This window comes from Taudactylus pleione, unplaced genomic scaffold (assembly GCF_031769625.1).
Source record: "Taudactylus pleione unplaced genomic scaffold, aTauple2 ptg000667l, whole genome shotgun sequence".
In the NCBI taxonomy this organism is placed as follows: domain Eukaryota; kingdom Metazoa; phylum Chordata; class Amphibia; order Anura; family Myobatrachidae; genus Taudactylus; species Taudactylus pleione.
Genome location: NW_028285069.1, coordinates 2223778 through 2512135, shown reverse-complemented (window position 1 = coordinate 2512135; position 288358 = coordinate 2223778). Strand labels below are relative to the sequence as shown.

General features: G+C 46.5%; 3 protein-coding genes and 1 non-coding gene across 10 annotated transcripts; 1 reads left to right on the top strand and 3 right to left on the bottom strand.

Moving 5' to 3' along the window:
* Window positions 1-59936: 59936 nt before the first annotated feature.
* Window positions 59937-132454, bottom strand: DEUP1 (deuterosome assembly protein 1). Of its 6 annotated transcripts, none has more exons than XM_088455702.1 (13): window positions 132323-132454; window positions 129907-129975; window positions 128055-128226; window positions 124425-124520; window positions 121103-121237; window positions 108262-108375; window positions 103778-104032; window positions 102657-102793; window positions 99161-99251; window positions 83988-84170; window positions 69357-69544; window positions 65417-65663; window positions 59937-60588 (listed from the first exon to the last, which is right to left on the bottom strand). In XM_088455702.1, the coding sequence occupies exons 2-13, from the start codon at window positions 129909-129911 to the stop codon at window positions 60415-60417; spliced, it is 1797 nt and encodes a 598-aa protein (XP_088311828.1). In that variant the 5' UTR covers window positions 129912-129975; window positions 132323-132454; the 3' UTR covers window positions 59937-60414. The 6 variants fall into 6 exon arrangements, with proteins under 6 accessions (XP_088311828.1, XP_088311831.1, XP_088311829.1 ...); XM_088455705.1 differs by having other exon boundaries at window positions 65417-65594; XM_088455703.1 differs by lacking the exon at window positions 132323-132454 and adding an exon at window positions 132160-132244.
* On the bottom strand, window positions 94676-94840 carry LOC148478270 (U1 spliceosomal RNA). Its single transcript, XR_015872422.1, has one exon. It is a non-coding gene; the product is annotated as a U1 spliceosomal RNA (small nuclear RNA).
* Window positions 132455-134753: 2299 nt separating the features above from the next.
* On the top strand, window positions 134754-176717 carry MED17 (mediator complex subunit 17). The gene is made up of 12 exons (XM_088455733.1): window positions 134754-135164; window positions 138892-139058; window positions 143724-143943; window positions 145121-145257; window positions 147830-147914; window positions 157923-158075; window positions 168236-168366; window positions 171693-171877; window positions 172355-172492; window positions 173353-173470; window positions 174586-174745; window positions 176422-176717. The coding sequence occupies exons 1-12, from the start codon at window positions 134810-134812 to the stop codon at window positions 176625-176627; spliced, it is 2055 nt and encodes a 684-aa protein (XP_088311859.1). The 5' UTR covers window positions 134754-134809; the 3' UTR covers window positions 176628-176717.
* Window positions 176718-192931: 16214 nt separating this feature from the next.
* VSTM5 (V-set and transmembrane domain containing 5) lies at window positions 192932-232138 on the bottom strand. Of its 2 annotated transcripts, none has more exons than XM_088455717.1 (4): window positions 231852-232138; window positions 203235-203561; window positions 202997-203134; window positions 192932-193657 (listed from the first exon to the last, which is right to left on the bottom strand). In XM_088455717.1, exons 1-4 carry the CDS (start codon window positions 231931-231933, stop codon window positions 193623-193625), a joined length of 582 nt encoding a protein of 193 aa, XP_088311843.1. In that variant the 5' UTR covers window positions 231934-232138; the 3' UTR covers window positions 192932-193622. The 2 variants fall into 2 exon arrangements, with proteins under 2 accessions (XP_088311843.1, XP_088311844.1); XM_088455718.1 differs by having other exon boundaries at window positions 192932-193654.
* Window positions 232139-288358: the final 56220 nt, after the last annotated feature.

Genomic DNA, 288358 nt, shown 5'->3' with positions numbered 1-288358 from the left:
AAAAGAATAACCAGCAAGAATGTTGAAAAAAGGGAGAACCCTTTGTGGGTTGATGGGATCTTCTATGTGTGGGCTTCAGGAGGAAACCCGCTGCGATTGCTGACTATACGTATACTTAGATACTCCCCTTGCTCGTCACCCTCTCATCCGGTCCTGCGTAGGTACCCTGCAATATTTTCTATCTGGGACCTCGTCGGTTAACTTTTCTACACGGACAGCAGAGGTGACCTATCTATCTTCTACATTGTTACCACCTTGTGTCAGATCCCTGAGCTGTTTGTCCACTGCATTGGCACACATCCAACTTCAAGTTTTTCTGACCACAAACGTGCAAGTTCTTCATCTCACACATATATATAATAATCTGTGAGAAATTATTAACCTGACAATATTCACCAAGCTGGGCAATTTCATTTACTATTAGCCAATTCTAAAATCACGTATTTTTCTTTTAGGATGTATTACATCAATATTTATAAACAAAGGTGATGTTTATCTATATGTCCCTATCATATTTATTTCCCTTCATGCCTGAACTGAAGGATATGTATTATATATGAAGTAGTACAGGTTGAGTCTCCCATATCCAAAATACTTGGGACCAGGGGTATTTTGGATATCGGAATATTCTGTATTTTGGAATATATGAATACTATAATGAAATATCTTGGGAATGGGACCCAAATCTAAACACAGAATACAGTTATGTTCTATATACACCTTATACACACAGCCTGCAGGTCATTTTATACAATATTTTTAATAATTTTGAGCATCAAAAAAAGTTTGCGTACATACATGAAATTAATTTGTTTCATATACACCTTATACACACAGCCTGAAGGTTAATGATTTTGTGCTTTTAAAAAAAAGTTTGTGTACATTGAACCATCAGAAAGCAAAAGGTTTCACTATCTCAGTCCATACTAAAAATATTCCGTAATTCGGAATATTACGTATTTCGGAATATTTGGATATGGTAGACTCAACCTGTACCATTAGACCTCACGAGCTTGACCTATTCCTTTATTTATTACAGTAATATTAAAAGCTATGTTTTAATCTAAGTACCATTGTTTGTATACAAGCTGTGCCCCCACAAAGGGTTCTCCCTTTTTGCAACATTCTTGCAGTTATTCTTTTTCGGTCTTTCCTGTAGGGATGTTTCAAATGTATATTCTATGATATTGTTGTTTCCCTTGGGAGCACCACCAACAACATTTATCTTTGCTAGGGACTACTATACAGTGCTTACTATATATCTTACTAGATGGTTCTAAAAATTTATAAAAATTTATTTATATTCATAAAAATGTATGATCTCCAATTTTCACTACATGATAAATGATTACTCCTGTGCAGGTTAACCACTGTTACCTTATGCCGATTATTAACAAACCATACAAAGCTGAAAAGGAACTGTGTCAACCTTAAAATGAACAAAGATGTGGAAGCAAGGTAAAATACATGAAGGGCATTGCTAGGAAGGGGAAGTAGACCCATGGACACCACCTCCAAAGTTTTAGGCAGGGGCAGCTATTTGGTTTGGATTTAAGATTGTGTTTGAGTAGTGCTGAGTATCTCTTTGCGAGAACTGAGGCATCTTCAACTATCTAAATCGCTCCTGAGGTATGTGAGATTAGGGGAAGTTTTGGTAGTCAGGTTGTTTCAGTGGTGTGTATGTAAATGAGTATTGTCCAAAGTTTAATCACTACTTAATTTCTAGTGCAGGATCCTGCCAAGCAGTATTCCAGGAAGCACGATCGTTATCCATCATTTTGGGTTCACCAACTCAGATAGTTTTTGAAGTTTTTAGGGCACGGAGAAAACATTTACTGGTATCTATCAGGACTGTTTAAATGATATACAAAGTCTTAGGGGGATTAATCCTTTATATTATTTTAATTCTCCAGACCCAGAGCTATTTATTTAGTTAGGTCCTTCTGGGTGTTGGCTAGAATGGGCAAATGCTTAATCTAAGAAAGGAAAGGCAGGTCAAGACTCTTTAGTCTTGGTTTCTGGGATATTTGTGTAAAAAGGCTGCGGATTTGCAGCTCGTAATCTTAAAGTCTAATCATTTACCATATGCTTGAAGTTTGTCATTAAATCTGTGTTGGTAGCGTTGTTTCAGGGCTAGTTGTAGCTAGCTAGTTATCAGAGATCAGTTCCAACATCTACTCATCCATGCCAAGCCTCCAGGACTTTGGTATTGGGATTTCAATGAATAGTTCCAACCAATGCCACCATGCAAAGCACAAAGAAAAGTTTGACAACTACATTTAAAATAATTCCATTTCCTAGAAGTTTTGAAATCTGGAATAGGACCTGTCAGGGGTGTCCCCTATTCCTCCCTTGGCTATAGAACCCTTGGAAGAAAAGGTCAGGCCTTCTGTCTGATTTACAGGTATACCTGTAGGCTCTCAATACCATAAGATACTGTATGTTTGCAGATGATGTACTCCTGTTCGTCACCAATCCTGAGATCTCTTTGCCTACCCTTGATAATATTCTGTAGTTGCATACTGCAATTTGAACCCACTAAAACAGACGCTTTGGCATATGGTATTGAGCAGGCTTCTCTGCTTTCCCTTCATTCTAAATACTCATATTGCTGGCATGGGATGCAGTCATCTTGCTGGTGGACAGGATGCTGGCTGTTGGAATCACGGCGTCAAAATCCCGACCCGGGACTAAACACAGGTGTTGAAATGCTAACGCCAGTTTAGAGAGCCTGATGCCGGAATCCTGACAGCCGCCATCCTGATCGTAAACCCGGGCAGCTTAGCTGTTAGCCGTGGGGAGGGGAGTGGATAGGGCTAGGTTTAGGCACCACTGGGGGGGGGGGGGGATTAGGCACCACTGTGGGGGGGAAAGGGCCTGCACTTCGGGGGGTTAAGCACTAGGAGAGGGTTAGGTTTAGGCACTTAAGGGGAGGGTTAGGGGACGGGATGGGGAAGGTTAGTATACTTACCCGATCCCTGTTGGGATACCACTGTCGGCATTTTGACAGAATGTATCCTGACTGCCAATATTTCATGCAGATTCCTGCTGGCATACCTCCATATAAATATGCCCCATAACCTCCCTGGATTGCAGGTGATATTATTATGCATGTGATAATGCCTTCGCCCACATCCAGGCAAAATTCAGGGCCCCAACTAATCATATTACCAGCGGCATATTTTGTTTAGTGTCGCAGTGATGTTAACAAATATGCTGTTTGTATTTAACATTATTTACCTCGTCTGCAGCATCCTCGTCATTGTTACTGATAGCCTATCAATGCCAGCTATGGGCTGCAGTGCCCCCCACTCCTCCTTTTCAGCGCCCCTGACTGTGTCTTGCGCATGTGCGTTGGACAGTCTGCACATGTGCATTAAACTTTAACCCGGTGGGGACACGGGAAAGCCTGGAAGGCTTTTGGGTCCCCATTGTCGGTAATCTATATGTGGCTGCACAACGGTGGGTTTCGTTCTAATCGAAATGAAATAGTTACACGTTACCATCTGAGTGAGTACAAATTAACACACTTTTTCTACTTCAGGGTCCATAGGGTATCCACAGGATACCTTGGGGGTATAGGTGATGACGTCAGTCTTCAGGCACCACAGAGTTAAAGTTTTCAGCCTCCCAGGATGCATCTGGGTCCCTCTCCTATACCCCGCCCCCGGGCCAAGGCATCTCAGTTTCGTCGGTGCCTGGCCGGAGTCGGAGGCACTGTGCAGAGGGGGGCTATGAAGAGCCCCTGAAGTTTCTTTTAAAGGCAGCGCTGGCTGCACATCTGGGAGTACAGCATGGACAGTCAGTACTGACGTCCATGCCGTCTCCCCTACACCCCGCCGGTACCAGAACGCCGCTACTGATCCGGGGATGCTGGTAGACATCTGGGGTCACGGCTAGCGGTGTCCCCAGATGTTTTGGACCATGGCCGGATCCAAGGGGATGCAGGTAAGCAGCGGGGTCCCGCGGTGGGTCCCCGCTGGTCACATGGTCCTGAGTCCCCAGGCAGGGGGCTCCCTGGGGACTGGCTGCAGCGTTGAGCCAGGCGACCAACCTGCGCTTCCACTACCCCCTGGAACAGCGGGCCGCTGCTGAGCGGCATGCGCTGCGGCGTCCCAGGGGTTAAATGCATGCCAGGGGAGCGCGCTTTCCCTGTCTCACAGCCGGCGCCTCCCCTGTTGCACACAGCCTCTCTGCTCTGCCTGATTGGCCACAGTGTGTCAGCTGTCCTCCCCAGGCCGGCCTCCTTCATCTTCTGCTCCTCGGTGGCCATCTTTAAAGCATGGTGAACACTGCTGGAAGCCTGTGAGCGGTGGCATTGCGGTCTGGGTCCCCCAGCATACCTCTCCTCTGTTTGTCACAGGTCAGTGTATGCAGCGCTGAGTCCTACCAGCCTGAGGGTCTGAGTAGTTGAGAACCAGCGCTAATAGTGCAGTGATTTGTTTCTTCTGCATTGTATGTGACTAATCTGCTAGCCTGCTGTCTGTACTTTCACTTTCTACTGTCAGCTTTATTACTGTCCCTGATCTTGCTCTGCTCAAAGCCCTTGCGGTGCGCGGTGTGCAGGGTGTTATTCACACTATACCAATACGTATAGGTGTGAGTGTCACATACTTACCATCATGTCTGAGACTGATTTTCCTCTCCAGCTCATGTGTACTAAATGTAAGGTACCAATAGCGGAGGGGGAGGGTAACGCGGAGGGGTTATGCCCCCAGTGCCTGGCACTGTCACGGCCGATTATGGTCACGGTCCCGGTACAGGAACCTCCCTGGGCTTGTTTCGCTAAGGCGCTTACAACCCTTGTGGGCCAGCTAGCTCCGCCACCTGCGTTTACCCAGACGGGTTTGTCCCAGCAGTCAGTGGTGTCGTCACCCATGCGGGAGTTCCCGAGACAATTGATGGTACCCCACAGTCTCCCTGTCCCTTCCCAGGTTTCTCTGGAGCCTGCGTGGGTTAATACTCTTAACTACATCGGTTCAGCATTTGTCCGATGTTTTACAGGGGGAGTCTGTGTTGCGGCCTCATAACGGCCGGTGGCGTCTTTATCTGCTCCTTATGGGGATGACGATGAGACGTCAGATCATGGGGAGATTCTGGATCTATCTGACCAAGAACCTCTCCGTACCAAAGAGCCGGACGCTAAGTCCAAGGTGTATATACCTGGTCTTATTCGAGCGGTCCGCTCGGCTTTAGTTATTGAGGATATTGATCCTTTGGTGGCCACATTCATATATGCCTTTTTAAGGATATTAAGGGTGAGACTACGGTGTTCCCTCTTTCTGATCAATTAGTGGATCATTTAGAGGAGGCGTGGAAAAATCCAGGTAAACGGTTTCAGCCCCAGAGACGCTTAGCCGTGGCTTATCCGTTTGCGGTCAATTATTTTTCTAAGCGGGAATCCCCTACGCAAGTGGATTCACATGTCACACGCCTAGTCAAAAGTGCCACATTGCCTATGCCTTCGATGTCATCCTTGAAGGATGTCACTGACCGCAAGGTGGAGATCTGCCTCAAAGCCGTTTATTCCCTTGCAGGGAAGCATCCAGACCGGCTCTGGCCGTGTGTTGGGCGGCCAGAGCTATGGAGCGCTGGGCGGATAATTTGGAGGCGTCTTTGGACTCTGACTGTTCGGCTGAACAGACCGAGTTGGTGGGCAATCTCAGAGACTCGGCCACTTACATTAATGAAGCGGCCTTAGATATTTGTATGCTCACCTCTAGGATCTCCTCTGCAGCCGTGGCTGCTCGTCGCACCTTATGGTTGCGTTCTTGGAAAGCGGACGCGGATTCCAAAAAGGGATTAGAAGGTCTGGACAGGTACTATTTGGTCCAGATCTGGACAAAATTGTAGTTACGTTGGCAGCAACAAAATCTGCATGTCTTTTGTCTGCTACGATTCTTTCTAGTGCTGGTGGGTCGTCCTTTTGGCCTCACAGGGCCCAAGGTAGGCCTAAAGTACAGTCCTGTCCACGGCAGGCTGGGGCCAAGAAATTGTCCAAGCCCAAGAATCAGGTCTGGAGTACCAGATGTCCGGCTCCTAGGTCAGATAACAAACCTGCGGCCTGACGGTCCAGGCCTCCTTTTGGGGGACCCCAAAGTGGGGGGCGCCTGCTTCAGTTCGCCCGGTGCTGGTCGCAGTGCATGTTCCAATTTCCCAGAGGGGCCTGGGTTTCTATTCCATTCTATTTTTGGTGCAGAAACCCAATGGGTCTTACCGTTCAATACTAAACCTAAAGGCCCTCAGCAAGTCCTTGAGGGTGCCTCTGTTTCGAATGGAGACCCTGCGGTCCATTATTCTGGGGACTACATGGTGTCATTGGACATCCAGGACGCTTACCTGCATGTCCCTATTCTTTTGCGCCATCAGCAGTTCCTCAGATTGGCAATCTGCAACGAACATTTCCAGTTCCAGGCACTGCCTTTTGGCCTGGTGACTGCTCCACGGGTATTCACCAAGGTCATGGCGGTCATGGCGGCTCTCCTGCGGACGCAGGGAGTCCGACTGTTGCCTTATCTGGACGACCTCCTGTTGATAGCGGGGTCTCCAGAGTTTCTTTTACACCATCTGGATCTGACGATTGCGGTACTGCAACGTCACGGCTGGTTGACAACCTGGCAGAGGTCCACTCTCACCCCGTCTAAGAGGATCCTGCACCTCGGGGCCTTATTGGACTCCAGGCAGCAGTGGATCTTTGTGACGGAGGAAAAGATCCTTGCTTTGTAGTTGAGGGTGCGCAGTTGTCTGCAGTGTCGTCGAGTGTCGACACACTTGGCAAAGAGATTATTGGGCTCAATGGTGTCGGTATTCAACATGGTGGAGTACGCCCAATTTCACTCCAAACCTCTGCTGCTATTGATCCGGTCCAGATGGAATGGATTGCCTCAGTGTCTCAAGTCCCAGACGATGGGGCTCACTCCGGATGTTCGCCTGTCTCTAACCTGGTGTTTGCAGACGCCCGTTCTGGGTGGCGAACTGGGTCCTGTTAACAACGGACGCCAGTCTCCGGTGCTGGGGAGCTGTCACGGGTCCACACTTGTTTCAGGGCAGGTGGACTCGGGCGGTAGCGGAGCTTCCAATAAACATTTTGGAGCTCCATGTGGTGTCAAGAGCTCTCCAGCGGGCACAGCCGGTTCTCCAGGGTCACCCTGTGCAGGTCCCGTCGGACAACGCCACCACGGTGGCCTATTTAAACCAGCAAGGAGGAACCGGGAGAGTGGTCTTTATACCAGGACGTCTTTCGGAGTCTGGTGGACAAGTGGGGTCTTCCAGAGATAGACCTCATGGCGTCCCGGCACAACAACAAGTTGCCGGTGTACGGGTCTCGAACATGAGACGAAAAGGCGTCTCTGGTGTATGCCCTGTCCGTCTAGTAGATGTTCCAGTTTGCCTACCTTTTCCCTCCATTTTCCCTTCTTCCGCGGGTATTACGGAAATTCAAATCAAGAAGGAGGTACGCTACTGTTGATAGCTTCCGAGTGGCCCAGACGGCACTGGTTCTCCGACCTCCAGAGTCTGTCAGTAGACGTTCCTCTGAGGTTACCATTACGACCGAATCTGCTGTCATAGGGTCCTTGTCTTCACCCGGACCTGACTCGGTGTGGCTGTTGAAACGGTCATGCTAAGGTCCAGAGGGTTTTTCTAGCTCCGTGGTGCAAACCATACTAAGAGCTTGTAAACCTTCCTCGGCAAGAATCTACCATCGTGTGTCGCATACTTTCTTCCGGTGATGTAGACCTAGAGGTTATTCCCTTAGGGAGTTCCGCCTGTCTAGGGTGTTGGCTTTCCTACAGGCTGGACTGGATCATGGGCTTCGCCTGGCTTCTCTGAAAGTGCAGGTGTCTGCCCTGTCAGTCTGGTTTCATCGTAGGATTGCTGCGCTCTCTGATGTGCACACCTTTATGCGAGGTGTTCTTCGCATTCAGCCACCTTTTGTTCCACCGGTGGCGCCTTGGAATTGGGCTGTGGTCCTGAGAGTTCTCTAGGGACCGCCGTTTGAACCACTGGACTCAGTGGACTTTAAATGGCTTACAGCTGAAACCATATTCCTTCTGGCCATTGCCTCGGCCAGACGGATGTCGGATTTAGGGGTTCTCTCTTGTAGACCCCCTTTTCTGAATTTTCATAGGAATAGGGCGGTGCTTCGCACTCGTCCGGGATTCCTTCCCGAAGTGGTATCCAGTTTTCACATCAATGAAGAAATTGTTGTGCCGGCTTTCAATTCACCTGGACTTTCAGTGGGTGACGCCACTTGGGATGTTGTGCGGGCATTGAGAATTTATGTTGACCGCACTTCTTCTTTTAGGAAGTCGGACGCCTTGTTTGTCCTCTATGGCTTCCGTAAAAAGGGTTGGCCTGCTTCAAAGTAGACTTTGGCAGGCTGGATTCGTATGGCAATTTCAGAAGCTTATCTTCATGAAGGTCTTCCAGTTCCCTCCTTGGTGAGGGCTCATTCCACTAGGTCTGTGGGTCCTTCGTTTGCAGCTAGACGTGGTGCCTCTGCAGTTCAGATCTGCAAGGCTGCTACGTAGTCTTCTGTCAATACCTTTGTGAGGTATTACGCTTTTGACATCTTTGCCTCTCAGGATGCTTCCTTCGGGCGGCGGATTCTCCTCTCAGCACAGGAGCGTCCCCACCCTTAAAGGATACTGCTTTGGGACATCCCCAAGGTATCCTGTGGATACCCTATAGACCCTGAAGTAGAAAATATGAGATATGGTAAGAACTTACCCTTGTTATCTCTATTTCTACGAAGTCCATAGGGTTCCACAGGACTCTCGCCCTGTCGCACCTGTACTGCAGATGGGCTTTATTCTGGTCACCGTTTTTTCCGTCTCCCTATGGTGAGAATGTGATTCTTGTGAGTGTCCAGATTTTTTTCTTCTCTCTCTTTCTTCTCCTCCTCCGGCCTATGGCTTGTGACGTAACTGAGATGCCTTGGCCCGGGGGCGGGGTATAGGAGAGGGACCCAGATGCATCCTGGGAGGCTGAAAACTTTAACTCTGTGGTGCCTGAAGACTGACGTCATCACCTATACCCCCAAGGTATCCTGTGGAACCCTATGGACTTCGTAGAAATAGAGATAACAAGGGTAAGTTCTTACCATATCTCATATTATTTACAAGTAACAAACAATAAAGAAACAATTAACATACAAAGTATACAATATAGTCAACTTTTGTCTATATTCAGATGACACCGGTGATTCATTATCTTCACCATAAGATGTAGTTCATCTTCTCTGGGGAGCCCTCATTTCAATAACGCCCAGGTCTTTCAATTTACATTGCAGGCACTCTACTGCAGTCTCAAGTGCATGCACGAGCCGAAGAGCCTTTGTCTAAGTCTTGATTTATATACCATAGTCTGGGTGTTGGCTTTCCGGATATTAAGCCCATATTAGTTACATACTGGGTATCAAGCACTGATTGGTACAACATGCCATGGACCATTCTTTTGCACATGCTCTGTAAGCACTGACATATAACCAGACAAAGAAATACAGTTATGACATCCTAGAATGTCGGGAGTTACACTCTGTTTCAAAGCCCCTTTGTGTAGAATATGGACATCACTGTCAGTAACCCATAATGCTTAGCCACATTGCAGTGGGATGACCATTGTAAGTTGTATAGAGATGCTAACGGTCTACTAATAACACCATATAAGGCACGAAGGGCTCATTATACATCTACTAATGATAGGTATAAGTTGGCCCCTCAATTTATGTCTTGTCTGACCCTAAAGGTGATCTGACCAGTCTATACAAAGACTAGAACTACATGAATACAATATCTTTTCTTTCAAACCTTAATGGGGCCCAGTATATGTGTTACAACTTATATGCCTATGTAGAAATTAATTATTTCTTCTTCGGGGTCCATGGGTTCCACAGCGTTGGGGTATGAATCCCGGTCACCAAACAGTTAATACAAACGAGCTCTCTGCTCCCAGGATGCACTGGGTCCCTCCTCATATACCCCACCCCCTGTCTCAGATAGCCAGTTCTTCATGTTTGGTGTGTACACCACATAGACAGTGGGACTGCAGGAGCAGTCCTGCAGACGAGTAACTAAAAAAAAAAAAAAAAGAGTTTACTCTATATCTCAGCAGGTGGTCTGAGCTGTCCTGGAAGCAGGCTCGCATCTGATTGGAGATGCATCGGCCACGCGCTGCAACTACCTCCTACTGCGCCGCACCGATAGCCTTGGCAGGTCCATGGCTAGTGCTTCGGCAGGAGCTCTCATGCCCTGGTCCACATCCGGATCAAGGGGAAGGCAGGTAAGCGGGTGCTCGCAGCGGCCGCTGACGCCGGGACCACGTGGCGGTCCGGCCTCCGCCAGTGAGACTGGCCTGGAGGCCAGCTGCAGTCAGGGGCAGAACAGCCTGTCGCCTACACTAGACCGCCGGGATGTGATGTTCCTGACAAGCCGGGGCTTGTGGCGGCGGCCATGTCAGTTTACCGGGCAAGTCCAAGCAGCATAGGGGAGGTCCGCTTCCCCAGCGGCCCCTCCCCCAATCCACACGCTAGTCCAGTCTTCTGGTGCAGTGGGGTGGGTTGCTCCTCCCACCCTCCATATAAGGCAGCCAGCGTGTATGTCAGTTGCTCTTTGATCGCTGCTTCTGCAGAACGCTGGGCAGTCTCCCTGTATACATTTCCTACTGCTGATTCAGGTTTTACAGGGCTCTATCCTGCTAAGCCTAGCGCTGATTATAGTAGTGAGAGCTTATATGCGTATGACTCATAGAAGAGTTTATGCATGACAGGTGATTGTTGTCTGTGGATACTGGGCCTAATTCAGACCCGCTCGCGAGCGGGTCGATGGTGGCCCAGTGCGCATGCGCACGATGGAGGCGGCTCCGTCGTGCACATGCATGAGACCCGGATAACGATGGGCAAGCCGTCGCTCTGGGTCTCGCTACAAAGGGGTGTGCTGTTGATGGTGAGTGACAGCACGCCCCCTTTGGTGGGCGTGGCTGCCCAGACAGAGGCGTTCCCATGGGAACGCCTACCGTCTGGGGCCGGCCCCACTGACATCACAAGTGATGTCAGTGGGGGTGCTCTCGGCTCTGATAGAGCCGAAAGCACTCCAGGGCTTGCGGCAACGAGACCCTACCACAAGGGTCTTGTCGCAAGCCCGATGGTCGCGATGGTCTTGACCATCGCGACCATTTTCCTGGCCGCTTGCTATAGCTGTGGGTGGACCCACAGCTATACGAGCGGCCAGGAGGCCGCTCTAAAAATGAAGAAGGACAGCCCTGATTCAGAGCGAGCACTCTGTCAGAGTGTCCGGCTCTGAATCAGGGCCACTGTTTTCTTCTGTAAAAGAACTGTAATTCCTGTATACTGTCACTGTCTCTCCCCTTCCCTTGCTACAGGTGTGTGGGTTGAGAGTAGACAGCATCACATAAACGCTCAGAACCTTGGCATAGTTGACATGTCTAAGGAGTCTGAGGGTCAGGTGGTGGGAGCCCCGTTGCTGATATCCTGTATAGCCTGCAAGGCGGGCTTATCCCCACAGGACTTTCTACAAAATGGGCTTTGTGGGAACTGTTTTAGACAGCCACCACCCCAATTACGTCTGCCTGTTACAGGCCCTGAGCCCCCTTGGGCATCATTTTCTCAGGTTATGGCTCAGGTGGCGGAGCGGCTGGCTGCCCCGGTACCACCGGTTTGGGGTTTGCCTCAGCAGATGCATCCTATGCCCATGATGTGGCCGCTTTGGATGGACCCTGGTGCGGGTAAGGTTATGGCATCAACCTCGAGGGTTTTTCAGCCTCCTCAGGCTGTCAAATCAAAGCAGCCTAAATCTAGGCGCCATTTACCTTCTCACATGCGTGACTACTCCAATGCCTCCTCTGAGGAGGAACAGGCACAGGACTCTTCTCAGGAGTCTAGCTCTGAGGAGGGTGATGATCATTTCCCAGTAGCTGATGTCCCCTTTCTGATTAGGGCTGTGAAATCAGTATTAAATATCAAGGAAGGGGATCCTCCGCTTAGGAAGGCCCCCCTGTTCAAGCGCCAGAAAGTGGTCAAGGCAGAATTCCCAAAGTCTGAGCATTTATCAGAACTTATGGAGGAAGCGTGGGTCTGTCCGGATAAGAAAAGCCATCCTTCTAAAAGAATGGCGCTTCTATATCCTTTTCCAGCAGAGGACTGTGCCAGGTGGGAGAATCAACCGTCAGTTGATGCACATGTGGCGCAGCTGATTAAACGTACTACTCTGCTAATCCCAGCGGCTTCGCTGAAGGAAGCCACGGATAGGAGACTGGAGAGTTGCCTCAAATCAATCTTCTCGCTGGCAGGAACGGCCACCCGTCCAGCTATAGCCACTGCCTGGGTAGCAAGAGCTATTGAGGAGTGCGCTAAAACTCTAGCGGAGTCCCTACCAGATGCCTCTAAGGAGCAGCTGGACTTGATCTCCTTTATTAGAGAAGGGGCGTCTTATCTGGGAGATGCCGCCTTGGATTCAGGGATCCTTTCCTCCAGGGTTTCAGCAGAGTCCGGGTGGCACGTAGGATTCTCTAGTTAAAGGATTGGAAGGCAGATGCTGGGTCCAAAAAGGCCGTAGAATCCCTTCCATTCACAGGGGGTGTTCTCTTTGGTCCAGAATTGGGTAAAATTGTAGCCTCCATGGCAGCCTCAAAGATGGCAGGTTTGCCATCAGCCACCTCGTCTAAACTTAGAAGGGCGTCCTTTCGGGGGTTTCGGCCACAGGGCAAGGCCAAGGGTCAGCCCTCGGTGAGATTTCCACCAAAAAAGGCAGGACCCAGGAAGCCCTGGCAGAGCAAACGTCCAGGATCTAGGGTCCAGGATAAACCAGTGGCCTGATGGGACGGGCCTACCTCTGGGGGATCCCAGGGTGGGGGGCCGACTACTTCGGATCTCAGAGCCCTGGCACATCACGACGGAGGATGCCTGGGTTTGAGGAGTTGTCTCCCGAGGGTACACCCTGATATTTTGGAGGACTCCTCCTCAAAGATTTTTTTGTGTAAACCCACAGGAGGGTACAGAAAGAGCTTTGGCCCTTCAGAAAGCAATTCTTGCGTTACTAGCATTGGAGGTAGTGATTCAATCAGTTCCGAGAGGGGTTTTACTCCAATCTGTTCTTGGTTCAAAAACCGAATGGGTCGTATCGGCCCATTCTGAGTCTGAGAGAGCTCAACCAATTTGTTTGTGCCCCGGGTTTAGGATGGAAACATTGCGATCGATTGTGTTGGCAATGGAGCAGGGGGACTAGATGGTATCCTTAGTTATACAGGATGCCTACCTCCACATACCAATCACACAGGCTCATCAAAAATGTCTTCGTTTGCAGTAGGGGGGAACATTTTCAGTTCCAGGCCCTACCTTTTGGCCTGTCCACAGCCCCTCGGGTATTCACCAAGGTGATGGCGGTGATGATGGCATGCCTCAGGATCTTGCCTTACTTGGATGATCTCCTGTTGCTAGGGCAGTCCCAGTCTGTACAGTCACGGCTGGATCATAAATTGGCAAAAGTCGTCACCCGGTCCGGTACAACAGATGTGTCACTTGGGAGCAAGATTGGACTCCGTGGTGCAGAAAATATAGCTACCGGAGGAAAAGATTCTTGCCTTACAATCACGGATACGCAGATTGCTCCGCAACAGGCAGATATCCGTTCTAGTGGCCATGCAGGTCTTGGGGTCGATAGTGGCCACCTTCAGGATGGTGGAATACACTCAATTCCACTCCAGACCACTGCAAAAAATTAATTCTGTCTTCCTGGGAGAAGGATCACCGCACGACCAGGTCTCAGTTGCTGCGTCTCTCTCCAGAGGTGTGGTTGTCCCTGTCCTGGTTGTTGCAGACAAAGCATCTCAGACAGGGTCGCCCTTTTGGGTGTCGGATTGGACATTGCTCAAAACCGACGCCAGTCTTCAAGGTTGCGGGGCGATGACGGGGTCACACACTTTCCAAGGAAAGTGGTCAGTGGCGGAAAGCTGGCTACTGATAAACATCCTGGAACTAAGAGCTATATTCAAAGCTTTAGTGCAGGCTCAGGAAATCTTAAAGGGCAGGCTGGTGCAGATACAGTCAGACAATCGCACCGCGGTTGCCTACCTAAATCATCAAGGGGGCACAAGGAGTCGGGCTGCCTTGGCAGAGGTATCAAAAATCCTGGTCTGGGCAGAGACTCATCTTCCCACGATATCTGCCGTGTTCATTTCGGAGATCCTGAATTGGGAGGCCGACTTTCTCAGTCGGCAGGAGATAAATGCAGGAGAGTGGGCCCTACATCCACAGGTTTTTCGGAACCTTGTGGAAAGGTGGGGTCTACCAGAAATAGATCTGATGACGTCAAGAAGGAACAACAAGGTTTCCAGGTACGGATCCTGGACCAGAGATCCGAGAGCTGAGTTTGTAGATGCACTGACAGTAAAGTGGCGTTACAAGCTGGTATATCTGTTTCCCCCGTTTGCTCTTCTTCCCAGAGTTGTCAGAAAGATCAAACAAGAGGGCAGCACTGTGATATTAATAGCTCCGTCATGGCCGAGACAGCACTGGTTCACAGATCTACGGTCTCTCTGCATAGACACTCCATAGCATCTGCCATTGAGACCGGATCTGTTGCTACAGTGTCCCTGCTGGCACCCAGATCTTCATTGGCTATCTTTGACGGCATGGCTCTTGAGACTTCCGTCTTGAGGAAGAAGGGGTTTTCAGAGTCTGTTATACGGACGATGCTGAAGGCACGGAAACCATCCTCAGCCCGTATATACTATAGAATTTGGCATACTTTCTTTCAGTGGTGTGAACTGAAAAGGTATGACCCACAGAAATATCTGATCTCCAGAGTGCTTGATTTTCTTCAAAGCGGTCTGGAAATAGAGCTCCACCTGGCCTCTTTGAGGGTACAGGTGTCTGCTCTTTCAGTCTGGTTCCAACATAAAATTGCTCAGAGACCAGATATAAAGGTCTGTTTTCAGGGTGTGTTGAGGATTCAGCCTCCCTTCGTTCCCACGGGTTGATCCATGTGATTTGACTCTAGTTCTGAAGGTTTTACAGGCTCCTCCGTTCGAGCCTTTAAATTCAATAGACATCAAGTGGCTAACAGCAAAGACAATATTTCTTCTTGCTATAGCATCTGCACGTAGAGTGTCGGATTTAGCTGCACTTTCCTTCCGTGAGCCGTTCTTGGTGTTTCATCAAGATAGAGCAGTACTACGTACTAGGGAGGGTTACCTTCCGAAAGTAGGGTCTAAATTTCATATTAATGAAGAAATATTAGTTCCAGCATTTCAGGGCACTAGTCTCTCACCAGGAGAGGCTTCCCTGGATGTGGCCCGTGCATTGAGAATTTATGTGAAATGCACGAGCAAATGGAGGAAGTCTGATTCACTTTTTGTGCTTTTGGTTGTCATAAGCGTGGCTGGCCAGCCAATAAACACACTGGCCAGGTGGATTTGCATGGCAATTTCATTGGCTTATACACAGGCTGGCATGCGGGTGCCGGATTCAGTAACGGCACATACTACTAGGGCGGTAGGTCCGTCGTGGGCGGCCCGCCGTGGTGCTTCTGCTGAGCAATTATGCAGGGCAGCCACATGGTCTTCCATCCATACCTTTGTCAAATTTTATTCCTTTGACACTTTTGCCTCTCAGGATGTCTTCTTCTCTTCCGAGAGTCAGGAGCGTCCCCGCCCGTAGGGTTAGTGCTTTGGGATATCCCCAACGTATTGGCTGTGGACCCCATGGACCCCGAAGAAGAAAATAAGAGTTATGGTGTGACATACCTTTTGTTAACTCTTTTTCTTCGAGGTCCTTGGGGTCCACAGGACACCCACCCAGACGCACCTGTAGTTCCGGGGGGGGCTTTTCTGGGAAAATGTCTTCTCTTGAGAGTCTGGACTCATGAATGTGGGTTTTTCTTTCTTACCCTTTGTTTTGTCTCTGCCTGCTTGAGCTTGGTAACGAACTGGCTACCTGAGGCAGGGGTTGGGGTATATGAGGAGGGACCCAGTGCATCCTGGGAGCAGAGCGCTCGTTTGTATTAACTGTTTGGTAACCGGGATTCATACCCCAACGTATTGGCTGTGGACCCCATGGACCTCTAAGAAAAAGAGTTAACAAAGGTACGTCATACCATAACTCTTATTTTTACTCACTGTTTACAGTGGCGTAAGCGATATTGACAAACAGTGGCAATCATAGTTTAGCTCTATTTGATAAATACTGAAAGCAGGACCTAACCCCTTTAGCGAGTGCCTCATTGTTACATGGGGCTGTAAACTCCTCTAACAAGACCTTCCTTCAGTTCCTGCAAATCAGATACTTCCATAGCACAATAAAGGACTAGCAGACTCTTTAACCACCTTTGCGTAGCTTAGCCACTGGCACGGAACTGAAGGGGTCGGGTCAGTTACACTACATGGGACCTGACTGAGATGAGATGGGAGACAGACCTTGGAGAGAGCCCTAGACGATGAAGCTGGGGAAGGAATTGGAGAGATTGCAGCCTCTGGCTCTATTTGAGTAAAAATAAAAGAGAATGTGTAAACAGGTCGCTGGTGCTACGTGCCAACAAGGTGGCATAGACTGAATCAACAGCTGAAAAGGCTGCCCAATGTTCTTTTATATATGATGGACGTACCCATACCGCTCTGCATTCTGGCTAAATATTTAATAAAACAAACAAACCCCTACACACAGACGTTCACCTCTCTCCCAGGTTCTTACTCCCTATTGTGGTTCCATCTGCTAAGTCAGAATAAACACATTATTTCAGACGCCACCTGCCAGCTAGCTGCCGATTGGGAACAGTCTATGGCCCCTTAGAGGCAAACCGTCCTTAATATAATGTTACATAATCCATTGAATGGAAGTTATAACTACTAGCACACCCCATAACTCCTCCAATAAATTACTGAAACATGGAAGACCTGGACATTATTCTTTCTTGCTCAACTCCAGGTCACATATTAGGAACCCTTTCGGATTAGACAGCCATATATGGCAGATTACAATAACAATTGAAACCCAAAACGCTACGCTCATTTCTAGCTGTGCCACTTGGATCTCAAGCCCTCCCTACTCTCACCACCATGCCCTTCATTTCCCCCCCAAATACTCCCACCTATTAATTAAACCATTATTTATATTATTTTTTATAAAGCAGACACACACAGAACATAGCGCTCTCCAAACACCCCCACCTATTAATTGAACAATTATTAAAGCACACACACATAGTACATAGCGCTCTCCAAACACCCCCACCTATTAATTGAACAATTGTTTATTTGTTAACAGTTATTTATAAAGTACACACACATAGTACATAGCGCTCTCCAAACACCCCCACCTATTAATTGAACAATTGTTTATTTGTCAACAGTTATTTATAAAGTACACACGTAGTACATAGCGCTTTGCAGAGAATATTTGGACACTCGCATCAGTCCCTGCCCCTGTGGAGCTTACAATCCATACTCCCTATCACATGGACACACAAACATATTAGGGTTTGTTTTTTCTTTGGGTCAGAAGCCAATTAACTTACCTGTATGTTTTTGGATTGTGGGAGGAAACCGGCGAGAACATACAAACCCAACACCAATTGGCCATGACTGGTAGTTGAACTCATGAGCCAAGTGCTGTGTGCCAGTGATGCTAGCCCTTACGCCAACCATGCTGCGCAACAGTTTATGGGTGACTGTAAACTTAATTCCCAGCGTCCTGACTTTCCGTCTTGCAAACTTGTCGTCTCTGTTGATATGTTGATCGTCCTGTATATTAAATAAAGTCTATAGCACGTTCACTGTGAGCCTCCCTAAGCTGCACTGAGAATCACTGTGGCAGGACTTCAGGGCTTTATACAGCATTAAATGAAATACTGCACATGGTGCAAGCTCACTCGATATTTATTTAGAGGCTTGGGCTGTAACTATGCACTGTGGGATGGATTCAGAGGTGGACACTAATCCCGTCATGACTGCGTATCCGCACGCAGCGGTACTGCGTAAATATGCAAATGCCACAGCCGCTGTGATTTGTACACAGACACCCATCAGCGGCGTCTCTCTGATCCGCCACTTGCATCCAAAGACGCACCATCGGTTCTCGCTGTTAGGCTTCCTGTAAATCTCCTTACAGATAGAGCAGTCCTGTGTGTCAACCAAAGAAGATCTAGAGCAGACCTGACCAACCTCCTGGCTCTCCAGCTGTTCGTGAAGCTACAAATCCCAGCATGCCCTGCCAGTTTTGCTATTAGGGACTGCTAAAACTATTGCAGGGCATGCTGGGATGTTTAGTATAGCAGAGCTTGGGGAAGAGGGGAAATAAGCTTACCCCACTTTACATACAATGGTTTTTCATCTGGAAGAAGAGACCACAAGAAAAGAGGCAAGAGAAAAAATAATTCTATGAATTAAATAGTATGTGTGACAAAATATGCAGATTTATCACCAATAGCGCTTACCGAGGGGATCCAGTCACCATGTCCATATGCAAAATGTCGACACTGTTGAAAGGTCTCCACGGAACTGGAGGGTTAGGGTGAGGCTGTGGGAGGGGAGTGTTCGGGCTAGGATGGGTTATGGGTTAGCGTTACTAAACGCTGCAGGTTCAGATGACCGCCAGCTCTAGAAGACACCATTGCATCACCCACACGGCTGGTACACAGTTTTGTCGACATGAGTGGTCATTACCGACATGCTCAGCGACCTGCTGCATGTCGATGTCAACATTTTGAATGTCGACAAAATGAACCCAACCAGTTACTGAGCGTGGGGAAATTAGTCCATTCCCTTCTTTATTAGTCAAAGAATCTTTTATATATTTGTGTATGGTTTGACTCCCTTTCAATATAATTCGGGGTGTATTTGTTAATGGTGCTAAATGTATTTGCAGGTGAAGTTTTGATGATTATAAACCACCATGGCAACCAAAATGTATTAAAAGTATTTCAGGATTAATATTCCAGGTAAGTAAATCTTTACATGGGATAAATTATACAGAGTTATACACTAATATGAGGAAATTACTCTTTGAAAAAAATAATCTTATAGGTTGTATCTATTCTATCAATATGCTGTGCTGGCCGTTTCTAATCATCATTCTTTAGTTTAATATCATTGGAGAAATGGAAGGGAGGGGCTTTTTTTTTTAGGACTTAAAAAAAAGCCCCTCCCTCCCATTTCTCCAATGATATTAAACTAAAGAGTGGGTGAGAGAAAAAAAGAGGGAAAGAAAGATGGAAAGAGACTTATGGGGAAGAGTAGAGAGGACTAGAGGGGGTGGGAGAGAAAGGAGGGGATGGGGAAGAGAGATATGGTATAAAATAGAGGAGAGATGGGGAAAATAGGGACAGAGATAGAAAGGGACTATTTCTATGCTTTTACGCCTTCAAAGCCTGATCAGATTATACCAGAGGTGTCCAAACGCTGCTCTCAAGGTTCCCCAACAGTTCAGCATTTAGAAATAGCCATGATTGAGCACAGGTGGTTAAATCAAATTGATTGAGGTACTAATTAAGTCACCTGTGCTTACCCATGGATATCTCTAAAACATGCTGTTGGGGGGGCCTTGAGGACCTCTGGATTATAGTGATCTGTGCAGTGTTTCTCCCAAATACGCCTGCCTCAGGCAGGTCTATTGTTTGGGAGGGTGTCTAGTCATTTTACCGTAAATTTTTAACTGAATGGTCAAAACCTATGGTAAATACACCAGGGAATAATGACTGACATCAATGTCGGGTTTCATATGAATTTTAAACCCAACGGATAGTAAATCTTGATTTATTTTTTTTCAGACGTCAACACAGCGTCTATGTCCATCGGTTCCTAGCAGTTTTTGATTAAAAAAAAAAGATTTTAAAATCAGCTAAAATTGTGTAATTTTTGCAATCGCTGGGAAATAAGAACCGCAACTCTGATTTATCCAAATCTGCTCAGGAGATTAGAACCACGACTCGGATCTGTCCTGAATAACGAAATTTGGATGTATTCGGATTTCTGGAGAACTGAGACGCACATCTCTAATTTAAAGGTAATCACATGACACTTGGCAGACTGTCAATCACTGTAAACCATACATCAGTAATAGCAGCTGCAAACAGTACTCTAAGGAAAAAATAACATAACCATTCATCTTCTTACTGGTAACCAGAGTTACAGTACTTATGTTAAAGGAGCATACTTCATTTTTAGAAGGTATTTGTAGTGTCACTGGCTCTTGAACAGGATGCAGTCATGTAACCGGTCACAATCCCGACGGCAGAATGCCGGCTAGGGATTATTGATAGGTGTCAAAATACCGACGCCTATCACAATCCCGATGCCAGAATCTAGAACGACGCGGGAACTAACGAGGTAAGTACGGTCCGTGCATCTTCATAGCCGCGGGGGGGGGGGGGTGTTAGGTTTAGGGCACCTGCGGGGATTTAGGGTCAGGCACCCCCCGGGGTGGCTAGGGTTTGGCTAGGGGAAGGGGGGGTTAGGACCCCCCCAGGAGGTTTAGATTTAGGCACCCCATGGGGAAGGTTAGGGTTGGGCACCCCTAAAGGAGGGTTGGGGGGGAGAGGGGAGGGTTAGGTAGTTAACTCACCTCCGTCGGGATCTCCGCTGTTCGGCCTGCCGGCGTCGGGATTTCGACCGCCGGGATTTTGTCCGGCTGTCATTCATACCGATCCCCTCTTGAACAGGGCAATAGAGGAAGTCCTGGTACAGGGAGTACATTTATACCGCTATTCTTCAGACATCATTTTTGGGTTTAGTTTAAATCACATGCGGATCTCCAGCTGTCATGGAACTACATGTCCCAGCACGCTCTACCAGCCACACGGACTTATGCTGGCTATACACTAGTATGACCAGCATAAGATAAGATTAATCTTATGATTTCCCTTGAACTCCCCGGAAGCTCCCTGGCAGTCCCGGCCACACGACTGACACACGATGTACATACGATCTCACGATACGATTGATCTGCAGTTAAGGAAGGGAAGGTCATTGAAAGAACACACACTTCTTTAAAATGTCACTGAAATAACGCTGGTCGGACGCACGATGCATCGCATGCACAAATACACGGCACGATCTGTATACGATAACAATAGATATGATGGGCTGCACATCTGATCATACGATACGTTTTAAGCGCTGCGGGAGCGCACATCGGATCGTATCCTACCTAAAAAAAAAATACACAAAATCGGGCAATCGGAAAGATTCTCTTTTATATTTGGGCATACATATCCCAAACAATGTTTCACTTTTCCAGAGATCAACTTTTCTCCTATTATCTCTCATGTGGCTGATCTCTTAAAGAGTTGGGTGGGCTTTGAGGTCTCCTGGTTGGGTAGACAGGCAGCATTTAAGATGATGATACTACCCAAATTAATGTATCTGTTCCGCACAATACCTTATTTAGTCCCTTAGACAAATCCATAAATTAATTTTGAACTACATTTGGAAGGGTAAAACCCCACGAATTGCCTAGCAACGCTTAACACGTCCTAGACACCTGGGTCGTCTCAATGTACCTGACCTTTTGGCATACCAACATACGTGCTTAGTGGCTCAGATCAGTGACTGGACTCTACCTCTTAATTCGAAACCATGGGTTGATTTGGAAAGAACTCTATTTCCTCACTTCCCCCTGACAGAATTGATCTGGACCCCTAAGCAACTTCGCCCAATATCATTAGAGGCCCCTAGAGCAATATTAGATTTCCTTACGGCTTGGGATCCTACTATAAGTACTTCACGTTGCATGATCTTACCCACTCATAATCTCTCTTTATTGGCTCTATCTAGTTTAATCCCAAATCTACGTATCTCACTATGGCGCTCTTGTGGTATAGTTACAATTGCTGATGTACTCAGTAATAACACTATGTTCCCCTTTTCATATCTGCAGGCGCAATATAAACTACCCTCAGGAGAATATTTTACATATTTGCGTATAAGCCATTGGGTCTCTGCTATGTTTCGTATTACAGGCTCCTTAGCTCCACCTCCTACCCCTGTTATAGCTAAAATGTCAACGGGTAATTCTCGGGGAGCTATTAAGATCTGGTATTCCCTATATATGGAGGATGCGCTGATAACTAAATATGCAGCACAACTACCGTGGGAAGCGGATTTGCAGATAACATTTTCCCTGCAGCAGTGGGAAGAGATTTATTTAGCCGCTCATCGCTTCTCTAAATGCTCCAACCATACGGAGATGCAATTTAATCTGTTACATAGGCTATATTTTACTCCAACCAAACTACATACTAGATATGGCCTTCACAGTCGAAATTTTGCTAGCGGAGATGCTCGGAGCCAGGTGATATCTTTCATATATTTTGGGGTTGCCCCAACATTCGCAATCTTTGGCATGAGATATTTGAGTTGGCCTTTAAGGTTCTGGGCATATGTTTTCAAGAGTCACCTTCTATTGCTCTTTTTCACATATATCCCTCAGAGTTGTCTAAGTCGGACAGCTATGTTTTAGGCCATATTTTGATAGCCTCCAGAGCGGCCGTAGCACAAAATTGGAAGTCTCCGTCTCTCTCATCTATACATAAAATTGTATGTAAAGTTCAGTATGCTTTCCAAATGGAAACGTTTGGTGTTCCCTATTCCTCTGTGGCCTCTTCCCCATTGGTTAGGTGGTTCAAATGGCATGAATTTGTCACAGATGGAGAGGGTGCCACTTTGCTTCTTGATTCTTCCTGATTTTAAGTGGTCTTTTCCACATACGGGGTAATTGCTGGTACAGGTTGAGTCTCCCATATCCAAAATGCTTGGGACCAGGGGTATTTTGGATAACAGAATATTCCCTTATTTTGGAATAATTGCATATCATAATGAAATATCTTGGGAATAGGACCCAAATATACACACAGAATGCATTTATGTGTTATATACACCTTATACACACAGCCTGCAGTCAATTTTATACAATATTTTCAATAATTTTGTGGCTCAAACAAAGTTTGTGTACATACATAAAATTCAGTTATGTTTCATATACACCTTATACACACAGCCTGAAGGTAATTTTATACAATATTTTTAATAATTTGTACCTTACATTGAACCATCAAAAATCAAAGGTTTCATTATCTGAGTCATGCCAAAAAAAATTCCGTATTTCGGAGTATTTGGATATGGGAGATTCAACCTGTACTATTAAAGTTATTAAAGGTATTTCATATTTGATATTTGATGTTCTATATGTGTAATCGCTATATATTTTCCTAATGTTTTCATTTTGGGATATCAATGCATGGACAGTGTTGTCTGATTCCTTCCCTCCCTTCTTCATGTTTTCCTTTTTTCTGTTCATTATGTATTTTGTTCTTGGAAAAAATATTTAATAAAAACTATTTATGATTAAAAAGAATAATCGGGCAATCGGCCCGAAATCACACTTGTGTATGGCCAGCATTACAGTTCCACATCAACTAGAGATCCAGAAGCTGCCTACAGAAGTGCCCGGTAATTCCGCACAGACCAGCACAGCCTACTACATAATTGACAATAATTTCCAATTAACTGGTAGCTGTATTACTGCACATGTATGAATATAGAATTGTACGTGTCAATTTTTTAGCTGCTACAAGGTGACCCCCTACGACCCTAGAGATATGAAAAGTAATTAGGATACAAGCAGCCATACAGTAATTACTGTATTATTATTTGGGACACACAATATCCTCACATTGCTGGTGGTATTAACGTCTGTAATTACAGAATTAGATGAATGAGAAGATGCTCCCCAGACATGGCAGAGTTCGAGAAATGGTATCTATGCAAATCAGCTACAAACATGGAGAATGGCGGAGACGGGGTAAGAATGCAGCGTCCTCTCCTGTTTTAGACTGATCTTTTGCATCCAGTACAGGGTGGGTGTCAGTCCAGATACTAATCATGAAGGCTGCGGGCATATAATAATACCTCCCAACCATCCTGCTTTCAACTGGGCAGTCCCACTTTTCGGCACTGTCCCGTTGTCCAAGACGCGGAATGATGAGTCCGACAGGCGGTTGAGGGACACCATCACCACTGCTCTAGTCGCAGGGCAGCAGTGAATGTATGTCATCCGCATATGGGCGTCATGTATTTAGTGCCGTACTAGACTGGAGGTAGCCCAGCAGCTGCCAGAGTCACACCCCTAAAACGTCACGCAACAGGGAGCGTCGCTTGCTGGGCATGAGGCCACACCCCATTTCACAAGCATGCACCGAAGGAAGGGACAGGAGAATGTTGGGAGGTACTGTATGTAAAACAGTGGCCCTGATTCAAAGCCGGACACTCTGAAAGAGCGCTCGCTCTGAATCAGGGTGGTTTTTTTTTTTGGTGTGGCCTCCGGGCCGCTCACATAGCTGTGGGTGACCACCCACAGCTATTGCGAGCAGCCACGTGATGGGGCTTGCAACGAGACCCTTGCGTTAGGGTCTCATTCCCGCAAGCCCCAGTGAGCTTCTGGTTCTTAATAGAGCCAGAAGCTTACCACTGACATCACTTGTGATGTCAGTGGGGCCGCCCCCAAATGGCAGGGAACGCCTCCGCTTGGCCAGCCACCCCCCCGCCACACCTACAAAACGGTGCGAGCTGTTAACGATACTGCCTTTGAACCTCTATACACCCCTGCCTATACCTTCTGATATCCTGCCTATAAACCTTTAAGGATGACGCTATTTTGCGTACGCAGTTATACAGTAAATAATTCTAAAATTTCCGTGATATTCAGCGGAAATGGCACCAACCCTACATTATGCTGTCCCTGTGGCACATGTGGACACACCCAGCAATCAGTTTGATTTAACACTTTGCCTACCATGCTATGATAATCCTCTAAAGGATACCCACCCCAGTACGGGTTATATTTAGGTTAGCACCGTTGGATACAGTTCTCATCAACTAGGGACCCACAAAGCTCACAAATACAGGAATCTTCAGACGACAAACTTTCACACCGTCCCCGAGTATCCAGAATAACAGCTCTCTTAACAATAACAGTACTAAGATTGGTCAGACACTCCCCTGATTGGCATAGCACTCCTCCTGACTCAACTCCATCAGCGCTGCCATCAGCTCCCATCTCCTCTATCGGTCCTCCATCACAGAAACTGGGTATCCCCAAACAGATCATCACGACAGAAACTCTGGAAGAAAGAACTAGGATGACCACAGCAAACCACTCCATTGCTGGAAGCACTGATCTACACATTTCTTTAGCTCAGGTATCTCACCGTCACCTTTTTAATCCTTCTGGCACAAGCTCGCAATTGACAGGTACATGTTATCGCCCTCGTCTCCGCCTTGTATCTCCACCGGTTGGTTAACCTCCCTATAGTGAGTGGAATGGACCCACGTATCTTCCCCGGCCACCCTTTGAGGATGTGGTACTTTGTCAACAATCGTCAGATACGGACCTTTCCACCGATCAGTCAAACGACCTGAGCTAAAAAAATTCGGATCATAACAAATTCCCCAGGTTTGACATCATGACAGTTTGCATTAGACATGTTAGTTAATAACTCTTTCAATTTCTGTTATTCTTATTCATCTTCGTATCTCAGAGGGGGGACAGATAAAAGAAATGACAGTCTGGAATGATCTGGGTTTTATTACCCATCACCTTACACATGTTCTGGGAAACGTCACCTGTAAAATGAGTCCCCCTATCACTTTGAATAATTCTAGGTATATAGTATCTGCGTACAGGTTCCTGCAATTAAATCTTGTTATTAATAGCTACTGCTCTAAATAATGCCTGGGCCCCTGGGTTGGATAGTATTCTGAGTATTTGACCTTAGCCTGGCATGGCTGCCGTTTATCCTTAGCAACCTTGTGTCCTGTGTGTGAGAGATAAAGCATGACCTAAATACAACAATAAATATTTTACATTAGAACAGATCCATTGGCAGTTTGAAAAGATTGTACACAGCCATATAAGGCCTGGGAGAAGATAGTGGGGTTGCCTATGAACCCATGGGAAACCCGTGTTCATGTGTGGTGTTCTTCACTTTGCAGTACTTACTTATGTGTCCCACTTTGTGACAGTTAAAACATCTTTTTGAATGGGGTGGATCAAAGGATTGTTGTGGGAGTTGAGCAAGAGGGAAAGATGGTGGGTATGGGTAGGAATATGGAGGATAAGGGTATGGTGGGAGGTATGAAGTTTGTGGGTAGCATGGGACCTGTGGTTGTGTATGATATGTGGGGTAAGGATGTGTTTGCTGTGGTGTGGGATTGGTGAGGACGTGTAACTGTTCAGGTGCAAGTGTGTGTATAGGTGCAGGTGTGTCTACTGGCTGTGATGTTACCGTCATTCCTTCCAGAGCTTGGATACTGACAGCCATTAGTTTTTCGCTCTGGGTCTCTCTCTTCTTTGAGATGTTTTTATCATGTTCTATGGCAGATTCTATGAGGGTATCTATTGTGACTCCCCTCCAGCCAGGCTGTGAGGTCTGAACCCGGGTCTTTAAGTCTTCTTTAAGACCATCCATGGGTGACAATCATTCCCCTGTGGTGAGTTCTATCTTTAATATCTTCTAACCCAGTGTACTGGGTGGTAGTCTGCAGAGCCCGGTCGCAATAATCTTCTGCAGATTCATTCTCCTTTTGCTTTATGGTGAAAAATTAGTTCCAGTTAACTACTACTGGAAAATATATACCCAATTGAGTTATGATGCGGGAAATATTATCTTGGTTTACTTGGTCTGTTAAGGGAACGTCACCATCCAATACACAATCCGTGATAAATTTTGTCACGTCGGTATTGTGTGGTAGACAGGCCCTTAACACCACACGCCAATCTTTATTAGTTGGCTCATGAGAACTACCCAAATTCCTCAAAAATCTTTGACATTTGGCTAGTTCCTTTTTGGGATCGGGGAAATCTTTTATGATGGAATTTAGGACCTCATTCAGACTCTGTCGTTGCGGCCGCACGGTCGTACGCCACCGATGTTCGCTAAACTGCGCACGCGTAAAGTTTGAAATGCGCGTGCACAAACTAGCTGCTGCGATCAGAAATTTCTCTCTCCTTGAACACAGCCAGGTCGGTAGTTTGAGTGACAGAATGAGGCGTTTGTGGGTGGTAACAGGGGAAGGTGCTTGAAAACGGGGGAGTGGAGATCCGAATGCAGGCGTGCCTAATTATGCGAACGGCGTTTTATGGGAGTGCATAATTAACAAAGTAGTGTCATGGCACACGTGACATGGGTGGTTTGTACACTGACCTGATCGTAGTGCTTAAGAGAGGGTATGGTCAACCTTAAGCTCTACGACCAGTTCCGATGGTTACCGATGGTCTCGATTAATCCTTATATGGCCGGAGATGACGTGTAATGCGTACGAGAAGGGGGCATATTTTTTGTCTTACGGCCGCATCCTCCCCTTGGTTTGCCAGCTAGCGATCCGATCTTAAGGACGCAACTTGCGAGTGCATCATTTGCATATCCGGCCCCTTTTCCCTTACGACCGTGCGGCTGCAACGACCGACTCTTAGTTCTGCTCGTGGGCACTACACCGTTCACATCTGCATTTCCATTCGGAACAGTTATAGTCCGAATGGGATGCAGACCGGCAGCGCTGCTACCTTTGACCTTGCTACCTGGCTGGGGGTTTAGTCTGCTGCTGCTATGTATGATATTAACAACTTCCTCTACGGGTGCAGAGGGGGCTAGCACTTCCCTTACTGTTACCGATGAAGATGGCGGCACCACTCGTGATTGTTGTGGTGCAGCATCTATCATCTGTACAGCATGGGAAATGGCAGACATTACAATAGGCTCATCATCCACATCATGAACATTTTCTTTATAGTTGCTTAAGAGAGGGTACAAATTGCTTGTTACATTTGTATGGGTATTTTTGGTAACTGTACTTGCACCTCCATCCACATAAGGTGGAGGTGGTGTGCGTGAACTGCTGGCAATACCTTCTACAACGCGACCTTGCCGCACATGCGCACCATTTTGCGGCTCGCTCGTATTGCAAGTTAGCGTCACAGATGCATTCTCTGGCAATGCGCTCACAACGCTAGTTTGCGTCGCTTGCGCATTTTTAAGCCACGCATCCCCTTCATGCTGCCACAACTTTAAACATTCATAATATTTTACCTTTTTACCTCGAGAGCGCATCAGACTGATGTGGTCTCAGACATTATTCAATACATCTTTATCAAAACTACCAATTCTAGGAAACGGTTTAACACTCTTCTTCGTCATATTAAACCATAAATCACAATACCTGGTTGCATTGGCACTGTACCTAATATGCATAATATGCCGTGCCGACCAAAGTGGCGCTATCAACAGCAGCAAATCATTTAACATCTCTACCGTTTGCTTGGCCCTCATCCTGGGAGAACTCTAAGTTTTTCAATAAAGATTTAAATTGGTGAAAGACAGTCTAGATACTTTCACTTACCTGCGGACGAAATTTCGAGATGCCCCCGCTCACCTACGGAAGAAATTTCTAGATGCCCCCGCTCACCTACGGAAGAAATTTCTAGATGCCCCCACTCACCTACGGGAAAAAATTTCTAGATGCCCCCGCTCAACTACGGAAGAAATTTCTAGATGCCCCTGCTCACCTACGGAAGAAATTTCTAGATGCCCCCGCTCACCTTTTATCTCTCAGCACACAATCACAAGTTTCCTATTGTGGCTCAACTACAATGCTCAAATAACCCAAGCTAATTATTGAACACTGCAATCACACTGAGAGCCAGTCCCTACAACAAAGACAACATGTACACCTGCTGATGTGTATAGAACGGTAAGCTACTTACCGAGCTACTAGGCCAACTCCTGCGCCTAGTACTTAAGGGTCATACAATACCCTTAACCTTTAGGTACCGTGTTACACCCTAAACAAATACTCACAATCACACACTCTTTTCCTGTGCAGAAAACTACACGTTAACCCAATTATTGGCAACAATTGATAATGTAAACTCAATGGCTTTGTTTAAACACGTGGCAGCACAACCGGAAGTACGTATACGCTATTGTGCCACCAGTCGCATACACAATAATGCGACTACCACACAACCGTATGACAACCTTTAGCGGCATACACAAAAGTGCATCTTTACTGTGCGCAAAACTGCGACTCAGCCGTGTGTTCAATACTGCGGCACCCCTTTAAATGTTAGGTTCTATCAACAAAGGAAAACAAACTTTTTCCTCTCTTGTCCCTGGATTCTAATCAACGTCCCTGGCTCACACGAAAACGGGTAGCGATCTCTTAGCACCGAGCGGTTGCAGGTAAACCCTACATGTGGCCACTCCACCCTTTGGTGAGATATCGTATGTGCCATGTGAATGGGTAAGTGACTTCACTACGAGCCCCCAACTAATGATACTGCCTTTGAACCTCTATACACCCCTGCCTACACCCTCTGATAATCTGCCTATAAACCTTTAAGGATGACGCTATTTTGCATATGCAGTTATACAGTAAATAAAGACTCCAGACCTAGAACCTGTGGTTCCAAAGCACAAAGTATTATTCAAGTAAAAGTACAGTCAGTTACACGCTAGTTATAAGTACAATTTGGCGCAAAGGAATTATACAGACCCAAGTACAGTTATACATACGCAGCGCTCTGGACCAGATGTAGGCATCAGCAAGAAACCCCTTGTCAATCAGCATTCAGCACGAAGACCAGGAACCCAGGGTCAGAGTACACATATTTATACCCCCCAGAAATAAACAACACAATAGAGAAGTTTGTTGCTAATACCATTGGTCCGAAAGGAGAGGGCATATGTTACAAGGCATTTAACAGGTTGGTTCAAATAGACACAGTCCAGCCTCTAACAACTGGTGGTCTCTGGTTTCCCACCTCATGCAAATCCTAACAGTTGGTCATATAATGTACATTTTGTTGCTTGAAGTCTCTGCGGTCCATAAGTTGAGAATGCATGTTGCGATCTCTCCATCGATATTAGCGGAATACTGTTGAGAGAGTACACATCAGTACAATACCAAACATGGCTTACTTATCACGTATAAAACCTTAGTTACGAAATAATCTTTATTTCCTAGCAATTATAATAAATGTGCATATTTGAATCTTATACCTTAAACCTTATGGAACCTTGTATGTGAATATGTAATGTGTGAGTATGTGGAGTTTGATGTAAAGACGCTAGTTAACTTGGGGCAGATGCGTGTGCATGAAGCTAGCATTCGGCGTTTTCATACAGGATCTTATGCATTCGCTAATATGTGACTAGTTAACAGCGCTATTGTGCGTATTAATGTGTGTATGAGAAATGGTGTAAGATGCAATCGCATGATGCTAATAGTAATATCGCCACATGTACTAAAGTGTGAGTTTTATCTAAAATGGCGCTTGGGCGGCCATTCGCAAAATGGTGTCTTGTGATCTCATTTCTAAGATGGCGTCTTGCAGCCAGTCGCAAGATGGCGTCGCTGCCATACAATTTTAAACTGATCTTGTCTCAGCCAATTATCCAGCTTCGACACTGTCAATCAAAATCGACAGCTGCCCCCTTTTGGTACGAGACTTGGAGCGGCGGAACGCCTGTCGCTAGCCGGGTCTCGCGCATGCGCAGTGGCCAAACATCGTCCCACTCGCGAGCGCATAGCGCTTGCGAGCAGGACTAATCAGGACCAGTGTTCACAGATATTCGGCATACACTGGTGGTTTCTGGCATTAGTGTAAGGAAATAAGTAACCTGCTGCGAATGTGAGTGATACGTGACCAGGCCCTTGGTGATTATTTTTGCAGCTATTTTTATAAGCATGTGCACGAGTTAGTGCATTAAGATGCTGTCAGTGGTGGATGGAGCAAAATGTTTCTCCTAGGGATGGGAGTAAGTGGTTTGACATAAGTCCACTTGTGGCAACCGCAGTAATGTGCCAGATTCTACTAGCAAATGCAAAACCTAGATATTGGTATGCAGAATGAGATATACTGATCAAGGTGGACAATATGTACTTATGATCGTGTTCCCTGTATAGTGGATATCAGCAGAACCTATCAACCCCTCTAGAACCTCCTGGTTTTTTCACCTCCATTTGGGTGTCAGTGACAGGGCATCGGCTATTACTATCTGAGCACTATATATATATATATATATATATATATATATATAGATAGATATATATATATATATAGATGCACATGAACTAGTGTAAGTAAAATAAGAAAGGGTTGATGCAAAATCCATTTGCGGAGCATATCACCAGTTTTTAGCCTGTGCATTTCTGGAGCCGATCGTACGCAAGTATGGGCGCTGAACAGTCCTACACGACTCTGTTGCATCTCCACTTGCTGCTGGAGAGGTGTAACTGGGTGGTCTAGGGGTATTCGGATTTAACTTAGGCAAAGTTCAGAGAGTGTGTGTGAATGGAAATACGGGCTGTGCAGAGTTGTGTGCAGGCGTATTAAGGGCCTGATTCAGAGCCGGACGCTATTTGTGCTCGCTCGTTCAGAAAAAGGGGCCGGATATTTAAATAGAGCGTTCGCTCTTTGCGGTCTGTTGACGCCTCTATGTCTGACCGAGCGAACGAAACATGCACTCGCTATTTTTTATATAACGCCCCCTGGCCGCTCGCATCCTACGTCATCTCCGCTATTTATTAGATTAATCGAGTACATCGAAAGGCGTATGAACTGCTCGCTATTCTTGTGGTTGCATTTTCCTACCGCAATCATGCGAGCAGTTCAGGCTAAAAGACAACCAAGTGACGTGGTCGATGACGCTGCTTTGTTAATTATGCACACCCTTAAAACGCCCGTTTTGACCGTTTGGCATGCCTGCGTTCGGATCTCCACTCCCCGTTTTCAAGCACCTTCCCCTGTTACCACCCACAAACGCCTCATTCTGTCACTCAAATTACCAGGCATTCGCTATTTTGCGAGCATACAATTTCCGACCGCAATGACTGGTTCGCGCATGCGTATTACAACCCATACGCATGCGCAGTTGTGCGAACATCGCTCGGAGCGAACGAGCGGCCGCTTACGTGCGGCTCTGAATCAGGCCCTAAGTGCTCACTGATGATGGCGGCTATGAGACTAAGCATATGGATAAGGGCACTCCATCAGCAGAGATGCCCACAACCCTGCATACAGAAGAATATATGCCTTTCTTTCCCATGCACGCAATGGCGTTAGTTATTGGCGTCACTAAGGGGGGTGCGGGCCGCATAGGGTGACACCATCCGAGGTGTCACCGAGCAGCCGCAACTCAGAGAGAGGCAGGGGGGAGGCTGTGCGATGTGGTGACTGCACGATGTGGTGACTAAACATCCGATACGTCGGGCAACCGGCTCCATCCACTATTCAGGCGTCGGCATCTGGGTCGTTCCATTGACCCTACATGCAGGCCAATGGAATGACCCCGAATAACGACCCGCGGCAGTGCGCAGGGTCACGCACAGTGGGTACACACTAGCCGATGTGGACGATATGTTGGCCCAATCGGCAGGATCAGGCGACCTATCGTCTAGTTTGTGCCAACCTTTCCTTTACCTGACTCTTCTTCTCCCTATTTCTCTCACCCCTTCCTTACCTCCTTCATTCCTGTCACCTGTCTAATTCCATTATCCCCTCTTTTTAACAGCCTCAGTAATTTTAACTCGCCCCCATGTACCTGCCTCAGGGCCTGATTCAGGCCCACTCGCGAGCGCTGAGCGCTCGCAAGCGGGTCGATGTTGTCCTAGTGCACATGCGCACGACGGAGGGAGCTCCGTCGTGCGCATGCGCGAGACCCGAATAGCGACGGCCAAGCCGTCGCTATGGGTCTCGCACCAAAGGGGGCGTGCTGTCGATGGTGAGTGACAGCACGCCCCCTTTGGTGGGCGTGTCAGGGGCATGGCTGCCCAGATGGAGGCGTACCCATGGGAACGCCTACCGTCTGGGGCCGGCCCCGCTGACATCACTAGTGATGTGAGTGGGAGTGCTTTTGGCTCTGATAGAGCCAAAAGCACTCCTGGGCTTGCGGCAGCGAGACCCTACCGCAAGTCAAAACCATCGCGACCATCTTTTTGGCCGCTCGCATAAGCTGTGGGTGGTCACCCACAGCTATGCGAGCGGCCAGGAGGCCGCTCGCATAAGCTGTGGGTGGTCACCCACAGCTATGCGAGCGGCCAGGAGGCCGCTCCAATAATAGGTAGGACGGCCCTGATTCAGAGCGAGCGCTCTTGTCAGAGCGTCCGGCTCTGAATCAGGCCCTCATTTCCTTCATCTAGTTTATCTCTCCTTCATGCCTGCCCCCCTCCAACTTCACCCTGTCCACTGGTCTCTATTACCCAGACACAACCTTCCCCCCTCCCTCAGTCACTACCAGTGCAAAACACACACACACACACACACATTTACATACCATCAGGAGTCCCTCGGCAATGCACACAAAAAAAACAAGCCCAAAAACAAGCAACAAGCTACTTCCAAAAAAAACAAGCAACTGGCAAAAAAAACAAGCCCAATTCCGCTTGTTATAAGCGGAATTGGCAACTATGCTGCCGGAGCGATGGGTAAGCCCACTGTGTGCCGGGAATGGGGGGCGTGACATGCAGCCACGCACCCCAGCTCTGCACACATAACGGGGCGCGGGTTTGTGGATCGATAATTAGTAATTATGGTCAACTTGCCCGAGTCTCCCAGATCCAAGCATTAACACCCCAAGCTAGTCAGCCCAAGCCAGGGATCTCAGGGGAGGTGGAGACCGCTCTTACACCCTGGCTAGGTTTGAGTCCGGTTGTGATTTTAAAATTAGGGGGAACCCCATGCTATCTTTCCCCTATTTTGAAAAACAGGACTGGCTCAGGGAGCCCAGTGCTGACTCCTAAAATACAAAGGAACCATACACGTTTTTCCCCCGTATCTTTAGAACCAAGACTGGCTCAGGAGCCCGGGACTGGTTATGCTTTGGAGGGGAAACCTATGTCAATTTTTTCTACTTACCACCTCTAGTCGGGATCTTCACCATTCGGCCTTTCACTGTCTGTATTTGAACCGGCGGCTGAATAGCAGCTCATACCGATTCCTCCCAAAACATATCCCCTATTAACAATTCAGAATCTAGCTACAAAACTGAAAACAATGCTGAGGACCCTTTGTCTACTGCTGTATGTCATACCTGTGAGCTGGAACCATGGGTTTTACTATACTGACAGTACATTGAGCGGAACATCCTGTGTAACCTTTGCTGATGTACGATTTCACTGTTAAAAGTGATTTAAAAAAAAAAAGTTCGACCTTCACAAGGGATTTGCAGAATCTGCGCTGGAGTTTAAGACCAATAGATCCCATATGGGACATTTAAATGTTAGTGAACTGAACTTGTACTAAGATGCAACAGGTGTCACAGCTTTTGCATTACACTCCTCGGCAGTCGGCACATCAGGTTCACCTTCTTGAAAGGATGATGTCATCTCAACTGTCCGCTGGTGCAGGAGTGTGGGGTTCGGGGAGAGGTCCTAAACGTGGATATGCCTCTTATGGTTCCGTGACAACTGGCTCCACTCTTGTGAACAGAAAACTTGCCTTTGTTAGTTGCAGTGTTGCTACTGATACAGTTGATGTGTACTGTGTAGACTGCATATTTCAGCACATTTCCACCACAGAACAATCATAAACCTTCTAATCCTTTTTTGATGTGGAATGTTAGAGTACAAAGACTCAACATCGCATGTCAATAGCAAATAATCACTCTGCCAATTGATACTACAAATTAAATTCAAAAAGTGCAATGGGGGGGGGGGAGGAATGGCTCTTATTGATCTTGGGTAGATTGTAATATGTTCATGTTACTGGATGTTCATTAAACAAAAAATAAATATTCCCTTCTATTAATAATCCCCCCCATTAAGAGCCCTATTCAGGATATTTTTCAAATGGATCATATACTCCTTAGTGGGGTTGGAGGAAAGTTTAATATAATATTTCACATCCTCAAGCTGTCTATAAGCCTCCTTTATATAATCCTGCGAATCCTGGATTACTACTCCTCCTCCCTTGTCCGCTGCGTTATTGATAGTGACCTATCGCCCATGCTTTATGCAATTTGAACGCGGAGCCTTGTACTTACTGAGCAACTGCATTAACCAGTTGAGCCATTGAAGCTCACTTTGTTTCAGTGAACATTTAGGAATAACTATTGATCGTCTCAGGTATATCATTATTTTTCTGCAGTGGTGTCGTATATATATTTGTATACTGTTTATCTGTAATATAAAGAGATGTTGAATAATATGTATCGAGTGTTTTTATATATGTTAATACATAATGAATGGTAGTTATTTTACATATATATATCATCAAAGTATAGAGTTGTAACCAATTAAGTTAATAAACTCTCAACACAGGTGTGTTGATGACTGAGAACTCACCATTGGCTGAGAGCCCTATACATATCAACAAGGAGACACCTGTGTATATACATCTTGTCCTTCTGAACAAACCACTAAACCCCAATTACGGAGAAACGCGTCAAGGATTGGGGTTTCTGCCTGCTTGCTGTGCACTTCATTCTTTGAATAGACAATAATGGACTTTGATAACAGCGCACTCCCTCCCTCACTGGATTGTTTGACCAGCCCGATCAGCGGAAAACTGGGAGCGGTAAGATCCTGGGGTGAGAAGCACATTCCCCCTATTAATTAATCACAATACCGCTTCACCCAGTAGGAGCTGTTAGTCAATAATACAAAGACTTTAACAAAGGGAGGTTGGAGTGATATCGCTGCAACAATTTAACCTGCCATTATATAATGGATTTTCATCTGCACGTATCTCCAATAGTGGGTTTATGCAAGGCGGAATACAGTGTTATATGAAACACTGCAGCAAACTTTTAAACAAAATTTATGACGTTTCATTATAAAGATATCTCCTAACTGGGACTACCAATTCTGTAGGAGGATTCTCTCGATTTATATATATTTTTTTGATGTTGGATCAATGATTATGCATACTTAGTATGTTTTATATTGTTTTTTTTTCACTTTGTATGTATTATGTGTTTTTAAACGAAATTTATAAATTGCATATAATTAAAAATTTAAATCAGTTATAGAATTTATTGCGCTTTTTGTTGCTTGAAACAATTTATTGATATATTCGATCTAGAGTACTCCAGACGTACTCCGTAGGAGCAGCAACCAATTGAATTAACTACCTTAAATTTAAATTATTGTTGCATATTTTTATATGCTTTTTAGCACCTGAATTTTATCTGTGGTTATTTTTAATGAGTATTTGAGTGGGCCACATTAATGTTTAATTATATTAGCAGAGCAAATTATTGATGAATCATATGAAGTTAACACTATGAATTGATTGCTAATAGGGCAAAAAGAATATATTTATGATGGGGGCACCAATTATTACTTTATTCCACTGTAAAGAGTGCCCACATCATAAAAATAAAGTAACTGATGCCCCCGTCATAAAAAAATTTTTTTTAGCCCCCATTAGCATTTAATTAATAATTCCAAATTAAAATAATATGCAAAACCACTGCTTATGAAGTATTGTGCATGGGCATATTAGATATGCCCTTGAGGAATAACTTTACCTTTACATTTTTAGTGAGAGGTTTGAGACAGCGGTCATGTCCAAGTCACAGGGGACAAGCCACGCCTCTGCGTTTAAAGTTACAGGTGCGTGTAGTGCCCAATCACAGCTTATCTGCTATGCAGTGAAGGGAAGATATCTTGGGATGTAGTCAGTATCTCGGCGAGCGGGATGCAGACTGTCAAAATACTGGCACGGAAATCCCGACACCGTCAGGATCTTGGCACCAGAATCCAGACTGCGGGCATCACGAAAGTAAGTATCTGGGGTTAGGGGCACGAAAGTAAGAATCTGGGGTTAGAGGGATGGTTAGGCTTAGGCACGGGGCAGGGGGTGGTTAGGGTTAGGCACTAAGATGGGAAGTTAGGGTAGGCACTAAGCAGGGAGGGTTAGGCACAGGCAAGGGGGAGTTTAGAGTTAGGCACTAATATGGGAGGTTAGGGTTAGGCACTAAGATGGGAGGTTAGGGTTAGGCACCGGCGAGGGGGAAGTTAGGGTTAGACACTAAGGGGGGAGTTTTATGGCTAGGCACTGGCGAGGGGGAGGTTAGGGTTGGGCACTAAGATGGGAGGTTAGGGTTCGGCACTAAGGTGGGAGGTTTAGGGTTAGGCATTGGCGAGGGGGAGGTTAGGGTTAGGCACTAAAGGGGGGGGGGGGAGGTTAGGGTTAGGCACCGGGGAGGGAGGGTTAGGGGTAAGGGTTAGTCTTACTTTACTTACCTGAGGGCGTCTGTATTGTGACCAGCGGCATCCCGACCACCGGGATCCCATACCCAATATCTCCCCAACTGCTGAGCTGAATGGGACAATGTAATCTTGATTGTAACGCAGGGTCAGAGCCCTGAGATCTGGACTGTCCCTACAAAATCTGGATGGTTGTGAGGTACGATGTACTTTTCCACTACACAGTGAAGGCAGCCATTTTATGTACTGAGCCTACATTCTAACAATTGCCATTATGGAGGCAAAAGACACAGAGAAGGCAGCCATTTTGTTGCCTCAGTATGTCGCTGGTTTCTAGTGATTTCACAAAATGTCTGCCTCCATGTTGTGTAAGACAATACTGTAGGTATTCTAGAACTTGATAAGCGACAGTGTTCCAGTATGTAGTAATAGATCAGATGTGTGATATGCTGTGCCACAAACTGAATACACTGCCGGCACAGACTGTACTTTAACTGAATTTAAATCCTGGATTTAAGAAAAAATTTAATATAAAAAGATGTGGCTAATCCTACCTCCACAGCAAGTGTGTGTACATTATTTTTATCTTACTTATGTAGGATTATGGTCATTAATATTGAATACAGCTCTGCATGTATCTATTTATTTAGATTTAAAGGCGGATTAAAACCTAGTTTATGAGTAACTCATTTTATGCTTTTATTCCTTAACAAAAACACGGTTTGACCTGTGCTTAGAAGCAGTAAGTTGAATAGTTCGAGCTCTGGGAGCGGAGTTGCATTGTGCATTGCTGTTCAAGGGATAATTCAATCGTTTACAAAGAGAATACAAAAATATCGAAAAATGCAATTACTAAGTGTATCAAAGTGGGTACATAATTTACCCTTCAATGGGCCCTCAGGCAACATGATGTAGTGCTATATTCTGGCATTGTAAGTTACCCACGTATCTGATATGTGTTTACACCAAGAACATTCAATGTTCTCTCAGTCATTAACCCCTTCCTAGGGTTGCCACCTTTGTTCTGGAAAAATACAGGACAGACTGGGGGTTAAAGGTTGGCGAGGAAAACGTGGCCACACCCCCTCCAAAAATTTAGCAATACACCTGGGGGGGGGGGGGCGCCGTGCGCTGCAAAGACCCGTGGCAGCGCCTCGCGCTCAACTGTAATGACAGATGAGTTTCATATAAGTAGGAGGGGTAGAATTTTTAAACATAAAAAAATAATGGGTCACATTCTGAGAATACATAAGACACAGCAATACACAGGTTTATTGATTTACCATACATGACTACATAATAAGCCTGTTGTATACAGTATGATACGTCACCTCGTTTTGTAGACATTAGACCATCTGCGGTACTTGCCACTGTACTCAAATAGGACCTTTCTTCCATGTGTCAGTATAAGCACTTGTATGGACAGTATTAAAAAGGTCACTGCAAGTTAAATTGCGTTCTTGTAAAATAACTTTTGCACATGGGTACTCCCCAGTTGTGGGAGTACCATCGTTTTAACAAATATGATTTTGCAATCAGTTTTTTCAGTCTTATCCTGCTACTTATAATTTAGATAATGAGCTACACATATACACATTTTATCTCTCTCTCTCTCTCTCTGTATATAGAAGAGACAAATTGTAATAAATTGTAATAATAAATTGAACTAAAATGAAATGCGTGTATTTGTTTCTGCTACCCACCCCCAAGAAATACTTTGTTTCTTACTTTGCTATTGATCCACCTTCCAAAAAACTGCAGAAAAAAATACCTCAAGATTCTACACATAAGTTTTCATATTAAAATTAATTAAAACACCCTTTTTTGTTGCTGGTTTTAATGAACTGCATTAGAGGCGGGGCGATGCCAAGGCTTGCTGAGGAGGTGTAATCACACCCAGGGCCAGATTAACAATGGGGCGGATGGAACTACAGCTCCAGGCCTCCACATAAAAATAGGCCCATTGTCATGACAACATGATGTTGATTGGCCATCTGCTCTCCACATGGTCAGCCATAAATAATAAGTCATAAAATTGTATTTCTATTTACCTCACAAAATGAAGCATGTTTTTTTCTTTTACATATTTACGGAGACATTGGAGCTGAGAGTATAGTTGGTGTACACACCCACATGGCACTGGCCACACCCTCACAGCACTGGTCACGCCTCCTCTGCTTCTCAAAATAGGCCCTTGGTCATTTTTAGCTCCAGGCCCATGTGGCCCTCAATCCGGCCCTGATCACACCCCCTAAGATGTCATGGCCAGGATGTCTCAGAGGTTTGGGTTATTCAGAACAAGGTGTGGCTATGCCCGTCCCTAACCGGGGCCTGGCCAAGTTTTTGCCGACTCTGTTGGGTGTGATGTTGCTATGCTCATTCAGCTGTATCACACTCTTGCTGTATTCCGTTTCAGTTGCCAAAGGACCTACTTAGTGGTAATGTCCATCGAATATATTGTACCCTACGGCCCTGATATTTTTTTTTCGAAAAAAATAATATAACATTGATACTGTTTGTGTGTGGGGGTTTTACTTTGTAACAAACTGCATCTGTCTCTCTGTTAGTATTTTGAATTTGAACAAGGTAGTGTATTCTTGGTGAGGAAAAACGCTTTCCTGTTAAGCTATAGATGGTTATCTAATTTCTAAGGCTGGTTTTGGCTATTATAGAACATCATGCTTTCTGACGGATATTTTATTTATTACCAGTTATTTATATAGCGCACACATATTCTGCAGCGCTATACAGACAATATCTGGCCATTCACATCAGTCCCTGTCCCAGTGGAGCTAACAATTGTCAAAGCTGGGTAATCAGCTGAGACAGAATCTGTTTACAATTGGAATCTGCGCGACGCCATCTCACGAATGGCGACAAGACTCCATCTTAGAAATAGATCGCACAACGCCATTTTGTCAAAACCACAGAGTAACAATCTTCCCCAGACACATACCGACAGTGTTTAACATACATAAAAAATGACTTATTAGCATTAGGACACTTTTTAGTAATCCTTCCAGAAATCATGCCCTGATGTACACAAAGCCCATTCTGGGGACAACCTTGATACCAAAACAAACACAGTATCAGTTAGCAACTAGAAAAACAGCTTCCTGAGAAAAGGAATTAGAAAAGAACAATACACCAGAAATTGTGGGTGATTTTGCATGTAAATGGAGAGACTCCACATGTGGACAGGTGTAGCTGTGGCAATTGTAATATGGCCCAGACACTTGAATTAAATCTGCTCTTTTTCAGACAGGCTGGCACCAACACGGTTGGGGGTCTCCACCCTGTTTTGAGAGTGAAGCTCACTGCCCAAAACACATTTGCATTATAGATTTAAAAATGTTAGTAAGAATTGAGATATTATATATATATATATATTTATATATATATATATATATTAAATCCATCATAAATAGAATCTCATGCATAAATACCGCGCATTAAGCACAGTTGCGCTGCTAACATGATGCACATTAGCGAATGCACAATATCCTGCATGCGAACGCTGTTTATTAGCTGCATACGTGCACATCTGTCCCAAATCAGATAAACCTAACTAGCGTCTTTTCCCAAAGCCCTAATACTTACATAATGCACACTCACATAAAAGGTTCCATAGCTTTAAAGTATAAGATCCAAGTTTTATTCATTTATTACAAATGCTGTGAAATAAAGACTATTTTGGTATCTAAGGTTTAATACGTAATAAGAAAGCCGTGTTTGGTATTATACTGATGTGCACTTTCTCAACAGCTTCCCGGTATCATCGGTGTGAAGATCGCAACATGCATTCTCAACTTATGTACCGTAGAGATATAAAGCACCAAAATGTATTTTGTGAAACCAACAGCCTAGATTTGCATGCAGGGAGAATAGAGGAGGCAACAAGCTGTTAGAGGCTGTTCTGTGTCCATTTGAATCAACCTGTTAAATGCCCTGTAACAGATGCACCGGCACTGGGAACCAATGGGATCAGCAACAAACTTCTCTATTGTGTTGTCTGTTTCTGTGAGGGTATAAATGTGTGTGTTGTGACCCCAGTCTGGAGTCTTCTTGCTGATTGCTTATTGACGGAGGTTTCTTACTGATGCCGGTATCTGGTCCAGAGCGCGTGCGTAATGTATAACTGTATCTTGGGTCTGTATAATTCTTTGCGCTAAATTGTACTTAGATCACAGCGTGTAACTAACTGTACTTTACTTGAATAATACTTTGTGCTTTGGAAACACATGTTCAAGGTCTAAAGTCTTTATTTTACTGTATGACTGCGTACGCAAATAGCGTCAATTTTAGAGGTTTATAGGCAGGGTTTAGAAGGTATAGGTAGGTGCATATAGAGGTTGAAATCCAATATCCTTAGATGGGGGCTCATAGTGTGAGGTCACTTACCTGTTCACACGATAAAATATGGTTATCGATATCTCACCAAAGGCTGGAGTGTGGCCACATGCAGTTTTCCCTGCAACCACTCTATGCTGAGAGATCACTATCCGTTATCGTGTGAGTCAAGGCACGCTGACTAGAATCCAGGGACAAGAAAGGAAAAAGTTTGTTTTCCTTTGTTGATAGTATTTTACTCTAAAAAGGGTACCGTAGTATTGCGCACGCGTCTGAGTCGCATTTTTGGCGCGCATAATAGAGATGCACTTTTGCATACGCAGCTAAGGGTAAGAGTCATACGGTTGTGTGGTAATTGCATTATTGTGTATGTGACTAGTCGCACAATAGCGTATACGTATTTCCGGTAGTGCTGCCACGTGTTTAAACAAAGCCGATAAGGTCACATTGTCAATTGTTGCCAATAACTGGGTTAACGTGTATTTTTCTGCGCAGGAAAAAAGTGTGTAACTGTGAGTATTTGTTTAGGGTGTAACACGGGACCTAAATGTTAAGGGTAACGTAGGACCCTTAAGTGCTAGGCGCAGGAGTTGGCCTAGTGACTCGGTAGCAGCTTACCGTTTACTTTACACAGAGCAGGTGTATGGGTTGTTATTTTTGTTAGGGTTCGGCTCCCAGCATGATTATAGCGTTCAGTAATCAATGTGTGTGATCTGTTAGGCTTATTTGAACACTATAATTGAACCACATCATTTTGGTTAAATTGTGATTGTGAGCTGGTGAGAGGGTGGACAAAATCAACTGGAACACAAATGGAACTTTGCTTCCCCCTTAGCAGTTGAAAGGTAGTCAAAAAGGGATTGCTGAGCTGAAGCGGCCTTTACTTCCGTAGGTGAGTGGAAGCGTCTAGAAGTCTTCCATAGGGTTTGCGTATACACTCTTTTTTAAAGGCGTCCGCAGTTAAGTGAAAGTATTTTAATTGTCTTTCACCAGTTTAAAATTTATTGAAAAACGTAGGAGTTGTCTCAGAATGGGAGCCACGCAAACAATAGAGATGTTAGACAATGATGTGCTGCTAATGGAAGCGCCGCTTGGTTCGGCCCGTCGTATCATGCATACTAAATACGGTACTTATGCAATAAGGTATTGTGACGTATGGTTTAAAATGACGATGAAGAGTGTTAGACAGTTTCCCAGAATTGGTAGTTTTGATAAAGATGTATTAGATAATGTCCGGGATCACATCATGCGCTCTCTCGAGAAAAAGGTAAATTATTATGAATGTTTAAAATAGTGGCAGCATGAAGGGGATGCGTGGCTTAAAAATGTGCAAGCGATGCAAACTAGCGTTGCGAACGCATTGCCAGCAAATACACCCGCGGCGCTGGTTTGCAATGCGTGCGAGCCGCAAAATGGTGCGCACGTGCGGCAAGGTAGCGTTTGCGGAAGGTATTGCCAGTAGTTCACGCGCACCACTGCCACCTTATGTGGATGGGGGTGCAGGTACAGTTATTGAAAAAAACTCATAAAAATGTAACAAACAATTTGTACCCTCTCTTAAGTAACCATAAAGAAAATGTTTATGATGTGGATGATGAGCCTATTGTCATGTCTGCCATTTCCCATGCTGTACACATGTTAGATGCGGCACCACGACAAGCCCAAGTGGTGCCATCATCTCCATCTGTAACAGCACGGGAAGTCTTAAACTCCTCTGCGCCCGTGGAGGAAGTTGTTAATACTATAAATTGCAGCAACAGACTAAACCCCCAGCCAGGTAATAAGGTCAAAGGTAGCACTGCGGCCGGTCTGCATCCCATTCGGACAATCACTGTTCCGAATGGGAATGCAGATGCAAACGGAGTTGTACCTACAAGGGATGTGGTAATGCATTGTCCTTGGACAAGAGCAGAGCTAAATTCCATCATAAATGATTTCCCCGATCTCAAGAAGGAACTAGCCAAATGTCAAAGATTTTTGAGGAATTTGGGTAGTTCTCATGAGCCAACTAATAAAGATTGGCGTGTGATGTTAAGGGACTGTCTACCACACAATATCGATGTGACAAAATTTATCACGGATTGTGTATTGGATGGCGACGTTCCCTTAACAGACCAAGTAAGCCAAGGTAACATTACCCGTATTATAACTCCATTGGGTGTATATTTTCCAGTAGTAGTTAACTGGAACAAAATTTTCACTATAAAACAAAAAGAGAGTGAATCTACAGAAGACTATTGCGACTGGGCTCTGCAGGCTATCACCCAGTACACTGGGTTAGAAGATATTAAAGATAGCACTCACCACAGGGAAATGATTGTCACCATACTCATGGATGGCCTTAAAGAGAACCTAAAAACCCGGGTTCAGACCTCACAGCCTGGCTGGAGGGGAGTCACAATAGATACCCTCATAGAATCCGCCATAGAACATGACAAAAACATCTCAAAGAAGTGAGAGACCCAGAGCGAGAAACTAATGGCTGTCAGTATTCAAGCTCTGGAAGGAATGACGGTAACATCACAGCCAGCAGACAAACCTGCACCCACACCTGCACCTGAACAGTTATACACCCTCACTAATCCTGCACCACAGCAAACACAGCCTTATCCCACTTATCCTACACAACCACAAGTCCCATACTACCCACAAGCTCCATACCTCCCACAATATCCTTTTCCTCAATATCCTTACCCATACCCACCACCTTTCTCTCCTGCTCAACCCACGCAACAATCCTTTCCATGAAAGTGTTTTAATTGCAACCAGCCAGGACACATAGGTAAGAGCTGCACGGCAAAGAGGGTAGGACCCCCAAACCAGGGAGTACCTGGATATCCCCATAAGGGATATGCACAGAGACCAGCAAATGTCCAACAGGCACCAGCTCCAATTGTGGCCGTTAATGCTTTATTGGAGAGTGGGAGCCAACGCTAGGAGTCGGGTCATACTTGTGGTCTGCAGATAGACAGGTTGACGGGAAGTACTAGGGAAAAACTGGTAATGGTAATTGATGTAACTGATACCCAACTCTGTTCTGCTTTCTTCCCTGTGCCCTATCACCCTGACTGTCAGTATTTTTCTTTTCCCACCTAGGGGGAGGTGTACACTACACATGGACACGAGTGTCCCATGGGTTCATAGACAACCCCCGTATCTTCTCCCAGGCCTTATATGACCGTTTACAATCTTTTCAACCTGCCAATGGATCTGTTCTAATGTAAAATGTGGACGATTTATTGTTGTATTTAGGTCATGTTTAAATGTTAAACTGTTGTGCTTTATCTCTCACACACAGGACACAAGGTCGCTAAGGACAAACAGCAGCCATGCCAGGCTAAGGTCAAATACTAGGAATACTGTCCAACCCAGGGTCCCAAGCAATATTTGGAGCAGTAGATATTGATAACAGAATTATCCCTAGAATAATTGAATATAGGAGGGATACACATTTCACAAGTAATGTCTTTTATAACCTGTGTAAGGTTATGGGTATTAATATCAATATCATCCCAGACCATCTGTCTACCTGTCCCCCTTTGAGATACTGTTTAACAGGCAGCCTCATGTGAAAATATGATAATGAGGTTACTGTGCAGTGTCTCACGAAAATGAGTAAGAACAACAGGAATTGAAAGGTATATATATATATATATATTAAATCCATCATAAATAGAATCTCATGCATAAACAGCGCACATTACGCACAGTTGCGCTGCTAACATGACGCACATTAGCGAATGCACAATATCCTGCATGCGAACTCTGTTTATTAGCTGCATGCGTGCACATCTGTCCCAAATCAGATAAACCTAACTAGCGGTTCCATAGCTTTAAAGTATAAGATCCACGTTTCATTCATTTATTACAAATGCTGTGAAATAAAGACTAGTTTGGTATCTAAGGTTTTATACGTGATAAGTAAGCCGTGTTTGATATTATACTGATCCGCACTTTCTCAACAGCTTCCCGGTATCATCGGTGTGAAGATCGCAACATGCATTCTCAACTTATGGACCGTAAAGATATAAAGCACCAAAATGTATTTTTGTGAAACCAACAGCCTAGATTTGCATGCAGGGAGAATAGAGGAGGCAACAAGCTGTTAGATGCTGTTCTGTGTCCATTTGAATCAACCTGTTAAATGCCCTGTAACAGATGCACCTGCACTGGGAACCAATGGGATCAGCAACAAACTTCTCTATTGTGTTGTCTGTTTCTGTTAGGGTATAAATGTGTGTGTTGTGACCCCAGTCTGGAGTCTTCTTGCTGATTGCTGATTGACGGAGCTTTCTTGCTGATGCTGGTATCTGGTCCAGAGTGCGTGCGTAATGTATAACTGTATCTTGGGTCTGTATAATTCTTTGCGCTAAATTGTACTTAGATCACAGCGTGTAACTGACTGTACTTTACTTGAATAATACTTTGTGCTTTGGAAACACATGTTCAAGGTTTAAAGTCTTTATTTTACTGTATAACTGCGTACGCAAATAGCGTAAATTTTAGTGGGAATGGAACCCTCGACCTCAGTGCTGAGACGCAGTAATGCTAACCATTACAACGTCTGTGCTGCCCCATTAGGGCATCTGAGTGCCCGATGCTTGTAATAAGGAAACATAGTTCCCTGCATCTAAATTGCAAGCATAAAATAAATATATATTCAGGATTTCATATCAGAAAAATTGAAAACCATAAATTGTTAGGTTCATTATCAGTTACTTCACTTGTATCTCAAATCCTCCCTACTCTCATCCGCCTTCATAGTGGAAATCCGTACTGCATCCTGTCGCCCCACAAACCCCCCTCCCCCAACCATTCAACAATTGAACAGGGCTCTTTAATATAACAGTTTATGGAGGACTGTAAACTTTGACTTTGCCGCCTTGCAGACTTGTCATCTTGAATATGGTGCATTCTACGTCACCTGTTCTTTGTTTATCCTACATTAAATAATATCATAAGAGGTTCACTGTGAGCCACCCTAAGTCGCACAGAGAATCACGGTATGTGGTCGCTATGTCGACATTCAGAATGTTAACTTGAGAACAACGGCATGATCTGAATATTGACATTCCGAATGTCGATAGATAACACATTGACATTCACAATGTCACCATGGACCTAATGTCAACATTGTGAATGTCGGCAGACAATGTCGACATAACAGGTTTAGGGTTAGACCCGTTAGGGTTCAAACATTCATGGCTGACTGTCAACATGCACAATGTTGACATTATGACCATGTCGGCAAGTCAACATAATGTCCACGTCGGCAGTCAGACCATTTGGACATTCTGAATGTTGACATAGCATACCACCCCCGGAATCACTGTAGCAGAGAGGTATAAAACATTAAATGGAATGTTGCAAATAGCACAAGCTCAGTCGTAATTTAATTAGAACATTGCGCCTGATCCAGAGCCGCTCGTAAGCGGCCGTTCGTTCGTTCCGAGCGATGTTTGCCCAACTGCGCATGCGTACGGATCGTAATACGCATGCGCGAACCAGTCAGTGCGGCCGAAAATCGTTTGTTCGCTAAATAGCGAATGCCTGCTAATATGAGTGACAGGAGGAGGCGTATGTGGGTGGTAACAGGGGAAGGTGCTTGAAAACGGGGAGTGGAGATCAGAACGCAGGCGTGCTTAAAGGTCAAAACGGGCGTTTTATGGGAGTGCATAATTTATACAGCAGCGTCATTGACCACGTCACTGGGTTATTTTATAGTCAGAACTGCTCGCAAGATTGCGGTAGGAAAAACCAACCACAAGAATAGCGAGCAGTTCATACGCTGGTCGATGTACTCGATTAATCTAATAAATAGCGGACATGACGTAGGATGCGAGCGGCCAGGGGGCGTAGTTTTCCAAAAAACGACCGCAAGTTTTGTTCGCCCGTTCAGACATAGAGGCGTGAACAGACCGCAAAGAGCGAACGGTTCATTTGAATAGCCACCCCTTTTTTCTGAACGAACGACAGCAAATAGCGTCCGGCTCTGAATGAGGTCCATTGTCCTTTAACTAGTTACAGTGTTCTATTAAGATCTGTAGCTCTAGAACCCAAATGCATTATTACAGACATAAACACTGTAGGATGGCGACTTTATGCAAATGCGCAGATTTATGACATTAACAGAACTACATTAACATAATCTATTTAACATAAATATTTTATAATGCAACATAACTAAATGAAAATCACTTAGAAAGAGTAGATAAAATTACCTTTAATTATGGTTTAAAGGGAGACATGTACACTCTGTAATTAACTGTTTATTTTATTCTTATTATTAACTTGAACATGACCTTGTGATATTAGAAATAACCCAAACTTCGCTCTCTGACCCTGATTCAGAGCCAGACGCTCTGACAGAGCGCTCGCTCTGAATCAGGGCTGGTCTTTTTTTCTTTTAAGAACCGCCTCCTGGCCGCTCGCATAGCTGTGGGTGACCACCCACAGCTATAGCGAGCGGCCATGATGATGGTCGCGATGGTCAAGACCATCGCGACCATCAGGCTTGCGATGAGACCCTTGTGGTAGGGTCCCATTACCGCAAGCCCCAGAGAGATTTCGGCTCGAACAGAGCTGGAATCTCTCCACTGACATCACTCATGATGTCAGTGGGGCCGGCCCCAAACGGTAGGCGTTCTCATGGGAACACCCTACGTTTGGGAAGCCACCCCCCTGGCCCACCCACCAGAGGGGGCATGCTGTCACTCAACATCGACAGCACGCCCCCTTTGGTGCGAGACCCGGAGCGACGGATTGCCGGTAGCTATCCGGGTCTTGCGCATGCGCAAGACGGAGCCGGCTCCGTCGTGCGCATGCACTCTGGACCGCCATCGACCCAGTTGCGAGCGCTCAGCGCTTGCGACCGGGTCTGAATCAGGTCCTCTGTCTCTGCTGCAGGCATTACATGGTGTTTTCTATACTCACAGTGAACTTGTTCAAAGTGCAGAAATGTTTCTGGCAGTGGCAATAGGTGGGGCAGAACCAGCGCCATGAGAATGATGTCGGCCTGACTTTCTCCCTGAGATTTACCATCTCCCTGAGAATACCGATTCACGTAAGGGATATATTTACTAAAGTGAGAGTTTTTAGAAATAGAGATGTTGCCCATAGTAACCAGATTCTACTTAACATTTAACTAGCACCTTCTAGAAGATAATGGGCAACATCTCCAGTTCTATAAACTCTCACTTTAGTAAATATACCCCTAAGACTTAAAGGCCCTCACACATGGTACGATTTTTTAAATGATCTGGATGTTTTCGACCGATTGGAACGACAAATCGTTTAAAAAGTGCCGTGTGTGTGGGCATGATAATGATGCCGATGCGCGCCCCCGCCGTCGTTGATCATTGCCGCTGATCAATTGAACCTGCAGAAAGATGTCAACCTATTTTTCACTATTTGGCACACATCGTGTCGTGTATATGCACGATGAACGATGTGATGGCCGTCAGCATGTAGCAGGGAGATCCAAGCTACATGGATCCGTGTGTCATTGACACAGAAGCACGGACAGGATGAGTGAGATCCGTCTGTCTGTGCTGCTGTGTTTTAAAAGACACGACAGCATGTGTAAAAAAATAAATAATAAAACCCTGCGTGCCCCCCACCAAGAAAAAAAGACCAACCAGCCCCAGGCTTTGACCCAGTGCTGGTTGTGCAACATACAGGGGACAAACGACGTAGGTAACTTAAGGTTACTTTTGCGGTTCTCACCATTGATTTAAGTGGTGGGAACCGTTCATTGGCTGAAAGGCGGAAGGCTCGCCTCTTTCAGCCAATGAGCTCTCAACGGCGGGGTTTACATAGTGAAATCCTGCCGCTAAGCTCTTATTCGAGAAGTAGAGGATGGTACTGTGTCCTGAGGCTTGCATATTTGTGTTGTTCCAAGCCTGGGGATTGCCTACTTTGGACCAAAGAGGGCCCGATCCACGCATAGGAGTATGGATATTGTTTTACAGCTACCCTATGGATTTTCTACATGGAGAAGAGGACAGATGGGCTACAGGGATACATAGGTGAGTATGTGTGTGCATGTGTGTATACATGTGTGAGTGCATGTACTGTATGTTTTAATAAAGGTTACTGTCAATGGTGTGTGTTTATTTTAATATTGCTCTTGCTGTGGAACTATAGGCACCAGCAGGCCGTAATGCCCTGAATCCTGGTACTTGTGGTTGTTCAAGTACCAGCAAGCGGGGGAGGCTTGCTGGGACCTGTAGTTCCACAGCAAAAGATAATATTTTTAACTATTTCAAATGCATCACCTTTACACTATCAACCCAGCCCGGTGAAAGGTCTCCCCTGGCTGTGGCATTAGCCCCCCAATAGAAAAAGTCCGGTGTTGGTTCAAGTAAATACAGGGGGACCCTACTATTAACCCTGCTAACATTTTTCCTCACTGTATTTCTAGAACCAGATCAGAGCCCAGTGCTGGTTGTGCAAAATACAAGGGACCCCTACAACATTTGTTCCCTGTATTTTGGAAACCAGGGCTGGTTCTGAATCGCCCGGTGCTGGTTGTGTATAATTACAGGGGGACCCCTACATTGTTTGTCCCCTGTAATTTGCACAACCAGCACTGGGTCACTAAAAGACCGGGGCTGGTTGCTATTTTTTTTGGGGGGAGGCACGCCATTTTGTTTCTTTTTTTTTATCACAGGTTTTGTTTTTTAACGGCAGCAGCACAGACGGGTCTCATGGATCCCGTCTGTGCTTCTGTGTCAATGGCACAGATGCATGTAGCACGGATCTCCCTGATCCGTGCTATGCATCTGTGTCATTGACATATACAGATGCTGGTAGCACGGATCTCTCCGATTCGTGCTATGCATCTGTCATATCACACACTATTTAATGAATATGCAAATCTTTAGATCGTGCACGATAGATTGGGTGAACACCGTGCTGCTTTTGCTGCATATCATTCACTGGAGCTGCCGGGGAGAGTTCAAGGAAGATTGCAAACGACATTGGATCATTTGCAAATTGCGTGGAGGCCTTAGGCAATGAGACCTGGAGATTACTACACAACTGGTGGCCATCTCTCCATAATGGTGGTACTATGCTAGGTGGACATTCCCTGTCTAGGGGGTTATTTATCCCCGGTTACTATAATATATTTGGTTCTTCATTCCCTCCTCTAGGAAATGCATTTTTTTTGTCTTTTCTGAGCATTTTCAGCCATGTTTATTCATCAGTCAAAATAATATTTCAGTTGCCCTGTAAATGATAACCACTGAGCATTTGTGTGTGTTCCTGAGCAGTAAAAGTCATTTAGCATTGAATTAGGATACAAAACATGGCTTAAGTATACAGAAGAAACCTAAAAACAAATTTTTAAAATCATGTACCAAATATATATATATTTTTGATAAAGGAAAAAGTAACCACATACAGACCTACTCTGAGAATCAACTTGAGAGCAGAGCGCCAGGACCAGAGCCGGATTTAGACCTCATGGGGCCCTAGGCAAGATATCAGTTTGGGGCCCCCTCAAACAATCCATAGCACTTTATTTGCATCCCTACCCTAATGCTGACCCTAACTCAACCCTAAGCTCAAACCTGACCCTAACCATAATACCCTAACCGTTAGCCCTACACCATCCCTAATGCCCCAACTCAAACACCTAACCTGACCCTAATACCCTAACCCAAACTGATACACCAACCCTAATATCTTATCCCTAATACCCTAACCCAAACTAAACCTAATACCCTAAGGTTTTACTCCTCGTTATCCATTAAATACAATACATAAGCCTGAGGATTGCTAAGGATTAGAAGGTGGAAAGCTGCAAGCCTGGCAGTCAGTGGCAGAGGCTGCTATGCTGGGGGTGGGCTGGAGCTGGATGGGGCTGGTCGGAAGACCCGGTGATCCTCCTCCCCCCTCCTATGCACAGTCACTCTCTGACAGTGCAGACAGCGGCACCGCAGCGGGACTAAGGGAGTATAAGCGGGTCCTCGTGACATCATGACGTCATGCGGTACTCGCACAGCTCTCCTCTGGGAGCATTTTGACCGGACAGATTTCTTGAGGAAAAGGGGCCTGTCTAGGGCCCCGCGAGTCAAAAGGGGCCCATCCACGGGCCCCTTGGGACTCACAGGACCCTAGGCGAGCGCCTAGGTTGCCTTGTGGGAAATCCGGGCCTGGCCAGGACCCTGGTCTTATAGGGCCATATTCACATAGGCAGCGAAAAGTCGAAATCATTTTGCATGTTTGAACTTGAATACGAGGATAATTCAAAGACTTTTCCCCGGTGCGAAAAGTCTTTGAAAAAAAGCGGGGATAAGTTTTCACCATGTTTTACATGGCGAAAAAAAGTTCAGAATTGGGGTTCAGGGGTGCAGGCTTAAAAAAAAATTGCCTGCAACCCTGGGAATGTCATTTAAAAATAAACTGTGTCAAAAATGTTACTTTAATTTTGGGGGTAAAAAAAAAATAGGGAATACACTTCTAAAGTAGCCAAATTAAATCCAGAGGGGTTCCCTTATATGCGGCAGGTGTTTTCTTCATTGTGGGAGTAGCGGCAGGTGCATTTTTGCAGAATTTTAAAAAATAATTTTAGGGACTTAAAAACAAGAGATATGGTAAGAACTTACCTTTGTTATCTCTGTTTCTACGAAGTCCATAGGGTCCACAGGGTTGACCTTGGGGTATAGGTTGGGAACCAAATCCGGGCACCACGCAGTTAAAGCTTTTAGCTCCCAGGATGCACTGGGTCCACTCTCCCTATAACCCCACCCCCAAGCCAGAGGCACCTCAGTTTGTAAGTAGCCAAAGGCCGGAGGAGGAGAGAAAAAGAGAGAGAAAACTGGAACACTCAATAACCATACTCACCGAAATGGGAGACGGAAAACCGGTGACCAGCCACACAGCCCATATGAAGCCAGGTGCGTCAGGGCGGGCGCCCTGTGGACCCTATGGACTTCGTAGAAACAGAGATAACAAAGGTAAGTTCTTACCATATCTCTTGTTTTCTACTTCAGGGTCCATAGGGGGTCCACAGGGTTGACCTTGGGGATGTCCCAAAGCAGTTCAACCAAGGGTGGGGATGCTCCTGTGCTGAGAGGAGAATCCGTCGCCAAAAAGGAAGCATCCTGAGAGGCAAAGGAAACCAATGCCTAGAACCTTAAAAAGGTGTGGACAGAAGACCACGTGGCCACCTAGTAAGGCAAAACAGCCGAGGCGCCACAGCGAGCCGCACACGAGGGTCACATGGCCCGAGAAAAAACAAGCATCAACAACAGGAAGGCCTACCCATGGGTAGGCCCCTGAGGAAGACCTACGAGGCCATCCAAGCCAACATTTGGTTATAGGCCGGACATCCTTTCCTGTGAAAACCAGAAATCTCAGACCACCAATAAGGAGTCCGATGTCCGTAAGGAACCTGAACGGATCACATAAATCCAAAGAGGCCAGACCACAGTCAATGAGGCCACACCAGCCGAGAGGACTGGGGACAGAATGGCCGTACCATAAGTTCCAGAATAATATGGAACCTGAAAACCACTAAGAAGAAACACAGGGCGAGAGCAACTCCCACCCTGACATGATGCCCTCCAGAAGAGGGAGCCACATGAGAACGCTCCCAATTCAGACACTCTCCTGGTTGATATAAACACCCTGAGAGAAAGAGAGAGCCTAAGCAATAGACCATGTAATGGCTATCACAACCAGCGGTTCCATTGACTGTCCCCGGAGGTAACGAAGAACCACTACTTACTCCCAAGGAGTCCCTAGGGAGGACAAATGGAGGCATAATCAAGAAAACACTCCAAAGGATGAACTGGATACCAGAGTGAAGCAATTCCATATCTTAACCATACTGACAGTGTAGAGATCCGCACTGTCAGGAAGACCAGGCCAAGTGTGAAACCCAAGCCAGCCGGAAGGAATGCCAGAATATCTGGAAATCCTGGACACCGGAGGATTGTATCGACAGGTACAATACCATAAGATTTATGGCTGCCACAGTTTGTGGTAGGTCCCAGCAAAAGCTGATCCATGTGCTCTAATCATTCCAACGATGACAAAGCCAGGGAAGCCGTAAGACCACTGTAAGGACACAGTCAAAGACAAACGACCCAGGTCCAAGGCAAAACCAAGGACCCTGAGACAACAGGTCCGGGCAGTGAAGCATCAGGGATGGAGTATCGATGTAGAGACTCCGAAGATCCAAGTACTCCTGACATCTGGGGCAATCAGGAGCCACCAGCAGGAAAGCATCTCCGTCTCGATTGAAAACACTTCCAAAGACCTCGAGGAAGAAGGGAGACCGGAGAACACAGGTACACAAAGTGGAAGGACCACTTCACCGACAAAGAGTCGCTGAAGTTTGCTTCAGAATCCCCAGAGCTGAACTGTAACACCATAGTGTGATAAAGTCAGAAGGCCATGAGGGTCACCTCAGGGGGGCCCCCCCTGCTCACCAGGAGATGAAACCTCTCTTGGGGAAGAGACTAGTCCCCGGGATGCACGTCGTGACGGCTGAGGACTCCCGCTTCCCAATGGAGAGCTCCTGAAATGAACGCTGCCGAGATGGTCGGGAGGAGACCCTCGGACTATGTCCGAATATGTGACATACCTGTCATTGCCACCCAACGAACAGTGTTGCTAAAAAGGAAGCCACTGTCCTGACCCTGTCGGACTGAACCTTTTCAGGTTCACCGGGAAACAAGAGTTATGCCAGAGTAAGTTAATTGACAGGGTGGAATCGACAGACGTCCAACTGCACTGAAAAGGATTCGATCCAGACACTGTCTCTAGCAAAGAAAACCCTGGACGAGATGGCCATAGCCACCCGGACAGGGACCGACTTGCCTCCAGAGAGAGCATCATCGTTTGAACAGTTATCCGACAGAAAAAACTCATTCCATCTGGAGATGAGCCAATTATGGAAAGGCCTGGAATGGAACTGAGCCCATTCCACCATGCATCCCAGAGTGTAAAGACATCTGTCGACTGCGCAGACAACCATGTACTCCTAATGGAAGAGAGGAGATTCCGTCTTACGCCAGAAGAATTCTCAGATTCTGAGAATCCAGCAGGGATCCTAGATGAAGAATACCCAGAGAGGGATGCAGGGAGGACTTTTTCCCCGTTGATTAAACGTCTGCACCCTGAAGAAGCCACAGTCATCCTGACCTGGCCGTAAAGTACCCCGGTGATCCCGCTAAGAGCAGGAGGCCGTCCAGGTACAGGAGCATTGGGATATACTGAACAGAAGAACTGTCAGAAAATCCAAAACGCTGGTAAACCCCTGTGGGGCTGAGGACAGTCCCAACAGGCAGAGCCCGAAAAATTGTAAGTGTTGCTGTGATACAGCAAACCTCAGCCCATGCTGAGGAAAGGTCTCTGTAAGTACCCGTAGGCACGCGTCCTGTATATCCAGTGATACCCTAAAGTCCCCAGGTTCCAAACATCGTATGATGGAGCATAGGGATTTCCTCCTGAGCCCAGGTAGCTTTAGGAACTGGTTCAGGGAATTGAGACAGAGAACAGGCCAAAGAGGACCATTCAGCCACCGCACCAGAAAGAAAACAGAACAACCAGTCCTTCACTGAGATAGTGGGGATGGCCCAATTAGCTCCGCTTACCGCAACAACTGCATAGCTTTCTGGATCTGTAAGGCCCTTGTAAAGAGGGCGTACCCTCCTACCCACGTAGCCGCGGCAACTTGACACTAATACCGGGCGAACTGAGAAAATCGGTATCTCCCAGTTGTAGGCCTGTCCCGTCAGACTGAAGAGATATCCGTAGGTTCAGAAGCAGGATCGGCTGGCAGTCCAGGCCTGCTCGGTACTGGATATGTCGGCCCTTGTAGATGCCGACAGTCTACGAAGAAACAGACCTTTAGGCTGACCCAGAGGACAAAAAAGACTTAACAGACTTAGTCTGAGGCCTTGTAGTGGGCATAGCTGAAAGCGGTAAACTTGTCGTTAGTAATACTGCCAATGTTACTACAATCTTGTCAAGGTCAGGACCAAACAATATCAACCCTAAAGATGGTATCTGCACCTCTGCATTCCCAGAGCGCAGCCATAGGGTATTACGGAGGATACAGTCGCAGCCGGAACTCTGAAAGTTAGGAGACTGGTATCCAATATAGGCATTTCCACCTATGACAACAGCATATATTACGTGAGCGACCAAATACATTTGAACCCCCGACGTGTTGGAGGGGAAAAAACGTTACAAATGCATCAACCCAATATGCAATAGTATTAACCAACCATGCTATAGCCATGGTAGGATGGGTAACAACTCCTGAAAGCAAGTATACTGATTTCAGGCAGAGTTACCACCTACGGATCCGAAGAATCCGACCACGCAGGAATGGGAGGCGTAGTAACGTCTGTAATCAGACGAGTAACACGCCCATCCCCCCCAGGAGGGGCTCGTGATGACCCTCAGGGAATTTGGGACAGGAGGCCAAACACTGTTGTAACACCTCCTATCTGGCAACAGCCAGAGTCCCGCTATGCGATCCACCCGCTAGTCAGCAACAGGTAACCTGAAGGCACACAATACTGAGGGTGTATGATACAGGTGCAGGTCAACATTCACTCTAACCAGAATGGACCTGCTACCAGCCCTAAAGCAGGGATAATAATACCTGAAATAGGCTTCCCCCCGTGTAAGAGGGAAAGAGCCCCGAACAGTACCCAGTTCACGGCAGAGCCAACTGGGAAGTAACCACAGGGCGTCAACCACGCCAATTAGCGTTTCGTAGAAAACGACATCCACCCAGGGTGGCTGTTGTGGTAATCCCTGCAAGGGGAATGACAGACTATTGTGGCACCAGGGGGAATTCATATACTGCGAAAAACCCCTGCAGGGAGCGGTAGTCTGTGTCACAGGGGAAGAGTGCAAGAAGCTGCGAGATACCCTGAGATGAAAAGGGCAGTAAGGTGAAGTAACCCCAAGTGAGGTACAACAATGGGGCCCGCCCGGCGATCCGCAATTGAGAGGATCCCGAGAAAACAAACCGCCCAAGGGGGTCGTGAAAGAGGCCGGCACCAGATGACGCCACATACAGAACCCTTTATGAGTCAAATCCTCCGCACTAACACCTGCAGCACATGGCTTGCAGGATAGTAAAAATGGGTGCAGTATAACGCTCTATCTCCTGGTCAGACATATCTGACCAATCTTGGCGGAAATATTAAGCAGCACTATACTGGTCCTGACTGATGCCAAAAATTAGCTGCAGGGACCCATTTTCAGCGTATGCAACACACAGTTCCATCTAAAATATGGCAACGTGCAGCACGCAACAGTATGTGACAAACCACACAAATATTAACAAGTATATAAATGTGAGGTCTCAGAACCACCCTAAGTACAGCTGTATTAGGGCAGATAAAGAAAAGGGATAGATATACACTGACAGGTGAGAGAATAAAGTACAGTCAGCACTAGCATAAGTCACATACAATGCAGATATATACATAAACATGTCATATAATATACTGCACTATTACACTGCATTCAACTGCCCAGATTCAGTGTCTGGGAAGGCTACAGCGCTGTGTACACTGACCTGATGGTGAGGTAAGCAGGGGGACTGGACTCACTGCCATCCTGAGAGATTTCTGCTGCACCACAGAGATAAAATGGCCGCTGGAGACCTCAGAGGAAGCGTGGCCCGCGGAGGAAGCAGCTCAGCGACGCCAGACTATGGATACTGAAAGGCGCGCTGAGCTGAGGGGAGGAGCCGCTGTAACAGGGAAGGCTGCCTCCCCTGGCCGGCTATTAACCCCCGGGACGCCGGCTCCCTGCACCGATCGTTAAATCCCTGGTGGTCTAGTGGACACACGGGGTATGGGGGGCCCGCCGCCACTGCCGGCGCCTCCGGTCTGTCCCCTGAGACCGGAGGCACAGGACTGCATTTGAAATGCGCGGATCACCGCAAGCGGTGATCCGCGACCTTACCTGCTCCCCGTGGATCCGGCAGCAGTCCTGGGCGCCCGCAGAGTACGGCTAGTACAGACTCTGGGGTCCCGCTGAGATCCCCAGATCTGTACTGGCGTCTCAGCGCCAGCGGGGTGACGGAGCGGCAGCTTAGACGTCCTATGGACAGTCCGACGCTGCCGCTCTGAAGAGTCCAAAGTCCATGAAAAAACTTTGTCCCTAAAAAAATAAAATAAGCTTAGGGGCTGCTAATCAGCTCCCCCTGCGCTAACGGTGACCCGACTCTGGCCGGGCACCAACTTATACTGAGGTACCTCTGGCTTGGGGGTGGGGTTATAGGGAGAGTGGACCCAGTGCATCCTGGGAGCTAAAAGCTTTAACTGCGTGGTGCCCGGATTTGGTTCCCAACCTATACCCCAAGGTCAACCCTGTGGACCCCCTATGGACCCTGAAGTAGAAAAAATGCTTACCCTCATTTTCATGTACCCCAAATTTGATAGTTATTTTTACAAAAAAATAATCTATTCCTAAGTGCTATTCTTCACCCCTTCTTCATTGCAGCAAATATGTACCTGCCACGGCTATTAGAAACCCCGACTTCCTTCAGCAGGTAAAATTGGGGTTACCCATAGTGATCCCCCATGTCTAGACATCTTTAGGGGGGGGTCTCTGGAATATTTCCAGAAAATTCCCGTTTTTTTGGCGGTACTTACCTTTCTGCCGGCTCCCGTTTTAGTTGATTTCAAATTCAATATGGGAATAAAGCAGGCACGCGCCTGATACTTTATCCCCGGAAAACCTGCGATGTGGAGCTAAAAGTCCAGCGCAGACTTTTTACTCCTATATTGAATATGGCCCATAGTATTACACAATGGGCGGAGCATCTTCCAAAAGTACAGGTAACGTGACTGCAGCCAGATACGACGACACTTGTCTACCAGCATTTATCAACATGTCCATTTATGATCCATTCAGTTTGGGTTGGTTTAGCAGGCACTGCAGTCGGTTTTCGGACAACATATGGCGGGATAATGGATCAATTCTGTTATATTATTGTGGCCATGACTATTAAACCAGATCCACACAGCCACAAGAATTTGTATCTGGAACCATCATATCATGAACCGAAAATGTAATTATAGAACAGAAAAAAAATTACTATATACCCTATGAAACGTTGGAAATTATAAAATGTCTAAGCTAGCTTTGTACAGCCATTTTGTAGTAAATCTTATAATATGCCCATGCCAACTCATTTATGTGGGCAAGACTATACGCCCTCTAAAGGAGCGTATTGCTTTACATTGATCCTCGATCAAGAAGGCATTGTCTATTATTGACTCTAATACTCCTCTAGTCGCAAGACACTTTGTGTCACATAAACATACTGTGAAAGACTTTCGCTTCCTCCCAATAGACCACATTGCGCCCCTTAGAAGGGGTGGTGATCGTGGGAAGTTGCTTTTACAAAAAGAATGTTACTGGATACACCATTTAAATTCTGTGGCTCCTAATGGACTAAATGAGGAGCTTTCCTTCAACTGCTTCTTGTGATTATGGACCTCAATTACTAACGAGTTTTATCACCAAAACGAGTGATAAATGTCACTGTGTGTGATAAAAGGGGCTCCAGCCAATCAGCTCTCAACTGTCAACTGTTAGAAAAATGACAGTTAGGAGCTGATTGGCTGGAGCACCATTTATCACACACAGTGACATTTATCACTTGTTTTGGTGATAAAACTCGTTAGTAAATGGGAAACTGTGAGTTTAATAGTTTGTTATATCTGATTGAAGTTGTGAATTCTTATGGGTAGCTGTATCTCTCCTATTTTGTTTTTCTACTCTTATTTTGTTTGGGGTTGGGATATCTATATATGTGACCTAGCTTATATTTTCCCTATTTTTTTTAAATTTAGCTCAATTTCTTATATGATTGGTTAAATTATCCTTATCAGTTATTAGCTTAGCATTGGTCCCAGTGCAACATTAGTCTAGAACGAGGATTGATTTATTCGTTTGTATAGATTGCACTATCACTAGCCTTCTCCGGCTGTTTGTGGTGTGGTTACTATGGTGACGCTGATTGGCGGCTGTTTCTGGGTCCGTTGTGGCTTACACGCGCTGGCCGGGTCACATATAGAAACCGTTGTAATTCCTACACTGTTCACCTGATTTGGATGTAATTACCCTCAAATTAAATCTGAAAGTCTGCAGTTAAAGCACATCTTGTTTGTTTCATTTCAAAGCCATTGTGGTGGTGAATAGAGGCCAAAATATGACAATTCTGTAAATGTTCCAATATCTATGCACCTGACTGTGTAATATATATATATATACATACACACACATATATATATATATATATATACACACACACACACACACACCATACTATATAAGCAACAATATAAGCAACATTAGTATAAAATTATATAAGCAGCAAGAATTTTAATTTGACAATTCAATGTAGAACAGCTGTATTTTTTTGAGCATTGAGAATGGCATCTTAAAATTCTGTCCTATACAGTGCATATGTCACCCTCACACACCAGAGGAAGCCATTTAGTGGGTGGAACCAATATTCACAAGTGTGCAGCCAAGCGGTTTCCCTGGGAAACATGAAGTGATATTGCTGAGTCCTACTGAAGGATGATAGGTTGCATTCTCACCAAGGTAACTATATAGCCAACAAAATCCCCCCACTGCATACAGGCAGCAAATGCATTTTAGTCTCCAGCTGCTGCCTAATTACAAGTCCCAGCATTCCCTGCTAACATGGCGATAGCTGGGACTTTTATTTCTACAGTCAGCGAACCATATACTAGGCTGGCGACATCTGTTTAAGCACCCGCTATAAGCTATGTTCTGTATAGTCCTGGACATAAGCGATCAAATGCGGGAAGTCTGCAGCGTGTCCTCAGGTCAGGAGGCGGCAATGTATCGGCTGTGCCACGTGTATTTGCCGACAGTGCGCTCGCAGTTTCTGTGCAGTTCTTCAATGTGGGAATTCAAGATCTTTTCAAAATCACCGGCTCGCTTGTTCTCCTCCCGCAGGAATCGCTCTGCTGCCGATATGAAGGATGCGTCCTGGTCAGGCTGCGGTAAAGGAAGTTGTGAAATGTAATTAAATATTTTCTTACAATGGATAAAAAAATAAAAAAATTGTGTAAACCAAAATTCACAAAAATGCTGCCAATCAATTAATTTGGTCTCACCAACTGCTCGGCCTATTACCTGTGACATTACTGGCTTCTAGCGACAGGCTGAATGTACTGAGTGTTGGCAGAAAATGCTGTGTTTATGACCGGAATACAATTGGCACAGCAAATGATATTTTATTGCATGATTCATGGACTGTATGTAAAATGATTTTATCAATCTGCAGCCACTTACAGCGCATCCGGAAAGTAGTCACTTTTTCCACATGTTGTTATGTTACAGCCTTATTTTAAAATGGAATAAATTAATTTTTGACCTAAAAATTCTACACACAATACCAATTTTTGCAAATGTAATAAAAAAAACCAAAACACTAAGCTTCATACACACACAACGATTTTTGGAACGATTATCGTTAAACTATATCGTTTAACGATAATCGTTTGAAAAAAATCGTTCACTTTCTGAGTCAAATGATGAAGGATAATCGTTCATGCGCGTTCACGTTTGTAGTTTAGTCAGACTTGTCAACTCAACGATTTTCATTAAGGGAATATGTAAAAATAGTTGGGAGTTCATAAAAATCGTTCATTACACTTTAAAAAAATCTGACAGATAATCTGACAGAAAATCGTTCATAAATTCGTTCATAAAATCGTTGGTAACAAAATCGTTCTGTGTGTTTGCCCCATACGAAATCACATGTACATAAGTATTCACAGCCTTTGCCATGAAGCACAAAAATGTGGCTCAGGTGCATCCTGTTTCCACTGATCATCCTTGAGATGTTCCTACAGCTATTGGAGTCTACCTGTGGTAAATTCAGTTGATTGGACATGATTTTGAAAGGCATACACCTGTCTATATAAAAGGTCCCACACTTGACAGTGCATGTCAGAGCACAAACCAAGCATGAAGTCCAAGGAATTGTTTGTAGACCTCCGAGACAGGATTGTCTTAAGGCACAAATCTGGGGAAAGGTACAGAAAAATATCTGCTGCTTGTGGCCTCCATCATCCGAAAATGAAAGAAGTTCAGAACCACCAGCACTCTTCCTAAAGTGGGCTGTCCGTCTAAACTGAGCGATCGGGGGAGAAGGGCTCTAGTCAGGGAGGTGACCAAGAACCCGATGGTCACTCTGTCAGAGCTACAGCATTCCTGTGTGGAGAAACGAGAACCTTCCAGAAGGACAACCATCTCTGCTGCAATCCACCAATCAGGCCTGTATGGTAGAGTGGCCAGACGGAAGCCACTCCTTAGTAAAAAGCACATGGCAGCCCGCCTGGAGTTTGCCAAAATGCACCTGAAGGACTCTCAGACTATGAGAGACAAAGATTGAACTCTTTGGCGTGAATGCCAGGCATTCTGTTTGGAGGAAACCAGGCACCGCTCATCACCAGGCCAATACCATCCCTACAGTGAAGCATGGTGGTGGCAGCATCATGCTGTGGGGATGTTTTTCAGTGGCTGGAACTGGGAGACTAGTCAGGATAGCGGGAAAGATGAATGCAGCAATGTACAGAGACATCCTGGATGAAAAAATGCTCCAGAGCGCTCTTGACCTCAACTGGGGCGACTTAATGTTTCGGCAGGACAACGACCGTAAGCACACAGCCAAGATATCAAAGGAGTGGCTTCAGGACAACTCTGTTAATGTCCTTGAGTGGTCCAGCCAGAGCCCAGATTTGAATCCGATTGAACATCTCTGGAGAGGTCTGAAAATGGCTGTGCACCGACGCTTCCCATCCAACCTGATGGAGCTTGAGAGGTGCTGCAAAGAGGAATGGGCGAAACTGCCCAAAGATAGGTGTGCCAAGCTTGTGGCATCATATTCAAAAAGACTTGAGGCTGTAATTGCTGCCAAAAGTGCATCAATAAAGTATTGAGCAAAGGCTGTGAATACTTATGTACATGTGATTTCTTAGGTTTTTTTTTTTTTTTTTATTAAATCTGCAAAATTCTCAAAAAAACTTTTTACACATTGTCCTTATGGGGTATTGTGTGTAGAATTTTGAGGAGAAAAATGAATTTATTCCATTTTGGAATCAGGCTGTAACATAACAAAATGTGGAAAAAGTGACGCTCTGTGAATACTTTCTGGATGCACTGTACATGATGTTGGGAAGGCTCCCTATAAGGTTGGTAACCACACACAACTAACTTGAGAAATATACGTCTCTCTATTGAGCCAAACAGCTTATTCACGGACAATTTTTACTTCACAACACTGTGCAAATCAAAATTGGGATACGACCAGTATGGAAAATGGACATGGTCCCTGGGGGGAAGCAGTCGGGAAGCCGACAGACGCAATCCCGAACGCCGGCTTCCCGACTGTCTAATCCCGGCAAGGTACAAATGACAGGCATTGAAATCCCGTCACCTGTAATTTTACCGACGCTGGGAGCCCGACACCCAGCTTACCGATCGAAAAACCGGGTGCGGTCGGCCGTGGGGGAGGTTAGGTTTAGTGCTCCCAGGGGGGACAGGGAACCCCCCGGGAGGGTTAGGCAACCCCCGGGGGGAGGTTAGGGTTAGGTACCCCCCGGGAAACAAAAGGGTCTATGTACTAAGCAGTGTTAGGAGACAGAGTGAAAAGTGATAAGGTGCCAGCCAATCAGCTCCTAACCATAATTTTTCAAACACTGTGAGATGACAGTTGGGAGCTGACTGGCTGGCACCTTATCACTTTTCACTCTGTCTCCTAACACTGCTTAGTAAATAGACCCCTTAGGTTTAGGAAGGGGAGGTTAGGTTTAGGCACTTAGAGGGGGGATTAGGGTTAGGCACTAGGGGGGGGGGAAGGTTAGGGTTAGGCATCTCTAAGGGAGGGTTGGGGAGGGGGGATTAGGGTTAGGCACTAGGGGGGGGGGAAGGTTAGGGTTAGGCATCTCTAAGGGAGGGTTGGGGGGGGGAGATTAGGGTTACTTACCATTAGCAGCAGTCAGGATCTTCATCCCTGCCGAGCATGCGCTGTCAGGATTTGAACCGTGCGGCCGGCGGTAATACACACCGACCCCCCCTGGAGGATTGTCTAGCGCCTTATATGAGCTAAGTCGCACCAGTCCCCTATTCGCTGACTTGAAAGCTCCCTTCAATGCCATTCGTATTGAAAGGGTATGGTACAGCGGACTATAGCTGCCCAATTAAACTCAAATTTAGGCAAAGGGCCTGATTCATTACTGATCGCAACTGTGATTACGCACGGAATCCGACGATTGTTGCGTACTGCGCATGCATCGCAGTGCGGGTGCGCGAACAGGCCACTGCGATAGGGACTGCGATCGCAGTGACTACGCAGACCCATCGCAAAGTGATTGACAGGAAGTAACGTTTGTGGGTGGTGACGGGGGTGGTCGGCGAAACGCAGGCGTGCCAGTGCGTTCGAACACCGTTACAGGGACATGCATAAATTATACACTGTGATGCCATACGCAGCATGAGTACTAATAGTGTGTGGAAGTTAGCAATTGCTGAGTAAGGTCAGAGCTTGTGCAAGTGTGCGCGAGGCTGTGATGGTACTCCATGTTACCGATGGTTTTGCAGTCTTGCTAAGGATTACGGATGTGTGTAAGGTAAAGTGGGCGTCCTTATGTGGTGCTGCAATGGCATAGCGATCGCAGGGGATTAGCATACTACCACAGTGAGATTGTGTGCGTAATTGCTATTGCAATCCGTAATGAATCAGGCCCAAAGTCCTGAGAAATGGAGCGGAAGGATAGGTCACTAAAATTCTGACTATCAGGCATAAATCCGGTCAGTAGTGATGTACGTACAGGCTGCAGCTATACACATTTGTCTGCGAGGCTCCTTGGGCTGTATAGCTGCACAACAGCTTGAACAGAACCCTCCACCGCTGAGAGAAAGCAGAGACGATAGAGATATTATTTATTTTTCTATCACCGCTTATCTTGACGTTTAGGCAGGGTAGCCGAGTGATACTCCGATCCCAGGAGATACTGATTGTCAGTGGTAAGAGAAGTTTGTATGGGGAAGTTTTTCCATACTTGCCTACTCTCCTGTAATGGCCGTGAGGCTCCCGAATCTCAGGAAGTGCTCCCGGCTGCCCCCGGAAGACTATTCAAGTCTCCCGGTCCAGAGCTGCCACTGGCCCATCTCGAGTAAAGTTGGCGTTCCGGACGGCCAATGACGCGATTTGCGCTGAATTGCAACATCATGCCTCGACCCGTTTAAAATGCCGGCATTGTAAAGGGGGGGATATCAATGGTGTGAACATGCCGACTTATCCCCTGCACCGTTCACCTGTGCCTCACCATGCCCATTGCTGTGCCAGCCTGGCTGCCCTCACCTGGAGGGGACAGCCAAAAAGTTGTCAAGAATGAAGTTTTTGCCCATGCAAAAACAGACATATGTGGTGATTGGGAGGTAGTCAGTATCCCTGCATGCGGGATGCCGACGGTCAAAATTCCGGTGCCAGGCAGTATCCCAACCCCGAAAGTAAGTACAGGGGGAGGGTTAGGGTTAGGCACTAGGGGGGAGGTTAGGTTTAGGCACTGGTGAGGGAAGGTTAGGGGTAATGGTTAGCGTTAGGGTACTTACCTGGTAGTGTTGTGATTCTGACTGTCAGGATGCCGCTGTCGGTATTCTGACTGGCAGCATTCCGAACACTAGGATCCCATACCCAACCTGTGGCTATTTATGGCAAGAAAATATTTGTCATCACCACATCTAGAAAAATGTTAGTCGGAAAAACAAACTCCTCTTAATTCATAACATTACTTTATAAACCAGCGCTATTACTTACAGCTGTGGTAGATTCATCTTGCTGGTCACGAACAAAACTGAGAGAGAAATCAGTCAGATCGATCTCTGGAAACTGGCATCCATTTTGAAGGGTGATGGCTTCCAGATAATCCTGGTTCACTAACTGGCTCCCATAGGGCGTATCCCAGCCACTGCCACATCGATCAAACTCACATTCACTAAGAAATGTTAGGTTATTACTTGTGTCATTACTCAGGCTCTTACACTGGGTTTCTTCACTACAAAGTCTGAAATAAATGAATATAACTATGATGATTACATGTTACTACACATATCTCATATCCAAACTATTCCCCAAACCACTGAAATGTGGTGAATTAATACATGGTTTTCTATGCATGTAATGAAGCAGACAATGAAATCTTTAATGGAAATGTTCTAAAAATCTTTTGAAATGTAAAGCTTGGCGCACGTTAGACGATGTGCAAACGGCAATATGGTCAACGATTTCCCTTGAGCTCCCGGGCAAGCGATATAGTGCATACGCACTGTGCAATCTTACAAACGACAGAACGATATATCGTGCATCATTTGGTGGTTAGATCGTTACATAATGTTAACATATCGCCTGGTCGTTTGGTATGGCGTATACACTGCATGATGTGGTAAAAATCATTAACGAGATCCTCAGATGGAGCAGCATGTAGTGTCGACCAAAAGACGCGGAAAACGACTCAAGGGAGCGCGCAATAGTCCGTACACACAGGACGATTTGTCGATCCGATTCGTCAGAAATCGTCAAATCATCCAGAATATCGCTTAGTGTGTACCCACGTTAAAACACAAACTCATGCTGTATTACACAATGATGCAATTAATTAATATTTCCCAGTGCAAAACATTCAAAGTCCCTTGATAGAAATTTGAGCAAAGCTACATAACGTGATTTTATGTAAGAATCCATTGGTAATTTAATGTCTTGTTTTGGTCACCATGATGACAAAAAAACTCTTTATAAGTAATAAACCCCTGATTTAGTAATCAATAGGCACATGGGACACATTAGTACAAACAGCACAATGTAAAGGCATGCACTAGGCATTTCAGTGGAAATTGTGACAGATTTTCTTTTTGAAAATTATATTAACCATTATTACAACAAACCTGTTAGCTAAACACAGCGGAAGCAGCCATTTTGCAAGCTGAACCAATATCCCAGCTTACCAAACCACTAGGAGCTACTGACATTACCGAGGTGTGCTGTAAAATGAAGGGCTGCGTTTTATTTTGTGACTCATTCCTTAGTCAGGTCACTAATCTTTATGGAATCGATTGGCTGCATTCTAATAAATATTGGATTCAGCCCATAAAATGGCTGCCTCCTGTGTGTAGGCAACTGGAGTGAATTGTTTATGTATAAAACTTAACCCGACAAATCACCTTTCTGGTAATGGTTTGAACAACTATTTTGTATGATGATTTTTTATTTAATTATCCTTTACTTATATAGCACCACTAGGGGTCCGTGGCACCTTACAAAGTACATAAACAGAAACAGTATGAACAAGACAAGAACAAAGTGACTACAGTACAGAACATGGACAAGGTTAATACACATTGCTGCAGCAGCAGTCATAATTCCCAATAAGGAGCAGGGCGGAAGAACCCAAGGGTTTGGTGCCATTGGGAAGGAAATTATCGTATAAATCAGGGAAGGAAAAGCACAGGGAAGATGGCCCTGCTCGTTAGAGCTTACAGTCTAAAGGAGAGACCATCTGGGTTATAATCACATCTACTGAGGTAAGTTATAATAGAAAAATAAAAAAAATATTCACAATAGGATCAGACAGTCTATTGTATTATACATAATAAATACTATGGATAAATAATGTTGACGCATACTGTAGACTCTGCATGGGAATTCCTTATATCTGGATACACTGTGAATTTTAATTTTCCTAAAGACAGCTCGCCCCATCTTTTTCCATTCGCTAGGAACAATAATTGGATGTATTAGCATACATTTCTCTGTATGTACAGAAGGCATTAATTGGTAACCATGGTAAGTGCTCTGTGCAATGCCGGGACCTAATAATGACTGAGATTAATGCAGATGTCTGCACATATACAGTATTATACTGCAGGTGGTAACTCACGGTCTTACATTAAGGCTAGGAATTTGTTTACTGAAATATATAATCATTTGTTGATTTTACAATAGATGATCAGCAATCTGCACTTTTATTGTTTGCAGGCAATGTCACTCTTAAATCAGGTTTGCCTACCCTCCCGATTTGGCCGTGAGCCTCCCGATTTTCGGGTGCCGCTCCCGGCCCCCCGGAAAGGTAGGCAAGCCTCCCGGCAGCCAGCGACCCTCCCGACCTCCCCCCCAGATTAAACTAGAAACCCCCGCAGCAGGGGGGGGAGGGGCGGTGACGCGGTTCGTGCTGGCCCCGCCCCCTGCTTCACATTGCCGAAAATAATGGCATTGTGAAGAGGGGGCGGGGCCACGATGACGCAACCATGCGGCCCCGCCCTGACTCCGCCCCAATATGACATCAATTACCGGCCACGCCCCCCGCTGTTAGCCGACAATCAGCTCCCTCCCGGAAGGAGGGAGCTGGTTGTCGGCACAAGTATGTCTTAAATGTAACCATGAGGTTGAGTCTCCCATATTCAAAATGCTTGGGACCAGGGGTATTTTGGATATCGGAATATTCTGTATTTTTTTAATAATTGCATATCTTAATGACATAATGCTCTTATGTTTCATATACACCTTATACACACAGACTGCAGGTTATTTTATACAATATTTGTAAGAATTTTGTGCCTTAAACAAAGTTTGTGCGCAATGAAGCATCAAAAAGCAAAAGGTTTCACTATCAGTCATGCTAAAAAAAAAAAATCTGTATTTTGGAATATTTGGTTAGGGGAGACTCATCCTGTATTAGAAAGTTATAGAACCAGGATTGGTTTTGCATTTATTAGAATTGCTTATTTAAATCCCTTAACAAAATTGCACTTTGTCAAATCGTAAGTGATTACATTAGGCCATAAGCTGCTAAATTAGAGAGTATTAAAATAATATTAATATTAGTTATAGATGGAGTAGAATTTAGTTCATAATCTGAAGTGTTCCCTGATAGAGTTATAGGCCACACCATTAATATTTTCTTGTGGAGGCTAGTTTACCCAATGAGCTAAAAGCCAGATTAGACTGTGCCAGTCAGTCACCCAGCTCTTGGGTGGTCACATGATGGGAGAGGAAGTGTGTTTAAACTGTGAATGTTCTCAGACCACTCTGATCACTCCATATATCCTGCTACTGTGGTTTCCATGGTAATCACATGACAATTAGTAATCTGTAAATCATTAATCACAGCGTGAATCAAAACCCTAAAGAAAAATGAAGTGCCTACAGGTAAAAAGGGCCAAGTGTAATAGCCCGTGATTTGCGGGAGCCAATGCAATCCTGGCGAGATTGCCACTAGATTGGTTATTACATTTGGCCCTTAATGGTAAAGAAAAACACCTTACATTATATAAATACAAGTTACTCAAACAAAATGTAAAAAAATATATATATATTTCCAATTCAATGTAAGAATTAGAGCAACATTTGTTTTTCTTCCTTTATAGATCCTTATATCAAATAATTGAAACAGATCACTAACACATCATTTAGGTCATAGAATTGTATTTGCTCTCAGTATACGCACAGCAGGGTATCACCTAGTTCGAGAATAATAATAATGGTCGCCCCAGGCGCACTGAGATTTCAAATCAATAGGAATATGAAAGTGGTAATTGGGTGTTTTTAGGTCAGTGAGCGTCTCTTACAGGCATTTAAAAAAACCTTGTGGCTCGCTTTCTGCTATTAAATGAACACCATAGGGCTGTTAGGGCAGGCTGAGAGTCCTAGATACACAGTAGACAGGGCCACGTGTAACACGCGCTGTGGGAGGATTGTGCGGTACCTGTGTTGTTTTAGTAGGCTGTGGGCCCTGGTGGCATCTCCCTGCCAGGGCTCAGCTTTCATCCTCTCCGGCTCCTCGGGCTGTATGTCCTGCACACTGGTACAGGACTTCCCTGGCCTTTCCTGTCCTGGTTTCAGGGACGCAGTGCAGAGGTCTGAGGGGAAGAACGTAGCTTCAGACTTCAACGCCTATAATGATATTATACACAAGTCATTTAGTGACCCACATATCACAAAAACATTCTAGGTTGTTGCATTAAATATTCACAGTTAACAAAAAAAAAACAAACACTAAACATAGCTGCTATTTTCATGAACATATATATTCTATGGATCGTAAGCTTGCGAGCAGGGCCTTATGTATGTCTTTTATGTATGTATGTCTTTTACAACCCAGTATAATGTTAATTCAAATTGTAAAGCGCGATGGAATTTGCTGTGCTATATAAGAAACTGTTAATAAATAAATATACAGTATAGTAGTCTGTAAAGGAAAATTATTCCACCAGGTCAATTCAATCTTTTATCTTTAGTTAAATAGAATCCATCAATGTCACTCCCCCCCCTCCCCATTATGTACCTTGGGCCTGATTCAGACCCGCTCGCAAGCGGGTCGATGTTGGCCCAGTGAGCATGCGCACGACGGAGCCAGCCCCGTCGTGCGCATGCGCGAGACCCGGATAGCGATGGGCAAGACGTCGCTCCGGGTCTCGTACCAAAGGGGGCGTGCTGTCAATGTTGAGTGACAGCACGCCCCCTTTGGTGGGCGGCCCGGGGGCATGGCTGGCCAGACGGAGGCGTTCCCATGGGAACGCCTACCGTCTAGGGCCGGCCCCACTGACATCACAAGTGTCAGTGGGAGTGCTTTCGGCTCTGATAGAGCCGAAAGCACTCTAGGGCTTGCGGGAACGAGACCCTACCAAAAGGGTCTCGTCGCAAGCCCGATGGTCGCGATGGCCTTGACCATCGCGACCATCTTCCTGGCCGCTCGCTATAGGTGTGGATGGTCACCCACAGCTATGCGAGCGGCCAGGAGGCCGCTAAAAAAAAAACAGAGGGCTGGCCCTGATTCAGAGCGAGTGCTCTGTCAGAGCGTCCGGCTCTGAATCAGGCCCAGTATACTGTAGTTTACTAACAAACTTTGAAAAAACTATTTTTTTTTAGCCATTGTGCTACACGCAATAGTGATCAATACAAAAGCCTTTGACAATAATGATGTTGATCATACGTTCACAATGTAAAATGATTTTAAACTATCCAATAAAAGTTACATTAACAAAAAAAAAAAAAATAAGGTGTCGTGTGAACCAGATTATAATAAGCATAAATATCTGTGTGTCCTTATTAAGCAAAACATCACAAATGCGTCCTGCATCTGGAAGCTGCAGATTCCGACGGAGCAAAGGTTTATACTTTGTGATTGCTAAATGCCATACGCAGCTTGCCAAACCTCAGTGAATACGTTTCTGAGGTACGGGGGGGACTGAGACAGAAAACTTCCAATCAGAAACAGGCAAATAATGTATCAGTGTGTCTAGTGTATAGATACAGGTCTCATACCAGAGGAGGGACCAACATTGTCCTAGGACCTTTTTACAGCTGCTGTAGATTTTACCAGTTTCTGCAAGTTGCTAAGACAAGCGGTAGGGACACCATGTACAGTTAGCGTTAGATCTCTAAGTGAGCCTCTGCTAATTGGTGGATTGATATCTACCACACATTGGCAGAAAGTTTCATTTAGGTTACTCGAGAGGCACCAGTAAATTAAAAAGAAATTGCATGAGATTGTCACTGGAAGATGGAAACATGTAGCGGAGATAGCGTTACGGCATTAGTGGTATTTATTCATGTATTGCATAAAATAGGTGGTTGCCAGAGATAGGTCATTATACGTATCATATATATATATATATATATATATATATATATATATACATATACATACACACACTTATTTTTTCTCTTAATGGGAGGTGTAGTTAGACAGTGTTGCTGAACAAACCTAAATGGGTGCTGAGGACCAAGGACTCTCACAGGTTCCAAGCGTCCTGTGTGTCATACAGTGGGTGGGACCTCTCAGATAACTTTTGTCACCCCGAACGTCTGGTTGGTTAAATATGTTGTTACACGGCCTGTGAACCATGTTAGTTTGTCTTTGCATAGTGTTGTCACTAAAAGTGAGCAAATTAAATAAAGCACTATTGAGGCCTCTGATTAATACCATGTGCCCTCCACAAAAATGGAGGATGGTAAGGCAAAGAGTTTCTGTGTCTCAGACATTCCTTTGCTATTTGTTTAATGTTGTAACTATAAAAAAAATTGTGTTTTTAGGATCTAGACAGCTAGAGCTGTGTGTCTAGCACATGTCAACTAGAGAGCTTCAGAGGGCCCGAATCCTCCCTCCCCTCACAGCTCTCACTGGCTGCCTCGCTACCCCCCCCCCCTCCCTCAATGGAGGTAAAAGATCTAAAACTGGCCACACACCCCACAGAGGAAAAAAAATCAGAACCACCCACCAACACCACTGCTGAGTCTGGCACTGTGAGCGGAGGTGTGGTTGGATGCCTGAAAGACCATGGGAAATTGACAGCAAGTGGAAGGTGCAATCTCAGCTGTTGAAGCCAACAGGGTATTCCCAGGCATGATAGCAGCACTGAAGGCAAGTTGAAGGCGGTGTCAGAGTAGTGGCGAGAGAGAGACAGAGGGATGGGCATGGGTTTGACGGAGGTAGTCAAGGCGGGGGGGGGGGACAGACACAGGAATAAACAGAGAGAGACATGAGTGGAAAGAGAGGGACACAGGGAGAAGGAGAGAGACACACACAAAGGGAGAGAGAAACACAAGGGGATTGAAAGGGAGACTGACATAGGGGAGAATTACATAGATGGGATATAGAGACACAGGGGGAGAGAGGGAGAGAGACATGAGGTTAAATAGAGAGAGGGACACAGGGAAGGACACTTAAAAGAGACATACAGAGGGAGACAGACAGACATGTGGGAGAGGGCGAAACATGAGGGGAGTGATGGGGACATGGGAAGAAAGAGAGACACACACACACGGGGGAGAGTGAGCGACAGAAGGTTGGGGGAGAGAGGGACGAAATAGGAAGATACCCCCACTGGACACAATAGCTAGCAAAAGAAGGATATGTCTAAAATACTAGTAACAAAATAGCACAGTATGCGCTTTCTTCTTTATAGGACTTATTACCAATGAAATCAAGAGTTCATGAAAAGTTTTGGCAATGTCCCCAATACATCGCACTGTACACAAAGATGAAGGACGTCCTCTGCACCTGCCATGGAGATCTCTGAGATATGAACCAAGTGTCTTTGTTAGGCAGATCCTGACCGCCGGTAATTCATCAGCCCTGTCTGGCTTTATAGCCATATAAATTACAGTGTTACTTTGTTGGCTTCCACTTTACAGATTGTGAGAGAGGGCGAGGGAGAGCGCAGAGCCAGGGATGTACCCAGACTCTCTGCGTGTTACACACGGCTCTCTAGGCATCAAAGGTTTGCTTATTCTCACAAAGCACCACACAGTATTGATGGGATTATCCTGGCACGTCCGCTGAAAGCGGCCCCATTACAGCTGTACTGCTGGCAGCTCCGTCTCCTCACTTTGTGCTCAGGCTGGTAAGTGTCAGATGGGGAGCAGAACTGTAATACGGAGGAGTAACCCTTCGTATGTGCAGCAAGGACAATATTAGTTAGCACGCATTTATACCAAGGTAACACAGACAGGTGCCAGACCGAGATTAAAGTGCTTGTTGTAGATTCAGGACTGGATATACAGTGACAGAAAATAGCTGCTTACACATGCTTGGAAACGGATCCAGGCAGATGTCCGCCCCCTCGCGTCAATGTGTGCTGGCAGCAGCAGTAATCCACCAACACTAAAAGTGAGCAAGACCTAAGGATTGTTTGTAAATCCCTAGCTATCTCTAGATGTACCGAACACTTCTATCTAAGGGCCTGATTCAGACTCAGACGCTAAGCTGCGCTCGCTCGCTGCCAAAAGGGGCTGGGTATGCAAATCCCGCGATCGCACTGTCTGGCTTAAGGACGCCCTCTATGTCTTAGAAAGAGACGGCAGTGAGTGCACGCTGGTGTATAAAGACGCCCACTTTTCATTCTTAACAAGCGTCATCTCCAGGAAGTGTATGAATAATCGGTAACATTGAGAGCCATCGGAGCAGCTCGCAGCCCTTGAGGTAGACCCTACCCCACCGCAAGCACTGCGATCAGCTCTGGCTAAAATACAACCTAGTGACGTTTCAATGACGCTACTTTGCTAATTATGCACACCCATTAAACTCCGTTATGACGGTCGGGCACGCCTGCGTTCGCACATCCACTCCCCCGTTCACAAGCACCTTCCCCTGTCACCACCCACAAACGGCACGGTCACTCAATGTAGCGTCCAGTCTGTGTACTACGAGCGCACGATTCCCGGCCGTAGTGACTGGTTTGCGCATGCGTACTTTTACACATGCGCAAACATGCGATAATCGCCCTAAGTCTGTGGGATTTAGGGAACTTGGAAAGCATTTAATATTTGTCAAGTAGGGATGTCAGAGATGCTACTTCTGTAAAAAAAAAAAAAAATTACAATAAGGCACTCCGGGTCTGATACTTAATGGGAAGTACAGTTTGCACAGCGTATTTTATATGAAATCGTTCTGCAACACTGGGCGCAAACAAATGTGCCTGTGCTGACTTTGCTGGTTCTCCCACTTACACCTGCCTGTTCCTGAGAGGTGGGTCATGGGAGGAAAAGGGATCTAGACTGAAGACAGAAAGGGGTATGTCTACCAAGTGCAGGTTTTTAGAAGTGGAGATGTTGCCCATAGTAACCAATCAGATTCTACTAAACATTTATCTAGCACCCTCTAGAACAGGGGTGGGGAGCCTTTTTTCTGCTGAGAGGTGATATATATAACATTATTCGCAGGTTCGGTGCAAGCCACACCCCCTCCATGTGACATCACACGGGGGCAGGGCCACAATCTGCGGTGATTACAGCAATGCCCGGAGCTGTAAGGGCAGCGGTGTAATCGCCTGAAGCGTCCTAATTCCCAGATAGCCAGATGAGGCTAGCAGAAAAAAGCTCAGAGGGCCAGCCCAAATGATTCCACGGGCCTTATATGGCCCCCGGGCCTGAGGTTCCCCGTCCCTGCTCTAGAAGATAATACCTAGAATCTGATTGGTTGCTATGGGCAACATCTCCACTTCTAAAAACCCGCACTTTAGTAAATATACCCCCTATACTGCCGATGCGGACGTCTCCAGCTCTGCGCAGCTCTTTAATTCCAGTAATTAATTTCCATTTTGTCAAAACTCTAAAGAATTTTAAGTGATTTCCAGTTGAGATTCACAAACAGATTAGAATGTGTAACAATCTGCTCAATGGCAGCCCGGGCTGGACAACCAAAATAGTGTCACTCTAACACAGTGTTTCCCAGCCTCGTTCCTCAAGGCACACTAACAGTCCAGGTTTTAGTGATATCCATGCTTGAGCACAGATGGATAATTCAAAATAACTAAGGTTCTAAGTAAGACACTTGTGCTCAAGTATGGCTATCCTTAAAACCTGGGACCTCATTCAGAGGCGCTCGCCAAATGCGAGCGCTGGCTCTGAATGAGGACGGCCGCATCTATTTTCCGACCCGACCTCCTGGCCGCTCGCTAGGCTGTGGGTGACCACCCACAGCTTTAGCGAGCGGCCAGGTTGATGGTCGAGACCATCGCGACCATCGGGGCTTGCGACGAGAACCTTGTGGTAGGGTCTCGTCTACCGCAAGCCCCAGTGAGCTTTCGGCTCTATTAGAGCCTGGAAGCTCATCACTGACATCACGAGTGATGTCAGTGGGGCCGCCCCCAAACGGCAGGCGTTCCGTCGGGAACGCCTCCGTTTGGCCAGTCACCCCGCCTAGAAAACGGTGCGAGCTGTCGATCACCATCGACAGCCCCCCATTTTGTAGTGAGCCCCGGAGCAAGATAATTTCTCTCTCACTCCGGGACTTGCGCACGCGCAGTGCGACTGCTGCGCGGGCGCAGGGCCTCAACATCGACCCACTTGCGAGCGCATAGGCGCTTGCAAGCTGGCCTGAATGAGACCCCTGGACTGTTAGCGTGCCTTGAGGACTGTGGTTGGGAACCACTGCTCTAACGCCATAAAACCTCAATAAAAATAAAATAGGAAATCCTGTCCTGGGACCCAATAGTCATATAAATACCGATATGGGATTGTCAAATAAATGTTACCATAGCGCTGTCCCTTTAAGTTAAAGCTTGTGATGAAGATGGATCGTATCCTCCTCTTTCTTAGAATATTTCACTCAAATAGAAAAGGAGAAAACAGGCATAATAGAATATCAGAATTATGCAGAAGCAGCTGGTCTGTGAAGGGTAAGGAAATAGGCCCCGATTCAGAGCCGGACGCTCTGACAGAGCGCTCGCTCTGAATCAGGGCCGGCCTTCTTGATTTTTAGAGCGGCTCCTGGCCGCTCGCATAGCTGTGGGTGACCACCCACAGCTATAGCGAGCGGCCAGGAAGATGGTCACGATGGTCAAGACCGTCGCGACCATCGGGCTTGCGACGAGACTCTTGTGGTAGGGTCTCGTTGCCGCAAGCCCTGGAGTGCTTTCGGCTCTATAAGAGCCGAGAGCACTTCCACTGACATCACTTGTGATGTCAGTGGGGCCGGCTCCAGACGGTAGGCGTTCCGTCTGGGCAGCCACGCCCCCGGCAAGCCCACCAAAGGGGGCGAGCTATCACTCACCATCGACAGCACGCCCCATTTGGTACGAGACCCATAGCGACGGCTTGCAGGCTCCATCGTGCGCATGCGCACTGGGCCACCATCGACCCGCTTGCGAGCAGGTCTGAATCAGGCCCTTAGTGTATATTATATCCTGTCACCGCCACAATAGATAGGGGAAGCGCACCCTCCAGGTATTGCACTTACTAGATTGTCATTCAGGGTACACTCATTACAAAGGTCTTGAGACTTGATTCAACACGAATCACAATTGCTATCGCAGCTGCGTAATCTCACACAATGAAGCTGCGAAAATATGCTGATGCCTGCCACCGCTCAACCAGCATAGAGACGCCCACTGCGGCTTTCTCACATCCGTAATACTTCCTCACATCCTGCGTATACATCGGTAACATCGAAGCACATCGTCCAGTCACGCACAATTACAGCAGCTCTGACCACTCGCAGAAATTGCAAGTCTCGTCGCACGCAGTGATTACTCAGGCCGCGTATGCAATCGCAGTGGCTAATTTATGCGTGCCCGTGTAACGGCGTTCAAACCGAAAGGCACGCCTGCGTTTCTCCAACCAGGCCCTTTATACGGATATATCCTGCAAGGTCGAAATGCATTGGCATGAAGGGTTTAATGATGTGACTTCTGGTTACTCACTGTTGCCCTTCCGATCTGTACATTGTGGAACCATCTGTACTGTGATCTCTGGTACGCAGGAGGATTTTTGTGATGCAGTGGTTACAAATATACACCTGGTAGGCGGCCACTAGTTATCGACTGATTTCATGGTTTTACCATTATAGATCTACATTAAACGTTGCGAAAAATAGTCTGCACTATGCAGTTTATGCTTTCTTTTGTACAAAAGTGGGCGTGGTCACAAGAAAAGGGGACGTCTCATGAAAACGCACCCCCATTTCATTACTCCTGGGGGGGGGGGGGGGGCATGCACTTACGGACATGACGGGCTGCCCTCCGAGCTCTCCCCTCACTGTGAACAGATGCCGTGCGCACCACCAGTTCAGCGCTCACCAGTGGTGAGCACTTAACTGCAATTCCCCCCCTCATGGGACACCGTGAATCGCGAGTGGAGACGGAACCTGGACTAAGGGCAGGGCTCAATTGTGTCGCTTCAAAATCGGACGCCCTGCTAAAACAGCCTTGCAGGAACGCTAAATTATTCTGATATACTACACTAATATGCCCGCTATCTCTTTTCTATTTTGAGTGAAAGCTCCTGGGAAAGAGGAGGATACAATTGATCTTCATCACAAGATTAAACTTACAGGAACTTTGCAAATTCACTAACAATGATTTTGATCACAGAACACCCGATTTTGAGCGTACACACTCGGCAATCATCGTTCAGATGACACAGTATATGGTACCTGAGGTTTGTAAACAATCGTTGCTCCTGCACATCCTGTTCGATCATCGCGCAGAACAGTGTCAAAGATAACAGGATTTTGGTACTTACCGATAAATCCCTTTCTCCGATTCCACAGGGGACACTGGAGTTCAAGACAGTGGGGTATAGACGGTGGTAGAGTAGAGCCTGGCACTTTAAATAATTTAGAAGTGTGACTGGCTCCTCCCCCTCTATGCCCCATCAGCCCCAGTTTAAGAACTGAGCCCGAGAGGAGACGGAGGACAACAGGAAAACGAGGAGAAGGAGAAGACCCCAGAACGGAACAATACCGACTGAAGGAAAACAGAGGAAACCACTGCAGGGAACACATGCAGTCACACAACTATATAAAGACCCACAACAGGCAGGTACGCCGCGCCGGGCGGGCGTCCAGTGTCCCCTGTGGAATCGGAGAAAGGGATTTATCGGTAAGTACCAAAATCCTGTTTTCTCCTTCATCCACTAGGGGACACTGGAGTTCAAGACAGTGGGGACGTCCCAAAGCCAACCTCCCGGGTGGGAAGCGCGGAGAACATGCCGACCCTTCGGCCAACCGAACAGGGACCGCATAGAACCGGAGGTTCAACGGAAGGCAAGAGCTGAGAATCAAGTGTCGTGAGCCAGGAGACAAACAGAACTCCGTGCGGAACAGACACAGAATACCACAACGTACAGTAGTCGAATGGAATAAGCGGCTAGCGAGAAAACACCCTCAGAAGAGAAGCATCAGAACACTGTAAACTCAGCTGAAAACAGACCAAGCCATACTGTTGGGAGAAGAGAACTCCTACCCGAATCCATAGGAGAAGGGCAGTAACCCGAGAAGAAACCTCAAGGAAACCGTACCAGAGTCGGAAACAGGAAGCTGCCACATTTTGCAGATAGCAGAATACCAGCACTGCTGGACATAACTCATATAGATAGAAGTATAACGATACCAATCTACAAAAACAGAGAGTCCACAGACTCCTCACAAAGAGTATACAGGGAGGTAAAAGTCAAGGCCGCACAGTCGCCCTGAACCCTTCTGGAAGTCCAAGTACTACAAAGTTGTTAACCAGCGGAAGGATGAGACCATAGAAATCTCCAAAGAGAGGAGATCACCCTGGCCATGAGGCGGCTTCGAGAGGATTGAGATTACAATACCTTTCAGAGGGTCAGACCGCAGTACAACCCATGCTGAGAACAGGAATAAACCAGCAACTGAAACCCTGACGCTAAAGAGAAACAACGGACAACTTCCAACATGATGGAAGTGCATAGGCAGTAGTAACTGCTGGCCTGAACATAGCATGAGAAAAACCAGGAAGATACCAGTCAGGTACCTGTCAGTATGATAAAAATATCAACAGCTACTGAACAGGAAACCCACCAGGCCCCCTGAGTGGAACATAGTGACTGTCACACTTCTATGTAAAGATGTGCAGTAGCCCAGAGATGTGCTTTGGTCCATAACGCCAACAGATTCTAGTAGAATTGGTTCTCAATGTTGTAACTATGCACCCACACTCCAGGAAAATTCTAAAGTGTAGAGCCAACTGATTAAAAGAGCGGATGGCTGCTAGGAGGCAGTAAGGGAGAAGAACTCTATGTATGTCAGTTTACATGAAATAGGAGCCTCTACCGAGGCATTAGTGGGTAAGCTCTCACCTGTGAGCGACCAGAAGCCCTCTGGCCGAAATGTAGAATGTCACTGACCAGTTCTATCGCAAAGCAACCCGCCACATTAGGAATAGAGAGTAGCTTCAGTGGGCTAAGACCAATGGTCTACAGCACATACTTCAGTCTGGAGATGTGCAGTAGAAAATACTGTGGAAACTAGCAAAATGTTAGTGGAGACAAGAAGGTCGTAAAACAGGACTCTATACCTGAGCCTGTTCCATTAGAGACGTGTATCTGTAGATTATACTTATACCCCAAAAACGGTCTGCTAGTTTAAGTATCCTTACACCAATATTTACAATGTGTATTATGCCCACCAATCTAATATAACCCAGGTCTGTCCCTGCCTAAATCGGTAGGTGGCCCTAGGCCTTCAAGATATGAATTGTACCTAAGGGCCCTTTAGACTCATTCTATTGAGATATGCGACAATAATATGGAGTACCGGAATCGATACTGAGAAGGGTACCTGTACTTAGACATAGAACTCGTGAGTTATCCCAAGCAAAGAAGGGAGTGATAACCCCAGTAGGGTTAAACAGAAAACAGGTTTTTGTTTCCCAATTATTAGGAAATATACAAAGAATGGGCGTCTTACAAGCTTGCTACCAAGTGCATCACTGTAATGATAATAGGTCCCCCGAAACGGGGCGCCATAGATATAGACTGACATGAACCGAGCTATATAAGTATATATCCTTATATACATGTGACATGTCTAGGGTCCATGCTAGAAGCAATGCCTTAGGGAATTGTGACTATCACTATGTAAGCTGCAGCACATGACTTTAGATTATAGAGCCACCATATAATATGTATGGATATAGCCTACAGCTTCTGGTAATCCCAGGCGGCTTCCCATGCGTGGTATTATAGGTAACCTAATGCTTGTGGAAGTATAGGCCTCCTACACATATACATGTATATACACACACAACCCAATCCCCCGGGAGAGATCGTGTTAAGCGGAGTTATTGTACCAACTTCCGCATCAGGAGTCCAGCCTCCAATCGCAGCCTTCTATCAATATGCTAGGTATCCGACATAAAACTGATAAGAACAGATCCTACCCCTGCTCTTATGGGAAGGATAAGAAGCGATATCCATATAGGCATACGCATACCTACATACAAATTTAGTAGGTGACGATAATATTGTAAAACTAGAACATGAGCAAAAATTAAAGCCATGGAAGGAACTCCAAGGACAAATTTCACTCTAGCATGTATATGTTTCTACTACAGGGCTAGTATAAAATACAATATACATTATATATATATATATACACACACACACACACACATATATACATACCATACCCGTGGCTTACCCCCCCGCAGGGGGACTGCTCATGTACCGCGTGTGGCCGTCACTCTGCTACTGCGCAGGGGCAGGATATGTTAGCTGCGTGCTGTCCCAGACTGGTTTCGATCCTGGGACCCTTCTGTTACAGGTGTACTCGCCTTAGCAGGTGAGCCCTTTTAGCGCCAGATTAACCCACTTTTCGAAGTGGGAATCAAAAAGACTACCTCAGTGCTGTGAGGCAGTAATGCCAACAACTACACTAGCCGCACGTTACTAACCTCTTCCTGTATGTGCTGCCGAAGGGAACACATGAGATATAAATAGATGCACATATGCATACCTTCTAAGGTAAGCACAGAAAACTGGTGAAAGGTTTTAAGACCAGCCTATAATGTAGTATATGTGCTGCCACATATATGCATGGGAAGTCTCTTTAAGGCGAGCCCATGTGAGGCATAAGCCTGGGGATGGAACGCCAAAGTGTGCTAACCCTGGGTGAAGGGTATGCTATAACCATAAGTTCTGGCAGCAGCACCAGAACAGTAGAGCTAGTACACCATGAGGCTATGATACTTCACAGGCTGAGATATCAAGCCATTAGATTAAGCTAGGCGCCCTTTGTTAAAGAACGAAGGGAAGCCTGCCAAGCGGCGCTGCATTGGCGGGACTGTCTCGCCAACCCCTCGCTTCTAGCTGTGATGCATCGATTGAACTGGCCTCTTTCAGAACCGCCTAACGTGGTGTTATGTGCAAAAGGGAATTGGGCTAGTGCTCATACAGCTAGCAACCAGCTATCCACTGTAGCTAGCACTAAACTCCTATTATACAAGGACAGGGCCTCCCCTACCTTTTGCGCTGAAGCACTCCCAGTGTGGTAGTCGTAAGAGACCCACGCTAAAGCACTCCCTGCTGCAGGTAGTGCACTGAGCTATACTGCTTGTGTGCAGGCAGTAACTACAGTCCTTAAAAAGGAAGCAGGGGGGCTGTTTGTTCATGAATACCGCGCTGTGCGTGTGCAAACTGCTACACTCCAGTTAGCACAGCGCTGCTAGCCCCCTTAATAGTATAAAGCGGTGATGCTGTCCTGCTGTGACAGGAGTGTGATGGTCATACAGCGCTGCATCGTGGAGCCGCATTGTGCTGGTATAACGTAAGGCTATTAGCCCTATGTTATAGCTAACAGGGAAGCCTGCTCAGCCCAGCCAGGAGCTGCGGGACGCGGCATCTCCTCCTGAGATTTAGATGAGGAGCGTTGCTAATTGTTAAGATGAGCCTAAGCAAAAACAGTGCTGCCTGCACCGGGAGAACATACAAACTCCACACAGCAAGAGCCGTGGAGAGATCCGAGCCCTGCGCTGATACTTATTTGTAGCTAGCACTTAAAAGCACTCCCTCCTACTTCTACTTTTGTGCTAGCAGCACTCCCAGCGTGGGAGGGGGAGGGAGTCGCATTAATTAACCCTGTTGCAGGAGTTAGGAGGCAGCCGCGCTCATTCAGGCGCTGGTCTGCACTGCACTGCATCTTTAACCAGCGGTAGGCAGTGGTGGCTGCCCCGCTGGTTGGGCTGTTGCGTGCTCGCAATTAGGGCCGCGAAGGGGGCGTGGCTTTGCCCCGAGTGCGGCCGCCATTTTAATACTGGGGGGCTACTGCTGCCTGCTTTAGACGCGGCAGGATGCCCTCCCAGGTACCTCTGAGGTCCCTTCACGGGGGGACTAATGCCGAGTATGTCTGCGCAGCCGCGCTAACGGACCGGCAGACCGCGCTGCTCTCAGATGAGGGCTTAGAGCACGAGCCCGACTACAGATGGCGCGGCTCTTATTAGACGCGGCAGGATGTATGACGCCCTATCAGTGTGTGCGCGCGCGTGCACTGTAAGGCTCGCCTCTGCCCACTTACTAGGAAAAAGTGGGCTGGGCGTAATGTAGGGAAGACATCCTTCCTCCCGGCCCTTCTGAGCGGGGTACGGGAGCATCAGCAGACACATCTATAAGGCTGGGCCCTTGTCTCAATAAGGGAAGCCTCTATACGCGGGTACTCCTACACCAAGGATCGTGCTGCTTGTCAGCGCTGCCTCATGTAGAGGGACTCGTCTGGTCTCCTGAAGCCCGCCATTACACTACCAATGGCAGATGGCAGGACCTCCCCTGTGCTACACTATTTAGTGAGCAGCGATGCGGCGTCTGTCATTTGTGTGATCTTACTCACACCGCCCAGCGTTTCTACTCCCATATAGAGAAGGGAGGAACAGGCGTCTCAGTGACAGTCACGGAATCACTGCCGCTTAACACGCACTTGCAGGGGCCCGCGCTCCATCCCCTCGTTAATAGGAGGGGGATGGCTAGGTATAAGCCAGAGACCCGGACGCTGACTGTCGAGTGCAGCGGCAGGTCTCGTCAGCAGCTCCGACACTACCACTTTCACTGGCAGGGGGAAGGAGCCGTGTGTGACAGCCATGCAGTGTGCGCTGTCCCTGAGCCCAGCGTTTTGGCCCACCACTCCAGCTAGTCAGGAGTAGTGGGATATACTTACGGACTGCTGCGGCCGGGTTGCTGGGCAGGGGGGCAAATGAGGAAACCCGGACACGAACCGGTTTCAGTTGTGGCGGGTCCTCATGGAGTCCGATGACTCTGTTTAAAGTCCCCCCTCAGGGTCACCGGACACAGACTGCAGTAGCCGTGTGGTGCCCTCCCGGCGGCTCCCATGTAGCAGGCAGACTGCCACAGTAAGCAGCCTGCCTGTCCTCAGCTTGTTAAATAAAAATTAAAAATTATATGAGAAAGGCTGGAGACAGCCTCATGTGCGACCGGCTCTCTCGGGCACATTCTAAAAACTGGGGCTGATGGGGCATAGAGGGGGAGGAGCCAGTCACACTTCTAAATTATTTAAAGTGCCAGGCTCTACTCTACCACCGTCTATACCCCACTGTCTTGAACTCCAGTGTCCCCTAGTGGATGAAGGAGAAATAGTACATAAAATAATGGGCTTTACTGTCCGAGCACACAGGAAGGGGAAAGAACATATTGTGTGGTCATGTGAACACGCTACTATTCGTACATCACATCTTCCCATCTGACATGCAGCACATCTAATGGGACGATGCAACCTGAGCAGTACTTTACACAATGAATTGCATGTACATACTACAAGGTGGTGGTGCAGAATGGTCGCGTATGCGATGATTGTCCAAAATATCTTGTAATTCACCATGGAGACATGATTATGAGAATCTAGCATCACCATAGTATGAAGCCAAAAAAGTGCTTTCCTATAGAATGTCATATTTGCCATAATGAAATGAAGAAACAGGATTTGAATGGAAGAGCTCTGCATCGCCATCTAGTGGTTGTAAGTGGTACAGCAGGGTTTTTTTTTCCTGGTAAACCTTAAAATTAAAGGCACCTGTAATCCTCTCCAGTGAATGTGGCTCAATATGCCATGGGTTAATAAATGAAGATGTCATTATAATTTCCCTACCTGTCTGTGCACATTTTCCTGCTCTCTCACTTCCAGCTCCCGCTCCAGTCGAGAGACTTTCTCGCTTATGGTTGCTATAGTGACATCTTTCTGATTTAGCTTTGCAGTCAGGTCAGAGAGGTCTGCCCTCAGCGTGTCCAGCCCAGGGATTTTCTCCTCTTTATAAGAGGGGTCTTTTTCAGCCTGTCAGAACACAAAACCACGTACAACAGTGACAAACTAATCTGCGTTATAGAGGCGGCAGTGGGATATTAATACAAATCACATAAACTCCCAGGCTATTCTCATATATTACACTTCTGTCACACTGCAACAATATACATAGAATATAAACATAATTATAATATTATATATTTTTGTATGTAACTTGTAGAAGTTAATTATATACACATTCTTCATAATCACATTTGGTCTGATATGGTCACCTTTCCTAGGTCACAAAATATAGTCTTTTAAAATAAATGTTTATATTTATTAAGTTTCCTAGAGAATCACATGTTTACTATAACTTTACTCAACAGGACCCCTGTTACCTACACTCTGTGGGAGCAGCCATTTTGTACACCGAAGTAATATTAACCAGAATGCAGTCTGTAGACTCTCTGTAAACTAGCACCTCAGTAGTAATATTACTAAAGGTTTGTGTATTCTAGTCCTAAAGTACTTCAATATTAGTTCCCTGTGAACAGATAGACTGCATTTCCATATGGTTTGACCAGGCCCACAAAATGAATACGACAACAGTCAGTTTACGTGTAATTCTGAATCAGATCTACAGTGTTGTAATATTAAAGATGGCCATAAAGGATTCACAATGGAGACCTTTTTTTTTTTAACATAACAGTGGCCACCAGACCATTAAAAACAAGAAACAAAGATCTGGTAACTTGTGGTGCTAAATCATTTATATGTTGCTCCATTTCAAATCACACAGTGGAGGCCCGGTACAGTATTGATGTGTAGATGCCGCCGACAGCTGACTTGTATCATTCCCATTATCTGAAGCCGACACTCAATGGGATTTGCGTTCTCAATGCATCCAGTCCTCTCCCACAAAGCAGATAATGTGTTTACACCTCTGTATTGGGAAGGACTGGCCAGATTGATACCTCCTATGCTGTGAGCCACTCCCAGACTCAGGTAATGAGATGAGACGCAAGTGGCCTAGCAGAGAGGCAAGGATCACATGTCTGACACAGTGTTAGCTCAGACAAAACAGTTATCCCTGCCCAACACATATGCCTATTAAATTGCCATCCTGATCCCACAGTTGAAGAGACAAACAGGGTTTCCATATGACAGGTCTTCTAAATCCTAAATTGGTAAAGCCAAACATTTATAGTAACGTCTCGTCTATCCTCATTGGCAGGTGACACTGTGTTTCGAGGTGGCAGAACCAATGGGTAGTGGCAAAGCAAAGCTGGGCACAGAATAGGGATAATCAACATATGTTCAAATACAACGGAGAGATAAAAAATTCCCTGATGAAGTCCGGATTAGTTTTGGATGAAATGCATTGGGAAATACAGTGACAGACGAAGGACCCTTTTTGTTACCAACACGTAGAACTTCAAGGACCAACAAAGAGCGACACCTCCGTCTGCCTGTACCTGCTGCTGTCTGTGAGCGGTCACGGCTTGCAGCATGTATACGGGATGGAATCTGTGTGTACAGTAAGAAGCTCATGCCGCTCCTGGACGCGAATATCTCCGGTTGACACACTATGGGGCTGATTCAGAGTCACTTGCTCTGCGACCGCTTCAGCATCTTTCGCCCATGCTGCTATTAGACTTCAAACAGCGGATTTCTTGTACGGATATTTGTGAGCGTTCTCAGCACTGGACATATGTAATGTAGAACCTCACATGCTGCATTGTGGATTTCTACAAATGGTATAATGATGTTTCATATGTTCCCACTGTAGTTATCTATTTATGTGAATTGGTTTATTACAGTTAATCTTATACAATTACACACCAAAACACATTCAATTCATACAGTCCCTGTCTGTCAATCTCCTCGCGAATAAATCCTTACAGCGAGTGACAACAAAAGTGAAACTTGACACATGCGCGGATTACCGATAATCGGCACTGCGTCAATCTCTGAATCAGGCCCATATTTTGGGAATCTCTTTTCTACACCCTGGGTGCCTTTATAGTTTTCCACTTGGTACTTTGCGGTCTATGTACTAAGCCTTGGAGATAGATAAAGTACAGACCAATCAGCTCCTATTACTATATAAGCTGTGTTTGAAAAATTACAGTTAGGAGCTGATTGGTTGGTACTTTCTCTCTCTCCAAGGCTTAGCACATAGATCCCTTTGAAACAGCAGTGTCAAAGTTAATTTTATTTTAATATTTGTATTTTATACCGATCTGAGCAAGGTGTGCAGAGTCAAAGTGTCCAAATTAAGATACAGGATGACAGAGGCACAAAACACAAAAAGCACCATCTTCATGCAGTAGTCACATTACAGGAAGAATCCTCTGCGTTCTCTGCAATGTATGGAGTTGGTGCATCAATGTATAGAGTTGGTGCATCAATGTATGGAGTTAGTGCATCAATGTATGGAGTTAGTGCATCAATGCACCTATTTTTGCCAAGCAGTGCAAGCACTAGATTTCAATTTGCAAAGTGAGATGAATGAAGTTCAATAAAGAGGTGAAGAAAAAGCATTTTGGGGATCTTCCTTCCCTTGTGGGGGTCGTTCCCACCCCACAAAACACTGCACCAAGAATGTGCACTGCAACTGGAAGCTCTTTGTCTAATGTAACAGAAGACAGCGCATGACACTAATGTAACAGAAGACAGCGCATGACACTAATGTAACAGGAGACAGCGTATGACACTAATGTAACAGAAGACATCGCATGACACTAATGTAACAGAAGACAGCGCATGACACTAATGTAACAGAAGACAGCGCATGACACTAATGTAACAGAAGACAGCGCATGGCACTAATGTAACAGAAGACAGCGCATGACACTAATGTAACAGAAGACAGCGCATGACACTAATGTAACAGAAGACAGCGCATGACACTAATGTAACAGAAGACAGCGCATGACACTAATGTAACAGGAGACAGCGCATGACACTAATGTAACAGAAGACAGCGCATGACACTAATGTAACAGAAGACAGCGCATGACACTAATGTAACAGGAGACAGCGCATGACACTAATGTAACAGAAGACAGTGCATGACACTAATGTAACAGAAGACAGCGCATGACACTAATGTAGGAGAGACAAAAGGTCTCTAAATATGTCTTTGTAGCTAAAGCTGTATCTAATCCATTGCATCTATGATGATGAATAATTATGAAGCCTGTTGTCTGATTCGGAGATGCACGAAAGTCCATTCTTAGGGTTAATCTCACAACGTTCAGCGACTGCACCAGAGTCTTCGCTGAGCGCGCACATCTGTTAGCGATTCAGATCCGTATGCATCTCAGCTGCGGCTAGATGGAAATAACAAAGCGGCAACGTAGGTAAGGTCTTCTGAGGACATGTCATGAGCGTGTAGGCGGAATTGCGGGATATTCACAGTCGTGCATTCACACAGATCCATCTAAAATCAAACAGGACTCTTGCGTCAAGGATAGGCCGGTGCAAGTCCACGCGCATAGTGATGGTGACCACTTCTGCAAATGGATGGATGGCAAAGTGTGACCGCAGAGATACCTGCAAGCCTGAATACAGGGGTGAAAACCCAAATTCATTTCCAAGCAATCACTGCGGTTGCATCTGTGTCTGGCTTGCGTGAAACTCTGAATCAGGCCCTGTGATTTAAGCACAGAGACTCATTTACCAACACTATTACAGATGTGTACTCATTAGGGAAGCCACTCCACGGATCGGCGGGATCCCGCGATTTAGCCTTAAACATCCCGGGATTGGTGCCTTTAAACACGGGATTTTCAGGATTAAGCTGCCCATATACTCTTCAGCTTGGGGGCAGCGATGAGCACTAGTTCCGTCGGCTCAGATGCTGCCCCCCCTGCCTCCTACGTCTGTGCGGCTGCGTGTGACGTCATAGGGGTCACACTGCACAGCTGCACCCCAGCCTGCCCTTTATACAGCAACACGCGCCCGCCCACTCTGGAGTCAGCTGTGGGTGGCCAGCAGCTATGTTAAGTGGGGGCCAGGCTTACTACTCCCTGGGTGTGGCCCCTGTCATCTGATGCAATCGGTGCGCCGGAGCGGCCAAGGGGGAAGAGGAGGACTGGCGGAGAGGACTGGCTGGCTGCCTGGTTTTGGGTGTCGGTACGAGCCTGTTGCTGCCTGCCAGACAGTATAAGACTACAGTGCAGCTGTACAGGGTGAGTTAAGTGAATGTGTGACACATTGTCACACAGGAATCGGCCGACAGAGGAAGAAATCCCGATCGTCCCTAGATAAGTATTCACTAACCTAATCTACCCCCTAACCCTCCTTTAGGGTGCCTAACCCTAGCCGTCCCCCCCTGTGCCTAACCCTAACCCTCCCTCCCCCTAGCCTAATCCCCCCTCTAAGTGCCTAAATCTAACCCCCCCTTCCCCTCCGCCTAAACCTAAGTCCCCCAGGGGGGTGCCTAACCCTAACCTCCCCCCGGGGGTGCCTAACCCTAACCCTCCCTCCCCCTAGCCTAACCCTAACCTCCCAGGGGGGGGTTGCCTAACCCTAAGTCCCCCCCACGGCTGTCCGCTGCGGCGCCCGTCATCCGCTTGATCGGCCCTGGGCCCACACTGTTATTATTATTCTGTTATAAGTAGAGAATAATAATATTTTCATTGATTAACTCAATCCCGGGAATCACAGGGATCCCGGGATTGAGATTTTTTGAATCCCAGGATCGAAAAAAAATGGGGCGGGATTGGCTTCTCTAATCCTCATACACCGAGCATCTAAACGCCATACGGCACGCCTGAGACACTCCCAGAGGAAGAGCGTACAATATTTTTTCCATCAATTTTGCATCTAATATGCATCTCAGAATCAGCGAAAAGCCACTTACAGAGTACTATAGGCGCTGGGCTGCGATATTAACCTGTAAAGGAATTTGTTTTACGACCGTACCAACTTGTAGATTAAGCACAATAGAACTTGACGTGAGGAGAAGCCGCGGCCGCTCGCATCAGAGAAATCTTTGCACAAATTCACTCTGTCGCAGACCGATGTATAAATGTCGCAAACCAGACTGATCATTGTAGTTTCACTGCTCCCAGTTGTTTTAAGACGCACTTTTTCAGCGAGAAAAGACACTCGCTGTGGCCGAGTCCCCTGGGACCGGGTGCGCCCAGAGGCGTTATTTGGTGCGACTAAAATCACAGTGCAAAAGGACACATCTGTAAGAACAAGCTGCAACAAATCCTTTATCTGTCTGGTATAAATGGGGAAAAAAACAAAAACAAAAAGACGATACCGATCAGATTATTATAAATCTGTTTTTACCATATTATAGACAGTGCATATTCTAGATCTCTATCCTCGGGTTATTAAAATAAACTTACGTCTGTTCATTACTTTCCTCAGCCATTAGCGGACAATGAAATTAAATACTTCGGCCTGCTGTCATGTTCCTGCTAACAGATCACCAGAACGTATCTATCACTATTTATCCACAGAAGCCATTAATGTTACATGACAGAGTCTTGCGCAATCTGCATATCCATCTGTCACCAAGAGGCAATGACTGCTTAACTGAATCTCATTATAAAATAGGACACATGGGTGAACGCTAATTATTTGTTTGAATATAGAAGAGACACAGACAAAACATAAAACAAATACCAGCATAAGAGCAGGCGGATCTATGTACAGCGCAACCAGTTTCAGCAGAGCGGTAGATGGGGGCTATGCGACATGTAAAATCTGATCTCGATAGTAGCAAAGGCCATTACGACGTAGATCACAATGGTGCCAATTCAAAAAAATGCAACCTGACTACGAGTGCCCATTGTATATATCACACAGAGGTCCGGAAGAAGACATATAGGTGGGGATCCACCAGGACCAAGTGTTACATAGCAAAGGTCTTGGTGCCAGAACCCTTCCTGTTCCACTAGTTAGGGAAAGGAAAGTTTGAAAAGAGAGGTCTAATAAGGCGTGGGCAACAGGAGTAGGGCACAGGCAGGGCAAGATAGCGAGAGGGCACAGTATCATATTGGTAGTAGTTCATCTATGTTTGGGGGAGGCCGGAAAAAATCTGAAAAAAAAACATCACACAAACCAACCTACTACCACTTTATAACCACCCCTTTCACTAAATGAAACTTTATTTCCTCCTAAAATACCACATAGGGGGTATATTTACTAAAGTGAGAGTTTTTAGAAGTGGAGATGTTGCCCATAGCAACCAATCTATTATCTTCTAGAAGGTGCTAGTTACATTTTAAGTAGAATCTGATTGGATGCTATGGGCAACCTCTCACTTTAGTATATTTACCCCTTAGGGGTAAATTGACTAAGATTCGAGTTTGGGCGAGCGTTTCTTATTTTAATCTCGATTTGCACCGCCGAATCTCGGGTGATTTTCCCGTTTTTCACCTTGCAAATTTACTAAGAAGTGAGTTTATCTGAAAGGGAGTTTTCCGATAGTGAAGCAGTTTGAGATATCTCCCCCGAGTAGCAAGTTTACATGAGATGACTCACCCGAGATTGCAGTGTTTTCTCTCTGCAAATCTCTCCGAGCAAGCAGCCTGCACATATCAGTGAGATATGTGAAGGCTGCTTGTGTATTATACCTGTTAAATAAGGGTTAAATCTACAGAAAAATAGATGACGTAGGGTCCCCACCTCCCCCCAGATCCCTGACTTGGCCTGACCAGCTTGGGGCGAGAATGACTTGGCCATGGAGACCCGGTAATAGGGTCTCCTGGTTGTGGCATTACACCCCGGTCCAGTGCTAGTTTTAAATATAGGGGGACCCCTACACAATTTTTTTACCCCTATATTTAAAACCAGCAATGGCCCTGCAGATAGGTGCTGGTTCCTAAATTATGGGGGAACCCTACTCGTTTTGTTCGCTGTAATTTTTGGAACCAGGACCGACTGACCAGTCCGAGGCTGGTTATGGCTTTAGAGGGGGGAGGGGCCTACGTCATTTTTAAAAAACAGGATTTTGGTACTTACCGATAAATCCCTTTCTCCGATTCCACAGGGGACACTGGAGTTCAAGACAGTGGGGTATAGACGGTGGTAGAGTAGAGCCTGGCACTTTAAATAATTCAGAAGTGTGACTGGCTCCTCCCCCTCTATGCCCCATCAGCCCCAGTTTAAGAACTGAGCCCGAGAGGAGACGGAGGACCATAGGAAAACGAGGAGAAGGAGAGGACCACAGAACGGAACAAGACCTGAATGAGGGAGAACAGAGGAACCAACTGCAGGGAACATATGCAGTCACACAACCTTATAAGAAACCAAACAAAATGGCAGGTACGCAGCGCTGGGCGGGCGTCCAGTGTCCCCTGTGGAATCGGAGAAAGGGATTTATCGGTAAGTACCAAAATCCTGTTTTCTCCTTCATCCACTAGGGGACACTGGAGTTCAAGACAGTGGGGACGTCCCAAAGCCAACCTCCCGGGTGGGAAGCGCGGAGAACTTGCCGAACCCTTGGCAAAACCGAAAACCGGGATCACCAAGAACCGTAGGCCTAATGGAAAGGCAAGAGCTGAAGATCAAGTGTTGTAGAGCAGAGGAGACAATCAAGGCTCCTTGCTAAACAGCCATAGAAATTCCACACCTTACAGCGTAAATCGAATGGAATACTGCTAGCAAGAGAACAGCCGCAGATGAAAACAGCTGAACACCGTAAGCTCAGCCGAAACAGACCAAGCACGAACCAGAGTTGAACATGAGAAGCTGTATAATTTGGAGACAGCAGAATCCCAGCACTGCTGGACATAACTCATATAGTTATACATATAACAATACCAATCTACAGATACAGAGTTGATCCTGTCCACAGACTCCTAACAAGAGTATACAGGGAGCAAACGACAAGACCGAACAGTCGCCCTGGACCATTCTTGAGGTCCAACTACTACAAGGTTGGCAACCAGAGTGAAACCATAGAAGTCTCCTATAAGGATAGAGATCCCAATGACATGAGGCAGAGGCAGCTCTGAAAGAATCGAGACCACAATTCCTTTCAGAGCGTCAGACAGCAGTACAATCAACTCAGAAACAGAGGGAAAAACAGCAACTGAAACCTTGCAGCTGGAAATCCCCATACCAGACCACTGGCAGAATGTCTGGCAGCCCATCAGTTGTCTGCCTATTGAGTGGTTACTACTGCCTGGGGCGGGTCTCGAATTAGTGTATGGGGCATCCCAGGTGGAGACCTTACAGCACAAGCCACTGTGCCGACCTGAAAAGAAACCCACAGCAACAAACTCCAAACAACATCCAACATGATGGAAGTGCGTAGGCAGTATCAACTGCTGTCCTGAACATAGTATAAAAAACAACCCGGTTACCCTAGCAGTTAAAGAGCACGGATGCAACAGTCACCCAGTGAGAGCTACCAATATAGGGAAGCAACCATACAGCAAGGCTACAGAACTAGGACAACCATAGAGGTACCCATCAGGTACCTGTCAGTGTGATGAAAATATTCACAGTACTGAACAGGAAAACCAACCAGGCCCCCTGCGTGGAACATAATGACTGTCACGCTTTAATGTAAAGATGTGCATTAGCCCACAGGCGCTACAGTCACAGTTCATTATAACCCCAACAGAAGAATAAAGTGACATTCTCAATGTTGGAACTATGCACGCCAGGAAAGCTCTAAAGGGTAGAGCCTACTGCTAAAAAGAGCGGATGGCTACTAAGTCTGCAGCTAGGATGCATAAGGGAGAATAACGGCTATGTCGTGTCAGGTTGCATGAAATCGGAGCATCTTCCGAGGCAATAGTGGGGTACCGCTTACCTGTGAGCAATTAGAAGCACTCTAGAAACTATGTAGAATGTCACTGACCTTCTCCATCTCACAGCAACCCGTCACATCGGGAATAGAGAGTAGCTTCAGTGGGCTAAAAACCAATGCTCCATAGCACAGTCTTCAGTCTGGCGATGTTGCCGTAGGAGAGACTGTAGAAAACTAGCAAAATGTTAGTGGTAACAAGAAGGTCGTACTACAGGACTCTATACCTGAGCTTGTTCCATTAGGGATATGTATCCTTATATAGATTATACATATACCCCAAGCACGGTCTGCTAGAGTAAGTATTAGTACATTAACACTTAGAATGGTTAAGTGCGTATTAGTCAAGAGGCGGGATAGTGAAAGAATTAAATAAGACCCTGTACTGGTCAAGATACACATAGAAATATTACATATTTGATAATGGATCCCACCAGTGACCCTTGACAATCATAGTGTTCACAATGAGGGATTAAGCTTGAACCGCAGGGCCCATGATTTACTGGATACCCACCAATCTAATCAAGCCAGGCCTGACCCTGCCTATTCGGTGGGTGGCCCTAGACCTTCAGGCACAGAAGTGTGGTCTGTTGTCATTTAACCAAGTAAGCCCTGAGGATGGAATAGAATCTGGATTTTTATGTACTGATAGGAATGTACCCAGGGGCCACTTTATAGCCTCATTTTATTGAGATATGCGACTAAACAATAATATGGAGTACAGGAACCTATACAGAGAAAGGTACCTGTACATAGACATAGAATGCAATAATTATCCCAAGTAAAAAAGGATATATCTGTAAAGAAAACCCCAGTTAGGGCTAAAAAAAAAAAAACAGGTGTTTCCCAATTATTAGGAAGTAGTCATACGAGGAACATGAATATATCGGTATACATACACACGTACACTTAGACAAATAGTTGCATGAGAAGTCAACATAGTAAGTATACTTGTCCGACTCCTGCACCAGGAGATCATTATGCTCTATATAATATATAAATATATACATAGTAGGAACCACAAATAGCGGGACTCCGAGACTTAAATAGTGATCAAAAAGGTATATCTAAACTATGTTGAAACAAACAGGCCGACGTTTCGGGGGATACGTGCCCCTTTGTCAAAGCGAGTATATATACATACACCTATATACACATACATTGTAATAATAATAACTCCCCCAAAAAGGGGGCGCCGTAGATATAAACTGACAGGAACAAAACTGTAACCCCAGAAGGGTGTAAGTGCCTATCTTATATACATGTGTGGACTACCAGAAGGCTCCCAGACAAGTATATGGTGCATATTAGAAGCCATGCCTTAGGGAATTGTGACTATCACAATGTAAACTGCAGAACATGACTCTAGTCTATAGAGCCAATATAATATATTATAGCCTACAGCTTCTGGTAATCCCAGCTGGCTTCCCATCTGTGGAACTAGAGGTAACCTAATGATTGCGGAAGCATAGGTATACCCACACATATAACAAATACATTCATAAATAGTATGTGTAAATCGAAGTTGTTGTACCAACCCACCGCAGCAGGAGAGTCCAGCCTCCAATTGCAGTATCTTTCTTTTTAAAATATGCAAGGTATCAGATATAAAACTGATAAGAACAAATCCTACCCTTGCCTTTATGGCAAGGATAAGAAGCGATACATATATATATATATATACATACATACATACACATATACATACACATATATACACATATCGCATACATGTACCCTCATACAAGGTCACAGATAACGATAATTTATCCAGGAGAAAACGTGAACGCAGTCCCCCACTTCCACAAATTATGCAGTCGAGATTTCCGCATTTTGAGAAATCATCGGGGGTCAGCACACCCATGGTGCAATGGATGCGCCTCGCCCTGAGAGAACCACCTTTGTGATCATGGTATCTCCCCTGCCAGGTAAGTATGAACTGTGGCTTACCTCCACGCAGGGAGACTGCTGATGTGCTGTGTGTCCTCTGTAGGCCTGATATTTTAGCAGCGTGCTGTCCCAGACTGGTATAGATCCTGGGAGCCTTCTGCCCTTGCCTTATCAGGTGAGCCATTTGAGCTCCAGTTGAACCCACCTTTTCAAAGTGGGGATCAAAAGGACGACCTCAGGTCAATGAAGTATACTGCATTATATTTAACGAATACAGGCATATTTGTCATGCGGAGGGCAAAGTGACATGGACACAGCCTCTGTATTAGGCTGCGGCATGTTCCTCCCTGAGCTAGTGTCAGGGGTCCAGACACTCACTCTATAATAGTGGCGGCGGGTTGTAGAGGTACTGCGTCAATAACATCTGACATTAGTGAGTACTGATTAATTTCTTAATCAAACAGCAGCCATCTTGAGATAGACAATTGTAAAATAGTCGCAACTATCTCTACACAGTGACATCACAATGACATAGGGCAGCAGATAGGATAGTTGTGGAGTCGACAGTTTTGAAGTGCTCTCCCCTACAGAATATAAGTACATTATCTGACCACCATATAGGAACTACAGAAATGAGCCAAGTTCTATATGGACCATGCCGCTGCGTGAATAAGTAAGCAGGAAAACTGCTACACTGCGTGCATAATTTGTAAACAGCTCAGTATGCCTCAGCATTGTACTATAATAGAGACCAAACTAGGTTCTATCTAGATTCTACAGCTATGCACAGGGGAGACTATACACATAGGTCCTCTTCATCTATATATTTATTAACAGTTCTTTCATTGGAAACATCAATAGAACAAAACTGGTTTTAACAGACAGTATATATAAGCAGGAAAGCCCCATATATATTATATACACATATATACTTATACATACACTTAACTCATGTAGGCATGTATACAAAGCTACCCATATTGCATTATGTCATAGGTAGACAAATGTGCTTGGAACTAACTCCAGCAGCGGTACAGTGAGTGCAGCGTCTTCAGGCACAAACTTCTACCCTCTCCCTGCACTGCAAACAGCTGCCTCTGCAAAGTTACAGACTGCCTGTATTCTGTACAGTGACAGCCTCTGCATATGCCTGCGCTGTAGTGCGCGCCAACTGAGAGGGAGCAGTAACGGCTGCCGGACCTAAGCCACGCCCCCTCACTGCCGGGAGTAGAGCCCCGGCGCTATTGCATCCGGTCTTAACCGGCAATAAACTAACCCCTGCTGCTCACCACTATGGCATAGAGCAGAGGGAGGAGGAGATCACATCGGCAGCAGTCACACAGCGCTGTCAGACTCTTTTAAGTGAGCCAGCGCTGACTCAGCAGTGCAGGGATGTTAAGAGATGCGCCAGCAGCTCGTAGCAGGGCAGTGCACAGCGCACCTATGTAATTAGACTGTCTGAACAGTCTCCCTTGATGGGTATCCGCGCTATATGCGCGGTAGCTCCGCCCCTTGTAATAACGCTAGCGGCGTTATACCAGGAATCCAGGACTGTATGAGCCTGGGAGGGGGCGGAGGGGCCGCAGATCTAACTCAGTCCCACGCTAGTCAGGGGAACAGAGCTATACTTACCAGCTGCTGGCATCAGGACTGCGGCTAGGCATAGGGAAGCACGGACACAGCTTCTATATTAAGCTGTGGCGTGTCCCTCCCTGAGCTACTGCCAGGGTGCCTGGGACCCGGACACGCACTCTTTATTAGTGGTGGCGGGTCTCCTGATGCCTCCATGTAGCAGGCTGACAGACGCAGCACTCTGTCAGCCTGTCCTCAATGCTTGTTGAAGCTATGAAAATAAATAAAAGTTAAAATAAAAGTAAAATTACTAAGTGTGGGCTGGAGCTCAGCCCTATGTGACCGGCTCTTCTCGGGCACATTTCTAAAACTGGGGCTGATGGGGCATAGAGGGGGAGGAGCCAGTCACACTTCTGAATTATTTAAAGTGCCAGGCTCTACTCTACCACCGTCTATACCCCACTGTCTTGAACTCCAGTGTCCCCTAGTGGATGAAGGAGAAAAATAAAAAACACTATACATTAACTACTCATGCAGAAACATACACAAATCACACTGATCTGTGTATGTTTCTGGCAAACTCGCAGCTCAGGAGGGTGAGTGTTTGAAACTTCAATTTCTCTGAGAGTTTGCTCTAATCTCACCCGAGATTGAAATCTCGAATCTTAGTAAATTGAAAGACCTCCGGAGAGGTAGAAACGCGTTGGCTGAGAATAGGGGGATTGCAGTTGGCATTCTATCCAGACCTGTGTGGAAGACGTCCCTGGAAGGTAGCTGAGATGAATCCCGGGTTTTTTCCATCTATCCCGGGTTTTTTCCATCTATCCCTTAAGCTTACTACAGGGTCATTTTTTACCTGACTCTGGTACGAGGCCAACTTCACCAAAAGTTTCTGTATTTATGTTCTTTGTGATTTTAACCCCATAATTTATGTGTTGGGGCTGTGTATTATTTATTTATATATATTAAAATATTGTCCTAAAACTTGTTTTGATGGATTAGTACATCATCTATATATAACCATATTGGGAAAATCTCTAATTACAAAAGGTTTTTCCCTCTAATGCTATTGTATTGTGGAAACTGTCTGCACTAGATTTTCTATTTTTTTCTTTTTTATGTGTATGAATCATTGGAAAAGACTTCAGAAGAATAGATATAATAACTGAAGATAAGTAATTTTCATATCTTTTTAATTGTTTTGGGGGCGCTCAGGTGTGATTATCCTTTTTTCTTGTTTTGTTCAACATCCTTGTTACTGATGCATAAAGCACATTGGGATTTCATTGAAAATATATTAAAGCCTTAAGCTGGGTACACACTATATCATCTGCGATGGATCGGAAGGACCATCGTATAGTGTACCCTGAAAACTGCCCAATTAATCGTACAAAGAATTGGGTGGTCCAATCTTCCCATAATGCTGCACATCAGATGGGACGATGCCACAGATGATGCGGTATAGTTACATAGGACATGTACAGATATATCGCACCATCGTACAGCGGATTGTGCAGTGTGTTTCTGCGATTAAATATATTGTTACATCGATGGGTTGCCTGGTCGTCAAGTTGTGTACCCAGCTTAAAAGTATTATTGCAAGGGTGCATTCTCAAATATATATCCAGTCAACAAAATGGCTGCCTCTGGTGTGTGTCGACTTTTTAGGACTCCGCGCCAAGTAATAACTGCGGTGGTTGTGGCAACGCAAACCGTATCATCATTAACCCCCCGTCACTTTAAAATTATGCTGCGACTCAAGCCCCGTCCATATTATTGCAGAAGTGGATGGGATCCGGGAGTGCCTTCTACTTTCTTGGGAGCGTGGGAGTCCTCACAAAATATGGGAGTCTCCCAGACATTCTGGATGGTAGACAAGTTTACCCTAGACTTATGAATATGCAAAACCAAATGTATTATAAGGGTAACTCCATTGAAAACATGATTTTGCCCAACTACAGATACACATACATCTAGCCTCCTTGCGCATTAAACAGCCCTTCCAGTCGTGCCATATAGCACTGACCGCCTTTTTGTGCAACTTTTTACCTTCAAAGGTGTCTTATTAGCAAAGTGATATAAATAGGACGCAAAAGCAGCTTCTGCTGATTAAAATGATATGCGGTATGCCTGTATGCGACTGCGCCTGTATCTGCATGTGCCGCTGACACTGTAACGTAGCATTCCGCATGCTGATACGGCCGCAGTTGCACACAGAACAAAGGCATGCCGCATATCGTTTTAATCAGCAGAAGCTGCTCGTCCTATTCACATCACTTTGAGAGTAAGAAGCATTTGTAGGGAAAAACTTGCATGGAAAGATGCACGTCGCTTCCGAGTCGTACGGCGCTCATGTGTAATGCGACTTGTAGAGCACGGAAGATAGATGTATGTGGACACATCTGTATGCTGGATTTTACAACTGGAATAGCTCATATAACAAATAGGATTACTACCTGAAATCAACAGTTGAAAACTCAAACATATCTGCTGCTGCCAAGTTTGAGCCTTCAACCATCGATTTCAGGCACTGTAGAATTAATTTTGAAGTATCAGGAATTACTTTAGTTGTTGTACACAGCATAATTATTTTACTTAGGCAAGATAACCTTTTGGCGGCTTTAGCCTTAATATGACATTTAGTTTCTTAAATCATGAATAGCCAGCGAGTCCAGGAATGGATTACTGAAAGATCAGCCTTTCAATTATTGAAGCGGAGGATAAATAACAGCCGTAAATGTATACCATGTACACAAGCCTAGTCAATGACAGAATTCTCCAGCAGGTACATTACCTGATCTTCACAAGGAGACAGCTTTAACCTCTTCTGAACCTGCTCTTTGTTTGACGCCATGTTTTTTGTGTGTAAATCTGACTCTGGAGAGCTGAAATACAGAGATGAGAAAAAAAGTTTGTTCTAGTGAAATGTAACAAGAAGTTACTTTAATGTTCTCTCATTTAATTTTCAGCCTACAGAAATCTGATGGTCGATAAAAATTGCACTTAAAAAAAAAAAATATTAATTTGTGAATTTGGAAACCAGCGCGTACTTCTCATTACGCATCAAGTTTTGCCATATTGTGGAAGATTTATTAAATATCAATAGATCACAATTTACAACATGACTGTAGCTTACAGAATTAGAACGCATAGATCCCATTAGTTTGGAGGTCACTGATCGCAGAGCTGTCATTACGGATTACATTTTCATAATGCAATAAGTTCTTACAAGTTCTGGAGATAAACTGCATCCTCAGAACCTTCCGCAAATATTTTTAGAACGCCCGTCACAGATCCATCCGCTACATACGTATGTCTTTTACGCAGACCCATTTTCAAGTTTACAAGCACCACAATAAATACAGTATGCCTCCAGCTCCTCTCCCTTCCAATGTGCAGAGCATCATTAATGGTTTCAGTAACTATGGGCCTGTTTCAGAGATGGGTGCAATGCCGATGTTTGAGCGATTAAAGGCCGATTTCCATTACCGATGTCGCTTGCAGGGCGGATTTGTTTGCAAAGTGGTTGACAGGAAGGGACAGTGGACCTCATTCAGAGTCGGTCGAAGCGGCCGCACGGTCGTACGCCACCGATGTTCGCTATACTGCGCATGCGTAAAGTTCGCAATGCGCGTGCGCAAACTAGCCGCTACGATCAGAAATTTCTTGCTCCTTGAACACAGCCAGGTTGGTAGTTTGAGTGACAGATGGAGGCGTTTGTGGGTGGTAACAGGCAGGTGTGCCTCATTATGCGAACAGCGTTTTATGGGAGTGCATACGGTTTATGGGAGTGCATAATTAACAAAGTAGCGTCATGGCACATGTGACATGGGAGGTTTTTACAATGACATGATCGTAGTGCTTAAGAGAGGGTATGGTCAACCTTAAGCTCTACGACCAGTTCCGATGGTTCCCGATGGTCTCGATTAATCCTTATATGCCCGGAGATGACATGCAATGCGTATGAGAAGGGGGCGTATTTTTTGTCTTCCGACATCTTCCTCCACTTGGTCGGCCAACTACCGATCCGAACTTAGGGACGCAACTTGCGAGGGAATCATTTGAATATCCGGCCCCTTTTCCCGTACGACCACTTCGACCGACTCTGAATGAGGTCCAGATTGTGGTCGACAACAGGGGAGATGTCGACCGTTTTTTTTGGGCGTCATTGCCTGTGTCTGCAATCCCGTACGCCGAAAAATGGCTCCAGCGTCTCAGCCCCGTTTGCTATTCTGCGCAACTACAGAGTACTCAGAAGTTCGATAATCGACTGATCTGAGACCAAACTGCATCTCTGTACACAGGGCCTGATTTAGCCGAATGCAGATTCCCGATTATCGGGAATCTGTGCGTGCGCAAGACCCGTTCTGCACAAGTGATCGCACGCAGGCCCCCGTATGCATCTGCCTGACTGTCCCCGTTTTCCTGGAGTGGCAAGTCCAAGATCTGAGTCCACAGATGCAGTTTCCTGGCCTCGCAAGCTGGTGCCGTCCACCATCACGACCGATGGTCGCGATGGTTATCACAGCCTGCCACCTCGGTCGCAGTGCTGGGAACGCAAATGCAGCTGGGAGTGTCAGACACCTCCTGCTGCATTTGCATATTTGCAAAGGACGGAATTGCAGAGCCGCCTGCGTGCAGTCATTTGGGTTTGCGCCGCTGGTGGGCGTCTCAATACAAATCATAGTGACTGCGGCATTCGCATATTTTCCCACAAGCGCTGCGTACAAATTCACATTCGCGGCATCATTAGCGCACATCTCTGCATCAGGCCCAATTGTTACTCCAGAACAATAGTCATAGTCCATATGCAGTTGGACAGCGCACTCCACTCACGCTAGATGGGGGGAGACTGCACCTCTTATTGGGGCAGATGTGTGAAGCTCTGGGATTGATAAAGTGGAGAGTAATAAACGACCAATCAGCTCCCAACTGTCATTTTTCAAACACAGCCTGTCACATGAAAGGTGGGAGCTGATTGGTTGATCGTTTATCACTCTCCAGATCTTTATAAACCTGCCTCTCTATCATTAGACCACAGAAGGTGGTTGGGGGCAATTCGTCAATATTAGAACCATGTTTCGCAGTGAATTAGTGGTCACTAATCCCGTTGCCCCCTTTTTGGTTGAAGGAGAAGAAGCATTGTGGGCTTTCCGCTGCAAGGATTTTGGAGACACATCTGGAATGAGATTATAAACCCACCAAATTATTATTCCTTTATTTATATGGCGCCCCAAGAGGTCCGCAGCACCTTACATCTTATATATAAAATTCATTGGTCTGTCTATTTGTCTGTCCAGTTATGCATTTGGACACCCCTGCACCCATTGGAATAAAACTAATGCGAGGTGGGCCAGCTGGATCATGACCAGGTTTTTAGGGGGGGTTAGGGTCCTGGTCGGACCTCCGGTTGGTGTACGCTGGGCAGAACTTTGACCCGGGGAGATGGTTATGAGCCTTCTACTGGACGGATCTGGACGACATCACATAATAAAACTTAATAACTTGAAGATTTAAACCCGAGCAACGACGGGTACTTCAGCTAGTAGTGCATAAACAGAAGCAGTGCAAACAAAACAAGATGCAAAACATGGACCACAAGCTATATAACCATTGCTGTATATGCAGTCATAGGACCTCATTCAGACCCGCTCGCAAGCGGGTCGATGGTGAGGGCCTGCGCACGCACAAGCCCTGGAGCGAGTGACAAATGCACTCGCTCCGGGGCTCGCTACAAAAGGGGCGGCTGTCGATGTTGATGGACAGCTCGCCCCGTTTTGTAGGCGGGGTGGGGGGGTGGCCGGACAAACGGAGGCGTTCCTGAAGGAACGCCTGCAGTTTGTAGGCGGCCCTACTGACATCACCAGTGATGTCAGTAGGGAGCTTCCTGCTCTGTTAAAGCAGGAAGCTACCTGGGGCTTGCGGTAGACAAGACCCTACCGCAAGGGTCACGTCGCAAGCCCCGATGGTCACGACCATTGCAACCATCACCTAGTCACTCGCTAAAGCTTAGCGAGCGGCCAGAAGGTCACCTTTCAAAAGAAAAGCGTCCGCCCTCATTCAGAGCGAGCGGCTCTGAATGAGGTCCATAGTACCCACAAAACTAGTGCAGGGTGAACCCAAAGGTTCTGTGCCACTGTTGGCAATAGGGAGGAGATAATGGTATAAGTGAGGGAGGGAAAGCACATGATGGAAGAGGGCCCTGCTCGTGAGAGCTTACAGTCTAGAACCATCTCCCATGCACATTTCATATATGGTGATAATTTACTAGTGCACAGGATACATCCTACCTGAGTTTATTGCTTTGTGAATTCTGATAGCGATTCATGTCTTTGTGTATCTGCCTCTGATCCAACTCCACAGCCCTCAAGAGGTCATCGCGTGCCTGGAGCTCGATCGTGGCTTCGGATAGTTCACTCTCCATTCTCTGATGCGTCAAATGACAAAGAAACAAAAATGGGTTCTCTATTTAACTCAGAGCAGCAGGACGGGGGGATGGAGACTGAGGTGACCCGGGTCCAATGTACTAGTGTATACTAATTAGCTAAGGTATGTTCTATCTCCGATACGCTCAGTGGGAGGCGAGGCAGAGCAGGGAGCCCCCCTAACAGCTCCCACCGCAGCGCCGGGACAGACCAGACAGTTAAGACAGTGGACCACTCTGCAGGAACAACCGGGCAAGTATACAGTGGGGACGGAGCAGGGGGTGGCCCAAGGTGACCTGGCATATGCATTTCCTAATACTAATATATATTTGAAAAGGAAGTGGGAAAGCACATGGTGGTGCCTAGAAGGGTCATCAAATTAAGGACAGGGTTGTTAGAAGATCTCCTGAACAACATTATCACCCCAGCTGCTGGACCCAGTAAGTTCATCTGTCATTGCTGCTGGCCTATGTTCTTCCTCTGATGAACAAGTGTCCTGGCTCCATTCTCAGCAGTGAGCATGATGTGAAAGACTAACACCAGGCTACTCACAGCCCCTCCAAGCAGGCGGGTAGCCACAAGAGTGCCCATGCAACACAATAGCAATAGCCGTCTCCAGAACCAGAATGGAAAGGAGTGTCGGCAAAGCTAAAGGAGGATATGCAGCAGCTGACTACAAAGACTAGTACATCTGTCTCTCTTTATTTAGTGTTCATTCTAGCACCCTGCACCTGTCACATCCCGTGCAGTTCCTCTTTCCTGCCTGGGGCGTTGCTCTCTGCTCCGGTGCTTCTAGCACACTAAATCCTGGGCTTGGAAATTCTGCCATAAAGTCTAAACAGGGGCCATCCCCTATTACAAGACAGCAGTTTAATCAGCTAACTTGGCCAGAAATCATTAAGTGTGATCCCACCACCAACAATGGCCACCACGGGTTTTAATAGTTATTGAGCATAGTTACATGCTTTGTTCTAACATTCCGTTACCTGGCAGCGCTTCTGGCAATCCCTCAGTTCCCGGAAGAGCCGCTGATTTTCAGCTTTCAGAGAGTCCCTGCTTAATGTGATTTCTCTAACGGAAGACTTTATATTTTCAATGATGAACCCGTCACTGCTGATGGTCTCCTGAGAAGCCTCCAGCTGGCACCTCAGTCTCCTGATTTCATTTTGGTTACCGGTAATTGCGGCATCCTGTATCTGCGGCCGGCTTAGAAGCTGTTCCTGATAATCCTGCGACTGTTTCTACACAACCAGAACAACAGACATTACGTTACAATGAGACACTGAGGGCCTAATTCAGACCCGCTCGCGAGCTCCGTCGTGCGCATGCGCGAGACCCGCATAGCGACAGCTAAGCTGTCGCTATGTGTCCCGCACCAAAGGGGGCGTGACTGACAGCACGCAGGGTCTCGTCGCAAGCCCGATGGTCGTGATGATCTTGACCATCGCGACCATTATTTTGGCCGCACGCATAAGCTGTGGGTGGTCACCCACAGCTATGCGAGCGGCCAGGAGGCCGCTCCATTTTTAGGTAGGAGGGCCCTGATTCAGAGCGAGCGGCTCTGAATCAGGTCCTGAATTCTTTATTGTAGGGGAAATAATTAGACCCCAAGTACCAATGAGACAGATGAAAACGCAAAAGTCGGTTTGCTCACTAGGCTGAATAATTATTGCATTGGATTTGGTGACGATGGGTAAGGAGCTGGAAGACAGGGCAGGAGAAGAGTTTTTATATAAGTCTTGTATCTGCAGGTGCTTAGATTTATTTTTAGGACGACGGTTGTCCAAGCAAAAAAAATAAAAATTTTAAAAAAATGATACAATTAGACTACACATAATTCAATTTACAGGAGTTGGAAAACGTTCCTATCAACGACACCGGTAATTTTTAAACTATTGTGGAAGACTGTACAGTTTCAGCTCTTGTGGTCTCAGTAGCGCCAAACAGCCCCTCCCGGCGCTCCAGGCACTGCGTGACTCGGCCGCGCATCTTTCTTGCTCAGAATGTGCGTCTTATTTGCATAAATTAAAACAACTGGAAGTGACAAAACTACTTTGCTAGATAAGTGATCAATTTGATGGGCAACATTTGTACAATTGTGTGCGACAGAGTCTGAAACACATCCCAAAAACAGCCAGAAGACGCCTCCGTTATAGCCGTCCCTCCCCATTACCCCCCCACGAAATGTTCGCTTCCTGTCAATCACTTGCACATGAATCCTCACTACGACCGTAACTCATTAGCTGCGTGCGCTCATTGGGGCTGTGACAAATGCGCAAACCAACGATAGTCGCTCAATTGCGTGAACTTCGGAATAGCGCACAAGGATGAACTAGGGCCTATGTACGGGATTTATAACTAGCTAAGTCGCAGCCCAGCGTCTCTAGTTTATTGTGAGTGGTGTTTTGCTGCTTCTGCGATGCGAATAAGAAACCAAATTTAAGGGAAAAAGGCGACACACTGCACCTCTCAGAGCAGCTCGGCCGCGCCGGGCGTCTCACGGTGTATGAAGACATATCTGTAGCTGTTTAGTCTACACAGTGTCAACAGGTAAAATGTGGACGGCATAATGCTGAGCCAGTACGAATGCTAAGTAAAGTATTTTAACAGTGCCCGCTGTATACCTTTAAACATTATGTTTTACCACCATGTTTAAACCTATACTGCCGACACAATTACCCTGCTTTGATTAGCATTTGTAAAGCGTCTGCATTATGCCATGACTGTCGACAGTGTAACTGTAGACAAAACATACCAAACCCCCTATAAATATCTCACTGGGAGACAGGGGCGTATCTATAATGGGTGCAGGGTGTGCGAGGTACAAAGGGCCTGATTCAGAGCTGAACCCTCTGACCAGAGCGCTCGCTCTGAATCAGGGCCCTCCTACCTTTTTATGGAGCATCCTCATGGACGCTCGCATAGCTGTGGGTTACCACCCACAGCTATAGCGAGCGTCCATGATGATGGTCACGATGGTCTTGACCATCGGGCTTGCGACGGAGACCCTGCGGTAGGGTCTCGCTGCCGCAAGCCCTGGAGTGATTTTGGTTCTATCAGAGCCAAAATCACTCCCACTGACATCACTAGTGATGTCAGTGGGGCCGGCTTGAGACGGTAGGCGTACCCATGGGAACGCCTCCGTCTGGCAGGCACGCCCCCGGCACGCCCACCAAAGGGGGCGTGCCGTCAATCAACATCGACAGCACGCCCCCTTTGGTGCGAGACCCGGAGCGATGGAGAGCCCGTCGCTCTCCGGGTCTCGCGCATGCGCACGACGGAGCTCCCTCCGTCGTGCACATGCGCAGTGGGGGACATCGACCCGCTTGCGAGCGTACTGCCGCTCACGAGCGGGTCCGAATGACCCCCAAAGGCCCCTGGGTCCAGGAGGGCCCCGCACCACACACCCTGCACCCATAATAGTACTTACCTCTCTGGAGTCCCACGTCGGGCGCAGGGGTCCGACGCTGTGAAACGACTGGAAAATGGCCGCGGCTGCCATTTTCCCATCGTTTGCGCATGTGCAGTACAGGGAAAATGGCCGCCACGGCCATTACAGGAATGACAGCATCAAAATCAAGTAGAATTCAAGTTTAAGAATAAGATTTAGAAGCGATGGCCTAAATGTTCATCTACGGAAACGAGTTCACCAAATAACCGTAAGCCTGGCATTGTGAGAAAGATACAAATACCAGAATGAGTTATATTAAATATAGGATAATATTTTAAATAGATCTATATAGATACACAAAACGGCCCCACAAGTCAGGTATTTCCTGGGCTGCAGCTTTATTCAGACATTTTATAGCCTATTAAGTCATAGACGAAATCCAAAACGTCATCGACATACTAGACAATGGGCCTGATTGAGAGATGTGCACTAATCCAATTGCATCAGCGATTTCGCACAGGAACGCAGCTGCGATAAAATGCAGTGACTAATTTATGCACGCCCATGAAACGGCATTTAAATGGTCAGACACGCCTATGTTACCTAGCCGCCCCTCCCCGTTACCTCCCCCAATGCTGACTACCTGTCACTCGCTTTGTGAATGGATCCTCTGCGTGTGCGCAGTGCGGCTTACACGCATTTGCGTACATCTCTGAAGCAGGCCTACTGTGTGGGTACGGCAGATACGGCACTTATATCAGTGCCATGAATTACATCTGCTGCATTTTGGAATTTGTAATCTGAAATAAACCAGAGCACATCGGCTTCAACTGAGTAATTCACATTAATTATAAGCAGGGGCTCATAAGTGTCGCTACGATGAGGACGACTGGTAGCAAACCAAGCGTAACAAAAAGGGACGGGATGTAGTTAGGATACCAGAGGGCTGGACATCCCGACTGCCACATCCCGACATGGGTCTAAAGATAGGCTTCGAAAACCTGATGCCTATCATTAGTCCCACTACTAAATCCCGACACCCGGCTTACCGAACGAAGGTAATCTGGGTGTTTTAGCGTGTAGCCGTGGGGGAGGGGCCTAGCGTTAGGGACCCCCGGGGGGTTTAGAGTAAGGCACCCCCTCGGGAGAGTCAGGGTAGGGAAAGGGGGGGTTAGGGTTAGGCACCCCCCGAGAGGGCTAGGTTTAGGGTGCGGGGAGGGGGGGGTCGGCTTAGGCACTAACGGGAGGAGGTTAGACGTAGGCACTAAGGGGGGAGGTTAGGGTTAGGCACTAAGGGGGGAGGTTAGGGTTAGGCACCCCTAAGGGAAAGTTAGGGGGTGAGAGGGGAGGGTTAGGGTACTTACCTGATGGTGTCGGGATTCCGCCAGCATTACATACCGATTCCAAAAGGGGGAGGGGGGGTCACCACAGTGTTATGTAGAACTGTACATATGGGCAAATGCCTGCATTTTAGTTCTGTCCACGCAAAGTGGGAGCAATTACAATGGACTCCAGTTCAGTACTTCAAACGCTTTATCACCTATGTGGTATCTAGTTAAACGAATAATAGTGATATACTGCACTCTGAGCCAGCACACCCCACCCCCGCGGCACAGTGATATCACACAGCATGCGCTGGGGAAGCACCGGGAGGAGGGAGATAACCTAAGGGTGCACGCTGCACATTTCTGTATAGCCGGGTGCATCGGCCTTGCCACGGGACAGGTCGCACAATCCTCGTCACGGCCCTGATTGAACACTGATTTCAGTCAGTATGAACTGTAAGCTGCTGCGGAATATGAGTGCACTATATAAATAAATAAATACAAAAAATACCAATCCCTGCCTAACCTGATGAGGAGCTGTAATGCTAAATTCCCTCAGTAGGAGGTGCTGTTTCTCTCTTTCTTTTTTTTTATGAAAGCAAAGACAATTCTATAATATAAGTTCTGTAACAATGGGAACGTGTGGAGATAATACGGTAAACAAATGAAAGAGCTGCAGCCTGACCATCCAAACCAGCCACCCTGACCGTACAAGACTAAACCCCCACAACATACATAGGAGGCAGGAAATTACCTGGAAAACTTCAAATTTTTCTGCTAGTGTTTTCCTCTGTTTATTTAAAGTCTTTAAATGATTCTGATACAGCAGCCATTGCGTCTCCCACTGTTTGGCCTGGACTTTATTTTCCTGTGAGAATATAGAAAAACAAATCCTAACTTACATGTACACACAACAGTAACTGCATCATTGTAACCTGTTTCCCAGCAGCACAGCACTTCTAGATCCACATCAGCAGTAACTAGATAAGATCCAGGTTACACTGAATCTATTAGTGCTGGCACTGCTGGAGGCAGGTTCAAATCCCGACAGCGGCTGCCCGACATGGCTGAAAATCCCGATCGTCCCAAGGTAAGTATTAACTAAGTTAACCTCCCCCCCTAACCCTAACCCTCCTTAGGGGTGCCTAGCCCTAACCTTCCCCCCAGTGCCTAACCCTAATCTCCCCTTCCCCGCCGCCTAAACCTAAGGGCCTGATTCAGAGCTGAACGCTCTGACCAGAGCGTTCGCTTTGAATCAGGGCCCTCCTACCTTTTTTTGGAGCATCCTCATGCTCCACCCACAGCTATAGCGAGCGTCCATGATGATGGTCGCAATGGTCTTGACCATCGCGACCATCTGGCTTGCGACGGAGACCCTGCGGTAGGGTCTCGCTGCCGCAAGCCCTGGAGTGATTTTGGCTCTATCAGAGCCAAAATCACTCCCACTGACATCACTAGTGATGTCAGTGGGGCCGGCTTCAGACGGTAGGCGTTCCCATGGGAACGCCTCCGTCTGGCAGGCACACCCCCGTCACGCCCTTGAAACGTTGGTTTATAGTATGGTGTGATAATATACAATCTTTCACAACAAGTCTCTGGGTGCCGCGGTATGTTGATTGTGACTAGGGGTGAGCGGGTTCGGATTTCTGAAATCCGAACCCCCCCGAGCCCCCCCGATCCGAGTCCGATCCGAGTCAGGCTCGACTTTTCCCGCCTGACTCGGATCTGACATCGAGGCAAAACGTCATCATCCCGCCTTCCGAGTCTCGCGGGTTTTGGATCCTATATAAGGTACCCGCGTCGGCGCCATTTTCTCACTCGGCTGTGGACAGTGAAGAGGGAGGGTGGGAGTTAGTGCTGTGTAGTGTAGTGTAGTGTAGTGCTGCTGTTGTCCACTACTTCAAAGTCCATAGGGGCTGGCTGTGTTGTGCTGTGCTGCTGTTGTTAATAGGGGCTGTGTCCACTACTTCAAAGTCCATAGGGGCTGGCTGGACTGTGTTGTGCAGTCAGTTCCAAAGTCCTGTGCAGTGTCCCAGTCCTAAAGGGGTGCTGTAGTGTTGTCCAGGGGGTGCTCTGTCCATCAGGGGTGCTCCCCCCAAGTGCTAAAAAAATAATATATTTTCTGTGTTTGTGAATTGTGTGCGCAGTAGCCGCACGTGCATCAACAAAGTAGTGCCAAGCGTGCGCCTGTGTCATAAGTAAAGGGCCGGCTGGCTTGACCGTTAAGGGTGCTGTAACCCCCGAAAGTACACTCCAGTCCAAACCAAAAAAAAAATTATTTTCTGTGTTTGTGAATTGTGTGCGCAGTAGCCGCACGTGCATCAACAAAGTAGTGCCAAGCGTGCGCCTGTGTCATAAGTAAAGGGCCGGCTGGCTTGACCGTTAAGGGTGCTGTAACCCCCGAAAGTACACTCCAGTCCAAACCTAAAAAAAAATTATTTTCTGTGTTTGTGAATTGTGTGCGCAGTAGCCGCACGTGCATCAACAAAGTAGTGCCAAGCGTGCGCCTGTGTCATAAGTAAAGGGCCGGCTGGCTTGACCGTTAAAGGGTGCTGTAACCCCCGAAAGTACACTCCAGTCCAAACCAAAAAAAAATTATTTTCTGTGTTTGTGAATTGTGTGCGCAGTAGCCGCACGTGCATCAACAAAGTAGTGCCAAGCGTGCGCCTGTGTCATAAGTAAAGGGCCGGCTGGCTTGACCGTTAAGGGTGCTGTAACCCCCGAAAGTACACTCCAGTCCAAACCTAAAAAAAAATTATTTTCTGTGTTTGTGAATTGTGTGCGCAGTAGCCGCACGTGCATCAACAAAGTAGTGCCAAGAGTGCCCCTGTGTCATAAGTAAAGGGCCGGCTGGCTTGACCGTTAAAGGGTGCTGTAACCCCCGAAAGTACACTCCAGTCCAAACCAAAAAAAAATTATTTTCTGTGTTTGTGAATTGTGTGCGCAGTAGCCGCACGTGCATCAACAAAGTAGTGCCAAGCGTGCGCCTGTGTCATAAGTAAAGGGCCGGCTGGCTTGACCGTTAAAGGGTGCTGTAACCCCCGAAAGTACACTCCAGTCCAAACCAAAAAAAAATTATTTTCTGTGTTTGTGAATTGTGTGCGCAGTAGCCGCACGTGCATCAACAAAGTAGTGTCAAGCGTTCGCCTGTGTCATAAGTAAAGGGCCGGCTGGCTTGACCGTTAAGGGTGCTGTAACCCCCGAAAGTACACTCCAGTCCAAACCAAAAAAAAAATTATTTTCTGTGTTTGTGAATTGTGTGCGCAGTAGCCGCACGTGCATCAACAAAGTAGTGCCAAACGTGCGCCTGTGTCATAAGTAAAGGGCCGGCTGGCTTGACCGTTAAGGGTGCTGTAACCCCCGAAAGTACACTCCAGTCCAAACCAAAAAAAAAATTATTTTCTGTGTTTGTGAATTGTGTGCGCAGTAGCCGCACGTGCATCAACAAAGTAGTGCCAAGCGTGCGCCTGTGTCATAAGTAAAGGGCCGGCTGGCTTGACCGTTAAGGGTGCTGTAACCCCCGAAAGTACACTTGAGTCCAAACCTAAAAAAAAATTATTTTCTGTGTTTGTGAATTGTGTGCGCAGTAGCCGCACGTGCATCAACAAAGTAGTGCCAAGCGTGCGCCTGTGTCATAAGTAAAGGGCCGGCTGGCTTGACCGTTAAAGGGTGCTGTAACCCCCGAAAGTACACTCCAGTCCAAACCAAAAAAAAATTATTTTCTGTGGTTGTGAATTGTGTGCGCAGTAGCCGCACGTGCATCAACAAAGTAGTGCCAAGCGTGCGCCTGTGTCATAAGTAAAGGGCCGGCTGGCTTGACCGTTAAGGGTGCTGTAACCCCCGAAAGTACACTCCAGTCCAAACCTAAAAAAAAATTATTTTCTGTGTTTGTGAATTGTGTGCGCAGTAGCCGCACGTGCATCAACAAAGTAGTGCCAAGCGTGCGCCTGTGTCATAAGTAAAGGGCCGGCTGGCTTGACCGTTAAAGGGTGCTGTAACCCCCGAAAGTACACTCCAGTCCAAACCAAAAAAAAATTATTTTCTGTGTTTGTGAATTGTGTGCGCAGTAGCCGCACGTGCATCAACAAAGTAGTGCCAAGCGTGCGCCTGTGTCATAAGTAAAGGGCCGGCTGGCTTGACCGTTAAAGGGTGCTGTAACCCCCAAAGTACACTCCAGTCCAAACCAAAAAAAAATTATTTTCTGTGTTTGTGAATTGTGTGCGCAGTAGCCGCACGTGCATCAACAAAGTAGTGCCAAGAGTGCGCCTGTGTCATAAGTAAAGGGCCGGCTGGCTTGACCGTTAAAGGGTGCTGTAACCCACAAAGTACACTCCAGTCCGAACCAAAAAAAATTTTATTTTCTGTGTTTAGCCGCACGTATATATCAAATCGATATAACATAAATGGAGGACCAAACTTTCTCCGATAAAAATAAAATAGAGAAAGATCAAGAACCACTTCCTCCTAGTGCTGAAGCTGCTGCCACTAGTCATGACATAGACGATAACATGCCATCAACGTCGTCTGCCAAGGCCGATGCCCAATGTCATAGTAGAGGGCACATACAATCCCAAATGGCAAAGTTCAGGAAAATGACCTTGAAAAAGACATTTAAATCAGCTGAAGAGAAACGTAAACTTGCCAATATGCCATTTACGACACGGAGTGGCAAGGAACGGCTAAGGTCGATCCCTAGTATGTTCATGACTAGTGGTTCAGCTTCACATGACGATGGAAGCACTCCTCCCACTAAAAAAATCAAAAGAGTTAAGCTGGCAAAAGCACAGCGAAGAACTGTGCTTTCTAAGAAGATATCACAAATCCCCAAAGAGAGTCCAAGTGTGGTGGTGGTTGCGATGCCTGACCTTCCCAGCACTGGACGGGAAGAGGTGGCTCTTTCCACCATTTGCACGCCCCCTGCAAGTGCTGAAAGGAGCACCCACAGTCCACTTGCTGATATGCAAATTGAAGATGTCACTGTTGAAGTACAACAGGATGAGGATACTGGTGTAGCTGGCGCTGAGGAGGAAGTTGGCGAGGAGGATTCTGATGGTGATGTGGTTTGTTTAAATCAGGCTCCGGGGGAGACAGTTGTTGTCCGTGGGATGAAAAAGCCCATCACGGTCATGCCTGGGCAGAAGACCAAACATTCCACCTCTTTGGTCTGGCAATATTTCTATCCAAATCCGGACAACAACTGTCTTGCCATATGTACCATATGTAAAGGTGAAATAAGTAGGGGTAGGGACGTCAACCACCTAGGAACATCCTCCCTTATACGGCACCTGCAGCGCGTTCATAAAAAGTTACTGTCAAGTTCAGAAACTTTGGCTCAGACCGTAAGCAGTCCAGGGACACCTAAATCCCGTTGTCCTGTTGTATCCAAGCGCCTGCAAACCACACCGTCAACTCCCTCCTCGTCAATTTCCTCCTTAGTCAGGATCGGAAGTAGTCCTGCAGGCCATATCACTGGCATGACTGACTCTCCTATCCGGGATTCCTCCGGAGGATCCTGCATTGCTACGCCTACTGCTGCCGCTGCTGCTGTTGCTGCTGCTGCTGGGAGTCGTTCATCATCCCAGAGAGGAAGTAGGAACACCACTACTTTTACTAAACAATTGACCCTCCAACAGTCCTTAGCGAGGAGGATGAAGTACGACAGCAGTCATCCTGAAGCAAAACGTATAACTGAGGCCTTGACTGCTATGTTGGTGTTAGACGTGCGTCCGGTATCCGCCATTAGTGCAGTGGGATTTAGACAATTGATGGAGGTAGTGTGTCCCCGGTTCCAAATCCCGTCTAGATTCCACTTCACTAGGCAGGCGATACCGAGACTGTACAGAAACGTCAGAAAAAGTGTCCTCAGTGTCCTGAAAAATGCCGTTGTACACAATGTCCACTTAACCACGGACATGTGGACAAGTGGAACAGGGCAGACTAAGGACTATATGACTGTGACAGCCCACTGGGTAGATGTATCACCTTACGCAGCAACAGCAGCAGCGTCACCAGTAGCAGCATCTCAGAAACGCCAGCTCGTTACAAGGCAGGCTACGCTGTGTATCACCGGTTTCAGTAAGAGGCACACCGCCGACAACCTCTTAGAGAAACTGAGGGAAATCATCGCCCAGTGGCTTACCCCACTTAGACTCTCCTGGGGATTTGTGATATCTGACAACGCCACCAATATTGTGCGGGCATTACATCTGGGCAAATTCCAGCACGTCCCATGTTTTGCTCACACAATAAACTTGGTGGTGCAGAATTTTCTGAAAAGCGACAGGGGCGTGCAGGAGACGCTTTGGGTGGCCCGAAAAATTTCTGGCCACTTTCGCCATTCAGCGACTGCGTGCCGAAGACTGGAGCGCCAGCAAACACTCTTGAACCTGCCCCGCCATCACCTGAAGCAAGAGGTTGTGACGCGGTGGAACTCAACCCTCTATATGCTTCAGAGGATGGAGGAGCAGCAAAAGGCCATACAAGCCTATACATCCACCTATGACATAGGCAAAGGAGGGGGTATGCACCTGACTCAAGCGCAGTGGAGAATGATTTCCGTGTTGTGCAAGGTTCTTCAGCCCTTCGAACTTGCCACACGTGAAGTCAGTTCAGACACTGCCAGCTTGAGTCAGGTCATTCCCCTCATCAGGCTTTTGCAGAAGCAGCTGGAGAAAGTGAAGGAGGAGCTAAGACGGAGCGATTCCGCTCGGCATGTGGGACTTGTGGATGAAGCCCTTCATTCGCTTTGCCAGGATTCCAGGGTGGTCAATCTGTTGAAATCAGACCACTACATTTTGGCCACCGTGCTCGATCCTAGGTTTAAAGCCTATGTGGTGTCTCTCTTTCCGGCCGACACAAGCCTGCAGAGGTGCAAAGACCTGCTGGTGAACACACTGTCAGCTGAAGCGGAACGTGACACGTCAACGGCTCCTTCTTCATTTTCTCCCGCAACTGGGGCTGCCAGGAAAAAACTTAGGTATCCTAAGCAACCCGCTGGCGGTGATGCAGGGCAGGCAGGACCAAGTTTGGACATCTGGTCCGGACTGAAGGACCTGGCAACAATTTCTGACATGTCTACTGTCACTGCATATGATACTGTCACCATTGACAGAATGGTGGAGGATTACATCGGTGACAGCATCCAAGTAGGCATGTCAGACAGTCCATACCTGTACTGGCAGGAAAAAGAGGCAATTTGGAGGCCCCTGTACAAACTGGCTCTATTTTACCTGAGTTGCCCCCCCTCCAGTGTGTACTCCGAAAGAGTGTTTAGTGCAGCCGGGAACCTTGTCAGCGAAAGGCGTAGGAGGTTGCTTCCACAGAATGTGGAGAAGATGATGTTCATCAAAATGAATTATCAGCTCTTCCAGGGAGACCAGCCTCCAGAAGGTACAGAGGGACCTGTGGTGGTGGATTCAAGTGGGGACGAGTTAATACTTTGTGAGGATGAGGATGTACACACTGAAGAGGGTGAGGAATCGGTGGATGAGGAGGATGAGGATGACATCTTGCCTCCGTAGAGCCAGTTTGTGCAGGGACACATTAATTGCCAGCTTGTTTTGTGGGGGCCCAAACGAACCAATCATTTCAGCCACAGTTGTGTGGCAGACCCTGGCGCTGAAATGATTGATTTGTTAAAGTGTGCATGTCCTGTTTATACAACATAAGGGTGGGTGGGAGGGCCCAAGGACAATTCCATCTTGCACCTCTTTTTTTCTTTGCATTATGTACAGTTTGGGGCCTAGTTTTTCTAACTGCCATCCTGCCTGCCACTGCAGTGTCACTCCTAGATGGGTCACGTGTTTGTGCCGCCCACTCGTGTCGCTTAGCATAGTCATCCAGCTACCTCGGTGCAACCTTTTGGACATAAAAACACTATTGTGAGGTGTGAGGTGTTCAGAATAGACTGGAAATGAGTGGAAATTAAGGTTATTGAGGTTAATAATAGCATAGGAGCAGAAAAACCTACAAATTCTGTGATTTTAGCTGTTTTTATGCTTTTTTTCAAAAAAATACAGATCCAAAACACAAAACCCAGAACCCAAAACACGGAAGGGTGGTTTTGGCAAAACCAATCCAGATCCAAAACACGAAGAAAGATCCAGATCCAAAACCAAAACACAAAACACGAAAAGTGGCCGGTGCACACCCCTAATTGTGACATATATCTACTCAGTTCCAGAGGGGGTTTTGGTAAGGGATCCCGGCGGTCAGAATACCAACAGGGTTAGAATACCGACAACTGTCAGTTGGTATCTTAACCTACCCCTCTCCCTATTACTCCCTCCATGGTGCCTAAACCTAACCTCCCCCCTAGTGCCTAAACCTAATCTCTCCCTCCCCGCACCCTAAACATAATCCTCCCCCCTTAGTGCCTAACCCTCCCCCTAGTGCCTAACCCTAACCCCGCTACTTACCTTGGGAATTCCAGTGCCGGCATTCTGAGTGCCAGAATCCCTGCAGTCGGTATTATGACCGCATCCCCCAGCGGGCACCAGAGCACACAGCTTTATTAGGGGTGTGCCGGACTACCTGCATTGCATATATGTATATACAGCGGGTAAAATAAGTATTGAACACATCAACATTTTTCTCAGTACAGGTTGTCTCCCATATCAGTTATTCCGTTTGGGGGCGGCCCCACTGACATCACGAGTGATGTCAGTGGGAAAGATTTCGGCTCTGTGAGAGCCGAAATCTCTCTGGGGCTTGCGGCAACAAGACCCTACCACAAGGGTCTCGTCGCAAGCCCGATGGTCGCGATGGTTTTGACCATCGCGACCATCTTCCTGGGCGCTCGCTATAGCTGTGGGTGGTCACCCACAGCTATGCGAGCGGCCAGGTGGGCGCTCTAAAAAACAAGAAGGCCGGCCCTAATTCAGAGCGAGCGCTCGGCTCTGAATCAGGGCCTCTGATCTTTAGTTCTTTCCATAGATTTTCAATTGGATTCAAGTCAGGTGATTGGCTGAGCCATTCTAGCAGATTTATTTTCTCTCTCTGAAACCAACTGATAGTGTCCTTGGCTGTGTGTTTGGGATCATTGTCTTGCTGATTTCTTTACATGTGTGGACTGCATGGGTTGTTGCTGACATTTGGTGAAAATGTCATTACAATAGCCCCATTACAAATATATTTACTGAGAAAAATGTTGATGTGTTCAATACTTATTTTACCCGCTGTATGTGGGCTCTGTGTTCTCAGCAATGTTACATTACATCTCCTATTCATGGCACTGACAGCTGACGGGTTCCTATGAAGTTGGGGGAACTGACTGAATTGGTTCCCATCTCTCCAATCACCAGAGAACTGCATTCAAAAGTGGACTCAGAGCCTGATCCAGAGCCGCACCAAACACCGATTCTCGCAGAGTTAAGCGATTTTTTGCTACTGCACATGCATGAAAATCCCTAAAAACTCCCACGGTACAAGCGTTACACAATGTGCGCACAAAGGCGCTGATGGGATTGAACGCACGGTATCTGAGGTGCCTTGGAAAAGTTTTGGGGGTCCCTGGGCTGTGACTGAGAGGTGACTAAACAGGCGCACGGAGATGGTCCGTCTTATAAGCGTGCTGTGGGAGTGTCGCAGGCGTGCAGCTGAACGCGATTCGCTACATAGACGCTCGGATGGAAAATCTGACAAAGAGCTGGGGCAAGTTGCGATGGCGAGACCGATAGTGGCATCTAAAGACACGCCAATCGGTTTTGCAGCGTCTACATATGCTTAAAGTGGGGGGTCTCAGTCCTTGAACATTCAGATGCACAAATATACACCAAAGTATACACCTTTGTAGTGGCATAAAGTCGCAGACAGCCGGCAGCCGCACCTGCAGCCACCTCTGAATTAGGACCACAAAGTAGATCCCAGCCCATTAGTGGGAAAACACCTGGGTAACCTGGCGACTGATTCTAGAACCCCGATGGCAATGTAGGATCAGACCTCTCCTGCTCCTAAAACCATTACTCCCAGAGCCCTTGCTACCCTTTGCTTCCACATCTGCATTGTGTCCTTGCTCTTATGCTGTAGTACAGCCCTTATTAAGTCTATATACAGATGTGTCACGCTCTCGGCGCGCCAGGTCCTGCTAGACACTGCTAGCACCGCTTTCGCCGATAATGCGTCTAAGGGCCGTATTCAATTAGCGGTGATTTTATGGACAATTTTTGGGGGCGATGTTATCGCTATTGCGATACTTTATCGCGATTTTTCATGTAAAAAACTTTTCTCCATTTAAAAAAAAAGGGGGGAAATGTGCAAAGTCACTATTTTTGTGTAAAAATGTGGGGATTTCTTACAGAACGCTTTGGTCAGCGCCCCTAATGATACTTCAGAGAAAAAAAAAAATCGTAAATTACGTACTGTGACGAAAAACTACCACTTTAGGTCAAAATTCTTGTTTTTTTCGTAAAAAAATGCTGGCGCAGGCGTTTTTTTTGCGGTTTTAAAAAAACCACCTGCGCCAGGCGCGTGCGATGTTTAAAACACGCATCCTTATGGCTCTGCGACATACCAGACCCAATACGTTATACGCATTTTTCACGAAAAAAAAAAATGTGACTGGAATTTCAGCGACCGTTTTTCGCCAAAGTACGCAACTTACAAATGTTTATTTTTTTTGCTAAAGTATCATTAGGGTAGCTGTCCAAAGGGTTCTGTAAGAAATCCCCACATTTTTACACAAAAATAGGGATTTTGTAAAAAAAATTTCGCCTGCCCTAGGCTGGAGAAAAGTTTTCTCCAGTTCTTAGGCGAAAAACGGCCATTTTTCGCCGTCGTTGGCGAAATTGGTCTGCAAATCGGCTGATCGCCGATTCGCAAACGACGGCGAAAACAGCTGCTTTCGCCTCTAATTGAATACGGCCCTCAAGATGCATTTTTGGCCCCCCCCCAAAAAAAAGACGCCCGATGCTTTCAGAGTAACACGTGACCTGGCGGCTCACTCCCCCCAGGCAAGTCGCGCTGCGTGGCGTATAAGGGCTAGATGTACGAGGACACATCTGTAGCACCAGATCTATTAATGGTACAGTGCAGGAGGGATCGATCAGAATCTCTCCTAGCTGTGTGGGATCTACATCACATCATGAATTTTGTATGACACACATCTAAGAAAGCTTTGAGCCTTGATGGCCACCCCCAAAATACCCCAACCTGAGAGAAGTGAGAGCATCATATATAAACAGGGTAACATAAAGTCTGAAGATTTTAGAAATCATAATTTATGTATAGATTGTAAGCTCCACTGGGGCAGACAGTGATGTAAATGGCTGAATATCCTATGTACATCGCTGCGTAATATGTGTATGCTATATAAATAATTAATAAATCTTATAAAGTTACAAGTTGAAATTAGTGTAATTAGTCTGGAAACGTCAGTGAAACCTTCGTAAATTGCTGCACTCAGAGAAGTCTATTTATTTACTCTATAATTCTAAGCGATGAAAGCCAGTAATGCAGCTCAGAGTGTGGGGGATCTGCAGCCTTATATCTGTCAGACACTAACTGCTCACCACAAGGTACAGTATGTCTTTATTATCGCACTGATGACTCAATGAAACAACCCCATAATATTTAATGGCCCATCATGATATAACCTAAAGGTGAAAGTGAACACAGGGCGAGATTCATTACAGATCACAATAGGGATTACGCACACAGGGCCTGATTCAGAGCCAGACGCTATCTGCGGACGGTCGTTCCTAAAAAGGGGCCGGCTATTTAAATTGAGCGCTCGCTCATTGCAGTTTGTTGACGCCTCTATGTCTGAGCGAGCGATGCGCTCGCTATTTTGTAAAGACGCCCCTTTGCCGTTCGCATCACACGTCATCTATTTGATTAATCGGATACATCGAAAAGGCATCTGAACTGCTCGCAGTGCTTGTGGTAGGATTTACTTCCCGAGCAGTTCAGGCTAAAAGACAACCAAGTGACGTGGTCGATGACGCTACTTTACTAATTATGCACTCCCATGAAACGACCTTTTTACCATTAGGCACGCCTGCGTTCGGATCTCCACTCCCCCGTTTTCAAGCACCTTCCCCTGTTACCACCCACAAACGGTACATTCTGTCAATCAAATTAGCAGCCCCTCGCTGTTTTGCGAGCGCTCGATTTCTGACAGCAATGACTGGTTTACGCATGCGCATTACGACCCATACGCATGCACAGTTGTGCGAACATCGCTCACAGCGAACGAGCGGCCGCTTACGAGCGGCTCTGAATCAGGCCCACAGTCTCACTGCGATAGTATGCTAATCCACTGTGACCGCTATGCCGTCGCAGCACTACATAAGGACGCCCACTTTACCTTACACACATCCGTAATGTTTAGCAAGACTGAGAAACCATCGGTAACATGGAGTACCATCGCAGCCTCACGCACACTTACACAAGCTCTGACTGTACTCAGGAATTGCTAACTTCATCACATGCACTGAGCACTCCAGCTGCGTAAGGCATCACAGTGGATAATTTATGCATGCCCCTGTAACAGCGTTCAAACGCACTGGCATGCCTGCATTTCACCGACCACCCTCCCGTCACCTCCCACAAATGGCACTTCCTGTCAATCACTCTGCGATGGGTCCCGATCGCAGTGGCCGGTTCGCGCACTGTGATGCATACGCAGTACACAACAATCGGCCGATTGCGTGCGTATTAGCAGTTGCGATCCTTGCTGAATCAGGCCCAAGACCACCCACAATAAGACGTTCCTCCACCCACCTTGTATTTACCGACGGGGCTAGTGGGAAACATCCTATCAACCAAACAGATTTTAACAAGACTTTTTATTTCCTGGTTTTAAAATGGAATCAACATCTGACTGGTTGCTAAGGGCTATAGTACCTGGTTGCTAGGGGATGCATTAACTGGTTGCTAGGAGATACAGTACTTGGTTACTAGGATATACAGTACCTGGCTGCTAGGAGATACAGTGCATGGTTGCTATGAGTTAAAGTACGGTACCTGTTTTCTAGGAAATACATTACCTGGTTACTAGGAGATACGGTATCTGGTTGCTAGGAGTTAAAGTATGGCACCTGGTTGCTAGGAGATATAGCAACCTTTACAAAGTTTTCAAAAGCCAGTGGAAAGTGGCTCTCCTGCCTTCTAAGCTATGCTCCCACACTCATATCCCAATATCAGGCTGAGCGCCACACTCTCAGCATCAATAAAGGAGCAGACACTGGGAAAGGCTAAATTACTCAATATTTATCACTTTAATTGTCAGAATTCTTAAAGATCCAGGAGGTATATTTACTAAAGTGAGAGTTTTTAGAATTGGAGATGTTGCCCATAGCAACCAATCAGACTCTACCTATTATCTTCTAGAAGGTGCTAGATAAATGTTAAGTAGAATCTGATTGGTTGCTATGGGCAACATCTCCACTTCTAAAAACTCTCACTTTAGTAAATATACCTCTATGGGTCTATTTATTAATACTCAGCACAATACAGATTTTAGTAGCTCTGCAAATTTACCAATCTGCAGGAGAGAAAACCCTGGCAGATGAGCCCCGGCGAAAAAAGTATTTCTATCAGTTATCCTGATAGTATAAATGCCTGGCTGGAATGTACAGAAATACAAAATCACTCACCTCCAGCTTCTGAGACACCCGCCGTAGCTCACCCTGATTCCACGCCTGCTCTGCAGGAACCCCGACACTCTCATTCTTCTGCCATTGTACATGATAGTAATTGAGCTTTTCATAATTCTTCTTTAATTTGCATAGCTATAAAAACAAGAAAAAAAACCCCAAAAAAACAACTTAAAAGCAGATATTTTCATGTTCTACGCAACAGTAATGGACAGCAGAAAGCCCTACATTTACCAGGAGATTAGCGCTAGGAACAGTTATCAATGTTTTATTAACTTTCAAATTCACAAGAATTAACCTGTACATGATGTCCAACTGTTGGCCTGATTCAGCGGGTCAATGGCCGGGCAGTGCGCACAGCTCGCCCCGTTTGGTAGGCGAGTCGGGGTGGGTGGCTGGGCAAACGGAGGCGTTCCCGAAGTCAGTGATGAGTTTCCGGCTCTATTAGAGCCGGAAGCTCACTGGGGCTTGCGGGAATGAGACCCTACCACAAGGGTCTCGTCGCAAGCCCGATGGTCGCGACCATCACCTGGCCGATCGCAAAAGCAGTGGGTGGTCAGCCACAGCTATGTGAGCGGCCAGGATGCCGGGTTTAAAAAAAAAAAAAATGTGTGTGGGCACCCTAATATCCACACGGTGCAGGAGGCCATTTTGGGGGCTGGACCAATATGGGAATGCAGCCAAACAATTCATAGGGAACAGGTAACAACACTTATTGGTTCCTTGTCTAAGTGACATCACGGGTTCATTGTGTACAGAGAGGCTGAACCCTTATTCATGGGAATGCAGCCTATAACATGGCTGCCTCCACTGGCCCTAAATTATGAGCACACCACAGAACATGCTGGTTTTGCAGCAGTGCCTCTAGATGGTTCACCCAGGGCATAGCAAGGTGCAAAACTATAGATGTGTAGACAGGAGGACAGGCCCCCTGTGCAAAAATCACAGTCTAACTTCCTACCACATTAGAGCCACACCATTCATTAATTACAACTTGTTTTGTTTTTTTACAAAAATACTACTCAATTTTTAATTAGGAGTTCAATTAATGGTAAAAGTGACAGTACATTACGACCATTTTCACAACGTGGCATCTTTTTTTACAAACACTAAGGTTCAGTTTACTGTGCATAGTAGAAATGTCATCGTGGTGTTTCATTATAATATTCCTGTCTGGGTCTAAAGGCCCCCATACATCAGCAATCGATTGAGGCAATTCTGCAATTTGCAATCGATTGTGTATAAAAATCTGCAAAGTATGGGCTTCACAGATCGCAGATTGCAACCAAAAAGTGATTGGAATTGTTAAATCAGATTGTCCAACATGTTGGATTTCACAGATGGATTGGGGCTGTAGATTGCTAGTGTATAGACATGATCAGCAGATTTGCAGACCGTCACTAGTAAAATGATGGAGCCTTTCAAGATTGCCAGATCTGTGGGCCTGATTCAGAGCTGAACGCTCTGACCACAGCGCTCGCTCTGAATCAGGGCCCTCCTACCTTTTTTCAGAGCGTCCTCATGGACGCTCGCATAGCTGTGGGTTACCACCCACAGCTATAGCGAGCGTCCATGATGATGGTCACGATGGTGGTCTTGACCATCGCGACCATCGGGCTTGCGACGGAGACCCTGCGGTAGGGTCTCGCTGCCGCAAGCCCTGGAGTGATTTTGGCTCTATCAGAGCCAAAATCACTCCCACTGACATCACTAGCGATGTCAGTGGGGCCGGCTTGAGACGGTAGGCGTTCCCATGGGAACGACTCCGTCTGGCAGCCACGCCCCCGGCACGCCTACCAAAGGGGGCGTGCTGTCAATCAACATCGACAGCACGCCCCCTTTGGTGCGAGACCCGGAGCGAAGGAGAGCCCGTCGCTCGCCGGGTCTCGCACATGCGCACGACGGAGCTCCCTCCGTCGTGCGCATGCGCAGTGGGGGAACATCGACCCGCTTGCGAGCGTACTGCTGCTCACGAGCGGGTCTGAATGACCCCCTGTGTTTGCTGAAAATGATCTGCAAGTCTCTGAAAAAGATCTGTAATGTATGGGCGCAGATTGCTAGATTGGGAAATCCTAACATCGGGCAATAAATCTTCAAATTGTTCAATTGTGGTTTTCAGATTGCTGATGTATGGGGGCCTTCAGTTTAAGGGTTGTATAAGTAGAACTTTAGTCATAGTAATAGTGGGATTTGCTTTGCTTGGCAGGGTTATTTGCACCAATATGCTGACACTCAATGCCTCTCTCTCCCCATAGCACCAAGAGGCATATTTATTTTGAAAACTGACACTTTTTGGAATTTTTATTGCCGTTTTTTTTTTTATCTGCTGTATTTGTAAAGCCCAGACTGCCATCTACCCATCAGTTTAGAAAAAGCCACGACACACGTCGCCGTCAAGAATGAAAATTTACACCCACCCACCATATATTCACATAATGCTCGTCTATCAAATATTAAAAAATTTATTTATGACGGGGGTAACAATCAATATTATATGTGACTATAAATGGTGCCCACATCATTACAAATTGTTTTCTCCACCATAAACAATTTTTATTGTTTATATTCATTCGATAATAGGACCCCTTTATGTTACTTACTAAGGTTTTTCACACCTTATTCTAGTGGTTCTCAAACTCGGTCCTCAGGACCCCACACAGGTCACGTTTTCCAGGTCACCCAGCAGGTACTCAAGTGTACTCATTACTCACTGACACAGTTTAAAAGATCCACAGGTGGAGTTAATTATTTCACTTGTGATTCTGTGAGGAGACCTGGAAAACATGCACTGTTTGGGGTCCTGAGAACTGAGTTTGAGAACCTGTGCCTTCATAATAAATATATTGTGCCTACTCACCTCTTGTTGGTGGTTTTGTGGCGGTTTGACCATTTCTAAATGCCACGCTTCGACAGTTGTTTGGGGGTCAAAACTGGCAGTGATGTAGTAATTTGAAACCACCACAAAACTGCCCTTTAACAAATTTCTTCCCCCCCAAGAGTACACCAGCATAATTCTATGATGCCATGCACCGCAGAATCTCGCTGGCTTGGAATATCTTTGTCATTACAATAAGGGCAGCGTTATTAAACATATCGGTTTTTCTTTTCTGATCACAATTAGAACATGATCAGAGCTCAGCGATTTACAGCCTGTTGCTGGTGAACACATACAAACTGATACCCAATATTATTAGGAAGGTCCCAGACCTCCTCCAGCTCCCGGAACGATGAGGTCACCGGACAGTGAATAGCCGATACTGTAGCTCAGGTGCAGCTGAATGCCTCATTTCTTAGTAATAGGGTAGTGGGTGGAGACCCTTACCTGAGTTTTCAGTGCTTCAAGCTCTTTCTCATTGTTCTGGACAATTTCACATTTAGACTCATCTGCTTGTTCCAGTTTCTTTCTGAGGATTCCAATCTGACACATGAAGAACAGAGTGAGATAAGTCCTTCACTGGGTCGCTAGCTGTTGCAGGGGTTTATCCCCCATCTCTCACCCCCTTTTTTCCAGCCTGTCTGTCTATCTCCCCCCCCTGTATATCTCTCCCTCTCCCACTCCCCCCTTCTGTGTCTCTATACCATTTCTTAACCATGGGCCTGATTCAGAGCCGCTCGTAAGCGGCCGCTCGTTCGTTCTGACCGATGTTCGCACATCTGCGCATGTGTACGGATTGTAATACGCATGCGCGAACCAGTCAGTGCGGCTGAAAATCGTTTGTTCACTATATAGCGAATGCCTGCAATTTTGAGTGACAGGAGGAGGCGTATGTGGGTGGTAACAGGGGAAGGTGCTTGAAAACAGGGGTGTGGAATTAGATCACAGGCGTGCTTAAAGGTCAAAACGGGCGTTTTAAGGGTGTGCATAATTAATACAGCAGCGTCATTGACCACGTCACTTAGTTTTTTTTTACCCCGAACTGATCGCAAAATAGCGGTTGAAAAAACCAGCCACAAGAAAAGCGAGCAGTTCATATGCTGTTCGATGTGCTCGATTAATCTAATAAATAGCGGACATGACGTAGGATGCGAGCGGCCAGGGGGCGTATTTTTCAAAAATACAACCGCAAGTTTTGCTCGCTCGTTCAGACTTAGAGGCGTGAACAGACCGCAATTAGCGAACGGTTCATTTGAATAGCCACCCCTTTTTTCAGGACGAACGACCGCAAATAGCGAGCGGCTCTGAATCAGGCCCCATGTCTTTTTGTCTCCTCATTCTTGTGTCTCTCTCACTCACCCCGTGTGGGAAGGTGGAGGGACCCCTACTCAGAGTCACACATACTAAACGTTATGCTGGATACCAGCATGTGCATGAGCCAAGTCATGCGCACGTCTGCGTCACACAGGCATGGTGCACATAATGAAGATAACCATGTTTTCTGAGCGTCAGGAGGAAGAAGGCCCACACACTGGGGGTATGGCATGTGTTGTAGCTTGTAGAGCCATGGGTTGTTGCGAGGGGGAGTATCTGCTCCTCCCTTTAACTACTACCATGCATGCACCACAAGGAGCCTGCTGTGTGTATGGCGTTCCTTAGGATTGCGCTAAACGGATGGCAGACACCATAATAGATAAACACTAACTGTCACCTTATCCAGAACAAGGCTGTAATGCTTCTGTTCAGGGAGTGGTCTTCTCATCAATGGGCATAAACATTTACATCCTCTACATATAGCTTACGTGACTGTAGTGCACCAGCTTATTTAGCAGTTCAATAATAGCTCAATAGACATGAATATTATTCATCTCCATATAGAACAAATACTATCTATACATATCTCTAATTAGCGTTCCTGATAGGCTGTGTTAGTGGGGCGCCGTGCCCTGCCCAATGTCAAAAGGGTAGAGTGCACCCTGCCTGATTTCAAAAGGGTAAAATGCACCCTGCCCGTTTTGGCGGCGCCCCGCAGCAGTGTCCCGGGGGTGGGGAAAACTGGGGTGTAGCGTTCACCGCCGGTGAATAGATGCCGGGCGCATGCAAAGGGAGAGTTTGGGGGCAGCCTGGCATGTCCTTAAGTGCCGGGCACGCCCCCAGGAGTGATGCAAAGGGGGTGCCTCTTAAAGATAGACTTTAGACTAGATTTACCTTTCCAAAGACACTGTGACTGGGATAACAGCGCTAGGATCATTTTCCTAGAGATATGCATAGGTCAGGAGACTCGGGCACAGTGCCAGTCCACTTGGCTCATGCCAGCTGAGGGTGTTGGAGGCCGCCTAGAGACTGCAAACGGGTCCCTGTGCCTATGCTTCATGATGACATATTGGGACACATACCATTTTCAACAATAAATATGATTGGAATTCAGGGCGTTTTTTTTTTTGTGCGGCCTCCTGGACGCTCGCATAGCTATGGGTGACCACCCACAGCTATTGCGAGCGGCCAGGATGATGGTCGCGATAGTCACCATCGGGGCTTGCAACGAGACCCTTGTGGTAGGGTCTCGTGGCAGCAAGCCCCAGAGCGCTTCCGGCTCTATTAGAGCCGGAAGCTCTCCCACTGACATCACTGGTGATGTCAGTGGCGCCGCCCACAAACTGCAGGTGTTCGCTTGGGAACGCCTCCGTTTGTGAAGCCACCTCCTCGCCACACATACAAAACGGGGCGAGCTGTCGATCAACATCGTTAGCTGCCCCATTTGTAATGAGTCCCGGACCGAGATTTCTCTCTAGCTCCGGGGCTGGCGCACGCGCAGTGCGGGCGCTGTGCGTGCGCAGAGCCCACCATCGACCCGCTTGCGAGCGGGTCTGAATCAGGCCCACAGTTCTAGAGCTGCAACAAACCATAAAAAATACACACAATTAGGAGGTTGTGCCAATATATAAGGTTTTCCTGCAATTTCACATAACCTGCCCTTGACCAGGGCTGTCGGGGACCCTGCTGCTTTCACTGTCTAAAGCTGGCCACACACTAGACCAACTTACATCCAACCAGCCAACTTGTTGATTGGTTGGAATGAAAATCTGGTAAGGAATGGGAGTAAATGATGATCAGCAATTTGCTCCTAAATGCCAGAAAACAAATGAAAATGGTCATCAGACAAGTTTATTAAATGTTTGATCTAAACAATTTGTTCAAACTACTGTTTTTGTTAATTTTCCGGCGATTGGGAGCAAATTGCTGATTGTCATTTGCTTTCATTCCTTACCAGATTTTCATTCCAATCAACAAGTTGGCTGGTTGGATGCAAGTTGGTCTAGTGTGTGGCCAGCTTTACTCTCTATCCAAGTCTGTGGCATCAAGTCACTATCATGGTCACACGCAGTCCTGTCCTCACGGACACAATGACACACGTTGACTGGTCGCCTCCCATGAGATCAGGTCATCTCCTGCTGCTGGGACCGTTGCCCATGATCTGATTTCATAAGCAGGAGATGAAGAGTGAATAATATAGGTGGTCAGACCACAGTTAAACACAACTTAAAAATGATATCTTTCAGTAAAATACTATCACCTGGACAACTTTGAAAATATTCCCATATTGCAAATGGCTGCCATAGATGATGATTTTAGCATTCATTCAGGTTACAGCAGAATTTGTCCCTTTCCGCATCCTACTCAGCAAAAATGTTTCATGAACGTATTTTTGCTCTAATCATCATCTATTTTCCCCTGTAAATTACCACCCACTCAGGGTTTATCATGGCAGCTTCCATTTAGCAAAGGTGGAAATTAAACAACTAATTTATACAATACCCCCATTATCACTTTCAATGGTGTAATTTGAGGTCTCTTACATGGAGTAATAATGTTATTTTGCTATGTTCATTTGCAACTTAAAGTTCTGCATGTCAAAGCCAGGGTGGGGAAAGGCCCAGGTTACATTTTCCAAGGCTCAGGTGCTGGATTACAGGTGGGAAGATACCGTCATGCAGTAAGAGATGAGGCGAGCTCTCCTCTGCGTGTGCCATACCCTAGTGCTGGCCACTATAACACGGCACTGCTGCTCGCGGTTACCTCACAATCTTTTTGATCCAAGGCGCCTCTGGCTTCCGTCAGCTCCCGCTCCCGATCTTCCAGTCTCTGTTCCAGCACACGGACGTCTTTCTTCCATTCCACTTTCTTACTATTCACCATGATGTCAATCTGGTGCATTAGTTCCTCCAGCTCATTTTCACAAGACAAATCGCTAGGATAACACAAAGGAAACCAATCCACTCTCACTTTAAATAAACCTGTATGCTCTTATTACATTTTTCCTTGTATCAAGTATTAAAAAATAATACATACATATATATATATATATATATATATATATATATATAAATAAAATAATGCACTCCCTACTGTACATTATATAAAGCAGATCTGTGACCCCAAATCTATATAATAGTCCCGACTCCAACACGCGCAGTGGAAACCAGCGTGCACAGCGTGCCTCAGCAGCCAAACGCTCCCCCTGAAGTGACGGGACAGACCTTAGAAAACAGGTGACCGCTCTGCGAGCACCGGGAATGGGGTAAGTATTAAGTAGGGATAGAGTGGGGACCACACTGTACACCCATGTTCTTTAATACTTAGCTCGCCATGGTCTTGCGGTGGCAGCAGTCCGGTGGTCATTTTCTCAGCAAAAGAATAAAATAAAATTGACGGCAATATTGCCACCGTGACACTTTCCCGGAGACCTGTAGATTCTGGCAGAGCACTAGGGTCTACTCGCTTGTGCCGTCGGTTACAGAGGAGGGGTCCCAGACGAAGACTGCCCCCTCCTCACTTAATACGACGCTGCTGTACTGTATGGGTAAGTAAATTGTACAGGCATTGCTGGGGTTTGGTTTGCTGGCCCTCTATAGTTATTTGATGGGTAAATAGTGCTGTCACCCATGCTCACATCAGGTTACTGTTTATGCCTGGCTGCTCTGTCATTGGCTCCGAGGCATGCCGCTCGCCTTCAGCTCTGACTTTAAAGGCTACCGGTCAGCCACATAAAATGCAATGCGAAAAGTTTATTTTATATTAGCCTGGTTTTCAATGGATGACCGTGTGACACAGGCATGAAAATCCCTACATTCAGGGGCGTATCTATAATGGCTGCAGATTGTGCAGTGGACATGGGCCCCTCAGCCATCCCACATCATATTCACTGCACATATTGCAATTATTTCCCCGTGGCAATCAGTGCCATTAATCTAGTGATTTCTTCAGACATATGGTGCTGGTGCCATATTTCTGAAGCAAACACTATGAATGTGTTCGGCGCCATATTTCAGGAGATATTGCTGGAGCATTTGCAGAAGATAACCAAGACACTTGCACTATTAGCGTTCCCGCTAGGCTGTTTTAACGGGGCGATGCGCCCTGCCCTCACCGCACAGCGCCCGCTAAGACAGCCAGCGGGTGCAGTCTCCACCCGCGGGTCGCAGTGTCACCGCCGGTGAATAGACGCTGGGCGCACGCGCCCGGCATCTAGTCTACCTGTCAGGAGCGCTTGGGGGCTGTCCGGCGTGTCCGTAAGTGCCGGTCACGCCCCCAAGTGTGCCGAAAAGGGGACGCATCTTATAGACACGCCCCCTTTTCAATGACCGCGCCCCCTTTTTGGGTGCACGCACGCCCTTTTCAGGTGCGGGTGCATGCGAAAGTGCCCTCTCTAGCTCCGGAGCCCTGCCTGCCGCCGGAGCTAGAGTGAACACTACACTATGGCATAGTCATTGCTATCATCTGTGCATGTGCCGGCGTAGGATTTTCAGGGGAGACGGGGCCAATGGAAATTTGCACATGAGCCCCCTCCTGTCTCAAAATACCTTTGCCATCACTTATGTCATAGTTGTTAGCAGTGACACCCACAGCAGCACTTGTAGGTCTCACTCACCCCATTGTCTGGTAGGTCTGGATTCCTGAGCGCTGCTCTGTCTTATCAGTCTGTGACCGGATCTATTTCCTGTGATGAACCATATAAAAAAGGGACAGCAGAATAAATACAATGCAAAGTAATGCTGAATATTAGACCCTCCCACAGAACATACGTGTGCAGACTGCTTATTGCCACAAGTGAGAACATGTATGTTGTGAGGTTAGATCAACTCAATGTATGAGGTGGAGCAGAATGGTCTTCATGACTTGTCCATAAGGAGCCGGGTTTATCAGGCAACACACTAGCTACACATTTAGTAAAATAAAAAAGGAAATACCCAAAACACTACTGGGTCATTGCATGAAATACAGACATTCCTCACTTAACAACCTACTCGTTTAACGAACGTTCGGACTTACGACCAGCTGGAACCCATAGTACAACGACTACAATGTTATTCTGAATTTATCTAGGTCTGAACGAGCGAACAAAACTTGCGGCCGTTTTTTGGAAAACTACGCCCCCTGGCCGCTCGCATCCTACATCATGTCCGCTATTTATTAGATTAATCGAGTACATCGACCAGCGTATGAACTGCTCGCTATTCTTGTGGTTGGTTTTTCCTACCACAATCTTGCGAGCAGTTCTGACTATAAAATAACCCAGTGACGTGGTCAATGACGCTGCTGTATTAATTATGCACACCCATAAAACGCCCGTTTTGACCTTTAAGCACGCCTGCGTTCTGATCTCCACTCCCCGTTTTCAAGCACCTTCCCCTGTTACCACCCACATACGCCTCCTCATGTCACTCAAAATAGCAGGCATTCGCTATTTAGCGAACAAACGATTTTCGGCCGCACTGACTGGTTCGCGCATGTGTATTATGCATGCGCAGTTATGCAAACATCGCTCGGAACGAACGAGCGGCCGCTTACGAGCGGCTCTGAATCAGGCCCATAGCCCGGGTCGGCGCTGCAGTGTAAAATGGGGGCTGTCCTGGGTCTGATCCGGGTTGGAAACGTGTTCTACATCCCAGGTCAGACCCGGGACTTTGGTGTAAAAGGGATATTAGTGACCGAAGAACTCGGTATTTAAGTGAGGAATGTCTGTATAGGACACAATACATGAAAATTAAATTTCACTTAACTACTAACATTCTAGTATATATATGCTGCTATAAGATCGTAGTATATTGTGTGATTGTCACAGTGACTTCAGATGATGTAGTTAACGTTGTGACTGTTCTGCAAGGGTGTATGCACTTGCATATTCGTCTCCCCTGTAATGTGAGTCACATTCGTTTGTAACATGAGTCACAAATCAAAATTGATTTTAAGTATAGTTTGTTTAGCATTCAGTTTTGTGTTTGTGTGCCAATCATAAAGTTAGGGTCTCATAAGTGTATAGTATAAAAATAATATTGTAAAAATAATTGGGAGAGCAGGTTTACTTTAAATAAATATATGTCCCCTCAGTACCTATGTCCATTCTGCTGTAACATGAGTCACGCATATAAACAATAACATTTAACTACTTAAGGCGCATATCCACTACGCGATATAAATGAACGATTACGATATCATTCATTATATCGTGCAGTGGATATGCCGACAACGACCAGCGATGCGCGCTTCCGCTGGTCGTTGGCGCTGTCGCTCATCGCCCGAACCTGCTGTGCAGCCTGATTCTGAGTCGCACGCAGCTCCATATTTGGCAGATTTTCGCATACTGTTCATACGTCGCGAGCTGCCTAGGCATCTTCGCAAATATACCCGCAATTTGGTGTCGTCCACATCTCAGTCATTTCTCAGACATTACATGAGAGTTTCTGGGTGGCAGCTGGGCAGCAACATTGCGAAAGTACGCAAGAGACCCATTTTGCAGGTGTGTCAGAGAGTCCAGCCACAGATGCGTTCTCTTGAGACGTGCGTATGCACAGTGGCACCAAATTCTGATGGATTTCCCACAACCAGCATAGGGTAGGTGTAAGTGCCAATGAGAATGATGACGGCTGTTCTTGCAAACTGAGCAGCGGGGGCAGTTGTGATCGCATAGATGTGTAAGTAGCATATAGTCGCATTAGCATACGGTTCCCAGCCAGCGTCCACAGATTTCTTTGCATTACGTGAAACTCAATATTAGGCTTATTATTTGCACGGTTAATAACATTGCAATATGCAGTTAGCAACCGAAGCATCATGCTGGGCCACAGAGCTGACAATCTATAGTAATACAGATACATTATAAGCCAAAATAGATTATACCTACAGAGTCAAATCGTGATATGAGGACGTCTTCTACCTTTGTAGCTGTAACAGTCACCCTGTAACTCTCCTGGAAAACTACAAATCCCAAAAATCCCTGCTCCCTACCATTCTCTACAACAGCTACACAGCATCTATCCCTGCTCCATGCAATGCAGTTCCCATACCTGCTCAGGTCCTGCAGAGGATGATCTCCCCCGGGAATCCGATGTATCAGCTATAAACTCACTTTAAACCGCTTCTGTATTGCTGATATCTATAATCCGCGCCGCTAGTGCCGCTCTCACGGAGTCCACGCCCATTCATCGCTAGCCCAGCCCTCTGTCGTGCACGGCTCGATATAGTCCCGCCCATAACCACGCCCTCTGAGTGTACCAGAGTTAGCGTTCCAGTAGGACTACGCCCCCTTTTTTTGTAGCTGACAGTTCCAGCTCCATGGTGACGGCTGGGAGCAGTGTGGGTTGCCTTGGAGACAGCCACTGATGCGCGCTATGGGATTGGCTGGCAGCTAAAGTCAATTCGCAGTGATTACCGAAGTTCATTCTGTTATCAACAGACTATTCCAGACAAACTTCACTATTAGTAGATCAACTCTTTGGGGTAAATTTACTAAAGTGAGAGTTTTTAGAAGTGAGTTTTAGAAGAGATGTTGCTCATAGCAACCAATCAGATTCTAGCTATTGTAGAAGGTGCTAGTTAAATGTTAAGTAGAATCTGATTGGTTGCTATGAGCAACATCTCTTCTCAAACTCACTTCTAAAAACTCTCACTTTAGTAAATGTACCCCTCTGCCTGAGAAAGGGTCCTGAGCGTACTCGCAGCCAGGCCCCTTCTCAGGCTGACAAATGGTGAATCTACTGCTGCAGCACTACATTGCTACCATTCAGTATATTCATTAGCAGCTGTAAGGAAGTGAGCATGTGTCACCCATATACACAGATATCCATGTCCGCTGTGTTACCAGGCAGTTGGCGATTGCAAACCATTCAGATTATATTTATATATTGCATTATTTTAAATTAGGGCCATCATACCATATCAATGTGACACACTTGAAATATTACACCCAGTGGCGTAAATTCATCCCTGATGCCCGGAGGCAAGTTATAATTTGGTGCCCCCCGTCAAAGCCGCTGACACTGTAATATAGCATTTTGCATGCAGATACCCCCGCACACTGAATATAGGCCTGCCGCAGATCATTTTAATAAGCAGAAGCTGCTTGTGCATCCAATTCGCATTGCTGTACGAATAAGACGCATCTGAAGGGAAAAATTAGCACGAAAAAATGTTTGGCGCTACCGAGTCACGATTTGTGTGACGCGACTTGTAGCGCACAGAGGATAGATGTATGTGGACACATCTGTATGCATTAGTCAGAGATGAGATAGTGACCGGTAGGGTGCATTTAAAAAGAGGCTCAGAGTCCTCCTGGCGAAAGCCACCTGATGTGGGGTGGGGAGCCCTCCTGATACCCCTGATGGAAGGGAAATCCACCTGATTTGGTGGCTTTGAGGACTGAGTTTAAGTCAAGATACTGTAAGACTGCCACTGTGGTGGGACTACAAATCACAAAATGCCCAGTTTATTGCTGACTGCATCACATGCTGGGAAGTTACTCCACCAAAGGTCTGCCCCCAGACTCAGTCGCTGGTGCCCCAGGCCCCCGCCTCCCATGCCCTCGTGCAATCACGCAGGACATGTTCTGCACATGAGCAGAACGGGTCCTGTGCATGCGCAGATTCTCGATAATCTGAGATCAGCCCAGGCCCAGGTATAATATATAATAGATTATACCAGGCTTGCCTACCCTCCCGATTTGGCCGGGAGCCTCCCGATTATCGGGTGCCGCTCCCGGGTCCCCCGGGAAGGCAGGCAAGCCTCCCGCAAGCCGCCATCCCTCCCTACCCCCCCCCGCAGTTACTAGCAAAACCGCGTCATCGTGGCCCCGCCCACGCTTTACAATGCAGTTTAAATTGTGAAGAGGGGGCGGAGCTGCGATGGCGCGATCTCGCGGCCACGCCCCCGGCCCACACTGGCCACACTCCCACAACAGCATTATTGTGCAGCCACACCCCCGCTGTAAACTGCCATTCAGCCCACTCCCGGAAAGAGAGAGCTGAATGTCGGCAAGTATGGATTATACAATGGATGAGCCACAGATTTGTCTAAATTAGAGGAAGGCAGATGTTGTAAAACTACACATCCCAGAATTCCCTGCCACAGTTTTGCTATTTGGCCATGATAAAATGTTGCAATGCATGCTGGGATTTGTAGTTCAACAACAGCTGGAGGGCCTGTCATAATTAGGTGGAAGATGGAATTGTTACATTTGTATCACATTGGGGAAATAACCACTGTTAGAAATTAGAATACACTATATGAATCTGACGTTGTTTGTGTACAACTAAAATGTCGCGTAATGTTCCTATAAATGTGGAGCAGGATGTTACTCATTGAAAGACCAGCTTGTGCCTGTGTCCCTATTTGGGGAATACCTATTGCTGATAGGTGTTTTGTCATCATTGCCTCTCTGCGGCTTTTTTTGAGGAACTACCAGCCAGTGTATGTGTAACTGAGCGATTTGTGATGTTTGGTGCCACTGAGCCGCCGTAGTTTCCGCGCATGCGCTGCAAAGTGTGCCTGTTCTGCGCATGTGCAGTATCGCTAGCAAGGCAGCTTGTTGGAAAGCTGAAGGGGTCCGGAGGGGGGATCTATCCACTTCCGTAGTTTGTTCTAAGTGTTCTATAGAGTCGGGAGTCAGGTGCTGCGGGAAGATGTCGGGAGGTCCGGCAGTGCAGATCAGCATCGAGTCCTGTGCGGAGAAGCAGGTGCAGGAGGTGGGGCTGGACGGCTCAGAGACCTATGTGCAGCCGCTCTCCATGTCCCAGAACCTGGCCCGCCTGGCGCAGCGCATAGACTTCGGCCAGGACTCCGAGGAGGAGCCGGAGGGTGGAGTGGGGCCGCGGGAGAGCGATTGGGAGCAGCCACAGCAGGAGGAGGAGGAAGGTGACTTGTATATCCCGGGCCCCTGACAGCCCCCCTTGTGTGCGCTGTCCTCCCTGTCTGTCCCCTTGTGTGCGCTGTCCTCCCTGTCTGTCCCCTTGTGTGCGCTGTCCTCCCTGTCTGTCCCTATGTGTGCGCTGTCCTCCCTGTCTGTCCCTATGTGTGCGCTGTCCTCCCTGTCTGTCCCTATGTGTGCGCTGTCCTCCCTGTCTGTCCCTATGTGTGCGCTGTCCTCCCTGTCTGTCCCTATGTGTGCGCTGTCCTCCCTGTCTGTCCCTATGTGTGCGCTGTCCTCCCTGTCTGTCCCTATGTGTGCGCTGTCCTCCCTGTCTGTCCCTATGTGTGCGCTGTCCTCCCTGTCTGTCCCTATGTGTGCGCTGTCCTCCCTGTCTGTCCCTATGTGTGCGCTGTCCTCCCTGTCTGTCCCTATGTGTGCGCTGTCCTCCCTGACTGCCCCCCTTGTGTGCGCTGTCCTCCCTGACTGCCCCCCTTGTGTGCGCTGTCCTCCCTGACTGCCCCCCTTGTGTGCGCTGTCCTCCCTGTCTGTCCCTATGTGTGCGCTGTCCTCCCTGTCTGTCCCTATGTGTGCGCTGTCCTCCCTGTCTGTCCCTATGTGTGCGCTGTCCTCCCTGTCTGTCCCTATGTGTGCGCTGTCCTCCCTGTCTGTCCCTATGTGTGCGCTGTCCTCCCTGTCTGTCCCTATGTGTGCGCTGTCCTCCCTGTCTGTCCCTATGTGTGCGCTGTCCTCCCTGTCTGTCCCTATGTGTGCGCTGTCCTCCCTGTCTGTCCCTATGTGTGCGCTGTCCTCCCTGTCTGTCCCTATGTGTGCGCTGTCCTCCCTGTCTGTCCCTATGTGTGCGCTGTCCTCCCTGTCTGTCCCTATGTGTGCGCTGTCCTCCCTGTCTGTCCCTATGTGTGCGCTGTCCTCCCTGTCTGTCCCTATGTGTGCGCTGTCCTCCCTGTCTGTCCCTATGTGTGCGCTGTCCTCCCTGTCTGTCCCTATGTGTGCGCTGTCCTCCCTGTCTGTCCCTATGTGTGCGCTGTCCTCCCTGACTGCCCCCCTTGTGTGCGCTGTCCTCCCTGACTGCCCCCCTTGTGTGCGCTGTCCTCCCTGACTGCCCCCCTTGTGTGCGCTGTCCTCCCTGTCTGTCCCTATGTGTGCGCTGTCCTCCCTGTCTGTCCCTATGTGTGCGCTGTCCTCCCTGTCTGTCCCTATGTGTGCGCTGTCCTCCCTGTCTGTCCCTATGTGTGCGCTGTCCTCCCTGTCTGTCCCTATGTGTGCGCTGTCCTCCCTGTCTGTCCCTATGTGTGCGCTGTCCTCCCTGTCTGTCCCTATGTGTGCGCTGTCCTCCCTGTCTGTCCCTATGTGTGCGCTGTCCTCCCTGTCTGTCCCTATGTGTGCGCTGTCCTCCCTGTCTGTCCCTATGTGTGCGCTGTCCTCCCTGTCTGTCCCTATGTGTGCGCTGTCCTCCCTGTCTGTCCCTATGTGTGCGCTGTCCTCCCTGTCTGTCCCTATGTGTGCGCTGTCCTCCCTGTCTGTCCCTATGTGTGCGCTGTCCTCCCTGTCTGTCCCTATGTGTGCGCTGTCCTCCCTGTCTGTCCCTATGTGTGCGCTGTCCTCCCTGTCTGTCCCTATGTGTGCGCTGTCCTCCCTGTCTGTCCCTATGTGTGCGCTGTCCTCCCTGTCTGTCCCTATGTGTGCGCTGTCCTCCCTGTCTGTCCCTATGTGTGCGCTGTCCTCCCTGTCTGTCCCTATGTGTGCGCTGTCCTCCCTGTCTGTCCCTATGTGTGCGCTGTCCTCCCTGTCTGTCCCTATGTGTGCGCTGTCCTCCCTGTCTGTCCCCCTTGTGTGCGCTGTCCTCCCTGACTGCCCCCCTTGTGTGCGCTGTCCTCCCTGTCTGTCCCCTTGTGTGCGCTGTCCTCCCTGTCTGTCCCTATGTGTGCGCTGTCCTCCCTGTCTGTCCCTATGTGTGCGCTGTCCTCCCTGTCTGTCCCTATGTGTGCGCTGTCCTCCCTGTCTGTCCCTATGTGTGCGCTGTCCTCCCTGTCTGTCCCTATGTGTGCGCTGTCCTCCCTGTCTGTCCCTATGTGTGCGCTGTCCTCCCTGTCTGTCCCTATGTGTGCGCTGTCCTCCCTGTCTGTCCCTATGTGTGCGCTGTCCTCCCTGTCTGTCCCTATGTGTGCGCTGTCCTCCCTGACTGCCCCCCTTGTGTGCGCTGTCCTCCCTGACTGCCCCCCTTGTGTGCGCTGTCCTCCCTGACTGCCCCCCTTGTGTGCGCTGTCCTCCCTGACTGCCCCCCTTGTGTGCGCTGTCCTCCCTGTCTGTCCCCTTGTGTGCGCTGTCCTCCCTGTCTGTCCCCTTGTGTGCGCTGTCCTCCCTGTCTGTCCCTATGTGTGCGCTGTCCTCCCTGTCTGTCCCTATGTGTGCGCTGTCCTCCCTGTCTGTCCCTATGTGTGCGCTGTCCTCCCTGTCTGTCCCTATGTGTGCGCTGTCCTCCCTGTCTGTCCCTATGTGTGCGCTGTCCTCCCTGTCTGTCCCTATGTGTGCGCTGTCCTCCCTGTCTGTCCCTATGTGTGCGCTGTCCTCCCTGTCTGTCCCTATGTGTGCGCTGTCCTCCCTGTCTGTCCCTATGTGTGCGCTGTCCTCCCTGACTGCCCCCCTTGTGTGCGCTGTCCTCCCTGACTGCCCCCCTTGTGTGCGCTGTCCTCCCTGACTGCCCCCCTTGTGTGCGCTGTCCTCCCTGACTGCCCCCCTTGTGTGCGCTGTCCTCCCTGACTGCCCCCCTTGTGTGCGCTGTCCTCCCTGACTGCCCCCCTTGTGTGCGCTGTCCTCCCTGACTGCCCCCCTTGTGTGCGCTGTCCTCCCTGACTGCCCCCCTTGTGTGCGCTGTCCTCCCTGTCTGTCCCTATGTGTGCGCTGTCCTCCCTGTCTGTCCCTATGTGTGCGCCGTCCTCCCTGTCTGTCCCTATGTGTGCGCCGTCCTCCCTGTCTGTCCCTATGTGTGCGCCGTCCTCCCTGTCTGTCCCTATGTGTGCGCCGTCCTCCCTGTCTGTCCCTATGTGTGCGATGTCCTCCCTGTCTGTCCCCCCTGTGTGTAGCGCTGTCCTCGCTGACCGTCCCCCCCTGTGTGTAGCGCTGTCCTCGCTGACCGTCCCCCCCTGTGTGTAGCGCTGTCCTCGCTGACCGTCCCCCCTGTGTGTAGCGCTGTCCTCGCTGACCGTCCCCCCCCCCCTGTGTGTAGCGCTGTCCTCGCTGACCGTCCCCCCCCCTGTGTGTAGCGCTGTCCTCGCTGACCGTCCCCCCCCCTGTGTGTAGCGCTGTCCTCGCTGACCGTCACCCCCCTGTGTGTAGCGCTGTCCTCGCTGACCGTCCCCCCCCTGTGTGTAGCGCTGTCCTCGCTGACTGTCCCCTGTATGACTGTTTTCCAGATCTCCTGACATAATCGCAAGTGAAATAATTAGCTCCACCTGTGGATCTTTTCAAATATGTTAGTGAGTAATGACTGCACCTGTGCACCAGCTAGGTAGTCTGGAAAAAGTGAACTGTCAGTAGCTCTCAAGGACCCCTTATCTAGATTGTCATTTTAAGCAGTTTATTATTTTGTACTGTTTTTAATTGGCTATGTGGCTTTTTCTAATACGGGACTAATGTATATTCTCTCAATTATTTATGTTCTATTTTTTTTATTTTATTAAAAGTGCTTTGCAGTAATAATTATTTTACTTGCAGGTTTGGTCAAGTTCCAGCCATCACTGTGGCCTTGGGACTCCGTGAGAAATCACTTACGAGGTTGTCTTACCGAAATGTGCGTATTGTATGATGTGCTGAATATAGTGAAGGATAAGAGGTACATGCACCTGGATCCAGTCTCGCAGGATGCCCTGACTCCAAAACAGGTATCCTCTAACATTGTTAATGGATGAAAAACCATTGTCCCATCTAATCTGCTTTATTCAGTTTACCTGTTTCTTCTCATAGCATTCACGGTAGGCTGTTTCAGCGGGGTGCCATGCCCTGACCTTGTGTAGAGGCCAAGTTGATCACAGCCTGACGTTGGCCGGCCCGTGGCACCCTGGCTTCCGCTATGCCTCCTGAGCTTCTCACTGTCCCCGCAGTCCCAAGTGTTCCAGTGGGGGGAGGGGACGGGGGACTGGGGGAGCACACCTCAGAAGGTGAATAAATACTGTGTCCATGCGGCATCTATTCACAGTGCGTGGAGAGCTTGGGGGCAGCTCAGCGTCTTTGTGATTGCTGGACATGCTCCCTAGAGTGACGGAGAGAGGGGAAGTGATGCGAGACCAGGCGCCGCCTCGGGAGCCACGCCCCTTTTTTTTGGTGCCCTGTCCGATACAGAGCCTAGCGTGAACACAATCTCAAGTTAGGCTGTGTCTTCTTTTATTTGCAGTGTCTGTTTTCGCTTTTTAGTGTACCTTTTACAAAAATCGTCGTCTTTCAGTCATTTATTAATTTAAGTGGACACCTGAGCTGTCACGCTAGTCAGTGCAACCCCGGATAATCAGCTTTATGATAGATATTTTCGACCTTGTGGAAAACAAGTTTAACCAACTTAAACTTGGCTAGTGTTCACTCTAGCTCCGGCGGCAGGCAGGGTGCCGGAGCTAGAGAGGGCAACTTTGTGCGCGTGGGCGAAAAGGGGGCGTGGCCATAAAAGGGGGCGTGTCTATAAGACACGTCCCCTTTTTCATCATACTTGGGGGCATGCCCGGCACTTACGGACATGCCGGGCAGCCCCCAAGCGCTGCAGACGGAGAACAGATGCCGGGCGCATGCGCCCGGCGTCTATTCTCCGGCGGTGACCGGGTCACCGCACATTTCTCCACCCGCGGGACACTGCGTCCCGCGGGTGAAGACTGCACCCGCAGCCTGTGAGGGCAGGGTGCTTTTTGCCCTCCTTCTGGAGGGTAGGGTGCTTTTTGCCCTCCAGAAGGAGGGCAGGGTGCCGCACCCTGCTAAAACAGCCATCCCCCCCCCTCACTCATGTTAGTGGAAGTTATAATTTATTTTTATTACTGCATTAAGTTTTGTGGTTTCATTAATTACATTTATCTTCCGGTCCCTTGCAGGGGCCACATTACTGTCCTGCTCTCTAGGGCAGGGGTTTCCAACCACGGTCCTCAAGGCATACTAACAGTCCAGGTTTTAAGGATAGCCATACTTGAGCACAGGTGAATTAATTAGTACCTTAGTTTTCTACTTCAGGGTCCACAGGGTTGACCTTGGGGTATAGCTGGATCTGGATCCACGGGCACCACGCAGTGAAAGCTTTGCTGCTCCCAGGATGCACTTGGGTCCGTCCTCCTCTATACCCCGCCCACGACCACAGGCACCTCAGTTTTAGCTGGTGCCTGGCCGGAGTCGGGTCACCCTGGAGCAGTGGGGCTGCATAAGCAGCCCCTAAGCTTTATTTACATTTTATTTTTATTTTTTTAAAAGAAGATTTTATTATTTTATTTTTACTATCTTCAGAGCGGCAGCATAAGACTGTCCATGCTGCCGCTCCAACAAGCCCCGCTGGCGCTGCGACGCCGGTACTGATCCGGGGATCACAGCGGGACCCCGGAGTCAGTGCTAGCGTGGCTCCGGGACCTCCCACAGACTGCTGCCGGACTCAAGGGGCCAGGTAAGCCGCGTGCAGCGCTGTCAGCGCTGCGCCCGGGGGAAGTTATGCTGTCTTTATGCCGCCGGTCTCTGGGGACAGACCGGCAGCGCTAGTAGCGGTGGCGGGCTCCCCCCTCTGTGGATTACCCCGCGTGTCCGCTGGACCACCAGGGTGTAAGGCCGGCAGGGAACGGCGTCCTTGGGGTTCCATACTAGCAGGGAAGGCAGCCTTCCCTGCTTGAGCGGCTCCTCCCCTCAGCCCAGCGCACCTTCTCTCAAGCGTGCTGGCGTCGCTGGGCTGTGCTCTCTCGGCCACTCCTCCTCAGAGCTCTCCGGCGGCCATCTTCCCAGGCAGCAACGCAGAGCTCCCAGGCAGGCTTCCAGTGGACCGGTCCCCCTGCGTACCTCTCCCCTGATCAGGACAGTGTTCACAGCGCTATAGCCCTCCCAGACACTGAATCTGGGAGGTTGATTGTAGCTGAAGGTGTAGTGAGTATTACTTCTCTGCATGGTATGTGACTATTGCTAGTGCTGCTGTCTGTGCTTTTTCTACTTACTGTCAGCTTTTTACCTATCCCTTTCCTTCCACTACGGCCCGCAGGTGCGTGGGGGAGGGGTGTTCTTTCTGTGTACCTCACTTATATAGATCTACGTATTTGTGAGGTCCGTCACATACAGCGGTGTGCTACTCAGTACCAGATTGTAGGCTGTTTGTGTTGCATACTTGGGAGTGTGTGGGTGTTATACGCCTTGCCTCGTTTCGGTGATACACGTTTATTGCAAAAAGTTTGTGTCATGTCTGATGAGGAGAATGAGCGCTCCGAGTGAAATGGACGTTTCACCTGGCGTATCTGTTTCTTCCGATATCCCTGCTTCCTCGGGTTCTGCGGAAATTCAAGCAGGACGGCGGCACGCTCGTGCTGGTAGCTCCGGCGTGGCCCAGACGTCCTTGGTACTCCGATCTGAGGTGCCTCTCCATCGACGCTCCGTACCTTCTTCCTCAGCGTCAGGACCTATTGTCTCAAGGGCCCTGCCTTTACCCGGATCTGGGTCGGCTGTCTTTGACGGCGTGGCTCTTGAGACAGCCGTCTTAAGGTCTCGGGGTTTCTCCAGTTCGGTCATTGGTACCATGCTTAGGGCACGCAAGCCTGCTTCCGCACGGATTTACCATAGGGTTTGGCACACTTACTTTCGGTGGTGTGAATCCAGAAGCTATGATCCTCAGGTGTTCCGGGTTTCCAGAATCTTGGAGTTCCTTCAATCAGGTTTGGACCTCGGCTTACGCCTTGCGTCTCTGAAGGTTCATGTGTCTGCTTTGTCCGTGTGGTTTCAACGACGGATTGCTACACTGCCAGATGTTCACACCTTTTTCCAGGGTGTTCTCAGGATCCAGCCTCCCTTTGTGCCTCCGGTGGCTCCTTGGGACTTGGCGGTGGTACTACGGGTCTTGCAGGGTTCTCCTTTTGAGCCGCTTTAGTCGGTGGAGCTCAAGTGGCTGACGTTTAAGACCGTTTTTCTCCTGGCAATTGCTTCGGCCAGGATGGTGTCAGAATTGGGGGCGCTTTCCTGTCGCCCTCCTTTTCTGATTTTTCACCAGGACAGAGCGGTGCTCCGCACTCGTCCTGAGTTTTTGCCCAAAGTGGTCTCAAAGTTCCACATTAATCAGGAACTTGTTGTGCCAGCTTTTCAGTCACCTGATCTTTCAGCTGGTGAGGCTTCCTTAGATGTAGTCCGGGCACTTAGAATTTATGTGGAGAGGGGTCGGCCAAGCAAACGTTAGTCCGTTGGCTTCGTTCCGTTATTTGTGAGGCTAATGAACAGGAGGGTTTACCTGTGCCAGCCTCTGTTAAGGCTCATTCCACTCGTTCTGTGGGTCCCTCTTGGGCTGCTAGACGTGGCGCCTCCGCTGTTCAGCTGTGTAAGATGGCCACTTGGTCTTCTATTCAAACGTTTTTGAGGTTCTATGCGTTTGACACCTTTGCCTCTCAGGATGCATCCTTCGGTCGCCGGGTGCTCCTTTCAGCACAGGAGCGTCCCCGCCCTTAGTTGAACTGCTTTGGGACATCCCCAAGGTCAACCCTGTGGACCCCCTATGGACCCTGAAGTAGAAAACAAGAGATATGGTAAGAACTTACCTTTGTTATCTCTGTTTCTACGAAGTCCATAGGGTCCACAAGGCGCCCGCCCTGACGCACCTGGCTTCATATGGGCTATGTGACTGGTCACCGGTTTTCCGTCTCCCATTTCTGTGAGTATGGTTTCTTGTGTGTTCCAGTCTTCCTTCTCTCTGTTTAGTCTCCTCCTCCGGCCTTAGCTGCTTACCAACTGAGGTGCCTGTGGTCGGGGGCGGGGTATAGAGGAGGACGGACCCAAGTGCATCCTGGGAGCAGCAAAGCTTTAACTGCGTGGTGCCCGTGGATCCAGATCCAGCTATACCCCAAGGTCAACCCTGTGGACCCTATGGACTTCGTAGAAACAGAGATAACAAAGGTAAGTTCTTACCATATCTCTTGTTATTTTGATTTAACCATCTGTGCTTAAGCATGCTAATCACTAAAACCTGGACTGTTAGTGTGCCTTGAGGACCGAGATTGGGAATCACTACTCTAGGGGGTTGATGTATCAAGCAGTGAAAAGAGTGGCGAAGTTGCCTATAGCAACCAATCAACTTCCAGCTATTTTATTGAATGTATTTGATAAATGCTAGCTCAGAGATGATTGGTTGCTATGGGCAACTTCTCCAATGTTTTCACTGTTTGATGCGTCAGCCCCTTGGAGTTTCGTCTTGTCTTTTGCGTCTATGCCATTAGTATATGGAAAAGGTTGAACTGGTCTTTTGTTGCCCTCATTAACTATATGTTCAGTAACAAATGGTGGTGCACTGATTTCTCAGATGGATATAAATAAGATGTGTGCATTAAGCGGCGTATATCTCTTTCCAGAGTCAGCACGGTTTGCTGTTGGTTTCTAAGCGGAAATACCTACTGGGAGCTGCGCAGATTCTCCTTAAGGGAGCCGAGCGTCTGTCCAAGTCTGTGGCAGAGAACCAGGAGAACAAGCGGCAGCGCGATTTTAATTCCGAGCTACTGAGGCTGCGCCAGCATTGGAAGCTGAGGAAACTGGGAGATAAAATCCTGGGGGATCTGAGTTACAGGAGTGCAGGTAACTCTTCTACAGACTGGTGATGATTATAGACCCCAGGTGTTATAGTGTGCTTACGGGTACATTTCAGGGTGGTTCTCTGCATAAGTACTGGTGGTGATCTTCCTGGCAGGTATCAGGTAACACAGGTTACTTTTTCCGAGTCACCCAGTTCATTACTCACTGACACGTTTTAAAAGATCCACATATTCAGCTAACCATTTCACTAGTAATCATGTGAGGAGATCTGCAAGACATGCACTGTTTGGGGTCCTGAGGACCGAGTTTGAGAACTTGTGCTATAGACTATAATAATCTTACTGCTGAGTATCTGGAAAACTCGGTTGTCTGGTTTCAGAAGAGATCTGGATGAATAAGCTCCTGGGCTGGTTTGTCCTCAGTCTCCTGTCTCCCAAAAGGTATGGTGGTAATATGCTGTTTGTTTTTCCATATCCAGGAATGCGGTTTAGAACTTAGGGGCATAATCAGTTGGGGGCGAGGTTTAGCGAGATAAAAAAACCTTTCACCCAATATCCGCGGTATTCAATTTAAAAAAATGCGAGAAAAAAAACCCTTACTTACCGGTCTGTTGATTTCCACGGCTCACGGTCATCTCCCCACCATCATTGCACTGGGGAGATGACCCACAGACACATATACACACTCACAAAACATACTTACATACACCGCTGCTGCAGGAGATCGGGTCCCGACGCAGGAGGGAGAAGACAGCACTTCGGAAGGTGAGTAATTACTGACTAAGCTAATTGGAAACTTCCAATTGCTTAATTTGGCAATAGGAGGGGTGCCGCCGGGGTCCAAGAACATTTCCAGACCATTTTTCCTAAAAACTTGGATTTTACGAATAATTGGACGTGCTCTGGAGGTGCTAAAAAAAGAAAAAAATGCCTTCCGCCCCTCAAACACCTAAAAAACAAAACAAAAAAAACCCCTCTGTACCCATTTGCATAACAAATATTTAGCAGGTGCCGGATTTTTGCTATGCTTGCACCTAATTGAATATGCCCCTTAGACTACATTGCCTCCATTGGTTTTTCTTTTAGGTCGTTCTCTGTTTTTTTTTTGTTTGTCTTCACAAAACTTCTAAAGATGACTTGATTTAAAAAACAAAACAATCCTCCTGGGCTGTTGGTGCTCTTTTGTGCAGGTCTGATTCTCCTTGTCTTTACTGTTATAGGCTCACTCTTTCCTCATCACGGGACATTTGAAGTTATAAAGAACACGGACATTGATTTAGATAAGAAAATATCAGAAGATTTCTGCCCCCTGGATGTACACATCCCCAGTGATTTAGAAGGGTCCTCCTATTTAAAGGTATTACAGGAACTGATGTCTTGCTTTTAAATAACCTTTAACCTGGACGTGTCTACATAAAGTCATAAATTACAAATTTACCTGGATAACTTAGAGAAAAGCCATTTATCATCCATGGGGGACACTGAAAACTTGGCTATAGGTGGAGCTGGAGGAGTATGGGCACCAAAGAGTTAATGTTTGAACCAGCACAGACTCCTCCTCCCCCCATACCCCATCTCCTGCCTACAGCAGCCAGTTTTTTTTTTTTTTTTGTGCTGCTTAAGGCGCTGGTTCCCAAACTCTGTCCTCAAGGTACCGTAAAGCTGGCCACACACTAGACCAACTTACAGCCAACTTGTTGATTGGTTGGAATGAAAATCTGGTAACGTATGGGAGTAAATGATGATCAGCAATTTGCTCCTAAATGCCAGAAAACAGATGAAAATGGTCGATCAGACAAGTTTGTTAAATGTTTGATCTAAACTATTTGTTCAAACAACAGTTTTTGTCCATTTTCCAGCGTTTGGGAGTAAATTGCTGATTGTCATTTGCTTCCATACCTTACCAGATTTTCATTCCAACCAATCAACTAGTTGGCTGGTTGGACAGATAATCTTTAGATGTGTGGCCAGCTTAACAGTCCAGGTTGCTATGCAATTTTAAGCTGGTTGCCATGGCTAATGACAGTTACTACGCAATGGATACTGGTTGCCATGGTAACCGACCGTTGCTAGGCAACTGAGGCTGGTTGCCATGGCAACCGACCGTTGCTAGGCAACTGAGGCTGGTTGCCATGGCAACCGACCGTTGCAATGCCATTTAAGATGGTTGCCATGGTAAACGACCATTGCTCAGCAACCGACTGTTGCCAGGCAATTTACTTAAGCTAGTTGCCATGTTAACCGACCATTGCTCAGCAGCAGGCTTTTGCCAGGCAATTTAAGCTGGTTGCCATGTTGACCGACCGTTGGTAGGCAACTGAGGCTGGTTGCCATGGAAACCAATCGGTGCTATGCAATTTTAACTGGTTTGCGTTGGTAAGCAATGTAGGCTGGTTACCATGGCAACCGACCTTTGCTAGGCAACCGAGGCTGGTTGCGATGGCAACTGACCGTTGCTAAGCAGCTTAAACTGGTTGCCACTCATAACAATATAAAATTAAAAGAAAAAGCTAGACTGCTTTAAAAGCAGTTTCTAAAAGCAGTGCCCGCTTCTGCAGGGCACCAAGCTAAACTGGCCTGCCTTGGGCTGAGGGCGGGTTATAGGGGGGAAGGAGCATAGGCTCTTGCTTAACTAGTTGGTGCCTGGACTCCTCCTACTCCAGCCTATACCCATGGTCTAAGCTTGTGTCCCCTACGGCATGAAGAAGAAATCCAGTTTCTTGAAAGATGTACAGGGAAGTAATAGCGCTACTAATACTTGATAACAGTTCGTTTCTATGTAGTAAATAAAAAAAAAAATACAGTTGTAACCTATACCCCTTTTCCGCCAAAATTCCGGGTCTGCTCGTAAGCGGCCGCTCGTTCATTCCGAGCGATGTTTGCACAACTGCGCATGCGTACGGATCGTAATACACATGCGCGAACCATTCAGTGCGGCCGAAAATCGTTTGTTCGCTAAATAGCGAATGCCTGTTATTTTGAGTGACAGAATGAGGCGTATGTGGGTGGTAACGGGAAGTTGCTTGAAAACGGGGAGTGGAGATCAGATCGCAGGCGTGCTTAAAGGTCAAAGCGGGCGTTTTATGGGTGTGCATAATTAATACAGCAGCGTCATTGACCACGTCACTGGGTTATTTTATAGTCCAGAACTGCTCGCAAGATTGCGGTAGGAAAAACCAGCCACAAGAATAGCGAGCAGTTCATACCCTGGTCGATGTACTCGATTAATCTAATAAATAGCGGACAGTACGTAGGATGCGAGCGGCCAGGGGGCGTAGTTTCCCTAAAAAACGACCGCAAGTTTTGTTCGCTCGTTCAGACCTAGAGGCGTGAACAGACCGCAAAGAGCGAACGGTTCATTTGAATAGCCACCCGGAATAATGAAGGGTATTAGTAATGAAAGCACTGAAATAGACATTATCTTGAAACGCATAATAAAGGGTCACCCAAGTTTATTACAGGACTTGTATTTGCCACAGCAGCCCTGGTGTTATAGAACAACATTACTAATTTACAGTAAGGAAAAATAAAAAGACCTATACATTTATTATTGTCTGCATAAGGCTACCAAAGATCCTGTATATTTAGTTATTCCCTAAATCCATTGAGTTTTGTCTGTTTTTCTCCCCTTTTAATGGGCAATAATTGACCAGAAAAAAATTCTTCTGTTTTCTTTGGTAGAATAAAATTATAAATAATAAGTGACTCCCATTAAAACTAACACAGAGGGAACATGTGAACACACTGTGGCTGCCTTAGGTGCATGTTTAGTCTGCAAGCTGAGAACAGATTAAGCCTTTGAAAGTACAAGGTTAATATAAAGTGCATCTCTCATACAGGCACAATGATTATATTTTATATGAAGCAGAGTAATAAATATCGGATGACCAGTGCTTGGAGTTTAATATCGGGATTTGCCTCTACTGTAGGTTTCCATTCAGAAGCAATCGTCGGACATCGGTGACCTCGGCACGATAAATCTGTTCAAACGCCCAGTGCCTAAAGCTAAACCAGGTACATGCGCCAATGGGCCTCATCCTGGGAGATTCATATCCTTGTGTTCTTCATAGCCTGTTTTGTGTTTAACGTAACATCTTGTTTTAGAACACTATTTACCACTAACCTATGTCTAATGCCGGGTACACACTAGACAGTATGTCGTCCGATCCGGCCGGATCGGTCAACACATTCTGAACATTGTCTAGTGTGTACCCACAATGTCGCTGACTATGCGCACTCCCGCGACATCGCCCTTGGGACTTGCATGCCGTTCCGACGGATGACATCATTAGCGAGGGCCATTCTGCGGAATGCAGCATGGACATCGCCGTCCCTACCGTCATCGGCAAGTGTGTATGCACTTGCCAATGCCGGCACCCCCCCATTGCTTACGAGGACGGTACAAACTAGACATAGTCTAGTGTGGACTGGTCTTAAGGCTATTGTTGAGCTGAATGATATACATAAAGTAACGATTTTTATCCACTAAACAAATCCACCATTGCTCTTTGTCAGCCCGCTGCAGCAAGTTACATGTTAGGGAGGGAGGTGCACACAAGCGGCGGCTATTGTCACTGGTATTTCAACCGCAGCCAATAGGAAAACAGGAACAGGATTAGGACATTTCTATTTGAGACTGACCCTTTGTCTTTCAGCAATTGGCAGCAGAGTCTATTACAGTAAATTCTTGTATGGAACCTTATTACAATAATGTATCTTTAAGTTATAATCTCTTATTATGACAATCCCACAGGTTCTCGTGGTCACTCTCCTTTACTAACTGTACAATTCCCTTTGTTAGACATGTGAGACAGTTAATCTGACACTACCCATAACAGTGCTGCCACATGATGTATACAGGAATAGTGTAACGGAGGAGTAAAAGGGGTTAACTGGAGTCATACATTTATCATTGTCTCCACTTTAAGCATCCCCACTCTTCCCAGTATATTTATTATCCTGTGGCATCCATGCGTTTATAAAATATGCCAATTAGTTTAATAAAATATATGTATAATTTGTGTCGAATAACAATACATTTATATATAGACAGTAGATGTAATGGTGCATACACACGGTCAGATTTCCCTGGTCGATTTGGACGAAATCGATATATCGTTATCGTTCAAATCGACCAGTTTCTGGTCCCTTCAAACGATGGTCGATGCTCGGGCACGGATGGTCGATATCAGTATTGACCATCGCCCGTGCATGCAGGCCAACCTGGTCGATATCGACCAGGTTGGCCTGGTTACTATAGGGACCCGTGATCGTTAATCGCTGGTCGTTATAGTTGTTGGGGGGTTGGTGCATGTGCTGGATGTTCGATATCGTTATCTGATCGTCTCCAAGTCTGACTGTGTGTCCCCTCCATAAGAGTACAATAGTGACCTGCTATAAAGAGGTTAAATTAAAAAGACATACTGGTAGAAGAACCGGGACTTTCATTATCAGAGTGTAGCAAGTATGTAAGATGTGTACTTACTACAACACCATCCACAGTTTAGCGTTCGTGTAAAATAAAGGCGTTACAGTCCAGCGTGGAGATTAGGTAAAGCGGGTGCTACAAGCAAAGTGCTGTATCTAAACCGTTTAAAGGGACCCAGGCATATCATGGGAGAGCCATGACGGTGATGGGCAACCAGTTAGGCAGAGGGTGGGGAGTACATTTGGAGCTGGGAGAATAATAGATGGGAAGAAATTAGATACTATATATAAGGACTAGGTAAGCAACATTGGGTGGTAATTAGGGCTATATGTAAGTGAATGATGATGTGGTAACCAGGGAGGCCGTTAAAGGGGAATGGAATTAGATGGGGTCATTTGAAAGCAGTTGCAGTCTTCTGTAATTGAGTATAATTTTAAACATCGTAATGCCAACAGGTGTACTCGGTGTCAGTGTATGTAGCACACTCCAGAGTAGGGGGGGCTATAAGTGCCCCCCCAAGCTGTTGTGGAACTTCACATGCCAGCATGTCCTGCCCCGGGTTTGCTGTTTGACTAAGCTAAAACTGTTGCAAGGCATGCTGGGTGGTGTAGTTCAACAACAGCTGGAGGGCCTCCTATTGCCCACCCCTGCTACAGAGTCATGTCTGGGCGAGTCCCATGCCAGCGCTCCCAAAACATGTTAGACCTTTGGGCACTTTTAGTGAAATCTTCTGTAGATTTCTAGCATATTGGGAGACTATCGGCAATATATTGTTTTACAGCTGTTTGCAGAGCATGGGGAGGTCCAGCATATAAAGGACAGTGGTGGGGGACCAGTGGTAAAGTGCATCCGGCTTACAGAGGTTTAGCGTAACACATTTTCTGTGTATAAAGCTAGTGTAGTCCATAAGGGATCTTCCAATTATTTATTTTCTTATAAATCCTCCAGGTGGTCCACAGAGGGGAGTTTTATGCCAAAGACCCCTGTCCTGAAATATCGGGACAAATTCCAGTGGTATCTGGGAGTCAGTGACATAGAGTACAGCAGGGTAATATAGAAACGTAGAATTTGACTGCAGATAGGAACCACTTGGTCCATCTAGTCTGCCCTTATAGAAACCTAGTTATAGGTGAACATGGCTTTTATTTAGTTTTTCCTTACCATTAAAACTGCACTACTAAGTATATTTTATTGAAGTTCTCCCTACCCATGGGATGGTAATATGCTGCTGGTTTCCTGGGGCTCCTCCAGCTGTTCTTGCAGCCACAGACTTGTGGCGTTAGTGTTCACTCGACCCCATCTGCCGCTGTTTTAAAGTGGCGAGCAGAATTAATTTGCTGGTTCAGTATTCCAGAATCAGCGGAGCCTCGGGGAAAACGCCTGCATGGTGCAGCCCCCGGACTCTTATCTAGGGCAAGCACAGAGCTTACGCTCTTCATAAGACTGGTCACGTAGGTGGTAGTGCAGATAGGTCAATCTCCAGCTGCTGATAAATTGTAAGTCCCAGCATGTCCCTGGCCTGTAAATGAATAGTGGGAACTTGTATGCAAGAAATGAGTGAAAATAAAAGTAACCAGAAACTTCTATTTCCTAAGCAGTTCTATACAAAAAAGATTGAATTCTCAGCAGGGGAGGTAGTCACTATCCCGGATATAAGAAAAAGGCTGACATTCCCAGCAGGGGAGGTAGTCACTATCCCGGATATAAGAAAAGGCTGACATTCTCAGCAGGGGAGGTAGTCACTATCCCGGATATAAGAGAGAGGCTGACATTCTCAGCAGGGGAGGTAGTCACTATCCCGGATATAAGAGAGAGACTGACATTCTCAGCAGGGGAGGTAGTCACTATCCCGGATATAAGGAAAAGGCTGACATTCTCAGCAGGGGAGGTAGTCACTATCCCGGATATAAGAGAGGCTGACATTCTCAGCAGGGGAGGTAGTCACTATCCCGGATACAAGAAAAAGGCTGACATTCTCAGCAGGGGAGGTAGTCACTATCCCGGATATAAGAGAGGCTGACACTCTCAGCAGGGGAGGTAGTCACTATCCCGGATATAAGAGAGGCTGACATTCTCAGCAGGGGAGGTAGTCACTATCCCGGATATAAGAAAAAGGCTGACAATCTCAGCAGGGGAGGTAGTCACTATCCCAGATATAAGAGAGAGGCTGACATTCTCAGCAGGGGAGGTAGTCACTATCCCGGATATAAGAAAAAGGCTGACATTCTCAGCAGGGGAGGTAGTCACTATCCCGGATATAAGAGAGAGGCTGACATTCTCAGCATGGGAGGTAGTCACTATCCCGGATATAAGAGAGAGGCTGACATTCTCTTCAGGGGAGGTAGTCACTATTCCGGATATAAGAAAAAGGCTGACATTCTCAGCAGGGGAGGTAGTCACTATCCCGGATATAAGAGAGACTGACAGTCTCAGCAGGGGAGGTAGTCACTATCCCGGATATAAGAAAAGGCTGACATTCTCAGCAGGGGAGGTAATCCCTATCCCGGATATAAGAAAAAGGCTGACATTCTCAGCAGGGGAGGTAGTCACTATCCCGGATATAAGAGAGAGGCTGACATTCTCAGCAGGGGAGGTAGTCACTATCCCGGATATAAGAAAAGGCTGACATTCTCAGCAGGGGAGGTAATCCCTATCCCGGATATAAGAAAAAGGCTGACATTCTCAGCAGGGGAGGTAGTCACTATCCCGGATATAAGAGAGAGGCTGACATTCTCAGCAGGGGAGGTAGTCACTATCCCGGATATAAGAGAGAGGCTGACATTCTCAGCAGGGGAGGTAGTCACTATACCGGGTATAAGAGAGAGGCTGACATTCTCAGCAGGGGAGGTAGTCACTATCCCGGATATAAGAAAAGGCTGACATTCTCAGCAGGGGAGGTAGTCACTATCCCGGATATAAGAGAGAGGCTGACAATCTCAGCAGGGGAGGTAGTCACTATCCCGGATATAAGAAAAAGGCTGACATTCTCAGCAGGGGAGGTAGTCACTATCCCGGATATAAGAGAGAGACTGACAGTCTCAGCAGGGGAGGTAGTCCCTATCCCGGATATAAGAAAAAGGCTGACATTCTCAGCAGGGGAGGTAGTCACTATTCCGGATATAAGAGAGAGGCTGACATTCTCAGCAGGGGAGGTAGTTCCTATCCCGGATATAAGAAAAAGGCTGACATTCTCAGCAGGGGAGGTAGTCACTATCCCGGATATAAGAGAGAGGCTGACATTCTCAGCAGGGGAGGTAGTCACTATCCCGGATATAAGAGAGAGGCTGACATTCTCAGCAGGGGAGGTAGTCACTATCCCGGATATAAGAAAAGGCTGACATTCTCAGCAGGGGAGGTAGTCACTATCCCGGGTATAAGAGAGAGGCTGACATTCTCAGCAGGGGAGGTAGTCACTATCCCGGATATAAGAGAGAGGCTGACATTCTCAGCAGGGGAGGTAGTCACTATCCCGGATATAAGAAAAGGCTGACATTCTCAGCAGGGGAGGTAGTCACTATCCAGGATATAAGAGAGAGGCTGACATTCCCAGCAGGGGAGGGAGTCACTATCCTGGATATAAGAGAGAGGCTGACAGTCTCAGCAGGGGAAGTAGTCACTATCCTGGATATAAGAGAGAGGCTGACAGTCTCAGCAGGGGAAGTAGTCACTATCCCGGATATAAGAGCGAGGCTGACATTCTCAGCAGGGGAGGTAGTCACTATCCCAGATATAAGAAAAGGCTGACATTCTCAGCAGGGGAGGTAGTCACTATCCCGGATATAAGAAAAGGCTGACAGTCTCAGCAGGGGAGGTAGTCACTATCCCGGATATAAGAAAAAGGCTGACATTCTCAGCAGGGGAGGTAGTCACTATCCCGGATATAAGAGAGAGGCTGACATTCTCAGCAGGGGAGGTTTTCACTATCACTGATATAAGAAAAGGCTCACAGTCTCAGTAGGGGAAGTAGTCACTATCCCGGATATAAGAGAGAGGCTGACATTCCCAGCAGGGGAGGTAGTCACTATCCCGGATATAAGAAAAGGCTGACATTCTCAGCAGGGGAGGTAGTCACTATCCCGGATATAAGAAAAGGCTGACATTCTCAGCAGGGGAGGTAGTCACTATCCCGGATATAAGAAAAGGCTGACATTCTCAGCAGGGGAGGTAGTCACTATCCCTGATATAAGAAAAGGCTGACATTCTCAGCAGGGGAAGTAGTCACTATCCCGGATATAAGAGAGAGGCTGACAGTCTCAGCAGGGGAGGTAGTCCCTATCCCTGATATAAGAAAAGGCTGACAGTCTCAGCAGGGGAGGTAGTCACTATCCCGGATACAAGGAAAAGGCTGACATTCTCAGCAGGGGAAGTAGTCACTATCCCGGATATAAGAGAGAGACTGACATTCTCAGCAGGGGAGGGAGTCACTATCCCGGATATAAGAGAGGCTGACATTCTCAGCAGCGGAGGTAGTCACTGTCCCGGATATAAGAGAGAGGCTGACATTCTCAGCAGGGGAGGGAGTTACTATCCTGGATATAAGAAAAAGGCTGACATACTCAGCAGGGGAGGTAGTCACTATCCCTGATATAAGAAAAGGCTGACATTCTCAGCAGGGGTGGTAGTCACTATCCCTGATTTAAGATAAGGCTGACATTCTCAGCAGGGGAGGTAGTCACTATCGCGGATATAAGAGAGAGACTGACATTCTCAGCAGGGGAGGTAGTCACTATCCCGGATATAAGAAAAGGCTGACATTCTCAGCAGGGGAGGTAGTCACTATCCCTGATATAAGAAAAGGCTGATAGTCTCAGCAGGGGAAGTAGTCACTATCCCGGATATAAGAGAATGGCTGACAGTCTCAGCAGGGGAAGTAGTCACTATCCCTGATTTAAGAAAAGGCTGACATTCTCAGCAGGGGAGGTAGTCACTATCGCGGATATAAGAGAGAGGCTGACATTCCCAGCAGGGGAGGTAGTCACTATCCCTGATTTAAGAAAAGGCTGACATTCTCAGCAGGGGAGGTAGTCACTATCCCGGATATAAGAGAGAGGCTGACAGTCTCAGCAGGGGAAGTAGTCACTATCCCGGATATAAGGAAAAGGGTGACATTCTCAGCAGGGGAGGTAGTCACTATCGCGGATATAAGAGAGAGGCTGACATTCTCAGCAGGGGAGGTAGTCACTATCCCGGATATAAGGAAAAGGCTGACATTCTCAGCAGGGGAGGTAGTCACTATCGCGGATATAAGAGAGAGGCTGACATTCTCAGCAGGGGAGGTAGTCACTATCCCGGATATAAGGAAAAGGCTGACATTCTCAGCAGGGGAGGTAGTCACTATCGCGGATATAAGAGAGAGGCTGACATTCTCAGCAGGGGAGGTAGTCACTATCCCGGATATAAGAAAAAGGCTGACATTCCCAGCAGGGGAGGTAGTCACTATCCCGGATATAAGAAAAAGGCTGACATTCCCAGCAGGGGAGGTAGTCACTATCACTGATATAAGAAAAGGCTGACATTCTCAACAGGGGAGGTAGTCACTATCCCGGATATAAGAGAGAGGCTGACAGTCTCAGCAGGGGAAGTAGTCACTATCCCGGATATAAGAGAGAGGCTGACATTCCCAGCAGGGGAGGTAGTCACTATCCCGGATATAAGAAAAGGCTGACATTCTCAGCAGGGGAGGTAGTCACTATCCCTGATATAAGAAAAGGCTGATAGTCTCAGCAGGGGAAGTAGTCACTATCCCGGATATAAGAGAATGGCTGACAGTCTCAGCAGGGGAAGTAGTCACTATCCCGGATATAAGAAAAAGCTGACAGTCTCAGCAGGGGAGGTAGTCACTATCCCGGATATAAGGAAAAGGCTGACATTCCCAGCAGGGGAGGTAGTCACTATCCCGGATATAAGAAAAGGCTGACATTCTCAGCAGGGGAGGTAGTCACTATCCCGGATATAAGGAAAAGGCTGACATTCTCAGCAGGGGAGGTAGTCACTATCCCTGATATAAGAAAAGGCTGACAGTCTCAGCAGGGGAGGTAGTCACTATCCCTGATATAAGAAAAGGCTGACAGTCTCAGCAGGGGAAGTAGTCACTATCCCAGATATAAGAGAGAGGCTGACAGTCTCAGCAGGGGAAGTAGTCACTATCCCGGATATAAGAAAAGGCTGACAGTCTCAGCAGGGGAGGTAGTCACTATCCCGGATACAAGGAAAAGGCTGACTTTCTCAGCAGGGGAGGTAGTCACTATCCCGGATATAAGAGAGAGGCTGACATTCTCAGCAGAGGAGGGAGTCACTATCCCGGATATAAGAGAGGCTGACATTCTCAGCAGGGGAGGTAGTCACTATCCCGGATATAAGGAAAAGGCTGACATTCTCAGCAGGGGAGGGAGTCACTATCCCGGATATAAGAGAGGCTGACATTCTCAGCAGGGGAGGGAGTCACTATCCCGGATATAAGAGAGAGGCTGACATTCTCAGCAGGGGAGGTAGTCACTGTCCCGGATATAAGAGAGAGGCTGACATTCTCAGCAGGGGAGGTAGTCACTATCCCGGATATAAAAGAGAGACTGACATTCTCAGCAGGGGTGGTAGTCACTATCCCGGATTTAAGAAAAAGGCTGACAATCTCAGCAGGGGAGGTAGTCACTATCTCAGATATAAGAGAGAGACTGACATTCTCAGCAGGGGAGGTAGTCGCTATCCCTGATATAAGAAAAGGCTGACATTCTCAGCAGGGGTGGTAGTCACTATCCCTGATTTAAGAAAAGGCTGACATTCTCAGCAGGGGAGGTAGTCACTATCCCGGATATAAGAGAGGCTGACATTCTCAGCAGGGGAGGTAGCCACTGTCCCGGATATAAGAGAGAGGCTGACATTCTCAGCAGGAGAGGTAGTCACTATCCCGGATATAAAAGAGAGACTGACATTCTCAGCAGGGGTGGTAGTCACTATCCCGGATTTAAGAAAAAGGCTGACAATCTCAGCAGGGGAGGTAGTCACTATCCCAGATATAAGAGAGAGGCTGACATTCCCAGCAGGGGAGGTAGTCACTATCCCGGATATAAGGAAAAGGCTGACATTCTCAGCAGGGGAGGTAGTCACTGTCCCGGATATAAGGAAAAGGCTGACATTCCCAGCAGGGGAGGTAGTCACTATCCCGGATATAAGAGAGAGGCTGACATTCTCAGCAGGAGAGGTAGTCACTATCCCGGATATAAGAGAGAGGCTGACATTCTCAGCAGGGGAGGTAGTCACTGTCCCGGATATAAGAAAAGGCTGACATTCTCAGCAGGAGAGGTAGTCACTATCACGGATATAAGAGAGAGGCTGACATTCTCAGCAGGGGAGGTAGTCACTATCCCGGATATAAGGAAAAGGCTGACATTCTCAGCAGGGGATGTAGTCACTATCCCGGATATAAGAGAAAGGCTGACAGTCTCAGCAGGGGAAGTAGTCACTATCCTGGCGCTCAGAATCCCAGCACCAGTTAGAATCCTGCGTCGGCATCCTGATAGTAAGTATCAGGTTAGGGATAGGGTTAGCCACTAGGGGGTGAGGGTTAGGATACTTACCGACACGTGCCGTTGGGATGTTGGCGTCGGGATTTTGACCCCTAGGAGCTTCTGGAACTTCTAGTCCCATAATGGGATGGGCGCTCTCCCGCCCGCCAATATCCCGACACCCACATCCCAACATGGGACTAAAGACAAGCATCGAAATCCCCACGCCTATCATTAGCCCTACTACTAAATCCCGACACTCGGCATACAAATCGAAGGTAAGCCGGGTGTCTTAGCGTGCAGCCGAGGGGGGTTAGGGGTAGGCACCACCCATGGAGGATTAGGGTAGGATAAGGGGAGGTTAGGGTTAGGCACCCCCCGTAGAGTTAGGTTTAGGGTGCTGAGAGGGGGGTGGGGGGTTAGGTTTAGGCACTAACGGGGGTTGGTTACGGTTAGGCCCAAGTGGGGGTGGGGGGGGGTTGTTATGGTTAGGCACCACTAAGGGAGGGTTAGGGTAGAGAGAGGGGAGGGCTACGGTACTTACCTCCTGCAGTCGGAATGTCGACCCTTTGGGCTGCCGCTGATGGTATTTGATCCGGCTAAACAGCCGCCGGCATTACATACCGATTCCCCCATAATAGCTGGTTGAGCATGCCAGGATTGGTTCAGCAACCATTTTTTTCCTGCCACTGCTATAGGAAATGGCCTACTGTAACAATGGGTAACACTGGTGATGATGGAAGCATATTAAGAGGTTAATTCCATCCTCATGATGAGCATTGACTTATATATAAAAAAAAAAAGTCCAGATTATATCCTAGGTGTCTCTGTCCACGCTGCCTAATTAATGTGATTATTAGTAAAAGCAGGATGTGTTTTATGTGAGCTTGGCACGCTACCCTGGACTGAGCGTTAGTCCACTGTGATTCTGTGTAACGTTTGTGAATATGTATTGCAGCTTAGTAACCGGAGTTCTTCCTCCCCAGAGCCTTGTGTTCCTTGTCTAGCCTGACACTAACACAATCACAGGCTGTCCAAAGCTGCCATCTGCATTGGGCAGACATGCTCATGTGTAACCATCTCTGGTTCCAGGGACTCCGCATTGGCAGACGAAGCTGGAAGCCGCACAGAATGTCCTACTGTGTAAAGAAATCTTTGCACAGTTGTCTCGCGAAGCCGTTCAAATCAAATCCCAAATCCCTCACATTGTCGTCAAGAACCAAATTATCTCCCAGCCATTTCCTGGTAAGAAAATGCATGTTTGAGTCTATGATTAGTGATTTTCTGTCTGTGCCAGTTATTACTCTGCACTGTTCTTCTTGTATGGGGATTGCTGGAAGATCCCAATCAAACCATTAAGAAAGAAAAAAGATCTTTACAGACGTTGGAAACTCTGGGCTGGCCCATAGCAACCACACAGATGATTTCCTTCATCTTTTAATCCGCACTTGAGAAATAAGTAATTATCCGATTACTGTAAATTAGGAGCGTTTCCTGCACAGTGATGTGAGCGCCAGATTTCTTCTATGCCGTGTGAGTGTGTGTGTGTGTGCGTGTGCGTGTGCGCATGTGTGTGTGTGTGTGAGAGATTTTTTTTTTAATTTATGACATATGTTACCAGTTTACTTAAATACTATTATCTACAGTTCTCCCCTTTGGATTAAAATGTCTGGTTTGCCCAATAGCGTTTTTCCTCGCCAACTGTACCGGCATATCAGGTGTTTTTTTTTTTTTTTTGTAATGCTACATGTAGGATTTGGGGGTTTTGTTTAGTTTCTTGACATCTTACAGACTTTAGTTGCCAACTGATTTTAGTCCCTATTTTCACAGAGGGGCTCCTGTGTTAGGCTTTGTGCCTAGATTCAGTATACACTGTACGGCTGGTGTTTGATTATTTACAGTAAGATATGTCAGTGGGTCAGGTACGGGATGCCGGTGCTTTAGATCCTTGTGGTCAAAATACCGATGCCGACATCCCGACGGGGTTAGGATACCTGTCGGTAGGTATCCTTACCCTTCTCTTCTCCCTAATCCTCCCTCCCCAGTGCCTAAATCTAACCTCCACCTCCCTGCACAGTAAACCTAACTCCCCCCCCACCTAGTCCCTGCCCCTCCCCCTAATCCCACAAATTACATTTGGGATTCCGGTGCCGGTATTCTATGCGCCAGCATCCCATTTGACAGGATTATGACCGCCTCCCATGTCAGTTTGTTGGGGCCCTATGGAACCAAATTGTATTTGGCCTTCGGAACTTTGTTTCTTTTATCCTTTCTGTGTATCTTACCCTACATTTCACAACTGTCAGTTCCCCATTTTACCTTTTGTTGTAGCGGAGCAGTCGAAGTTTGTTTTTAAATGATGCTGAAATCCCGGGACAGCTGAAACGTCAAGTAAAATAAGCCCCGTATGGTAGCGGCAGCTGACTACAGCGTATCGCGGTGTTATACAGCTTGTTTTAGCATCTGCTAGAGTTGTCCATAAAATATACGTGTAGGGTAAGATAAATTGTTCATTTGAGAATGTCTTTGTATGAGGGAAAATGCCCCGTCCAGTATGGCTTATGTGTGTAGGGTATATTGTAACATGTGCAAGGGGGTGATGCGTTTTGTCGGCAAGAACATTAGCGTCGATGTTTTGTTGACAGCATGACTGCAGGCCCTTCTGCGTTACACACTCGCAGTGTTATCAGGCCGATGGCCAATATAGAAGCCTGCACCGGCCACAAAATCGGACCAGCGAGGACCTGAATTTTGTCATATTTGGTCTCTGCAATTGGCTACTTTCTTACTTCACATTAACTTAAATAGACTGATATAATCTGGGCTGCAGAGTTAAAACTGCTTCTTCCAGGACAATTTCTACTTCAGGGCCCATAGGGGGTCCACAGGGTTGACCTTGGGGTATAGGTTGGGAACCAAATCCGGGCACCACGCAGTTAAAGCTTTTAGCTCCCAGGATGCACTTGGGTCCACTCTCCCTATAACCCCACCCCCAAGCCAGAGGCACCTCAGTTTAAGTTGGTGCCCGGCCGGAATCGGGTCACCGTTTAGTGCAGTGGGGAGCTGATTAGCAGCCCCATAGCTTTATTTTTTCTAAAGGACAGAGTTTTTTATTTTTCCTTTGGATTCTTCAGAGCGGCACCGTCAGACTGTCCATAGGACGTCTAAGCTGCCGCTCCGTCACCCCGCTGGCGCTGAGACGCCAGTACAGATCTGGGGATCTCAGCGGGACCCCAGAGTCTGTACTAGCCGGACTCTGCGGGCGCCCAGGACTGCTGCCGGATCCACGGGGAGCAGGTAAGGCGCGGGTCACCGCTTGCGGTGATCCGCGCATTTGAAATGCAGTCCTGTGCCTCCGGTCTCTGGGGACAGACCGGAGGTGCCGGCAGTGGCGGCGGGCCCCCCATACCCCGTGTGTCCACTAGACCACCAGGGACTTAGTGTTCGGTGCAGGGAGCCGGCGTCCCGGGGGTTAATAGCCGGCCAGGGGAGACAGCCTTCCCTGTTACAGCGGCTCCTCCCCTCAGCTCAGCGCGCCTTTCAGTATCTATAGTCTGGCGTCGCTGAGCTGCTTCCTCCGCGGGCCACGCTTCTTCTGAGGTCTCCAGCGGCCATTTTCTCTGTGGTGCAGCAGAAATCTCTGGAGATGGCAGTGAGTCCAGTCCCCCTGCGTACCTCACCATCAGGTCAGTGTACACAGCGCTGTAGCCTTCCCAGACACTGAATCTGGGTAAGTTGCATGCAGTGTAATAGTGCAGTATATTATATGACATGTTTATGTATATATGTGTATATCTGCATGGTATGTGACTTATGCTAGTGCTGACTGTACTTTATTCTCTCACCTGTCAGTGTATATCTATCCCTTTCCTTATCTGCCCTAATACAGCTGTACTTGGGGTGGTTCTGAGACCTCACATTTATATACTTAATATTTGTGAGGTTTGTAACATACTGTTGCGTGCTGCACGTTGCCATATTTTGAGTGGAACTGTGTGTTGCATACGCTGAAAATGGGTCCCTGCAGCTAACTTTTAGTATCAGTCAGGACCAGTATAGCGCTGCTTGATCACAAGGCTTGGTCAGATATGTCTGACCAGGAGATAGAGCGTTATACTGCACCCATTTTTACTATCCTGCAAGCCATGTGCTGCAGGTGTTAGTGCGGAGGATTTAACTCTTAAAGGGTTCTGTATGTGGCGTCATCGGGTGCCGGCCCCTTTCACGACCCCCTTGGGCGGTTTGTTTTCTCGGGATCCTCTTAATTGCGGATCGCCGGGCGGGCCCCATTGTTGTACCTCACTTGGGGTTACTTCACCATACTGCCCTTTTCATCTCAGGGTATCTCGCAGTTTCTTGCACTCTTCCCCTGTGACACAGACTACCGCTCCCTACAGGGGTTTTTCGAGTATATGAATTCCCCCTGGTGCCACAATAGTCTGTCATGCCCCTTGCAGGGATTACCACAACAGCCACCCTGGGTGGATGTCGTTTTTCTATGAAACGCAAATTGGCGTGGTTGACGCCCTGTGGTTACTTCCCACTTGGCTCTACCGTGAACTGGATACTGTTTTGGGCTCTTTCCCTCTTACACGGGGGGAAGCCTATCTCAAGTATTATTATCCCTGTTTTAGGGCTGGTAGCAGGTCCATTCTGGTTAGAGTGAATGTTGACCTGCACCTGTATCATACACCCTCAGTATTACGTGCCTTCTGGGTCCCTGTTGCTGACTAGCGGGTGGATCGCATGGCTGGACTCTGGCTGTTGCCAGATATGAGGTATTACAACAGTGTTTGGTCTCCTGTCCCAAATTCCCTGAGGGTCATCATGAGCCCCTCCTGGGGTGGATGGGCGTGTTACTCGTCGGATTACAGACGTTACTATGTATCCCATTCCTGCGTGGTCGGATTCTTCTTATCCGTAGGTGGTAACTCTGCCTGAAATCAGTATACTCGCTTTCAGGGGTTGTTACCCATCCTACCATGGCGATAGCATGGGTGGTTAATACTATTGCATACTGAGCTGATGCATTTGTAATGTTTTTTCCCCTCCAACACGTCTGGGGTTCAAATGTATTTGGTCGCTCACGTAATATATGCAGTTGTCATAGGTGGACATGCCTATATTGGATACCAGCTCCTAACTTTCAGAGTTCCGGCTGCGACGGTATCCTCCGTAATACCCTATGGCTGCGCTCTGGGAATGCTGAGGTGCAGATACCATCTATAGGGTATATCTTGTTGGGTCCTGACCTTGACAGTGGCAGTACAAATTTCCCGCCGTCAGCTATGCTCACTATAGGGCCTCAGACTATTAAGTCTTTTTGTCCTCTGAGTCAGCCTAAAGGTCTGTTTCTTCATAGACTGTCGGCCTTTACAAGGGCCGACATATCCAGTTCCGAGCAGGCCTGGACTGCCAGCCGATCCTGCTTCTGAACCTACGGATATATCGTCAGCCTGACGAGACAGGCCTACCAATGGGAGATGGCGATTTCTCAGTTTGCCCGGTACTAGTGTCTAGTTGCCGCGGCTACGTGGGTAGGAGGGTACGCACTCTCTTTGCTCAGGCGGCCTATTTCCATGTGATGGTACGCAGGCCCTTATTCGGAACAGGGCCTTACAAATCCAGAAAGCTATACAGTTGTTGCGGTAAGCGGAGCTAATTGGGCCATCCCCACTTTCTCAGCGAGAGACTGGTTGTTCTGCTTTCTTTCTGGTGCGGTGGCTGAATGGTCCTCTTTGGCCTATTCTCTGTCTCAATTCCCTGAACCAGTTCCTAAAGCTACCTGGGCTCAGGAGGCAATCCCTATGCTCCATCATACTATGTTTGGAACCTGGGGACTTTATGGTATCACTGGATATACAGGACGCGTGCCTACGGGTACTTACAGAGACCTTACCTCAGCATGGACTGAGGTTTGCTGTTTCACAGCACTTACGATTTTTCGGGCTCTGCCTGTTGGGACTGCTCTCAGCCCCACAGGGGTTTACCAGCGTTTTGGATTTTCTGACAGTTCTTCTGTTCAGTATATCCCAATGCTCCAGTACCTGGATGGCCTCCTGCTCTTAGCAGGATCACCGGGGTACTTTACAGCCTGGTCAGGTAGACTGTGGCTTCTTCAGGGTGCAGACATTTAATCAATGGGGAAAAAGTCCTCCCTGCATCCCTCTCTGGGTATTCTTCACCTAGGAGCCCTGCTGGATTCTCAGAATCTGAGAATTCTTCTGGCGTAAGACGGCATCTCCACTCTTCCATTAGGAGTACATGGATGTCTGCGCAGTCGACATATGTCTTTACACTTTGGGATGCATGGTCCACTATTCAGTGTCTGCCTTTGGAAGGGTGGAATGGGCTTAGTTCCATTCCAGGCCTTTCCATAATTGGCTTATCTCCAGATGGAACAAGTTTTTTCTGTCTGATCACTGTTCAAACGATGATGCTCTCCCCGGAGGCAAGTCGGTCCCTTTTCGGGTGACTATGGCCATCTCGTCCAGGGTATTCTTTGCTAAGGACAGTGTCTGGTTCGCATCCATTTCAGTGCAGTTGGATGTCTGTCGATTCCACCCTGTCAATTAACTTGTTGGAACTTTAGCCTGTCTTGGGCCTTCACTCTGGCATAGCCCTTGTTTCCCGGTGAACCTGAAAAAGTTCAGTCCGACAGGGTCAGAACAGTGGCTTCCTTTTTAGCAATACTGTTCGTTGGGTGGCAATGTCAGGTATGTCATACATTCGGACATTGTCTGAGGGTCTCCTCCCGACCATCTCGACAGTGTTCATTTCAGGTGCTCTCCATTGGGAAACGGGAGTCCTCAGCCATCACGACGTGCATCCAGGGGACTAGTCTCTTCCCCAAGAGAGGTTTCATCTCCTGGTGAGCAGGGGGGGAGGTCCTCCTGAGGTGACCTCATGGCCTTCTGACTCTATCACTATGGTGTTACGGTCCAACTCTGGGGATTCTGAAGCAACCTTCAGTGACTCTTTGTCGGTGAAGTGGTTCTTCCAATTTGCGTACCTGTGTTCTCCGGTCTCCATTCTTCCTCGAGGGAAGTGTTTCAATCGAGACGGAGATGCTTTCCTGCTGGTGGCTCCTGATTGCCCCAGATGTCAGGGGTACTTGGTTTTTCGGAGTCTCTCCATCGATACTCCATTCCTGATGCTTCACTGCCCAGACCTGTTGTCTCAGGGTCCTGGGGTTTGCCTTGGACCTGGGTCGTTTGTCTTTGACTGCGTCCCTACAGTGGTCTTACGGCTTCCCTGGCTTTGTCATCGTTGGAATGATTAGAGCACATGGATCAGCTTTTGCTGGGACCTACCACAAACTGTGGCAGCCATAATTCTTATGGTATTATACCTGTCGATATGATCCTCTGGTGTCCAGGATTTCCAGATATTCTGGCATTCCTTCCGGCTGGATTGGGTTTCACCCTCGGCCTGGCCTTCCTGACAGTGCGGATCTCTACACTGTCAGTATGATTAAGATATGGAATTGCTCCGCTCTGGTATCCAGTTCATCCTTTGGAGTGTTTTTCTGGATTATGCCTCCATTTGTCCTCCCTAGGGACTCCTTGGGAGTTAGTAGTGGTTCTTCGTTAACTCCGGGGAAAGTTAATGGAACCGCTGGTTGTGATAGCCATTACAGGGTCTATTGCTTTGGCTTTCTCTCAGGGAGTTTATATCACCCAGGTGAGTGTCGGAATTGGGAGCGTTCTCATGTGGCTCCCTCTTCTGGAGGGCATCTTGTCAGGGTGTGAGTTGCTCTCACCCTGTGTTTCTTCTTAGTGATTTTTAGGTTCCATATTATTCTGGAACTTATGGTGAGGCCATTCAGTCCCCAGTCCTCTCGGCTGGTGTGGCCTCATTGACTGTGGTCCGGCCTCTGTAGATTTATGTGATCCGTTCAAGTTCCTGACGGAAATCGGACTCCTTATTGGTGGTCTGAGATTTCCGGTTTTAACAGGAAAGGATGGGCGGCCTATGGCCAAATGTTGGCTGGACGGCCTCGTATGTCTTCTTCAGGGGCCTACCCATGTGTAGGCCTTTCTGTTGTTGATGCTTGTTTTTTCTCGGGCCATGTAACCCTCGTGGGTGGCTCGCTGTGGCGCCTTGGCTGTTTTGCCTTGCTAGATGGTCACGTGGTCTTCTGTCCACACCTTTTTAAGGTTCTAGGCATTGGTTTCCTTTGCCTCTCCGGATGCTTCCTTTTTGGCGGCGGATTCTCCTCTCAGCACAGGAGCGTCCCCTCCCTTGGTTGAACTGCTTTGGGACATCCCCAAGGTCAACCCTGTGGACCCCCTATGGACCCTGAAGTAGAAAACAAGAGATATGGTAAGAACTTACCTTTGTTATCTCTGTTTCTACGAAGTCCATAGGGTCCACAGGGCGCCCGCCCTGACGCACCTGGCTTCAAATGGGCTGTGTGGCTGGTCACCGGTTTTCTGTCTCCCATTTCTGTGAGTATGGTTATCGAGTGTTCCAGTTTTCTCTCTCTTTTTCTCTCCTCCTCCGGCCTTTGGCTACTTACAAACATATCGGGTTTACAAGTTAGGAGAAGATCTCTATGAAGGATCACTGTCCCCAATCATCAGACAGACACTAGTGACATGCAGGCCATGGCGGAGATGTGACCAGACCTGTTTACTACGTGAAATAATGATCTGGGCCTAGTAAGACTATGAGAGAATTGGTTTGCGCGTGCTTTACTCGTTAAAGCGTTATAAAAAAAAAATAGTGATTTTAAAGATAAAAAAAAATGGGTTCAAGTAATAAAAAAATTAAGTGGGAGGATTAAACGTGGACTTATATATATTTCATATATGCATTCTAATACTGCCACAAATATACACCAAGCCTCCAGGTTTTTGGTAAATGCTCGACGGGAGCCCTCTCTCAGTGGAGGGGGTACGTGCTATTTAGTTTATCTCCCATTTGTGTCATATATATATATATATCTATATATATATACATATATATATATATATATATATATATTTATATTTATTTTGTAATTTTTCTCTCCAAGTTGTTGTAATTTCTTCTTTTTTGTGTACGAGAATGACAGCGCCGCTATGAAACACTCCAAACCACGCAAATATCTCTTTACCAGTCTACTGCTGTTACGTGCTGTATTAATCTTACTAACAAGGCACCTCCGGGGGCAGTTACCATCGAGTCACCCCTTTATTCTCTTGTAAGGTAAACTGCCGCGCCTCCTGTGGCTCGTGCTTTGTGTGCAGTGCTACCACCGTAATATTTTACGAAGTTGGCCCATTAGCAGTACTTCGGCACAGTAGGCGAGCCGACACATTATGCCGTTTCCTTGGTATCTTTTGTGTTAGTCCAACATCCATCTTTGAATGTGCACAGAGTGTTCTTTGGCTCTCTGTGCTTCCCGCATGAGGCTTGTTTTGTATGCAGCAAGTGTGAAGTGTAGGTTTTATGATCGGGGGATCTGAACACTGCGTTCCTCCTGTACCCGAGAGTATATGCCTGCAGCCGTACGCAGAATTATGTTTTTTAAATAAAGGGGCGATCACTTTCACACGCAGTGGTGGCGGGCAGTTTGTGGGTCAAACCAACATTAATACATCGTACATTTTAATATTTATAAAAAAATGACATGCAAGTAAGAGCTCTTTTATTCTGTATAGACCAGGAATTTGCCTTTTTCTCATAAGCCATTCACCTACGTTTGGAACACTGGGTCTGATTCCGATTTGGCCGGACAATCGATGTTTTACGCAGATTGAGCGCTTGTCCACTATTGCGTATAAGCTGCACTGCGCTCGCAGCGATTGATTTTCAATTTCGGCCACAAAGAGAATTTACCTGCAAAATGATTGACGGGCGATAACGGGGGCAGCTACAGATCCGTTCTGCTTTGGTGTTTACGTTGTTGCACGCCATCGTACAGATATGAGCAGGCATCAGTGTGCATTCCTATGCTCAAGTAAACTTTTGAGTCATTAGTATGTATTCGCAATTGCGGAGCAAGTGAAATCGCAAATGCAGTAGCGTCCGGATCGGAATCAAGCCCACTGTGCCTAAAATAGTACATGAAATTTAAAAATAGCCCCAGGCTTTCCCTGTTCTTTTAATGAGAGGAATGCAAGTACATACTGTTACTATTGGTTATGTGTTTGCCATGCTTAATAAATAGTTTAGCAGTGCTCCTCGTAGTGACTATAGGACAAAGCACCTGGAGATTGTGTCTAGGAATAATGGGCCTGATTCAGAGCCGCTCGTAAGCGGCCGCTCGTTCGCTCCGGGCGATGTTTGCCCAACTGCGCATGCGTACGGATCGTTATACGCATGTGCGAACCAGTCAGTGCGGTCGAAATTCATGTGCTCGCAAAATAGCGAATGCCTGATAATTTGAGTGACAGAATGAGGCGTATGTGGGTGGTAACAGGGGAAGGTGCTTGAAAACGGGGAGTGGAGATCCGATCGCAGGCGTGCTTAAAGGTCAAAACGGGCGTTTTATGGGTGTGCATAATTAAAACAGCAGCGTCATTGAGCTCGTCACTGGGTTATTTTATAGCCAGAACTGCTCGCAAAATTGTGGTAGCAAAAACCAACCACAAGAATAGCGAGCAGCTCATACCATGGTCGATGTGCTCGATTAATCTAATAAATAGCGGACATGACGTAGGATGCGAGCGGCCAGGGGGCGTAGTTTCCCAAAAAACGACCGCAAGTTTTGTTCGCTCGTTCAGACCTAGGGCGTGAACAGACCGCAAAGAGCGAACGGTTCATTTGAATAGCCACCCCTTTTTTTTGAACGAACGACCGCAAATAGCGACCGGCTCTGAATCAGGCTCAATATCATCACTACAACAGCTATCTTTTTTTTTTTTTTTTTTCTGACTTTCAGACCCTTGTGTTTAAAGGCTTTTGGGATAATATATATTCCCATAAACACACCACCCACCTGTCCAGATTTGAGGGCTTTCTCCTGCTATCCCGATAGGAAAAAGTTTGTCCTGTTTAGTCCGGATTGCTATATCCTTTTCGCCGCTACTCTCTGCCATGGTGTGCATGATATTCAAATTGTTGTTTTATTGTAGGGGGAAGGAACGGGGATGGTCGTCACATAATGGCTGGTCATTCTCCTTTGACGCATGATCACACCCCCTTTTCGTGCTTGCACACGTTTGTCCCAGTTCCCCAAAATGAAAAGCGGGGAGGCATGCTTTATATAGTGGTAGTTTTTATTTTTAATGTTATTTCGTACTTGCAGATGTCTGAGATCCCAGCAATAGCGTGGTGGCACAGCTTGTTGAGCCCCATCCGATGGGTCATGACCCCGGCTTCTTTACCTTTTCTGTCTCTAGGGACTTAGTGCCAGCTAGCTCACAATGACCAGCAAGAGTCCATTTTGCGGTGCTTATATAGTTCTCTGTACACAGGACTCCAGTTGTCTATCTCCTTTTGCCACTCTACGAATGACAAGCGGTCTCAGAAGCTGTCGGCTGAGAAGATGAACCCAGAAGATCACTTGTACGTCCTGGAACACAACCTGCACCAGCTCATTAGAGAGGTGAGGACATAGTGGGTGGAATTTTTGGTCATTTCGCAGATAATTGTACATCCTGGGGTTTTAGATCTTTTGCTCATTTTTTTTTTTAAGCCAGTTGACGTATAACACCTTACCCAACAGATTTCATCAAGCTATAACTTTTCCCATCCTACCAAGATATAACACCTTACCCAGCTTACCTCATCAACCTAGAACACCTTACCCAGCTTACCTCATCAACCTAGAACACCTTACCCATCATACATCATCAAGCTAGAACACCTTACCCAGCTTACCTCATCAACCTAGAACACCTTACCCAGCTTACCTCATCAACCTAGAACACCTTACCCATCCTACATCATCAAGCTAGAACACCTTACCCAGCTTACCTCATCAACCTAGAACACCTTACCCATCCTACATCATCAAGCTAGAACACCTTACCCAGCTTACCTCATCAACCTAGAACACCTTACCCATCCTACATCATCAAGCTAGAACACCTTACCCAGCTTACCTCATCAACCTAGAACACCTTACCCATCCTACATCATCAAGCTAGAACACCTTACCCAGCTTACCTCATCAACCTAGAACACCTTCCCATCCTACATCATCAAGCTAGAACACCTTACCCAGCTTACCTCATCAACCTAGAACACCTTACCCATCACACATCATCATGCTAGAACACCTTACCCATCATACATCATCAAGCTAGAACACCTTACCCAGCTTACCTCATCAACCTAGAACACCTTACCCAGCTTACCTCATCAACCTAGAACACCTTACCCATCATACATCACCAAGCTAGAACACCTTACCCAGCTTACCTCATCAACCTAGAACACCTTACCCAGCTTACCTCATCAACCTAGAACACCTTACCCATCATACCTCATCAAGCTAGAACACCTTACCCAGCTTACCTCATCAACCTAGAACACCTTACCCAGCCTACATCATCAAGCTAGAACACCTTACCCAGCTTACCTCATCAACCTAGAACACCTTACCCATCATACATCATCAAGCTAGAACACCTTACCCATCCTACATCATCAAGCTAGAACACCTTACCCAGCTTACCTCATCAACCTAGAACACCTTACCCATACTACATCATCAAGCTAGAACACCTTACCCAGCTTACCTCATCAACCTAGAACACCTTACCCATCATACATCATCAAGCTAGAACACCTTACCCAGCTTACCTCATCAACCTAGCACACCTTACCCATCCTACATCATCAAGCTAGAACACCTTACCCAGCTTACCTCATCAACCTAGAACACCTTACCCATCATACATCATCAAGCTAGAACGCCTTACCCATCATACATCATCAAGCTAGAACGCCTTACCCAGCTTACCTCATCAAGCTAGAACACCTTACCCATCCTACATCATCAAGCTAGAACACCTTACCCAGCTTACCTCATCAACCTAGAACACCTTACCCATCATACATCATCAAGCTAGAACACCTTACCCAGCTTACCTCATCAACCTAGAACACCTTACCCATCCTACATCATCAAGCTAGAACACCTTACCCAGCTTACCTCATCAACCTAGAACACCTTACCCATCATACATCATCAAGCTAGAACGCCTTACCCATCATACATCATCAAGCTAGAACACCTTACCCATCCTACCTCATCAAGCTAGAACGCCTTATCCATCCTACCTCATCAAGCTAGAACGCCTTATCCATCATACATCATTAAGCTAGAACGCCTTACCCTTCCTACCTCATCAAGCTAGAACGCCTTATCCATCATACATCAAGCTAGAACGCCTTACCCATCCTACCTCATCAAGCTATAACACCTTACCCATCCTACCTCATCAAGCTATAACACCTTACCCATCCTACCTCATCAAGCTATAACACCTTACCCATCCTACCTCATCAAGCTATAACTCCTTACCCATCCTACCTCATCAAGCTATAACACCTTACCCATCCTACCTCATCAAGCTATAACTCCTTACCCATCCTACCTCATCAAGCTATAACACCTTACCCATCCTACCTCATCAAGCTATATCTCCTTACCCATCCTACCAAGCTATATCTCCTTACCCATCCTACCAAGCTATAACACCTTGCCCATCCTACCTCATGAAGCTATATAACATCTTACCCATCCTACCAAGATATGGTTGAGTATATATTAGAAATGTTATTTGTCATATTGGAGAGCAGAGACTTGGAAAAAGGAAAAGCTGCAATCTTTAAGAATCTTTAAGAAAAGTTAACGATTTAAATGCCCAACTCCTGCACCTTCAGCAAAACTCCATGGTAATAGTACCTCCCAGACTGGAGGAAGGGGAATTGTGCTAGTGTTCAGCTGAACGACCTGAATAGGAAAATGTCACCCTGCATTTAAACTCACGGATGCCATTTTTGGTGGCCTTGCTGAACAACCAGCAAATTGCTTATATGGACTGTACATAACAAAATGATATACCATACAGTTATGTAACTAAGTCATATATCATCTGTTTTGTGTTCAATGTAATTCTGTGTACTTGCCAGCCCAAATGTCAGCGTGCCCACCTTGTTCAGTGATCACCTAAGGAGTTACCGTCTAATAGTGAATTACATACCTGACAATCAGAGTAACCCAAAAATAGACTCTGTACAGCGTTTCTTGTTCTGACCTGCAGGTGGCGCTCCTCTTGTCTTTTAGTATAGCTAATCTATTGATGATTGGGAAGGCAGTCGGGTGCCATTGCTCATTTAAATACGGGCCAGCACTGACATGAATTGTAAATGTTCTTGCATTTGGATCGCTCTAAAAAGGTTCATTAAAGAACCAGATCCAGGGGCTTAGGATAGATTTAAATGACCATTGAATATAATATGTCTTTTTTTTTTTTTTTTTTTTTAACCCTTCTGTGCTAAATACAGTATCTTATTCCTGCTTGAAAATAAACTATTAGGCAATGTGGTAATGTTGTTCTGTCTGAACTTTGAGCCTTAGTTTTGTTAAAGCTCTTTGCTTTTGAAGTTACAGATCAGCCTTAGAGTTTCCAGCTGTTGTAGAACCACAAATCCCAGAATTCCAACACTTAACCTTCCTCTGAACGACTGCTTGGATTTGTAGTTCCTCATATATTAGAGAGCAACAAATTGCATCACTTGTAGATCGTGAAACAGTTTAAAAATGGGGGAAAATATATATATATAATGTATTGTGCATTTCATAGGTAAATAAAAAGTTGCTTATACCATAAATACAATTTTTCCTTTTTGACTGTTCAGTTATGTCTGAAAGAAGACAGGAAATGAGTTATATGTTAAGCAGCCGCTTTACTTTTCCAGTTCCATAAGCAGACCCTAAGTAACATCGTGATGCCACATCCTGCGAGTGCACCTTTCGGCCACAAGAGGATGCGTCTTGCTGGGCCCCAGGCCTTCGATAAGAACGAGATCACCGCCATGCAGCAGAGCGAGGGCCTACTGGAAAAGATCATCAAACAAGCCAAGCACGTATTCCTCAGGCGCAGGTAAGTGACCCCAGCCCGTTCCGCAAAGGGAATCTGCAGCCTCCTCTCAGTATCCAACAAATTCACATACAAAGAGAATCAAACTCTATAATGACCTGGTGCAGATATGCTGCAGCCTGTAACACACACTCTGATATGTGCGATTTCTGGATGTATCTCTTACACCTTCCAATGGATTTATCATTTTAACATAATGGAAGTTTTCATGGCACAGTATCTGGTAATTCGGCTATGAGATTACTTTCCGTATTATACGAAACAGTGATTTGCTGTTTTGATCAGCCTTGTTGTGTGTATTGTTGGAATATAAATCTCATTTGTTTAAAGATTGTCGTCCTACATTTTATACAGTAATGAACTGGACATTTCACGTTGTCCTTTCTGACGGACAACAGAGGTTAGGCCTCATTTCTAACATCTCTCACCAGTAATAGTCAGCAGTTCCTGCCTGTGACTCTGGTGTCTTGTTTACAACAGAGCGGCCCGCACCATCGACAACCTGGCCAGCAGAATAGAGGACCCCCAGATCCAAGCCCACTGGTCAAGCATCAATGATGTCTATGAATCCAGCGTGAAAGTCTTAATAACATCTCAAGGTTATGAACAGATCTGCAAGTAAGCGATTGCATTTAATTACGGTCATTATTAAACTACACCCGTAGCGAGTGGGCATCCTTTGTTAGCTGCGCTGGGTGCGGGTTTTTTTTTTTTTTACAGTGGGCAAAACGGCGTGCTCCTAGAAATGTGCGTCTCAGCAAAAGTGCTACATTTGTACTGTGAAGGAATTGAGCAAGACCCAAGTCACTCCCGCTCCGTTTTACAAAGTAGAAATGCCCTTTCACATTTGCAAGGAACAACCCTTAAAAATGCAGCCCTCCAACCCTTTTTCTGATTTCAATAATCTCGCTCTGCAGTCCGAAGTGTTTCACTGCAGCACAATCGTAGCTGTACCCAGTATGCCCTCTCCATACTTGGCAAGAGACCCCCTAATGCACCCAACTATCGTCGACTTTTGTGAACTTCTGCTTCTTTGCAAATGCCTTGATTTTGCTGGGGGAAATCTGCTGACATTTTGGCAGACACCCAGACGCCCTTGCACTAGTCACACAGCACAGGGCAGGGGGTGTGGCTGTAGGGCAGGGGGTGTGGCTGTAGGGCAGGGGGTGTGGCTGTAGGGCAGGGGGTGTGGCTGTAGGGATGCTCTCCACAATAATCAGCCTCTTACTGCACAAAGGTTACGGGATGAAATAGAATCTGTTACGGTTCCATACATCACTTTTTAATGCGCAGGATTCTATACGCTTCATCGCTATGACAGTAATGTATCCGATGTAAACCTTTTTTAATTGGTCTTTTCCATAGGAAGGAACTGATCCCAAATGCTATTTAAGTTCTGGTGCTATTAGCAATGCTCATATTAAATTATCAGGACCATGTTCTTTCCCGTTGGTTCACTCATGTGCTGTCTCCTCTAGGTCTATCCAGTTACAGCTGAACATTGGGGTGGACCATATAAGGGTTGTGCACAGAGACGGGAGAGTGATCACACTGTCTCACCAGGAGCAGGAGCTGCAGGATTTCCTACTGTCACAGGTGCCCTCCTATTGCTTGTACTCATTGCACATGCCAGGTAACATCATTACTCTCGTGAGCCGGGGCAAGTATAACATTTTAATGGAGTTTTCTTTACCCCTCTGAAAGAGGAGAATTGTGAGATGTCAATTCTCATGACATTGGGATATGAATGCTGGTGTAATACTAGGCCTGGCTACTACTTTGGGCATCAGTACTGCTGCCACACATATTTCCGCTACAGCTGGGGCATTACTCCCACTGCCAGGCAGTGCCACAGCAGATCTTTCAGGCATGGTATTAGGGGGTGGCCAAGTGTGGCAGCCTGACTTATGCGGCGTTTAAGGGAATGGGGCAATGCCATGTGTTACAGGGTATTTAAGTATATTGCTACTGATAGATTTATTGGCTCCCATTAGTTACTATTGTGGTGAGTAATACTGGCCTGTGGGGGGCTAAGTATGACTGTGCCCAGAGAATACAAACACACAGATGTTGATATGTCATTCTGCCTATTAAGAGGTGCGGAGGTTAGCTCCATGAAATCGGGGGAAAGGGACTTGATGAGACTTGCGTCATAATGCCCCGTCACTGCTGCACGAGGATACATGTCTTCTCATCTTGCTGCGGTGGGTGGCGCATGATGACACAATTTGCATTGATGTGCTGTACTAGGTGGGAAATTTTAAGTGACAACACCCCCTGCTATGGGAACTGTTGATCATGTGTACAGGTTATGTGCCGGGGCATCTGTACATGCTTCTAACCGGACCTAACAAAGCACCAAGGGCAGGTTGGCATCGATGATGCTGTCTGATGGTTCAAATCAGCCTTAGATCATCCGTTCTAGTGACTCATAGTAACGCAGTATTTATATATTTTTTGTATCACAGTGGCAATATCCAATCAATTGCAGGTGATATATTAGTAATATATAAATTGTATCCTTGGTTCACTTCTACATTTTGTTTACATAAAAATGTGTTCCGGGACAACTAAAACTCCAGCTGGTGCCAACCACTGGCCTAATTTGCTGGATCTGGAATAAACCGTATGATGAATAACCGTCTCATCCAGTAACACAGAGAGTCTGGTGAGAGTGAATGTAATACTCATCATCTCCTGCTTGTTCTCAGATGTCTCAGCACCAGGTCCTCGCTGTTCAGCAACTTGCCAAAGTAATGGGTTGGCACGTCCTCAGCTTCAGTAACCAGGTTGGCCTGGGACCAGTAGAGAGCATTGGCAATGCGTCTTCAATAACCGTTGCCTCTCCAAATGGGGATTATGCTATTTCAGGTATGTGGATGTTTAGTTTATTATTTAATTGCTACTCAAGATTAGATTTCTTTTATTTTGAGTGCATATTCTACAAATTATGACAGAACTTGGTAAATTTATAGGCTATTTTTTATGAATGGGAAAAATAACCCCAAACCTGTTTCTTGAGTGATATGAAAATCCAGAAAGGGAAAAAAAGGGGATGATTGCTGCTGATCTAACCTGTAGGCTATGTCCAGATTGTTTCTATTTTGTTTTTTAAATACTGCAGGCTACTATGCTTGACCACCTGTAGCTAATCAGAACATTAGAATATTCACAGGGCTAGACCTCCCTCTAGCCAATCAGCATTAGAATATTCACAGGGCTAGACCTCTCTCAAGCCAATCAGAGCATTAGAATATTCACAGGGCTAGACCTCCCTCTAGCCAATCAGAGCATTAGAATATTCACAGGGCTAGACCTCCCTCTAGCCAATCAGAGCATTAGAATATTCACAGGGCTAGACCTCCCTCTAGCCAATCAGAGCATTAGAATATTCACAGGGCTAGACCTCCCTCTAGCCAATCAGAGCATTAGAATATTCACAGGGCTAGACCTCCCTCTAGCCAATCAGAGCATTAGAATATTCACAGGGCTAGACCTCTCTATAGCCAATCAGAGCATTAGAATATTCATCATTCAACAACAAGCGATACATGCAAAAGCCACCTTTTCATTAAACTAAAATCAAGCATTCAACCCGTCTTTAGCTTTTCTTCTGCTTCCATAGAAACAACATCAGTCTGGAACTTGGGCGGTTTCTTTTGTTGCTGTATGGAAATAGCCATTAATGAAATGCAGGTGTATCCTGCACAGAAACCATATTATCTGACATAGCTCTGCTCTATATAAGCACATAGTAGAGACTCTTGACCTCATTTCAGCAGTGTACGAAATGGTTCACCAAGTGCTCATCTGATCTCCGCGCTGGGGAGAAGCCTCCACCTACCACCACTAGAAGTGTCTAGGAAGTGAGCATAGCCGCATCATGTAAAGTGTAAATTTAACAATATTAAGTAGTGCGCTGGTCTGTTTTAGTGTGAATAAAAGGTGCAAAAATATGTCCCAATAAAAGTAGAGGATGAGACTCGGAACGCCAGGCTTGTGTCTTTGTAGAGAGGAAATGCAACAGGGCATCTGACATGCAAAACTATGCTTTTGGTAGAAATTGAGGCACAGTGCACCACCAAAAGAGGATTTTTCAGTGACCCTTGACTGCGTTGTGCTTTGTAAATGAGGCCCTACGCATGTTACAGCAAGGTGACCATAGCCAGCCTGGCCTCTATGGAAATACAATGCTCTACTTAACGTTCCAGTAACATGGATTGCCATTATTTGATGGTTGTTCTAAAAGTGTGTGGTAATAAAAATAATGCGGCTTTAAGGAGCCCTCAGGCTTTTATTACTTTTCTTATACCTGTACAGAAAGCCTTTTTTGTCTTTTGTAAGTGTCTTAGAAAAGAAGCAAGTTTCCCGTTTCATGCTATTCATATAATTTGGAATCCCACGTGCTCATGATCCCCTCAGTGAGGTCACTTGTTCCGAGGGCTATGTTCACGAACAAAATGGCCGTCTGTTCATGATTTTGAAGAGTTTCTTGAAGTAGACAACAAAAGGCTTTTTCTGACCATTGTGTTCCTCTCTCCTCACAGTACGCAATGGACCTGAGAACGGCAGTAAAGTCATGGTACAGTTCCCCCGATCTCAGTGTAAAGATCTCCCCAAGAGTGACGTGTTACAGGACAACAAATGGCATTACCTGCGAGGGCCGTTCAAAGAAATTCAGTGGAACAAAATGGAGGGACGGAATTTTGTGTACAAGATGGAGTTACTTATGGCTGCACTAACACCGTGCTAGAACATGCATATAAGAGACAAGTAATGGGCCATGTACACGTAATGGCGATCTACAGTCATCTAACCTACTGTACCATCTCATTACAATAAAGATGATTTTTTTTTTCTAGTTTTGATTATGAAAGCGAGACCCTATTCCAGTCCTGCGAGGTAAACTTAAGAGAGGCCCTCTTCTAATATAATCCACAATGAAGGTATGGACATAAGGCGTGTGTTGAAATTGGTTTCTTCTGCCTCCACTTCCTCCAGGAAAGATACTGGGGTATAGTCTGGAGAGGAGAGACTCGGAACCAAATGGTTAAATGTAAATACCCACAGGCTCCTCTCTTTACCCCCACCCCCAACCAGAGGCCCTCCGTTTGAGTTTGGTGCCGACAGGAGCCGGGCACCAGATTATAGGGGGGGGGGGGGGGAAATAAGGTAAGACTGCTCCCTGCATGCTCCCGATCTAACCGCACTCACCACTAGAACAACAGGGATTACTATAAGAAAGCACGGGCTGTTTCATCGCAACGGTGGCCATGTTCCCTGATGATTATGCCAGATGGTGGATGCTGACGCTTCCCTGTTCTCCCCTCCCCCACGCCTGTGTCTTTATATTACTTCTCCACAGGATCCGGAGCATGATGGTCTGTGTATAGGTTGCTTTGGGGCCCTGCAACAAGTGGTTTTCGCCCATGGATTCTAGGGAAGAACCGGCTTGGGCGTCACGACTGACCCCACTAATGTCACAGTTTGTAGACTGCATAACAGTCCCTGTACCACCAGTCCCTGTCGTTGTGCCACAACTTCTCATGGCTGAACCACCCTGGATGCCGACTTTTGCACAGTCAGTACAGGGGTTGGGTCAGGTATCCACGTCCTTTCAGCAGATACTTGATAGAGATAGGGCTCCTAGGCGTAGGCCTGCTCCACACGAATTGTTGTTTGACAGAAGTTCGGATTCAGAGATATCTTCAGATGGCGAGGCTAGTGCTTCCATTGCTTCAGGTGTGGAGACGTCTTCTGTCCCCAGTAAACGTAGAGGCTCTCTTCAGAGTGGTGAAAGCTAGTCTTCTAGTGGAGGACTCTGAGCAACCTCCTAGATCCAATGCGCCTGTCTTTAAAAGACAGAAAAAATACAGGAGCAGCTAGAAGACCTCCTAGCGGAGGCTTGGACTCACCCTAGTAGATGCTTTCAGGTTTCCAAACTTATTGCTTGTTTTTACTCTCTCCCAGCAGCGGATAGGGCTAAGTGGGCGTCTCCTTCCCCAGTGGACGCCCGCATTACTCGGTTTATTAGGTCATCCCTCCTACCTAGCCTTAACACGGCATCTCTTAAAGATCTGATGGACAGGAAACTAGAGAATTTCTTAAAAACCATTTATTTGAATGCAGGAGCTCTGGCTCGTCCAGCCCTGGCATCGGCTTGCGTGGGTAAAGCTGTGGGCTGCTGGGCAGATACCTTGGAGGAAGGACTTACCTCTGGTGCACACAGAGGTGACTTAGGTTACTATGGTTGCACATGTTAGAGGGGCAGCTTCTTATCCGAAGCAGCTATAGAATCTGGAATTTTAACCTCTAACATTTCTGCTCCTGCAGTTGCAGCAAGGAGAGCTCTCTGTCTGCGCACCTGGAAATCGAACACTGAATTCAAGAAGGCTATGGAAGCTCTTCCCTATTAGGGTGATGTTCTAGTTTTGGTCCAATTTGGACAAGACGGCAGCATCTAAATCTGCTTTCTTACCATCTATTACCACTCCGAGATCTAGGGCTTCAGCATCTCGTTGCTTTCGTCCACAGGGCAAGGCCAGCGGTCAGCCATTTCCCAGAAGCCAGGGTTCTGCTTCTAAAAGCTGCAAACCTGGTCCACTAGACGTTCAGCTGCCAAGCCAGTGGACAAGTCTGCTGCATGATGGGCGGGCCTCCTCCCAGGGGACCTCTGAGTGGGAGGCCGGCTTCTTCGTTTTTCGGCAGTGTGGATGCAGACCACTACGGATGCTTGCATTAGAGCAGTCGTATCCCAAGGCTACGCTCTTACCTTTTCGCCAGCATTCGCCTTCCCTGTTCTTTTCCACCAGCCTTCCTAAACAACCAGAAAAGGCGGTCACTGGTTCACCGACATACAGAATCTATCCACAGACAGTCCGTATCCTCTTCCTCTATGGCAGGATCTGCTAATGCAGGGTCCCTGCCGGAATCCGGACTTAACTCGTTTGGCTTTGATGGCGTGGCTCTTGAATATTCTATCTTATGAGCAAAGGTTTTTCCAGTTCTGTAATTTAGTCGATGCTTAGGGCACGAAAGCCTGCCTCTGCCCTCATCTATTATAGGGTTTGGCATTCTTTTGGTCAGTGGTGTGCCCACAGAAAGTATGATCCTAAGGTGTTCAGGATTTCCAAGGTACTGGCTTATCTCCAGGCGGGTTTAGACTGTGGTCTCCGTCTTGCCACTTTGAAAATGCAAGTCTCTGCACTGTAATTCTGCATACACATGGTACGATCAGTCAGCGATAATGATATCACTGACTGATCTCCCTGCACCTTCCCGGTGTGCTGGATGATCGATATCAATCATCCAGCACACCACCAACGATGGGCCAGCGATCCACACTCGGCGATTGCGGGTCCCTATGTAACCTGGACGATATCGACCAGGTTGGCCTGCATGCAAGGTCGATGGACGATATCGTTATCGTCCATACGTGCCTGCGCATTGCTGGTCGTTTTGAGGGTTGGAAGGCACGAAACAATTAACGATATGAACGATATCCTTATCGTTCATATCGTGTATTTTTATCGTAGCGTGTGTACGCACCTTGTGTCTGGTTCCAGAGGAATATTGCCTCATTACCAGATATTAGAATTTTTTTTTTTTTTTTCAGGGAGTTCTGTGAGTTCAGCCGCCTTTTGTTCCACCGGTACCACCATGTGATTTGTCGTTGGTTCTTAAAGGGCTACAAGCTCCCCCATTTGGAAACCCTGAACTCTGTAGATTTGAAATGTTTGACAGTGAAGACACTTTCTCCTCGCTATCTCTTCTACACAAAGAGTCTCTGATTTGGCAGCGCTTTCTTGTCGCTCACCATTTTTTATTTTTCACCAGGATAATAAAGCTGTTCTTCGTACAAGGGAGGGTTACCTTCCTAAGGTAGTGTTCCGTGTTTATGTGAATTAAGAAATTGTAGCTCCAGCTTCTCAGGCTCCAGATCTTTCTGTAGGTGAACCCTCCCTGGGTGTAGTTCGTGCTCTCCGTATTTATGTGAAGCGCACAAACTCTGTTAGAAAATCAGATGCTCTTTTTGTATTTATGTTTTTCACAATCGAGGATGGCCAGCTAGCAAGCAGACTCTGGCGAGATGGCTACGCATGACTATCTCTCAGGTGTACACACAGGCTGATCTCCCTGTCCCAAGCACAGTGACAGCACATTCTACTCGGTCTGTAGGGCCATCGTGGGCATTTAGTCGTGGTGCCTCTGCTGAATGGTTGAGTAAGGCAGCCACGTGGTCTGCTGTCCACACTTTTCTTAGGTTCTATGCCTTTGATACTTTTGCCTCTCAGAATGCTTTCTTTGGGCGACGAGCTCCTTTCTTCTTAGGAGCGTCCCCCACCCTAGGGTTACTGCTTTAGGACATCCCCATGGAAACCCTGTGGATCCCTATGGACCCTGAAGAAGAAGAAAAAATTCTCGGTAAGTCTACCATAACTAATTTTCAAGGTCCATAGGGTCCACAGGGCACCCATCCTGATGCACCTGGCTACATGGGTAATTTTTTCTTTTGGTCACAGATTCCCTCAACTTGTGTAAGAGTATTTCTGGTGTTTGATTGCTTTTCCTTCTCCTCTTTCCTTCTCCTGACTTGAGGCTTGTTAACAAAACTGAATGCCTGGGGCTAGGGGTGGGTATATATGGAGGAGGACCCGAGGCATCCTGGGAGCTGAAGCTTTAACTGTTTGGTGTCTGGATCTATCCAACCACAATATCCCCCCATGGTATCCCTAGGTAAGTCTACCATAACTCTAATAATTTTCTACAACAACACGGCTGGTTGATCAACTGAAAAATTCCCTTCTCAAAGGATGGTACATCTGGGAGCCCTTCTGGATTCTCAAGTTCAAAGAATCTTCCTGACAGCAGACAAAATCTTCGCACTACAGCTACGGGTGCGCAGGTTACTCCACAGTCGCCAAGTGTCAATATACTCAGCAACGCAGACTTTGGGGTCCATGGTATCCGCCTACGACAAGGTAGCGTTTGCTCAGTTCCACTCCAAGCCCCTACAACACCTAATTCTCTCCAGGTGGAAAGGGCTACCCAATCTGTTCAGATCTCAGACGGTAGTCCTCTCCAGAAATTCGTCGATCTCTCTCCTGGTGGTTACAGATGTCCCACCTAAACAAGGGTCGCCCCTCCTGGATCCCAGGTTGGGTGCTCCTCACCACGGTCGCAAGCCTCCGCAGGTGTTGATCGGCCAGCACTCCTTACAGGGTCTTTGGACTCCCACCGAGGGGGTCCTACCAATCGACGTCCTGAAGCTCCGAGCCATCTACAGGGCCCTCACTCTGGCTGAGGACATTCTTCTTGGCAGGCCAATACAAGTACAGTCCAACTCAGTCGGACGGCAATGGCAGAAGTGGCATACACTCTCAAGTAGGCCGGACGTCATCTCCTGGCCATCTCCACGGTGTTCATCCCGGGGATTCTCCATTGGGACGCGGATTCCCTCAGCTGTCACGATGTGCACGCCGGGGAACGGTCTCTACACCCAAAGGTCTTTCAGCTCCTGGTGGACAAATGGGGCCTACCGGACGTGCACTTCTTGGCCTCACGACACACCCACAAGCTTCCAGCGTACGGGTTTGGGACAGGTGACTCCGAAGCATCCTTCGTGGATGCCTTGTCAGTGAAGTGGATCTTCCATTTGGCGTACCTCTTTCCTCCAGCCTCCCTTCTTCCTCGGGTCCTTTGGAAATTCAGGCAAGAAGGGGGCATTGTTCTGTTGGTAGCTCCGGCTTGGCCCAGACTCTATTGGTACTCTGATCTTCAAGGTTTTTACATATACGCTCCTCTCCAACTTCCTCTACGGCCGGACTTGTTGTCTCAGGGTCACTGTCTACATCCGGACCTGGCCTGTCTGTCTTTAATGGCGTGGCTCTTGAGACATCCATACGAAGGTCCAAAGGGCTTTCTCGCTCCATGGTCCAGACCATGCTCAGAGCGCGTAAGCCGGCCTTTGCCTGGGTCTATCACTGGGGATGGCATACATACTTCCAGTGGTGTGCTACCAGAAGCTATGACCCTAAAGTGTTTTGGGTTGCTCGGATCCTTGCCTTCCTTCAAGCTGGATTGGAGCTCGGACCCCGCCTGGCCTCTCTGAAAGTGCACGTCTCTGCTCTGTCCATCTGGTTACAGGCGCAGAATTGCTCCACTGCCGGATGTTCACACCTTTCTTCAGGGTGTCCTCCGTATACAACCTCCTTCTGTCCCTCCTATGGCTTTGGAAACAAGAAAGAAGAAAAAAACTCTCTAGTTGGGGTCACTCTTGAATATAAGTAAATAGTTCATTAATAAATAACATTTAATTGGTATGCATTAAAAATAGCTGCCACAATACGGTAAGTATGTCAGTAGTAATATACAAGAACAAGACAAAACGAGACATGAAACATGAAAGATTTAAAATATGTAGAAAGCAAGGTGAAAGTAATTCTCAGCGGGTGATGTCAGAGAAAGAAAGAGATCACAAGTGTAATCTCATAAATAATTCTCTGAGTTAGCCCACTACGGTATTAGTCCAATGACTAATGACACAGCACAACACACGGACAGACTCCCGGTTTGGCACCCCTAGTCCACCATTTGCCGCTCTCCATATGGGTATACAGGTACCGCTCTTCTCTTACTCTTAGACGCACGTGCCTACTCGGTTGCATGTGTAAGTGACTGACTCTGCACTACCCCGACGGGCACACAGAGCATTACTTACCCTGTGTGAGTCGCAGTGCAGTCTTTTTCTTAACTTCTTTCATACCAGAGTATACGACTCCATGCTTCTCACTGCTCACCACTACCGTTGGGAAATGTGACTAGCAGCAGCACTGGGGACGACATTATACTGTGGCTTTTACTATTCTTTGTCTTGCTTACCATCTTTTAATCAGATTACCTACTATCTATGAGCACTCTCATTACAGCCTGATTTGAATAGGTTCCTGCACTACTCTATATACCAGGTTCCTTTTTCATATTAGCCCTAACAGCAGATGCTCAGTTCACTCATTCATACCCTTGGGTGAGCCTGACAGTACGCTCACATGTCATTCTCTGAGTATCATAATGACTTGCAGCAGCTACTGCCTTGACACCGTTGATAGGGAATAACTACTTTAATTTCTTCGCTTGATATTCTCCACATATCTATTTTCAACGGTACCTACAGAGATCACATCTCCATAACACTTGTTGCTCATATGTACACTTAATTTATCTGTCGATTTTTCAGTGTATATATTATGTGGGCGAGAGATCGATTATTCTAGGTGTGTCTACCTCATTAACCAGTACAGTGAGATCTATCTATACCAATTTTTCGGAATACAGATCTCCGTATACCATACACTCTTCCTTGATTCAGAGATATACCGTGCTACCTTTGGAATATGTACAGAGAGAGCTCTCGACAACAATCTATATGATGCGCATTGTTTTCTACCTTTGTTACGTATCACAATTTTGTGTCTACTCCATTTATAGAGTGGGAGCTTCTTGGTGACATTTGCATGTGGAGTTTTGTTTACTAACGATGTGTTGATGCTGTTTGAGGTTATTTAACCTACTAATTTTATCTTTAATACACATAATTATTTGATATAATTCAGTCATTGGACTAATACCGTAGTGGGCTAACTCAGAGAATTATTTATGAGATTACACTTGTGATCTCTTTCTTTGACATCACCCCGCTGAGAATTATTTTCACCTTGCTTTCTACATATTTTAAATCTTTCATGTTTCATGTCTCGTTTTGTCTTGTTCTTGTATATTACTACTGACATACTTACCGTATTGTGGCAGCTATTTTTAATGCATACCAATTAAATGTTATTTATTAATGAACTATTTACTTATATTCAAGAGTGACCCCAACTAGAGAGTTTTTTTCTTCTTTCTTGTTTCCATGTGATGTGTACTCTCCGGGGAGCACCTCCACCTTGTTATTTCTACAGGTTCCTACTGACCATAGGGTCTTGATTTTGACGATTGTGGATCTTTCAAATTATATTTCAATAATAATTTACATTGTTACTATTATATTATCCTGTGCTCTTCTACACTCCCCCATCCCCCTCTCCCTTGGTATCCTCCTATGGCTTTGTGGGATTTATCAGTGGTTCTCCATGCACTTCAGGGACCTCCGTTTGAATCCCTGGACTCAGTAGACGTCAAATAACTCACTGCAAAGACTTTTTCTTCTGGCTATTGCGTCTGGCCGTAGGGTGTCAGATTTGGGGACGCTCTCCATTTCTGATCTTTCATCAGGATCGGGCTATTCGAACTTGCCCTGACCTCTTTCCCAAGTTGGTCTCTCGTGTCCACATTAATGAGGAAATTGTAGTTCCGGCCTTCCAATCACCAGACCTCTTGGCAGGTGAGCCCTCCTTAGATGTGGTACGTGCTCTGTGGATCGATGTGGACCATACTGGTTGCATCAAGAAAATTGATTTCCTCTTTGTCCTATATGTATTCCACAAGAAGGGCTGGCCAGCTAACAAACAGACTCTGGATATATGGCTTTGCATGACTATTTCACAGGCTTACACGCATGCTGGCCTTCCTGCGACGGATACCGTATCTGCTCATTCTACTCGCTCTGTGGGTCCCTCGTGGGCAGCCTGCCGTGGCGCGTCTGCCCAACAACTATGCAAGGCGGCCACGTGGTCTTCTGTCCACACCTTTCTTTGGTTCTATGCCTTTGTTACCTTTTAGCCTCTCAGGATGGTTCCTTTTGGGCGTCGGATTCTTCTCGGCTCAGGAGAGAAGATTACTAGTAATAATTGTAGAGGTTTCTGGAAGTGTTTTCCCTATGCACAGTGGAAGCAGACATTTGTCAGTCTAATCAGTATTCATGAGAATGCAGCCTATGAATTCACTAGCAGCTGGTGGCATCACAGAGCCAGTCCATAGTCCATTCATCCACTGGTTCCTAGTGAATAGATTAGGCAACATTATCTTGAATATAGGCTCAGCAAAAAAAAAATTAATCCTCTGTATGCTTCGGTATTGAAGGTGTAAGTTTGTGTGCCTGGGGCGTCACTATATGAATAAAATGAAAATATTTTGGAGGAGCAGGAATTTCCAGTCTGATCAATCATACGTATATATTGTGCTAAGCTAGTTATAGGTCACTTGTCAAAGCTGCACATGCTTACTGACATCTACGTAACAACCACCCTAACAACTAGAACCAAGGCTCTGAGCTTTCACTTCTGAGTTACATGAAAGGCTGCAGTCAGTCTCCTTAGATTCTCCTGGTCATCAGTTAGTATATTAGTCCAATTCCAATAGCTTACAGTATTACAGTGATAAGTAGGCGATACTTGTTAGTCCTTACATGGCTTTTTATTATCACTGAAAATGGTGTGCAGGGCACCCTGAGATAATTGTCTTGTGTCCTCAAACCTTATTCCTTTACATAAATGTATCTGTATTTATCAATAGACGTGGGGATCTGATCTATCTGTTGCTTCCCCAATGTCTAAAGTGCTATAAAAGATAGACTTTGACAGCGATTGGGCTGAAGCCGTGTGCCATGCTGGTCCTTGTGCGGAGCGTATCTTGTGTGTGTTTCGCTCTGCGCTGTAACTCAGTCTGTAGTTATGGGACATGCAGAGCGCTAATGCAAATTGATGGCACCTCCACTAATGGCTGAGAGGGCGTGGCTTGGAGTTCTCACGTGGGCGGCGCTCAGTGAGGATGTGCGTGTTTTCAGGTGGCTCTCTTGCATCGGGGATAAGGGCGCTGCATGGTGTGCACTAATAATGGTGACTTCTCTGGATCCAAGTGGACACAGACGCACAGATGCCTACACGGACGCCTGCTACATGGGCGCAGAGATGCCTATACAGACGCAGAGATTTGCACAATTTTTCGCATAGGGGTGAAAATTTGTATTTTGTTTTCATTTACACAAAGCAGGAGCAGTATCGGTCGACTTGTCTTTAACTCTATACTTCAGGCCCAGACTTTCTGCTGCCCATATTGCGGTCAGAGCCTGCTTGGTTATACAGGGTTATTAGTTATTGTCTCTGGGTAGTGCATGCAATTTTACATAGTGCTGTACAGGGGATATTTCTAGTACCGTTCCCATTAATCTTATAATCTAGGTCATTGAACATGAGACACAGGGTACAATGTCCAGTTCCACATGGTGCTGAAGATAGGATTTAAGTAAAGGTGGGTACACACCTGAAAGATACAGTATATCTGCAGATCGAGTGATCCGCAGATATATCTTTAGATGATGGTCGTTCATACACACTGAACAGCCATCATCTATGCGGCAGCCGCGTGTCCGCTGGCCGGGAGGTGAGTCGGGGGCGGGGCAGACACCCTCCCCGCTGTGTGTGTGTGTGTGTGTGTGTGTGTGTGTGTGTGTGTGTGTGTGTGTGTGTACGGGCAATTGGCTGATTGCCTGTACACTCTTGCCAATGGACAGATATGTCTGCAAACATATCCGTCCATCGGCTGTGCAGCACAGCCAATGCAATATGTCTGTGAACAATGACGTTCACAGACATATCATTTGTACACACTGGCTGACGTGCAGCAGATACATCGGCCAGTGTTTGCCCAGCTTAAGACTTTAACAAAGCCTAGTTCACAGGGAAAAAAGCACTGTCATCAATGCCAGACACACTAAGGTGCTTAATGACAAGGTGTGGTTGAATAGTGACGTTTGCTTTTATTCTTCCGTAGTTTAGTGTCTCAGGTTTTAAAGGATGTGCTTGGCTGGTCATCCGCTGGCGTATCGGGAGATGGGAATGTTCACAGCAGCACAAATTATTTCAGAAATTCATATTGTGGGAGGCAGTGACTTTTCTTTGTTTGATGCGGTTATGACAGGAGATGAGTGATGTGTTTGTAAGAACAGGGCTGCATGTGGCAGTGACATGAGAGGAGGAGGGTCCCCAGCAGCACAGAGTATATCAGGAGATGAGTGATGTGTCAGTGAGGACAGGGCTGTATGTGACAGGATGTGAGGAGGGGAATAAAGGCAGCAGGAAGCCACAGACTTCGTTATAAAGTGGAAAGAGCGGGGTCCTCCAGCAGCACAGACGATGAGGGATGTGTCTGTGAGGAAAGCCTGGGCTGCATGTGACATGATGTGGGGAGGAGAATGGAGGCGGCAGGAAGCCACAGACTGATAGTTATACAAGGGATGATTGACAAGTAATGAGACTGCATCAGTTTTTCTGTCCCATAGGTAGATAGGGTAACGCTATGCTGGTTATTGTGAAGCTCATACATCGATGTGTCTGAACCTGCGGTTGGACTGCTGTAGTCGTCTTTGTTTGGTCACAGCGAGTGGAAGATCTTCGTATGTTTTGTCATGGCGGATGACGTGTCTGTGAGGGAATGGGTATGACGTCCCATATCCCAACGCCGGAAGTCCAAAGGCTGAAGATGCCTTTCCCCCGGGAGTTCCTAACCTCCCCTCGGGGGTGCCTAACCCCCCCTTCCCGCACACTAAACAACCCTCCCAGGGGGGTGCCTAAGCTTAACCCCCCCCCCTCCCTGTAGCCTTACCCCAACCTTCCCAGGGGGGGGTGCCTAACTCTAAATCTCCCCTAAAACTAATCCTCCCACCTGTGGCTAACATCATACAGGGCCCCGCTTACTTTTGTTCGGGATGCCGGTTGTCGGGATTTAGTCGTCGGGCTACAGATATCTTTAGTCCCGGGTCGGGATTCCAACGGTCGGCATCCCAGCCCGTCGGTAAATGAACTACTTCCCATCTGTGAGATTACGTCAGAGATGTGTCATAGAATTTTTCTGTTAAACTTAAAAAAAGCGGAAATTAAACTCCTGAAATGTTACGGCAAGCATACGGTGGAGAAACAATAAGCCGCGCTGCAGGATTTTGGTGGTGGAAGCACTTCAAAAGGCTAATAAGCGAGTGACTGACTAAGCGCGCTCTGGGAGACCATCCACCGCGGTTACAGATGTCGACATTGACCAAGCTGCGGACATGTTACACAATGACAGAAGGTAACTTTACGCAAACTTTCAGCTTCACTTGGAATCTAATACCAACAGGTTCAGCATATTGTGACAAAGGAACTGACAATCCATTGCGTGTGTGCCAGGTGGGTACCCAGAAATCTCACAGAAGAGAATATTCGACGACGAGTTGCAAGAACACTGTTCGAATGTCAGAGAGGATACCCGATTTCCTGACATCGATTGTGACGTGTGACGAATCGTGGATTCGTCATTAGGATCCAGAATTCAAACAACAGTCCAGTTTATGGAAACTTGCGAATTTACCTCCGCCCAAAAAATTCTGTGCGATTCCTTCGGCGTGTAAATGTCCTGAAAACCCATTAGCGTGGAGCCATGAGGAAGTAAAGACCACATTTGCTGAAGAAACAGTGGTTTTTGCTCCAAGACAATGCCCGACCACATGTTGCTGCTGTTGCTTTGGGAGCACTGACTATGAAAGTAATGGGACAGCACTGGAACAGCATCCATATAGCCTGGATGATGAAGTGAAAAATGCCGCAGCTGCAGCACTAAAAGTGATGTCACAAAGTCTACTGCACGTCTCTGAATCGTTGTTGAAACGCTGCAAACAATATATTGAATGTGGAGGACGCTGCTTGGAAAAAGAAAAATGTTCAGATCCTGTGGAGTCATCTGATTCTGAATAATAAAAAAAAATCGGTCTCATTACTTTTCAATCAGCCCCTGTATAGTGGGAGGAGCAGTGTGTCCTAGCAGCACAAAGTATATCAGGAAATGAGGGATGTTAGTGATGTGACAGGGGCAGTGACATGTTGTGAGGAGGGGAATGGAGGCAACAGAAAGCCACAGACTGTCATACAGTGGAAAGATTGGGGCCCCCAGCAAAACAGAGTATATCAGGAGATGAGGGATGTTAGTGATGACAGGGGCAGTGACATGATGTGAGGAGGGGAATGGAGGCAACAGAAAGCCACAGACTGTTATACAGTGGAAAGATTGGGGGCCCCAGCAGCACAGAGTATATCAGGAGATGAGGGATGTTCGTGATGACAGGGGCAGCGACATGATGTGAGGAGGGGAATGGAGGCAACAGAAAGCCACAGACTTATACAGTGGAAAGATTGGGGTCCCCAGCAGCACAGAGTATATCAGGAGATGTGTTAGTGATGACAGGGGCAGTGACATGATGTGAGATGGCGAATGGAGGCAATAGGAAGCCACAGACTGTTATACAGTGGAAAGATTGGGGGTCCCCAGCAGCACAGAGTATATCAGGAGATGTGTTAGTGAGGACAGGGGCAGTGACATGATGTGAGGAGGGGAATGGAGGCAGCAGGGAGCCACAGACTGAGAGCTATACAGTGGATGAACTGGGGTTCCCCAGCTGCACAGAGCACTAGTGTGAGGATCCTGTCCCAATAGTACAGAAATATGTAGTGGTAGAATCAGTTTTGTGTTGTCCTAACTTTGCTACAATTACGTCAAACTTTTATGTTTTGGTCTACGCAAAGGTCATATAAAACTTATATAGCTTTTAAAATAAGTGTTTTAATTCTGTAGCTTTTCCCATTAAAGCCATTGCAGGTCTCAGGCATAGTGACACAAGTGCATGTGTCATCTGAGGTGGTATCGAAGTTGCCAGCTCAACAACACTGGAATAATCCATGGGGATGGTTTTGATTTCTCTCTCTCAGCACCCAATTGCAACATCTCCTCTACTTCACCTATCAGTGTGAATGTATCCATCTAATGGACAGATTCCCAGATTGCAGCATGTACAGCATCATGGAGGGGCTATGTGTATGTCCTCCTATTATTGTAATAAGGTTGCATTTGTCTTTTTCATGTATGTTATGTGTGTAACTACAATGGATAACAGATTCTTTAACCAAAACACTCCAACATCTGTGTAAACTTGGCGTTCAGATCTCGGCGGGGTGCACCCAGCATCCCATCCGGCTGCACAGCTACACTCCTGTAATAATACATAATGGGACATAGTACAGCTATACAGCAGTGTTGTCGGAGCAACACAAAAACATCACTCTGCGCAGAATTTTATGTTTATACTGATCATGACTAATATTATAGTAACTATTGCATTTGGATGTCTTACACAGGAAAAAAAATTCCCCGATAGCACGGGGTGAGCAGAAGACACGGGGGGTAAGCATTGGGTGTATCATCAGCAGTAGATTAATGGAGAGTAGATTGAACCGTACTGATAGTGCTCAAGCAAGTTGTCTTCGTATCAGTTTAATTCACGCTTGCATATACAGATGTGTTCTCATTCACACATCGGTTTGTGAACACACCTGTAACATACTGGAATGAATGACACAAAAAATGACCTTTATTTTTTATTTTTTCACATTGGGCTGCATCTTTAATGTATCCCGGCTGAGAAGATTGGAGTGATCCAAACCCTGGTATCGCCCAGCTTTCACACACCCGACATTTAGGGGTTTATTCAATCAAACTTGCCCCATAGGGCTGTGTACAAAAAATCGGCGAAATGTGGATGGGGTGGCGAGTTGAGATGCCGATGGAGCGGCAACTCACTCCCCTTACGGCTAGAGCAAGGGTCAGGCATTGGTCTTCGTGCAAGGGAGAATGGGGACCCATGTTCTTTTTGTTGCCACATCTCTACGTTCCTTTCTTCCATGGCTGCTGCCACCACTAATGGGCTAGACGAGCTTTGACATCCGCTGTTGTCTGTAGGAGAGTCTTGTGGTTGTCTGGAATTCTCTTGTGTAGAATGAACAATGTCTGGCGCTGATGTCTTTCCAATGATCTCTCCTAGGATTTCCATCTTCCCCATTATGGAGGTGATTCAGAAGTGGACACAGGGAAGCCATCAGGTGCAAGTTGCCTGATGGTTTCCCTCTGCACGTGCGTCCAAGCCCGATGGTTACGACACAGGGACACAGATTGAAATTGCGTGCAGATCTATGCTATTTTAGATGGGTGTTTCTGGGAGGTAACAGGGTGTGGGTACCCAAGCTGGCGTGTAGGTCTCAGCAACTGCCACCGGCGGCCTTGTTCAGTTGGACATTCTACGCCTGCCATAGGGCATGTTAAGTGGCCAATGGTCTCACATCGACGGATTTCCGCCAGTAGGATGCCCTTTGATCGTGGCATTAGAATAATGATGCAGTAGCGACAAAAGACTACCGCAATAGCATCCACCTCTGAAGCACCCCCATGTGCCATCTCTTACAGGCGTTGCCTATTCTGCTCAGTATAATCCTGCGTAGCGTGCCTAAAATGGCTGCCTCACCTAGTTCCTTCACGAATAATCCTTGGTACTGATCACACAAGATGGCTGACTCAGCTCTCTTATATTCATGGTTTTTGTACTTTATACAAATCGATCGAAACTCCTATTACGTTCATGGTGTCTGTAAAGTAACTTAAGTCCTATTGGTGAAAAGTGCTATACAAATAAAATTATTAGTAGTAGTAAATTGCACTTATTGGTCCAAGATGGAAGAGGCAGTAGACTGCCCACAGGTCCATGGTGGAGCAAGATGTTTTAGGTCAGGCAAAACCTACAGCAGCCACTGTTCTGTGTCCAATTTCTTTGGGTCCCCTATAAGGGCTTTAATAAGGACATTCCTGCCTTTAGCTGGCAGCTCGGCTGTTCTTCGTGTTATGAATAATTTTACAAGGGTTGTGTGTCCCCACTGGGCCTGGAGGCATTAAGCTATGAAGCTCTGCAAGAGCTATTACATGGGTTGTGTCTGTTTTTTTGTGTACCCAGTTCCCCATTGATAGTTCTGAGTAAGCTTTTTGGTTATCTCCTTCCTAGTATGTCCCTGTTATCTCAGTGGCTGCTGCAGTTGGTTATTACATATGACTTTAAATTAGGGTTGCTAGTCAAGCGCGTTTAAAACATGCCACATGCGTGAATAGTTCAAGTGTGTCCATTCTTAAATGATTGATCTGGTAACCAAATGCTTGTTTTATACTACAGAATAAAAGCTGCACTGCTTGAAAAATCTTTAACCTTTTGTTTAAAGAGCCATAAAATTAAGTTTCCTGGAGGTCTGTATCAAAATAGACCTTTCTGCCCCCATGGTGCAGTCATCAAACAATACACATTCACACATCTAGGGGGGAATCCAATTAGTCACGAGATTTAACCCCACGGCTGCCAAGCGCACTTCCTGTACCCAAATGGCACACTACAAAGCATGGTATGATAGTGCTACTATTTAGATGACAGTGTTAATTATATGTCGAGGGTCGGAAGCTTTTGTTTCCCAAAGCAAAGTCATCAGTCCAGTGCATTTTGAAGCCTGCTGGTTTGGGAGTTCATTTTTAGTTGGCATCAATGCAAAAAAAAAACTTTGCACCTTAGCAAAACCGTGCTGTGCTGCAGGTGGGGCAGATGTTAAATGTGCAGAGAGATTTAGATTTGGGAGGGACGTGACCTCAAATGTAAATTGCAGTGAAGTTGTCCAGCTTATGTGGGCTACATGCAAAAGCAGTCAGTATTTACCCTGCATGAGAACAAAAACATTCAATTTATTTGTACCCCTTGCAATGCAACATGGTTTGTTCAGGTGCAAAGTTACACCTTTTTTTTCTTGCTTTGCTCCTAACTCAGGAACAGCCCTTATGCTGGGTACACACAGGACGGTCTCCCTTGAAATTCCCGGTGTGCTGGACGAACGATATTGTTCATCCACACAACGAAGATATCATCAACGACCAGCGATCGTTCTCCCATATGGAAAATTAAGGATATTGTCCAGGTTGGGCTGCATGAATGGACGATATCGTGGCTATTGACCAGCGGGAGCGTGCATTGTTGGTCGTTCATTGCATACACACGGAACGATATATCATTGATAGATATCGGTATCGTTCAAAGATATCGTCTCGTGTGTGTGTATGCACCTTTAGATCAGGAGTTACCATAGGACATAGCTTAATACTGCAGCCGCAATCTCTTCTATATTAGTGTCATTGATACAGCTGGTCTTTAAAGGTCATCATTGTATCATTCAAGTTACTATGTTAATACTTGAAACACTATTAAAGTATTACACCAAAACCCAGGAAACGTTACAATCCGTATTTCAGTCACGTTTATAGCACAATATTTATACAGTACAGTATATTCACAGTATATCATATTTACAGTATGTTATCTTTACAAGGACTAACAGTTTAATAACAAAACAAAGACACATTTTTAAGTGTTAACTCCGGTTAATCATTGACTTTAACAAATTAGATGCAGACTGTAAACAAAGACTCCATATTGTACACAATCAGATGGATAATGACACAATAGAAATGAGCTAGTAGACCCTGTTATTACGGTGTAGAGCTCGCTGGATTGTATAGGTTTAATACAGTGTCAGCATGTTTTAACAGGTTTCAGAACAATGGTCCCTCTCTGGCCAGTATTGGAATCTCTACTGACTGGTTTATCATCTAAGGAGCTGGGTAACGGTAGTGTGTACTGGTCTCCAGTCTGTATGTACTGGTTTCCAATAGTTCTGTGCAAGCAAAGCTTTTTCTGTAATTATGGATACAAGCTCCAATCCATCAAATGGAAATGTCCTTCAGGGGCCAATGACAAATACTGCAGAACAGGTCCCGTAGCGAAGCACGCGGTGCTTACAGATCCATGTCTGTCCCAACGTACGGTCTAACACTGGAATTCTCTCTCCCCGTCATGGGTAAATACCCGTTGTACACTGGACAATAGTCACTGGAGTGGCCTTGAGGTAGGTGATCCAGGTAAGATTCTTCCTCAGTCTGATATTATTCGCAGTTCAATCTCTTCTGCTATAAAGGATAGAAAACATGCAATTATATTAATTAATGACATAATAGGCCTCATTCTCAGTCGCACGCACTGGCGATGTCGGACGCAGTGGAATGATGCTGTTCTGCGCGTGCGTCCCGATGGTTAGCGCACAGAGACTGAAATGTACTGGACCATCCTGGGTGGGGATGGGGTTGGCAAATCGGAGGCATGGAGATGCTGCTGCTTATCGGAGGGTTGCTGATGTGTCGCTGAAAGTGGTAATGCTCAATGGCGCTTTATCGCTCAAATTGGAGGTCGTACTCTGACGGACCATCTGCACCTAGCGCAGAGCTGGTGCAAGTGTCATTTGTGCAACCGACGGTGGCATCTAAAGACGCACAAAGCGGGCGTGTCGGTCCTTACACATTCCGGCGCATGGGTTTACCCCGGGCAAAAACTTTGTAGCATGAAGTTGCTGACAGACGCGACTGCAACTCAGAATCAGCCCTAATATATAATCCCGTTCCAATTTGCAGTTTGGACTGAAAAATGTTCAGATGGACACAGGGATGTGGCTGTGACAGCTAACACATTGTACACCCTTACGTGGCCCCCTATTCACAGGCGGGTGTGGATCATTAGGTCTACAGTAAAAAGGTAGACAATACTAGTCAGACAGGCAATAGGTCGATAGGGTCTGAAGGTTGACACACTAATGGTCGACTAGTAAGAAGGCCGACAGGGACAGAAGGTCGACACAAATGGTCAACACATTTTCCTAGCCCTAATCTTCACCCTAACCCTCCCCTTGGTGGCTAACCCTCCCTCCTGGTGCCTAACCATCGGGGTAGGTGTTTGACCCTATAACCGTCGCTTCTAGTGCCTAACCCTCCCTCCTAGTGCCTAACCCTAACCCTCCCTATTAGTGCCAACCCTAACCCTCCCTATTAGTGCCTAATCCTCCCTCCTAGTGCCTAACCCTCCCTATTAGTGCCTAATCCTCCCTCCTAGTGCCTAACCCTCCCTCCTAGTGCCTACCCCTAACCGTCTGGGTAAGTGCCTAACCCTAACAAAAAATGTGTCGACCTAATGACCTGTCGACCTTCTGACTAGTCGACCTTTAGTGTGTCGGCCTTCAGACCCTGTCAACCTATTGCCGGTGTAACTAGTATTGTCTACCTTTTTACTGTAGACCTAATGACTGGATACCTTCACAGGAAAAAATTGATATCTATTTTTAGCAATCAAAGAAGGTTACAAATACATGATGAAAAACAAATATTTCTACTTCAGGGTCCATAGGGTATCCACAGGATACCTTGGGGTATAGGTGTGACGTCAGTCGCAGGGCACCAAAGAGTTAAGCTTTCAGCCTCCCAGGATGCACTAGGTCCCCCTCCTATACCCCGCCCCCGAGCCAAGGCACCTCAGTTTAGTTTGGTGCCCGGCCAGAGTCGGGTGCACCTGTTGGAGTGGGGGCTAGAAGAGCCCCTGAAGCTTTTTCTTCATGCAGCTGTGGCTGCACATCTGGATGAACAGCATGGACAGTCAGTCCTGACGTCCATGCTGTCTTCCCTACACCCCGCCGGTACCAGAACGCCGGTACTGATCTGGGGATGCTGGTGGGCATCTGGGGTCACAACTAGCGGTGACCCCAGATGTTCCGGACCATGGCCGGATTCAAGGGGGACAGAGGTAAGCAGCGGGGTCCCGCGGTGGGTCCCTGCTGATCACATGGTCCTAAGTCCCCAGGCAGGGGGCTCCCTGGGGACTGGCTGCAGCGTGGAGCCAGGTGACCAACCTGCGCTTCCACTACCCCCTGGGACAGCGGTCCGCAGCAGAGCGGTAGCGCTGCGGCGTCCCAGGGGTTAAATGCATGCCAGGGGAGCGCGCCTTCCCTGTCTCACAGCCGGCGCCTCCCCCGCTGCACACAGCCCTCTCTGCACTGTGCTGACTGGCCCTGTGTCAGCGCTCCTCCCCTAGGCCAGCCTTCTCTCTGCTCCTCGGCGGCCATCTTTTCAGAAGCATGGTGAACGCTGCTGGAAGCCTGCATTGGAAGCATCGTGGTCTGGGTCCCCCCGCATACCTCTCCTCCGCTGTGGTCAGGTCTGTGTATGCAGCGCTGTGTCCTACCAGGCCCTGTGTCTGTGTAGTTGAGTGATCAGCGCTGTTAGTGCAGGAATTGATTTTCTTTGCATTGTATGTGACTGTGCTAGCGCTGCCTGTAACTTTTCTTCTCAAGACTGTCAGCTTTATTACTGTCCCTGTTCTTTCTGCTAAGCCCTTGTGGTGCGGTGCTGCAGGGTGGTCTCTCGCCTATTTAATATATAATTGGTGAGAGGGGTCACATACGTGGTGCCATCATGTCTGAAAGTGATTTTCCCCTCCGGCTACAGTGTACCACGTGTAAAGTACCGTTAGCAGAGGGGGAGGGTAGCGCGGAGGGCCTTTGCCGGCAGTGTTTGTCCATGGCGCGGCCTCTTACGGTTACAGCACCGGTACAGGAGCCGCCCTGGGCTTGTTGTGCTCAGGCGCTAACAGCTTTAGTGGGCCAGTTAGCTCCGCAGCCCGCGTTTACTCCGATGGGTTTGTCCCAGCAGTCTGTGGTGTCGTCACCCATGCAGGGTTTCCCACGACAAAGACGTGAAGGGCGATGCCACAGACTTTCCTCTTTCGGGTCAGTTGGTGGACCATTTAGAGGAGGCGTGGAAACAGCCTGGCAAAAGATACCAGCCGCAGAGACGCCTGGCGGTGGCTTATCCATTCGCGGATAATTATTTTGCTAAGTGGGAATCCCCTCCACAGGTGGATTCTCACGTGACCCGTCTTGTCCGTAGTGCCACATTGCCGATGCCATCCATGTCCTCCCTTAAGGATGCTACGGACCGCAAGGTGGAAATCTGCCTGAAGTCCGCTTATTCCCTTGCGGGGGGGGCAGCACGGCCGGCTATGGCCATTTGCTGGGTTGCCAGAGCGATGGAGCGCTGGGCGGACTCATTAGAGGCTTCTTTTGATTCCGACTGTCCGGCCGAACAGGCGGAGTTGATTGGCAATCTCCGTGATTCGGCCACCTACTTCAACGAGGCGGCTCTAGACATTAGTACTCTGGTGTCTAGAATTTCTTCAGCAACGGTAGCTGCTCGTCGCACCTTGTGGCTGCGATCCTGGAAGGCGGACGCAGATTCCAAGAAGGGTCTGGAAGCGTTGCCGTTTACCGGAGAAGTTCTCTTTGGTCCGGATCTGGATAAGATTGTGGCCACGCTGACGGCAGCCAAATCGGCTTGTCTCCCGTCGGCCGCTGCTCCTTCTGGTTCTGGACCATCGTCCTTTCGGTCATCTAGGGCCCAGGGCAGGCCCAAACCACAGTCGTTTCCTCGTCAGGCTGGCCCTAGGAAATCGGTCAAGCCCCGGAAGCGGGCATGGAGTACCAGACGTCCGGCCCCCAAGCCAGATGACAAGCCGCCGGCCTGATGGTCCGGGCCTCCCTTTGGGGGATCCCAGGGTGGGAGGCCGCCTGCTACAGTTCGCCCAGTGTTGGTCGGTCACTACGACAGACACTTGGGTTCTGGAGGTGGTCCCCATGGGTACGCCCTCTCCTTCCGGCACAGACCCCCGGCTCGATTCTTCACCACGGGTCTACCATCAGACCGGAACAAGGCTACGGAGCTGCGGAAGGTATTACACACTATGCTCCAGGCTGGAGTTATAGTGCCTGTTCCATTCTCCCAGAGGGGCCAGGGTTTCTACTCAAATCTTTTTTTGGTACAGAAACCCAATGGGTCCTTTCGTCCGATTCTCAACCTCAAAGCACTCAACAAGTCTTTGCGGGTACCGAAGTTTCGGATGGAGACCCTACGGTCCATCATTCTGGCGCTGGAACCTGGGGACTACATGGTGTCATTGGACATACAGGACGCCTACCTGCATGTCCCTATTCTTTTGCGCCATCAACAGTTCCTCAGGTTTGCAATCCGCAGCGACCACTTCCAGTTTCGGGCGTTACCTTTTGGCCTGGCGACAGCACCACGTGTTTTCACCAAGGTGATGGCGGTCATGGCGGCTTCTCTGTGGCTGCAGGGAGTCCGCATGTTGCCGTACTTGGACGACCTGTTATTGGTGGCGGGATCTCCAGAGCTCCTGTTACGCCACTTGGACCTGACCATTGCCCTGCTGCAATGGCACGGCTGGCTAATCAACTGGCAGAAGTCCACTCTAATCCCGTCTCGGAGGATTCTGCATCTTGGAGCCTTATTGGACTAGGGACAGCAAAAGATCTTCGTGACGGAGGAAAAGATCTCTGCTTTACAGTCAAGGGTGCGCAGTTGTCTGCACAGCTGCCGGGTGTCTCTACACTCGGCGATGAGGTTACTGGGTTCCATGGTGTCGGTGTTCGACATGGTGGAATATGCCCAGTTTCACTCCAGACCTCTGCAGCACCTGATCCTGTCAAAGTGGAACGGGCTGCCTCAGTCTCTGAAGTCCCAGACGATTGTGTTCACCCCGGAGGTTCGTCTGTCCCTTGCTTGGTGGTTACAGACGTCCCACCTCAGCGAGGGACGTCCGTTCTGGGTTCCAAATTGGGTCCTGTTGACAACGGACGCCAGTCTTCGGGGCTGGGGAGCAGTTTCGGGTCCACATCTGTTCCAGGGCATTTGGACGCCGACAGAAGCGGAGCTTCCAATCAATACCTTGGAACTCCGTGCGGTCTTCAATGCTCTCCAGCAGGCACATCGGTTTCTCCAGGGTCTCCCGGTACAGGTCCAGTCGGATAACGCTACCACCGTGGCCTACATAAACAAGCAAGGAGGAACCCGAAGCCGGGCGGCTCTCGTAGAGGTGTCTCGGATCCTGGTTTGAGCTGAGCGCAATCTTCTGGCCATATCAGCGGTCTTCATCCCGGGAGTGCTCAATTGGGAGGCGGACTTTCTAAGTCGCCAGGACGTTCATCCGGGGGAATGGTCCCTGCACCCGGACGTTTTTCAACTACTGGTGGACAGATGGGGTCTTCCAGAGATCGACCTCATGGCGTCCCGGCACAACAACAAGTTGCCGGTGTACGGGTCTCGCACAAGAGACGAAGGGGCGTCTCTGGTGGATGCTCTGTCCGTCCGGTGGACGTTCCGGTTCGCATACCTGTTCCCTCCGGTCTCCCTTCTTCCACGGGTAATCCGGAAATTCAAACAGGAAGGAGGGACGCTCCTGTTGATAGCTCCCGCGTGGCCCAGACGGCACTGGTTCTCAGACCTTCAGGGTCTGTACGTGGACAGTCCTCTGCGGTTGCCGCTACGACCGGACCTCCTGTCTCAGGGTCCTTGTCGTCACCCGGACCTGACTCGGCTGTCTTTGACGGCGTGGCTTTTGAGACGGCCATGCTGAGGTCCCGGGGGTTTTCCAGCTCTGTGGTGCGTACCATGTTGTGAGCTCAGAAACCGTCTTCCGCGAGGATATACCATCGCGTGTGGCATACGTTCTTCCAGTGGTGTCGACCGAGAGGTTATGCACCGCGAGAGTTTCGTCTGTCTCGGATTCTCGCCTTCCTGCAAGCGGGACTAGATCATGGGCTTCGCCTTGCTTCTTTGAAGGTACAGGTTTCGGCCCTATCTGTCTGGTTTCACCGTAGGATTGCTACAATCCCGGATGTGCGCACCTTTATGCAAGGTGTCCGCATTCAGCCGCCCTTTGTTCCACCTGTGGCGCCTTGGGATTTGGCTGTGGTCCTGAGGGCTCTCCAAGGACCGCCGTTTGAACCACTGGGATCAGTGGATCTTAAATGGCTAACAGCTAAGACGTGTTTCTGAGTTAGGGGCTCTTTCTTGTAGACCCCCTTTCTTGGTTTTTCATGGGAACAGGGCAGTACTCCGCACTCGGCCCGAGTTTCTTCCCAAAGTTGTTTCCCAGTTTCATGTTAACGAGGAAATCGTTGTTCCGGCCTTTAACTCACCGGGTCTCTCCGTGGGTGAGGCCTCTTTGGATGTTGTGCGGGCCTTAAGGACTTATGTTGACCGCACTTCTTCGTTTAGGAAGTCGGACGCTTTGTTTGTCCTCTATGGCTTCCGTAAAAAGGGTTGGCCTGCTTCAAAGCAAACTTTGGCAGCCTGGATCCGTATGGCTATTTCTGAAGCTTATCTTCATGAAGGCCTACCGGTTCCTCCTTCTCTGAAGGCTCATTCCACTAGGTCTGTGGGTCCTTCGTGGGCAGCTCGACGTGGTGCCTCTGCAGTCCAGATCTGCAAGGCTGCTACGTGGTCCTCTGTCCATACCTTCGTGAGGTATTACAGGTTTGACACCTTCGCCTCTCAGGATGCTTCCTTCGGGCGGCGGATTCTCCTTTCTGCACAGGAGCGTCCCCACCCTTAAAGGATACTGCTTTGGGACATCCCCAAGGTATCCTGTGGATACCCTATGGACCCTGAAGTAGAAAATATGAGATATGGTAAGAACTTACCCTTGTTATCTCTATTTCTACGAAGTCCATAGGGTTCCACAGGACTCCCGCCCTGTCGCACCTGTGCTGCAGATGGGCTTTGCTCTGGTCACCGGTTTTCCGTCTCCCTCTGGTGAGAATGTGATTCTTGTATGTGTCCAGATCTTTGTTCTCTCTCTTCCTTTTCCTCCTCCGGCCTATGGCTTGGTAACTAACTGAGGTGCCTTGGCTCGGGGGCGGGGTATAGGAGGGGGACCTAGTGCATCCTGGGAGGCTGAAAGCTTAACTCTTTGGTGCCCTGCGACTGACGTCACACCTATACCCCAAGGTATCCTGTGGAACCCTATGGACTTCGTAGAAATAGAGATAACAAGGGTAAGTTCTTACCATATCTCATATTATTCTAGATTAAACTCAATAATACAATCTTACCGGATCTTCACCAATGGACCATTATTTAACGCAATACACACATGTAAAAAGTGTAAAAAAAATATACCTAGAACATGGGGAATGTGTCTGTTATTCTCCCTCATTGCTTCCCCTCATACACAAGTGTACAGTACAGAATATGTTTAGTGTAACTCTACACATAAACATTCACTTTCACAACTAACTGCCAACGTTCAAAGGGGAAGAGTCGCTCCATATATAAAGTGACCACACCCACTATAGGGAATGGCCACACCCCATCTGCTGGAGCGCTGCCTCGTTGCGGTTCTGTCCCCTTGGATACTTAATGCTGAGAGTAAGGTGTAATTGTGCCCAGTAGTACAGTCTATGTACTTTATTGCTGTCCCTTAAAAAGTGTTTTTTCTCCCAGTGTGGCCAAAAAAAAGGATGTGCTCCCCCTGACCTACGATATGTGCACAGACATGATGTCTAATGAAGCCCACATTTTACATAGAGCCAAGTGCTCCCCATGTGCCTCTAAAGTGTCTGACTGGCACAGTCAGGAGCCTTCATGCTATCCACTGTCCAGTGCCTCCCCATATGCCTTCACTGTGCCAGTCAGGTGCACTCATACAAGCCCTCACTGTGCCAGTCAGGGACACCCATGCATGCCCTCACTGTGTCAACCAGGTGCACCCATACATGCTCTCACTGTGCCAGTCAGGTGCACTCACACAAGCCCTCACTGTGCCAGTCTGGTGCACTCATACAAGCCCTCACTGTGCCAGTCAGGGACACCCATGCATACCCTCACTGTGCCAGTCAGGTGCACCCATACATGCCCTCACTGTGCCAGTCAAGTGGACCCATATAGGCCATTACTGAGTTAGTAAAAAGCCCCCATATAGCCAGCAAGTCAGTTGCCACCACCAAACATGCCTGATTAAGCAGGCCTGGTGTCCTCCTATATGTCATTACTGAGCCAGCTAAGCTCAAACAGAGAGGACACCTTAAGACACTCACCAATGGCCAGCAGTGGAAAGGAAGGGCAGACTAAATTTGTGGCATGAACAACACTTGGGGCACTATGTTTGGCACTTAGGACTCATGCCAATAAGTACCCAGGGAATCAATGCTCTATCTGATCCCAGGCACCTCCTTTGTGAAGGAGCTTGGGGCAGCTGTCCCAGTTGCCTTCCACTGGTGGCAGCTCTGCACATGCCACCTTACAAACTATCACTGTTCCACTGAGGTCCTGAAGGACCATCTAATCATGTTCTGCATACTATGTTCTAAAAGAGTAAATTGCTTTGGGCTTAGGTGCCACAGCTATGTAAGCACTCTAAGAAGGATCTTGGTAGGCTTAAAGACAGCCGTGTGGCCATCATGAGAGAGAAAATTAGCAGTTAAGGAGCAGTGACGTATCTATAATGGATGCAGAGGCCAAGGGTGATAGCTAGTGAGAATGCGGGTGCTTGTACGGGATGGCGCCGCTCCAGGAAAATAGAGAGTGGACGCTGGCAGCACACAGCCGAGGAATGTCGGGTAGCTGAGGATTCTGAGCTGGCAGGGCCTGGGTGTTGTAGTCTATAGGGCATATTCCATTTGGAGCGAAAAGTCCGTTGCTGGTTTCAGGGTTGAAAAAGTATCGTGCTCATTCCCCGTGTACTCGGCGAAAAGTCCTGTCATGTTTGGGGAAATCAGCCTGACACCCCCCTAAAGATTCTCTGACATGGGGGTTCACTATGGGTACCCCCGAATAGCCCTGCTAAAGGTACGTGGGTTCTTTAAACGGTCTCAATAGCTGCTGTTTAGCATTTTTAAGAAAGTGGTGAAGAAAAGCATTTAGCAATTTTTGGGGGGCAAAATAAGTAGTTCCATCACATTTGGGGTACATGCATATTTTAAAGTGGCTAATGTGAAGATTTAAAAATCGTGAAAAATCCACCTGCCGCAACTACCTGCAATAAAAAAAACCCACCTGTCTCATACTTGTGGATCTCTCCTGAGTCTATTTCGCTAGTTTAGAAGTTTGTCCCCCAACTTTGTTTTTTTTCACCCCCCAAACCAAAGTACTTTTTGGGGTGTCCTAAGGTACTTTTACATTTTTTTTTTGACACAGAATACCTTTGGGGGCCTGTCCAAGGGTGTTTTTTTTTAGTCTGCACCCCAAAACCCCAATTCTGCCCTTTTTCTCGCCACCTATTCATAGGTAATACTTTTTCGCTGGTCCCAACGCATTGACTTTTCGCACCAGGGATAACTCAAATTGGCGAAAAAGTTTTGCTGCCTAATTGAATACACCCCTATGTCTCGGAGGGGTGTTGTAGTCGTTCCCCCTTTGACAGTGTATGGCAATGATATCGGATATTTTATGTCTACCTTAAGATGAGAGATTGTAGAATGTTGCTCCCTTATTGAAAACAGTTATGTTGTTGAAAGTTATACGTGCACTCTACCTATCTGTTCTCTTCAACATAGGTGCCTGGAGACAGGTGTATGGTGACATAGGGATTAATGGGGTAACAGGTAGACCCTTGTCTCCTTGTTTTGCAGTTACCTCTACGATGCTGCTTTCCCCTCTGGGCAATGTTGATGCACTTGTTGCAGGCCCACATGAGGCAGACTAAAGCCGCCGACCCTGCCGCCAGGAAGGCGATGAACACGGCCACAAAGTAGAATTCTTCATAGTGGATTTCTAGAGCGAGAAAGAGCCGTGAGCGGGAAAAGAATTTAAACGATTCAAATTAAAACTCGGAATTGTATAGAAAAAAGAGGAGAGATGAGAGAATTTCTACCATGGACATTGAGGATAATTGTGCTCTGCTTGGTACTTCCAAAGTCATCACTCACTGTGATCATATAGAAACCAGTGTCTCTCACTTCCACACGCTCCAGCTGTATGGAGCCATTGTCGTACTTGTGTATCCGGCTGCTGTAACTGGTGGAGATGTTAGTGTAAGAGTTCACCTTCCACTCAATGATACATTGCGACTTCCAGCTGGATAGGTATTGCCACTGTACCCACGGAGTGCCGTTACTTGCGTACTCTACCGACAGGAGAACGTTCTGCGTCACTGTGGCGTTTATGATGGGTTCTGGGACAAGCAACATGATCCCTTTGTCTGAAAGGAAAGAGAAAACACCTGTGAGAGGACGTCATATAAAGACCACCTACCCCCACCACCACCATAGTTTATTCATGCTAATAAACAAAGTGCAATCAAATGTATTTAATCCTTTATTGCATTTAAGGTTCAGAACTGTAAAATATTTCCCTACTCTTGGTTTTTTAGCAGTTTCCTCCCTTTACATTTGGTTTTTATGTACTGTACACCGATTATGTACACATTAAAACCAATGACGGGTGAAGTGGATAACATTGATGATCTCGTTACAATGGCACCTGTCAAGAAGTGGTGTATTACGCAGCAAGTGAACAGTCAGTTCTTGAAGTTGATGTGTTGGAAGCAGGATAAATGGGCAAGTGGAAGGATCTGAGTGACATTGACAAAGGGCCAAATTGTGATGGCTAGACGACTGGCCTAGAGCATCTCCAAAACGGACGGCCTTGTGGTGTGCTCACTGTATGCAGTGGTTAGTACTGTACCTACCAAAAGTGATCCAAGATACAGATGTAGCTGCCGTCATCATTGCGAGTCGCGGCATGGATGGCGTGACTAATGTGCCCGCGTCTATGGCGAGCTCGTGCGTATGCACGAGCACGCCATAGACTTCAATGGGGAGAACGCGGGCCGCGCCTAGTCGCAGCACAGTTGAGAGCTGCGCTATGCCGCGATGCGTGATGCTGTGCGGCAACGATGACGGCGGCTACATCTGTAGGACAACTAGTGACAGGGTCATGAGCGCCCAAGGCTCATTGATGCGCATGGGGAGCGAAGACTAGCCTGTCTAGTCTGATCCCACAGAAGAGCTACTGTACCACAAATTGCTGAAAAGGTGAATGTTGGCTATGATAGAGAGGTGTCAGAACACACAGTGCATCACAGCTCATGCTGATTCCTGTCCACCACCAAAGTACCTACATTGGGCATATGTGCATCAGAACTGGACCACAGTTCAATGGAAGAAGGTGGCCTGGTCTCATGAATCATGTTAATTTGAAATCATGTGGATAGCCAGGTGCGTGTGCGTCGCTTACTGGGGAAGAGATGGCACCAAGATGCACTGTGTGAACCAGTGGGTACAGTGTGATGCTCTGGGCAATGTTCTGTTGAGAGTCCTGGCATTCTTGTGGATGTTATTTTGACACGTACCACCTACCTAAACATTGTTACATACAAAGTACTCCTTTTCTTTGCAACGGTATTCCCTGATGGCAGTGGCCTCTTTCATCAGGATAAAACGCTCTGCCACACTGCAAACATTGCTCAGGAATGGTTTGAGCAACGTGACAAAGAGTTCAAGGTTTTGACTTGGCCACCAAATTCCTCAGATCACCCAAGCTTCTTTAATCCCACATCTTACTGAGATGTTCAACCAGATTTTGAATGGTGAAACTTTTCACCCCTCTACCACCAGAGCTACCATCACGGTCATTCCCAAACCAGGTAAGGATCCGCTCCTCACCTCCAATTACCGACCCATTTCATTACTTAATGAAGATTTAAAAATCTTCGCTAAGATCCTGGCAAACAGGCTTAATCCCCTTCTACCCAACCTTATCCATCCGGACCAGGTGGGCTTTGTCCCGTCCAGGCAGGCACTTGATAATACTAGACGAACAGTGGACATTATTCACTATATAAATAATCATCAACTTCCTTCTCTTGTGCTTGCTCTGGACGCGGAGAAAGCCTTTGATAGGGTTTCCTGGTCATTTATGATGCACACACTTACTACTTTTGGCCTCGGGGGTAAATTTCTACAAGCTATTAAATCCCTTTACTTTAACCCAACTGCATCTGTTCTTGCTGGGCGGATACTTTCGGATCCTTTTTTTATAACCAATGGCACCCGACAAGGCTGCCCGTTATCGCCCCTTACTTTTGCATTGATTATAGAACCGCTGGCTAGGAGAATACGGGCTAACCCTGACATATCTGGTGTAACTATTGGAAACTCTCAATACACTCTCTCTTTATTTGCTGATAATATTCTTCTTACTTTGACTAAACCACTCACCTCTCTACCAAACTTATTTCGCAAATTGTCCCTATATGGAGATCTGTCGGGCTACAAAGTCAATCAAACTAAGGGCCTGATTCAGAGATGATCGCTATTTGCGCTCGCTCGTTCAGAAAAAGGGGGTGGCTATTCAAATGAACCGTTCGCTCTTTGCGGTCTGTTGCCGCCTCCATGTCTGAACGAGCGAACAAAACATGCGTACGTTTATTTGAAAAATACGCCCCCTGGCCGCTCGCATCATACGTCATGTCCGCTATTTATTAGATTAATCGAGTACATCGAACAGCGTATGAACTGCTCGCTATTCTTGTGGTTGGTTTTTCCTACCACTATATTGCGAGCAGTTCTGGCTATAAAACAACCAAGTGACGTGGTCAATGACGCCGCTTTCTTAATTATGCACACCCATAAAACGCCTGCTTTGACCTTTAAGCACGCCTGCGTTCTGATCTCCACTCCCCGTTTTCAAGCACCTTCCCCTGTTACCACCCACATACGCCTCATTCTGTCACTCAAAATAGCAAGCACTCGCTATATAGCGAACAAACGATTTTCGGCCGCACTGACTGGTTCGCGCATGCGTATTAAAAACCGTACGCATGCGCAGATGTGCGAACATCGTTCCGAACGAACGAGCGGCCGCTTACGAGCGGCTGTGAATCAGGCCCTAAATCTGAAGCTCTCCCTATTCATCTCCCGGGTGATTTGAAACGACTATTGCAAATTAATTTTAATTTCCATTGGAGAACAGACTCTTTGCGATATCTTGGGGCTAATATTACTAAAACATATGATCGCCTATATAAAGCAAACTACCCTCCTTTGTTTAAAACAATTGAACAGGATATTCTACAATGGAAAACTTATTTTATTTCATGGATTGGGCGTATTAATGCAATAAAGATGAATGTTCTACCAAAATTGCTTTATTTGTTTCAGACTCTACCTGTGGCGATACCAACCCAAATCCTCAAACAACTCCAATCTTCATATTGTAAATTTATATGGAACTATAAAAGACCCCGTATACGCCGAGCTATCTTAGCCAGACGATCATCAGACGGAGGTCTAGGTTTACCTCTACTACGCTACTATAAAGCTTCTCAGTTGAGTCAGATGGTAGCCTGGCATGCTCCTAGTTTTACTAAACGGTGGGTTGACCTCGAGAATGATTTAGTGGGTTTTGATTCACTCTCACATTTGCCTTGGTTACCTTGCAAATACAGACCGCGCACTGCCCTCACCATACCAACGGTAGCTCTGACACTCTTCATATGGGATAATCTTAATAAAAAACTCTCTCTCTCCACCTACCCGTCTCCTCAGACCCCCATATGGAACAACCCTTCCTTCCCACCAGGCCTCTCATCTACTATGGCATGGTATTACCCGCCTACGTCACATTATAGGACAATTCGCCCCTCAATCTTTTAATGATATTCAGGAAAAGCACGGCATCCCCAACTCGTTACACTACCAATACCTGCAAATTCGCCACTTTATCACCTCTTTATTTTCCACTACCTTACCTCGAAATCCTTCTCCTATAGAAAGATACTGCATTCACCGTTCTACTGACAAGGGTACTATATCTTTTCTTTACCATTCTATATTGGCACCGGAATCCCCTTTACCCTCGACACACAAACTCGCATGGGAAGCAGATTTAGGACACCCATTAGGCGATGACACCTGGGAGGCAATACATCTCACCATTTCTAAATGTTCCATTAGTGTGGCAATCAAAGAATATTCATATAAAGTTCTCACCAGATGGTATTTAGTCCCAGAACGCCTACATCATATGTATCCCAACACCTCCTACCTGTGTTGGAGGCGATGTGGTCATGTCGGCACATTTTTTCATATTTGGTGGTCATGCCCAAGGATAGTCCCATTCTGGAATATGGTTCGCTCACTCATATCATCTGCTGTTACCCTACCTTTCTCTCTTTCCCCCGCTAACATTTTACTCTGTGTCCCGGTTGATCAGGTTTCCAAAGACACTAACAAACTAATTCTCCACATCTCCTGTGCAGCCAAATACCAATTGGCACGTAACTGGAAAAAAAATAGTACTCCAACCGATCAGAACTCTTAAATAGAATTTGGTTTGTATCTAAAATGGAGTATACTACCAGCTTATTGAATAACTCAGTGCATAAATTTCATTGAATATGGTCTCCCTGGTACTCTGCCCAAGCCATTCCTCTTCCAGGTCTTTCATGAACCACGTCCCCTATTTCTGCTCCCGATGTTTTCATTTATCATTTTATATCGTGTTGTCCCAACTCGCTTACACACTCCCCCTTACTCCTTTTTAATTTCTATACTTTCCCTTCATCCCAAATATCCTCTGACTGAACTTACACTTTTTACCACATCTTACCAATGTTTTTATGATTACTTAAGATAAGATTTTTCTCAATTTCAAATTAGCTGAAGAATTTTTTCTTTTATGATGTCACCGGTGTATTTTTTTATATATGACTTTATACATTGTTATTGGATAATGTATCTATTATGACACCAAATTGTCCTGTTGTTTACCTCTAATAATTCTAATAAACGATTTAAAAAAAAAATTCCTCAGATCACAATCTGATCGAGCATCTGTGGGATGTGACGTAAAGGATCTGCTGCTAACGTCTTGGTGCCAGATACCAGAGGACACCTTCAGAGGTCTTGTGGAGTCCATGGGGAGAATTTACGAAGCCGCTGCTTCCCGGCGGGTTTCAGGTACATATTTTAAACGGCACCCGGAGTCAGTGTAAAGCCTGGCGTGCTTTACACTGACTCCGGGTGCCGCTTAAAATATTCACCTGCAACCGGCCGGGAAGCAGCGGCTTCGTAAATTCTCACCCAAGCCTTGATGTATCAGAGCTGATTTGATGGCATGAGGGGGACCCACACAATATTAGGCAGGTTGTTTGTGCAGGGGTGTTTCCCCATGCCTCCCCTGGAGATTCTAGGTTCCCATTTCCCATGGGAAAACTACCATTGGGCACCTTTATTACAACAGGATGTCCTAGGAACTAATTGCCTACACTCCATTTCCTTGCTGTAATCTGCTCCGCTAAGTCTGGGGCAATGGGGAAGTTAATGGTTGAAAAAGTGTCTGGATCTATGTAATCCCTTGTTTTAACCCCTTAGTATAAACCCTCATCCCTCCCTGGTCTCCAGAAGCTCTCGTGTGGGCCTGGGTTAAACCTGGACATACACAGTAACTGCTGACCTATATATTACTGTACACGACACATTTACTGTGATCATTACAAAATAACAATTTTCAGCTAAGAATCCCTGAATATATAGACATGGTACCATTGCCTTTTATTACTGTATTGCAGGGCTGTAACTAGTGGGGTGTAAGTGGTGCCGTCGCACAGTCGCTGCCCCATGGTCCTTGCATCTAGCCAGCAGGGTGCTCGCAGCCAGTATTGATGCTGCAGTGCTGCCTGGAGTATCTTGGTATACAGCCTGTACAGCCACTTGGAGCGTCAGTTACTTCCCGGTGCTGGCTCTTTATTTGTGAACCTTTATTATTTTTGATAGGTTTATTATTATTATTATTATTTATTTATTAACAGTTTCTTATATAGCGCAGCATATTCCGTTGCGCTTTACAATTGTACACATTAATAGAACAAAACTGGGTAATAACAGACAGATATATAGGTAGGAAGGCTTGTTTTTAAGGTCTCAACAAAATTACATTGCTTAGATGCTGAAACGACAGTATGAGGTCACCATGAGCGTTTATCATTTTCACAATCTCCTTGCTGACTGGGCGATCCTGACAGTGCCTCACAGTATGCTGCTGTTTAAGATCAAAGAATACGGTATGACAATGGAAAGGCATTGCCCTGTTTCCTTATGTTCTGAGACACGATCATCTCAGAGCGTGACTCTAGTTATTAGCGTTGTATGATTCATGTAGCACACACCGGTCTCTACACCCCAGGCTTTCTCCTCTAAGTCACCTCCTGGCACTGTGTGCTATATTGCAGTGCACGCAGACTCTACAACAAGGGTCAGGGAACTTTTTTACCTTTTACCCCAAAATATATTTAGATACGCCGACGTTACCCCCTTGATTTGAAAGGAAGGAAATCATATAATAGTGCCCCCATATAATGCCCCTGTAGTAGTTCCCCCATAGTTATGCCCGTGTAGTAGTGCCCCCATATAATGCCCCTGTAGTAGTGCCCCCATATAATGCCCCTGTAGTAGTTCCCCCATAGTTATGCCCGTGTAGTAGTGCCCCCATGTAATGCCCCTGTAGTGCCGCTTGTACAAAAAAAACCACCTTAATCCCCGCTCCTGTATCTGCTGCCGTCCTGTCCGCCCGGCTGCTCCTCGGAACTATGGGAGAGACGTCATGACGTCTCTCCCATAGTGCGCATGGGGAGTGCTGGAAGATGGAGTTCAGAAGAGAACTCCAGCCTCCGGCTAACGCGGCGCTGCAGGCAAGGAGCTGGGCGCCCGCTGGTAATAACATCTCAGCGGGCGTTCGGCTTAGAACCTCCCTGCGGCACAGCCAGGCATACATATGAATCATTCTATATTATACCTATATGCATGCCCGGCTGTCCGTCCATTACCCCCAGGAATTTCATTTTTACCCCATGTGGGGTAATTTACCCCTGTTCCCTGACCACTGCTCTACAAGCTCAGGACATGATAAGCAGAGATAGCAATCTGTCACTGGTCACGGCCACCATAAATCCTGGGCAATGTGGTGCAGGTAGCGCTGCAATTTCCCAGCAGCCAGCAGGAGATTAGTTTGGTGCTCCTTAATATGTGTCACTTTTTAAATTTGAAAACTATTGTTTTGGGACGATATGTGGGTTTTCCATTAAGGTAATGGTGAGACATGCACCTGATTGATCTATGGGGGGGCACTTATAGCAATGAGATGTTCTTCATTTAATGTACTTTTCCCATGTAATAAAAATGGCAACTCAAATTTGTATTAAATTAATAAGTAAAATGTAACAACCCTTACAGTATGAATGTCAGCACCTGTGGGACGGGCTGGCAGCTAATGATGGGACCACAGCATTTTGGGGCCTCTTTATCAACGAGTTTTATCATTCACTAGTGATAAAACTTGTTGCGTATGATAATAGTGCTCCAGCCAATCAGCTCCCAACTGTCATTTTACAAACAGATGGCAGTTGGGAGCTGATTGGCTGGAGCACCATTTATCATACACAACGAGTTTTATCACTAGTGAATGATAAAACTCGTTGATAAATGAGGCCCTCAGTGTCTGGTAACAGGCTTGTGGGGAAATGTAGTAGGGTACACTGCTGAGTGTAGGAGGGAGGATCGGAAGAGGGTTAAAGCCGGAAACCATGTAAAGTGTATTGAAAAAGTTGGAAATGTAGTGTAGATCTCTGTGTTTTGTGTGAATTCAGTGTGTATATGTGTATGTGTACTGTTTCTGACTTTTGTGTGAATTTTTCAAAGCATTTTCTATGATTTCCGGCTTTTTCAATGCACTTTACATGGTTTCCGATTTTTTTTTTTTAATGCATTTAAAATGTATTCGGCTTTTACCCACACTCGGGGAGGATCTGAGGTGCAGCCCAGCCGGCGTTGCAGCCTCACATGCCATTGAGTCGTGGGGGGAGGGGGCGCCCTCAGAGGAGCACGTGTGAGAGAGACTGCCCACTTTTGTTTTCTGCATTTTTTAAGTATTTTCACTCTTCAGCAAAGGGGGTTTTAAAAAACAAAACAAAAACATTTTATTGAAACATCTGAAGAATTCACAAGGTTATTAGTGACAACATAAATATGAATATATTCGAAACAGATATAACCTCATATATACTATCAATATAAGGTGAATTTTGATGTGATTGTTTCTTTTTAACTTGTTCCCTACATAATACAATATTATCAGCTGAGCTTACCAAATAGATTGAAAATAGGAACAAAGGAAGAGGGAGGACAGTCTGAGGGGAAAAAGAAAAATAATAACCGGGGTAAAAATGAAAATGATGAACAAAAATAAAAAGTGACATTAGTGTTGCCCATACTATTAAACCGTTCAGATATGTCTGGATATTGAAAGGATCAAATGGAAATATCAAGGGATATAGCACTATGTCATACAACATGTTGGAGAAGATACCAGGTCGTATTCTCAAATACTTTGTTTATACCAGTCTGCACTTGTAATGGGAGAGTGAGAAGGTACGGCTCCTACTTAGTATAGAATCTCCGCACACCTTGTCCAATATCAGAGCATTATGCCTATCAAAATAGATATGTTCTAATATCATTGCTTTAAGTTCTTCAATGGAAGGGGCTGTCCTCTTAAGCCATATTTCAAGTATAAACTTTTTTGCTGTCGTGACAATAAGGATTAAGGGCTGATTCAGACCCGGACGCTATTTGCGTCCGCTCGCTGGCTAAAAGGGGCCGGCTATTTAAATCATGTGCTCGCACTGCGTCGCGTAAAGCCGCCCACTAAGTAATAGCGAGCGGCCGCACTAAGCGCTCGCACCTGTATAAAGATGCCCTTTTGCCACTCGCAACACACGTCATCTCCGGCAGTTGTAGGATTAATCGGGAACATTGAAAGCCATCGGAGCTGCTCGCAGCGCTTGTGATAGCCTTTTCCCACCACAACATTGCGAGCAGTTCAGGCTAAAATTCAACCTAGTCACGTGTGTAATGCTAATTATGCACACCCATTAAACGCCGTTCTGACGGTCGGGCACGCCTGCGTTCGCACATCCACACCCCCGTTTTCAAGCACCTTCCCCTGTTACCACCCACAAACGGCACTATCTGTAACTCAAAATAGCGGCCCGACTGCGGACTACGGGCGAGCACTTTCCCATCGCAATGACTGGTTCGCACACGCGCATTGCAACTCATATGCATGCGCAGATTGCGAAAAGTCGCTCGATGCGAGCGAGCGCAGCATAGCGTTCGGGTCTGAATCAGGCCCTAAGAGTGGTAAAATATGCCGTATACGGGTTCCGTCTTTTCATGTTTCGAAATGTGCAAATAACATTGGGATAGGTAAAAAGGGCAGATTAATATCAAAAGTTTCATTAATAAAATGTAATACCTTACGCCAGAATTCTTTGATCTTATAACAAGACCAGAAAGCATCAATATAAGATGCATTGTCCATAGAACACTTCGGACATTCACCAGTGGATCCTGAAATCATGTATTTCCGTTGATTTGGAGGAATAAATGCTCTATGTATGAATTTGATATGGACCTCTTGTAATCTAGAGGATCCTATTGTTTTCAGTATAGTCCCTATGTGAGAAAGCAATTCTTGAATGTTTCCTAATTCAGGAAGGTCTCTTGACCATCTAACCTGAAGATTAGCAAAGGGTTAACAGAGAAGATAACTTAATTATCTTCTCCGTTCATACCCATCTCGCAGAGTATCGCACTGTAGGGAGTAAGCCATTGCTCTCCACAGTGGTTTAATGTTTTTTTTCCCCCCAAAATTTTTTTTTTTAAATACTCAATACATCTTTGCTTTATATAATGCCATCTCAGAATGGCGCTATATGAACAAAATCCCGAAAACTGCAGAGACAGAAGGAATTTTCCCCTCATGTCCAGCTCCAGCCTCCCAAAACTATCTAAATTGATAAAAATGTGTACATAGGCTGTATACATATATATTTATGTGCTTTTAAAAAATAAAATTTATATACAAAAACCAATAAATATAAATATAAATTTACACAGACTAAGCCTATGTACACATTTTTGAGGTGCCCACACACATAGCGATCTGCACACGGTGAGCCGATGTGTACGATTTCCCTTAACACTAGCACGGCAAGCCGCTCGCTTGACAGAGCGCTCGCACTGAATCAGGGCCGGGCGTTTTTTTTTTTTTTTTGGAGCGGCCTCCCACAGCTAATGCGAGCGGCCAGGTTGATGGCTTGCGACGAGACCCTTGTGGTAGGGTCTCGCTCATCACAAGCCCCAGAGAGCTTTCAGCTCTAACAGAGCCGGAAGCTCTCTACTGACATTGTGATGTCAGTGGGGCCACCCCCAAATGGCAGGCGTTCTCACTCAACATCGACAGCTCGCCCCCTTTGGTGCGAGACCCGGAGCGACGGAGTGCCCGTCGCTAGCCGGGTCTCGCGCATGCGCACGACGGAGCTGGCTCCGTCGTGCGCATGCACTGTGGGCCACCATCAACCCGGTTGCGAGCGCTCAGCGCTTGCGACCGTGGGCTGAATCAAGCCCACAATCTCCACACGATCTGCACACGATTTGGCGTCCAATCTTCAAACGATCTCTCCTGCATCCAGACTTTCACAGTGCATCGCCGCCTAGATTGTCAGATCTACCCTACTGCACGGCAGATCTGACGATTCAATATGCGACTAGCGGGGACGCACATTGCATCGTGATCGTGAGTGGGGACTCACGATTTACTCACAATTTGGCCATATTTTACACGATCTGTCATTCTAATGTGTCGGAATCGGCCATAACGGGTAAAATATCGCTATGTGTGTGGCCAGCTTTAGAGATGTGCGGGTTCGGTTTTACTCGGTTCTTATTGCCAAATTATCGTAAGTTCGGATTAGTTCAGTTTTCTCTTATTGGCTATCCAAAACACATGACAGCCAGATAGCCAATATGATGCCGTTTTTGAGATCCATACATTTACGAGTAAATTACAGTAAAACCGAGCAGCACATCTCTAACACATTTTAATCAATTTAGACACTTTTGGGAGGCTGGCGCTGGACATACACTCGCCGGTCACCACACGGCAGGGAAGGAGATTATTCGCAGTGTTAAGCGAGTGCACGACTCAGTATGCGCAGAAGAAGAAAAGGAAGATTTTGTTTTTGGACTTTCAAAAACAATGCCTTCAGGAACTTCGCAGGGACAGAGTGAATTTTATTGCTGAATAGCAGGGAACAAAATTATAATATAAACACTATCGTGTCAATGTTGCCCGAAAATATTTGGGACAACTTCGGCACCAATGCTGAATAGACCCCATGATATAACAACTCTTTATTTCATTAGAGAGATGAGAGAATCCATAAGTTTGCTGACTTTTTTGGCCCTCATTCAGAGCCGTACGCTCTGAGCAGAGCGCACGCTCTGAATGAGGGCCGCGCTCCATAATTATGGAGCGTCCTCCTGGACGCTCGTATAGCTGTGGGTCACCACCCACAGCCTATACGAGCGTGCAGTTTGATGGCCGCGATGGTCTTGACCATCGCGACCATCGCCACTGCGAGCCGGAGCCTGCGGTTGAGTTTTTCAACCGCAAGGCCCGGAGTGATTTTGGCTCTATCAGAGCCAAAATCACTCCCACTGACATCACTAGTGATGTCAGTGGGCCGGCTTCTGACGGTAGGCGTTCCCTTGGGAACGCCCCCGTCAGGGAGGCACGCCCCTGGCACGCCCACCAAAGGGGGCGTGCTGTCAATCAACATCGACAGCACGCCCCCTTTGATCAGACACAACGAGCGAAGGAAAGTCCTTCGCTCGTCGCGTCAGCCGCTTGCGAGTGGGTCTGAATCAGGCCCTTTGATCGTACTGAATAACCAACACTGCGTCAGCTACACCTACAGATTTCTTGTAACTAATCTCGTGTGCGCTGTCACCGGCCCATTACCTGCCCACTGTGTCTTTATAAGAGGGGGACTCAGTGAAGTATCTGTAGGTAGGTCCCTGAGTGTGTACACTTAGGCCCATAGACAGACATGGTTCTACAAGATCATGCTGCTGAGGTAGATTATCTGTACCAAATAACTAACAAATGTCCATGTTTGTCTGTGAATTTAATCAAATTTGAAAATATCTTAAATGCAGTGGTGAAAAAACAGGGTCTGCAGCCCCTACGGGGCTCGGAGGTCAGGGGGCCTCTTCTAAATGATGCATGCTTTGGATGGATATCGATGGCTAGAAGCCATTGATGTTTTGCAGTCAATGTCTGATGGTTTTGCCATCGATAGGGAGTTCTGATTTAGCACAGACCAGAATCATTGTTGTTTTTCCCCAATGGTCAAAAACTATCACCATCGATGGTTACCCAGTTGACGGACAACCCTAATGCAGCACACATACAAGCGTCAGACCGCGCATTCTCAGAACAGGCGCTAGAGCGGTACCACCAGACTCCTACCCATATCTTACTAAGGACCCTGCGTGTTTGTGAACATAATATATTTTCCCTTTAAAATACAAACTGTACTCCAAGAAATCTTTGCACCCTCTCGTAGCTGGCACGAAAGCACCAAAGCACTGCGTCCACCTAACTAGAAGACCCTTAGACAGTAACTTCAGTCCAGACCAAGATACTAAGATCTGTGTCACAGTCTAATGGAGTTTGTATGTTGTAAAATGAGAATAGAAAATTAATGCATAAAGAAAAATCCTTCTTCTACAAAGCCGGCTATTAATTATAGATAATGTTTTATTAATGGATCTCTCCAGCCAGTGCATAATAGACGTACTAAAATAAAGACACTTCCTGACAGGAAACCGTAAGAATACATTATTGAGTGGTGTTGTGTGTGAATGGATACAATCCAATATCTTAAGTGCAAGTCATGTTGTATTGAGATCAATCAAAACAATTGGTACTGAGGAATACTTGGCTCTACTAAAGTGTCTAGTAAGGAGGAACGAGGGCGCTGGTTTGTAATGGCTGCTTGCTTTGTACTTTCAGGATCGCCGACAGAGTGGGGAAGCTTCTAGCGTAATGCAGCTCTCATTAAAGACACTTTGCAGAGAAACAGACATATTTTACATTCTCAGCATACAGTAATTTCTGATACATTCTCCAGAATCTATGCCGGCGGTGTGTGCGCACAGAGGCCCTGATTCAGAGCCGGACGCTCTGACAGAGCGCTCGCTCTGAATCAGGGCGTCTTTTTTTTTTTATGGAGCGGCCTCCTGGCCGCTCGCATTGCTGGGGGTTGCCACCCACAGCTAATGCGAGCGGACAGGATGAGGTTCGCGAAGGTCAAGACCATCGCGACCATCGGGCTTGCTACGAGACCCTTGTGGTAGGGTTTCGTGGCTGCAAGCCCCAGAGAGATTTCGGCTCTAACAGAGCCGATATCTCTCCCACTGACATCACTTGAGATGTCAGTGGGGCCGCCCCCAAAAGGTAGGCATTCCCATGGGAATGCCTCCGTCTGGGCAGCCACCCCCCCAGACCCGCCCACCAAAGGGGGCGTGCTGTCACTCAACATCGACAGCACGCCCCCTTTGGCGCGAGACCCGGAGCGACGGATTGCCCGTCGCTATCCGGGTCTCACGCATGCGCACGACGGAGCCGGCTCCGTCGTGCGCATGCGCTCTGGACCACCATCGACCCGGTTGCGAGCGCTCAGCGCTTGCGACCGGGTCTGAATCAGACCCAGAGGCACAACATAAAAAATGTATTGGAAATGTGCTGGCTGGTGACTGGGGGGTGGCTGTTCCGACGTGCCGAGATTGTCCGTCTTATAGGTGTGTTATGGAAGTGTCGCAGGAGTGTCACTGAAGTGGTTGGCAACTAATCGCTCACATTGGTGGTCCAATTCTGATGGAGAATCTGCACCTAGCACAGTGCTGGTGCAATTTTCGATGATGCTACCGATGGTTGCATCTAAGGACGCACCAGGCGTTTTTTGAGTGTCCAAAGATGCTCAAAGTGGGCATCTCAGTCCTTGCACATATAGACGCACAGATGTACATGAGGGAAGGGCTTGTAGAGGTATTAGCATAAAGTCACAGAAGCAATTCCACCAAAAGACACGCGGACACTGCAGCACCCAACTCAGAATGCCCACAGTGTCAGCAGTGAGAGGGTTATTGGAGTGCCCTGGGCTGTGTATAGAAGTAATCCCAGGGAGCCATGGCAACATAAATGCTCAGTGAGGGGGGTTCCCATGAGCAGAGGCAAGTGAGATAGGAACCCTGTACCTGTCCAGAAGTGGCTCGCAGGGTGGATGGGAAAAAAACTGGTGCACAAAACCAAATGTATTGTAAGGATAATGTCAGTTCGAGGTTGCCACTGGTCATTTTCATGTCAGTCATAGTATAAATTAGTCCTAAAGCTCCGAAAGATGTAGATACACTGAAATGTAATAGATTATGAATTGAGACTTTGTCAGAGCAGCCTAGTGATTGTCTGAGTATTTGCCGACAGAGGAATTGTTAAGATTCCAAGGTTGGTGCTGGGAAGACTCCATTTTCAGGGGGATCAGAGTCATCTTCAAGGAGGTTTTTCAGCACCACACACACTCCCTGCACAGCCCATTACTAATGATAGTACATACTCTAAGACACAAATAACTTAGTATAGTCCAATTTCAATGATACCCACCATTGTGATAAACTATGACCCGGGTACATCATTACTTTATATGTGCACCAACGGACCTATGACCATCAGTCTCATTATATAAGTTGAATTCAAATATTTATAGTATTCAAACTAGCTGGATACCCGGAGACTGAGTTGCCCGGGTTGAAGACTGGACCTTGAAGTACACCTGCAGCCTTTATTTGTTTACATTGTCCTCGCCTATAACCCCATTCCATTGATCCTGAAAAGGACCCCACTGTTTGCTAACATGCATGCAAACAGTAGCATAATTACCATGGGTGCAAAGGGTGTGGCTGCTGTGGTGCCCGAGCTGCCTCAGTGTCCCACCATTCCTCCTGCACCCAGTCACGCACACAAGGTGGGCCAGTCCAGTCAGGGCCACCGAGGGGGGCCCGGGTGTCAGCCATGTTGATGTGGTGCAGGATCGCCAGCTGATTACAGCTAGCACACTGGCAGGCAGACATGGGGAGACAGCGACGTCAGTCGTGAGGCAATCAGAGCTCGCGGACTGGCAGCCAATCAGCAGTGGTGGCTCTGATTGGCTCGCGACTGGCGCCAGATTAAAATTGTGCCGGTGCTTTCTGTCCATGTCTGCCACTGTCTGTCAGTTCACCAGCTGTAAATAGGTGGCAGCATGGCACCAAATCCACACCTGCTGGCTGTTGATGGCAAACAGTGGTAGGCGAAAGGTTGCTGGAGGGACACGTGGAGGTGAGTTGCTGGGGGGGCATAATGTGTAAGGGGTATTACTGTGCGACATACTGTTATAAGGGCACTACCACTGTGTTGAATAATGTATTATATGGGGCACTACTACTATGTGGCATAATCTGTAAAGGGCATTACTATGTGGTATAATGTGCAAGGGGCATTACTGTGTAGCATAATGTATAAGGGGTACTACTATTGCGTGGCATAATGTGTATAAGGGGTATTACAGTGTGTTATAACTTGAATGGGCTCTATGGCATAATATGTGCGGGTGCATAAGTATGTGTTTTTACCTCTGGGGGGGCCTTATAAGATCTTGCTATGTGGCCCACAAAGTTCTAGTTACACCCTTGCATGCAAGGGTGTAATTTGAATATATATGGTCACCATATATATAGAATATATATGGTGACTAATATATATGGTCACTTTAAAAAGGACTAACGCTGGATTTAATATTAACTTGCATGAGTCATAAAGTTTGCTCAGACTGAGGTTAATAGGATAGATTTGTAGCTCTCACACAGGTTTTTGGCAGACTGCCAATTTCCACTGGAGCTAGCCCTGGAACCTGTTTAATTTAAGAGTGTCCCCAGTTTTAGGGATTGTGTGACAGTGTGTGGCCCTGACGTAGTTCAAAACTAGGCAGAAATCTAATCCTGTTCAAACTACACCACCCTGCCAAATTTGGTGGAGCTAGGTCCAAAACTATGGCCCTACATAAAGGAAAAACAGACAGACAGGCAGACAGTCGCTTGCTCACTTATTATATAGATATTCAAATATTTTTTAATGATATTGCATTGTGTGGGGTGAGGGACAGACTGATTAGGGGTTAGGGTTAATTACTAGGATGACTTGTTTGTCAGTCGGCAAGGGATTGAAAGGGGGGAGGGAAGTTACTACCTTGTTGGGACACTTTCTCATGGGTATTTTAGTGGTGAAAACATTCTAGGTGAAAAGAGGGTGTTTGACTACCAGGGCGCTATAATATAAATTACTTTAGTTATTATTGAGGCATTGAACAAGTACTTACATTTTGGTATTATTCTGTATCCTACCCTTTCGGATCGCTGTTAATAAAGTCACTATCAAAGGTTATTCTGTTCTACCTTGCATATTGGCGTGTGAACTTATGGGCAAATGGAGGGAACAAAATTCATCACACCCATACCATAGGCCTTAAGGGTTTCCCTAAAATGACCCCCGGTGAACCCCCTTTCTTGGAAGAAGACAAACACTTTGTCAATTTGTAAGACCTACTCCCGAAGAGAAATGTCTCAACACTATATGACCCAGCCACCCACCTCTATGTAATAACATGGTGAACAAGTGTTAGATATACACAAAGAGAGTCATTACTCTTGGCCTCTTATGTTAAAAATAAGGTTGAAAACCTAACTCAAACCTAAAACCAGTTATCATTTTAGGCAACAACACCAGATAATCTGGCCTACAGGCATCTTAAGAAGGGTGATAGCTTACAGCCAAGCAAAACACGGAAATGGAAAATTTTACAATTCCCGATTCCACTGCACCTCCCCTCCTTATGAAATGGTACAAATTGCACATGGTACAAATGGTATGAGGTATAAATGGCATGTGGTACAAATGGCATGAGGTATAAATGGCACATGGTACAAATGGCACGAGGTACAAACAGCACGAGGTATAAATGACAGGTGGTATAAATGGCAAGAGGTACAAAGGCTCGTGATATAAATGGCCCGTGGTGTAAATGGCACAAGGTACAAGTGGCACAAGATGTAAATGGCATGAGACACAACTGGCACGAGGTATAAATGACACGAGGTACAAATGGCATGAGGTATAAATGGCCCGTGGTGTAAATGGCACGAGATGTAAATGGCACGAGGTATAAATGGCACGTTGTACAAATGGCACGAGGTATAAATGGCCCGTGGTGTAAATGGCACGAGATGTAAATGGCACAAGGTATAAATGGCACGTGATACAAATGGCACGTGATACAAATGGCACGAGGTATAAATGGCATGTTGTATAAATGACACGAGGTATAAATGACACAAGGTATAAATGGCACGTTGTACAAATGGCACGAGGTATAAATGGCACGTTGTGCAAATGGCATGAGATGTAAATGGCACAAGTTATAAATGGCACGTGGTACAAATGGTACATGGTACATATGGCACAAGGTATAAATAGCACATGGTAAAAAATGGCAAGCATATGCAACATAAAAAGAAAGCTCCTCAAGCATCCAGAACACTGTTGTCAACCTCTCCCGTCACACAACTGATATATAATAGTTACAAACAACTGAAATCTATGAACCATATCTTATAAACATACAGTCAGGTGCATAAATATTGGGACATTGACAGAATTTTCAAATTTTGGCCTCTAATCACCACCACAATGGCTTTGAAATGAAACAAACAAGATGTGCTTTAACTGCAGACTTTCAGATTTAATTTGAGGCGAATTACATCCAAATCAGGTGAACGGTGTGGGAATTACAACGGTTTCTATATGTGCCTCCCACTTTTTAAGGGCCCAAAAGTAATGGGACTATCAACTCAAAAGCTATTTCATGGACAGGTGTGGGCTATTCCCTCGTTATTTCATTATCAACTAAGCAGGTAAAAGGTCTGGAGTTGATTCTAGGTGTGACATTTGCATTTGGAATCAGTTGCTGTCGACTCTCAATATGAGATCCAAAGAGCTGTCACTATCAGTGAAGCAAGCCATCATTAGGCTGAAAAAATCAAAACAAACCCATCAGAGAGATAGCAAAAACATTAGGTGTGGCCAAATCACCTGTTTGGAACATTCTTAAAAAGAAAGAACGCACCGGAGAGCTCACCAAAAGATCCGGAAGACCACGGAAAACAACTGTGGTGGATGACAGAAGAATTATTTCCCTGGTGAAGAAAAACCCCTTCACAACAGTTGGCCAAATCAAGAACACTCTCCAGGAGGTAGGTGTATATGTGTCAAAGTCAACAATCAAGAGAAGACTTCACAAGAGTGAATATAGAGCTCCATTTGTCCCCCTATTCTGTACCCAAAAATGTATAAAAAAAAATGCATTGATGTTAAAAATGAAAAAAAGGAAATAAAAGCCCCTGATCACCTAAGCCACGAATCAGCCATCCACGCCCACATAACTGAAGCCACACCCACTTTCTAATAGGACGCATCCTTTCCTGTAGCCAGTAAATCAGGACATGGAAGGCATGCCTTATGGTGCATGCATTGTCTGTACAGGTAGCCATTTTGAGGCTATATTATTTCTCATGTGGCTACAAACTAGTATTTTGCTAGGAGCAAAATGGCAGCCTGTACACATTAAGAACAGCAGATGGTCAGCAGCTAAAATAGTTCACAAATGTCCCTAATAATTTTCTGAAAGAGGCCAAAAATTTCCAGGAACAAATCTTTAGGACCAATAAATGTCTGTGGCAATTAGGAAATTACATTTTATTTTGCACAGCCAGAGAATTGTAATGGGACAGAGCTGTGAACAATGCTTATATTCATGGGTGCTGAAATCGCTCCTCCGTCCCAGAGGCTGACAAACGCTGGGGCACTTTCTGACCCTCCTGGGCTGAGGGGGATGGGGCAATTAATAAACATGGGGTCACTAGATCTGCACTGAATGGCTCCCATTAAACATGTAGGACAAGATCTGCTCTCCGCCAGCCCCTGCCAAAGCAGTGAAAGATTGAATACACAAATATTATCAAAATGAATTATTCTGGCCAGGTGCCGGTTTTTCATTTGAGTATGGCGAACTGTGTGAACGCTTGTGCGTCTTTAGATGCAGCCGCTGTAAGCGACACGTTCGCGTCTGCTTAACCACCCCCTGTTACTTCCCAGGCACGCCCACTAAAATCCACACTCCCTGCATCCAAACTCATTCTGTGTCTCGGTGCAGTAACAATCGGATTCATGCTCAGTGCGCCTCAGATGCATGTACATAAAACATTGGCCAATTGCGCTTATATCGGCATAGCGTGCGAATATGAATCAGGTCCTCTGTGTGGTATTTCTTGCAATGGGGACTAATTTGATACAGGTTATAGCAGGGGTTCCCAACCACGGTCCTCAAGACACACTAACAGTCCAGGTTTTAAGGATAGCCATAGTTGAGCACAGGTGACTTAATTAGTACTTCAGTTATTATGATTTAACCACATCTGTGCACAAGCCTGGATATCACTAAATCCAGAACTATAATGGTGCGTACACACGTAGCGATCAGCCAGCGATACGATATCGCTGGCTGATCGTCATGCACCCTCCCTGGTGTGCTGGATGATCGATATTGATCATCCAGCACACCACCTACTTACCGACGACTATAGCGTCTCGCGATCAATGATCGCGGGTCTCTATAGTAACCTGCTCGATATCGAGCAAGTTGCACGGCCGATAGACGATATCACTATCTGCCATATGTGCTGGTCGATGGTAAGTTGATAGGGACCATTTAAATGAGCGATTCGAATGGTAATGATAACGATATCGTTATTGTTCAAATCATTCTTTTTAATTGCTACGCGCGTACGCACCATTAGTTTGCCTTGAGGACCAAGGTCGGGAATCACTGCTATAACCCATTGATTCCCAACCTCGGTTCTCAATGCACACTAACAGCACAGATGGTTAACTCCAAATAGCTCTAATATAAGCAATGAATTATTTTTTAAGAGCTCCACATTTTGGAAACTTTTTTATTTTGCATTTCCATGTTTAAAGTTTTTCCTGGAAATGTGCAATATTAAAAACAAGATGAAGGAATTGGACACAGAGGGGAGAGGATTTGGAATCAGGAAAATGCAACAGTTGAAGAAATTTAAAACAACTATTAGAATCCTGGTGGCCTTTGGAGCCCCCCTCTCCGTCACACACGAGAACATCACTGTGGATAGGTTGTAAGAGCATAGGCTGCACCTCTCTTTTCAAAGCTGACATGTCTTTAGCGGTTACGTCTGCTTGCTTTAAACGGGCAATGATATTAAATATAAAGTGAGCCTGGTTTTGTATTTAATTTTATTGCCCCTTTAAATCCAGCGGCCAAAGACATGATGGCTTTGAAAAGTGCTGCAGCTTAATAAAAGTAACCTGTGGAGTAAAAAGGGGCCGACAAATCCTCAAACAAGCCCACGTCTCTTATTTATCATGGTTGCTCATCTATCTTATATGATGTATCCTTGCTTATTTCACATCTTTCAGAATCACATATCTTACCCTATGAGAGAAGGGGATAGGACCTGGTTTTTCCTCCCAGCCTCTAACATACCAGATCCCGGGCGACTTGGCCACGCCGAGCGTCTTTCTCACTCAAAATCTGCGTCTAAAGGCCCCCATACATCAGCGACGGATTGCAGCGATGTTGCGATCCTGCAACCTGGCATTGCAAGTTTGCCGAGATTCAAAATTGGATTTTACAGATATGCCGATCACCATCCAAAAATTGTCGTGGTTGCCACATCGGTCAAATTTAACATGTGGAACATGTAGAATTTCAGTGATCCTGCAACGGATCACGGAACATCGATGGGCGCCGGTCGGCATTTCCGATCCCATCGCAACATCGCGGCGATCCATCGCAGATGTATGGGGACCTTTAGTCACATAAATAAAACAATTGGGAGCAACAAAACTGCTCTGCTAGATGACACTGATCAATTTCATGTGTGACATTTGTACATCTGTGTGCGATGGTGTCTGACTCTGTATACAAGGTGCGACAATGCAGCGGCCGCGACTATTACTTACACCAAGTTCCGTTGTGCTTCATTTGAACCTTTGTATGTGTGTAAAACCAATTCCTAGTGACATTTCCTATGGGGGTATCTAATTAGCTGTGGGGTTGCCGCGCAGGAGCTATTCAATTAGCGGGGATTACCCCACATGAGTTTCTGCAGTCGGATGGAACCTCCCAGCTCATGGAGCTGTGCGGTAAAGTCTGCAGAAAAAAATACAAACACGGGTTCGCGTGCGGGGAAAAACCCATTGATTCCGTAATTTCATCCCAATTTTTCGGTGCCAGAAAAATGCTATTTAATTGAATAACTTTGCCCCGCACCGCAGGGATTTTTGCCGGCAATTAGTTGCGGGGTAATACCCCCCCCTAATATCACGTACAGTGGGAGTGACTACTCCTCTCGGAGCGTCTAAGTCGCGTCGGGCACTTTGCGCCGTATGGTGTATAGACGCTAGGTGTACGAGGATACATCTGTATAATTGATTTTGTAGCAAAGTGTTTTCATTTTAATATGTCAAAGGCTTTCTGGATAATCCTTAGTAACTGAAAAGTGGGGGATTGCTTCCTCTGTGGAGTCCCCGTGCTTTCAGTCAATTAAATGAGTCAGTGTTTTTATAAGCTGGTAGAAAGCAACGATTCTTATAGAATTACTGCAGCCGGGGAGGTGGGGGGTTGTTGGGAATTAATGGAAAATAAATGTTTATATGCCAAAGGGTAGGAAGAAATGTTACCATCATTAAAGAACCATCATATTGAAAGGAATTCTCATCAAGGCGTCTAATGCAACCTGAGCCATTGGCATAGATTCATGAAGATCTGTGGTACATTGCAAAGTCTGTAGTTAAAGACCAGTGGTTGGGGATGCTTTAAATATTTGCACCTTGTCATTCTTCCAGGCACATTTAATACAATGTTTTTCATATATATGGATTAGGGAATTGTGACCATTATGTGACTGAGGGCTTGAGTCAGATGGTTCGCGCACATCTCCGATGGTAAGTGGTCTGTGCATGCGCAGGACCCTGTTTTGTGCATGTACAGAACGGGTCCTGCGATACCAGTTCCCCCAAGCCTCAGCCTGATTGACAGGCAGAAGCGTTTGGGGGGTGGTGCGGGGGCAACCGGTGTTCCTGGAAACTGGGGCGTTTCGCCACCAATTTCTGGGATTGCTGAGTCCAGGGTCTACGTCCATGGATGCTGATTTCCTGGCCTTGCAAGCTGCCGGGACCCGATCAGGTTGTGGTAAGCTCCAGCTACCGCAGCCTGGCCAAAGGGGCAACCATCACGACTGATTGTCGTGATGGCTGCGCTGGTGATCCCAGCCTGCGACCTCGGACGCAGCTCTGGGATCACAGTTGCAGCAAGGAGGTGTCTGTTCCCTACAGACACCTCCTGCTGCATTTGCATATTAGATGGACGGAGTTGCACAGCTGCTTGTGTGCGGCTCTGCCATTCCGTCCACCTCTAAGTCAGGCCCTGAGCCATAAAAGGCATTAATGATATCATAGTTGTGCTGGTAATGGTATATTGGATCATAGCCATGTGAAAGATGAATGCCCAAATAGGGAACATCCCTGCAGGAGGTGAACTCAAATTTGAGTTGTTTCAATATATATTTCTAGGTATAAGTTAAGACTGGAATTTTCAGAAAAACTACCAAGAAAGAGTCTGTAGAGGGTCAGCAGAATGTGGTGGTGCACATGGAGATTCATTTTAAACCCCACTACTGTATGTTACTTACTATCCATCCTAGTTACCTGAGCCAGCAGCCTGGTTGTTTAGGTGAATAATAGGAGCATACGTCTAAGTCACACCGTGCCTGCGCCCTGATTGCGTCGGCACATAGTTGCAGTTGAGATTTCAGACATGTGCATGCAGAAGTGTATTGAAAATGTACTGGGTGCTCCTGTGCGGTGGTTATTCAGACGCTTGGAGATGGTCCGTCTTATGGGTGTGTTAAGGGAGTGTCAGAGGCATTTTGCTAAAGTGGTTACATACACAGACGCTTAATCGCGCACATTGGAGGCCATACTCAGATGGAAAATCTGCACCCGGAATGGGGTTGGTGCACGTTTCGATGTTGCGATCGATGGTGGAGTCTAAAGGCGCACCGAGCACGATTACAGTGTCTGGAGATGCTCAAAGTGGGCGTCTCAGTCCTTGTAGCTGTACACAAGGGAAGGGCAGAATAAAGCCGCACATGTGTGTGACCACAAAAGACGCACACACAGCGGCTGCATCCAACTCAGAATGGGGCCCTCTGCGTATGGTCAGCAGACTGTATCACTGGGATGAGACCCCCCCAGGAGCGATTGTCAGGGAATGATGTCAGCTAGTCAGGTTACCGAGGTCTTCCTAATCGTTTCTTTGATATTTAAAATAGAACTCAGACTCATTTTAGGACAGAGCGTAAGGGGCTAAAATATTTAGCGGCCTGGATACAGAGTTTTGTAATTATGCACAACCCCCCCTTCCAAAGTGAAATTTTTAATATCACACCTCCCTTCGTCATCATTCACCCCTTATGTACAACATAAATCTTGTACTATGGAGGTGCCATTATACAATTGCCCAAATATACATAATAGACAGCTACAAAAAATTACGCCTTCATGTTACAAGCACATTGCCAACACCGCCGACAGCCACTTTGCAAAGGCCACACCGCAAATAGATTTTTTTATTTTTTTTTAAATTCTGCCCACTCCTCAATTTGAATTTTTTTCCTAGTGTGAACTTGTGGCCCCTTTTTTCCCAGCTCCTTCCAGTTCTACCCTTCCCTGGTTTTACCTCTGTTGAAATGGATTTGCATTCCCTGGGTTTATTAGATATTTGATCATCACTATCCTTCACATGCTAATTAACATGTCATAGGCCAGTGTAAGATCGTGCCGCTAAGTTACCGATGTACGCCTCATGCTGTCCGGGAGCTTACAGTCTCTGTACTGTAATAACAGATATTACCAGTTTGTTATTTCCCATTCCAGAAATTTTTTTTCTGCTTCCATAGAAATCTGGCCCTGATTCAGAGCCGGACGCTCTGACAGAGCGCTCGCTCTGAATCAGGACCGTCCCTTCTCCTTTTTGGAGCGGCCTCCTGGCCGCTCGCATAGCTGTGGGTGACCACCCACAGCTATAGCGAGCGGCCATTGGGCTTGCGACGAGACCCTGTGGTAGGGTCTCGCTGCCGCAAGCCCTGGAGTGCTTTTGGCTCTATCAGAGCCAAAAGCACTCCCACTGACATCACTAGTGATGTCAGTGGGGCCGGTCCCAGACGGAAGGCGTTCCCATGGGAACGCCTCTGTCTGGGCAGCCACGCCCCTGGCACGCCCACCAAAGGGGGCGTGCTTTCAATCACCATCGACAGCACGCCCCCTTTAGTGCGAGACCCATAACGAAGGCTTGGCCGTTGTTATTCGGGTCTCGCGCATGCGCACGATGGAGCCACCTCCGTCATGCGCACTTGGGCACCATCGACCCGCTTGCGAGCGCTCAGCGCTCGCGAGCAGGTCTGAATCAGGCCCTCTGTTTGCTCTTCGAGGGCCAGATTAATTTCCGAGGTGCTCTAAAGTCAGCCGTAGATGCGACCACATTGCGCACCTCCACCCATATCCATCGGCTTACGAAATTAACCGCCATCCCTATTAGTGCGCATTTGCACCATTCTAGCAGTGCGCATTTGCGCCAGACTATACCTGGTGCAAGAAAGCCGTAAGAAACCAGATGGAGTTCTGCATATACCCAATTCTGAACAGCCCGCAATTCCGCCTATACACCCATTCAAGTGGAGACGCAGATGAGACGCGTATGACTCTGTGCCACCCATAGAAACTCGCCCGCATTTGTGAATCAGCCCCAGAGTATGGGCAATGTTGCTGGTTTGTACTTTACAATGTCTCAACAAACGTTGATAACATTTGAAGTCACGTATATTTTACATATATTTTTTTCTTGAGTTGATTATATGATCATTGCGGTTATTATCAGGCATAAATTTTGACTTCTTGCTCGCCTAACAAACACCGTTACTTATTGTATCCATAAAAATATAAAGATTATATATGTAGTCCACTAGATAAAAGAGGTATGTTTGGACTTTGTGAAACCTCATCATATAGTTCACTTACTGATAGCCACAGATCAGCCATAAAACAATCCATGGAAGTTATAAAACGCGTGGGGAAAGAATAAAAGGTTTTTAGATCTTTAGGCAATAAGATAAAGAAAAATACCTATCCCTATCATGCCCTATGAGGAAATATGTTATCTGGGAGACTGAGGGGCCTATTCATTAATACTTAATTATCATTGGAGGTAATTAGGTTTAGAACTGGCATGGAGTCCTATCTAATTACCGGGGGAATTCATCATTCCTCCTCTACATCAGTATCTATTCCGAAAAGCTGTCATTTTTGCGAAGACAGCTTTTTTGGGAAATAGATACTTTTCCTATCTACTCTACCTTACCGCAGCTGTAATCAGTGCTGTGCATGCACCGTTACGTTTACAGAAGCAATGATTACAGCTGCGGTAATCGAATATAAAAAAAATCTTTAACCCCCCACCACCCTCTACCTGGCCCGGCTGTCAAACGCTACGGCCGTGGAACCGACCTCCCGGTCTGTAGCGGCTACAAGGAGACAGGACGGCCAGGCAGAGGGGTTGTAGATTTATTTATTTTTTTAAAACTTTACTAAAACTTTGTTCTCCCCGACGCAATGCCGCTGCCTTGAAGCGTCTCCCCTCCTTTCCCCGGTGGCACTTGTAAGTGCAGTTAATTGAAGCAGCACTTACAAGTGTCACCGGGGAACAGAGGGGAGACTCTACTCAGCAGCAGGTTCAGGGAGAACACACAGCGCAGCAGCCAGAGCCTGAGAAGGGACCAGGAGCGATGGAGCGAGCCGGACGAGGACCTGCCCAGCTGAAAGCAGGTAAGTATAACCCGCTGTACGCCACCTGAGAGTGGCATACAGTAACACCATCAAATTCCGAAAATACATAATTTTCGGAATGTGATGAATAGCCTAATTTCTACATCCCCGTTCTAATGTACTAATGTACTAATGTACTAATGTATGGGGAGTGTGGAAATTAACGCAGATGGACTTAACCAGGAGATATCAGTGATATCTCCTGTATTAATGAATACTAAAAAACAGCAATTAAGGAAAAATGTTCTTAAATAGGCCCCTGAACCCTCTGCCAACCAAGCAGAAACCTAGGTTCCCCATTCCCCCATGCCCTACAATATTTGGAATGTAAACATGTACAAAGAGAGGTTGCTAATGTAGTCACCACCTCCGCCTGTATCACTTCCTATATAGATCTAGGCTGAGTGCAGGTACCATCAGGGAAGATTTTCTCCAAAATCCTGGGGTCGAGACATGAGACCCCTGTGGTTCTAGTCCAGGGAGAAAAGGTTCATATGCTAAATAACATTTATTCACCAAATCATCTGTCTGGTGGAAGGCACTGCCATGTCCTATCAGGTGGAAGGCACTGCCATGTCCCACCAGCTGGAACTTGTCCTATCTGTTGGAACTTCTGCAGCCTTCCGCCATTCCATCATACATACACATACATCTATACATCATACATACACATACATTGTGTGGTCATATACAATGGAAGTCTTGCATAAACTTTGTTGTATAGTTATTGTAAAACAAACACATTGCCCATCCCAGTCTTATCTACTGTAAATGACAGGTGTACAGTACTATAGCTATAGAGGAATGGGAAAAGGATCTAAGGGGAGTGCCCTTGTTTTATGGTGAGAAGAGCCTCCCACTACTACTGTAGCACGGCTTTGGTAGATAGACAAATGAGGCATAGTACAGAGATAAACCAGCAATTACTTATTGACTTTATTCTATTGAATATACTAATATGCAACAAAATTATGTCATAAATACATGTATGAAACCATATCAGGTTTGGGGGCAGATGTACTAAGGGCGAGAGATAAAGTGCAGAGAGAAAAAGTACCAACTAATCAGCTCCTAACTGCCATGTTACAGGCTGTGTTTGAAAAAAAAAAATGACAGTTAGGAGCTGGTTGGTTGGTACTTTGGGAGAGATGTTCTAAGCCTTGGAGAGAGAGAAAGTGGAGAGAGATAGTACCAACCAATCAGCTCCTAACTGTCACTTTACAGGCTGTGTTTGAGAAATGACATTTAGGAGCTGATAGGTTGGTGCTTTATCTCTCCGCACTTTATCTCTCTCCAAGGGTACATCTACCCCTTGGTCTATTATACTGTATATACCTTTCTTTTTTTTTTTTAAAGTATGTCTAATCTGATCTCTATTCTAAGGGCCTGATTCAGCGAGGAACGCAGTTGCTAATTCGCACGCAATCATTTGATTAATTCACACTGCGCATGAGTGAGTGACAGGAAGTGACGTTTGTGGGTGGTGACGGGGGGTGGTTGGGCGAACGCAGGCATGGCAGTGCGTCTCAACGCCGTTGCAGGGGCGTGAATAAATTAGCCACTGCGCTACCAGACGCAGCCTGAGGCCTCATAGCGTGCGCTGAAGTAAGCAATTCCTGAGTGAGGTCTGACCTGCCTTACCTGTGCGTATGATGATCTGGATGAGTGAATATAGAAATCTATTTTTTGGGTCTTGCTGTATTTGCCCATTTAATTACAATTAAAAAAAAAAAAAATGGTTGGGTTAAAATTATTATATGGGCATCCCAGCTGTCACCTGCAAATACTGGGAGCCCTAAACATTCTGCTCCATCTCCGCGCACTGTCTCTTTAAATGCAGGTTATGTTTTAATTACATTGAAACAGCGTGTGCATTCGTCTGACAAATGCAGGTGTAATGGGAAAAAGAAAATTATTATTCATATTTTCTTATTATTCCTTGCAATGTGCTGGAATATTCTGTACCGTAGTGCCTGGGGAGTGTTAGGGGTATGGTTACTAAAGTGCGTTTTTTTTTTAGAAGTGAGATGTTGCCCGTAGCAACCAGTCAAATTCTAGCTATTATCGTCTAGAAGGAGGTAGATACATGTTAAGTTGAATCTGATTGGTTGCTACGGGCAACATCTCCACTTCTAAAAACCCGCACTTTATTAAATATACCCCTAAGCATCCAAAAATAATATACAACCTTATTTGCGGAACGTAGCGACCAAAATTGAGAGGACGCGATTCCAGCTTTCAGTCGACCTCAGAAGTTCAGATTAATATAAATGAAATCCACATGATTATCCCGTGCACTAGACATTACCTTAGTGTTGTCATATTTATAGTGTTTGCAGAAATATCATTAATTAAACACATAAATATCACGTTTTGGAAAATAAGTTAAGTATATTTGGGTCAGTGACGGAAGAAGATAGAAAGAACTATGAGCAGGGATAGGCCACCTGCGGCTTTCCAGCTGGTGCGGTACCAGGGCATGCTGCGATTTGTAGTTCTACAGACAATTTTTACTTACATTGATGAAACTGTTGAATAAGGCATAGTGTGAAAAGCAGCACCGATCCTCTGACTTGGCTCCAGCCTTTGAGATTCTTCATGGGAGAGATGGTGACAGCTCATCTCAGGTTTCCTTATGTCTGGTGTGGCAGCAAAGCATGGTGATGGCTGCAATGTTATTCCGCATTCATGGGTGGCATGGGCAGAGGTCTGAAGCCTGGGTAATCCTTCTGCAAGAGCCCAGCAGCTACACTGTGCATTACCTTTACCTCCCCACTGGTTATATTTGTAGCTGAAGTGCTGCTGTCACAGAGACTCTGGTCTAACCAGTTTCATAGGCACGTCCTTTAAAAGAAACAGAAACACACACAGCGAATGCAGCAGGGCTGTTTACAGCACATGCCCAGATATTGATTTATGGGTTTTCCGGCTATAGTACAGACAGAGGCAGGTCAGTCTACAGGGAGCGGAGCAAAGGACAGCGGTATTACAAGCAATCACTAATGGGTTATGACTGCAATGCATTACAGCAGGGGAAGCCTGGCACTTAATGGGTTAAAGGCGCATGCGCGCTTAGAGGTTGCTCACTCACCCCCAGTAGCCCATAGCAACAAGTCAGCATCGAGCTTTGATCGATCTGGTACAAAATAAAGCAGTAAGTGCAAAGTGCATTAAAATGACAAAAACAATGACAGACTCAATTAAGATTCAAAAATTTAGCAGATGAGTATACAGTAGTATATTGTCATTATCATAGACCCACTGGACATCGTCATACTCAATGCTCCGGACCAAAGTACTCAACAGGCTCAGAGCGTTCAGTCTTAGATCTGTCAAAGAAGGATAAATCTCATTCTGGCTCCCCTACTTGGAAATTTTTGGAAAATTCCGGCCCCGCTCTACAGATTTCAACGGGTATAATCACATAGATATAGAATGCAGCCTCTATATACAGGTTTTTGGTTCAGCTTGATTTGAGGCACTCTAGGGGGGTATCACTCCTTTCTACAAACTGTAGAACTCATAATGTCATCAAGGAAGGAGCCTTCTTCTAAGTCATCAGGATATGCCCCCACACAACGTATTTCCTGCATCAAAAAGGCGTGATGCAAAGACTTCATATATGGCAGGAACCCAATGATGTTATCAGTTGTTTCATACTCTTGTAGGCATTTATTGTTGATTCATAAAATAAATAAAGTTTTTCCACTTGGAATTTAGAACATCCTTCTTCTATGACTTCCTGTTTGCATTTTTTTTTATCTAACCCTAGTTTATGATGGACCACAACAAGAGTGTAAGAATTGGTTTCAATATCATCAAGACTACAGATCTTGCTTACATTTTGGGCAAGAGTCTTGACAGCAGCCCAGACAGGGCCAGTGTTTTTTGCTTTCTGTTTTTACAAGTTGCTTCAAACCTTTCTAATACTATGGGGCCTAACCATCAACGGGGTCCGTACGATGATTAAGTATACACCTCGCTGCGGGGGATACTTATCACCAGAGCAATTCATAATTGCTCTGGTGCGGGAACAGCTTTTACATTTCAGAGTTTGCGAAATATCAGGTGGTCCTATCGGACCCCTGATGATGAATGGCTCGTTGCCTCAAATATGCGGACACTAGCGTTTCCGCATGTTTAACGGATCATTTTAGTGTTGATGAATAGGCCCCTTAGTTCCACAAAACCTTTGTGAAACCAACATTGTGTGTCCTTTTCTTGTTCTTAATTTCTTAATCTTAAATCTTGTTTTTCAGGCGATTACAGATATCAAAATGATTTCTGTACAGATCTTTGGTAGAATTTGTGCAAAGTGACCATTCTCCAAGTCTCATCCCTTGGACCTGCACTTCTCAAGCTGTGTGTCACAACATCTTTGTGCATCGCAAATTGGTCCCTGGCACACAATAACAGTGGGGAAACAAAACAAACAAAGAAAAAGGGGTGGCCCTGCGGGACGCATTCTGTCCAATCAGCAGAAGGGGAGGAGACTGTGCTTCCCTGCTCCCCCCCCTGCTCCAGGACACTCTCTGACCAATCAGCAGAACAAGGGGAGGAGAGTATGCTTTCCTGCTCTCCCCCCTGCTCCAGGACACTCTCTGTCCAATCAGCAGAAGGGGAGGAGACTGTGCTTCCCCGCTCTCCCCCCTGCTCCAGGACACTCTCTGACCAATCAGCAGAACAAGGGGAGGAGAGTATGCTTTCCTGCTCTCTTCCCTGCTCCAGGACACACTCTGACCAATCAGCAGACTAAGGGGAGGAGAGTGTGCTTTCCTGCTCTCTTCCCTGCTCCAGGACACACTCTGACCAATGAGCAGAGTAAGGGGAGGAGATTGTGTTTTCCCGCTCACCCCCTGCTCCAGGTCATGCTCTGGCCAATCAGCAGAGTAAGGGGATGAGAATGTGATTTCCCGCTCTCCCCCCTGCTCCAGGAAACACTTTGACCAATCAGCAGAGTAAGGGGAGTAGAGTGTGCTTTCCCGCTCTCCTCCCTGCTGCAGGACATGCTCTGACCAATCAGCAGGCTAAGGGGAGGAGTGTGTGTTTTCCCACTCTTCCCCCTGCTCCAGGACACACTCTGACCAATCAGCAGAGTAAGGGGAGGAGAGTGTGTTTTCCCACTGACCCCCCTGCTCCAGGACACACTCTGACCAATCAGCAGAGTAAGGGGAGGAGAGTGTGCTTTCCCACTGACCCCCCTGCTCCTGGACACACTCTGACCAATCAGCAGAGTAAGGGGAGGAGAGTGTGTTTTCCCACTGCCCCCCCTGCTCCAGGACACACTCTGACCAATCAGCAGAGTAAGGGGAGGAGATTGTGCTTTCCAGCTCTCCCTCCTGCTCCAGGACACGCTCTGACCAATCAGCAGACTAAGGGGAGGAGAGTGTGCTTTCCTGCTCTCTTCCCTGCTCCAGGACACACTCTGACCAATGAGCAGAGTAAGGGGAGGAGATTGTGTTTTCCCGCTCACCCCCTGCTCCAGGACATGCTCTGGCCAATCAGCAGAGTAAGGGGATGAGAATGTGATTTCCCGCTCTCCCCCCTGCTCCAGGAAACACTTTGACCAATCAGCAGAGTAAGGGGAGTAGAGTGTGCTTTCCCGCTCTCCTCCCTGCTGCAGGACATGCTCTGACCAATCAGCAGGCTAAGGGGAGGAGTGTGTGTTTTCCCACTCTTCCCCCTGCTCCAGGACACACTCTGACCAATCAGCAGAGTAAGGGGAGGAGAGTGTGTTTTCCCACTGACCCCCCTGCTCCAGGACACACTCTGACCAATCAGCAGAGTAAGGGGAGGAGAGTGTGCTTTCCCACTGACCCCCCTGCTCCTGGACACACTCTGACCAATCAGCAGAGTAAGGGGAGGAGAGTGTGTTTTCCCACTGCCCCCCCTGCTCCAGGACACACTCTGACCAATCAGCAGAGTAAGGGGAGGAGATTGTGCTTTCCAGCTCTCCCTCCTGCTCCAGGACACGCTCTGGCCAATCAGCAGAGTAAGGGAAGGATAGTGTGCTTTCCCACTCTCCTCCCTGCTCCAGGACAGGCTCTGCCCAATCAGCAGAGTAAGGAGAGGAGAGTGTGCTTTACCACTGACCCCCCTGATCCAGGACACACTCTGACCAATCAGCAGAGTAAGGGAAGGATAGTGTGCTTTCCCACTCTCCTCCCTGCTCCAGGACATGCTCTGGCCAATCAGCAGAGTAAGATGAGGAGAGTGTGCTTTCCAGCTCTCCCCCATGCTCCAGGACACCCTCTGACCAATCAGCACAGTAAGATGAGGAGAGTGTGCTTTCCCACTCTCCCCATGCTGCAGGACACTCTTTGACCAATCACCAGAGTAAGGAGAGGAGAGTGTTTTTTCCCCTTCTCCTCCTGCTCCAGAACACACTCTGACCAATCAGCAGAGTAAGGGGAGTAGAGTGTGCTTTCCCACTCTCCTCCCTGCTCCAGGACATGCTCTGCCCAATCAGCAGACTAAGGGGAGGAGAGTTTTTAACATTCACAACAAGTGATAAAACTCGTTGCGTATGATAAATGGTGCTCAAGCCAATCAGCTCCCAACTGTCTTTTTTCAAACAGATGACAGTTGGGAGCTGATTGGCTGGAGCACCATTATCATACGCACCTGCTGGGGACTCCTGACTCCAATGCAGCACGGTCACCTGGGCTAATGCAGAGCCTTTCGGTGACTGTTTATCCAAGAACAAGTTTCCACAAGGTAGGAGCCTCTACACTCGGTATGTACCTGGACACTATACACAATGTGGATTTGTATACCTAACAGGAGAGACACTTAACAGTTACCAGGATTCCATCCTAACCACCCCCATCATCTCCTACTCTACTCGTTTTCCTGTTTCCCTCATTGTACTTGTGTATTGTTCTGCCTGCATAACAACAACAGCATCAAACTTCTTACTATGGACACACAGAGTCGTCATGGGGGGGCGCCAACATTTAGCTTGCCTCCGGGCGACTGGGATGAAGTTACGTCACTGCAAGGACTCAACAAAAGTGAACAACTTAGAAGCCGTCCGACAGCTCTGAATAGTATTGTTTTCTACCAAATTCAAGGGGAGAAGTATCAAACTTTTGTGAGAGAAGGTGGAGAAGTTGCCTAATCAGCTTCGAGCTTCTAGCTATCATTTATCTAGCAGAGTCTATAAAATGAAAGTTAGAAGCTTTGGGCAACTTCTCTACGGTACATAATCAATACATTTAGATTGTTTGTTTTTTTAAAAAAAATAAAATAAAATGCTTGTAAGCCCCCTAATTTATTAGACATTATTGGGGCATTGTCATTTGGCCATGCTCGTTTTTATGTCCAAACTTAGGTACCTGTATTTGTTTACAGTGGGGCCCCCAAAAAATATAATTTCTACCGCCGCATATCACCTTATTACTGGGTTTTGATACTGTGCCATTATGTGCAGGATAAAACTGTGAAAGGACTGGAGGAGCATGTAGGCTGCTGTGTAGGGATGAGAAGATCCCTCTCTGGCGATGTTCTCCTCCCCATAGAGACCCAGCGGCTGCCGCCAGATACAGATTTTTGGATCTTGATAGATTGGACCAGATTGCAGCCTCTATTGAGAATTATGGGGACTGCAGTCTGCAGCATTAGTTTCCCCACCACAGGAGATATCTCATGCCTTAAGCATTTTTTTTTGTTAAATTGCCTAAACCATGAAGAAACAGACATTTTTGCAGGGTTTTAGGCTTGATAAATAGTCCACTTAAGCGGGGCATACACGGTGTGATAGGCACCCTGCGACACAACGGGGGATCAGACGTCCGACATATCAGGTGGTCCGTCCACACACTGCGCCATCAGGTGCCCGACTGCCCGATATGCTGGCTCCCCCTCCCCTACCCCCATTGCGCTGCATGGGATCGACCGATCCTGCAGTAAGATCAGGGGGTCCGATCAGGGCCGTCTCCTCCATTGGGTTTTTAGGGCAGTTTTATTTCTTAAAGCACCAGTCTGTGCCCGATCCGCCAGCCCTCCCCCCCCCCCCCGTGATGAGCGACTCCCCCTTCCCCTGGTACGCAGCCGAGTAGTGTCTGCTACCCCCACTGCCAGAGCCCACTCATGAGCTCCGTCTTCCAGCTCCCGCAGTGGGTAATGGGAGAGACGTCATGACGCCTCTCCCATAATGCAGAGCGGGCCGGCCCAGGAGGACGGACAGACGGAGGAGCAGATGGCGGCGGCAATTCAAGTAAGTGTTTATTTTAAATTTTTTACGTGTGTGTGTGTCTATTGGGGGGGGTGGACTACTACTGGGGGCACTACAAGGTGGGGACTACTACTGGAGGCACTACAAGGGGGGACTACTACTGAGGGCACTACAAGGGGGGGGACTAATGGGGGCACTACAAGGTGGGGACTACTGGGGGCACTACAAGGGGGGGACTACTACTGAGGGCACTACAAGGGGGGGACTACTGGGGGCACTACAAGGTGGGGACTACTAGTGGGGGCACTAAAAGGGGGGGGACTACTAGGTGCAATTCAAGGGGGGACTACTACTAGGGGTACTACAAGGGGAGGGGACTACTACTAGGGGCACTGCATCGGGGGACCACTACTGGAGGCTCTATATAAAGGGCAATACTGGGGGTACTGCATAGGGGGGACTACAACTGGGGCCACTATTTAAAGGGCACTGCATAAGTGGTACCACTATTGGGGATACTGCATGGGGGGGGGACGACTACTTGGGGCACTATATAAGGGGCACAGCATAGGGGGTCTACTACTGGGGGCACTATATAAGGGGCTTACTACTGGGGGCACTATATAGGGGGCTTACTACTGGGGGCACAATGGGTGGGTAGAGGCCCCAGTGCATTGCTTTGCCCAGGGCCCACGCTGCTGTTAAGACAGCCCTGGGTGCGATGTACGACCCCACGGGTGCTTGCTCGGTCCGACATCATGCCCATACACGGTGCGGTATAGCAGCCAAAGCGCAGCAATCCGTCAGATCGGCTGCTATATTGCACTGTGTATGGCCCGCATTAGGCTTTAAAATTTTGCCAAAACCACCACAGCAGTCTTTTTCCCCTTATAATTAACATTAATTGAAAAAGCCAATGAAGGAAAAGCCATGGAAGGGCTGTTCTATTTCAGTTTTTTCAGTGGCAAAGTTAAGCTGGGTACACACTATACGATGTAACTTACGATAATTTGCTCTGGCGCAGATCTGATATATAGTACACATCATATAGTGCGTAAGCCCGATCTGTCATTCACACCGGTCGTTGACAGCATCAGCTACCCGCTCCTGGCACCCCGCAAAAGTAGGCAAGTCCCCAGGAATGCCTGCCGGCCCCCTATGACCCCCCCACCCCCGCACCTGCATGTAAAAGTGGCCGGTTTGGGTGGGGCGATGGTGCGATTCATCGCTGAATAGTGTGATCGGAGCCCCGCCCCCTGCTTTACAGTTCCAGTAATATCGGCATTCTAAAGCTGAGGGCGGGGTTGCGATGGCGTGAACATGCCGACACCCCCCCGTCCCACCCACTTAAGCCAGGGCCCTCACCCTCCCTGTTGCACCCTCCCGGAGGGGTCTGCCAGAATGTCGGTAAGTATGTAATGCAATGAACAACACGGTGCAGTTACATACATACGCCGGATCGTTCCTGCATGCTGCAGTGTGTTGCTGGGTTGCATCATTGTATGGCGTGTACCCAGCTTTACAGTCTGTATGGTCAACACAAGAAGGTACTGAATAATATACTTTAAAAAAAAAGTTTAAGTCTAGTAAATTACCATTTATGTCATCATTATTTTCTCTCTTTATTGATGTTTTTTTTTTTCTTCAAGAGATCACCTCTATTACCTCTTCTGTCTGTCACACTGAGATCACCTCTATTACCTCTTCTGTCTGTCACACTGAGATCACCTCTATTACCTCTTCTGTCTCTCACACTGAGATCACCTCTATTACCTCTTCTGTCTGTCACACTGAGATCACCTCTATTACCTCTTCTGTCTGTCACACTGAAATCACCTCTATTACCTCTTCTGTCTGTCACACTGAGATCACCTCTATTACCTCTTCTGTCTGTCACACTGAGATCACCTCTATTACCTCTTCTTTCTGTCACACTGAGGACCTCATTCAGAGTCGGTCGTTGCGGCCGCACGGTCGTACGCCACCGATGTTCGCTAAACTGCATATGAGTAAAATTCGCAATGCACGTGTGCAAACTAGCTATTACGATCAGAAATTGCTCTCTCCTTCAACTTGGCCAGGTCGTTAGTTTGAGTGACAGGGTGAGGCGTTTGTGGGTGGTAACAGGGGAAGGTGCTTGTGAACGGGGGAGTGGAGATCCGAACGCAGGCGTGCCTGACTATGCAAACGGCATTTTATGGGAGTGCATAATTAACTAAGCAGTGTCATGGTACATGTGACATGGGAGGTTTTTACACTGACTTGATCGTAGTGCTTAAGAGAGGGTATGGTCAACCTTAAGGTCTACGACCAGCTCCGATGGTTCCCGATGGTCTCGATTAATCCTTATATGCCCGGAGATGACGTGTAATGGGAACGAGAAGGGGGCGTATTTTTATTCTTACGGCCGCATCCTCCCCTCACTCGTCCAGCTAACGATCCCATCTTAACGACGCAACTTGCGTGCGCTTCATTTGCATATCCGGCCCCTTTTACCTTACGACCGTGCGGCCGCAACGACCGACTCTGAATGAGGTCCTGAGATCACCTCTATTACCTCTTCTGTCTGTCACACTGAAATCACCTCTATTACCTCTTCTGTCTGTCACACTGAGATCACCTCTATTACCTCTTCTGTCTGTCACACTGAGATCACCTCTATTACCTCTTCTGTCTGTCACACTGAGATCACCTCTATTACCTCTTCTTTCTGTCACACTGAGGACCTCATTCAGAGTCGGTCGTTGCGGCCGCACGGTCGAACGCCACCGATGTTCGCTAAACTGCACATGCGTAAAATTCGCAATGCACGTGCGCAAACTAGCTATTACGATCAGAAATTGCTCTCTCCTTCAACTTGGCCAGGTCGTTAGTTTGAGTGACAGGATGAGGCGTTTGTGGGTGGTAACAGGGGAAGGTGCTTGTCAACGGGGGAGTGGAGATCCGAACGCAGGCGTGCCTGACTATGCAAACGGCGTTTTATGGGAGTGCATAATTAACTAAGCAGTGTCATGGTACATGTGACATGGGAGGTTTTTACACTGACTTGATCGTAGTGCTTAAGAGAGGGTATGGTCAACCTTAAGGTCTACGACCAGCTCCGATGGTTCCCGATGGTCTCGATTAATCCTTATATGCCCGGAGAAGACGTGTAATGGGAACGAGAAGGGGGCGTATTTTTATTCTTACGGCCGCATCCTCCCCTCACTCGTCCAGCTAACGATCCCATCTTAACGACGCAACTTGCGTGCGCTTCATTTGCATATCCGGCCCCTTTAACCTTACGACCGTGCGGCCGCAACGACCGACTCTGAATGAGGTCCTGAGATCACCTCTATTACCTCTTCTGTCTGTCACACTGAAATCACCTCTATTACCTCTTCTGTCTGTCACACTGAGATCACCTCTATTACCTCTTCTGTCTCTCACACTGAGATCACCTCTATTACCTCTTCTTTCTGTCACACTGAGATCACCTCTATTACCTCTTCTGTCTGTCACACTGAGATCACCTCTATTACCTCTTCTGTCTGTCACACTGAGATCACCTCTATTACCTCTTCTGTCTGTCACACTGAGATCACCTCTATTACCTCTTCTGTCTGTCACACTGAGATCACCTCTATTACCTCTTCTGTCTGTCACACTGAGATCACCTCTATTACCTCTTCTGTCTGTCACACTGAGATCACCTCTATTACCTCTTCTGTCTGTCACACTGAGATCACCTCTAGTACCTCTTCTGTCTGTCACACTGAGGGGGTCATTCAGACCCGCTCGCGAGCGGCAGTACGTTCGCAAGCGGGTCGATGTTCCCCACTGCGCATGCGCATGACTGAGGGAGCTCCGTCGTGCGCATGCGCGAGACCCGGGGAGCGACGGGCTTTCCATCGCTTCGGGTCTCGCACCAAAGGGGGTGTACTGTCGATGTTGATTGACAGCACGCCCCCTTTGGTGGGCGTGCCGGGGGCGTGCCTGCCAGACGGAGCGTCTGAAGCCGGCCCCACTGACATCACTAGTGATGTCAGTGGGAGTGATTTTGGCTCTGATAGAGCCAAAATCACTCCAGGGCTTGTGGCAGGGAGACCCTACTGCAGGGTGTCCGTCGCAAGTCCGATGGTCGCGATGGTCAAGACCATCGCGACCATCTTTTTGGCCGCTCGCATATGCTGTGGGTGGTCACCCACATCTATGCGAGCGGCCAGGAGGCCGCTCCATTTTCATGGAGGAGGGCCCTGATTCAGAGCGAGCGATCTGGTCAGAGCGTTCAGCTCTGAATCAGGCCCTGAGATCTAAGACGTGTGACTATTTTTTCAGATGTGCTAATGCAGGGAACTGCGCGCGTATCATACGGTGTTCGCTGATTAAATAACTAAGTGCATGGGTCCAGATACAATAGCCAGTCTGAAATGTGTCTTTCAAATCTTTGGAAGAAGACACAAAAGAAACGGAGAATATTTGCAGATGAAGGAGAACATATTATTATATTAGCCAATCCATGTTCTGGAAATCACTATTCAAGGATTTCAACTTGAGGAAACTGTTTGTTGCAACAGAAATAATTTTTGACAGCTTTTTCAATTGCTGATGTTTTTAAGATGGACACTTTTAATTTATGCTTTTTCTTCACATCTTTAAATATCGGGCCTGATTCAGACCCTCTCGCTAGGATGCGTTCGCTCGTCGCTGCCGATGATTTGCACTGCGCGCATTTGTATTCATCGTAGTGCGCTAACTAGTCAGAGCGATCGGGAAGCGCTCGCTCGCCCAGCATAGACAGCCCGGCTGAATGAGTGACAGGAGAAGCCGTTTGTGGGTGGTAACAGGGGCAGGGCAGTAGAAACGGGGGAGTGGAGGTGTGAACGGAGGCGTGCCTGAGCGTCTTAATGCAGTTTCACAGGCGTGCATAATTAACAGGCAGCGTCATAGTACACGTCACCTGGTTGAATTTTACACTGAAGTGCTCGCAGTGCTTGTGGTAGGGTATAGTCAACCACAAGCACTACGTTTGCATCCGATGGTACTCGATTTACCGATGGTTGCATACACTTCCTGGAGATGACGTGCGCATGTTGGCGTCTTAAGACAGGCGGGTGGGCATCTGCATACACAAAGTGGTCGCATGCCATGACATAGTGGGTGTGCTTATGCCTTGCCGTGCGATCGCCTGCAGTGCCGTCACTTAGCGAATTTCTATATGCTGGGAGCGAGCATACGCATCTAGCGAGCGTGTCTGAATGAGCTCCATAGTCTTCCCCAAACAAACTGTGAATCAGTACAGTATGCATGACTCCAAAAGGTGCAAAATGCACCCCCTCCCAAACCTGCGGCCACCTAAAAAGTGGTAAAAACAGCACACTCTCTAGTGGGCTGTTGATGTTCTGGCATGCTTGCACTTGTGGTGCATTCATGCCCGGGCAGCCTTGCCGGGACCTGTAGTTCACCTGTAAAGAGCAATATATGTGAGGAGAGATGGATTGGTAGTTAGGGAGAGAGGAAGGGTCAAGGTACGGTTTCTTAAGAATTGGTGAATCCAGGGCATATTTGAAAGAGTAAGGTAAGGTACTAAATAATACCTTTTTTACATCTGTGTGCCGGGTCGCACCAGGGATTTGTTCTCGAGCTCATCCCAAGTGTGACCCGGCTGAGACCCTTTACAGACAGGCGGCGCGACCTCGGCAATAATGCCGCGACGATGCCGGCATTGGATCATCCAGAGGACGGGACCAGGGTCGCAACAACCTGGGTTACCCGTTCAGACTGCATTGGGTTTAACACGCGTGGGTGGGTATGGACTTCAACCTCTGAGACTGGGGGGAAGGAGCGCAAGGCCGACTGACCTTGGTTGATCTGTAGGGGTGGGGTGTAGGGTGGATGAAGTGGAGGGGACCTCCCAACATATTTTAATATTAGGCCATGCTACTGATATTCCTGTCAAGCCCCCAATCCACACAAACCACTTCTCCATATAGCAACATCCGGCCACTTAATTATTTAACCTCATCCCTTTCCTGCTGAATAAATCAAAACAGTGGAACCTATTGATACTGTGGGCCTCATTCAGAGGCGGTCGGAGGATGCAAGCGGTCGCTCAGAAACTGGGCGGCCACTTGCATCCTGACCGCCCACAGCTCTAACGACCGCTCGGGTGATGGTCGCGATGGTCAGAGACCATCGCGACCATCGGTGCTTACGACGAGACCCTAGGGTAGGGTCTCACTTGTCGTAAGCCCCGGAGAGCTTCTGGCACTGTCAGAGCCGGAAGCTCTGCACTGACATCACTAGTGATGTCAGTGAGGCCTCCCCCAAACGGTAGGCGTTCCCATGGGAACGCCTCCGTTTGGGCTGCCACCCCCCCGGCCCGCCTTGAAAACGGGGCGAGCTGTCAATCAACATCGACAGCTCGCCCCCTTTGGAAAGAGACCCGCTACGACCGGCGCTGTCGGTCGTAGTGGGTCTCATGCATGCGCACGAGGTCCCTCGTGCGCATGCGCACTGGCAAATCATCGAGGCGGCCGTGCGGTCGTAGACCGTACGGCCGCCTCTGAATAAGGTCCTGTGTGCCATCTTAATGTCGGCGATCAAAATGTAATAATGTCATGTGTAAGTCATTATTAATTATGTAAACATGGTTAAAATGTCAACAGCATTAATGTTGGCACCTGCAAAATGTCGACATTTCAATTTGGGTTAGCACTAGGGTTAGGGTTATCATTAGGGTTAAGGATAGAATTATACTAACAACAGCTGTGCTGAATTGGGCTCGGTTCAGCACAGACCGCCACTACAACCGCGTATGCAGATCTGTCGATGGTGCATACTGCGCATATGTATGCGCCGCATTGCGATTACTTACGCAGATACAAACCCATCGCAGATCGGGGGATGGGACATCTGCGTTTGGGGGTGGTGACGTGGGGGTGGTCGGAGAAATGCAGACGTGCCTGTCCGTTTGATCTCCGTTTCCTGGGTGTGTATCAATTATCCACTGCGACGGCATACGCATATTGAGTACTCACTGTGTGCGACGGCAGTAGCAATTTCTGAGACAGGTCAGACCTGTTGTATTTGTGCTATGCAGGATGGCGAGGTCTTATGGATGTGAGAAAGCGGCAGTGGGCGTCTCTATGCTGGCTTTGCGATTGTAAACATTAACATATATTCGCAGCAGATCTGCTTGCGATCGCAATAACGATCTGCAGTGAATGAGGCCCATTGTCTACATTTCCATTACAGTTAGCCCTAAGGTTAGCATTAGGGTTATCGTTCGGGTTAAGGATAGATTTAGACTAAAAAGACACTGTTGACATTTCAACAATGTCGACATTACATCAGGGTCGACATGATAAATATCTACATGGTTAATGACGACCTTATGAACATGTTGACATGTTCAATGGCGACATTACAAAGATGTTGGCATAAATGAATGTCGACATCGTGCCCGTTGATAAATATGCTCCCGTGCCTTCTAAATTTGTTTGATTGGGGGGATATGATATTGACTCTCTGAGGCCACAAAGTATTACAGATGGCGGTGCACATGTGGAATTTGCTGGGAGTAGTAGTTCTCCAGATGCATTGATACACCAGAGTATACTATAACTGGCCAGTGCCTGGGTGATGTTGAGTAGATGCATAATGCTGTAGTTGGTGCTGGTGGCCGTGAGTCCACACGTGGTACAGCTTAACAAGTTTTTAGACTTATTATATATTAGGAAGAACAGGTATAATGTGACACAGGGAATTACACATTGTAACAGAGGTAGGTGTAATTCACTGTTTGTGGCACACTGAAGCTTTAGGGTATTGCTGGGTGTTATAGTACGCCGGGCGTGATTTCGGTTCTGACACCAACGGATAATAGCACTGGTGGTCCAGTGTAGAACAGTGGTGGTATAGTGTACTTGCTGGCATACAGCGGGGTACTGCAGGGCTCTTTAGTAATGATAGTCTCCTTGTCCGGCCTGTCATCATGGGCGCTGGGGGGTAAAGATGTGCAGAGACATCATGTATGCGCAGTACCGCATGTCAGAGGCCCAGACTTCTCCTAGTTGAGTCCCGGCCGGTACTAGTGACCGCAGGATCTCTACTACCCATACTTACCAACATTTAAGGACTCCTTTCCGGGAGCAACCGCTACTCTAAGGTTTGGGGCGCTGGGCCAAGCTATCACCGTCATTAGAATTAGACAGCGTCATTTAGCCCCGCCCCTACCATACGGACACGCAAATTTCCCCATCATGCCCACTTCACTAGGAAGTGGGCGGGATGTGGGAGATCTGCTTACTCTTCCGGGGGTGCGGGGGGTTACCCGAAAAATCGGGAGCCTCCTGCGACTCCAGCGAGAGTAGGCATGTATGCTCCCACCTGGATAGTGCCGGAGCGCACTCCTTCCAAGTTGTTCCAACACAAATAACGCACATGGTCATTCCCCCCAGGGCCCCTGGATGGAGAAGAAGGGCTCCTGCGGATTACCTGTGTCTGGGGGGCCTGGCAGTGCCAAGCTAACCATGGAAGGGGAGCAACACCCCTCCCCCCCATTCATGGTGTCTGAGTAGGCTTGGCCTGCAATAGTTCTCAGCTGCCCTAATTCACACCATGGTAAGTCTCCCAGCATTCTAGCTATATGGTACAGTAAGTGCATTTAACCACTGAGCCCCTTAGCATATACACACATACTGTATGACATAAGCATCTCCTCAGCATATTTTCAGTGATATATATACCCTATAGAAAAACCTAACAGCTTTCAATTATACAAATGTCAGCTGTAGGTCACAGCGGTTATTATCTTGTCAATGATACACTTGTGATATTTATGGAACCGCTCAGAAAAAAAACAGAAATATCCATTAGGTCATAAATGTTAATTGTGTAAATACCCTTTAACGTGCCTGTCATACAGAATTACTGCCTGTCATACGCGTATCAGTTAGCAGCTGTAATCTTCACAGAACTGTAAAATGAATTGCTCTGTTAATTAGTAATAATTGACTCTGCAGTTTGCGCACAGCGGAGGTCATTTACAAAGCGCACATAAAACGCTTTGGTTTTCCAGCCATACATCTGGAGGGTCAACGCGTTACCACTCAAGGAGCGGACGTCTCATTGCTATTAGAAGACGCTTTCCAAAAAGTCACAACTGCTCTTAGGCGTGCGGAGATGTGGGAAAATATGGAAAGATGCACTGTGCAAGTCACAATAAAGTTAATTTCCCATTTATTGAATACATAATTAGTTTCATCCTCTTGGCTTAAAATAATCATGAATGTGAAGGCACATCGGGATTGTCTTTACTAATGTGACAATTATGTGGATGTAAAGCTTTTGACTACATAGCTAGAAGATCCCCTATAAATGCATTTCTTCATCAAGCTGCACTATAGTGACGCAGAATGAGTCCCGTTAAAATGAAAGAAAAGACCTGTAAGTCGCCAGCTCTCAGCTGATGTGTAATTCAGGAACAGGGGCGTATCTACCCATTGGCCAGGATGGCACTCGCCAGGGGCGCCGGCCAAAGGGGGGGGGGGGTGCCGTCCGGCAGTGCTACCAGCAGCCAATGGATGGACTACCCCAGGAGCTTGAACTAGCCCCGCTAGTCCCCCGGGCCCCACAAGTGTAGGGCAGGCCACCGAGAGAGCGGTCTGCCCTACACAGTAACAAACACACAGCTGCCAGTGGCGGCTGTGTGTGTTTGTTATAGCAGCCAGCCAATGAGGGTCAGACAGGCTCTCATTGGCTGCTGCGTCCACAGAGGGAGCCGCCTGGAGCTCACTCATGAGCTCCGCCTCCCGGCTCCCCCCGCAGCGGGTAATGGGAGAGATGTCATGACATCTCTCCCATCCCATAGTGCAGAGCGAGAGCAGGCCCAGAGGAGTGGACAGTGGCAGACGTCGGCAGGAGCGGGGATCAGGTAAGTTGCAAGTTGCTATTTTTTTTTTTCTGTCTGTGTGTTTTTTTTCTGGCACAGCACCAGGGGGGGGAGTGTATAGGGGGGCTGCTACTGGGGGCACTGCATATAAGGGACTACTGCTGGGGGCACTGCATAGAGGGGATTACTGCTAGGGGCACTGCATAGAGGGGACTACTACTGGGGGCACTTCCTGAAATTATGGGGGGAGGGGGGTGTCAGCCCATTACCTTGCCAGGGGCCCTCGGATCCCTGGATAAACCCCTGTGGAATGGTGTATGTTACTGCCCAAATGTGGGGTTATCTGTTCTTGTAGTCACAGAAATGATGCATTTCTGACAATTGCGGGGTCAGATTAATATATGTGGGCCTCTACTGATAAAATTGTCAGTAAGATATACTGGCGATGTTATTATGTGTAAATACTCCCAGTACCACAACTGTGTTATACACAATGTAGTGCCCCAAGATTCCATTATCCCACACAGAATCCCCAGTTTACATACAGTATGCTGCATATGCCCCCCGCACTGGTAATGTAGCTATGTGTGTTGGTCTCCCATATGTTGGGGTCCCTAAGCAACTGCCTCAGCTGCCCTGTTGTTACTCTCTCTCTGCATTACTGGTCTGTATGGCAGCTATCGCTGGCCCTCATTCAGAGCCGCTCGCTATTTGCGGTCGTTCGTTCTAAAACAAGGGGTGGCTATTCAAATGAACCGTTCGCTCATTGCGGTCTGTTCACGCCTCTGTCTGAACGAGTGAGCAAAACTTGCGGTTGTAATTTTGAAAAATACGCCCCCTTGCCGCTCGCACCATACGTCATGTCCGCTATTTATTTGATTAATCGAGTACATCGAACAGCGTATGAACTGCTCGCTATTCTTGTGGTTGGTTTTTTCAACCGCTATTTTGCGAGCAGTTCTGAGTAAAAAAAAAACAAGTGACGTGGTCAATGATGCTGCTGTATTAATTATGCACACCCATAAAACGCCTGTTTTGACCTTTAAGCACGCCTGCGTTCTGATCTCCACTCCCAGTTTTCAAGCACCTTCCCCTGTTACCACCCACATACGCCTCCTTCTGTCACTCAAAATAGCAGGCATTCACTATATAGCGAACAAACGATTTTCGGCCACACTGACTGGTTCGCACATGTGTATTAAAATCCGTCCGCATGCGCAGATGTACGAACATCGGTCAGAACGAACGAGCAGCTGCTTACGAGCGGCTTTGAATCAGAGCCTCTGTCTTTATAGTGCACCTCTCTTATAGATATTTATTTTTCTGTATGGAGGTGGGCTGTGTCTTTCCACAGGTGACAGAGACCCTAGATGTGCCCCTGCCAGCACAGTGCTGCACGTGATCAGAAGAGGCACCCGATTTGGCCCTCTGAGGCACAGTGTGTGTCCAAAGAGGCTGGAGAAGCATCGCCAGGCCCCTACCATAACTTTACTATGGTGCTTGGCAATGTCTGATCCACTGCACAACATTCACACATGTGACAATAGAAGAAAATAAGCCCTCCCTAATCTACAAAACTGACCAAATTGGTTGAAATATTACCCCCTTTGGGCTTTGTAACTTAGGGCAGATAGGTGGTATTCTATCCTGCCCCTGCTCACTCTAATCACAGTCAGATACACAGTCAGGTATATTTATAGTGTTGTTAGTGATAGTTAAGTTTGGTTTTATTTTATTATCATTTTCTTAGTGTTAGTTTTAGGCATTTATTTATTTAGTATAGTTTTAGTGTTATATTTAGTTAGTATATAATTTTTTTGGTATATATAGTAGTTTATTTAGTGTTAGTTTTATTCAATTTTCTTTTTATTATATTTTTTATTATCTTTACTTTAGTATATTAGTATTTTAGTATATATATATATAGTGGTTTATTTAGTGTTAGTTTTATTCAGTTTTCTTTTTATTATATTTTATATTATCTATAGTTCAGTATATTGGTATTTTAGTGTATATAGTAGTAGGGGAGCAGGGAGTAGAGAGAGTAGTTAGGGTACAGCCATGGACCGGCCATGCATCAGGAGAAAGGTAAGTGCGCTGTTATTGTTTTTTGCTGTACTTTGTTGCTTGCACTTTTAGGATTTTTCATGGATCTTAGAAGGGGCTGAGCTCAGCTGAAAGTGGGCATTTCTGGGCATAGAGAGTGGTGTTTTGTCCCAATTTAGTAGGTGTACATGTTGGGAGGTGTCTGTGCCCAAATCTGACTAAGCTAAGGGGTTATGTATTACTTATAATTATTATTATTGCTTGTTCCCAGTGGTGGCAAATCGTAGGTGTTATATATGAGCTGGTGACCCTTAGTCACATGACGGTGATGTGGATTTCTGTCATCCACTGTCCTGCATTAGGTGTATATAGCTAGTAACTGCTTAGGTAGCAGGATCATAATCCTTAGTTCATAAATTATTGAAGTGAGACACTGACATACTGTAATTAGGAAAACCAATTGCTAGCATTTACAGGTTATGTGATTTATATACACACCTGCCGATGGACAGATATGTTTGCAGACATATCTGTCCATCGGCTGTGCAGCACAGCCAATGCGATATGTCGGTATGAACGCTGACGTTCGCCGAGATATCGCGGGTACACACTGCCTGACGGGCAGCAAATACATTGGCCGATCAATTGAGAATTTCAATCTCTCTTTTCTTGCAGACTAACAATGAGGACCTACAAAAAGGACTGGCCCAGCTCCGGCAGCAGCACAGCACAGAGGCAGAGCAGCTGTATAGCATCATATCCGTGCTCAGTGACCAACTCAGAGGGTATTTATATTCTGTCATGTAACACTGTATATACTCTGGCAGTAAGTCATTTATATAGGTGCAACTAAATTATATAACACTGTATATACTCTGGCAGTAAGTCATTTATATAGGTGCAACTAAATTATATAACACTGTATATACTATGGTAGTAATCATTTGTCTAGGTCAATGGTTCCCAAACTTTTTCGAACCACGGCACCCTAGATTATCGGCATATTTTCCATGGTACCCCTGGGCCAAAAGTTTATTGAGAAATTCAGAACAAATTAAATAAAGTAAATTGTGCTTCTATGTCACGCTTAGGGTCAGTTATGTGGTGGGTGACAGGGTTGCGCTTCTTTTTGTCCACATATTCTTTGATTGGCAGCCATTAGCACTGATTTTACCTATCACACTGAGTAAAATTATTTTATTTGGCACTGGACCACCACTCCGAGATACCCCTGTATGTGCACTGAGGGACCTCAGGATGCCATGGCACAGTATGGGAAGCACTGGTCCAGGTATAATTATGTAACACTGTATATACTCTGGTAGTAAGTCATTTACCTAGGTGTAACTATGTAACACTGTATATACTCTGGTAGTAAGTCATTTGTCTAGGTGTAACTATGTAACACTGTATATACTCTGGTAGTAAGTCATTTGTCTAGGTGTAACTATGTAACACTGTATATACTATGGTAGTAAGTCATTTGTCTAGGTATAATTATGTAACACTGTATATATTCTGGTAGTAAGTCATTTACCTAGGTGTAACTATGTAACACTGTATATACTCTGGTAGTAAGTCATTTGTCTAGGTGTAACTATATAACGCTGTATAATCTCTGGTAGTAAGTCATTTGTCTAGGTGTAACTATGTAACACTGTATATACTCTGGTAGTAAGTCATTTACCTAGGTGTAACTATGTAACACTGTATATATATACTCTGGTAGTAAGTCATTTGTCTAGGTGTAACTATGTAACACTGTATATACTCTGGTAGTAAGTCATTTACCTAGGTGTAACTATGTAACACTGTATATACTCTGGTAGTAAGTCATTTACCTAGGTGTAACTATGTAACACTGTATATACTCTGGTAGTAAGTCATTTGTCTAGGTGTAACTATGTAACACTGTACATACTCTGGTAGTAAGTCATTTGTCTAGGTATAATTATGTAACACTGTATATACTCTGGTAGTAAGTCATTTGTCTAGATGTAACTATGTAACACTGTATATACTCTGGTAGTAAGTCATTTGTCTAGGTATAATTATGTAACACTGTATATACTCTGGTAGTAAGTCATTTGTCTAGGTGTAACTATGTAACACTGTATATACTCTGGTAGTAAGTCATTTGTCTAGGTATAATTATGTAACACTGTATATATTCTGGTAGTAAGTCATTTACCTAGGTGTAACTATGTAACACTGTATATACTCTGATAGTAAGTCATTTATCTAGGTGTAACTATGTAACACTGTATATACTCTGGTAGTAAGTCATTTGTCTAGGTGTAACTATGTAACACTGTATATACTCTGGTAGTAAGTTATTTGTCTAGGTGTAACTATGTAACACTGTATATATTCTGGTAGTAAGTCATTTGTCTAGGTGTAACTATGTAAGACTGTATATACTCTGGTAGTAAGTCATTTGTCTAGGTGTAACTATGTAACACTGTATATACTCTGGTAGTAAGTCATTTACCTAGGTGTAACTATGTAACACTGTATATACTCTGGTAGTAAGTCATTTACCTAGGTGTAACTATGTAACACTGTATATACTCTGGTAGTAAGTCATTTGTCTAGGTGTAACTATGTAACACTGTATATACTCTGGTAGTAAGTCATTTGTCTAGGTGTAATACTCTGGTAGTAAGTCATTTGTCTAGGTGTAACTATGTAACACTGTATATATTCTGGTAGTAAGTCATTTGTCTAGGTGTAACTATGTAACACTGTATATAATCTGGTAGTAAGTCATTTGTCTAGGTGTAACTATGTAACACTGTATATACTCTGGTAGTAAGTCATTTACCTAGGTGTAACTATGTAACACTGTATATACTCTGGTAGTAAGTCATTTGTCTAGGTGTAACTATGTAACACTGTATATACTCTGGTAGTAAGTCATTTGTCTAGGTGTAACTATGTAACACTGTATATACTCTGGTAGTAAGTCATTTGTCTAGGTGTAACTATGTAACACTGTATATACTATGGTAGTAAGTCATTTGTCTAGGTATAATTATGTAACACTGTATATATTCTGGTAGTAAGTCATTTACCTAGGTGTAACTATGTAACACTGTATATACTCTGGTAGTAAGTCATTTGTCTAGGTGTAACTATATAACGCTGTATAATCTCTGGTAGTAAGTCATTTGTCTAGGTGTAACTATGTAACACTGTATATACTCTGGTAGTAAGTCATTTACCTAGGTGTAACTATGTAACACTGTATATATATACTCTGGTAGTAAGTCATTTGTCTAGGTGTAACTATGTAACACTGTATATACTCTGGTAGTAAGTCATTTACCTAGGTGTAACTATGTAACACTGTATATACTCTGGTAGTAAGTCATTTACCTAGGTGTAACTATGTAACACTGTATATACTCTGGTAGTAAGTCATTTGTCTAGGTGTAACTATGTAACACTGTACATACTCTGGTAGTAAGTCATTTGTCTAGGTATAATTATGTAACACTGTATATACTCTGGTAGTAAGTCATTTGTCTAGATGTAACTATGTAACACTGTATATACTCTGGTAGTAAGTCATTTGTCTAGGTATAATTATGTAACACTGTATATACTCTGGTAGTAAGTCATTTGTCTAGGTGTAACTATGTAACACTGTATATACTCTGGTAGTAAGTCATTTGTCTAGGTATAATTATGTAACACTGTATATATTCTGGTAGTAAGTCATTTACCTAGGTGTAACTATGTAACACTGTATATACTCTGATAGTAAGTCATTTGTCTAGGTGTAACTATGTAAGACTGTATATACTCTGGTAGTAAGTCATTTGTCTAGGTGTAACTATGTAACACTGTATATACTCTGGTAGTAAGTTATTTGTCTAGGTGTAACTATGTAACACTGTATATATTCTGGTAGTAAGTCATTTGTCTAGGTGTAACTATGTAAGACTGTATATACTCTGGTAGTAAGTCATTTGTCTAGGTGTAACTATGTAACACTGTATATACTCTGGTAGTAAGTCATTTACCTAGGTGTAACTATGTAACACTGTATATACTCTGGTAGTAAGTCATTTACCTAGGTGTAACTATGTAACACTGTATATACTCTGGTAGTAAGTCATTTGTCTAGGTGTAACTATGTAACACTGTATATACTCTGGTAGTAAGTCATTTGTCTAGGTGTAATACTCTGGTAGTAAGTCATTTGTCTAGGTGTAACTATGTAACACTGTATATATTCTGGTAGTAAGTCATTTGTCTAGGTGTAACTATGTAACACTGTATATAATCTGGTAGTAAGTCATTTGTCTAGGTGTAACTATGTAACACTGTATATACTCTGGTAGTAAGTCATTTACCTAGGTGTAACTATGTAACACTGTATATACTCTGGTAGTAAGTCATTTGTCTAGGTGTAACTATGTAACACTGTATATACTCTGGTAGTAAGTCATTTGTCTAGGTGTAACTATGTAACACTGTATATACTCTGGTAGTAAGTCATTTACCTAGGTGTAACTATGTAACACTGTATATATATACTCTGGTAGTAAGTCATTTACCTAGGTGTAACTATGTAACACTGTATATACTCTGGTAGTAAGTCATTTGTCTACGTGTAACTATGTAACACTGTATATACTCTGGTAGTAAGTCATTTGTCTAGGTGTAACTATGTAACACTGTATATACTCTGGTAGTAAGTCATTTACCTAGGTGTAACTATGTAACACTGTATATACTCTGGTAGTAAGTCATTTACCTAGGTGTAACTATGTAACACTGTATATACTCTGGTAGTAAGTCATTTACCTAGGTGTAACTATGTAACACTGTATATACTCTGGTAGTAAGTCATTTATCTAGGTGTAACTATGTAACACTGTATATACTCTGGTAGTAAGTAATTTACCTAGGTATAACTATGTAACACTGTATATACTCTGGTAGTAAGTCATTTACCTAGGTGTAACTATGTAACACTGTATATACTCTGGTAGTAAGTCATTTGTCTAGGTGTAACTATGTAACACTGTATATACTCTGTAAAGAGGGTTAGAGGATAATGTACCGCTGATGTTCCCGTAGCTCAGCGATTATGCTCATGCACAAAACATTGTGACTAGCCCTACAGCGCATGCATTACACATAGTGTATGCACAAAGGTCCTTCTACCAACGGGACAGACGGTATCAGAAATGGGGCGGGAAAGTGATGGGCGTTCCTATGAGCTGACTGGGGGTGAACTTAAGAAAAAAATAAATAAATAAAACTGCACATTATCTCTTAGTGTGACCATGAGGAACGCCATCCTGGAACAACAGCTGGAGACGGATCAAACAGCGACAATGGATCAGGATGAACATCAGGTCAGTGATAATGATAATGAGCCCATCACCTGCACACAGTATAGGCAGCCAGTCTATTTATCTCCAGGAGACCTACTTACCAATATTCCCAATAATGCACATGAGCTAGTGGCCACTATTGGAGAGAGATCCTTTGGAAGATGTTACACCGATATCACCATAGCTACATGTAACACACCTGCTCCAGGGGCAGTGTAGTGAACTGGTCAGTGTGAGGATATAGATATACAGGAGGTGGAAGTGGCCCGGTGTACAGCGACAGGCTATACCGCCACTTCTCCCACAGCTCTCATTGTATGGCCATAATAATTAATCTGTCCTCTCTCCCTCCCCTTCTCTCTGTGCCTGTATTGCAGACTCATCCATCATCCGCTCCCTGTGCCCAAACACCCAACACCAGGGATTGCTGGAGGCGGCTGTGGACCTCTGTCTGTGCCATCTTCCAGAGACTGCAACACTTTTTCAGAAGAGAGAGGCCCAGCCCACCCAAGAGCCCCAGCACTGATGCAGCCCCCTTAGTGCCATGCAGATGCAGGTAATTGTATGAGGAGTCATTTGGACACAAGTAATGTTGCAGTATTTACAGTATTAATAACTTCTAAAGAACGGATGGAGGTAACTGTGCTTCAAAATAGAGGTAAAAGAACCATATTCTATAGAAATAAGCATCACTTTTTGGTTATAATCACAACTTTTTTATGACTTGTAGATCATTCAGAGAGAGATAACTGACCTGAGCCAGATGCTGCAAAGCAGGAGAGAATACCTCCAGCAGGTCGCCCTCATGAGAGAGGCAGAGGAAACATCCAGGAGAGAAGCAGAGGAGCTGAGGGAACAACTACAGGAGGAGAAAGCAGAGAGGGGATGGCTGGCAGCATTACTATCCGAAAATAGCAAGAAGATGCAGGTTATGGAGGATGAGCTAACCATCGCTAATACAGCAACAAAAGGTCACAATAAGCTGATAAAACAGTTTAGCAAATTGGTGGCCAAGCTAAGGAAAAAAGAACAGGACATAGAGGGTCTACAGCAGGAGATCACTGTGCTGAAGACACGGATGGATGGCGTCGGGGCAGCGAAAGGTGAAGAAAATACTAACTGAATGATCAGCAGAGCCCGGAGAAATGTAGCTCAGGGAACAAACTAATCTTTTAAAAACAAAAATAAAACTTTTTTTTATGCAAACTAAACTTATAAGTCTTCTAGTAACAACTTTTTTGAAAAAGATATTTGGAACCACCACGGCCCTACCTGTGTGGAGTTTGTATATTCTCCCTGTGCTTGCGTAGGTTTCGTTCGGGTACTCCGGTTTCCTCCCACACTCCAAAAATATACTGGCAGGTTAATTGGCTCCCAACACAAAAAAAATTAACCCTAGTGTATATGTGTGTGTGTGCGGAAGTGGTAGGGAATACATATTGTAAGCTCCACTGGGGCAGGGACTGATGTGAATGGACAAATATTCTCTGTAAAGCGCTGCGGAACATGTGTGCACTATATAAATAACTGGTAATAATAATAATAATAACATGTTTGAATCACAATCATTAGTAAAAATTAAACTTATGAACAATTAGAAATAATTATAAAAACTTGGGGCCTGATTCAGATCCGGATGCTATGCTGTGCTCGCTCGCATTGAGCGATTTTTCGCAATCTGCGCATGCGTATAATTTGCAATGTGCGTGCGCGAACCAGTCAGTGCGATGGGAAAGTGCTCACCCGTAGCCCGTAGATGGGCCGCTATTTTGAGTGACAGATTGTACCGTTTGTGGGTGGTAACTATGGATACCTATTTAAAACCTCTATGCAATCCTGCCTATACGTTATGAATAGTCGCACACAGCAATAAACACTTTCAGACTTTGGTTGTGGTTCCGAAGCACAAAAAGTTATTATTCAGCATAAAAGAAAAAGGTACTTAAACGCACATGATCTAGACAATACGTGCAAAGGTAGGTACAATATAGGTACAGTCGATATACATACGCCCACAGCTATAACGAGCGGCCAAAATGATGGTTGCGATGGTCAAGACCATCGCAACCATTGGGCTTGCAACGAGACCCTTGCGGTAGGGTCTCGCTGCCGCAAGCCCTGGAGTTCTTTTGGCTCTATCAGAGCCAAAAGAACTCCCACTGACATCACTAGTGCTGTCAGTGGGAGTTTGCTCAGTGCGCTCAGCGCTCGCAAGCGGGTCTGAATCAGGCCCAGTATTTTTAAAAAGTTATAGGAGTTTAAATCTAGCTGGAGTATATTACACCCCACCTAGTTCACAGAAGATTAATAGATGGTTCCGTGTCAGTCACATGTCTCACTATTATAGGACAGACCACTGTATACTTATGTGTTTATTCGAAATTAAATTACTTATTTTAAAAAATATGTGATGGACCTACATTCGGGATTTAGAACTGCTGGGACACCTATGAGTCTTGTTTCTTTAGCACCCTTAGGTGAGAGGACATCAGGAAGCATGTTTCAATGTTTGTTCCTTGTGTGTCACCCCAAAGCTCTGCTGAATTATGCACAGTTATATATTGTGCTTTGGTTCATATAAAAAAAATACTCAACAATTGGCACATTAAATATGAGGGGAACAGGGGACACTAAAGTATGGTATAATGTGAAGTAGGGGCACTACAGTGTTATAATCTGAACTGGATGCACTACAGAGTGGTCTACTTTGAACTGGATGCACTACAGTGTGGTATAATGTGAACTAGGGGCACTACAATGTGGTATTATATGAACTGGATTCACTACAGAGTGGCATAATGTGAACTGGGGCACTACAATGTCCTATAATATGAATTGGATTCACTACAGAGTGGCATAATGTGAACTGGGCATTATCTTGTGGTTTAATGTGAATTGAGGGCACTACAGTGTGGTATGATGTGAACTGAGGACACTACAGTCTTGTATAATGTGAACTGGGTATAACAGTTTTATAAAACACTGCAATACATGAAGGAAAACATAACACTGCTTTATTACAAATGAAACATATCAGGCTTATATAAAATAGCAAACTATAATACATTTTGCAAAACATACCATTAATTGCCAACATCTAGATACACATAGCCATGGCTGAGCAGTGCCTAATAGGAAATGAGGACTCCCAGCAGAAATTGCCTAATGATTACAGAAACTTTCCTATTACTACGCAGTGTTCGCCCCAGAAAATTTTTCCAGCCGGGTGGCATCAAGAAGTAGATGGGTGGGGGCCTTTGCAATAATAAAATGTTTTTTAAATCCTGATCTTAATGTAAACTTGAAATAACAATTTATATATTAATTCTCCTCTTCTTCTTAGAGGCCCAGATACAGGCCCCACTTGCTGGCACCAAATAATTTATTTTTGATACAGGCTTCAGATACAGGCCCCACTTGCTGGCTACACAGAATATCTTTTTATACAGCCCTCAGATACAGGCCCAACTTGCTGGCTACACAGAATATATTTATTATACAGCCCTCAGATACAGGCCCCACTTGATGGCTACACAAAATATATTTTTCTACTTCAGGGTCCATAGGGGTCCACAGGGTTGACCTTGGGGTATAGGTTGGGAACCAAATCCGGGCACCACGCAGTTAAAGCTTTTAGCTCCCAGGATGCACTGGGTCCACTCTCCCTATAACCCGACCCCCAAGCCAGAGGCACCTCAGTTTAAGTTGGTGCCCGGCCGGAGTCGGGTCACCGTTAGCGCAGGGGGAGCTGATTAGCAGCCCCTAAGCTTATTTTATTTTTTTAGGGACAAAGTTTTTTCCATGGACTTTGGACTCTTCAGAGCGGCAGTGTCGGACTGTCCATAGGACGTCTAAGCTGCCGCTCCGTCACCCCGCTGGCGCTGAGACGCCAGTACAGATCTGGGGATCTCAGCGGGACCCCAGAGTCTGTACTAGCCGGACTCTGTGGGCGCCCAGGACTGCTGCCGGATCCACGGGGAGCAGGTAAGGTCGCGGATCACCGCTTGTGGTGATCCGCGCATTTCAAATGCAGTCCTGTGCCTCCGGTCTCAGGGGACAGACCGGAGGCGCCGGCAGTGGCGGCGGGCCCCCCATACCCCGTGTGTCCACTAGACCACCAGGGACTTAACGATCGGTGCAGGGAGCCGGCGTCCCGGGGGTTAATAGCCGGCCAGGGGAGGCAGCCTTCCCTGTTACAGCGGCTCCTCCCCTCAGCTCAGCGCGCCTTTCAGTATCCATAGTCTGGCGTCGCTGAGCTGCTTCCTCCGTGGGCCACGCTTCATCTGAGGTCTCCAGCGGCCATTTTATCTCTGTGGTGCAGCAGAAATCTCTCAGGATGGCAGTTGGTCCAGTCCCCCTGCGTACCTCACCATCAGGTCAGTGTACACAGCGCTGTAGCCTTCCCAGACACTGAATCTGGGCAGTTGAATGCAGTGTAATAGTGCAGTATATTATATGACATGTTTATGTATATATGTATATATCTGCATTGTATGTGACTTATGCTAGTGCTGACTGTCTGTACTTTATTCTCTCACCTGTCAGTGTATATCTATCCCTTTTCTTTATCTGCCCTAATACAGCTGTACTTAGGGTGGTTCTGAGACCTCACATTTATATACTTGTTAATATTTGTTGTCATAGGTGGAAATGCCTATATTGGATACCAGTCTCCTAACTTTCAGAGTTCCGGCTGCGACTGTATCCTCCGTAATACCCTATGGCTGCGCTCTGGGAATGCAGAGGTGCAGATACCATCTTTAGGGTTGATATTGTTTGGTCCTGACCTTGACAAGATTGTAGTAACATTGGCAGTATTACTAACGACAAGTTTACCCCTTTCAGCTATGCCCACTACAAGGCCTCAGACTAAGTCTGTTAAGTCTTTTTTGTCCTCTGGGTCAGCCTAAAGGTCTGTTTCTTCGTAGACTGTCGGCATCTACAAGGGCCGACATATCCAGTACCGAGCAGGCCTGGACTGCCAGCCGATCCTGCTTCTGAACCTACGGATATCTCTTCAGCCTGACGGGACAGGCCTACAACTGGGAGATACCGATTTTCTCAGTTCGCCCGGTACTAGTGTCAAGTTGCCGCGGCTACGTGGGTAGGAGGGTACGCCCTCTTTGCTCAGGCGGCCTCTTTACAAGGGCCTTACAGATCCAGAAAGCTATGCAGTTGTTGCGGTAAGCGGAGCTAATTAGGCCATCCCCACTATCTCAGTGAGGGACTGGTTGTTCTGCTTTCTTTCTGGTGCGGTGGCTGAATGGTCCTCTTTGGCCTATTCTCTGTCTCAATTCCCTGAACCAGTTCCTAAAGCTACCTGGGCTCAGGAGGAAATCCCTATGCTCCATCATACGATGTTTGGAACCTGGGGACTTTATGGTATCACTGGATATACAGGACGCGTGCCTACGGGTACTTACAGAGACCTTTCCTCAGCATGGGCTGAGGTTTGCTGTATCACAGCAACACTTACAATTTTTCGGGCTCTGCCTGTTGGGACTGTCCTCAGCCCCACAGGGGTTTACCAGCGTTTTGGATTTTCTGACAGTTCTTCTGTTCAGTATATCCCAATGCTCCTGTACCTGGACGGCCTCCTGCTCTTAGCGGGATCACCGGGGTACTCTGGTAGTAAGTCATTTGTCTAGGTGTAACTATGTAACACTGTATATATTCTGGTAGTAAGTCATTTGTCTAGGTGTAACTATGTAACACTGTATATAATCTGGTAGTAAGTCATTTGTCTAGGTGTAACTATGTAACACTGTATATACTCTGGTAGTAAGTCATTTACCTAGGTGTAACTATGTAACACTGTATATACTCTGGTAGTAAGTCATTTGTCTAGGTGTAACTATGTAACACTGTATATACTCTGGTAGTAAGTCATTTGTCTAGGTGTAACTATGTAACACTGTATATACTCTGGTAGTAAGTCATTTACCTAGGTGTAACTATGTAACACTGTATATATATACTCTGGTAGTAAGTCATTTACCTAGGTGTAACTATGTAACACTGTATATACTCTGGTAGTAAGTCATTTGTCTACGTGTAACTATGTAACACTGTATATACTCTGGTAGTAAGTCATTTGTCTAGGTGTAACTATGTAACACTGTATATACTCTGGTAGTAAGTCATTTACCTAGGTGTAACTATGTAACACTGTATATACTCTGGTAGTAAGTCATTTACCTAGGTGTAACTATGTAACACTGTATATACTCTGGTAGTAAGTCATTTACCTAGGTGTAACTATGTAACACTGTATATACTCTGGTAGTAAGTCATTTATCTAGGTGTAACTATGTAACACTGTATATACTCTGGTAGTAAGTAATTTACCTAGGTATAACTATGTAACACTGTATATACTCTGGTAGTAAGTCATTTACCTAGGTGTAACTATGTAACACTGTATATACTCTGGTAGTAAGTCATTTGTCTAGGTGTAACTATGTAACACTGTATATACTCTGTAAAGAGGGTTAGAGGATAATGTACCGCTGATGTTCCCGTAGCTCAGCGATTATGCTCATGCACAAAACATTGTGACTAGCCCTACAGCGCATGCATTACACATAGTGTATGCACAAAGGTCCTTCTACCAACGGGACAGACGGTATCAGAAATGGGGCGGGAAAGTGATGGGCGTTCCTATGAGCTGACTGGGGGTGAACTTAAGAAAAAAATAAATAAATAAAACTGCACATTATCTCTTAGTGTGACCATGAGGAACGCCATCCTGGAACAACAGCTGGAGACGGATCAAACAGCGACAATGGATCAGGATGAACATCAGGTCAGTGATAATGATAATGAGCCCATCACCTGCACACAGTATAGGCAGCCAGTCTATTTATCTCCAGGAGACCTACTTACCAATATTCCCAATAATGCACATGAGCTAGTGGCCACTATTGGAGAGAGATCCTTTGGAAGATGTTACACCGATATCACCATAGCTACATGTAACACACCTGCTCCAGGGGCAGTGTAGTGAACTGGTCAGTGTGAGGATATAGATATACAGGAGGTGGAAGTGGCCCGGTGTACAGCGACAGGCTATACCGCCACTTCTCCCACAGCTCTCATTGTATGGCCATAATAATTAATCTGTCCTCTCTCCCTCCCCTTCTCTCTGTGCCTGTATTGCAGACTCATCCATCATCCGCTCCCTGTGCCCAAACACCCAACACCAGGGATTGCTGGAGGCGGCTGTGGACCTCTGTCTGTGCCATCTTCCAGAGACTGCAACACTTTTTCAGAAGAGAGAGGCCCAGCCCACCCAAGAGCCCCAGCACTGATGCAGCCCCCTTAGTGCCATGCAGATGCAGGTAATTGTATGAGGAGTCATTTGGACACAAGTAATGTTGCAGTATTTACAGTATTAATAACTTCTAAAGAACGGATGGAGGTAACTGTGCTTCAAAATAGAGGTAAAAGAACCATATTCTATAGAAATAAGCATCACTTTTTGGTTATAATCACAACTTTTTTATGACTTGTAGATCATTCAGAGAGAGATAACTGACCTGAGCCAGATGCTGCAAAGCAGGAGAGAATACCTCCAGCAGGTCGCCCTCATGAGAGAGGCAGAGGAAACATCCAGGAGAGAAGCAGAGGAGCTGAGGGAACAACTACAGGAGGAGAAAGCAGAGAGGGGATGGCTGGCAGCATTACTATCCGAAAATAGCAAGAAGATGCAGGTTATGGAGGATGAGCTAACCATCGCTAATACAGCAACAAAAGGTCACAATAAGCTGATAAAACAGTTTAGCAAATTGGTGGCCAAGCTAAGGAAAAAAGAACAGGACATAGAGGGTCTACAGCAGGAGATCACTGTGCTGAAGACACGGATGGATGGCGTCGGGGCAGCGAAAGGTGAAGAAAATACTAACTGAATGATCAGCAGAGCCCGGAGAAATGTAGCTCAGGGAACAAACTAATCTTTTAAAAACAAAAATAAAACTTTTTTTTATGCAAACTAAACTTATAAGTCTTCTAGTAACAACTTTTTTGAAAAAGATATTTGGAACCACCACGGCCCTACCTGTGTGGAGTTTGTATATTCTCCCTGTGCTTGCGTAGGTTTCGTTCGGGTACTCCGGTTTCCTCCCACACTCCAAAAATATACTGGCAGGTTAATTGGCTCCCAACACAAAAAAAATTAACCCTAGTGTATATGTGTGTGTGTGCGGAAGTGGTAGGGAATACATATTGTAAGCTCCACTGGGGCAGGGACTGATGTGAATGGACAAATATTCTCTGTAAAGCGCTGCGGAACATGTGTGCACTATATAAATAACTGGTAATAATAATAATAATAACATGTTTGAATCACAATCATTAGTAAAAATTAAACTTATGAACAATTAGAAATAATTATAAAAACTTGGGGCCTGATTCAGATCCGGATGCTATGCTGTGCTCGCTCGCATTGAGCGATTTTTCGCAATCTGCGCATGCGTATAATTTGCAATGTGCGTGCGCGAACCAGTCAGTGCGATGGGAAAGTGCTCACCCGTAGCCCGTAGATGGGCCGCTATTTTGAGTGACAGATTGTACCGTTTGTGGGTGGTAACTATGGATACCTATTTAAAACCTCTATGCAATCCTGCCTATACGTTATGAATAGTCGCACACAGCAATAAACACTTTCAGACTTTGGTTGTGGTTCCGAAGCACAAAAAGTTATTATTCAGCATAAAAGAAAAAGGTACTTAAACGCACATGATCTAGACAATACGTGCAAAGGTAGGTACAATATAGGTACAGTCGATATACATACGCCCACAGCTATAACGAGCGGCCAAAATGATGGTCGCGATGGTCAAGACCATCGCAACCATTGGGCTTGCAACGAGACCCTTGCGGTAGGGTCTCGCTGCCGCAAGCCCTGGAGTTCTTTTGGCTCTATCAGAGCCAAAAGAACTCCCACTGACATCACTAGTGCTGTCAGTGGGAGTTTGCTCAGTGCGCTCAGCGCTCGCAAGCGGGTCTGAATCAGGCCCAGTATTTTTAAAAAGTTATAGGAGTTTAAATCTAGCTGGAGTATATTACACCCCACCTAGTTCACAGAAGATTAATAGATGGTTCCGTGTCAGTCACATGTCTCACTATTATAGGACAGACCACTGTATACTTATGTGTTTATTCGAAATTAAATTACTTATTTTAAAAAATATGTGATGGACCTACATTCGGGATTTAGAACTGCTGGGACACCTATGAGTCTTGTTTCTTTAGCACCCTTAGGTGAGAGGACATCAGGAAGCATGTTTCAATGTTTGTTCCTTGTGTGTCACCCCAAAGCTCTGCTGAATTATGCACAGTTATATATTGTGCTTTGGTTCATATAAAAAAAATACTCAACAATTGGCACATTAAATATGAGGGGAACAGGGGACACTAAAGTATGGTATAATGTGAAGTAGGGGCACTACAGTGTTATAATCTGAACTGGATGCACTACAGAGTGGTCTACTTTGAACTGGATGCACTACAGTGTGGTATAATGTGAACTAGGGGCACTACAATGTGGTATTATATGAACTGGATTCACTACAGAGTGGCATAATGTGAACTGGGGCACTACAATGTCCTATAATATGAATTGGATTCACTACAGAGTGGCATAATGTGAACTGGGCATTATCTTGTGGTTTAATGTGAATTGAGGGCACTACAGTGTGGTATGATGTGAACTGAGGACACTACAGTCTTGTATAATGTGAACTGGGTATAACAGTTTTATAAAACACTGCAATACATGAAGGAAAACATAACACTGCTTTATTACAAATGAAACATATCAGGCTTATATAAAATAGCAAACTATAATACATTTTGCAAAACATACCATTAATTGCCAACATCTAGATACACATAGCCATGGCTGAGCAGTGCCTAATAGGAAATGAGGACTCCCAGCAGAAATTGCCTAATGATTACAGAAACTTTCCTATTACTACGCAGTGTTCGCCCCAGAAAATTTTTCCAGCCGGGTGGCATCAAGAAGTAGATGGGTGGGGGCCTTTGCAATAATAAAATGTTTTTTAAATCCTGATCTTAATGTAAACTTGAAATAACAATTTATATATTAATTCTCCTCTTCTTCTTAGAGGCCCAGATACAGGCCCCACTTGCTGGCACCAAATAATTTATTTTTGATACAGGCTTCAGATACAGGCCCCACTTGCTGGCTACACAGAATATCTTTTTATACAGCCCTCAGATACAGGCCCAACTTGCTGGCTACACAGAATATATTTATTATACAGCCCTCAGATACAGGCCCCACTTGATGGCTACACAAAATATATTTTTCTACTTCAGGGTCCATAGGGGTCCACAGGGTTGACCTTGGGGTATAGGTTGGGAACCAAATCCGGGCACCACGCAGTTAAAGCTTTTAGCTCCCAGGATGCACTGGGTCCACTCTCCCTATAACCCGACCCCCAAGCCAGAGGCACCTCAGTTTAAGTTGGTGCCCGGCCGGAGTCGGGTCACCGTTAGCGCAGGGGGAGCTGATTAGCAGCCCCTAAGCTTATTTTATTTTTTTAGGGACAAAGTTTTTTCCATGGACTTTGGACTCTTAAGAGCGGCAGCGTCGGACTGTCCATAGGACGTCTAAGCTGCCGCTCCGTCACCCCGCTGGCGCTGAGACGCCAGTACAGATCTGGGGATCTCAGCGGGACCCCAGAGTCTGTACTAGCCGGACTCTGTGGGCGCCCAGGACTGCTGCCGGATCCACGGGGAGCAGGTAAGGTCGCGGATCACCGCTTGTGGTGATCCGCGCATTTCAAATGCAGTCCTGTGCCTCCGGTCTCAGGGGACAGACCGGAGGCGCCGGCAGTGGCGGCGGGCCCCCCATACCCCGTGTGTCCACTAGACCACCAGGGACTTAACGATCGGTGCAGGGAGCCGGCGTCCCGGGGGTTAATAGCCGGCCAGGGGAGGCAGCCTTCCCTGTTACAGCGGCTCCTCCCCTCAGCTCAGCGCGCCTTTCAGTATCCATAGTCTGGCGTCGCTGAGCTGCTTCCTCCGCGGGCCACGCTTCATCTGAGGTCTCCAGCGGCCATTTTATCTCTGTGGTGCAGCAGAAATCTCTCAGGATGGCAGTTGGTCCAGTCCCCCTGCGTACCTCACCATCAGGTCAGTGTACACAGCGCTGTAGCCTTCCCAGACACTGAATCTGGGCAGTTGAATGCAGTGTAATAGTGCAGTATATTATATGACATGTTTATGTATATATGTATATATCTGCATTGTATGTGACTTATGCTAGTGCTGACTGTCTGTACTTTATTCTCTCACCTGTCAGTGTATATCTATCCCTTTTCTTTATCTGCCCTAATACAGCTGTACTTAGGGTGGTTCTGAGACCTCACATTTATATACTTGTTAATATTTGTTGTCATAGGTGGAAATGCCTATATTGGATACCAGTCTCCTAACTTTCAGAGTTCCGGCTGCGACTGTATCCTCCGTAATACCCTATGGCTGCGCTCTGGGAATGCAGAGGTGCAGATACCATCTTTAGGGTTGATATTGTTTGGTCCTGACCTTGACAAGATTGTAGTAACATTGGCAGTATTACTAACGACAAGTTTACCCCTTTCAGCTATGCCCACTACAAGGCCTCAGACTAAGTCTGTTAAGTCTTTTTTGTCCTCTGGGTCAGCCTAAAGGTCTGTTTCTTCGTAGACTGTCGGCATCTACAAGGGCCGACATATCCAGTACCGAGCAGGCCTGGACTGCCAGCCGATCCTGCTTCTGAACCTACGGATATCTCTTCAGCCTGACGGGACAGGCCTACAACTGGGAGATACCGATTTTCTCAGTTCGCCCGGTACTAGTGTCAAGTTGCCGCGGCTACGTGGGTAGGAGGGTACGCCCTCTTTGCTCAGGCGGCCTCTTTACAAGGGCCTTACAGATCCAGAAAGCTATGCAGTTGTTGCGGTAAGCGGAGCTAATTAGGCCATCCCCACTATCTCAGTGAGGGACTGGTTGTTCTGCTTTCTTTCTGGTGCGGTGGCTGAATGGTCCTCTTTGGCCTATTCTCTGTCTCAATTCCCTGAACCAGTTCCTAAAGCTACCTGGGCTCAGGAGGAAATCCCTATGCTCCATCATACGATGTTTGGAACCTGGGGACTTTATGGTATCACTGGATATACAGGACGCGTGCCTACGGGTACTTACAGAGACCTTTCCTCAGCATGGGCTGAGGTTTGCTGTATCACAGCAACACTTACAATTTTTCGGGCTCTGCCTGTTGGGACTGTCCTCAGCCCCACAGGGGTTTACCAGCGTTTTGGATTTTCTGACAGTTCTTCTGTTCAGTATATCCCAATGCTCCTGTACCTGGACGGCCTCCTGCTCTTAGCGGGATCACCGGGGTACTTTACGGCCAGGTCAGGATGACTGTGGCTTCTTCAGGGTGCAGACGTTTAATCAACGGGGAAAAAGTCCTCCCTGCATCCCTCTCTGGGTATTCTTCATCTAGGATCCCTGCTGGATTCTCAGAATCTGAGAATTCTTCTGGCGTAAGACGGAATCTCCACTCTTCCATTAGGAGTACATGGTTGTCTGCGCAGTCGACAGATGTCTTTACACTCTGGGATGCATGGTGGAATGGGCTCAGTTCCATTCCAGGCCTTTCCATAATTGGCTCATCTCCAGATGGAACGAGTTTTTTCTGTCGGATAACTGTTCAAACGATGATGCTCTCTCCGGAGGCAAGTCGGTCCCTGTCCGGGTGGCTATGGCCATCTCGTCCAGGGTTTTCTTTGCTATGGACAGTGTCTGGATCGAATCCTTTTCAGTGCAGTTGGACGTCTGTCGATTCCACCCTGTCAATTAACTTACTCTGGCATAACTCTTGTTTCCCGGTGAACCTGAAAAGGTTCAGTCCGACAGGGTCAGGACAGTGGCTTCCTTTTTAGCAACACTGTTCGTTGGGTGGCAATGACAGGTATGTCACATATTCGGACATAGTCCGAGGGTCTCCTCCCGACCATCTCGGCAGCGTTCATTTCAGGAGCTCTCCATTGGGAAGCGGGAGTCCTCAGCCGTCACGACGTGCATCCCGGGGACTAGTCTCTTCCCCAAGAGAGGTTTCATCTCCTGGTGAGCAGGGGGGGCCCCCCTGAGGTGACCCTCATGGCCTTCTGACTTTATCACACTATGGTGTTACAGTCCAGCTCTGGGGATTCTGAAGCAACCTTCAGCGACTCTGTCGGTGAAGTGGTCCTTCCACTTTGTGTACCTGTGTTCTCCGGTCTCCCTTCTTCCTCGAGGTCTTTGGAAGTGTTTTCAATCGAGACGGAGATGCTTTCCTGCTGGTGGCTCCTGATTGCCCCAGATGTCAGGGGTACTTGGATCTTCGGAGTCTCTACATCGATACTCCATCCCTGATGCTTCACTGCCCGGACCTGTTGTCTCAGGGTCCTTGGTTTTGCCTTGGACCTGGGTCGTTTGTCTTTGACTGTGTACTTACAGTGGTCTTACGGCTTCCCTGGCTTTGTCATCGTTGGAATGATTAGAGCACATGGATCAGCTTTTGCTGGGACCTACCACAAACTGTGGCAGCCATAAATCTTATGGTATTGTACCTGTCGATACAATCCTCCGGTGTCCAGGATTTCCAGATATTCTGGCATTCCTTCCGGCTGGCTTGGGTTTCACACTTGGCCTGGTCTTCCTGACAGTGCGGATCTCTACACTGTCAGTATGGTTAAGATATGGAATTGCTCCACTCTGGTATCCAGTTCATCCTTTGGAGTGTTTTCTTGATTATGCCTCCATTTGTCCTCCCTAGGGACTCCTTGGGAGTAAGTAGTGGTTCTTCGTTACCTCCGGGGACAGTCAATGGAACCGCTGGTTGTGATAGCCATTACATGGTCTATTGCTTAGGCTCTCTCTTTCTCTCAGGGTGTTTATATCAACCAGGAGAGTGTCTGAATTGGGAGCGTTCTCATGTGGCTCCCTCTTCTGGAGGGCATCATGTCAGGGTGGGAGTTGCTCTCGCCCTGTGTTTCTTCTTAGTGGTTTTCAGGTTCCATATTATTCTGGAACTTATGGTACGGCCATTCTGTCCCCAGTCCTCTCGGCTGGTGTGGCCTCATTGACTGTGGTCTGGCCTCTTTGGATTTATGTGATCCGTTCAGGTTCCTTACGGAAATCGGACTCCTTATTGGTGGTCTGAGATTTCTGGTTTTCACAGGAAAGGATGGCCGGCCTATAACCAAATGTTGGCTGGATGGCCTCGTAGGTCTTCCTCAGGGGCCTACCCATGGTTAGGCCTTCCTGTTGTTGATGCTTGTTTTTTCTCGGGCCATGTGACCCTCGTGTGCGGCTCGCTGTGGCGCCTCGGCTGTTTTGCCTTACTAGGTGGCCACGTGGTCTTCTGTCCACACCTTTTTAAGGTTCTAGGCATTGGTTTCTTTTGCCTCTCAGGATGCTTCCTTTTTGGCGACGGATTCTCCTCTCAGCACAGGAGCGTCCCCACCCTTGGTTGAACTGCTTTGGGACATCCCCAAGGTCAACCCTGTGGACCCCTATGGACCCTGAAGTAGAAAACAAGAGATATGGTAAGAACTTACCTTTGTTATCTCTGTTTCTACGAAGTCCATAGGGTCCACAGGGCGCCCGCCCTGACGCACCTGGCTTCATATGGGCTGTGTGGCTGGTCACCGGTTTTCCGTCTCCCATTTCTGTGAGTATGGTTATTGAGTGTTCCAGTTTTCTCTCTCTTTTTCTCTCCTCCTCCGGCCTTTGGCTACTTACAAACTGAGGTGCCTCTGGCTTGGGGGTGGGGTTATAGGGAGAGTGGACCCAGTGCATCCTGGGAGCTAAAAGCTTTAACTGCGTGGTGCCCGGATTTGGTTCCCAACCTATACCCCAAGGTCAACCCTGTGGACCCTATGGACTTCGTAGAAACAGAGATAACAAAGGTAAGTTCTTACCATATCTCTTGTTATTATACAGCCCTCAGATACAGGCCCCACTTGCTGGCTACACAGAATATATTTATTATACAGACCTCAGATACAGGCCCCACTTGCTGGCTACACAGAATATATTTATTATACAGCCCTCAGATACAGGCCCCACTTGCTGGCTACACAGAATATATTTATTATACAGCCCTCAGATACAGGCCCCACTTGCTGGCTACACAGAATATATTTATTATACAGCCCTCAGATACAGGCCCCACTTGCTGGCTACACAGAATATATTTATTATACAGCCCTCAGATACAGGCCCCACTTGCTGGCTACACAGAATATATTTATTATACAGCCCTCAGATACAGGCCCCACTTGCAGGCTACACAGAATATATTTATTATACAGCCCCACAGATACAGGCCCCACTTGCAGGCTACACAGAATATATTTATTATACACATAGCCAGCATATATATATGTAGCAGGAGACAATAGTGGCACTCCGAGTCTCAAATAAGCAAATTGATAAATGTATTTAATCCATATTTAGGAAAACAGGCCAACGTTTCGGTGCATCAGCGCCCCTTTGTCAAGGTGAGTAGCGAAAGAATTGAAGTGCAATTGTACCTTAAATACCGGAGAGAAGCCCTCAAGCATGTCAGGAAGTGGAGCAGGTGTGCGGCTGCCGGGTCCCAGAGAGATGACGTCATCGCGCTGATGACCCCCGTGTGGTGCCTGGGTAACTGGGGAAGCGGTCCAGCCTGTGTGCATAGAAACGAGTGAGAATAGAGTAGTGTGAATAAAGATGATCCCAGCAGGGGCGGCGAGAGGGGGGGGGGAGCGGGTACAGATTACCCGGGCCCGGGCTTCCTGAGGGGCCCGGTGGGGCCCCGGGTCCCGCACCCCCCCCACCCTCACAGCAGCCCCTGTGCGGGGGAGTGATCACACTGATCGCACCCCCCCTGGCTTTGCGCCGGGCTGAGGGGGCTCAGAGTGCCCCCCCCTCCCCAGCGTGCAGCGCCGCAAAATCTTTTTTTTTTCTCGCCAAGGGGACGTGGCCACGCCTCCCACGATTAGGCCACGCCCCCTATTACCGGGGCCCGCCACGGCTCTTGGCGGGCCTGGATCCCAGACCCAGAAAGTAGTGAGCAAAAACCCACTGTTGCAGCAAATAATTGAATAAACAGAAAACTAATAGAGAGATAGATGAAAAACCGATAAAAATACTAAAAAATGTGGCAGTCAAGAGCAAAACTTAAATACACATATATGGCAAGAGACTGTACAAACAACAAATGTTTACTGATGCATGAACTGGTAATCCAGATTCACTATAAACTTGAACCCGGAATGATTAAATTAATCATCAGGAGCCCCCAATGGTAACTAGGGGGAATTAAGCAACAAATATTAATTGGATAAGAAAATATATCGGTCTCGAGGGGGCATAGGGACAGAGACCAAAAAGAGCTAGATGCTCTTGGGGGGCTAAGACAAAGATATGGGGCAGTCTACAAAATATAGAGAAACAAGTTGGAAAAACAATTTGGGTCCATATTTTGTTAATTGTAGCTGTCCAACTCCAAAGTACTGAATAATTAGAACACATTCCACGTCATCCTTTCATTTAAGCCATTGGGGCTGATGGTATCTAGGACATACATCCATTTTGCTTCCATCTGCAGAAGTTTGTTGGCTCGGTCCCCTCCCCTGAGTGTTTTTGGCACGTGGTCAATAATTATGCTACAGATTGATCCGAGGTCTTACCGCTCAAGGCCGCCTTAATGGCCGAAAGGTGTAGAGCCATTCTTTCACGTAGGGACCTGATGATTTTCCCTACGTAATAGAGCCCGCAGGGACAGATAATTATATACACGACATGAGTTGAAGTACAGGTTAGTACATGCTTGATGTTAAATTGCTGTTCTGAGTGTGGATGATTAAAGGTGGACCCGATAATCATACTGCGACAGGTAGTGCACTGCGGCATTTATAGCAACCTGGTGCTTTAGACAAGAAGTTTTTTGGACCAAGAGTAGACAAGAAGTTGGTAATGTATGTATGAACAATCATGTCTTTAATATTTCTACCTGGCGTGAAACAGGGCATAGGATGTTTGCAGTGCCCCTTATATAATGCCCCCAGTAGTAGTCCCCCCGTGTGTAGTGCCCCTTATATAGTGCCCCCAGTACTAGTCCCCCCCCTGTGCAGTGCACCCAGGACTAACCACCCCAGTGCAGTGCCCCCAGTAGTAGTCCCCCCCCGCCAGCAGTGCCCCCAGTAGTAGCCTCTTCCCAGCAATGCCCCCAGTAGTAGTCTCCCCCCAGCAGTGCCCCCAGTAGTAGCCTCCCCCCAGCAGTGCCCCCAGTAGTAGCCTCCCCCCAGCACCTTCAGTAATCCCATACACACAAGTAAAAGAAAAAAAGTCCACTTACCTTAATCCCCGCTACGGCGTCCGCTCCTCTGTCCCCCGGGCTCCAGCAGTCCCTGCAGGCCGCTTTGCATGATGAGAGAGACATCATGACGTCTCTCCCATCAGCCACTGCTGGAGACGGAAAATGGAGCTCATGAGTGAGCAGGCGCAGCAACCGATGAGAGTCTGTCTGAATCTTATTGGCTGCTAAAACAAACACACAGCTGCCGGCGGCTGTGTGTTTGTTCCTATTAGTGTAGTGCACTTATGTGCGGTCCACACCACCACCCTGCAGGGCCGGCGCTCTTAGGCAGCTGCCTAAGTTTGCCCAGTGGTAGCGCCGGCCCTGGCCACATTCACTTTCATAGGGCCACTTAAATTCCCAATCTGCCCCTGAGATTACACATATAGGGTCGTATTCAATCATCAGTGATATCGGCAGCGATATTGGCCAATTTTGATGACTTTTGCTCAATATTGTCGCCGATTCTGGGCATGCACGCTCTCGTTTTTAATCAGAAAACGGGTGAAAACGGGTAAGTGCGATAATTTCTCCTCCGAAAGCAGGTGAAAATGTCAGGACATTCTAGAAAATGAGTCTGTACCCCAAAAAATGGCTATCGTACATAGGAAAGCAATTTGGAAGTGTGTTATTGGCTGCAATTAAAGTATTTAGGGTACTTAAATTGCATCTGTTGGCTGTAATTTGCGTACATGAAAACATTTTGAAAAATGATAGAAAGCTATTTTTTTATACCTTAGATACACTGAAATCGCGTGGACTTACTGACCATTTTAACTGGAAGTTTTTTGTAGTTAGATACAGTATTTTACTAGATGCTTTGGTGAATATTTGCTAATTGGTAGCATAATAGTATTAACACATCTCTGCAACATCTTATTTACGATTTGTAATATCATGTTGTGATAATAATTACAATTAGGATGATTCTATACTGTGAATAGCTATAAGTTTGAATGGGTCACTTTAGTACTCGATATAGAAATAATTTCTCTAGAATATAGGTATAAGATGCTTATGCATATGTGTTAAGAGGTGACTATAGTATTTAACATCATTATTTTTTAAATTTGTCCAGATTGTAAACGGTTTTGTGGTGGATATGTCACTGCAATGTTGATGCCACGAAGCCATGGTAATGGCGAGAGTATTTCTGTGCGGGGGCAGGGCTGGATCCCAGACGGAAGTCCGACAGACACTGCCGAGGACACCGGCAGCTGAACAGTGTCTAACACTCACGGGGTGTCTACATATAGGTAAGATTATTGTTGCTTGTATATACATTTTGTATATACAAGCAACAATAATCTTACCTATAAGGGGCCTCTCCCGGTATCATTTGCTTGCTGTAAACCCGCTTACTCACACGGGATAGACCGCAGGCCGTGAGTAAGATACGCTAACTGGCAGCAGGCTGCCGTCAGCACTGGGAAACAAGGGGCTGGGGATCTGTGTTGTGGACATCGGTTCACTAGCCACCTGCTGCTGATTCCCTATGCTGATGATCACACAGAGCTAAGCAGCAGTCTATGCTAGCTGCCGCATTGAAGCGGTTGCTCGACCAGCAGCAGACTAGAAATACCGGCAAGTGACTGTGCTTATAATATCGCTCTTCAGTTATATTAATTATATGTATATCTAGAGTGAAGATCTATTATTATTCTAGTGGCTATTCAAACATTGGGTCTGATTCAGGTTGGTTGGCAAGGCTGCGTTCGCATGCAGCCACCCGATGTTTGCAATCTGTGCATGTGTATAAAACGCAGTGCACGTGCGCAAACTAGCCACAGCGATCAGGGATTGATCGCAGTGAGCACGCAGAGTCTTCACACAGTGACTGACAGGAAGTGACCATTTGAGGATGGTGACGGGCGGTGGTCAGAGAAAAGCAGGTGTGCCTGGGCGTTTAAACGCCATTACAGGGGCGTGCATAATAAATCCCATGCGATAGCATATGCTGGTAGAAGTCTACATGGCGACAGGAAGTTTAGCAGTTTCTGCGGTATGGTCAGGTCAACCACAACTGTGCGGATGGTTCCGATGTTACCGATGTTTTCGCTGACTTGCGGATGCATGTCATGAGAAGTGGGCGGGTTTATACAGTGATGGGCGTCTTGGTATAGTGCTGCGGTTGGTGTGCGATTGCATTCATTAGCATATTTTCGCAAGGAGGGGTGCGTGCGAACGCAGCCTTGTGAACCAACCCGAATCAGGCCCTTTGTGCCAATTAAGTACGTTCCCTGCAAGGTGATCACTTATTTCTCTGTTTTTTTTTAATTCTTTCAAGAATCAGGTATATATAATGGGCCTGTGGATCTAACACAAATCAAACACAGAGACATTCTTTTCAGCTGGACGCAGCTCTGAAGATTTAATTGGATACATTTAGTTGTGGTTTATATGGGAGTTGTGGAGAATTTGATACAATCATTGTCACTGATGCGGCAGTTTAGACAAGCTACAATATGGTTACATGTTTTATTGCATTAACATGACTTCAATGTGATGTCTTTCAGGAAGCAACACAACAAGTGGGTAACAGGTCCTCCTCTAAATTTACATTGTATGTTTAAATGCATTTTTCAAAACTGAGGTTGGTTAGCTTTGCCTTATAAAATATTGCCACGTTAAAAATACAGACTCGTCTGAATCGCGCCCCGCCAGCATCTCACAGCCTATTACCACAATTACCTTTACCCCATTACTATTGCCCCATCTAACTCTCCCGCTATGCAGAGCAGATAAGTGGTCTCGCCCCCTTTTTGTGCGCATCACGTTGGTGCGACAACACTTGTCCCGATTCCTCAACATTCTGTTAGAAGGCATCCAGCACTATTGTGTTATATTTGTATTTATTATTCATCTTTATCATGCTGTGACTTTACATTGTTATTCATTGCGTACCGCCTCTTAAATAATACCTATAAAGTATTGTTGCTGCACATCTGTATCAGGGTTGGGTATGAGATCCTGGCGGTTGGGATGCCGCTAGTCAGAATACCGACACCTATAAGGAAAAAAGGTAAGTCTAACCCTTACCCCTACCTCTCCTTCCCCGGTGCCTAGCCTTAACCTCCCCCCTAGTGCCTAAACCTAACCTCCCCACCTAGCTACTAAACCTAAACTCCCCCTCCCTGCACCCTAAACCTAACACTCCCACCCCGGTGCCTAAACCTAACCTTCCCCCCTAGTGGCTAAACCTAACCTCCCCCTCTCCGCACCCTAAACCTAACCCTCCCACCCCGGTGCCTAAAGCTAACCCTCCCCTTAATGCCTAACCCCGCACCCTAACCCTCCCCCTAATGGCCGATACTTACCTTTGGGATGCTGGCAGTCGGGATTCTGGTGCCGGAATCCCGAGGCTGTCTAGATTTCGGCGCCAGTATTTCGTCCGTTGGCATCCCGCACGCCGGGATGCGGACTACATCCCCTGTATCTTTGTATTTTAAATAAATAATAAATCATTACACTATCTAGATATTGTATTTTGCTATTACACTATATTATACTATTTTTTAATTTGCTTGTGCAACTCTTGAAATCCATTATCCACATGGGCCTGAACTACTCCATAGATAGATGCTATTTACAAAGGCAAGTGCGACATTTGAAATATGACAGAGTAGCTCACATCGCCACTTAGAGGCTACAAGAGGACACTGCACTTTATAGATATCTTTGACAAATTTAAAACCGAGAGCCACCAGTATTATCAGCTTATTACAATTATCTTAAAATGGAAAAAAATCTATTTTACTTCCTTTAAAATCACCTTATATTCATAAATAGATTTGATAAAAACAACAGAAGTTTCACAATTGAGTCAAACCGAGGAAATCTTGTGTTTAAAAGATGCTTTGCATATAAAGAAGATATTTAATGGTAAATATCTGCAATCAATCTGTAGTGTTCAGTATATTGCAGATGTATTTGCTCAAGGTCTAATAGACACATTCCCGCAAAACTAAATGCAGTTTGTACACAGTTACTTAACTTACTGGTGTTAAATGTTTTTAATTAATTAATTTAAATATGATTTTAATATATCCCATCTCTTTCCCCCCATTCATTGTGTGAAAGTCCTGGCACCCAACTTTCTCCATAGCAGGAGGCATCTGATGCAGGTTCTCCAACTGAAAACCAAGAGCTATTGTGTCTGATCTTTCCTGCTGTGGAAAGAATTGAGGAATGCTGAAAGTTAATCGGTAGAGATCCTACTAATTACAGCAAGGAAGAAGAGGGCTGACCAGTCACATCAGGGAATTCAAAAAAGATTTCTATTTAATGAGGAAGCTCCTTTAAAAATATCTTTAGCTCCAGTCAAGGTTATTGCAACAGTAGATGAGGGGCGATCTGATACACTTCAAAGTCCCCACGGACTGCCCTCTAACCACCAAAAGGGCCGCACATTACAATCTATCTCAGTGATAACACAATATCACACAATTACACAAAGTCAAAGAAAGAGACAGCTATCGGTAATAACTATCCTTAGACATTTTAATGTAAGATAAACGAGTTAAGAAAAGAAATCAGAAATTGCTCATATTTTAGTGAAGGACTTGTCACACATCCTGAGTCAGCGTCTTGGATAAAGAGAGACCCCCGTTGGCAGCCAACATGCCACAGCTGACTTATCTTACCATTGGCACGTTTAGGGGAATTGCAGGTGCATAACATCCCCTTAGGCCAAGAGAGGAAAAACACAAAACAGCAGCACCACTTAGGGCCTAATGACAGAAGCATATTTTAAGCACTTTGGACACATTGTCAACATGATTAAATGTATGTAAACTGTGTCATGTTTTAAATCATAATTCAAATTTGAAACTATGAAAATTGACGGTAGATGAACTTTAAAACCGATGTTATTGGTGAAGTAATCAGTTTAACCTTTCACTTACAACCATTGCGTGCATTAGTTAGGATTTTTTATGGATCTGACTATATGAGCATCTTGGAATGCAGATTGCTTGTTTTTGGATTGTATATGTTGTATATGATGTAGATTTTTGTATTCACTGCCTGTGAGTGTAAGATTTTTCCCCCCTGATTTGTTGCTTAGGTTATCATTACTTTAATGAGATAGTGGGCTTGATGCAGACCTGCTCGCGAGCGCTATGCGCTCGCAGGCGGGTCGATGGTGGCCCAGTGCGTATGCGCACGACAGAGCTGGCTCCGTCGTGCGCATGCGCGAGACCCGGATAGCAACGGGCAAACCATCGCTCTGGGTCTCGTACCAAAGGGGGCGTGCTGTCGATGTTGAGTGACAGCACGCCCCCTTTGGTGGGCGGGCCGGGGGCGTGGCTGCCCAGATGGAGGCGTTCCCATGGGAACGCCTACTGTCTGGGGCCAGCCCCACTGACATCACAAGTGATGTCAGTTGGAGAGCTTTCGGCTCTGTTAGAGCCGAAAGCTCTCTGGGGCTTGTAGGCAACGAGACCCTACCACAAGAGTCTCGTCGCAAGCCCGATGGTCTTGGCCATCGCGACCATCATCATGGCTGCTTGCTATAGCTGTGGGTGGTCACCCACAGCTATGCGAGCGGCCAGGAGACCATTCTGAAAAAAAAAATATGCCCGGCCCTGATTCAGAGCGAGCGCTCTGTCAGAGCGTCCGGCTCTGAATCAGGCCCAGTGTTTGCAAGAACACATTTTTAATTACAGTTTTGTCTCTCGAATATATTGGGGTCAATAAACTTAGGAGTGAATTGTGAGTTTGTTTAATGAAACTCGCAGACTTTGCATGAGTGCGTGCACCGGAAAATTCTCCAATCCAATTAAAAACGCCTATTTTGCGGTACTCTCAGCTGGGGTTTGCGAATTGACTGCCAAATGTTTTGTGAGAGAAGTGCATGAAAAAGTGGAGAGACCATCCTGGACCCCCCAAACTTGATAATTTCGTTAGCAGGACCGTATAGAATGCTGTTAGTGGGTATTAGGAAAGTACTGAAGGTTTTCAAATGGTGTCAAATGGCTGATTTGTGCTTTTTTAAAAAAAATGAAAAACAATTATAAAAAGCAAACTGTTTTCGTTTAATCTAAAATTAATTAAACTAAAATATGCAAAAAAAAAAGTAAGAAAACAGGTGATTTTGGGGTAATTTGTGGGCACTTTAAGAACTTAAAAATAAAAAAAAATCTAAAAAGCAATTTTTTCAATTAAAAAAATACTACAGTTAAATTTGGTGTGTTTAAACTAACTAAATAGTTGATTTTTGGGGTAAATTTGAGGAAATTTTTTTAAACCCCCAAAAATGACATTGGATTAATTATGATAATTGGAAACTTCCAATTGCCTAATTAGTCATTAGGGGTTCTGCACGGTGTCCCGACATTTTACCCTTAAATAAAGATTTGCCCTATTATCTCTCAGGGATTTGCTAATATAAATTTGCAAGTTTATTCTGACTGGTTCAGTGTGAGTTGCTAGTTGGATTGAAAAATGAATTCGCAATGTGAATTTGCAGAGAAAATGGCAACTCACTTCTCACAATTCACACCTAATTGGATTGACCCCATTGTGTTATTTTAAACCAGCAGACCCACCATCATTCCACCAACACTAGCCAGTTGCCACCATGGCTGGTTCCTCCTGGGGAGTGTTACCCCAGCCCCCCTCCTGGGTGCAACCAGACCTAGAGCCAATAGCACTGCATCTCTTCTCCATACCCCTGGGGGAAGTGCGTACGGAGGTAATGATAAACGTGATAAATAATATCTGCTTACAGGTGGACTGCAGGTCCAAGCAAGACTGCCCGGCCATGATGGCACTTGCCAAACCAGCATGCCCGGACATCAAGGGCCTGCTGGCACCTGTAGTCCACCTGTAAAAATATATTATACAAAAGAAAGGACTCACACACCGACTATTGTAAAATTTTCATTTTCACCTTGCGAATTAAGTCGATATTACAGAGGTGTTTCCAAGAGCATCAGGTGCACTATATGACTGTGATTCTGCATCTCCAAAAATAGCTCAGAGATATCTGTATGCCCCATAGTTCTGCACTTAACTATGAACCAGAAGAAACTGGAAGAAGGCTAATGGCTGTGGCACCCTCCTACCACAGTATATCCCATGTTCTAGGAAATGAAAGCCAAGAAGTCAATTAGAGCTCAGTCTCAGAGAGTCCCTGTGGATTCGGTGCAGTTTGTGTTTCAGGGATTAAAGACTTTAAGCAGACGGTAATGGTCTCAGCGGTAGCCTGTACGAAAATGCACAAAAACATCAATCATTTCCAATAAAGGTAATTGTTCATAAGGAGTCCAAAAGGAAAAAAAATGGTTTTAATTCTAGGAACAATACATTTCCCATGGAGAATTACATGAAAGGTGCTTACTCTGCCATTCTAAATAGTTCCATAGAAAGTTATAGCAGGGATTTCTGAACCGAAGCTGTTGAGAGACTTAAGGCCGGTGTACCCGGCATTAGCGTGAAATGTACTAAGCCTTGGAGAGAGAATAAAGTACCAACCAATCAGCACCTAACGCTCATTTTTCAAACACAGCCTGTAACATGACAGCAGGGCCGACTCAAGGAACCGGTCACCCCTTAATTACCGTGCGTGACCCAAAATGGAGCATGGATAATTATTACCATAGGCCACACCCCCTAAATAATGTTATTTGGGGGCGTGCCCGTATGGCGCACTTCCTGTTTACCGTCAGGCTGAGGGCGAGCCCAGCACTCCGTCAGTAGCTGGGCTGCCCCCAGCCCTCTCCCACCACTGAATGGATGCCACAGGCATGTGCGCGGCATCCATTCAGCTCAGGAATCCAGAATTCCTTAACCTCCCGACCTCTCACGGGACACTTGGGTGGGACAGTGCCTGAAAAACGGGACTGTCCCGCTGAAATCAGGATGGTTGGGAGAGGTGCACCCTCTATGGGGTGGCGCCACTGTTTAACTGCACTAATCGAACCCCCAGGAGCCGGCCCTGCATGACAGGAGCTGATAGGTTAGTACTTTATCTCTCTTTACTTTGGGGTGTATTTAGTAAGCCTGGAATAGAGATAAAGTGGATGGAGATAAAGTACCGGCCAATCATAGAATCCTTATCCAAGTAAATCTACCACTAAAACTTGCCATAAAGGTAATGGTTAATGACAGTCTCTAGGACATATTGAGTATACAAAGATAATCTATTTTATTGTTGCAAACATGTTAACTCCAATTATAAATGTCTTTGAATGACGACCTTTTTTTTTAATTTGAGCTGTTTTAATTGCATTGAGGAATCCTTAAGTGTATATTTATTGCAGTTCCTGTTTTACAAACAAACAATATGCTTTTATGGTACATTTCTATATATCAACTAATCTCCTGGTGAAATAGGGTTTTCGTTTGCTACTTACCCCTCTTGAGCATGGGCATTGTAATATTCTATTCTCTGCAATATACCAGGTAGTCAAGTAGAATAGTGAAGGTTTTATCAAAATCGGTTCAGTAGTTTTTGAGTTAACCTGGAACAAACAGACAGACAATAATTCTAAAAATTCTAATTCGGTCTCGGTACCTAAAACTTTGACAATTACAAAGTTACAAATGTATTTATAGGTGTTGATATTATGCATATATTGTATGTGTGTTAACACTCACCAACGTCTTTATTAGGCACAACTAGAGATGAGCGGGTCTGGTTCTCTGACAACCGGACCCACCCGAACATTGCGATCTGGGCCGGGATCCGAGTCCGGCTCGGGTTTATCCGCCTAACTGGGATCCAAAAACGAGGCAAAACGTCATCATTCCGCTGTCAGATTCTCGCGGGTTTTGGATTTTTATATAAGTCCCTCCCCGTAGTGATCAGCGCCATTTGCTTGCTGAGTCTCAGGCTATCAGGACTGTGCTTCGTCCAAGAGGGGCTGTGTTGTCCAATACAGGGGTGTGGTGTGCTGGGCTGTGTTGTCCAATACAGGGGTGTGGTGTGCTGGGCTGTGTTGTCCAATACAGGGGTGTGGTGTGCTGGGCTGTGTTGTCCAATACAGGCGTGTGCTGTGCTGGGCTGTGTTGTCCAATACAGGGGTGTGCTGTGCTGGGCTGTGTTGTCCAATACAGGGGTGCGCTGTGCTGGGCTGTGTTGTCCAATACAGGGGTGCGCTGTGCTGGGCTGTGTTGTCCAATACAGGGGTGCGCTGTGCTGGGCTGTGTTGTCCAATACAGGGGTGCGCTGTGCTGGGCTGTGTTGTCCAATACTGGGGTGTGCTGTGCTGGGCTGTGTTGTCCAATCCAGGCAGGGTGTGCTGTGCTCTGGCCAGGGGGCTGTGTTATTTATCATTGCTTTGCTAATCCAGGGGTGTGCTGTGCTGCCCATCAAGGGGTGTGCTGTTCAGGTTTGTGCTGTCCATCTAGTGTGCTCTCCTTCCATGGGCTGTAAAAAAAAAAGTTACTAAAAGTTTAAAAAATGTTAAACTATTTTTGTGTGGTGTACCCCACACTGTGATGCTGTATGCCGTACCCCCCCAGTGTATCCAAAACACTGTAGTACTGCAGTGTATAATTTGTAAAGTATTGAGTGGCGCTGTTGTACAGTAATACCGCAGTGTAATATATTCATTAAAAATATTGTGACACTGTAAGTGAAAACGCAGTGTAATATTCAACACATGTCGTGACACTAAGTGGTAGCGCAGTGTATTCATAAAAAATATTGTGACACTGTAAGAGGAAACACAATTAAATATTCAACACGTATTGTGAAACTGTAGGTGGTAGTGCAGTGTATTCATAAAAATGTTTGTGACACTAAGTGGAAACACAGTATAATATTCAACACGTATTGTGACACTGTTAGTGGTAGCACAGTGTATTCATAAAAAATATTGTGACACTAAGTGGAAACGCAGTGTATTCATAAAAAATATTGTGACACTGTAAGTGGAAATGCAGTGTAATATTCAACACGTATTGTGACACTGTAAGTGTTAGCGCAGTGTATTCCTAAAAAATATTGTGACACTGTAATTGGAAATGCAGTGTAATATTCAACACATATTGTGACACTGTATGTGGTAGCGCAGGGTATTCATAAAAAAATTTGTGACACTGTAAGTGGTAGTGCAATGTATTCATACAAAATATTGTGACACTGTAAGTGGTAGGGCAGTGTTTAATTTAAAAAACAATATTGTGACACTGTAGGTCATTGACTGCACAGTGTAATATTTAAAATTGGTACAAGTTGACATGTGTGCTGTACCCCACTTCGTTCGTGTTTGTTTATATGGCGAATGATCAATTGAGAGGAGAGCAGGAACCACATACTATTGGTGGAGCTGCTGCCAGTGCCACCAGTCATGATGATAAACGTCATCTACTAAAGCCGATGCCCAAGAGCATACAGGGCTTAAGTCAGGGCATCTAAAATCCAAAAAACAATCTTTTACATTGGTAAAGAAAAAACATCAATGGGAAAGTTATCTGCAGAAAGACATAAAATTGGCAATATGCCTTTCACCGCACAAAGTGACAAAGAAAGGCTAAGGCCTTGGCCTTTATTTATGACTGGTGATTATGCCTCTTATGATGATATAAGCCCTTCTCCCTGTAGACGTTTAAAAAATGTTTTAAATCATTAAGGTACAGGAACCAACTGTGCGCTCAGAAATGTCACAAATCCCTGAGGAGAGTCTAAGTGTGTCGGCGGGTGCCATGTGTGAGACTGACCTTTCCAAAATTGTACTGGAAGAGGAGCCTCCTTTCACCACTTGTGAGTCCTCTGCAAATCTGTGGATGAGCAGCAAAAGTCAACATAGAAATCGAGGATGCTTCTGTGGAAGTGCACCAGGATGAGGAGGATATTTGTGTAGCTGACGCAAATAAGGAGGATGAGGATGCTGATGATGAGTATGTTGTTTGTGTAAATTAGGCCCCAGTGGAAATAGTTGTTGCCCATGATAAGGAAAAGCCCATTGTCATGCCTGGGCATAAAACAAAAAATCCACATCTTATGTTTGGAATAATTTCTACCCAAATCCGGATAACAATTGTCAAGCCATCTGTACACATTGTCAGACCAGAGTAAGTAGAGGTAGGGACTATAACCATATAGGAACCTCCTCCCTGTTACATCATCTACAGTGCATAAATCCAACGTGTTTGCAAAATTCTGAAACTTTGGCTAAAAAAGTAACAACAAGCAGTACAGCATCAGCTAGCTCCCTTCTCTCAGCTAGATCCAAACACTTGGCATCTTCACCACCAACACCTTCATCAACAATATCTTCAATCATGATCGGAACTAGTCCTGCATCCAAATTGATATGGCTAACTCAGTCCTCCCGTATCCTGGATTCCTCAGAAGAATCCTTGAGCGCTACGTCTTCTGCTGCTGCTGTGAGTGGATCTTCATCCCAGAAGGGGACCAGGAAGACTACTAGTAGTAGTGAAAGAAAAACCAATTGACTGTTACACAATCCTTTGCAAGGGGGAGCAAGTATGACAGCAGTCACCCAGTTGCAGAGCGGATCAATGACGACATAACATCTATGCTGGTATTAGATGTGTGTCCGATATCTGCCATTAGTACAGTGGGTTTTAGACAGTTAATTGAGGTCCTGTGTCCCAGCTACCAAATCCCATCTAGGTTCCACTTCACTAGAAAAGCAATTCCCAGCCTGTACAGGGACATTAAAAAACTTAATTAGTGTCCTCTAAAATACTGTTGTTCCCACTGTCCACTTAACGACAGATATGTGGACAAGTGGAACAGGACAAACACAAGATTACATGACTGTAACAGCCCACTGGGTGGGTGTATTGCCTTCAGCGGCACCTACAGCAGCAGCATCTAAGAAACAGCAGCTCATTCAAAAGCAGGCTACCCTGTGTATCACTGGTTTCACAAAGAGGCATACCGCTGACAACCTCATAAACTCATAGAAGTCATTGCAAAATGGCTGAGCCCACTTGGACTCTCCTCGGGATTTGTGATTTCTGACAATGCCACCAATATTGTGAGAGCATTACAGCAGGGTGAATTCCAACATGTCCCATGTTTTGCTCAAACAATCAACTTGGTGGTGCAAAATAAAAAAAAATAAAAAATGGCAGGGCCGTGCAGGAGATGCTCTCTGTGGGCCGCAACATTTCTGGGCATTTTCGCCTTTCAGCAGGTGCATGTAGAAGATTGCAGCACCTGCAAGAAATGTTGAATTTGCCCTTTCACCATGTCACAAACTCTTGGATGGATAGTGGATGCAACCCGTATTCAGGGAAATGGCTAGACCTATTCCTGAGATGATGCGTCTAATGTGCCAGCGGTATTCACCAGGGTCCCTCGCAAGAAAGTATGGACTTGGCTGCGTCTGATACACAGGTCGCGGCCCTCAGGTTAGGTTTCCATATACAGATGTTGGTGTACTAGTTGAGGTGCAAAGAACTTTAGTGTAGTCGACAAGCCGGGTCAGAACCAAACAGACGAGACGGTACCAGGCAGCAGGTGTAAACGAGTCACAGGGAATAGCCGAGGTCAGAACCAAACAGACTAGACGGTAGCAGGGAGCAGGCGTAACAGGTCACAGCTATAGCCGAGGTCAGAACCAATAATCAGGATATGCACAGGACCGCTGGAGTATGGTAATGGGGCCTATACTCTGGCACTGAAGGGCTCCCAGGAACTTCCTTATATAGGTCAGGGTTCAACCCAGCCCCAATCAGCAACTCCCTAATTCTACCTGTCCCTTTAACTCTACTTGCAGTACAGCGCGCATGCCCCTAGGGGAGCCGCAGCCGTCTGCACACATTCCACAGTGGGAGCCAGTGGCAGCAGATGCCGGGATCTCCCTGCTTGCTGCTCACCGGAGAACCTGACAGCAGCCATGGAGGACATCAGCGGCAGCAGGTGCAGGGATCTCCCCGCCCGCTGCCAGTCAGGAAGCCAGTGCTACCGGATCAGGTAAATGACAACTGGTGTCCGGCGCACTGTGACACACCAGCTGAATCAAGATGGAACTCCACCTTTTATATGCTTCAGTAGATGGAGGAACAGCAAAAAGCCATCCAAAGCTATACAACGAACTATGACATAGGAAGATGAGGGGGAATGTACCTTACTCAAGCTCAGTGGAAAATACTTCCGAGTTGTGCAAAGTGGTGAAACCCTTCGAAGTAGTTATCTGTGAAGTGAGTTCAGACACTGCCAGCTTGAGTCAGCACCCTAGAATACAGTTGCATGGAGTTGCCCCTCTGACTCTCTGAATTTCAGGTAGAGAGGCCATGGGTAAGGAGTGGGACTGGGAGTAGGGACACTATAATCAGAGAATGCAGTTTTAGCTGCTTAGTTTATTCTAAACCATATCCTCTATTTTCACCTTTTGAAAATGTTTATGCAGATCTCAGCTGTGACGTCTTGGCTAATGCACACACACACACACACACACACAAAAAAAACACATTGATTATTTAATTTTTTGGGCACCTGGGAGGAAGAGCACCCGGACGAGGCAGCAGCCTCTTGATAAATGACACAGGCAGCACAGCTACGTTGCTGGTGATAAGTGTGCCTAGCACGCACACACACACAGAAAAAAAAACACATTGATCTGATTGACTAATTTTTTTTTGCCACTTGGGAGGGAGCGCACACAAATGAGGCAGCAGCCTCTTGATAAACAACACAGGCAGCACACCTGCGCAGCTACATTGCTGGTGAAAAGTGTGCCTAATGCGCACACATGCACAGAAAAAAAACACATTGATTGATTGATTGATTCATTCATTCATTTTTTTTTGGCACTTGGGATGGAGAGCACCCGAATGAGGCAGCAGCCTCTTGATAAATGACACAGGCAGCACCCCTGCACAGCTATGTTGCTGGTTATAAGTGTGCCCAACACACAGAAAAAGAACACATTGATCTGATTGACTAATTTTTTTTGCCACTTGGGAGGGAGAGCACCCAAACGAGGCAGCAGCCTTTTGATAAACGACACAGGCAGCACACATGCGCAGCTACATTGCTGGTGATAAGTGTGCCTAATGCGCACACACACACAGAAAAAAACACATTGATTGATTATTTTATTCATTTTTTTTGGCACTTGGGAGGGAGAGCACCCGAAGAAGGCAGCAGCCTCTTGATAAATGACACAGGCAGCACCCCTGCGCAGCTACATTGCTGGTGATAAGTGTGCCTAGTGTGCACACACACAGAAAAAAATACTTTATTTTTTTGCACTTGGGGGGAGAGCACCCCTGAATGAGGAACCAACCCCATGACAGATGCAGCAATCCTGCGCAACTACATTGCTGATAAGTGTGGCTAACGCGCACACACACACAGAAAAAAAACATTTAAAAAATAAATTAATTTGCCCTTGGGGGGAGAGCACCCCTGAACTAGGCAGCAGCCCCTTGATAAATGAAACAGGCAGCACCCCTGCACAGCTACATTGCTGTTAAGTGTGGCTAACACACACACACACAGTTAAAAAAAAAAATGTCACTTGGGGGGAGATCACCCCTGATGGACAGAGCATCCATTGGGCAACACAGCAGCACCCCTTATGGACTGCAGTGTCACAGGAGCCACTGAAGCACCCCTCTTCTTTCTGCGGCACAGCTCCTCCTAGTATATATAGACACTGTCAGTAACACAGCCCTTATGGACAACAGGCACAGCCCAGCACAGTAGCCAGCCCTAGTATATGGATATGGATGGAGTGGACAACAGACAGCCAGCACCTATGACAACAGCCAGCCAGCCCCTGTGCAGTATGGACATTAAGCAGCCAGCCCGGGACAAGTGACAACAGTAGCCAGTCCTTTAAACACACAGCAAGTTGCAACAACACCTCACAGCCCCCTCCTTCCTCTTCACTCTCCAGAATGAAAATGGCGGTGATTGCGGGATCTTTTATACAATCCAAAACCCACGAGAATCCGACAGTGGGATGATGGTGTTTTGCCTCGTTTTGAGATCCGAATCAGGCGGGAAAACCCGGGCCGACTCAGATCTGGCTCGGATCTCCTAAGTTCGGGTGGGTTCGGATCTCTGAAATCATCTCATCTCTACTTTAGGTGAGTACCGTTTCACCATAACTGGACAGTTGAAGAAAGGTAAAATATCACCAGGTCTGAAGAACCATAATTTCTGCTATGACATGCATAGTTCCGGTCCTGCCTTGTTGCAATGGCTCAGACTGCTGGTGGTGGTGGCGGTGTAATGGGGAATGGTTTCTTGGCACACATTAGGCTTCTTAATACTAAATGAGTCTCATTTAAATGCCACCACCTACCTAATAAATTGTTGCTGCCCATATGCATCTCTTTACTGTCCACAATCAAACCTGCTTGGCGAGATAACCTGAAGAACACATCATCCGAAGCTGGCTCTACTGATATGACATCAGTGTATTCCAATGGCCTCAGCCGTCACCAGATCAGTCACAAAACAGCACCTTTGGAATGTGGTAGTACCGGAAATTCACAAGAGTGTGCGACCCACAGCAACCTTTTGACAGCATCCTGTTACAATGGACCACAATCTCTGTTGAATCCATTTCACAAAGAATTCTGGCTATTCCGGGGGCAAAGAAACAGTTGAAGAGCCTGCACCCACAGTCACCAAAACCTGGGAGTATTCCTGAGGCAGCATAGAGTCCCATCCATGTAGATACATCAAAATATCAATAGACGCAAAGACCCAAGTTTAGAGGGAGAAGGGGGGGGAAAGGAGATTCTTAAGAGATTAAGAGCTAGTCACCTTAAGACCAAATCTTCCAGTGTGTTCAATTTGTCATCTAAAGAACTAACGGAAGCAGATAAATCTCTTTAATATAAAGGTCTAAAATTTGCTCCATCATCTTCGCCCAATATTTTTAATCTCTTTGTTGACCTCAATAAATTCATTAGAGATCTTTGCAGAAAAAGATATTTTGCGGAAAAAAAAATAGCTTGAGAAGCAGAAGAGGCCTTCCCTATTGTGTTGGACTCTACTGACACTCTGGCAATTAATATACTTGATGAACTTTTAGAGGAATGTAATATGGGTGATACTCTGCGTATTTTTTTTTTTTTTAAATCGTTTATTAGAATTATCAGATATAAACAACAATACAATTCAGTTTCACAGTAAGTATATTATCTAATAACAATATATGAAGTCATATAGAAAAATAAAATAATCCTGTGACATCATAATAAAAATTCTTCTACTGAATTGAAATTGAAATAACTAACA

Excerpts from the sequence above, each read along its gene's own strand:
- VSTM5 (XM_088455717.1), bottom strand. The coding sequence starts at position 231,933 with ATGAAGAATCTCAAAGGCTGGAGCCAAGTCAGAGGATCGGTGCTGCTT. Across the intron at positions 203,135-203,234 it reads AATTATCCTCAATGTCCATG|AAATCCACTATGAAGAATTC; the intron begins GTAGAAATTCTC and ends TTCTCGCTCTAG. Across the intron at positions 193,658-202,996 it reads GGGAAAGCAGCATCGTAGAG|CAGAAGAGATTGAACTGCGA; the intron begins GTAACTGCAAAA and ends TATCCTTTATAG.
- DEUP1 (XM_088455702.1), bottom strand. Across the intron at positions 124,521-128,054 it reads TGGATCAAAAAGATTGTGAG|ATTGGAATCCTCAGAAAGAA; the intron begins GTAACCGCGAGC and ends TTCATGTGTCAG. Across the intron at positions 102,794-103,777 it reads ATTGCCAGAAGCGCTGCCAG|AGAATGGAGAGTGAACTATC; the intron begins GTAACGGAATGT and ends TTGACGCATCAG.
- MED17 (XM_088455733.1), top strand. The coding sequence starts at position 134,810 with ATGTGCAGTATCGCTAGCAAGGCAGCTTGTTGGAAAGCTGAAGGGGTC. Across the intron at positions 135,165-138,891 it reads ACAGCAGGAGGAGGAGGAAG|GTTTGGTCAAGTTCCAGCCA; the intron begins GTGACTTGTATA and ends TTTTACTTGCAG. Across the intron at positions 158,076-168,235 it reads TATCTCCCAGCCATTTCCTG|GACTCCAGTTGTCTATCTCC; the intron begins GTAAGAAAATGC and ends CTCTGTACACAG.